This window comes from Xenopus laevis, chromosome 2S, assembly GCF_017654675.1.
Source record: "Xenopus laevis strain J_2021 chromosome 2S, Xenopus_laevis_v10.1, whole genome shotgun sequence".
NCBI classification, from domain to species: domain Eukaryota; kingdom Metazoa; phylum Chordata; class Amphibia; order Anura; family Pipidae; genus Xenopus; species Xenopus laevis.
Genome location: NC_054374.1, coordinates 158,931,964 through 159,220,321, shown reverse-complemented (window position 1 = coordinate 159,220,321; position 288,358 = coordinate 158,931,964). Strand labels below are relative to the sequence as shown.

General features: G+C 40.9%; 2 protein-coding genes across 3 annotated transcripts; one reads left to right on the top strand and one right to left on the bottom strand.

Moving 5' to 3' along the window:
• The first annotated feature begins 19,322 nt into the window (after positions 1-19,322).
• On the top strand, positions 19,323-31,722 carry LOC108710021 (tyrosinase). The gene is made up of 5 exons (XM_018250362.2): positions 19,323-20,315; positions 22,293-22,509; positions 24,985-25,132; positions 25,523-25,704; positions 30,891-31,722. The coding sequence occupies exons 1-5, from the start codon at positions 19,482-19,484 to the stop codon at positions 31,106-31,108; spliced, it is 1,599 nt and encodes a 532-aa protein (XP_018105851.1). The 5' UTR covers positions 19,323-19,481; the 3' UTR covers positions 31,109-31,722.
• Positions 31,723-90,629: 58,907 nt separating this feature from the next.
• Positions 90,630-209,873, bottom strand: LOC108710019 (NADPH oxidase 4). Of its 2 annotated transcripts, XM_018250360.2 has the most exons (18): positions 209,430-209,873; positions 208,131-208,226; positions 194,145-194,255; positions 192,318-192,402; positions 183,748-183,845; positions 178,855-178,882; positions 166,139-166,211; positions 161,864-161,944; positions 160,937-161,168; positions 158,197-158,361; positions 157,361-157,423; positions 152,706-152,766; positions 138,705-138,786; positions 105,711-105,830; positions 104,726-104,834; positions 102,773-102,841; positions 96,887-96,987; positions 90,630-91,544 (listed from the first exon to the last, which is right to left on the bottom strand). In XM_018250360.2, the coding sequence occupies exons 1-18, from the start codon at positions 209,484-209,486 to the stop codon at positions 91,424-91,426; spliced, it is 1,752 nt and encodes a 583-aa protein (XP_018105849.2). In that variant the 5' UTR covers positions 209,487-209,873; the 3' UTR covers positions 90,630-91,423. The 2 variants fall into 2 exon arrangements, with proteins under 2 accessions (XP_018105849.2, XP_018105850.2); XM_018250361.2 differs by lacking the exon at positions 209,430-209,873 and having other exon boundaries at positions 194,145-194,251; positions 208,131-208,217.
• Between the last annotated feature and the right edge of the window lie 78,485 nt (positions 209,874-288,358).

Below are 288,358 nucleotides of genomic sequence, written 5' to 3'. Positions count from 1 at the left end.
ATCAAAATCCGAAATTCTCTCACTATTTTCTGAAAAACACTCTGGACAAATTCACATGGACTTTCTCCCCTATTTATTAACACAAAAATTTCTTGTGCAGGAAAAGACTTAATAAAATCCAAATTCTACATTTTTTTTCGATATGATGCAGAAAACTGGGACTTTTTGGATTTGACGCCTGAAACCACAAGCTCTTCGGATTATTGAACGAAACCTAGCGCACGTCAGGATATGTTCAAAATGTCAATCTGCCATTGACTTCAACATGAACTTGGCAGGTCTGAGTAGAGTATTTTTTTATTCTGACTTTTAACACCATCGGGGTTTAATAAATCTTAATAAAATATTAGGTTTTTTTTTTCTACTTTATTTATCTTCTGGTGTCCATATCCCTTTAAAGGATATGAGTGAATTTGTTAAAGGGGACAAAAAGGTGTAAAGAACAAGTATTTGCCATTGCCTAAGCTTTTGGTGCTACTTTAATATTCCATTCCCTTTTATATTCCATTTCATAGTATCAGATTGGGGCATTATGGTCACACCAGAGGAATATTTACCAGTGTTGTATGGATGCCTTAACCCATATCCCATATTCCTCTTTTTTCAGGGCTGCCCACAACATGCCCCCAGTCTCATATTTGTGCCATATTTCTTGACTTTGGACCATTCTACATCCTGACAGACAGTCCAACTGTCTCCACTATTATAGATTCCTTTGTATCTTTCACCGCACCAAATTCTTGTCTTCTTATCTAAGTTGCGCAGAGAACTTACACTCACAGGAGCACTGTGGCTTGTCCAGTCCCAATGCACAATGAAAGGTAAAGGCATCCTTCTGAGATTGGTGGTGTGTTGCAGGCTACTCTTAGACAATCCCTGGCATAGAGGAATAAAGGCCAACTAGCCCATGGGATGTTTCCCAAAACTCCCTGCTAGTTGCTGTCTCAAGCTTTGCAATACAGTACACCAGCCAATCAGTAGCTAGACAGACCTGATAGGGGACTGCAGTAAATCTTAAATTGTGTGCAGACAGAGCTTTAATTGGATAGCCACTTTCTATGGTGCTGGGAAGAACCCAGTTGCATAACTAGTGTGTGCCGGGCTCCCTGCAAAAAAATCTTCAGAGGGGCTCGGACACTCTGATCCTCATCCTCCCACTCACTTCCCACCCCACCACTGCCCACCCCGTGCCGACTTGCACCCTCCTTCCCCGTCGCAGGTAAGAGAGCAGCGGGGGGGGGGTTCTTGTTAGCGATAGAGGAAGCAGAACTGGACTCTGGTCCCTGTCTATGATACAAATAATGGGTGGGGATGTCCTGGTGGTTCTTCCAGTGGGGTAACTATAGAGCAGTGGTCCCCAACCAGTATCTCGCTGCAACATGTTGCTGCAGGGTCTGTTCCTCTATAGTTACCCCACTGGAAGAACCACTAGGACATCCCCACCCATTATTTGTATCACAGACAGGGACCAGAGGGGATCTACATTGAGTTATACTAAAGGTGTTATTTTCAAATGTAACCGACACTTTCAAATAAGGAACCATACAGTATATAATCCAGAATACTAAATGTCTCCTTTAAGTAAAAAAAAAACACAGATAAAGATGAGAAGCGTCTGATGTCCTGTATTTCATGTGCATCAAGTAAATTGCTGCTTCCCAGTCACCTTATTTATAGAATTGGATGTAACCTTTTTCTGTCTCTAGGATAAATACACCTTCTCCCATGTACCGGAGTGTCCTACATTCCTTTCTTCTCATTACTGCGCCTGACATTTCAGAGATATTTTCCCTGCGACACCTTTTATGGGACCCCCTTCTCTAAACAGACACCCTTTCCCCTTAAATCTGGTTTATTTTCACTTATTTGTCTTGGTGTCCATCACAGCCGAAAGACTAAACCTATTGGTTAAACCAACAAGGCTAAACCTTATTGGTGGGGTGATAACGAGCCATTCTGGGCATTATTTCATGATACCATTCATAGAAAGGGCCATTTGTTTTAACCCTGGGAGCATATGCAAGCCAATCGACATTAAGGGGGTTATTTATTAAAGTCTAAATGTTAAAAACTCAAAAAATTAGATTTTTTTTTGGTGGATAACCAAAACTCAAATTTTTCAAGATTTATTTCTAGGGATGCACCGAATCCACTATTTTGGATTTGGCCGAACCACCAAATCCTTTGCGAAAAATACCAAACCGAATCCAAACCCTAATTTGCATATGCTAATTAGGGGTGGGAAGGGGAAAACATTTTTTACTTCCTTGTTCTGTGACAAAAAGTCACACAATTTCCCTCCCCGCCCCTTATTTGCATATGCAAATTAGGATTTGGATTCGGTTCGGCTGGGCAGAAGTATTCGGCCGAATCCGAACCCTGCTGATTCTGTGGTCTGCTCTGGAATTAGCCCAAAAATCTGACTGTTTCAGGCTTTTCGGGCAAAAATCTGAAAAATTCTGACTTTTTGGGAAAAAATTTCGTGATTCGGGAAGAAAATCCAAAAATAATAGCACAATTCGGATTTTCGCTTGATTTTATCGAATTTTCCCCCGATTCGATTAAATCCTGCTTCTTAAAGGGGTGGTTCACCTTTAAGGTAACTTTTATTATGTTATAGAATGGCCAATTCTAAGCAACAATTGGTTTTAATTATTTTTTATAGTTTATAGTTGTTTGTCTTCTGATTCTTTGCAGCTTTCAAATGGGCGTCCCTGACTCCATTCTCCATTCCAAAACAAATGTTCTGTAAGGCTACAAATGTATTGTTATTGTTACTTTTTATTACCGATCCTTCTATTCAGACTCCCTCCTATTCATATTCCAGTCTCTTATTCAAGTCAATGCATGGTTGCTAGGGTCATTTTGGCCCTAGTTACCAGATTGCTGAAATTGAAAACTGGAGAGCTGCTGCATAAAAAGCTAAATAACTCAAAAACCTTCCATAATAAAAAATGAAAACCAATTGCAAATTGTCTCGGAATATCCCTCTCGACATCATACTAATAGTTATCTCAAAGGTGAACAAAAATAATAAAGGAAGTAATGAATAAAGGTCATATCATGGATTCTAGTTGGGTCGGACTTTATTTTAAAAAATCAGATAAATTCTTATTTTGATAAATAACCTCCAAAATGCACAATTTGAAATTCTTGGTTAAAGTAGAGACTTTTCTGATTGTAATTGAATATCCATAATGTCAATTTCTTCTCGACAGTCATAAATCTGTATGTTAAATCATATATAGAATATAACTAAAATAATCGTTTTATTTCTGCTGCTTTCTAGGGAGTATTTGGGTATAACGGGGATATTAGTGCTGTCAGTACCAGCCGTGGAATTGGCACAAATCAGTCTGATGCCTGTCATTGTTTCAGGGCCTGGAGGTGGAACAGCTGAACCGTCGCAAAATGCAAATGTACATTTTTATGGAACTCTAGTGAGTGTCTCGTTGAGCTGAGCAGCATCAAACTGGGTCTTGGCAATAGTTTTTACATATATGTTTCCAATTGCAAATGTATGAAGGAACCTTATTAAAAATAAACAGGCATTTATATACATTTTAAATAAAAACAACTGTATTACCCAACACCCCTGTTGGTTATATATATAGGTATGGTATCCGTTATCCGGAAACCCGGTTTCCAGAAAGTTCCCAATTACAGATAGGCCTTCTCCCATAGACTCCATTATATAATGAATCCAAATTTCTAAAAATTATTTCTATGTAATAATAAAACAGTAGATTGTACTTGATCCCAACTAAGATATAATTAATCCTTATTGGAGGTAAAACCAGCCTATTGGGTTTATTTAATGTTTACATGATTTTCTAGTAGACTTAAGGTATAAAGATCCAAATTACGGAAAGATCAGTTATCCGGAAAACCCCAAGTCTTGAGTATTCTGGATAACAGGTCCCATATCAGTACTGTTGCTGGCATCATGGGTAGTGATGGGCGAATTTGCGACGTTTCGCTTCGCCGAAAAATTCGCGAATTTCGCGCGAAATTCGCGAAACGGCGAAAAATTCGCGAAACGGCGCTGGCGTCTCGTTTTTGACGCCGGCGCCCGTTTTTGACGCCGGCGCCCGTTTTTCCGACGCCGGCGCCCGTTTTTTACGCCGGCGACTTTTTTCCGAAAAAATTTTTTTTGACGCCGGCGAATTTTTACCGCGAATTTTCGCGGGCGTTTCGCGAATTTATTCGCTCAGCGCGAATCGCGCAAATTCGCCGCGAATTCGCGCATGGCGAATAAATTCGCCCATCACTAATCATGGGGTCTTCATATAGGAGAGGGGGAAATGTATGGATAGAACAGGTTGGTATCCTTATATATTAAGCATGGATGAGATATAAAGGGTAAATGTGCCCTGTGTTTGTGCCCTCAAGTGAATAGAAAGGGAAAGAAAAAAAACAATTCCTTGGGCTCGAGTAATTGGCCAAGCCTTACTGATGATGTAGGTCCCTATGAGAGTGCTTGGGTAGTATGAAGAGGTAGGAGGGCAGTCCCAACTCAAGGAGGAAAGAGGATTTGGGTTGCTCCAGGTTCATATAACTTATCCATTCATTTTTCTCATTGTTAACCATAATCTCCTTTAAAGGGGAACTATCGCAAAATAAAACATTAATGTAAGTTCTATAATAATAAAATACATTTTTTTTTTAAATAATTAAGTTACTTTTCCCTGACCCCCCTTCCTAACAATTGTCTCTTTTTACAAAGTAGACAGGAGTCTGATTTTGATTGACAGTTGAGTCTAATACAGCCTTTGGGGGTGCTCCTTTTTCCTAGATGATTTATTTATTATAGGTCACTCTTTTAAAAGGGTTAGTTTGTCTTTAAGTTTTTTCATATGTTGACTAATGGCTAAGCAACTTTTTAATAAGTCTTGATTTTTTCTCTCTAATTATTTGCAATTTTCGGACTCTTTCCTGCTTTCAAATCAGGGTCACTGACCCCATATTAAAAAAACATGCTCTGTAAGGCTATAAATGTATTGTTATTGCTACTTTGTATTAGTCATCTTTCTATTCAGGCCTCTCCTATTTATATTCCAGTCTCTTGTTCAAATCACTGCATGGTTGCTAGGGTAATTTGGTCCCTAGCAACCAGATGACAAATTGCAAACTGGAGAGCTGCTGAATAAAAAGCTAAATAACTCAAAAACCTCAAGTAATGTAAAAATGAAAACCAATTACAAATTGTCTCAGAATATCACTCTATACATCATACTAAAAGTTCATTTAAAAGTGAGCAACCCCTTTAACATCACAAGAAATCCTGTCTCTCTACATGCAGGATTTGTGCCAAAATCAGCTATTTTGTCAAAACTTTTTTTTGTGCTGGAATCAGTTATTTGAGGGAACTCTAATACATCTGCTAGGAAAGGAGCCCCCCTATAATATATATTGGATCTAACTGTCAATGAATATCTGACACCCAACTGCTGCATGAAGAGAGAATGAGGAGAAACAGATGCTGAGAGAGGAATAGGGAAGACTAAATTGATTATTTCAGAAATGGTGCAGAATTTTTCAGAAATTTTATCTAGAAAGTTTCTTTTTTCAGTATGATGAAGCTTATATTACATTTTCATGATAATTCCCCTTTATGTTATTAATGGACGATAAAGTGCCTTTTATATCATATACAGTTCTCCAGTTGGGTAACAAGTGTTTATCTGACTGTACTCTTCATTAAACCCTAAGGGGCATATTTATCAAGGGTCGATTTCGAATAGAAAAAAAAAAAACTTTGAAATTCGAATTCAAAAAGACCAACCGAAATTAAGTCTAATTTTTTTTTTTTGGTTGAATAGGTCAGTTTTCGATCGAGTAGGTCCGAATTTGAAATGAAGGAATATCGTATTCGATCGAATTCAATTCGAAGTTTTTCCCAAAAGAAGACCTTCGATTTTTTGAAGTCCACCAATTGACTTCAAATAGGTTCTAGGAGGGCCCCCCATCGGCGGAAACAGCAGGTTTTAGAAGGTGAATTGTCAAAGTCGAATTTTTAAAGCGACAGTACATGATCAATTTCGATATTCGAATTTTCGATTATTTTTTTTCAAATTCGAATCGAATTTGGACTATTCCCTAGTCGAAGTACACAAAAAAATAGCTGGAAATTCGAATTTTTTTCATTCGAAAATTCACCTCGACCTTTGATAAATCTGCCCCTATCCACAAATCAAAATCGGTTTCTGTAATGCGATGTGGTGTCTGTATGGCCGGACTCCAGCCAGCGGATGAGATGACATTTAACAGTGTAAGATAAATGAGGCCATTGAAGTATTCAGACACGAAATATTCCTACAATTACTTTACTCTCAATCCACCTGTGTGTGATGTATGGCTGTCCAGGTTTTAATAGGATTCCGTTGAGCTGAGATTCTATATTGAAGAGCCACAAATTGAGGCATGACCAGGCAACCACACCTGACTATCTATCAAGGCACAAGTCTGTCTTCTTGTTGGAAAGGACGGGAGCTGCATGAGGAGCAATCGAATTCAATTTAATGCTCACTATATTTTTCAGCTGGAGAGCACTCTCAATAAATATATATAACCAGAATGCTCAGGACCTGGGGTTTTCCAAATAGCGGATGTTTCCTTAATTTGGATCTTCAGACCATAAATCCGCTAGAAAATCCTGTAACCATGAAATAAACCCAATTTTGCTTCCAATAAGAATTAATTATATCTTAGTTGGGATCAAGTACAAGCGACTGTTTTATTATTACACAGAAAAAGGAAATCACTTTTAAACAGTTCAGTTATTTGGATACAATGGAGTCTGCGGAGTCGGAATTCTGAACTTTCTGGATAACGGGTTTCCGGATAACAGATCCCATACCAATATATATATAAATATGCTGTATATACACACACATATAAGTATCACTGGTGTCAGTAGCATTTTGCTGTTCTGCAAATAATAGAAATATCTTTCACTATGCACAATTTGCATATACAGGTATGGGGTCTGTTATCTGGAAACCCAGTAACCAGAAAACTCAATCTCCCATCGACTTCATTTTATCCAAATAATGATTTCCTTTTTCTGTGTAATAATAAAACAGTAGCTTGTACTTGATCCCAACTAAGATATAATTAATCCTTATTGGAAGCAAAACCAGCTTATTTAATGTTTATATGATTTTCTAGTAGACTTAAGGTATGAAGATCCAATTTATGGAAAGATCCGTTATCCGGAAAACCCCAGGTCCCGAGCATTCTGGATAACAGATCCCATTTCAGTACATAACTTTGCAAATGACTTCTCCCCCACACGGAAACAAAACCATTATCTCTCTCACACGTGGCATCAGGGTCGTCATCAGGGGGACACAGTGGGGACAATGGTCCCGGGCCCTGCAAAATCTGAGGTGAAAGGGGGGTCCGGCTGTGCTACACTCTCCGAAAAAAAAACTTAAGGGGCCCCCCCTTAAAATCGTACGAAGCCACGAATTGTGAATGAAGTGGTGGAAAGACCCGAAGCAGCAGAAAGACCCACTGGACACCAATGTGTTTTTTTTTTAAATTTTCTTTGGGGCCCCTGACCACCAATGTTTTTTTTATTTTTTTTATTTACTATGGGGCCCCTGACCACCGGGGTTTTTTTTTTTTTACTTGTAAAGGTGGCCCTGGCCACCAATGTTTTTTTTATTTATTTACTATGGGGCCCTGACCACCAATGTTTTTATTGTATTTGTAAGACGGGCCACTGACCACCAATGTTTTTTCAATTTTCTATTGGACCCTGAGCCATCCCTCCCAACATCCTGGAAAAAAAAAGGGACAAAAAGTTTTGACCACACCCATTTTTGTGGCCACACCCCCAATTAACATGTTCATTTTACAAAATTTGGCAGGTTATGAAAGTTATGAAACATATTTATGTGGTTTTTTTTCCAGTTATTACAGTTTTGCTAATGAAGGTGAATTGCCCTTTAAGCTGTGAGTCTAACTTCTCCCAAGGGACCTGTTATCTTATATTGTTACAATTACTTATTTGCTTATCTCAAAATTGTTACAAGAGTATCTTATCTGCAGCTGTGGCTGTTCTGGGCTCTCTGCCAAAAGCCAATTAAGTTAGAAACTTTGTTTCTTTTTCTGGCTGTTCAATGCAGAGAAAAACGGGACTTTCCAGTACAAACGAGGGACTGCGGGTTGAGCTGTCAAAAGAGGGACTGCCCCTCTAAAAACGGGACAGTTGGGAGGTATGCCCTGACCACCAATGGTATTTTTAACTTGTTAGGATGTTTATTTAGGGGCCCATTCACTAAGTTCAAGCGAAGGAATGGAGGTAAAATAGTTCGAATTTCGAATGGTCAAATATGGCTACTTCGACCATCGAATGGGCTACTTCGACCTTCAACTACGACCTTCGACTTCGAATCGAACGATTCGAACTAAAAATCGTTCGACTATTCGACTATTCGATAATCTAAGTACTGTCTCTTTAAAAATTTCTTCGACCCCCTAGTTCGCCACTTAAAACCTACCGAGGCCAATGTTAGTCTATGGGGAAGGTCCCCATAGGCTTCCTAACAATTTTTTGATCGAAGGATAATCCTTCGATCGATGGATTAAAATCGATGGATTAAAATCCTTCAAATCGTTCGATTGAACGATTTTTCCTTTGATTGTTCGATCGAATGAATTGCGCAAAATCCTTCAATTTTAATTCGGCAGTCGAATATCGAGGGTTAATTAACCCTTGATATTCGACCCTTAATACATCTGCCCCTTAATGTTTAAGGAGGGCCAAACACATTGAATTCAATGGGCATCAAATCGTGCGTCAATTTTTCTAACCATGCAACATTTTTCTTTTTACTATTCATTATAGTCTATGGGCGTTTTTTTTTCTTGGGGAAACAAGGCAAAATATTTAGCTGCAATGTTACCAGAATAGAGAGAGAATAAATAAATTATAATTTTATAACTAATATAGAAAAGAAAAAGAATTGACCTATTGCTTTGCACCTTCCCATCCCTCTTAGTCCAAAAACACAGTCACATATTAATTTTATAACTAACCAATGTGTCCAGCAGGCAGTTGAAAAGGGATGTTTGCATGGAAACCTAAAGCTACAGTATATAGATAGAGGGAAATTAATTATCTGTAACACAAGTTGGAAGGTCCAACAGTTCTAAGGTCCAGTAATTTCTAGTCATACCAACACAAGGGGGCAGATTTATCAAAGGTCGAGGTGAATTTTCGAATGAAAAAAATTAGAATTTCGAGCCATTTTTTGTGTACTTTGACTAGGGAATAGTCCAAATTCGATTCAAATTTGTAAAAAAATTTCGAAAATTCGAATATCGAAATTTATCATGTACAGTCTCTTAAAAAATTCGACTTCGACCATTCGCCATCTAAAACCTGCCAATTGTGGTTTTAATCTATGGGGGACCCAGGCCCGCATTTACAAACAGCTTTGTGCCGTCCCCTTCGCTTCCCCCTGTCCAGCACTGTTGCCTCCACTTCCGCTTCCCCCTGTCCAGCGATGTCCCTCCCCTTCCAGGTGCCGTCCTCTTAGTTCCCCCTCAGTGTGCGCGCGTGCATGCTCACATCTTAACACTTGGGAACAGCACTGGAGACTGACGTGGGTCTCCAGTGCTAGTTACTGATGCGGCTGGGCCGCCCCTGAAATTGCGCCACCCTAGGCCCGGGCCTATGTGGCCTTGCCACAAATCCGGGCCTGGGGGGACCTCCTAGAACTATTTGGAGTCAATTGGTGGACTTTGAAAAATCGAATTTATTTCGGGAAAAACTTCTAATCGAATTCGATTGAATGCGTTATTACTTTGATTCGAATGAATGGACCTATTCGATCGAAAACGGACCTATTCGACCAAAAAAAAAAACTTTGACTTAATTTCGGTTGGTCTTTTTGAATTCGAATTTAGAAGTTGTCAATTCCAAATTCGACCCTTGATAAATATGCCCCTTAAGGTTTTTGAGTTATTTAGCTTTTTATTCAGCAGCTCTCCAGTTTGTAATTTCAGCATCTGGTTGCTAGGGTCCAAATTCCCCTAGCAACCATGCACTTATTAGAATAAGAGACTAAAATATGAATAGGAGAGGCCTGAATAGAAAGATGAACAATTAGCAAGCAATGCTTACAGAGCATTTGTTTTTTAGAAGGGGTCAGCGAAGCTCATGTGAAAGCTGCAAATAATGATAAAACTCTAAAAAATAAATAATAAAAACCAAGTGAAAAGTTGCTTAGAATTGGCCATTCTATAACATATTAAAAGTTACCTTAAAGAGAAAAATTGGCCTGCCATTAGAGAGCAAAATTATGCTGGTGACTGTCGAATTTTCCTCTACGCCTGTTAGTAAATTGGCAGTGTCTTTGCGGATTGGATTTCTGGGGAATTTTGGCTAGCGACGGCCACTTCGCCCTTTAGTAAATCTGCCCCCATGAGTGACAATTATCAGTTCAGGGCTAGGACCCTACTTGAATTCCTTAAGGACTCTTAAGAACTAAACACATATGGGGCATATTTATCAAGGGTCGAATTTCAAATTGAAAAAAAACTTTAAAATTCGAATTCAAAAAGACCCACCGAAATTACGTCAAAGTTTTTTTTTTGGTTGAATAGGTCAGTTTTTGGCTGAATTTGAATCGTATGAATCCAAGGAATAGCGCAATTCGATTCGAAGTTTTTTCCAAAAAAAACTTTGATTTTTCAAAGTCCATCGATTGACTCCAAATAGGTTCTAGGAGGTCCCCCATAGGCTAAAAGAGCAATTCGCCAGGTTTTAGATGGAGAATGGTCAAAGTCGAATTTTTAAAGAGACAGGACATAATAAATATCGATATTCTAATTTTTTTCAAATTCGAATCGAATTTGGACTATTCCCTAGTCGAAGTACACAAAAAATAGCTCGAAATTCTAATTTTTTTCAATCGAAAATTCACCTCGACCTTTGATAAATCTGCCCCCTACTGTACTTCTCAACCTTTGAATATAAAAATTAAATAAATACATAAAATGATGCATTCACATCTGGACAACCCAGATTCAGCCTCATTTCTGGTGAACTACATACCTTGGTAGGAATCTAATAGCCGTAGGCTCTGAGAAGGACTATTGGGGTCAAAACCCAATGACCCAGTACCTACTGTTTCTCTTGATCCCCAGTTACGAGGTGTTAGGGGGTTACCCAGTGAGTAAAATAAAGAGCCATAGTTGGTTAGAGACCAAAATACAGAAGACACATTACAATTAAATTAAGGTACTGAGCTGTTTCATATTGTTTAGGAAACATCAGACAGAAATGGAACAATGATACCATTGCTAATTGTGTGGGTGGACTGATAGGGACCTTAGATTGTAAGCTCTGCTGTGGCAGGAACTGATGGGAACGCTGTACAATTTCTGTAAAGCACTTCAGAATGGCGTTATACGAATAAACCATAATTAAAACTTTATGCACTGATTTTCCTCTGCCGTCAGTGGGGGTCATTTATCAAGTTTGCGCAGCGCATATTTTTTTGCAAATGGTTGTATGGCCCATGTTTTTTCCTGAAAGCTAATATTTTGCACTGCTCTGCCCGTCTTTCCGTTTTTTTGTGAATTCGCATTGTGAATCAATTTTTGCAAATAGCGCGCAAATGAGACAGGAGCTTTGTAAAATAGCGTCGACCGTTGCTTAAATTCGCACTTTGCGAAACTGTTTTGCGAATATTTTCTCCGCCACCAAAGTTGTGGCGTACTTCAGTCGCAGAGTGTGCGCGTAAATATTCGAAATTTGCGATTTTTGACATATTTAAAAAGCTCTTCTAGACATTCGCATTGTGAAATAAAATTCGCAATTCTGTTCGCACCGCACGTATTCAGCTTTATAAATATAACCATGCGCAGGGAAAATATATTCACTTTGTGAACCAATCTGCTTTGCGCAAAGTTTATTAATGACCCCCAGTGACTTTAACCATCGCAGATTTTTCTTTTCTTCTCCCAAAAGCCCCGAATTCCTCAGATTCTGTGGGTCACATGTCCATGTGCAAAGCACGTACAAAGCATAGTAGTGAGTTTCTGAGAATCTCTTTGATAAAGAGCGTGTCTGCTGACTGCCTCATGCTGGTATCCTGGGGAGCGAACACATTTCCTTTGGTTATTAAAGGCCAACCTCTACGTGCTTTTGCCTAATAAAAGAAAATGTCATTCTAAGCAACATTCATTACACATTTTCAATGGTTTAAAAGTTATTTGTAAAATTGCAGTTTTTAAAGGGGCCGTTCACCTTCAAATTAACTCTTAGTATGATGTAGAGAGTGATATTCTGAGACAATTTGCAATTGGTTTTCATTTTTTATTATTTGTGGTTTTTGAGTTATTTAGCTTTTTATTCAGCAGCTCTCCAGTTTATAATTTCGGCAATCTGGGTGCTAGGGACCAAATGACCCTAGCAACCATGCGTTTATTTGAATAAGAGACTGGAATATGAATAGGAGAGGCCTGAATAGAAAGAGGAGTAATAAAAAGTAGCAACAAGAATACATTTGTAGCCTTACAGGGCATTTATTTTTTAGATGGGTCAGTGACCCCCATTTGAAAGCTGGGAAGAGTTAGAAGAAGAAGGCAAATAATTGAAAAACAATTAAAAAAGAACTAATGAAGACCAATTGAAAAGTTGCTTAGAATTAGCCATTCTAGAACATTAAGTTAACTTTAGAACACTAAGGGGCAGATTTACATAGGGTCGAATATCGAGGGTTAATTAACCCTCGATATTCGACTGTTGAATGTAAATCCTTCGACTTCGAATATCGAAGTCGAAGGATTTACCGCAAATAGTTTGATCGAACGATCGAAACGAAAATTCATGCAATCGAACGATTAAATCCTTCGAATCGTTTGATTAGAAGGATTTTAATCCATTGATCGAACGATTTTTCTTCGACCTAAAAAACATTAGAAAGCCTATGAGGACCTTCCCCACATGGCACTTCGGTAGGTTTTAGGTGGCGAACTAGGGGGTCGAAGTTTTTTTCAAAGAGACGGTACTTCGACTATGTAATGGTCGAATAGTCGAACGATTTTTAGTTTGAATCGTTACATTCGAAGTCTAAGTCGTAGTCGAAGGTCGAAGTAGCCAATTCGATGGTCGAAGTAGCCAAAAAAATCTTTCTAAATTCAAAGTTTTTTTTATTCTATTCCTCCACTCGAGCTAAGTAAATGGGCCCCTAAAAGTTAACTTTAAGGCAAACCACCCCTTTAATATTTATATAGTGTTAACAAATATTGAAAATGAAAAATCACTCCCTTCCCCAGAGAAGCTTACAATCTAAGGTCCCTATTCTACATAAAATATGGTGAGTTTTATTTGTCCAATTTTATCTCTTCAATTTCATCAGGCACTTTTTAACCGTCCTGTATATTTGGAAGGAAACCAGAGGGTAGTTTTTCCATCCCCTTTAATTTAGTTACAGTTCAACTACATCCTCACAAGGTACCTTGGTTCCTGGAAACGAAATTCATCTTAGGGCAGAGACACACGTGGAGATTCGTGGAGATTTAGTCCCCGGCGACAAATCGGCTCTTCTTCGGGCGACTAATCTCCCCAAACTGCCTTCCCGCCGGCTAGAATCTAGAAACCAAGTGAAAAGTTGCTTAGAATTAGCGATTCTATAACATACTAATAGTAAAGATGAACCTCCACTTTAATGCATTTAGACAAAATAGTCGCGCGTATAAAAACTGACTAGTGATGGGTGAATTTATTCGCCAGGCGCAAATTCGCGGCGAATTTGCGTGATTCGCCGCCAGCGAATAAATTCACAAAACGCCCGCGAAAATTCGCGGCTAAATTTTTTTTCCGAAAAAACGGACGCCGGCGTCAAAAACGGGCGCCGGCGTCAAAAATGAGACGCCGGCGCCGTTTAGCGAATTTTTCGCCCATCACTAGAACTGACGCATATCAAAATAATTTTGCCGTTCATTGACTTCAATGCGTTTCGCAAATTCTTCGCAGTTTCACAGATTTTCCCCCCAAGTTTCACGAATTTCTCGTCAAAGCGAAACAAGACAGATTCGCCCACCACTAGTTATGAGACCATTTGCAGCTGCAGTCTGGAATGTAACGGTCACCTACCCTGGCAACGAGGCGGCAGTTTCTGCAGCAGACAGGACGTTAAATAGGACATGGTCTGAGAAGTGAAAAATAAATAAATAAAAAGTAAAATAAATAAATAAATAAAAAATAATATAAATAAGTAAAAATAAATAAAACATGTTTTTTTCCCCCCAGAATTCCAGCATCATTGAGGCAGCGTGCAGAGTTGAAATCCACTGCAGTCTCACGCCATGATTCAATATAAGAGCTGTTGTGGCACTTCTGGTGTTCAGTCCGACCCTGGTTAGGGTTGTCACCTTTTTGAAATAAACTTACCGGCTAGCAGGGTGCGATGACAAAAGGAGCAGTCCTTGGTCTAGGAGGAGTGGGGTGATGACAAAAGAGAAAAAACGTTATGACATCACAGACGGTTTGAGAAGGGTAAGGAAGGAAGAGTAAGTTTGGGGCAGGTTCTGGGCAGATTGAAGGCACAGGTCTGGGATCCACTTCAAAAACTTTCCAGATATGGGATCTATTTTCCGGAAACCTGTTATCCAGAAAGTTCCGAATGACGGAAAGGTCATCTCCCATAGACTCCATTTTATCCAAATAACTGAAATGTTTAAAAATGATTTTCTTTTTCTGTGTAATAATAAAACAGTATCTTGTACTTGATCCCAACTAAGATATAATTAATCTTTATTGGAAGCAAAACCAGCCTATTGGGTTTATTTAATGTTTACATGATAAGGTATGAATAAGGTACACATTACGGGAAGATCTGTTATCTGGAAAACCCCAGTTCCCAAGCACTCTGGATAACAGGTCCCATACATAAGGGATTGGATAAGGGGGTTAAGAGGGCAGGCCAGGGCTGAACTACATTATTCCAACTTTTGCTTACACCTCTTTCTATTCAGTCCTCTCCCTATTCCAGTCTCTTATTCAAATCAATTCATGGTTGCTAGGGTAATTCGGACCCTAGCAACCAGATGGCTGAAACTGCAAACTGGAGAGCTGCTGAATAAAAAGCTAAATAACTCAAAAACCATAAATGTTAAAAAATGAAAACCAATTGCAGATTGCCTCAAAATATCCCTCAACTGCAAATTGTCTCAAACTGTCAACTTGAAGGTAAACTGCCCCTTCAATCTTGGTTCAAGCAGAATTACAGTCCTGGTGCTACATACTGTCATTATACAACGTTATTATGGAATGAGTGCCAGACTGAGAGAGAGTAATAATATATAATAGATAGAGTGCAGGAATTCCCATGCCATTACAGCATACCTCCCAACTGTCCCGTTTTCAGCAGGACAGTCCCGCTTTTGAAAACTCAACCCGAAGTCCCACATTTGTACTAAAAAACCCAGACTTTCTCTGCACTGAACAGTCAAAAAAAGAAACAATGTTTCTAGCTTAATTGGCTTTCGGCAGAGAACCCAGAACAGCCACCAGGTGCAACTAATATACTTTGTAACAATTTTGATAGAAGGAAAGAAGTAATTGTAACAATATAAGATAACAGGTCTCTTGGGAGATGTTAGACTTACAGCTTAAAGGGCAATTCAACTTCATTAGCGAAACAGTAATAACTGGAAAAAAAACACAAAATATGTTCAAACTTTCATAACTTGCCAAATTTTGTAAAATGAACATGGTAATTAGGGGGTGGTCGCAAAAATGGGCGTGGTCAAATAAATTCCGCTGCGCTATGCGTGGAAACTTTTTTTTGTCCCTCTTTTTATTTCCAAAATGGTGTGTTACAGTTTAATGATCACACAACAAGGCACCGTACTATGGTTCTGCCGGATGTGCTACAGTTTCAGTGAATGGAGAGGATTCTTGGCTGAATATTGTCCTGTCGAGTCAATGAGTCAATGAGAATGAAGGAGTGAATCCCAAAGCTGGCGGCACCCAGGATTAGAGAGACCTCGTGATTGTCAGCAGTCATGTGCTCAGCTCCTGATCCAGCCCAGCACGTCTCTCTGCTCCCATGATAAAGGGGGGCTGCTCTCAGGGGCTCAGTATTTTAACCTTTCATTATTCTATCCCCAGGCAGTTACTGTACAAAAGGAGAATAACTCTCTTAAAAAAAGAGTGCCAAAAGAATAAGAGATGTTTTTGCTTAATAAAAAAATATATAGAAATTTGCACATCACTAGTGGCAACCTTACTCCTGATGCAACGTATAAGGGAGGAACTCCACGATGCGTCTGGTGCCAACACGTCGACATGCGATGAAACGCATGTAATGTGTCGGTTGTTGTGAAGATAACAGGATGTGAAGGAGAAATCGCAGGTAAGAACTACATCTATTCGACTTTCGGATGAAAACGCAGCGGGAGTTCCTCCCTAAGGGCTCTTACACACGGGCGTTCCGACCTGCGCTTCCCTGCGTTCCGTTTTTTGGCGTTCAGCCGCAGGGGAGCGCAGGAATAGACGCAAGTCATTATTTGAAATGGGGTTGTACTCACTCAGGCGCGTGTAGGCGCCGAACGCAGGTTCAGACGCAACATGCTGCATTTTTCCTGCGTTCGGCGCCTACACGCGCCTGAGTGAGTACAGCCCCATTTCAAATAATGACTTGCGTCTATTCCTGCGCTCCCCTGCGGCTGAACGCCAAAAAACGGAACGCAGGGGAGCGCAGGTCGGAACGCTCATGTGTAAGAGCCCTTAGGGTTCTTACTGACGAGCAGTTGTAGCTGTGCTCCCCTGCGTTCCGTTTTTCGGCGTTCAGCCGCAGGGGAGCGCAGGAATAGACGCATTTAGCTTTTTTCAATGGGGCTGTACTCAAACAGGTGCGTGTAGGCGCCGAACGCAGGTTGAGACGCAACATGTTGCATTTTTCCTGCGTTCGGCGCCTACACGTGCCTGTGTGAGTACAGCCCCATTGAAAAAAGCTAAATGCGTCTATTCCTGCGCTCCCCTGCAGCTGAACGCAGAAAAACGGAACGCAGGGGAGCGCAGCTTCAACCGCTCGTCAGTAAGAGCCCTAAATGAACTGCTAATTAGCCATGCAGGCTTTGGATTCCATATGTGTTTGGTTTTAAAGCGGTGAGATGGCAGCCCTAGTCTGTAGTCAGCTCTCCTCCAGGCAAGCCAAAAGTACCCACAATGCCTTGCATGTTCTATGATGAACAGATCTGCAAAGAAGGAAATTTACAATTTCTTTAAAGATTAAAAAAAAAAAAAAAAGCATTATTTGGTTTGACGTTGCCTTTAATAAGCCCTGTATTAAGACATATGAAATGCAGTGGGCAGGGCTGTGCTGAAATCTATACAGCTTAACCCTATGAAAGGCAACAAGCTAATATTTTTTTCCAGATAATGGATCTTTCCATAATATAGATCTTCCTGCCTTACGTCTTCTAGAAAATCATGTAAACAGTAAATAAACCCGATAGGCTGGTTTTGCTTCCAATAAGGATTAATTATATCTTAGTTGGGATCAAGTACAAGCTACTGTTTTATTATTATAGAGAAAAAGAAAGTCATGCTTAAAAATGTGGATTATTTGGATAAAATTGAGTCTATGGAAGATGGCCATTCGGTAATCTGGAGCATTCTGGATAATGGGTTTCTGGATAACAGATGTGATATATATATATATATCTCTTCACAAGGGCAGCACCCTGCTTATATGACTTGCCCCGGGTGCACGGTAAATAATTTAAATATTTCAAAAGAAGACCAAAAATAATGGTGTATTCACATTTTGCATGAATATATATATATATATATATATATATATATACATACATACACACACATACAAGTATGTGATCCATTATACGGAAACCCATTATCCAGAATATATACACACACAGTTTTTTTTTGGACAAATAAATATATCCCCTGCAGCAACTCCCAGCATACTTTAGCAGCAAATAAATCTATCAATGCCCAATTTGACCCCCTTTCAAACAGGTAAAAATACAGAAGGCTGTGCTTAATTCTATTCGGCCTTCCATTACATGCTTCCCAGTTTAACCCTTTACATGCCAGGGGTGTCGACACAAAAGCACAGAATGCAAGTGAAGTTAGACTTAACTATCCCTTCTTTTGCTTTTTGACCTATTCCATGCCATGTGCTGTCTGCAGAGAGATCAAACCAACCCAGCACAGAGGGGGTTAAGGAAAGTGGTGCAGGTATGGGGTCCATTATCCGGAAACTCATTTTCCAGAAAGCTCTGAATTACGGGAAGGCCTTCTTCCATAGACTCTATTTTATCCAAATAATAAACATTTTTAAAAATGATTTCCTTTTTCTGTGTAATAATAAAACAGTACCTTGTACTTGATCCCAACTAAGATATAATTAATCCTTATTGGAAGCAAAACCAGCCTATTGGGTTTATTTAATGTTTATATGATTTTCTAGTAGACTTAAAGGGGTTGTTCACCTTTGAGATAACTTGTAGTATGATGTAGAGAGTGATATTCTGAGAGAATTTGCAATTGGTTTTCATTCTTTTATTATGTGTTTTTTTTTACCTATTTAGCTTCTAATTAAGCAACTCTGCAGTTTGCAATTTCAGCCATCTGGTCGCTAGGATCCAAATTCCCCTAGCAACCATGCCCTGATATGAATAAGGTACTGGAATATGAATAATAGAGGCCTGAATAGAAAGACCGGTAAGAAAAAGTAACAATACATTTGTAGCCTTCAGAATATTTGTTTTTTTAGAAGCCACGTCCACTTGAAAGCTGCAAAGAGTCAGAAGAAAAGGGCAAACAATTCAAAAACTATAAAAAATAAATAATGAAAACCAATTGAAAAGTTGCTTAGAGTAGGCCATACTAAAAGTCACCTTAAAGGTAAACCACCCCTTTAAGATCTGAAGATCCATATTAAAGAAAGATCCATTATCCAGAAAACCCCAGCATTCTGGATATACCTGTATATATACATTTTCTCCTCTTCCTGGACTTTCTTCCCTTGGCTGCATGGAAAGTATCTATCATATGCCGCCTCTGCTTTTTTTTTTTTTTTAAACACATTAGTTCCAATCGTTGGCTAATAGTTCTGATCTAATTTATCTGCAATAACATTTGTGTGGCCTTTTAATGAGGAAAAAACAAACAGGCGGTTAAGCACAATCAGTGTTTTTAAGTTGGTGCAATTAGGCAAAGATCCCGCGTGTCATATCGGAAAATAAAGAAGTTAGGGGGAAACTAATGCTTAGTAGTAAAACACAAAAAAAACATTCTGGAAGTGAGGAAGGGAATGGGAGGGGTTCTACATTTTGAGGAATGAGGGGGGAAGAAAGAATGAAAGAAATCATGCCCTTGATGTAAGCCTGCACATGTGATTGTGCTTGGGAATAAGTAGAGGGAAAAAAAAGGATATGATTCCCAGTCCCTTAGAGCAGACATAGGGAAGAAAGAGAGGACCAGCATGGAAAGGAACATAGTCCTGTTGGCAGTTTGGTGCCTGTTGTCCTTCTTCCATGCTTGCAATGGCCAGTTCCCCAGGGCATGTAGCACAGCAGAATCCCTCCTGAGCAAGGAGTGTTGCCCTGTGTGGCCTGGAGACGGGTCCTCTTGTGGTCAGTTATCAGGAAGGGGAGTCTGTCAGGACGTCATCCTCACCAGCTCTGCTACGGGCCCTCAGTTTCCATTTTCTGGGGTCGACGATAGAGAGAACTGGCCCACTGTGTTTTACAACAGGACATGCCAATGCCTTGGCAACTTTATGGGCTATAACTGTGCAGACTGCAAATTTGGCTTCAGAGGGCCAAACTGCACAGAGAGGAGAACAATGATCAGAAAGGAGATATTCCGAATGAGCAGCGCAGAGAAAAGCAAATTCATCGCCTACCTGAATTTGGCCAAGCACACCACCAGCCGTGACTATGTCATAGTCACTGGGACCTACTCCCAGATGAATAATGGCTCCAACCCTATGTTTGCAGATATCAACGTGTATGACCTCTTTGTGTGGATGCATTACTATGCGTCCCGAGATGTCCTCCTAGGAGAGGATGGCCTCTGGAGAGATATTGACTTTGCCCATGAAGCTCCAGCCTTTGTGCCCTGGCACCGGTACTTCTTGCTGCACTGGGAACATGAGATTCAGAAGCTCACGGGAGATGAGAATTTTACCATCCCTTTCTGGGATTGGAGAGATGCACAAGGTTGTGACATTTGCACAGATGAGCTTCTGGGAGGAATCCATCCCACCACCACCACCAACAGTCTAAGCCCAGCGTCCTTCTTCTCATCGTGGCAGGTAAGACACTCTCAGAACCATTCTTTAATATGAGGGGAAAGCCTCAATGCATTACATCACTGCACTAGGTATAGCTCATAAGCTTCCACGCATGATTAGAGTATCATCCTATAGTTGCTTCTATGTCCCACATAATCTGTTGACCACTTTATTGCTATAAAACTACATTAACTGTAAACATTATAAAATCCACTAACTGCAAGTTACTGCCTCAACCTATTCAAACATGAATGCTTATATAAAATCTACATGCTGCATGGGTGGTTGAAGGCCACTGATCACCAGTCAGCCCTGAAGCCTGCGTCTTGTTTAAAGACATGGCATAGCAACCTGATTTTTTAATTATTTGTGGTTTTTGAGTCATTTAGCTTTTTAATCAACAGCTCTCCAGTTTGCAATTTCAGCAATCTGGTCGCTAGGGTCCAAATTATCCTAGTAACCATGCATCGGTTTGAATAGGAGCCTGGAATATGAATAGGAGAGGCAGTGACGTAACTAGAGGGGGGCGGGCCCTGGTGTGGGCCCCCCTCCGTACACCCGGAAACGGCCAGGAATCTCGGCGCATTAGCTGCCGGGGGGCCCTGAGGGGGTGCGGGCCCTGGCCCAATCGCTCCCCCGGTTGTAACGCCACTGAGGAGAGGACCTGAATAGAAAGCTAAGTTAAAAAGTAACAATAAATGTGTACCCTTACAGAGCATTTTGTTTTTTCAGATGTCAGTGACCCCCCCCCCCCAAGTTGAAAAGATTCAGAAGGAAAAGGCAAACAATTCAAAAAGTATAGAATTAAATAATGTAGACCAATTGAAAAGTTGCTAAGAATTAGCCATTCTATAACATACTTAAAGTTATTGTAAAGGGGAATCGCCCCTTTTGTTCACCTGTTGTTCAGTTACAACTCCTAGCACCACCACGCTGGGAGTGGTACAGCAACAGTTGAATTTTTCCACCATGAACAGTCCTACCCAATAAAAATACTGCAGCGGCCCTGCCTGTTTCTGGACTACAACTCCCAGAATCCTCCAATAGAGATCTGATTTAAAGAGATTATGGGGTAATCCAGGGGTCCCCAAACTAGTTTACCCACATTTAAATATATAAAAGTCGGGGAGCTATGCAAGTATGAAAAAGAGTTCCTAGAGGGTGCCCAATAAGGGCTGGTTATTTAGTAGCCTCTATATGGACTGGCAGACTACAGGTGGGTCTGTTTGGCAGTACTAGGATCTAAATGCCTCCAAAACATACATCCAAGTGAGAAATACAAAATTGAACCCCTGCTTTGAGGCTACTGGGAGCAACATGATGCTCGCGAGTGACTGGATGGGGATCACTGGGATGATCCAACCTGCACCTGCTTTAGGCATATCTCCTCTGCAAGGCCGTAATGAATTCTCAGAAATGACCCCTTGCTGTTATTTATGTTCCATAAATTAGGGGACTGAATGAAATATACCGAGCACATCAATATATAGTGTATGACTGTTCAAGGGAATGGTGGAAAGGATGGCTACGGAGATTTCCATGTACATAATGCCTTTGTTAAAGGTGTGCCATCTTCAAAGTGAAGGTTGGGAATAGTGATGGGAGAATTTGACCCGTTTCACATATGAAACAACGAAAATTCACCAAAATGCATTGAAGTTGCATTTTTTTTTTATATGTACTGTAAGGTATGTAGCTTTCCTCCAAGGGTGCATGTCATTGGCACATGGGAAAGGGGCATAGTCATTTTCTTAGATAACATAATAATATTTAAAAATATACGTGCATATAACGGTGGCACAATTTAGGGCAAGCCAAACATACATGATAACATACTGATTTAGCACCGTAACTACCATAAATATATTGTTGCTGCAAATAGTCTACTATTGAACCTTTCATGTCTTTAAAGTGTAAATAATCATGATTCCTGCATGTTGCTGTTCTTTCTAGAATTCCACTAACCCTACTTTTTTTTTGGGGGGGGGCCCACAAAAGATTATCTGCAGCCGTCCCGAGGAATACAATGCTCAGAGGATCTTGTGCAATGGTACCGCTGAAGGCCCACTGCTCAGAAACCCTGGTAGCCACGATCAGAGCAGGACTCCGAGACTCCCTACAACAGCCGAGGTTGAGATGTGTCTGTCATTTACAAATTATGAAACGGAGCCCATGGATCGGTCGGCCAACTTTAGCTTCAGGAACACGTTAGAAGGTAATGGTGCATAGCTATTTTCTCTGTTCCAGAATACTGAAGTCTCTGAGGCATCCCTTGTTAAAGTTAGAGAACTGTAATAGACTAGTAATTCTCAAGCAAACTTGGAAACCCTCTGGATTAATATTGGGAGACACTGGGAAATCTAGTACATACACTGTATGTATATGCTGGGTATCCTCCTAATGGGATACCTAACCTAACAAGGCATACACCTCGAGGCGTGTGTGTTTAAAAAAAAAACATAGTTGTTGCACTTTTTCAAGCCCCCTATTATCACGTCAACCATTGTTCCAAGAATATCTATGACGGCAAATTAGTTTTCACTCTCGAACTGACATTCAGGTTGGGTTTCAGGTGTATCAAGGATAGCAGAAACAAAATCTGTTCAGATCTCATCCCCTATCTGGTGTTTACTACTTCTCCAAGCTCCTGGTGGGTAGTTTGGTAACCCTAAAAAATTCTTAGACTCTTTCCCCTTCTAGACACAGTCTCTTTATAGTATAGTTCTACATTCTTTCTTGCTTATTCAACAGGGTTCTCTTGGGTTGTCTCATTAGAGATCTTCAGTGCTAGCACTCTAAAGTGACCTTGGTGTTGGTTGCAGCTCCAGGTCTCTTTCTGCCCAAGCACATGAGGGGTTCCTTCCAACTTGGCAGTCTTTGCTCCAAGGCCAATTTGACTTACCACTTCTTGATACAAGACCAAATGTCTATGACCGTAAAGTAAATCATTATTTTACACATCAAGGCTTTTTACCCAATAATATATATAGATATAATTTCAAGTCTAAGCAAATGCTTTTTATTGTGGTGGCAGTTAGAGATGTCGCGAACTGTTCGCCGGCGAACTTGTTCGCGCGAACATCGGGTGTTCGCGCTCGCCGGAAGTTCGCGAACGTCGCGCGACGTTCGCCATTTTGGGTTCGCCATTGTTGGCGCTTTTTTTTGCCCTCTCACCCCAGACCAGCAGGTACATGGCAGCCAATCAGGAAGCTCTCCCCTGGACCACTCCCCTTCCCTATAAAAACCGAAGCCCTGCAGCGTTTTTTCACTCTGCCTGTGTGTGCTGAAGAGATAGTGTAGGGAGAGAGCTGCTGCCTGTTAGTGATTTCAGGGACAGTTGAAAGTTTGCTGGCTAGTAATCGTTTTGATACTGCTCTGTTATTGTAGGGACAGAAGTCTGCAGGGGTTTGAGGGACATTTAAGCTTAGGTAGCTTTGCTGGCTAGTAATCTACCTTCTACTGCAGTGCTCTGTATGTAGCTGCAGTGGGCAGCTGTCCTGCTTCAGATCTCATCTGCTGACTGCTGCAATAACAGTAGTCCTTGTAAGGACTGCTTTTATTTATTTTTTTGTTGTTTTACTACTACTACTACTACTACTACTACTACTACTATAAGAGCCCAGTGCTATTAGTCTAGCAGTGTTGGGGAGTGGGACTGGTGTCCCTGAAATCACTAACAGCTCTCCCCCTACACTATCTCTTCCAAGCACACACAGGCAGATTTTTCAGATACATTTTTGCCCTTGATCCCCCTCTGGCATGCCACTGTCCAGGTCGTTGCACCCTTTAAACAACTTTAAAATCATTTTTCTGGCCAGAAATGTCTTTTCTAGATGTTAAAGTTCGCCTTCCCATTGAAGTCTATGGGGTTCGCGAACCGTTCGCGAACCGCTCGCATTTTTGCGCAAGTTCGCGAATATGTTCGCGAACTTTTTTTCCGACGTTCGCTACATCCCTAGTGGCAGTATTCCTTTTAAGGTCGTCCTTGCTATAATCAATGTCAAAAGGTGCAATGACAATCAAGGCATCTGTCAAGTTGATTATGTCTCCTTGGTAGATTTAAGTGTATCCTTAAATCCTACCCTATTAGAGTACAATAGGCATTCCCTAAGGTCTGGTTTGAGAAACACTGCCCTAAACTACCTAATGCTCTACATTTTCAGCATTTAGTTTCTTGTACCCATTCTCATTGTGATATGCCACAAAGCTTCACTTAGACAGGAATTTATTTTCAGAGCTGCAGTGATCTACTCCAAGAGATCACTTTACTCCATAACTCCTATATTTGTGTATATATATTTATTTTGTATATCTAGAGACTCGGTAGCTCTTTTAAAGGGGAGAAGGGGCCCCTGTTCTGGATAATCATCTGAATCTATATGACCTCATCTAGTGTGATATGACATCATCTATACTTGACAATTTTTTTTTACAGTCTAATGCCCAAGATTAGCTCTCTAGTTTGGAGTTAACGATCCATGTGGACTGGATCCAAAATTGTGCACCAGCTTGTAACCCAAATCAACCAATTGGGAAACAGCATTTATTGGTTACCTGCTTGGATCCAATTTCCGATTGGATGGTGTGGAATATTAGACCAGTTGCAACCCCCCAAATAGTACACTTTTACATTGTAGCCTGTGTATATACTGTAGTGCCATACACTTCCACTCTTTTTTTGATTCTGTAGGATTTGCGGATCCACGAACTGGGATAGCTAACCGGTCTCAAAGTACCATGCATAACTCACTGCATGTTTTTCTCAATGGCTCCATGTCTTCCGTCCAAGGGTCGGCCAATGACCCAGTTTTTGTCCTGCACCATGCTTTTGTCGACAGGTAAATCTAATCCTTTCTCATTGGGATGCTTCACAAGGCAACAGCAGGAATGATTGACACTCAGACAAGGTCTCTAAAATATAAAGGTCATCTTTATTAAATGCCCTTGTCATGGATTATTTCCATCCTTCATGTGCTAGCCCTATATAAATTAAAGTTAGATGGCTGGTGAAAGTCTTCAAGGAAAAGACACAGCAAGTCCAGTTGATTTGACTTATTTCTATAGATATACCATGACCTGGATGAATGAGAATTTAAATTTTCCTGCTCTTTGCTTGTGAGTCCTTTTTTGATATTCTAGACTGTGTATTGGCAGTTGAGGGGGAAATGCCTGGAACATTAAATAATACTCAAGTGTAGTTCCTCACTGATTTGTATTTTATTTAATAGCATCTTTGAGCAATGGCTTAGAAGACACGGAGCAACAGTAGACATTTACCCAGAATCCAATGCACCTATTGGTCATAATCGTGGCTCCTACATGGTCCCATTCATTCCTCTTTATACAAATGGAGAATTCTTTGCCGCGTCAAAAGATCTTGGATATGATTATGACTATCTAGCAGAATCAGGTACAAATTTAAATTTTCTTTACACCAAAAATGTACAACAAACACTTGATTTAAGGAAAACATTTGAAAAGGTTCACTAACAGATTACACTACCGCACATTACATTGCACCTTGTACTTTGCTAAATTAATCATTTTAATTTGAATTGATCTGCTTTTCATAATCGATACGTGCCTTCTTTTAGGATTAATTAGATACAATAAAAGGGGGTTGTTTTTGGTCTCTACAAACAGGCCCACAAGCTTATGCAGTCATCATTCACGAACACTCATTCCCTCCATATCCACCTATATTTTTGTCCTACTGTTTGTCTTCTAGTTTCTTTTTGGTTTAATTAAGCATTATTGCCAGTTACACCTTTTGTGCTACCACTCCTCTCCTCTTGTTTATACTTTTCTTTCTACCATAAGTTCTATATCCTTCTTGGGGACTGGAGCTCAAAACTGCACTGCATACTCCAGGCGAGGCCTTACCATGGACCTATAAAGAGGGGGGGAAAAAATGTTTCTATCCCTTGAGTTAATGTCCTTTTTTTTTTTTTCATTCAAGACTGCACTTGTAGCATTTGCTTTAGCAGCCACAGAATGACACTGCCCAGAATTAGTTCATTTGATATCTACAAAAAAATGTATAACTCTCGTTTATATTATTTCTACCAAATGCATAACCTTGTATTTATCAGTATTTGAACCTCACGGCAGCATCCTGCATAGAACCTATAGTTCTGCACAATTAAGTATCCTCTGCAAAAATAGAAACAGAACTTTCAATGGCCACCTCCAGGTCATTAATAAACAAGTGGAAAAGCAAGGGACCTAGTACAGAGCCCTGCGGTACTCCACTAACAACACTGGTCCAATTAGAAAATGTTCCATTTACCACCACTCTTTGTAGTCTATCTTTTAGCCAGTTCTCTATCCAGGTACAAATACTAAGTTCCAGGCCAACATTCCTTAAAGGGATCCTGTCATCGGAAAACATGTTTTTTTCAAAACGCATCAGTTAATAGTGCTACTCCAGCAGAATTCTGCACTGAAATCCATTTCTCAAAAGAGCAAACAGATTTTTTTATATTCAATTTTGAAATCTGACATGGGGCTAGACATTTTGTCAATTTCCCAGCTGCCCCTGGTCATGTGACTTGTGACTGCACTTTAGGAGAGAAATGCTTTCTGGCAGGCTGCTGTTTTTCCTTCTCAATGTAACTGAATGTGTCTCAGTGAGAGATGGGTTTTTACTATTGAGTGTTGTTCTTAGATCTACCAGGCAGCTGTTATCTTGTGTTAGGGAGCTGTTATCTGGTTACCTTCCCATTGTTCTGTTGTTTGGCTGCTGGGGGCAGAAAAGGGAGGGGGGTGATATCATTCCAACTTGCAGTACAGCAGTAAAGAGTGATTGAAGTTTATTAGAGCACAAGTCACATGACTTGGGGCAGCTGGGAAACTGACAATATGTCTAGCCCCATGTCAGATTTCAAAATTGAATATAAAAAAACCTGTTTGCTCTTTTGAGAAATGGATTTCAGTGCAGAATTCTGCTGGAGCAGCACTATTAACTGATTCATTTTGAAAAAATGTTTTTTTCTCATGACAGTGTCCCTTTAATGTAACCAGTATCCTACTGTATGGCTCTGTATCAAATACTGTGGCAAAGTGTATGTAGGTTACATCATGCAGTTATTTTGGGGACTAGTCAGACTCAACAGTAGGGAGAAAGTAGGTATCACAGACATAGATTGATTGAAGTGAGATTGCTCAGCACTATTTTAACCAGCTATAGACCAGGGACAGTTAGAAAGGATCCCTCTCAGTGGTGTAACATGTGATTAGCTCAGCACCCTTACTAGGGAAAGATGTTTTCATTGTAAATTCCAACAAGAACGCCCTTCAACCCTTCTAATTGGGGACATCCTAATCTATCGAAGTCATACCATATTCTCTCTCTGCTCTGTGATTTGTAAATGTCATTGTAAAATGAGCTCTATACTCTCCGTAGCAACATTTTATACACCCATCACACCATTGACAAAGAATCCATAAATCATCGGGAACATAAATGCCTTTTAAACACTTTGCTCACATTAGCAAGCAGTGCGTGACATTGCAGAATTTCTGGTGAAATGAAATCGCCAACCTTTATTCCATTTTATAAAAGATCTAAACCTTCATGACTAACTGTTAAATACGTTTCCCCCGACACATTAATGTAATGGGTTTCACTTCAGTGTCGCACTGTTGCGTTATAATGTGGCACAATCTGCTTTGTGAGATGTTTCTTTTGTTGTGTGTGTTAGTGAGTAACAATTTTGAGAATACCAAAAGATTTTGCAATAGACATTTAAATCCATAGATGTTTGTATAAATTCAACAAAAGAAAACGATTTAATGCCTTTGATGTGACAGCCAGGGACTGGTCTGATTGGGGTTTGGAAGGAAATTATTATCCCCATTTTGAGGCACATTGAAGACCGCTCCTGCTTTTTGAGTCTTCTTCTGGGCCAGTTTAAAGTAAGGTTAAGTTTCACTTGGACAATAGGTTGACTTGTATATGTTCAGCCGGAGCTAACCGTAAGTAACTCAACCAAGGACTTTTGTATGCTTTGAAGGCATATTGGTGGTCCGTTTAGAATGAATTTATCCCTCTATAACAGTGATCCCCAACCAGTGGCTCACAAGTGTAGCACACCCTTGAGTGTACTTTTGCTGTGTATTAAGGTTGTGTGTGACCAGGCTAAAACTGCTTGTAGTGTGCCCCGGACCCCCAGTGTACCCGTGCAACTCCCAGTACCTGGTGTAGATAAATGCAGCAGGATATTCAGCCAGACAGTCTCTTTGCAGTAAAATAAACTAGTTTATTAAACAGAGAACAGTAGCAAGGTAGTAGTTCACAAGCACTTTGATGTTCACAGTAATAATAGAGTAGCTTCAAACAGCAATATTCCCTCCAGGGGGTACAAGGTACAGCAGACGGGCTAATATTCAATATATCTCAAAGTTACAGCAACAATAGACTTGGGGAATAGTTACCACTCTCACTGGGCACTATTCCTCTGGTGAAGCAATAAGAAATGGGTTTCTCAGCCTGGGGTCTTGTATCTTGGCACCGGACTTGGTCCTCACCTCACCCACTGTATTCAGCCTGGAGTCTTGGTACCCTATCTGGTCCTCAACTCACCCACTGTAGTCCCTGCTCTAGTGGTTCAAATACAATGGGGTCCTAACCCCCACTATTTCTCTTCGTTGGAGCCACATCTGCTCACTAGCTACCCTGTGCTGACTCTCACTTATAGAGTGACTATTACTGTATTCACTATCACTAACTCACACTTAACTTCACCGGTAGACCTGGACCTATAGTACCTGAGGCAAAGTCCCAGGACAGACCCAGACCGCATGGTGCTAAACCCCTTTATATTATCACATAGTGCCACCTAGTGGACAAACTCCGTGAACTACTGTGGACCCAGCCAGGGACATAGCTGCCTAAGTTAACTAAAGAACCCTTAGGTGTCCAAATACTACAGGGGAACTGCCTGTGTAATTTAACCCAAATCTCAGGGTCCCTATACAAGTAACATGTAACTCCCCAACCCCTTGGATGTTGCTCCCAGTGGCCTCAAAACAGGGGTTTATTTTTGAATTCCAGGCTTGGAGGCATTAAAAAATCAAATGTACTGTCAAACAGACCCTCTTATAGACTGCAAGTCCATATAGGGGCTACAAAATAGCCAATCACAGCCTTTATTTGGCACCCCAGGAACATTTTCTTTCTTTGTTGCTCCCCACCCCTTTTTCCAATGGAATGTGGCTCATGGGTAAAAAAAAAAAGATTGGGGACCCTGCTCTGTAACTACAGGTAGAGGTCGTTTTTATATTCATCTTCTGTTGTTACAGTAGCTTGATGATTTACTGGGTCTGATTATTATGAAATCTTTGTACATTTTGTATTCACCTTTGTTTGGTAATTTAAGATTATAGAGGGAGCCTAACAAATTGGCATTTATCTTTCCTTTACTGGCATAGCCAGAGGACTAAAACCATTTAATTTTTTTGTCTAAATCCACATATATTTTAACAACTTTAATTTTATTTATACACTATGGGGATAGAAACCAGATATTTATGTCCGTACATTCCATGGAAGTTCATCCAATCAATCTTGCGCTATAAAAAAAGCTCTTTCCCCTTTCATTCTTCTTTTGATTTGCATTGATTTGTATATCTGCGGTATGTGTTCTGATGTCTTGAGTTTTATTTATACCTTTTATAACATTTTACAGTTTTCCTTGTCTAAAGTCCAGCAAAACTGGTAACATAGACATTTTCCCTGAAGAAGCTACAGGAATAAGTCCTTTTACCCATGTGGCAATTCTTCGATTTAGTGAATGTATTTTTTTTTTTATCTTCTCTAAAGTTTTTATTTTTGTTCGACCCTAGGAAATAATTTGCCTCCTCCCCATGATGTGCTTTGTCCATCAAAGATGAAGGTTATCCTGAGAATACAGCTTTTGCTTTGGGCATGTCCCCATTTATTATGCTGCTTTATGGGGCTCAAATGTGTAAGAATGAAGCTTCATCCCAGGAAGTGTCTGAAAGCACCAGAGTAACAGCCTAGTAAAGGGCTGATTTTGGGGTTCTGTGTAGGGAAGCGAGTAGGGTAATCACCTTGTGTAATATAGTTCCCAATTTAAAGCAAGAACAATGTACAAGATCATTTTTTAACTTGGCTAAACTGAGGTGCCTTGGAAAGTTCTCATTCACCTAAAAGTGTAACCATGAACAGTGGAGTAACTATGGAGGAAGAAGACACTACGGTTACAAGGAGGCCAAGACTGTGTGGTCTGCTTCCTCAACAGTAGTTAGAAATTCCTACCTCCCCAGCCATTCTTGCCTACACCAATGTAAGTGGACAGGGAAAGGGGGATTTGGCTGGGCAATCTGGTGGAGAAGAGGGCCTGGTAGGAGTTTCCTTGTGTGCCACTGACCAATTGCCCAATCTCCATGCCAACCTCACTTATGTGTGATGTCATTGGAGTGGGCTGGTCAGATTCAGACTACAAAATGAATGAAAACTTTGAAGGGGGGCAGGTTGTGTTTGGGTTGGCAAGAAGCAAGTAAACGTACAGACTGGAAAATGTCTGACCCAGATAACTGTTACTCATTTTATTTTTGTTTTTATTGATTAAGGTTCCATTCAAGACATTCTTTTGTCCTACCTGGAGCAAGCACGACAAATCTGGCAGTGGCTGGTAGGCGCAGCCGTAGTTGGGGGCCTCATTTCTGCTGTGATTGCCACCATTGTAGGCTTGGCATGCCGACGGAAGAGAAAATTTGCATCGGAGGAAACGCAGCCGCTACTCATGGAAGCCGAAGATTATCAACCCACCTATCAATCTAATCTATAGAACCCAAACACTAGCTAAATGTTACTAGCTAAATGTGAACACATTGATATACTAATTTTTATATCCGGTGGGTACCAAATGTGTACTTCTCGTCTAGCGTGGGAATTATCTAGTTTTAACCCATTTTATTGCCTGAGACAGTGTCCGACTTGGGTGCCAGGGGCCCACTCTCCAATCATTTATTCCTTTCCTCTTGACTTTATTTCACTCTCAATCATGTCTCCTTACATACCATCATCTATCTTCTTCATTCTATTTCTCTTCTTTGTTCTCATATAGAAACGGGGAATGGCCATATTATAGGCATGTAAGGCTAATGGTTGGATGAGCAGGAGGGTTCACTGACACCTGGGTCAACTGAGAGCTTTCCTGGTGGGTCAGACAGACACTGGCCTGAGAGGGAAAATCTTCTTACCCAGTCAAGTGCATAGAGGGTTAATTATGTTGTGTAACACACAAAGTACTTTTATTAAAAAATATATGTATATATATATTGTATGTATACTTCCCAACTGACATGCCCAGCCATCTTCATATACAAAGCATAAAGATCTAGGGTTCGTATTCCATGTTCCACGAGTATTGGCGATAAGTAAATATTAATTGGGAGAAAATTTTGTTGTGGATTTAATTTGGTGCATTTTACTTGATTGTAATAACATGTATCGTATGTATGCTGCTTGATCAAAATCGGCTAAAGGCATATACTGTACAAGCAATATTAAATACTGCATACAGGGGCGCTGCTGATTTTAAAATCAGAATGTTGTCTCTTCTAGTGAAGTAAGCTCAATTGCATCTGAAAGGCCAGAAACCCCCCCCCCCCGCATGCATAGCACGAAAGGGCAACATGCAATTCTTCTAATGTCGCTGGGCTTAACTTCTGTTATGCCCAACTTTTGGTAGAGGCAGCAATATCGTGATGGCTGTAGGTTCTACTAGAGTCCTACAGACATTCATAATTGACATCAGGCCCGGAACTTGGGGTGGGCAGAAGATGCATGTGCCTAGGGTGCAGTGGCTGGGGGTGCCAGGCACATACCTCTTCTGCTGCTTACCCCGTTCTAGCCCTTAACCTTGAAGCAGTGAGGGGATATCCCCTATGTGCCGGGTCACCCATGCATGGTGCAAGGTTGCCATGAGGCAGGGGCAGAGAACTGGCCAGCCGGGTTGCCTAGAGCTCCTGGACGGCTTTGCCCACCTCTGATTGACAATTTGACATCGGGACCTTCCCTTTACAGTGGGGCCTTGGGGGCTAATGCAGAACTGAGGGTTTCAGACCTAAGCAGCTGCCCCTTAAAGGAGAACTAAAGCTTAACTAAAGAAGTAGCTAGAAATGTTGTACATTTACGTTCTATGCTTCTGTATAAGATCTGTGTCTCCAAAGATGCCCCAGTAGCCAGCGCCGTTTCTGTATCCATTGCCGCCTGAGGCGGCTCCAGTAATGCCGCCCCCCCAGCCCGATTCACGCTAGTGCGGAGAGCGCAATTGCGCTCTCTCGTCCTAGTAAAGCCGAATTTCCGGTTCAAAAACCGGAAATTCGGCTCTTAAAGGCACCAGGAGCGGCTTTTTGCCGCCCCTGGAAACCTAGCTGGCGATGCCACCTGAGGCGAGCGCCTCAGCTCGCCTCATTGGCGGATCGCCCCTGCCAGTAGCTCCCCATCTTCTTTTCTGCTGATTCACTGCACATGCTCTGTGCTGCTGTCACTTACTGAGCTTAGGGACCCACTCACAATATACAGTACACATAGAATAGAAATGTCACAATATAAGGCTGATTAGTCATTAATACAGATAATTACTACATGGCAGCACAGAAACCAGTGCAATTAGCATCAGAATTTAATAATCAGCAAACCTGTAGCATCAGCTTATATTACAGCCAGGGAAGCTCATTTTCTGCTGGATAATTAGTGACGAGCCCTAAGCTTAGCTTCTCAACAGCCAATCAGAGCCCACTGAGCATGTGAGTGTCACAGACACTTTCCAAGATGGTGACCCCCTGTGACAAGTTTGAAGTCCTGGATCATTGCTGCTATTGACAAGCTGAAACTTTAGCCTCGTGCAATTAGTTCACTATATAAAATCTAGCATTTTTGGCCATATTCGTTTTTAGGGTTTAGTTCTCCCTTAAAGGGCACCAATCATAAGTAAAATCATTTCCTGAGGAAATACACTATGTGAAAGTTCAAGAAATCCGATTTTTAAAACAGTTAGAATTGTTTGTATAATGTAAATGATCAGCTCACTATTCCTTCTGCAAGATCTCCCCTATCTCCCCTGCAGTTCTAGCTGAGGCAGCCATCTTGGATTTCACTGGCTCCTCCTACCTATATCTTCCCAGCCAACTGTAGCTCTGAAATCTCGCACATGCTCAGTTGAAATTCCTTGTTGCTTATCAACCCTTCTAAGCTATTTTCAAATCAGCCAAACCTGTGTGTTAGCTGCTGTACAGTAGTGCTGCCACCTGCTGGAAGTTAGTGTGTGCCCTTCATTTGCATAATGACTTTACCAGCAGGGGACAAGATAGTGAAATCTCCTGATACTTCTAGTGGAGGAGTTTACTTAAACAAGGCATTCTGGGTAGAATACTCAAAGCAGTGTTACAATCTGAGCATGCTCCTGAAATTTGCATATTAGAGTCTCTGTTATAGTCTCAGTATGGCCTCCCTCAGTGAAAGAACCCATTTGACAAAGTAAGGGATTTTTTAAAACCTGCAGTTTTTTTCAAAAAACTATATAAGTAGTTTGATTAAACGTGTTTATGTTGTACTGGTGAGATTGTTAATATGTGTTTTGATTTTGGCTGTGATAGGTGCCCTTTAAAGCACTATCCGCCTCCTAGAAGTAACCAGATTAGTTATGCCAATTGTATCTTTTACATTGGTTAGTTACACCACTGGTAACTGTTATCAAGAGCTGGTTGATTTAATTACACCTCCATTGCTCATGTCATGCATGCTTGCACTTTATACTATAACTGAGTAATATTTTAAAAAAAGTTATATCAAATTTTGATAGTCCACAGTAAGTGGTTTAATTGCAAGAGCACCATCACAAGCAATAGAAACTGTGCCAACCTCAATACTTTCAAATTCAGGAGTGCGCTGTTCCATGTTTATCACTTTTGAGAGATTTCGTATCTGCATCCATAGACATTGCTGATTTTTTTCAGAAGAGTATTTATTACACTACTCACCCATGTTTTTTGGGACTGGGTTTCCTATCTAGAACACATCTACAACTCAACAAAGGTTTGCTTGTCGCTATCTGAATCATTAGGGGGCAGAAGGGTCGAAGTGAATTCGAAAAAAATTTGAAATTAAAAGTAATTTTTTGGATACTTCGACCAGCGAATAGAATACTATGACTTTGACTTCAAATTCGATTCGAAGTAAAATAGTTTGAATATTCGATAGTCGGAAAAAAAAAACTGATTTAAATATTTTGCCAAATGAAACCTGCCGAAGTGCTATGTTAGCCTATGGGGACCTTCTAGAGCATTTTGCTAAGTTTTTGGAAGTCGAAGTAAAATCATTCGATCGATTGATTTTAATTCGACTACAGGATACCCAAATTGGATGAAAAAACTTTGACTTCGATGGTCGAATTTCGAAGTATTTTTAACTTCAAAATTCGACCCTTGATAAATCTGCCCCTAGGTATCAAGGGTCCAACATCCAGAAGTTTACATTTATATGAGACACCAGCCATTATATTGTCTGCTATAGCGAGTCACATACAAAATCCCCTGAATAGCTTCCTTCAATGTGGAATGCAGAATGCCCTTATCAACTGCCTATGTGGTTGCCTAGCAACTAACATCATGGTAGAATAGGAAGACATGGGTTTCCGGTCATAATTGAATGAAATAGACGAGTGCGGAGGCATGTAATGTTAAAACTTGCGTTTAGTAGTTGGTTATTCTGGTCATGGCAGAACAGTTTAAAGAGCCTTCACTGGAGATTAAAAAAGGCCATTGCTCTATTGGTCCCAAGTTTTTACTAAAGGGATACTGACATGGGAAAAAAAATTCTTTTCAAAATAAATCAGTTAATAGTGCTGCTCCAGCAGAATTCTGCACTGAAATCCATTTCTCAAAAGAGCAAACAGATTTTTTATATTCAATTTTGAAATCTGACATGGGGCTAGACATATTGTCAATTTCCCAGCTGCCCCAAGTCATGTGACTTGTGCTCTGATAAACTTCAATCACTCTTTACTGCTGTACTGCAAGTTGGAGTGATATCACCTCCTCCCTTTTCCCCCCCAGCAGCCAAACAAAGAACAATGGGAAGGTAACCAGATAGCAGCTCCCTAACACAAGATAACAGCTGCCTGGCAGATCTAAGAACATCACTCAATAGTAAAATCCCATGTCCCACATTCAGTTACATTGAGAAGGAAAAACAGCAGCCTGCCAGAAAGCATTTCTCTCCTAAAGTGCAGGCACAAGTCACATGACCAGGGGCAGCTGGGAAATTGACAAAATGTCTAGCCCCATGTCAGATTTCAAAATTGAATATAAAAAAATCTGTTTGCTCTTTTGAGAAATGGATTTCAGTGCAGAATTCTGATGGAGTAGCACTATTAACTGATGTGTTTTGAAAAAGACATGTTTTCCAATGACAGGATCCCTTTAATGTTTCAACAGAGGGCTTCATATTGTTTGATTTTAGGGCCCTTTTTGTGATCCAACCTTTGGTCAGGCCCTACTGCAGTAGACATGATAATCGCAGTTACCCTACAGGTCCATATCCATAGGTGTAGGGCCAAGGGTTTTCAGTATAGAAAAAACAGCATAATCTCATTTTATCTGATGCTAACTGGTCTTTAAAATTATACTAGGATATTGCTATCTTACCAAGGGAATATTTGTCCAAGAGAATTAACGACCAGTGATCATCACTTGTCCACCTATTCTATTGTAGAAGGCCACTTAGTTGACAAACCACCTGCAAGTCACCTTAGATGCCAAATCTGGTCTTGGTTAGGGAAGCTCTGCAGATGTTTCCACCACGTTCCACCTCAAAATACAATAAAACCACCTCTAAAACCATTTTCACTGTTGACAGCTGTGGTTGGTATAGGAAGTGTAATCATAATAGATCTTCCATGTCTCCTTACCCAATCCTATTTCATGGTGATTGGCTATCTATCTAACTCTACAAGGGAGGCAGGTGCACAAGCTATTACATTTGCATTTCATAAGCTCTTTTTAAATACCCAGTGTTAGGATTGGTGTTATCAACGTATATCTACAGAGAGTCGTTATACTTAGGGGCTGATTCACTAAGCTCGAGTGAAGGATTCGAATGAAAAATACTTCGAATTTCGAAGTATTTTTTGGGTACTTCGACCATCGAATTGGTTAAATTCGTTCGAATTCGAACGAAATCGAACGAATCGAACGAAAAATTGTTCGACTATTCGACCATTCGATAGTCGAAGTACTTCCCCTTTAAAAAAAACTTCGACCCCCTACTTCGGCAGCTAAAAGCTACCAAAGTCAATGTTAGCCTATGGGGAAGGTCCCCATAGGCTTGCCTGTGATTTTTTGATCGAAGGATTTTCCTTCGATCGTTGGATTAAAATCGTTCGAATCGTTCGATTCGAAGGATTTAATCGTTCGATCGAACGGAAAATCCTTCGATCGATCGATCGCAGGATTAGCGCTAAATCCTTCGACTTCGATATTCGAAGTCGAAGGATTTCAATCCGAGGGTCGAATTTCGAAGTATTTTTAACTTCGAAATTCGACCCTTAGTGAATCGGCCCCTTAGTGTATTGTGTGAAGGGGTCATGTTGAGGGGTCAGTAGGCATGTGCTCTCAGGTCAAGGAAGCCATAAAAGCTAAATCATTATAGTCTAATTTCTGTGTACAATATAATGACCTTTTTAAAGAAATTTCTATTGGCTTTGATCATATTAAGAAGAAAACCTGTTCTAGGAATAAGGTTACTTGGGGAAATAGAGTGTAATGATGTCTATTATTCATGTTAAACTCCCTGTTAATATAAACCTATTAGAGAGACTGCTGTCTGCACCATAGAGACCAATGCACACACAATAAAGGTATGGGATCCGTTATACAGAAACCCTGTATATAGACAGTTCCAAATTACAGAAAGACCATCTTTCATAGACTCAATTTTATCCAAACAATACAAATTTTTAAAACTGATATGATTTTTCATTCTGTAATAATAAAACAGTAGCTTGTACTTGATCCCAACTAAGATATAATTAATCCTTATTGGAAGCAAGACCAGTCTATTGGGTTAATTTAATGCATTCTGATTTTCTAGCAGACTTAAGGTATGAAGATCCAAATTACAGAAAGATCCATTATCTGATAAGCTCCAGGTTCCGAGCATTCTGGATAAAATGGTTCCACACCTGTACCAACTCAATGGTTGGAAATTTTGGAATAGGAAGATATTCGTTGACAAGGAATCATGTTTAGTGATGGGCGAATAAATTCGGCAGGCGCAAATTCACGGCGAATTTCCGAGTTTCGCCAGCGCCAAATAAATTCACTTAAAATTCACTAAAAATTATTCAGGATGCCCTTTGACCTTACGCCAGCGTCAAAATTGTTTTGTGAATTTTGGGGGAAATTTGCAAATTTTTCAGCGAAACGGGACAAATTTGCCCATCACTAATCATGTGATTGCTGCAATTTAGCTATCAGACCTACCAAGATACAGAATATCACTCTGTACGTCATACTAAAAGTAAACTCAAAGGCGAACAACCCCTTTAACCCCTGTGCAAAGGTATTTTCAGGTGCTTTGTCATCCCCAGGAGAGGAGATTCCTTACTATGGGTGCCCTATATGTAAAAGTTCTTACCAGTAAGATTGTCAGAATTCCAGTCCATAATCATTGGTCGCCTTTATATAATGGGATCACAGACAGGTAGGTTTCTAATTCCCTTGAGCACCTGGAAGGGCAGGAGATATGAAGAGAAGATCATTTCACGAACAATAGAAGATGCATGATGATACATTTAGTTATATGGCACTTTAACTACACATCAGGGGCAGTTCCTTACTCAATAGGGAACCACTGGGAACATTTTAGAAGAATTTTGATCTTCTGCTGGTGCTTCTGCTGCCAATTAGCCAATTCTTCATGAAGTTTTATTTAACCACTGCTCTTGATTACCTCCATTCATAGTGTCCACTAATCTAACTTAGTCTGGGCTTGGACTGCCTGCTCCACCTTCACCCCTAGGTCTCAGCAAGATCCTCATCCAAGAGAAAGATCTATCATCCTCCTTTGTTTTCTATAACCTCGGTCGGGGGTGGTTAGGTGATCCTTACTGTCACATAAGATACTTCCAAACAGGAATAACATCACTTGATGGGACCCCTGTAAGCCAATAGTTTTTTTTAAATAAATAGTAGGGGCACTGGCCAATTGTTTTTTTTAAGAAAAAACTTGTAGGGGCCATGGCCAATTGTTTTTTTAAAATAACCTGTAGGGGCCCTGACCAATAATGTTTTTTTTTTAAAAAAAAAACTTGTAGGGGGTCCTTGGTCACCAATGTTTTTCTTTCTTTATCTTGCAGAGGGCCCTGACCACCAAAACTTGTAGGGAGGCCCTGGGCACCAAAGTTCTAACTAGTAGGGGGCATTTAATGTTTTAACGCTTGTGTCTTGTGTGGCCTTCACACTGATGGGTGAGGGAGGGGTGGCAAGGGGGAAAATTTTGTTGTGCGGGCCCCCATGATTTCTAATGGCAGCCCTGACCCCACCCCTTTATGTGGGTTGGTCCTTATTACCATGTAGGTCCAGTACCAGCTGCGTCTTCTTCAAGAATATCATCCTCCTACACTTCTAGCAACAATGTACAGTACATTCACAAAGATATTCACCTTTGAAATGTTATGGCTGCTTCTGTATGTTCACTGTAATGTGAGCAGATACTGACCGAGGAGCTTGTCAACCCCTTACCCTCATGGATTCTGCTTTCTATGTCATCACAACGTGGGCCGCCGCGGGTCTACGCTTCTATAGGGATGTGCCGGTTGCCTGATATCATGTCTTGCCAGTCACTCTCCAGTTTATATATAAAGTGCTTCATTTTGGTAATTAATTCACTGATAAATAGCGCTATGTGTATATAAAACACATTTTCGAAAGGACCACTTTTAATTGCTAATCTGATTGTTCTAATAATGTTATTACAACTTTCTGGACCCGACAGCACTTGTATTTGAATTAATATTAGCAGTAATCACACACCTCAGACTAATTAAGCTGTTGCTGCATTGTTGCTTATTAGGGCTCTTACTCCCGAGCGGTTGTAGCTGCGCTCCTCTGTGTTCCGTTTTTCTGCGTTCAGCCGCAGGGGAGCGCAGGAATAGACGCATTACATTTTTTCCAATGGGGCTGTACTCACACAGGTGCGTGTAGGTGCCGAACGCAGGTTGAGACGCAACATGCTGCATTTTTCCTGCGTTCGGCGCCTACACGCCCCTGTGTGAGTACAGCCCCATTGGAAAAAATGTAATGCATCTATTCCTGCGGTCCCCTGCGGCTGAACGCTGAAAAACGGAACGCAGGGGAGCGCAACTACAACCGTTCGTGAGTAAGAGCCCTTACTCCGCATATCAACCCATGAAAAACACTGTATTTTATTTATTTTTATTTACCTTGGTGAATGCAGGAATTGAATAAACTGAAGTTGTTGCTTCCTTTCTTTTAAAAGTCTCACCACCCTTACATTTTATTCCTGTAATATAAGGCAAGGTGTTATCCCATGTAATTTAGCCCTTAGCTTTCACTGGGTAAATGAAGGCCCAGACAAGTGCAGAGAGAGAAATAATGCAGGGGAGAATAACGATAATAAAGATTTAGAGAGGCTGTGTCTCAACAAAGACTAGTGAAACTGATATTTATTTTTTATATAATAAGTGGTTCTAGGGTGCAAACGCTTCTATTGCTAGACCCCCTTCTAAAAAAACAACTGACTTGCAGGGGAGGATCTGCTATTACATCGAATGTTGTTAAAGGAATCAGTGTTTTTACCTAAAGAGAACAGTGTAAGGTAGGAGTCCTGTTATCTTCCATTCAGCCCCATTATAAGAGCTTCTTTAAGGATCTATCTAGACTCTAGAATCTAGAGAATCTCATTCCTACTGTATATTGGATGAGGAAGGAGGCCTCACATTTTAGTTAAAAACAATGGAATTAAATTAATAAGAGTTTCTCTCTATAATCAAGCAGAGGTTTTTGGACTTTTTTTTAATTGCAGCCTTCCCATTGAACACCAAAAATTATCCAGGATCCCCCTTAGCTCCTACAAAGGTTACAGATATATGAAATTCATTATAATATCAACCATTCGCTGCAAATTCTGCATTTTTTTCCTGTGGGGGAAATTCCATGCGACAAAAAATCACCAAGACAATATCGTTGCGGAGACAAAAAAAAGTCACCATAAGAAAAAACTCCCATTGACTTTAATGCATTTTGAGGGAAAAAAAAAAATCACACAATGACTTTAAGGCATTTGGACAAAAAGTCGCTGAGACAAATAAGTAGACGAGACAAAAATAGTTGCCACAAAAAAAAACTCCATTGACCAGTGGCGTAACTAGATTGTGCTGCAAAAAAATCTTCAGAGGGGCCTAGCGCACTCCGATCCCCATCCTCCTGCCCACTTCCTGTCCCGCCTCCACCCTGCCCACGTCCCGCCCGACTCTGCCCACTCCCGCTTGCTTCCCCCTTCCTTGTTGGTAAGAGAGAGCAGCAGTGGAGGAGGGTTTTATTTTATTAGCTATAGAGGAAGCAGACCCCACATTCCGGGCCCCCTGTTACCCGCCCCCTCCCCCGCGCGCGTGACTGCCGGGTCTGCTTCCTCTATAATTAGGCCAATTAATGCATTAATGCTTTTGGAATGAGAAACCTATTACATTTTTCACAGATTTGCAAATTTTCTCTGAATTTCAATCAAATTAGCTTTTAGGCTGGGTACTACCAAACATTGTGACTGCAGGAACCTGACGACAACATAAAATCCAGGATTCGGTTCGGGATTCGGTCAGTATTCGGCCTTTTTCAGCAGGATTCGGATTCAGCCGAATCCTTGTGCCTGGCCGAACCGAATCCGAATCCTAATTTACATATGTAAATTAGTTGCTGGTAGGGAAATCACATGGCTTTTCGTCATAAAAGAAGAATTTTTTCCACTTTTTCCTTTCCTACCCCTAATTTACATATGCAAATTAGGGTTTGGATTCGTTTCGGTATTCGGCCGAATCCTTCGTGAAAGATTCGTCCGAATACCGAACCGAATCCAAACCCTAATTTGCATATGTAAATTAGGGGTAGGAAAGGAAAAAGTGGAAAAAATTCTTCTTTTTTGATGAAAGGATTCGACCGAATCCCAAATAGTGGATTCAGTGCATCCCTAAAAATATCTGATACTGTGAAATGATGAGTCTTAAATGTGATAATATGCAATGACTTGTTAAAATTTCAAATAAATAAAGAGTTAAAAAAAAAATATCTGATACTTTTGTAATATTGCACCAATTTCTATCCAAGGAAGACATACCGGTGAGCCTATCCCACTGAACTCCAGTTGTTTTTGTAGGTGATGCTAGATGGGTAACCTTTGCCTCTGTGGCATCACAGTCTGGTTTGTGTCACAAGAAGGGACCCCACATATTTGGGTGCATGTGGGTGCTGGGTGAGTGTCAGATTATGGATCACAATTTTTTTTAACCCACATATCGCTAATGAATAGATGAATAGACACAATGGTGTCTTAGTAGCCCATGTATGCAAAGATTTAGGCTGTCATATAAGGGCAAACTGAATAATGGACTTCCTCTGCAAGTACAGGTATGGGATCCGTTATCCGGAAACCCTTTATCCAGAAAGCTCCGAATTACGGAATAGCTCTCCCATAGACTCCATTTTATCCAAATAATCCAAAATATGAAAAATAGTTTCCTTTTTCTCTATAATAATTAAACAGTACATTGTACTTGATCCCAACTAAGATATAATTAATACTTATTGGAAGCAAAAACACTCTATTGGGTTTATTTAATGTTTACATGATTTTCTAGTAGACTTAAAGAACGAAGATCCATTATCCAGAAAACCCCAGGTCCCAAGCCTTCTGGATAACAGGTCCCATACCTGTAGGTGGTTAATACTTCAATTCCAAAATGGTCATGAATGTTTACAGATTCAAATATACCGCGTGACATCTCAAATCTAATGCTGGGTTAATGATCCAGACCTGTATAAGCCAATTAATATAGGGAATCCCTCAGCTGTTCATACCTCCCTCCATCTCTTTATATTACAGCCACCCATAGTCCCATATACCTACACCATAAAATCTTAAACTACCTTAAATATAATCCAAACGCTGCTTCAAAAGATAAAGTTATTAGAAGCCAGAAGTAAAATCTTAAAACTTCTAGAAGAGGTGCTCTGTTTCATTTTTGGACAGATTATTGGTAATTTTGAATGGCTTTTTTTTTTTAAAGTCAAACACAGCTTTCGACACTTCTAGATCTTTTTGCAATTAAAAATGATAGTTGCTACGGGACACTTTGAAATTAAAAAAAACTGTCAGTGTCTCATGGTGACTATTATTCACTGCTGTGATCTTGTCCTTTAATACCATCAGGAATTACCACTTTAGTGGAGATTTTTAATTACCTTTTAATTTCTAATGAAAAAAACCTCCCCATCTGTCGCCGGGATTTGCCTCGTTAAAAACATTTTAAAGGTAAAATGAGCCTACAGAAGCCGTAAATATGAATATTTATTGTATGACTTGCTTTAATGAAGGAGGTGCTTCCAGGTTGAATAAGTACAAAGAAGAAATAATAGGAGTTCACACTAGGCATGACAGTGGCAAATTTGCGAAATGCCGTTTTTTGGGCACTGGGGACATTTTTTTTGACACTGACAAGTTTTCACCGCGAATTCGCGCCTGGCGAATAAATTCGCCCATCACTACTTCTAGGTCAATAGTGACAGGATTAAGAGGCCAGGAGAGTCACCAGGCGGGTATTTTAAAGGATTAAAGGATAAGTAAACCTTTAAAGTAAGTGAATCTAAAATTGACGGGGGTTATTCTAAGGATTTTTGTCATTTACATTCATTATTTATTTTGCTTTAATTCCAAGATATTAAGGGATACATGTACTGTTAATATGAATGAATTTTGTTACAGCAGCGCCACCTGCTGGTCAGTTTCCCACCAGTCTGACCACCAAGTAGTCAAGGAAGTTGTCAGGAGAAAGAAAGAGGCTGCTCTGATTTTCTTCTGCTTAGGAAACAAATTAGAAACCTTTCTCAAATCTTTCCTGAGCAGAACAACATCAGAGCAGCCTCTTTCTTTCTCCTGACAACTTCCTTGACTACTTGGTGGTCAGACTGGTGGGAAACTGACCAGCAGGTGGCGCTGCTGTAACAAATTCATTCATATTAACAGCACATGTATCCCTTAAAGGGCACCAATCATGACCAAAATCATTTACTAAGTAAATACACTATGTGAAAGTTCAAGAAATCCGATTTTTAAAACAGTTAGAATTGTTTGTATAATGTAAATGATCAGCTCACTATTCCTTCTGCAAGATCTCCCCTATCTCCCCTGCAGTTCTAGCTGAGGCAGCCATCTTGGATTTCACTGGCTCCTCCTACCTATATCTTCCCAGCCAACTGTAGCTCCGAAATCTCGCACATGCTCAGTTGAAATTCCTTGTTGCTTATCAACCCTTCTAAGCTATTTTCAAATCAGCCAAACCTGTGTGTTAGCTGCTGTTCAGTAGTGCTGCCACCTGCTGGAAGTTACTGTGTGTCCTTCATTTGCATAATGACTTTACCAGCAGGGGACAAGATAGGGAAATCTCCTGATACTTCTAGTGGAGGAGTTTACTTAAACAAGGCATTCTGGGTAGAATACTCAAAGCAGTGTTGCAATCTGAGCATGCTCCTGAAATTTGCATATTAGAGTCTCTGTTATAGTCACAGTATGGCCTGCCTCAGTGAAAGAACCCATTTGGCAAAGTAGGGAATTTTTTAAAAAACTGCAGTTTTTTCAAAAAACTATATATGTAGTTTGATTTAACGTGTTTAGCTTGTACTGGTCAGATTGTTAATATGTGTTTGATTTTGGCTGTGATAGGTGCCCTTTAATATCTTGGAATAAAAACAAAAGAAATAATGAATGCAAATAAAAAAAGGTGCTTAGAATAGCCCCTCATCAATTTTACTCTGACTTATTTTAAGGTTTACTTGAAAGCATTAGGAAGCATGTAGGATCCACACCATAGCTCAAGAGAATCATGGTTCATTGGGTCTGTATAGCCCCCTATGTGATCTGATCATTGGTTCAGGGGCTCAAAGGTTGGATCAATGTGAAATGTCCCACCACTTGGGTGGCCGGTTCTTGTAAAGGTCTGCTCTTTGGCATCTACCTGGATATGAGCAACTGAAGTCTGACGTTGTACAACTCTGTTTTACACAAATCACTCTTTATGAATCCATATATCAAATTTTTGTTTGCAATACACATCGAACCTATCAGTAAATCCCCACTCAAGCCTTTTGGTTTGCTTTTTTTTTTTGGTCTTCCCCAGAAGAATAACTGTTATTTACAGCCGTTCGGCACTCAGACAATAATCCAATTATTTGTCTTTTCAGATTTCTAGGAAAGTGCTAAATATGCTGTTACAGAGATCTTACAGTTCTTTCAGCATCGATTGAAAAGAAAGAAATCAGGTGAAGAAAATTGATGAATTTGTGTGCCACTTCAAAAACTCTATGAATCTGCTGTGCTTAATGGAGAACTAAACCCTACAAATTTATATGGTTACAAATATTATATTTGATTTAATGAACTTATTGCACGAGGCTAAAGTTTGAGCTTGTCAATAGCAGCAATGATCCAGAACTTCAAACTTGTCACAGGGGGTCACCATCTTGGAAAGTGTCTGTGACACTCACATGCTCAGTGGGCTCTGATTGGCTGTTACGAAGCTAAGCTTAGGGCTCGTCACTAATTATCCAGCAGAAAATGAGCTTCCCTGGCTGTAATATAAGCTGATGCTACAGGTTTGCTGATTATTCAATTCTGATGCTAATTGCACTGGTTTCTGTGCTGCCATGTAGTAATTATGTGTATTAATTACTAATCAGCCTTATATTGTGACATTTCTATTCTATGTGTACTGTATATTGTGAGTGGGTCCCTAAGCTCAGTAAGTGACAGCAGCACAGAGCATGTGCAGTGAATCAGCAGAAAAGAAGATGGGGAGCTACTGGGGCATCTTTGGAGACACAGATCTTTACTGCTAAAGGGCTGTGGTTGCCTTGGGCTGGTACAGAAGTTCAAAACACAATGTACAATATTTCTAGCCACTTCTTTAGTTAGGCTTTAGTTCTCCTTTAAACACAAACTCCAGAGTTGATTTTTTTGGGATGGGAAAGGGAGATAACTGTTCAACTTCAAAATACGACTTTGATAAAATGTCTGTTCTGTTTAATCATAGATACCATCAGAGTTACAATTACCGAGACATATCATTTAGCACTGAAAATGACGGATCGATTTTTAAGAGCACAGGCAACAGTGATTTATTTTTTGCTTGAACATGAGCTTTAGATTACATCCCACCAAAACACAGAATAACTTATTGAAGCTGACGCATCACTATAATTCATAGGACTGTGTGAGTAAAAGCAAAAGCACCCCCTAAGCTGCCGACCCTACCATGGATATAGTGCAAGTGCTGCACACTCTGACATTCGTATGTAGTTGTAACTTTGTTGTTTATTACTTTTTGTAGGCTGAGGTACATATGTAGAGGGTATTCTAACTTAATGAAGAATCTCGCTGATCCCTGCCGGATCCTGCTTTTTGGACATAGGACTAGAACCTACATAGAAGGGTCAAGGCTTTTAATTATGGCTATGCTGGGGGGACAGCTTAGGGGGAAATTTGAAGACAAAAATAATATTGTATGGTTTTGTACAGGTATGAGATCCGTTATCCGGAAACCCGTTATCCAGAAATGTCTCCCATTCTGTAATAATAAAACAGTAGCTTGTACTTGATCCCAACTAAGATATAATTAATCCTTATTGGAAGCAAACCCAGCCTATTGGGTTTATTTCATGTTTACATGATTTTCTAGTAGACTTAAGCTATGAAGATCCAAATTACAGAAATATCCTTTATCTGGAAAACCCCAGGTCCTGAGCATTCTGGATAACAGGTCCTATACCTCTATTAATACATCAATTCTTTATACAGTCCCCCAAAAGCCTATTGCCGTTGGTTACAATGCAGTAGTGATGGGCGAATCTGTGCTGTTTAACTTCGCCAAAAAATTTGCAAACTTACTGAAAAATTTGCAAAGCGCATTGAAGTCGATGGGGGTCAAAATAATTTTGACGCCCGACAATTTTGACGTGAGAGACAATTTTTATACTTTATTATTTTGTCCAAAAGCATTAAAGTCAATGGGCGTCCAAATAATTTTGACGTGAGACAATTTCATGAGCGTGACTATTCTGACGTGCAACAATTTTTTGGTCGTGGCAGATTTTTCGCCGCTGAATCTTCACCGCAGTTTCACTAATTTATTCGCTGTCGGAGAAATGTGGAAATTCACAGCAAATTCCTGCCTGGCGACTTAATTGGCCCATCACTACAATGCAGCACTGTGCTACTTGCCCCTAAACTGGCCAAATTATAAACAGAGGGAGGATATCCACTTGGTTTAATGGTAGTTGTGTGCCAGTTGTTCTGTTCATTATGTGTTTAATCATAAATGTCACCCGAAATTAATATACCACTCTGATGGGTGGTGAAATGTTATCAGGATTACTATACTAACCAGGTTATGAGTTACAGGAAGGCCGTCTCCCATAGACTCCATTTTAATTAATTAACTAATTAATTAATTAATCCAAACTACTTAAAGATCTCAATGAAAACCCCAGGTCCCGAGCAATCTGGATAATAGATCCCATACCTGTAAAAAGATTATATTATTATTACAGGTATTACATAACAGGTATTACAACCATGGATCCAGGATTGAACTGGGCTGGCAGGACACCGCCCCCCGCAGGTCAAGACCCGCTCCTTCCGATCGGCTGCCCCATACAGTCCATACGTCTGAAACTTTTTGGAAATAAAAAGAGGGACAAAAAAGTTGCTGCGCGCAGCATGGCAATTGTTTGACCACACCCATTTTTGTGGCCACACCCCCTAATTACCATGTTCATTTTACAAAATCTGGCAGGTTATGAAAGTTTGAACATATTTCTGTGTTTTTTTCCAGTTATTACAGTTTTGCTAAGGAAGGTGAATTGCCCTTTAAGCTGTAAGTCTATCTTCTCCCAAGGGACCTGTTATCTTATATTGTTACAATTACTTATTTGCTTATCTCAAAATTGTTACAAAAGTATATTAGTTGCACCTGGTGGCTGTTCTGGGTTCTCTGCCGAAAAAGCCAATTAAGTTAGAAACATTGTTTCTTTTTTTGGCTGTTCAGTGCAGAGAAAGTCGGGATTTTTTAGTACAAATGCGGGACTGCGGGTTGAGCTGTCAAAAGCGGGACTGTCCCGCTGAAATCGGGACAGTTGGGATGTATGCTGTAATGGCATCTGCAGTTGTGGCTGTTCTGGGCTCTCTGCCGAAAGCCAATTAGGTTTGAGACATTGTTTCTTTTTCTGGCTGTTCAGTGCAGAGAAAAACGGGACTTTCCAGTACAAACGAGGTACTGAGGGTTTAGCTGTCAGAAGACGGACTGTCCCTCTAAAAACGGGACAGTTTGGAGGTATGAAAATCTGACAAGAGCACATGCGCACACAGGGGGGTGGGTTTCAGGTCCCCAGTTAGGAAGTCAGGAGGGGGCCCCCGGTTGACTTCTAAGAGGGGCCTTAATGTCATAGCCCCAGTGTGCCCCCAATGCTCCAGTCCGAGCCTGCACGGGCTGCATGAAGCAATGACCAATAGAGATAAATTAGGGCAGTAAATGAAGTGCTTTATATGGTACAAAGTCAAATATATCTACACACCATGAAAGTTGACATTTAATCAAGATATATATATATAGTATCAAAAACAGACCGCACTCCAATGGCTTTTCAAGTGTGAAAAAACTTCTATTTTATTTTCGACGTTTCGGCGCCATAACTCGGGCCGTCCTCAGGAAGGTGAACTCTACACATCTATACACACAATTTAAAGGTGGGTGTGGCTAATTTTGTGCAATCCCACATGTGCCATGTAACATCCTTAAATTACCAAAATTATACATTCGTGATAAATACCTTCAAGTGAAGATGATTTTGTGTGACATGAATATTATTCAGTGCAATGTGATGGTAGTGAACATCAAGTGGCCAAGTGTCATGATAAGCACCCATTGTGACTTTCCCCCAGACATTTTCAGCGGGAAGTGGGTTAAAAACAGAGAGGGGAAGCCGGCAGCCGAGATCCTCGTAGATTGAAGGATGCAAACCAATAGGAGCCGCACGTTGCATCACCACTGAGCTACGAAAGAGGCGTCCCTGCTCTCCTAGGCAACGGGGGCGGGGCCTCGATGCAACACGCACACTCAGTGAAGCAGCACCGTGCGTATTTGGGGATTGCAGCGCACCGATTGGAAAGGGTAACACAGCAACTCTTACTGGTGTTGCCTGATGCACCATTGGGATATAATGGCATTCGGAACCAGATCCTTACGACTCCTGGGGTGAGTGTTTTTAAATGTTTTTAACCCACTTCCCGCTGAAAATGTCGGGGGGAAAGTCACAATGGGTGCTTATCATGACACTTGGCCACTTGATGTTCACTACCATCACATTGCACTGAATAATATTCATGTCACACAAAATCATCTTCACTTGAAGGTATTTATCACGAATGTATAATTTTGGTAACTTAAGGATGTTACATGGCACATGTGGGATTGCACAAAATTAGCCACACCCACCAATGGCGTCATACTAGTCGGTTTTTATCGCCATTTTTTCACCTTTAAATTGTGTGTATAGATGTGTAGAGTTCACCTTCCTGAGGACGGCCCGAGTTATGGCGCCGATACGTCGAAAATAAAATACAAGTTTTTTCACACTTGAAAAGCCCTTGGAGTGCGGTCTGTTTTTGATACTTTGAATGATTATTTTGACCAGCACCTAGGCAATGCATTAGACAGTTGTGAGTGCACCAGGTCGGACTTTTATATATATATATATATATATATATATATATACATATAAAAGGGTTTCATGAAGTGAAGGGGGACACCCCCTCTAAGGAGAAAGCCTATGAGGAAGGTTGGGGTACAGGGTGCTCATATCTAGCACTGGAGAGCATTTTGCAAAAACATTTGCAGATGGCAAAATGCAGAATTTCACTGTAAATCCATGCCTTTGCTCATTACTGGTACAGTTTTAATGAGATCAACATTTACAAAATATAATAAGGCAGGTATGTAACTAAAGGTTCTTCCCCTGGACTCATCACAGCTCTGTGCAACCTGCCGCCGTACTAAGCAGAATGAGATTAGAAGCACTAGAAATTACTTGCTCCTTTAATCATTATTCTTGCGATAAGGGAAACCTGTGACCCATTTAATTGGGACGCGGCCAAGTTTCCCAGTGGCTGCTCTGGAAATATTTAGCTTTTATCCTCGCTCTTGTTTTTGGCTTTTGATTAACATATTAATGATTTTGTCTTCTCATCCTTCCAGACTAGACTAAGTACCCTGTCTGCTCTGTCAATATAAAGGAACCCATGCAGTATGCCAGTTTTACTGTATCAGTGATTGGCACTTACATTTTAATCGCAGTTCAAGGATGGTTAACATGAAACATTTTACCATGATTTTTTCCCCCATGCCAGTGAACAGAATTATTAAAGGTAGGGGTTTTCAATCTGCTGCCTCCAGGATGTTGTTACACAATGGGGCATATTCACTAACCATCGAAAATTCGCCAGCGTCCAATTCGCACCCAGCGCAACACTTTGCCAGGAGCAAATGCACTCAGACACCTCTGATTCACTAATGAATATGCATTCAATATGCGGAGTTTCGTCCTGGGTCCTGGGAGCCTAACACTCTTAGGTGCCGATTCACTAACTTTGAGGTAAGGATTCGAAGGTAAAAAACTTCGAATTTCGAAGTTTTTTTTGGGCTACTTTGACCATCGAATGGGCTACTTCGACTTCGAATAGAAGGATTCGAACTGAAAATCGCTCGACTTTTCGTCCATTCGATAGTCGAAGTACTGTCTCTTTAAAAAAACTCCGACCCCCTAGTTCGCCATCTAAAAGCTACCGAAGTCAATGTTAGCCTATGGGGAAGGTCCCCATAGGCTTGGCTAACTTTTTTTGATCGAAGGATATTCCTTCGATCGTTGGATTAAAATCGTTCGAATCGTTCAATTCGAGGGATTTTATCCTTTGATCGAAGGAATTATCCTTCGATCGTTCGATCGAACTATCTGCGCTAAATCCTTCGACTTCAATATTCGAAGACGAAGGATTTTAATTCCTAGTCGAATATTGAGGGTTAATTAACCCTCGATATTTGACCCTTAGTGAATCGGCCCCTTAGACTTTTCGCTAGTGGTATTTCGGTAATGCGAGCATTTCAAAGCAAAGATGCGCTATCGTTGATTTTTGCCTATCGAAAATTTGCTAGTGATCTTGCACTCAGGTCAATTTGCATAGGGGCAGGTAATTTAACGCTGTATGGACGTCTTTATTATCAATGTTAGTTGAAATACTTAACATTTCCACTGTTAAACCCACATGTCCAGGGAACCATATTAAAGACAATACAGTTATTTTAATGCCCTTCACATGAGCTGTAAAGTTAATGTTCCATATGTTGGAAATGTATGGGAGAGGCCGGTTGCCAAAAAAAAAAAAAAGTGTTTAGGACTTTTGCAGGCTATCACTCTGAAAAAAAGAAAAGTTGCCAGCGTTTTTTGAACTTTGATGCAATTTTGGCTCACAGAATATGATGTAAGGAACAGAAGATTGAGGAAGATTTATGTACTCCATTGCACTTCGCCTGGTCTGAGCTGGCGAAGGCAAGTCTGGCAAAAGCGGTAATGCTGAGTAAAATCCGCATTTAAGTAAATTTGCACAGTTAAGTCCATTCGCCAAAGTGAACATTTGCCTGGCGATAGAGTGCGAATGACCACTTTTGCTATCGAATTGGAGCCTCCATCCATTAGTGAATTGGCGATGTTCCTGCGGGCATAATACTAGCGAATTGTCTCTAGCATCAGCCACTTCGCCATTCAGTAAATATTCCCCTATAACTCTAAGCACTAATGGCTAATGACATCTCTGCCATAACCTAAAACCAGACCTGATCACAATAGTGCCAGTGATATGACCATGGTCGTTAGCTGTGTTGAAGTACCTGTAAAAGTTCCTTTAGGGCTTGAGCCATAGTAGCTAACCCATATCAACCTTTACTATATGATGCTCTTAGTACAAATACATAAAGGATCTAACACTGAAATGGCCAATCAGCATTCAAGGGAATGACCTTGCCCTGACTTCGGACCTTCTTCTTCAGGGAACAATTTTCATTGGGCCTCCCACCAAAAGCTCTGAACTACATCCAGTCTTCTTCACTGAGGAACCCAAGTAAAGGATGGTGACCCATCTTCTGCTTTTTATTTATATTAAGGTATAACTGGACACCAGTAAGAACTACAAACAGGTATGTAGGCTCTTCAAAAAGTTGGCGTGGGGAGTGGGATATAAATACTTAGGGATGGATACCAAACTGTTAGGATGAAGACTAACCCCACCAAAAGATCTTTTAGTGCAGGCTTCATCAGTAGGGAGAAAGTAGGTCACACGCTCACAGAAATAGTAGAGATTGCTGGATACTTTATAAAAGTTATGTTACTCAGAAGTATCTTAACCGGCTCTAGACTAGCTGCAGGTAGAACGGGCTCCACTTGGTGACTCCTTCACCTTCTTAACACCCTAACTAGGGAATGGTGCTTCTTCATTTCAGTCCACAGGGACAACCATTATAATACTTTAACTCCATTCTATTCTATCCAATGACTACCTAAGATTGCTCCCATATTGAGTCCCATATTCTCGCACTCTTCCACTTAGATTTTAGGCTCTTGTAAATTCATCACACGAAGAACATGCTACATTTGTGCAAAAAGTACTAATTACTCCCAATACCAACATGTATCAGTTAATAGTGCTGCTCCAGCAGAATTCTGCACTAAAATCCATTTTTTAATGTTATTTTAAAATTGTGCATGGGGCTAGACATACTGTCAGTTTCCCAGGTGCCCTCAGGTCATGTAACATAGCAACATAGTAAGTAAGGTTGAAAAAAGACACACATTCCTCAAATTCAACCTTTTAGGTTTTTTTTAATCTGCCTAACTGCTAGTTAGTGACTTGATAAAGTTCAGTCAGTCTTTACTGCTACACAGCAAATTGATGAATGATATCACCCCCCTTCCTTCCCTCCCCAGCAGCCAAGGGCGCGCCGCCAACGAGGCGAGTTGAGATACTCGCCTCAGGCGGCATGCCGGAGAGGTTTCCACGGGCGGCAAAAAGCCGCTCCTGGTACCTTTAAGAGCCAAATTTCCGGTTTTTAAACCAGAAAGTCGGCTTTACTAATGGGAGAGAGTGCAATTGCGCTCTCCGCATTAGAGTTCTTGCCTCCCCTCCCGACGGATAAACCGTGAGGGGGGGGGGCGGCATTGCAGGAGCCGCCTCTGAATCGGCGCTGCCAGCAGCCTATCAACAGAACATTGGGTAGCTTACCAGATAAGCAGCTCCCTGACACCTCTGCTGAAGGATGTTTACGTTGCTAAAGATGCTCCACCTAGTGGTAGACATGAGAGTAGCATGACCTAGGTCATGGTTAAATACAAGTGGAGAAACAACAGCTGTCTTAAAGCAGTTCCATCCTGAAGTGCTGGTTCCTTCTCAAAGCTCAGAATTAGTGATGGGTGAATTTGCGGCGTTTCGCTTCGCCAGAAAATTTGCGAATTTCGTGCGAAATTCGAGAAACAGCGAAAAATCGCGAAACGGCCTTTTTTTTACGCCAGCGGGTGTATTTTACGCAGGCGTCCGTTTTTTTTTATCGACGCGACTAAATTTTTTTTTGCTGCCGGCAAGTTTTTTCGGGCGAATTTTCGCGGGCGTTTCGCTAATTTATTCGCTGGCGGCGAATCGAGCAAATTCGCTGCGAATTTACGCCTGGCGAATAAATTCGCCCATCACTGCTCAGAATCAGGCACGCAGCACTGAGGTGGAGCCTCCACACCAATATTACAGCTAAAAAATTAAATTTGTTGGTTCAAGAATAAAATTTTAAATAGTAGATTGAATTATTTGCAATGTAAACAGTGTAATTTAGAAATAAAATGTAAACCATAAAAATCATGACAATCCATTTAACATAGATTCCCTGAATATAACGGCATACTAAACTGTCTATGTATTGGGACAATGGCAACATCACCCTACATAAGCTTCATCACATAAGGATCTATTAGAGGACGAACATCTCCCCACTTCAGGAGGAATCAGTAATAAAACATCGGCAATGAATTAATACTAAATACAGGAATCTATTTTAGGTGTTTGCAATTGGCAGAGGAAAATTTCTAGTGGAATGAAAGCACCAACCTTAATTAATACAGTTATATAAATGTGCTAAACCTTCACGACTAACTGTTAAATACATTTCCCGACACATTAAAGTAACAGGTTTCAGTTGAGTGTCGCTCTGCATTATAAACAGGCAAAATTTGCTTTGCTGGTTTTTGCTGGTTTTTGTTGGTTTTGTTTGTTTATTTGCAAGACAATGGGGAGAGTAACAAATGTTAGATTACCATAAAAGAAAGTCTTGAAAAACATATTGTAAAAACACAAGAATGTTCAAACGCAGGTGGCATCACCAATTAAAAATTCAAATTTATAATAAATTTTTCTTTTAGTCATTCAGCCAAAACAAGTTGTATTGGTGTGCCTCATTGTACAGCTTTGATCTTTCGTTAAAATCCTGCTTGTTTCATTTGAAAACAATAAAAACATTTTGAAAACAAGAATATTCAAACTTTAGAGAACATTGGGAATTAAAGATTTCAGCCCCTGACAATTGCAATGGTTTTATACATCCATAGACTTGAGCTGGGAACTTTTGTTTGATTCCAAGGATCATTGGTCTCTTTTTTGAGATTGAGTTTATTCTCTGTCTGCTTTAAAAAAAAAAAAAACTTCTGTTTCCCTGAACCAATGACATAGTATTTGTGTATCCATGTTCCTCGTGAAATCTTCACTTTCTCCAGGGTATCCCTTTACAGGATCTTGGGCTGGGTACATGGGCACTAGACTCCCACTTTCAAGAATTACTTTGTGCATGTGCCAAGACCCCGCAAGTAATATCTTTGAGCACATGCAAAATGGTGCAATTGATTTTTCTTGGTTTTTTAAAAGAGATTTGTTGACCCAGGGTTGCAATTCTGATAAACTGGAGGGGGAAGCCTAACTAATTGGCAACCCAAAATTTTGGCTACTTTTAAAACTTAAATCCAAATCTACGTATAGTTTCTTCTTGTTACAGCTGTAATCTCCCACTCTACGTTACACTGTGCAGGAACATAAACCAGCCCTCAATGAGAGAATCCTGCCTTAATATTGTAAATATCTATGCCTTCATTTGTCATAAACTACAGTTTGTTTCCTGAAAGGTCATCTCTCTCTCTCTCTCTCTCTCTCTTTCTCTCTCTCTCTCTCTCTCTCTCTCTCTCTCTCTCTCTTGTTTCTCTTGGGTTTCCTACTAGGTGTTCACCTCGGCCTTTTGGCTAAGATGAAGTGTAGTATCTTCAGAGAAACACTTGATCCTCTGGCTAAAGTGGGAGCGTGCCTGATTCACTTTGGGGTTCAAGTACTATACAAATGTATTTCACGCTTTTAATACTTTTTTAGCACATTTCTTTACGCCAGCTGGCCCGTAAGAGACATTTTTTAATCCAGCCGCCAGCGGGAGCCTCACCAGGCACATTTGGAATTGCATTTTGGCCCTTTTCCTGTTTGTGTGTCCCAATGGATGGGTGTTCAGTAGTGATGGGCAAATTTATTCGCCAGGCTCAAATTCACGGCGAATAGGAACATTTCGCCGCCGGCGAAAATTCTCTGTCAAAAAATTTGGACGCAGACGTCAAACTTTTGCAGCGACGGTACAGACGCCGGTGCCCATTTACACACCGGCGACAATAAATGGATGTCCATTTTGACAGGACATCCGTTTTGCAAATTTTTGTGAATTTCCCGTGAAATACGTGGTGAAGCAAAACGGGACAAATTCGCCCATAACTAGTGTTCAGTCAACCCCAGGCTATGTATTGGTGCCCTGGGGGAAGGTGGAACCCAGGGTAAAGACCCTTGCCCATTGCCTGTGCATTGCGTGCCTGGGAGGGTGGATGGGGCTCACCCTAGCTTCGGCTTGAGCCCACTCAAGATGTTCTTTGGCCTGGCCTGGGGCACTTGAGAATTGGAGCCCATGCCTTTGGGTAGGACTCACTGGGGAAAGCACGTACTCCGGCTTTCACTGTGGTATAACCCTAGGGATTAAATCTCTCCCATTCCCTTGTTGCCCTTTGCCCTTTTAGTGCAGTTCTTAGGTTTGGGTAGGTGTCTATTTATAAAACTGCATTATAGGGATTAAATGTATTGTTCTGAAGCCCTACCCAGGACTGTTCCTGAGCAATGTATGCTCTTTTGATGAGCTGGAACAACTTGAACTCTTTCTTGTGTTGAATGTAGCTCACCCTCTACTGCAAGACCAATCAGCTCCATTGATTTGCTGTTTAGCCAAACTGAGGTGCCTTGGAATTTTCTGATGCAACATAATGACCATGGCACACAGGGAGATTTGTCACCCACTATAAATTGGTGATGCCGGGGATACCATATTTCCCGAAAATGCTTTTCCACCAGCAACAATGTAAATCTCCATTGGGAAAACACATGCATTGCTTCTTATTTCCAAAGCTGCCCAGGAGTCAGTATGTGTGTGCTCACAGCCAGAAAAGCAAAATCATTATAGTATTGATTCCATGTACAATAGAACTCTCTCTTGAGGGGCATTTAGAGAAATTTCCATTGGCTTTGATCATATCAATCAGTTGTGGGCCAACTGAAATTGATCATAGCAATAAGGCTATTTGACAAAAGACAGTGGGGTCATTTATCAACACTGGGCAAATTTGCCCATGGGCAGTAACCCATGGCAACCAATCAGATTGCTGAATTCATTGTTCTACTTACAGCTGGCTTCAAAAAGCTAAGCACTGATTGGTTGCTATATGTAACTGCGCAAGTGCAAATATGTCCAGTGTTGATAAATGAGCCCCAGTGTAACAGAGTCCATTACTCATAGTCAACTCCCTGTAAGCATAAACCTTTTAGAGAGATTGCTGTCAGCACCAAGACAGAAGAGACCAACTCTATGCTTGGGACATAGGAAATATTAGCTGGCAGTAAAACAAGGAACTATGGGATTGCTGCAAATTAATTATCAGACCTACTGAGACACAGATGTTTAATTATGTATCATTCGGAAATCTGTGGTGTGTTCCCATGATTCTATTTTTTAAAACCAATTATACGTGTGTTTTAATTGCTACCAGCAATGTGACTAAATAGCAATGGCTGCTTAAAATGAAACAGAACAGAAAAAAACCGGATTGATCTCACTCAAAAAGTGTGAAAGTATTACCAATGAAATGGAAGAATCCCATCCCCAACTATTCTCTTTTATTTATAGGAGCTCCTAATTCCCTTGAGAACCTGGGTGGATTAGAGAGTGGATTGTTGCATATATAATGGAAGACTGTATTTGCAACAATTCTTCTGTATATTGCCCAATAACCAGTTTAATGGTATTCGGCAACTAGCGCTAACTGTCTACTTCTCCAAACATTGGCTACTAGCCCCGCACATGGGCTGATCTTTACTACCCTGACTTGGGACTGCCTGCTCCATGATCTAGTTCACACCACTCCCTTTAGGTCTCAGAAAGATCCAAGAAAAAGATATAGCACAGATTTTGGCAGTGGTTCTTAAAGGAGAATGAAAACTACCGAAGCAGTTTATTGCCAATAGATTAGCCACAATAGTGCAAGCTATAACGCTATATTTATTCTGTAGAATGCTTTACCACACCTGAGTAAACAGCTCTAGAATCTCTCTGTTTGTTTAGGAGAGCAGTTGACATATTAGCTTGGTGTGACATCAATTCCTGCCTGAGTCTTTCCCTGCTCAATTGTAGAACAGTCCAAGAAGCACTCGCACACCCTGGCCTTCACCAAAAAAAGAAACCCCTGGTGCACAGCGAAATGGAGGAAACCGCAACCTCACTATCCAGAATTAACCGGCATGCTGCAATAAATCTTAAGCAAGGTCTAACCTGCTTGCATTACCTGTGTGCCAGTGAATTCTTGTCTTTCTCTGCTCACTCATAGTTTATAGCAGATTACAGCAGGGAGGAGGGAAAAGGGAAGGGATGAGGGAGAGAGGAGCAAACTGAGCATGCTCGAGCCCTAGCCCTGGAGGTTTAAGCTGAAAACAGGAAGTCTGATACAGAAGCCCATGTATATACAATGGAAGGAAAGTGTCACGACCGGCACCCAATACCAGAACAAGTGCCAAGCACCCTGGTCTCGGCTCGGCTTCACCAGTAGTGTGACCACCGTTGGGCTTCGGGAGGAGTCCTCAGCTTACTTGGGTGCCACCTGGACTTAACGAGGGGTATAAGGCGAGATGTTCTGGCTGGCAAAGGGGCACGGCTGTTAGCAAAGTCTTTTGGGCCGAAGGTCACTGTACAAAAGGATTAGGTAGAAGGATGGTCAGACAGGCTGAGTCGAGGCAGGCGGATATCAGAATCGTCAGGCAGGCAAGGGTCAAACCGGGTTGTCAATCAAGGGGTTAAGCTGGAAGAGTTCTTGTAGGCAGGCAAGGGTCAGGATACAGAATGCAGAGTAGTCAAGAACAGGCTGGGTCAAACACGGGTAATCAAACAAACAGGATACAGATCAGATGCACAAGGCTACAGGAACCACAAGAAACCAAGTTCTATCACGGGCATCTGTCTGCAGTCAGAATGGGCCTTTTATAGGGGAAAGAATTAGCGCCGCGCGCACCCTAAGGAAGGCAAGATGGTGCAGGAAGAGGACCACACGGCGGGCGTCCCCGCCAATGGCAGCGCGGCGGGCGTCCCAGCCGCCCCACTAGACCACCAGGGCAGGTAGGTTTTATTACAGAACAAAGGTGTTTCTTTCACAGAGGACTCAGCATTACTCTGAGGATTTACTGGTGTATCTACAGTATATAGACCTTTCTGATAAAGTTTATTTAATTTTAGCCTTTCCTTCTCCTCTAAACTGTTTGACCAACACCTTAGGGCGGAGGTTGGTCTAGCCAAGAGCTAAGGCGGCACCAGAACAAATGTTAGAACTACAATGGAGGCTTAAACTGAAGAGTTCTTCAAACTTTCATTTATTGTCATGGGCAAACACAAATATATTGCTTTTTACTGCGTAGCCACCATTGACAACTTACTATGGATCTTCAGTATAAAATTCTTTTGCTGGCTTTATGGAAATACATTTTCTATTGTGTTCCTGGATTGTATAGAAAGGAAACAACCATGTATTTTAACAACTTGCTCACATTACGCAGACAATAACCTGGAAATAATAGATGAATTCTCACACCCTACAGCTTATTCCTCAACAATAATGTGTCGCTGATGCCTACAGAGCAAATCGTTTTTTTTATTTGCCTCCAGCAAATAGGTGGGTGAGGTACATCGATTTCTAAAAATTCTGATTTAATGCAAGCAAATGGAATAACCCCAGGCATTCCCTTTTTACAAAGGAACTCATTACCATCTAGCAAAGGGGTTTAATGTATAAAACACGTTTTAAGACCTTAATGACACAGAAATATCTCATTATCTAAAATACATAACAGGACCATTTGCATTTAGGTCTGATTTATTAATGTTCTTATTATATTCACAAAGCTTAGTGAAAAAGTGGTTTTGTAATCTCCAACAATAACACTTGTGCTCTATACAATTTCAGGGCAATTTACCATGGAGAACCTTTTGCTTCCTTTAGCCATGAAAACCCTCCCGATTCCTCTGCTGAGAGTTTGGATGTCCCATTAACAAGCACTCAATGGGATTTGAACCATGACCATTTTTGAACCCATCTTTAACCATTCATGCATGCTTTTTGAAGTGTATTTTGGGAGATATTCTTATCTTTGACACAGTTCAATGTTGTCAAGTTAATCTTCTGATTTCATGTTGCCATGCACAGACTCAGGGAACCACGTTCAAAGGGAGGCAAAGCAACCCCAAAACTTCAGCAAACTTCTTCCATATTTGACTGTAGAGATAGTGGACTTCATCTTTTCACTGTTAACAAAGACATGTTGCACTTTACCAAAAAGTTCTATTTTCATTGTATCTTTCGACAGGCCATTCTCTCAGAAGTCACTTATAGTTGGCTTTGTTGTGCTTCTCTATTTGTTGTGTCAGCAGTGGGGTCTTCTACACTACAGCCCTCTTCATTGAGTTGGCAGCACATGGTGTGAGAATCCTTCTCTTAAATTTCTGGTCAACGTTTCTCTTGTGTCCATGTCCAGGGAGATTAGCTACAAAACCACAGGCCTCAAACTGCTTGATAGTATTACAGTTGAGCATGGCAGACAATAACGAAACAATAAGGAATCGAAAATAGAATGCAAAAGGAAACACACATAGAGTAGTATTGTCTTAATTAAAGCGATACTGACACGTTCCTATAAAAATCATAGAAACTTGTCAGTATCAAGTAAATGCTGCACCAGTAATCCCTTGATACTGACATGTTCCTATGATTTTTATAAGAACGTGTCAGTATCGCTTTAATAAAGATTAGTAGTAAAGCCCATAGAGCCACAAAGTGTTTAAAAGGGTGTTTGGAGAACAGAAGATCCACCACTGTGATACTTTTCAAGATATATAGTAAATTAGGTTGAAACAAGACACATCCATCAAGTTCTATCTTTTAAGTCTATATATAACCTGCCTAACTGCCAGTTGATCCAGAGGAAGGCAAAAAAAAAAAACATTTGAAGCCTCTCCAATTTGCCTCAGAGGGGGGAAAACTCCTTCCTGACTCCAAGGCACAATGGGACCAGTCCCTGGATCAACTTGTACTATGAGCTTCTCCCATATCCCTGTATTCCCTTACTTGCTAAACACCATCCACCATCCATTGGATGGTGTTTAGCAAATAAGGGAATACAGGGTTATGGAAGAAGCTCATAGTATAAGTTGATCCAGGGACTGGAAACCTCTCCGGCGTTGCTACCTGAGGCGAGTTTCTCAACTCACCTCATTGGCGGCACGCCCCTACATCCAACCCCTTCTTAAAGCTATCTAATGTATCAGCCTGTACCACTGATTCAGGGAGAGAATTCCACATCTGCACAGCTCTCAACGTAACAAACCCCTTCCCAAACCTCCTTTCTTCTTTTTTTTTTTTTAACAATTCTTTATTTAGGTAAATTTCAAGAAAAGGGGGAACAGAAAGAAAAAAAGGAGGGGGAAAAAGGGGCAACAAGTTCAGGTTTCCATAACATTCGCAGAAATATACAGAGCAAAAAATTCCAATAACAGTGTAGCAGGTAAACAGCAAGTTATTACTGTAATCAAACTTTTCACACATGCAATGTCTTCTACAGTATATGTCTAGACCTCATATAGGTGTAGTGTTATAAGGCCAAGTCACGTTTAAGGTCACATTATTACTGTATTCCCACCGAAGAAGTTAAGATTTTCGAGACTGGACAGAATGAGGGTGAAGACCCTAAACAGCCTTATGAATTTACTATTAGTTGTTTCGACAAAAATAAATCCATGGGTACCAAGTCTCCCAATATGCCTTGCTTTGGTTGTGAGAGAGAAGGGTAATCTCTTCCATTTGTCTCACTTCCTCAACTTTCAGTAACCATTCTCCTATTGACGGAGCTTCGATTGATTTCCATTTTCGGGGTATTAAAGCTTTAGCTGATTGCATGAGGTGCAAGGTAAGTGGGTCTTTTATTAGGTTTTTGTTATCGTGATGTATATTAAATAAAATAGATTCTGGTCTATCTAGCGAGAAGTTAGATTGTGTTACGGCATTAACTGTCTCCAATACCTCTTTCCAAAACGATTGTAAAATAGAACAAGTTATCCACACATGAGTATGATTCCCTTCAGCAAGGTTACACCTCCAACATAATCCCGAACTATTAGGGTACATTTTCCGTAACTTCATAGGCGTATAGTGCCATCGAGTAACCAACTTATAAATTGCTTCTCTCGTTTTGGCAGCCCTATTCGTTTTGTATATTAGTTTAAGAATGTCAGTCCACATTTTATCCGAGAATACAAAGTTTAACTTCCTAGTCCATTCCATTCGTTGATGGTTCAGGCTCGTGCCTTTTGCTTCAATCAGTAATTTATATGTTTTGGAAAGAGGTTTGATAATGTCTATTGATGAGGACGCCAACGTCTCCCAGGAAGTCTCAGGTCTCTTCCAATCTCTAAGTGAAATTGAACGAATAAATACATGTAACTGATTATAGCTCCAGATATCCCTGGGATGGCAACCCCATCTCTTTTGTATCTCTGCCAAAGCAATGATTTTCCCATTTTTAATTAAGTCACATATTTTGGTCACCTTTGAGCCCCAATGTCCCCATCTTTGGAAAGCCCCTTTTTCCATGCTTGGTGGGAATTGGGGATTGAAGGTCAATGGCTGCAATATATAAGGGTACATAGTTAAATTGTAAGTGAGTTTATTTTTGTGCCATTCCCGAAGTGTAGCACCTATTAATGGGTGCTGTAAAATCTCCTTCGGGACAAATTCCAAATCAGTCCATAGGTTGTTGATTAATGGATAACCCACTGTCGCGTGTTCTAAAATCCGCCAGTCTTTATTTCTAATTCCCTCTCTCCAATCCAATATTCTAACCAAGTGGGAAGCAATATAGTAAAGATATGAATCTGGCAGGCCGAGACCACCTTTCTCTTTCGGTGATATGAGGAGAGTATGTTTTAGCCTAGGGTTTTTCCCATTCCAAATAAATCTGGAAATCATAGATTTAACAGATTTAAAGAATGCCTGCGGGACTGTAATTGGAAGAGCTTGAATAAGATATAAAAGTTTGGGCATAAAGGTCATCTTAATGGCTTGGAGTCTACCCGACCAAGATAGTTTAAGTTTCTCCCAAAGCACTAACAATTTCTGCAAAGAGGTCAGCAGTGGCAAGTAGTTATCCTGATATAGTTGTTCCATATCTGCCCTTAAATGTATCCCTAAGTATTTAATGGAGGGCTCCGCCCATTTAAATGGGAAGCTTGATTTTAATTCCCGAGCTCTAGAGAGAGGTAAGTTTACATTTAGAATCTCTGATTTTGTGTAATTGACCTTAAAATTAGAATAAACTCCAAATTCCTTCATGAGAGCTATTACCTTAGGAAGAGAAGTAGTAGGCTTTGTTATGCACAAGAGCAGGTCATCCGCGAATGCAATACATTTGTATTCTACACCAGTCGCTATTATTCCTGAGATATCAGTGTCACGTCTAATGTGAGAAAGTAAAATTTCCATGACCATAATAAAAAGTAGAGGCGATAAGGGACACCCTTGTCTTGTTCCATTGCAAATTGTAACCTTGGGAGACAAAGTACCATTGACTCTTATCCTAGCGGTGGGATTCTGATATAGTGCCATAATTCTATGTATGATTGCTGGGCCAAACCCAAAAGTATACAGTGTTTTTTGAAGGAAGACCCAGGAAACCCTATTGAATGCCTTTTCAGCATCCGTGGTGAGCAGAATAGTTGGCAGACCACTTTTTTGTGCATATTTCATCAGGGATATGATCTTAAAAATATTGTCTTTTCCTTCCCTTTTAGGAGTGAATCCGGCCTGGTCTGTATGAATAAAGTCAGGTAAGTATCTCTTAATTCTGTTACTTAGAATCTTGGCATAAATTTTCATATCAATATTGATCAAAGAAATTGGCCTGTAGCTCGGGCATAATTGTGGGTCTTTATTTGGTTTAGGAATTATAGTTATGTGGGCTTCCTGTGCTTGAGGGTGAAAAGCCGTTTTATCAGAAATACTATTGAAGTAATCGCATAGTTGTGGGGTAATGACTTCTTTAAATGTCTTGTAAAATAGAGCAATATAGCCATCAGGGCCCGGGCTTTTCCCTGTTGGTAAGGAATCTATGCAGTCTTGTATTTCTGCTTTTTCAAAAGGGCGTCCAAGAAGTCTCTATTTTCTTGTGAAAGTTTATGTATGCCTGCCTCCTCCAAAAATTGTTCCATTTTAAATATAGTTTCGGGTTTTGGGGGTGATGTGTTCAGTTTGTATAGTGATTGATAGTAACTCTGAAATGTTGCAGCTATTCTCTTAGTATCATAATGAATGGTACCGTCTTTGTCTTTAATTGACATGATCTGTGTTTGTGGTTGCATCTTTTTAATGGCCCTTGCAAAAAACTTATTACATTTATCCCCAAGTTCGTAGTATTTTTGTTTGGTCCTCATATACAGTAACTCTTCTGTACCCTATGATTTAAGAGAGATCTAAGTTGTAACCGTTTGCTTTCCAAAACCAGAAGTGTTTTATGGGCAATAGTCTCTTTGTGAGATTGTTCCAGAATTGCTATATCTTTTAAAAGGTCTAATATTTCTTTTTCTTTCTCTTTCTTTAGGTTACTTCCCATAGCCACCAATTTACCACGCAGGACACACTTAACGGTTTCCCACAGTGTTACTGGAGAAATGTCTGGTGTATCGTTGGTTTGAATTATGTTTTCTATCCAGGACTGTATCTGTTCCCTTCTCTTTTCAGTATGTAATAAGAATTCATTAAGGCGCCATGTAAATTCAGAACGTAACGTTTTAGGGATAGAGAATTTGACCAATACCGGAGAATGGTCAGAAACCAAGAGAGGACCGATGTCAGCCTTTGTGAACAAGCTTAACCAATGATGAGATATAAAGATGTAATCAATTCTCGAATAAACTAAGTGAACTTTAGAAAAGTGTGTGTAGTCTTTTTTTGGTGGGTTCAGTATTCTCCAAATGTCAATCAATTGCAAATCAGATAAAAGCTTTTTTAGTTCTTTTAATGCTTTATACGATATACTCGTTTTCTGGGAGGATGAGTCTACAAGTGGGTTCAGAGTTACATTAAGATCACCTCCTAGGATGACAAGACCTTCCTTGAAGTTTTCCAAAACTTTTAAGAAATGCTTCAAATATGTTATTTGTCCCGAATTGGGTACATAAACGTTAGCAATCGTACATATTTGATCAACTAATTTCCCTTTGACCATGACATATCGTCCTTCCTTGTCCGTAATTGTCTCCATCTGTTTAAATGGTAGATCCTTATGTATCAAAGTCATTACTCCTAGAGTTTTTTTATCGGGATTATTACTCGTATAAATATGAGGGTAATGGTGTAGTACCATCTTAGGTGCATGGTTTTCTTTAAAATGGGTCTCCTGTAACATTACTATCATAGCATTTTGTTTTCTACATTGGTGAAAGACCTGTGATCTTTTAACTGGTTCGTTAATACCATTCACATTTAATGAAAAGATGATTCCATCCATGTTAGATTCATTAGCCATGATCATTACTCTGGAAATGAAGCCCTTTAGTATATAGAAGCTTACACTCGTTGTAAACCTGCCAAGGGAGAGTAGGAAACCTGGGGGTAAAGTAGGGGAAAAGTAAGTGTCTCACATCGTGAAAGGGATGAAAGGAAGTGTTGGGGATATATATATGCCGCAATAGACTTATCAGGGAAAAGTCCCTGGGCTGTGGTGGAAGGGCTGCGGCTCGGGTGTAAACAACCACCATGTTGGGGGCGAGTGGTTGAGCGGAGCTGAGAGGAGCTGTCAGGGGCCTTGATATCACTTAAGTAACATCCATCAAACTGACCCCAGGACAGCCAGCTATGTATCAGCGATGGGAATGAATAATAACAGCTAAATACACCATAATAGCAATAATATATGCAAACAGCAGAATATCACAGAATGATATAATAGCAGTCGTCAGCTATAAACAATGTAATAACTATTGGGGTTTTTTTTTTTCTTTCATAACTTTCAAAATTTCTTCACACAATAACATTGACAACTTAACTGAATGTGTAAGAAGTGCAGATCTCTCCTTATTTCTGGTTACAAGCGGGATGAATGGCAATACCATGTATCTCAGGTTACAGTTCCATGGATAGAGAATAAAGTCTCGACCTGAAATAGAATGTAAAAACATCTCTGGCTTACCAAGTCACATCACCTAAAGTTCCCGTCGAACATTATCAGCCATGCAACGTCGATAGCAAAGTGGGAGTCAATTCAGCGGAGATCTTGTCCTGTCCCTGGGTGTTCTGGGTTTCATAGGCGTTCTCTTTGAGTTGGGGGTATGCGACCATTCCCCTTGTGGGTCGAAGGAGAGCTCGGGAATTGTATTTCTATCAGGCAACCAACCTGGCAATTCCATTGTTGGTAAGTGTAATTTTGCCAAAAAATGAGGAGTGTCCATAGGTCCTCTGAGTATTGCAGTCGTCCCATCCTTGGTGGCAGTCAGAGAAAAGGGATATCCCCACCTATACTGGATGTTGTGTTCACGTAGTTTATCAGTGATTGGTCTCAGCAATTTCCTCTTAAGGAGTGTAGTTCTCGATAAATCCTGGAAGAGTTTGATAGTATATTCTTCGTATGATAACTGGTTAACTTCTCTAGCCTTGGTCAAAATCTCCTCTTTTAGAGGGAAATCATGTAAACAGCACAATATGTCCCTTGGTGCGTTTAAAGGGGCCGCTTTAGGTTTAAGAACTCTATGAGCTCGGTCGATTTTGATGGCAGTGTCAGGGTCTCTTTTCAGGATAGAGTTGAAAATGTGGAGTAGTGTGTCCTTTATCTCTTCATTTTGGACAGATTCAGGGATTCCTCTCACCCTTATATTACTGCGCCTACTCCTATTTTCCTGATCTTCCAACTGACGTTGGAGGTCCTGAATAACTGCATCTTGCTGTTTCACATGCTTGTATATAGTCTGCTGTCTATCAAGGCTTTTGGAAGCATTAGTTTCCAGGCAGTCAGTGCGTGCAGCAATAGACAACATATCTTTTTTAATATCATGTATTTCTTCCCTGATTGCCATGGTAACCTCCTGCAGCATTTCTTTAATGTCAGACTTTGAGGGTAATTTAGCGATATAAGAGTGAATATCTACCTCCTCTTCCAGATCGCTTTCTGCCTCAGACAGTTCCCTATTGGAATCTGCTTCTTCCTCACACGCAGCTCGTGCGGCCGCCATCTTGGATTCCATGCGGCTTGACTTTTTCTGCAGGAACAGCGGCGCTATGTCTCTGGTAGGCTGCTGTGTCTTTTTCCCCGGAGTCTTCTCTTTGTCCGGTTTAGATTTGTGGAGTTTCCCCATCGTTTGCAGTGTCGGTTAATGCTGTCCTGGGAAAGTTTTCACGGAGCCTCAGAGCTATGCAGCCATCACACTCCGTGTCAGACCACGCCCCCCAACCTCCTTTCTTCTAATCAGAATGTATGACTGGCTGTTTGAACTCGATGGACATGTTTTTTTCAACCTAACTTACTATGTTACTATGTATAATATCTTAGTTGGGATCAAGAACAAATTACTGCTTTGTTATTACAGAGAAAAAGGAGATCATGTTGAAAATTTTGAATTATTTGTTTAAAATTGTCTGTGGGAGATGGCCTTCCCATAATTCAGAGCTTTCTGGATAATGAACCTCCAGACAACAGATCCCATACCTGTATTCTAAGCCCAAAATAAAACTGCTGTTGGCCTTCTTATTATAGTCCTCAAATGACCCATCATCCATACAGCAATCAAATATCCTTCACTCTTTGGTGGCAACTCAGAGGCCAAGCTATAAATACAATTTTTCTAGTTAGAGATCAAATCAGATAGTAGTTATGGGCATTTTTATTACAGACAAGGGGTAGCCATGTCCCCTAATGCCATAAGACCTGAGATTCACATTATTGGTGGTTCCAGGTTTTTTGTTTAATGTTTTAATTGTTTAAGTAGAAGCTTTGGCACCAGTTACAGTTGTCTACATCAATTCCCCACAAGATGCTTTGTCGGTGGTAAATAAAACCCTTTGACAATGACCACTGAATTGTCGTCAGGCTGTTGATGATTGTGTAGAACTTGATTGTGATGTGTGTGTAGAACTGATTTAAGTGTTTCATACAACATTCCTACATTTATATTATTTCCCCCTTTTCTCCTTTATTAATACTTCAATAGCAATAACTCAGCAAATGTCTGCTTAGGCACTGGAAAAACTAATATAGTCTTTCCTCCAAAGACCTCCAGGCATTCTGTGTAGACTCTAATTGCTAATGTCTTCTCCACGGCTTCTTTAGCTGTTACTAATAACTCCGTTTCCATTATAGTCTCCACTGGAAGTTGTCTACAGTATGTTATAAATGGTGATCCTTATATTTCTTCCCACCCAGGGCTTCCTTATATTTGTATCTCTGTTGTTCTGGGAGAGTTTCATGGCTTGGCTGGAGACCAGAAGAAAATTGTTTGTTATTATGTTATATTTGAGATCCCCCGCAGCTACAATAAGGTGCAGATGTATCAAGGGTCGAATTTTGAGTTCATGGGAGTTTGTAAAAACTCCCATAAACTCCCACGAACTCGAAATTCTAATTAAAAATGACCAATCGGAACTTTTCAAACTTGGATGAAAGGGTCAACCTGCAAATTGGAATTGAATTTCTCAAAAAAAAAAATAGATTTTCAGGAAGGCTGCAAACAGCTCCAAATTGATCCCAGGACTTCCCCCATAGGCTAAAATAGCAATTTTAACAGTTTTGTGAATTTCTCTGCAATTTGCTAATCACAACTTGCTGCCAATTTTATGTAACTCCATTTAGTTGATTAAATATTTAGCAGAAATCTCATTAACATCACACCCCATACTAATTCCTTTTTATCAGTGCACCTCAGCTTGTAAATCCCTATATGAAGGTCTAATTAAAAACACTCTCCTTTGCCAACCCATGTTACATAGTTACATAGTTACATACCTGTAGTTAAATTGGGTTGAAAAAAGACAAAGTCCATCAAGTTCAACCCCTCCAAATGAAAACCCAGCATCCATACATACACCCATCCCTACTTTTAATTAAATTCTATATACCCATATCTATACTAACTATAGAGCTTAGTATCACAATAGCCTTTGATATTATGTCTGTCCAAAAAATCATCCAAGTCCCTCTTATAGTCATTAACTGAATCAGCATCACAACATCACCCGGCAGTGCATTCCACAACCTCACTGTCCTGACTGTGAAGAACCCCCTACGTTGCTTCAAATGAAAGTTCTTTTCTTCTAGTCTGAAGGGGAGGCCTCTGGTACGGTGATCCACTTTATGGGTAAAAAGGTCCCCTGCTATTTGTCTATAATGTCCTCTAATGTACTTGTAAAGTGTAATCATGTCCCCTCACAAGCGCCTTTTTTCCAGAGAAAACATCCCCAACCTTGACAGTCTCCCCTCATAATTTAACTCTTCCCTCCCTCTAACCAATTTAGTTGCACTTAGTCTCTGCACTCTCTCCAGCTCATTTATATCCCTCTTAAGGACTGGAGTCCAAAACTGCCCCCATACTCCAGATGAGGCCTCACCAGGGACCTATAAAGAGGCAGAATTATGTTTTCATCCCTTGAGTTAATGCCCTTTTTTATGCAAGACAGAACTTTATTTGCTTTAGTAGCCACAGAATGACACTGCCCAGAATTAGACAACGTGTTATCTACAAAGACCCCTAGTAAAACACTGTGGGGGTTATTTACTAAACTCCGAATGCCAAAAATCGGAAAAATTTGTGTTTTTTAAGTATCTGAATTTTATGTTGGGAAAAAAACACACAATTTTTTTGGGATCTATTATACCCCGAGGATGGAAAAAGTCTGAATCCGAAAATCCGGCATCTCAAACCTGCCGAGGTTGAATATACGTAAGTCAACGGGAGAATTTCCAAAAATATCTTCACCTGCAATGGGTTCTGTGCATTAATCCAAAGAAGAAAACAGGGTTCTGGCTTCAACGTAGCTTGTAAACCGTTCATATAGCTGTAAACATTCCAGGAGTCTGTGCAACCCCCAATGTAATCCGAAGAAATGTAGAGCAAATTGAATAAACAGCTTGAAGGCAGTAATTTGTAACTGCAACGTTTTCTTTTTATTTTAGCAGTGTAAAACACACACTACATGTTTCGGGTAAAGACCCTTTATCAAGTGTGCCAAGTGCAAAGTGTTGTGGATATATAAATCCTCTTCCACATACCAGGAACCTCCCCCAAATTACATCTTAAAGTGACAGTATATACATTGAAGTACACACTATTGTGAACAAGCAATTACATAAACCCCCACTTGTTCAATCAAGTCAAGTCCATCCATTGTGTTGTGTCCAGGTGTTACAAGTCTTTCATGAGTCCATATCAGGGAAATTGCCATTTCTGGGCCTATCCCTGGTAGATCCATAAGTACTGCTAGAGAAACCCTACTTAAGGGTTAAACGCTATCCATGTAGTATATGAGCAAAACATTATTATATCTGTAAATAACCAGCTTTCTAAACTGTAACTCCTGTATCCATAATACTATGCACATTATTTACTTACTTACACGGCAGGAGTTCCGTGGGTTCAAGGAGCTAGCTGGCTCATTAATACCCGAGGAAGGAGAAAAATAGTGTCAGTGTAACATACTTGAAAGTCAAAAATGCATTTTTTACGAACATATACACCGGTAATTTTATAGGAAGCACTTAAAACTATTGTGGTCATTCATACCTTTTGGTTTTATGTATTCAAGTCTCCCTATCCACCGTGCTTCCCTTTGGGGGTATCAGTGTAAGTTTCTGGTTCATAGTTCCTGATATTGGACTTATGTTCCTTGATTCGCGTGCTCACTGACTCTGATGGTTTTTCCCACATATAGCATACCACAGGGACATTTTAGCACATAAACTACGTATGTGCTAGAGCATGTAGCAAATGTTTTAAGAATTATTTCAGTGCCTTTTGAGGGGTGGTGGATATTAGGGCCTTTTATTATAGATGTGCAACAATTGCAATTGTAACAAGGGAAGGTACCCAACTTGCTACTTTGGTGCTGAACCTGCTTCCTTGGTTCTGTAGGGCTCAGTAAATCTTTCAAGGTTGAACCCCTTTTATATGCGAATTGTGGGGGTTCTTTAAAAAGATGGCCATACTCTTTGTCCATCTGTAATAGACTGTATGTTACACTAACACTATTTTTCTCCTTCCTCGGGTATTAATGAGCCAGCTAGCTCCTTGAACCCACGGAACTCCTGCCATGTAAGTAAATAAATAATGTGCATAGTATTATGGATAGAGGAGTTACAGTTTAGAAAGCTGGTTATTTACAGATATAATAATGTTTTGCTCATATACTACATGGATAGCGTTTAACCCTTAAGTAGGCTTTCTCTAGCAGTACTTATGGATCTACCAGGGATAGGCCCAGAAATGGCAATTTCCCTGATATGGACTCATGAAAGACTTGTAACACCTGGACACAACACAATGGATGGACTTGACTTGATTGAACAAGTGGGGGTTTATGTAATTGCTTGTTCACAATAGTGTGTACTTCAATGTATATACTGTCACTTTAAGATGTAATTTGGGGGAGGTTCCTGGTATGTGGAAGAGGATTTATATACCCACAATACTTTGCACTTGGCACACTTGATAAAGGGTCTTTACCCGAAACATTTTGGGGCCGATTTTGGGGGTTAATTAACCCTCGATATTCGACTGGGGAATTAAAATCCTTCGACTTCGAATATCGAAGTCGAAGGATTTAGCGCAGATAGTTCGATCGAACGATCGAAGGATAATTCCTTCGATCGAATGATAAAATCCTTTGAATCTAACGATTCGAAGGATTTTAATCCAACGATCGAAGGAATATCCTTCGATCAAAAAAAGTTAGCCAAGCCTATGGGGACCTTCCCCATAGGCTAACATTGACTTCGGTAGCTTTTAGATGGCGAACTAGGGGGTCGAAGTTTTTTTTAAAGAGACAGTACTTCGACTATCGAATGGTCGAATAGTCAAACGATTTTTAGTTCGAATCCTTCGTTTTGAAGTCGTAGTCATAGTCGAAGGTCGAAGTAGCCCATTTGATGGTCGAAGTAGCCCAAAAAAAAACTTCGAAAGTCGAAGTTTTTTACCTTCGAATCCTTCACTCGAAGTTAGTGAATCGGCCCCTTTGTGTGTGTTTTACACTGCTATAATAAAAAGAAAACTTTGCAGTTACAAATTACTGCCTTCAAGCTGTTTATTCCATTTGCTCTACATTTCTTCCAAAAATCCAAAGATTTTGTGATTTTCAGCCAAAAATCTGAAAAAATCGGAGTTTTTGGATGGATTCGTTTTTTTCACAATTTTTTGAGTTTATTCCCGCAAACAATTTTTTCGGAAAAATATAATAATAAATTTCAGAAAATATTGAAATAAATTCAGACTTTGATAAACAATCCCCTGTATGTTGACTTTTCATTTTGCATTTACACATCCTTCGCACATGCAGGAATTAAATAAGATGTAATTTGTACTTTCTTTCTTTTACTTCCTTCCCTACATAACACCATTTTATTCCTGCGAATAAGAGCGAGACATTATCCCATGCAATTTAGCCCTTTAGCTCTCGCTGGGTAAATGACAGCCCAGACAAGTGCAGAGAGAGGAATAATGCAGGGGAGGAATTGCAATCACATTGAGTGTTATTAAAGGAATCAGTGTCTCTCCCTAAAGAGTGAAGTTCAAGGTAGGAGTCCTGTTATCTTCCATTCAGCTTTTCCTCTCTCCGCTATAAGAGCTTCTGTAAGGATTTTAGCTAAAGAATCTCATTTGAATTGTGAAGGTGGCCTCACATTCTACTTCTTGGTTAAAAAATGCAATTGAAATAACAAGAGAGTTTCTCTAAAGCAAAGGTCTTTTTAACACTTCAGATGCCACTTTGAGCTCCAACATTTGTTCAGGCTCTCCCCTTAGCTCCAAACAATGTTGCAGACATGAAAACATCCTTATATTAGGCCCAAGGATAATTAGGAGAGCAAAGAAGGGTTCATCCTAAATCTCACTCTACTGAAATTTCCAGCTGGAATTCTAGGAGTATCTTGAATTGACATTTTTCTCAATCTCATCCTAAGTCACCCCGACTATTGCCCTCTAGAGTGACAGTCCCACAGTTCGACTGGCCAAATTGGGGATGTTCACGCTGGAGAAGAGGCGCTTAAGGGGAGATATGATAACTATGTATAAATATATAAGGGGATCATATAATAATCTCTCTAATGATTTATTTACCAGTAGGTCTTTCCAGCTGACACGAGGTCACCCATTCCGATTAGAAGAAAAGAGGTTCCGCCTAAATATTGGGAAGGGGTTTGTTACAGTGAGAGCTGTGAAGATGTGGAATTCTCTCGCTGAATCAGTCGTACTGGCTGATTGAATTTGATGGACATGTGCCTTTTTTCAACCTAACTTACTATGTTACTATAAGCCTTTCAACACCCATCTGTCGGTGTTACACTCCACGTGTGGCGCTTACCTAATGGCACGGAACAAACCTGAGCCACTCCGCAGTGGTATGGGGAGAGACTGGGTACCTGGTACTTACTAGCCAGTGCCTCCACCTAGTGGGATCCGGGAATGCACCTACGGGTGGCCCCACTAGGACTACAGTAATAACACACAGTATTGGTTAACGTAAATAACTGTTTATCTAAAATAAATGGCCAACTAGTACATGCAGCACTCCTAACCAGTGACAATAGGGCCTCACTAACCCACTTGCTAGTGCAATCTGTCTAGTTAACTAACAAGGCAAAGTCCTTTAATATAAACAGTCTGTTTATATTCAGCGCTCTTTAGGGTACTGTCCCTTTAAACAGGATACTCGTACAAATCCTCTTTAGAGTCTCTTCAGGCGAGTCCAGCACATTCAGACATACAGTGCGACTACCAGCCCCTTTGGATGCTCAGATAGGAATCTCCTGCTGTTTGTTCCTCCAGTTTGTATTCCTTTCACACTCTCTGTCTCTTCGGGCACAGTATGTGGCTTCCCTGTGCCAGCCCGACCCAAATGAATGCTAGTGGTGCATCCTCTCAGCTCTCTGGGCCCACCAGCAGCTCTCTGGCCTCTTTTTCTGCCCACCATGTGTCTCTCTATGCCAGACTCTCTTGTTTTGCCAGTAGCTGTGACTTCCTTTTCCTGCCTGCCACTTCTTAGCTGCTGTTTCACTTCCTGTTGCACTGAGCTCACTGAACAGCTGGTTGCTAGGTAACAGCTTACAGCACACAGACACAGGCTCTGTGCTTCTGCCCTTACAGGGATAAGAGCAAGGAGTTTGCACAAATTTCCTACATTACTATGTAGTATATCAACTTGTACTATGAGCTATCTTCCATAACCCTGTATTCCCTCACTTGCTAAACACCATCCAACCCCTTCTTAAAGGGCATGTAAAGTCTAAAATAGAATAAGACTAGAAATGCTGTATTTTGTAACTAAATATAAACATGAACTTACTGCACCTCAAGCCTAATCAAACAAATGATTTTTGTTTTCAAAGTTGGCTACAGGGGGTCACCATCTTGTAACTTTGTTAAACATCTTTGCAAGACTAAGACTGTGCACATGCTCAGTGTGGTCTGGGCTGCTTAGGGATCGTCATATACAAAGTAAGTAAGACGGGGGCTCCCCCTGCTGTTCATAAGTATGATTGTTTCCCTGCAGAGCAGTTAGGGACCGTCTGACAATTCATATCCACAGCAGTAAATGAAGGGAGAATTTCACTGCATACAGTCAGGTTTCTTATAAAAACAGTACACATTTTTTAATGAAAGTATACCTCACTAGCTTTGTCCTATACATCTAAAGCCAGCTTCGTGGGATGGCAAATGACCCTGTCTGACCCTAAAATTAGGGATGCACCGAATCCAGGATTCCGTTCGGGATTCGGCCAGGATTCAGCCTTTTTCAGCAGGAATCGGATTCGGCCCAATCCTTGTGTCTGGCCGAACCAAATCCGAATCCTAATTTCCATATGCAAATTAGGGTCGGGGAGGGAAATCGCGTTATTTTTTGTCACAAAACAAGGAAGTAAAACATGTTTTCCCCTTCCAACCCCTAATTTGCAAATGCAAATTATGGTTCCAATTTGGTTCGGTATTCGTCCGAATCTTTCACGAAGGATTCGGGGGTTCGGCCGAATCCAAAATAGTGGATTCGGTGCATCCCTACCTAAAATACCTTTGCATTTGCATTGTATTCACTCTGGCACGGGCTGATTTTCTGATATGTGCAGCTGCAGAACCATTTTTCCCAGGGCCTTTCCTGCCATGAGGCAAGGCGTTAAGCACCTTGCCTCAGGCGGCAGTAAATGGTCAGTTACAAGGGGCGGCAAAAAGCCGCCTCTTGTAACTTTTTAAACCGGAAATTCGGCTCTGCAAGTGCAGAAAGCTTAGTACGCGCTTCTGCGCTAGTTTGACCCATTCTGATGCTAAACTTTTAAGTGTGGAACGGGAGGGGGGGGCAGCATCGGGGTTGCTGCCTCAGACGCAGCAGCCAATGGATCGCCCCTACGTTTTCCCCTTCTCTGTTTTCCTTTCGATCAGAAGCTATCTAATATATCAGCCTGTACCACTGATTCAGGGAGACAATTCCACATCTTCACAGCTCTCATTGTAACAAATCCCTTCCCAATATTTAGCTTGAACCTCCTTTCTTCGAATTGGAATAATGAATCTTTTATGGGAGGCAAACCCATCCTGTTAGTTTTTTTTTTACTGTTTGAATGATTTTAACCCGGAACACCCCAGGTCCCAAGCATTCTGGATAATAGATCCCCACACCTGTAATGTATAAATGTAACATTAGGCAGTGAGATGCAAACACAAAATACTATGCAGGAGATAGCTGCTCCATTTAACAGTGAAATCGTATCTACCTATATCTACTGTATTTAGACATATGTTTATCCAGTTGCAGTTTAGAAACGCAAGGCCAGGAGGAATAAACCTGAGACTGGAGGACAACAGGGCCATGAAAAAGACTAGGAATATGGGGGCAAATTCACTAAGCACCGAAGCGCCTAACGCTAGCGTCAATTCGCTAGCGTTGGTAATTTTCGTTACTTCGCAAATTCACTAACGAACGCTGGCGTAAATTCGCTAGTGTTACTTCGCACCCTTACGCCTGGCGAATTTGCCCAACGGACGTAACTACGCAAATTCACTAACGCGCGCATTGTACTGAACACTACCTTTTACACTAGACTTCCTTCGCCACCTCAGACCAGGCGAAGCGCAATAGAGTAGATAGGGATTGCTTCAAAAAAAGTTCAAATTTTTTCTAAGTCCCAAAAAACGCTGGCGTTTTTTCTATATTATGAGTGATAGGCTGAAAAAGATTGAAACATTTTTTGGGGCTCCCCTCCTTCCCCCCTACATTTCCTAACTCATGGCAACTTAACTATACAGTGGGCACATGTGTAGGGCAACAAAAAAAAATTTATGTGATGTTTTGAAGGTTTCCCAGGCATTTGTAGTGATTGTACGTATTCCTCCATTGAAATTTGAATTTGGCGCCGTATGCAAATTAACCATCGCTGGCGTAACTTCGCTTCGCTTAGCGAATCAACGCTAGCGCAACTTCGCAACCTTACGCTACCCCTGAGCGCAACTTCGGATTTTAGTGAATTTGCGAAGCGCTGGCGAAACTACGCCTGGCGAAGTGTGGCGAAGTGCGGTGAAGTTACGCCTGGCGCAACTACGAATCTTTGTGAATTTGCCCCATGGAGTCAGGTTGGTAGGGAGATGGTAAATGTGTGTTTGGGGTAGTTTTAGTTGGAATCCAGGCAAGGGGAGGAACTAGTTGTTAATTAAAGAGTAAGATAGTATGCATAGTATTACAATTTTACCTAATCAGTTCCCATTGTCCTCTTCAACTGCAGGTACAGGGTGGTTGCTGATTGTATGTTATCAGGTACAGTAGTTGGAGTCCCAGCAAATGAGCAAGAGGTTAAATGTGACTTTTTGTTTCATCCTCGCCTCCTGCGTGTCTCTTACTGGCAAACTCACTTACTTGCCAGTTAATACCATGCACCACTTAAGATGCAATAAACTTTATTTTCACATTTAAAAAGAGGCAATAAACTTTATTTATATGTTGGGTTCATATTCACCTATTTTTTTCTTATTTTTTTATAGAACTATTTATTAAAGTACATTTTTATGTTTATTTATATCAGTGGAAGCAGAGTCATAATTACACTAACCTCCCAAAACACTTCATTTCTGTTACTTGTTATGCAGGTTGGACCGTATTCCCCAGAGTCCTCTTTTCTGGAGCTTCTATGAAGGGACCAGGAATGTGTTTAATCTAATTTACAGAAGACACAGGTCAAGCTAACATCAAGGCAAAGAAGTAATTTGAACATAATGTTCAATGAATGTAGTTAATTCGCTGTAAACCATATTATCTAGCTAGTGATTATATAAATTTCCCCTGCTTTGATTTGTATCCTCATTCTATGATGAGACTAGCAGGGATTCTGTATCTGCTCCATGACTTAGAGCTGACATGGGAAGGTCAGGGATTTCTTTACTCCAAGTAACATCAAAGGGGAACTTAATACAAAGGAGGAAAGAAAATGCTCCTTTGATGAAATCATTTCATATATCTCTATATCCTCCCAATAAAAAAGAGCTAAAACCTACAGAGAGGAATAAAAGTATTTGTTAGATTTTTCTGAATAATTCCCAGCCCATTTGTAGACAGTAAGGTACAGGTATGGGACCTGTTATCCATTCGTGACCTGGGGTTTTCCGGAAAGTGGATCTTTTTGTAATTTGGATCTTCTACTTGAAAATCATGTAAACATTAAAGAAACCCTATAGGCTGGTTTTGCTTCCAATAAGGATTAATTATATCTTAGGGGCAGATTCACTAACGGCAAATTGTCGCCAGCGACCGCTTCGCATACATCGCACCACTTCGCCAGGCGCAAATTCGCTACCACTACGCTAATTCACTAATATGCGAAGTTATGCCCTGGGCGCCGAACGCTGGCGACTTTTCACTAGCGTTACTTCGGCAGTGCGAGCATTTCATAACGAAGATTCGCTAGCATTCATTTGTGCCTTGCGAAAATTCACTAGTGATCTTGCGCTTAAGTCAATTTGCATACGGCGGGTAATTTAAAGTTGTATGGACGTCTTTATTATAAATGTTGCTGCAAATACTTGAAGTTACCACTTTTTTTTACACATGTCCAGGGAACCTTAATAAAGACAAGAGAGTTAATATAATGCCCTACACATGAGCCCACTGTAAAATGAATGTTCCATATGTTTTGAAATGTCCGGTTAACCAAAATTCGCAGCCAAACTCTTTCGCTAGTGAATTGGTGATGTCCCTGTGGATGGCAACGCTGGCAAATTGTCACTAGCATTAGTCACTTTGTCCTTTAGTGAATCTGCCCTTTGGGATCAAGTACAAGCTACTGTTTTAATATTACAGAGAAAGACAAAATCATTTTTAAAAATGTGGATTATTTGAATACAATGGAGTCTATGGGAGACGGCCTTTCTGTAATTTGGAGCTTTCTGGAGAACAGGTTTCCAGATAACTTATCCCTTACCTGTTCATAGAGCCAGGTGTGTAGGATATTTGTAGGGGGGAACAGCGGGGAACATTTTCAACATTTTTGGCTGCTCCTATGATGCTTTACCCCAGACCCATAGTTCTGTTGACTTGTTGAATGGCCTAACTTACCACTAGTAATGAATGGAACTGCCCTCTTTAACTTCTCAAGAAAATTTGCAAAAGCAAAGCAAACAATTTGCCAACATCTCAACATCTTCCATTCTGTCTACAGTTTCATGAATTTTTCAGTGAAGCAAACACAAAAAAATTCTTCATGACCCCAGAATCAGTCTAACCCTTTGTGGTCACATATAGGGCACTTCATAGTTATCTTTATCGGAAGATATAATATGTTATACACTGGTCCATGGATGTAAAAATCAACTGCATTTCTTCAGGTTGAATATATATATATATATATATATATATATATATATATATATAAATATATATATATACAGGTATGGGATCCATTATCCGGAAACCTTATCCAGAAAGATACATATTACGGAAAGGCCGTCTCCCATAGACTCCATTTTATCCAAATAATCCAGATTATTAAAAACGATTTCCCTTTTCTGTGTAAGAATAAAACAGTAGCTTGTACTTGATCCCAACTAAGATATAATTAATCCTTATTGGAAGCAAAACCAGCCTATTGGGTTTATTTAATGTTTACATGATTTTCTAGTAGACCTAAGGTATGAAGATCCAAATTATGGAAAGATCTATTATCCAGAAAGCCCCAGGTCCCGAGCATTCTGGATAACAGGTCCCATACCTGGTAATTATATCTCAAAATTGCTAACCCCCCCAACAGGAAAACTTAGAACAACATTCAGAAAGTTCCCGCAAAGCAAACTGTGCCACATTATAGTAGTAACAACGATTACTTTAATGTAATTAACAGTTAGTCATGAGGGTTTCACGTATTTATACAATTAAGGTTGGCAATTTCATTTCAGTAGAAATTCTGCTCTGCCACTTTGCAAACACCTTAAATAGATTCCTGTATTTAGGATTAATTAATTACTGACTTTTCATCGCTGTTTCCTAATGTGAGAGAATTGCTGAAAGGCGTTCGCGTGAAAACATTTCTCTTTTATGCAAATACAAAAAATAATGTTAACTATTTACTGTTGTACTATAAGGTTTATGGGATCTTTGTCAAGGGAGTGATTTGCTACAATGGCAGTGAATATTTTTTTTTTTTACAGGTTTTATCTGTGATGGCTCCACGTGTACTGTACCCCTCCATGAGCAAAATCTGTGCCTCCAAAGATGCCCCAGTAGCTCCCCATCTTCTTTTCTGCTGATTCACTGCACATGCTCTGTGCTGCTGTCACTTACTGAGCTTAGGGACCCACTCACAATATACAGTACACATAGAATAGAAATGTCACAATATAAGACTGATTAGTAATTAATACACATAATTACTACATGGCAGCACAGAAACCAGTGCAATTAGCATCAGAATTTAATAATCAGCAAACCTGTAGCATCAGCTTATATTACAGCCAGGGAAGCTCATTTTCTGCTGGATAATTAGTGACGAGCCCTAAGCTTAGCTTCTCAACAGCCAATCAGAGCCCACTGAGCATGTGAGTGTCACAGACACTTTCCAAGATGGTGACCCCCTGTGACAAGTTTGAAGTCCTGGATCATTGCTGCTATTGACAAGCTCAAACTTTAGCCTCGTGCAAAAAGTTCACTAAATAAAATATAAAAAATTGTGTTACCATTTTGTAAAACAATACCAATAATCTCCCACATAATTTGGGGTCCCAAAATGTCAATTTCTGACCTCAACCACAGCTCTCATCATCCTTGAACTGCTATTAATATGTAAGTGCCAATCAACAATCACTAATACAGTAAAACTGTCATAATGCATGGGTTCCTTTATACTGATAGAGCTGACATGGTACTTAGTCAAGTCTGGAAGGATGAGGAGTAGTGATAGTCCCTTAATAAAGATGGAAGATGGCCACCTCGGCCAGATATGTGCGGACACTGTGCATAACCATTAGAGCTAAAACTAGGGGTAGGCACAATAGGCTTCTGCAGGTAAGAACAATTGTAACAATTACTGTATTTTTTCTCTGTTCCCCCTCACTGCCTTGGGTACAAATACCTTTTGACCCACCATTGATTTCCATAAAACCATCAATAACTGTGTCACACACTGTGTCTGTCTTTGCTTCTTTTCTGCTATAGAAAACAGCAGTTTTGTCTTCCTTTATGGCAGGTATAGTGTAGTAGTATAACCATTTTATGGGTTTGGGCTACTTGTTCTTGTGCCGTACGGTAGACGGCTCACTATTTTTATCAAGGTAGATCTCCTGATGAGGGACAGGTGTCGAGAGTAGATCCCAGGGTAACAAAGTCTGGGCACCCTGCTTTAATGCATTTGGACAAAATAGTCACATATATTAAAATTGTCGCACGTCAAAATTATTTTGACACCCATTGACTTAAATGCGTTTTGCAAAATTTTCCTGGAGGAAGGCAAAGCTTGGGTAACATAATGAAGAAGTTGAATGAGATAGATCAGGGGTGTCCAAACTTTTTTCCAAAATACACAGCCGGGCCACTCACTCGAGGTGAAGTACGTACGTACGCCGTGCAGGTTCTCTCCTGCTGAGTTCACAGCAGCCATCTTCTCCCGATCGCTCTTTTTACTGGATTCAGCTGCGTTTTCTGGCGCATGTGCAGTAGAGGCAATTGCCGGTATGGAGCTACTGCGCATGCATCTGAAAGTCACGAAGTTTCCGAAAAAAGAAAAAGTAGCTCTGTACCGGCAAATGCCTCTACTGCGCATGCGCCAGAAAACGCTGCTGAATCCAATTGCTGTGGGCCAATTAAAAATGGATTTGGCCCGTGGGCCGTAGTTTGGACACCCCTGCCGTAGACAGTACAATGCAATATGCTGGGCTGCAGGCAATGCAGAAGTATGGCAGTTCCATGGAATACAATCAGCCCAACTTGCTGGCTGCATTTAGTACAACAAGCCTGTACATTGTCTGTGCTCTGTATCCTGTGTGGCTGCTGCACTGCGGGCAAATATAATTCAGACATTATTTGCTAAAAGCACAAATTCAAACCTCTCTCCTGGGATGCCGGGTGACAAAGAAGAACCAGAACACAGTAAATGGCAGCTCCTATTTCAGATACTCAGGCCCGGATTTGTGGAAAGGCCACCTAGGCCCGGGCCTAGGGCAGCAGGATTTTAGGGAGGCGGCATGCTGCCCAATCACAACCACATCTGTTCAAAAACAATACAATAGTTTTTTTAATTTCCCATGCGCCTATCCCCATTACACCAGTCCAGATGATGAAAATTTGCACGAATAAAGGGGAGGGGACAGGGGCGCTGTGGGCAGTGGGCCTAGGGGCGCTCACTATGTAAATCCGGCCCTGCAGATACTCCTGTGTATTTGTTTCTCTCAGTGAGCTCCATGTGCCAAATCCGCGCCTACCTACGAGGAAGCCTGTGATTCCTTCATTAAGGCTCTCCTGTGGGGCTTCTACAGGTAATCCAGACCACAGGATTGTGTTGAGAAGCAGGCCATGACACATCAGCATGGACTGATGACGCAAAGGTCTTCTTCCTGGATTCAGCGGCATTTTCATGCGCATTTGCCAAAACGAAGCTACTGCGCATTCGCCCGAAAGTCACGAAGTTTCAGACAAAAAGAAATCGGAAACTTTGTGACTGCCGCTGAGTCCAATTGCTGCGGGCCAATTAAAAATGGAGTTTGGACACCCCTGAGATAGATGGTGGTCCATAACTGAACTAAAAGGGGAATTAGCAGTGTAAAAAAATTCTATCAGACAGCGAGAGCAATTGGGTGTTCCCGGTGAAAATTGAAGTGGCAAATTTTGGATTTTAAAGTGCAGTTTTAAGGGCATGTTGACTGTCAGACTTTTCTTGAAAATATCTGCCATTTTCATCTGCATTGGCTAAAACCATCGTCTTCCATATTTTAGATCGGTTGAGCTGGATGGGTAGCCATAGGCAGCATTCTTGAAAGTAATACAGGAATGCTCGGGCACTGACACCCACAGATACACTGCTTCCTGCACGTGGGTATAGGGCAGGACTTACACAACACAACTCCTTTAGGGAATGAAGCTCTTTATTGTAGCATGGCAACTTCAACACCACAGGTTTTCCTCAAGTCTAGTTGGTAGCCAGCCGGCATTCAGTTGTTGCCAGGGTTGGGCACTGCTATTGTTGGTTACTGGAGCATGTGGATACAGCTGTCATGGTTTACAGCTGGACAGTCTCTGTTATCCTTTATGTATGTAAAAAGACTAACAATTTGGAATTCTAGGTAGCCAACTTTGTAAGCCAGAAAGGGAACAGCCCCTATCATAAATGCAGAACAGGATTTGATTCCCTCTGCCAAACACAAAGGCAGCTTCCACATGATAGGCCATTATAGGGACCAATCTGGCCATGAGTTGTAATGTTGCCAATAACAACTAATACTGCTGGGCCAATGCGGTGCCATTTGGGGAGCATGCCCAGTTTAGTCTGAATGTAGGATCCAAACAGTACATAGCTCTTGCATAGGGTCTCTGAGCCAATTATGTGTATTGTGTTACAGGGGGTTCTGGTTTGTCTGCACTTACGGTAGGGGGTCACTTACAAAATAACATGGGTCTGGCTATACAACCTCAACTCATAGGGAAAGGAGCAAAGGTTATCATACACATACCATTTGTTGAAGCAGTTATGAGCAACTAAAATTTGTTTTTGTCTTGAAACAACAATGGGTATGTAAAGAGAGTTTTCATCAGAATTATACATTAACTTATCATCAATCAGTATGTTCTTTTATATGGTTTAGACTCCTTTTGAGGCACCAATCATCCCTCTACCAAGTGGCTTAATATGTTTTCCCCATGTGTAATTGGAGTTATCAGAGTGGTAATTCTTTTAGAGCCACTGGGCTGCTGCCCAATTCACACAGATCACTTTGAGAGCCCTGGAGGTGGTGGCAGTAGCCCCAGGTGGCAGTAACTCCAGGTGGCAGTAGCTCCAGGTGGCAGTAGCTCCAGGTGGCAGTAGCTCCAGGTGGCAGTAGCTCCAGGTGGCAGTAGCTCGGGTTCACACATTAAATGCACAACTGTATTCTATTTGGAACAGGAGGCAGGAGTGATAGCAGTCCCTTTTGATGGATGTAACTTTAAGGAATCACACAATCATTGTTTTTTCAAATCGAACCCTAACCTGTCCCTCCAACCCATTAGAAGATACAACCCTTTGCAGGACCGGACTGACAATCTGTGGGTTCTGCTGTAAGTTGCCATAGACAGGCACTATTTATTGGGCTGGTTAGGTGCTGTTTGGGCCTCTGTGTAGCTGAAATGCCAGGGCCTATTTTGAATCTCAGTCCAAACCTGAACCTTTGATTTAGGTTATGTGCTACGTCTCTAGAGGAGGTCGCTCACACCTGGCTGGAAGCAGCACCACCCTTCAGTAGGGTAGAATACTGTTTACATTTTTACTCTATTCTATAGAATCCTGCCCCCCCCCATCTATTGAAAACAAAAGAAGGGCTCTCCATGCTTCCCACTGATGGAGTGCACAGCACTTGTGCTATAAATCTGGTTGGGACGGTGGAAGGATTGGGTACGTCTTTGCTTAAATAACACATGCCTATGAATTACAGGAAAGTGGAAGTATCTTATGCTGTGTTTTGGTGGGATATAATCTGAAGCGCATATTTAAGCAAGACATAAATCAATTCTGCCCATGACCTCTACAATCCACCCATGGCTTTCAGCTCCCAGTGATACGTCTCGGGAATGGTAACTCTGATAGTACCTGAGATTAAACTGCATCAGAACAGACATTTTTATCAAAGTCATATTCTGAAGTTGAGCAGAGTTATCTCCCATCCAAAGAGAAAGCGACTCGGGAATATGTGTTTAGGCAGAGAAGATGAATACGGTTTTTGAAGTGGCACCAAGAGAACAAACACAAATTCAGCAATTTTCTCTGTCTGATTTCTTTCTTTTTTATGTTCTTTTCAAGCAATGCTGAAAGAACCGTACGATCTGTATAACAGCATATTTAGCATTCTGAGAAGCACTTTCCTAGAAATCTGAAATGACAATTAATTGGATTATTGTCTGACTGCAGAACGGCTGTAAATAACAGTTTTTCTTGTGCTGAAGTCAAAAAGAGAACCAAAAAGCTCAAGTGAGGATTCAGTGACAGCTTCTGTATGTATCCCACAGACTAAAGATGGTGTGGCCTCTCGAACATAAAGCAAAAGCCATGTTGTTTCTAAAAATGCAATCACAGACAATAACACATTAATCAGTGTTGGACTGGCCCACTAATATCAGGGAAACTCTCAGTGGTCCCAGGTGTCAGTGGGCCCATTGTTTCTAAACAATTAGCCTATTTCATGGTCATTCCCTATTTATATATTTATTTATGGAGAAATATATGCATAATAATAGAAGAATATAGTATGTAGATATAAAAGACTAGGAGAATAAAGAGGTTGAGTAAGAAGAGGAGGAATAATAATTTGAAAAGTGGGCCCTCAGTCTAAGATTTTCCGGTGGATTCCTTGTATCCCAGTCTGACACTGCACCTCATTATGCTCTGGCCTAGAAATCCCACTTACCCACTAAAATGAGACCAGTGAACGTCAGGTGGATAAGGGAAAAGGTTCAATATATGGACTCAAAGAGAAATTTGTATAAAATGCATTTGTGTACAGTTAAGCTGAATTTTACCAAATTAAGGTAGGTATTACAACAGCACCACCTGCTGGTCAGTTTCCCACCAGTCTGACCACCAAGTAGTCAAGGAAGTTGTCAGGAGAAAGAAAGAGGCTGCTCTGATGTTCTTCTACTTAGGAAAGGTTTGAGAAAGGTTTCTAATTTATTCCTAAGCAGAAGAACAGCAGAGCAGCCTCTTTCTTTCTCCTGACAACTTCCTTGACTACTTGGTGGTCAGACTGGTCAGAAAATGACCAGCAGGTGGCGCTGTTGTGACAAAATTCATTCATATTAAAGGACCAGTAACATAAAAAAAAATGTTAAAAAAATTTGTTTCTTTGTAATGAAAAAAAAAATACCAAGACAGTTTTAACTTTTAAATCGCAAAGCTTTTATTAAGAAATTACTTACCGATCCTCTTCAGAAACGGCAAATTTTAATCCATCGATCGAACGATTTTTCTTCGACCAAAAAAAGCTTGCAAAGCCTATGGGGACCTTCCCCATAGGCTAACATTGAGGTTCGGTAGGTTTTAGATGGCGAAGTAGGGGGTCGAAGTTTTTTTTAAAGAGACAGTACTTCGACTATCAAATGGTCGAATAGTCGAACGATTTTTAGTTCAAATCGTTCGATTCAAAGTCGAAGTTGTAGTCTAAGGTCGAAGTAGCCAATTTGATGGTCGAAGTAACCAAAAAAAACATTCAAAATTCAAATTTTTTTTCATTCTATTCCTTCACTCGAACTGAGTAAATTTGCCCCCATATGTCCTACAAAGATGGACATATTATAGCAGGCCAAGCTGAATGTCTGCTCAAATGACTTGTGATCAAAGAGATATCTAGTAGATGTTCATGACTAAGTATGTAGGGATGCACTGAATGTAGCATTTGGATCCCAACACTTTTTTTACTTTCAAGATTCAGATTAATCTAAATCTTAGGCATTTGGTGCATTTAAAACTAAAGTAAAGACAGCAAATATGCAGCTTCGTGTTAGGATTCCATTCTTGGGTTTTTGTGGCAATGAGCCATGTCCATAATCATAATTAAGCCATATCCAAAAATGATAGACATGGAGCATCGCTCCAAGTTAAAAGAACCAATATAAAGAGTAAATGAACTAAACTTGGAAACCAACAACAAAATAGATAAAGCTTTTATTTGTGATATATTGTACAAAATGGCTTATAACTTCGTTTTGCAGCTATCAGCATTTTTTTTCAATGAGAATTAAAACATACCAGTTACAGTGATTGTCTTGTTTTTATCAAGTCCCTACATGCTTATTTGTCCACTCCAAGGCAACAGCCCTCACAATCAACTCTGGTGAATGAACAATCCAGGTTTCAGGTCTTCAAACTCTTTTATTCATCTTCATCTTGCCTTCACAATTAAGTTCATAACCAAAAAAAAAAAAAACTTTAAATGCAACATTCTCTGTTAGAAATACAAAGCAAAATATTTTGGACCCATCAGATTATTATAAAGCCTTGGCATTTCAGAGCAGACGTTTCAGAGGATTGTATTTGTTGAAGAGCAGTTTTCGTGGTTGTGCATGGAGAGAAGGAGGCCACTTGCCTCTCATCAGTTTTGGATCCAGTCTCTGGTCTCACTGCTCTGTAGAGTTTTGAATGAATGGACTGGTTGCAACAATATAGAGATGGGACCTTAAGGTACAACTAGGCCAAGATGAAAACTAAACATGTGGAAATACAATTCCTCTTCAAGTATAAGCATTAATGCATTTGACATAATGTTGTACATTATACATTATTATTAGTGATGGGCGAATTTTTTCGCCTGGCGCGAATTCGCGGCAAATTCGCGCGATTCGCGAAACGCCTGCGAAAATTCGCGGCAAAAAATCGCAGGCGTCAAAAAAAAATTTCCGAAAAAACGGACGCCGGCGTCAAAAACGGGCACCGGCGTCAAAAAAACGGGCGCCGGCTTCAAAAACGAGAAGCCGGCGCCGTTTCGCAAATTTTTCGCCATTTCGCGCAAAATTCGCTAATTTTTCGGCGAAGCGAAACAGCGCAAATTCGCCCATCACTAATTATTATTATTGCACACATCCATAACATTTATTGTTCAGTGCAATACATATATAATCTTCCTATCATGAACCATACCATAAACTGACATAATACATTAAGAATACAGCCTTATGGTGGTTGAACCTTTGATATGTGCAAAGCAGAACGTATATATGTAAAGCAGTGGAGACAGTGCTCTGCAGGGTAGGTTATCATTGATTCCTTGTAATGTTGCCATGCTGAGTTTCATTCTAAACCTAGAATTTGCTGTATGTCTGTGGCTTCATAGCTGGTATTCCAGTTCCTTCCCGAAACCAAACTGACTTTTATTTAACCCTGATAAAATTGACCCTAGTGTGCATCAGTAGTCTGTCCCTGGGGCAAGGACGGATGAATGATGAGCATTCTCTGTAAACACTGCAGAATATGTTGGTGTTATTATAAGAAATACAGGTACGGGGCGTGTTATCCAGAATGCTTGGGACCTGTGTATAAAAGGTCTTTCCATAATTTGGCACTCCATACCTTAAGTTTACTATAAAAATAATTTAAACATTAGTTAAACCCATTAAGATTGTTTTGCTTCCATTAAGGATCAAGTATATCTTAGTTGGGATCAAGCACAAGGGATTGTTTTGTTATTACAGAGAAAATGAAAATCATTTTTAAAAAATTCAATTATTTGATTAAAAAGATGTTTCTAGGAGATGCCCTTCCAATAATTCAGAGCTTTCTGGATAACAGGTTTCTGGTTAACGGATCCCTTATCTGTAATAGTGCATACACTGTCCCAACAGCTTGTAGTTGCACAGTTGGCACCTTACAGTGTATGTACTACAGGTATGGGATCTGTTATATGGAAACCCATTATGCAGAAAACTCTGAATTACAGAATGTCCATCTCCCATAGACTCCATTTTATCCAAATAATCAAATTTTTTTTTTAAATGATTTCCTTTTTATCTATAATAATAAAACAGTAGTTTGTACTTGATCCCAACTAAGATATAATTAATCCTTATTGGAAGAAAATCCAGCCTATTGGGTTTAGTTAATTTTTACAGTAGATTAAAGGGCATGTAATGGCAAACAAATAAAATCCCATTTTTACTTTCTTTAATGAAAAAGAAATCTATCTCCAATATTCTTTAACTAAAAGATATGTACAGTTTTAATAAGAAACCTGACTGTATGCAGTGAAATTCTCCCTTCATTTACTGCTGTGGATAGGAATTGTCAGACGGTCCCTAACTGATCTGCAGGGAAACAATCATACGTATGAACAGCAGGGGGAGCCCCTGCCTTACTTCCCAGCCATGCAGAACTCAAGCAGCTTTGTTTGTTTTCCTGTTTTGATAATTTATGATCATCCCTAAGCTGCCCAGACCACACTGAGCATGTGCACAGTCTTGGTCTTGCAAAGATGTTTGACAAAGTTACAAGATGGTGACCCCCTGTGGCCAACTTTGAAAGCATAAATCATTTTTTTGATTAGGCTTGTGGTGCAGTAAGTTCATGTTTATGTTTAGTATACAAAATACAGCATTTCTAGCCTTATTCTATTTTAGACTTTACTTCCCCTTTAAGGTATGACAATCCAAATTCCAAAAAGATCCATTGTCTGGAAAGCCCCAGGTCTAAAGCATTCTGGATCACAGGTCCCATACCTATACTCCCATGTGGGTTACCTTCACCCCCAAAATATACATGCAGGTTAAATGACTCATGATGAAATTGATCTGTAATTTTAAAATTACAAAATTATATGTATACCCCTTAATGTCTGTAGGTTGGTTTTTACTCTCTGAGATTAACTCAAAGTTGTGGAAAGTAAGAATATACTCATTTCCATGGTATAGGAGGCAGGGGAGCAGGTTGTAACATCAGTATTCAATTGCATATTGATATTGATGGAGCAGTGATTGATGGGGCAGTATTTTGTTGGTGCTTCTTTTGCATCTTCATACAGTTTAACACAACTGGGACTCCAGTCATTGATCCTGAGATGGCGTGTGTATTAAAGGCTCCTGAACAGTTAAACAGGGCAAAGAGCTGCTTAACAGAAGCCATGGTTATATATGTACAGGGAATATCAATAAATAACGTCAAGCATCACCTCACTTGCATCTCTAGAGATTTTAGATGAAGGGAGAGAATGAGTAAAGGGGGCAAGCAGTGCAATCTATCTGATCCAACAAACTGACAGACAGAGCCTAAGAGTCAAGCCTAAGATGTAAAAGTCACTTGGGTACAAGTAGATTTTAAAGAGTGTAGGTGACTGGTAAGGACTGGTGGGTTGTGTGATCAATACAAAAGCATTTCCTAAAGACCTTGAGCTGAAAATTGCCTGTAAGTAGTGCTCTTATGACCACAACGACATCCCAAGAGATTTCACTGCTACAAGCAATATGTTGCAGGTCATAACATATATATTTGGGTTTTTGACATGTAAGATGTAGGTATGACTTTCATTTCACCCAGACAATAGACTTTATACAATGGCTTAAGAATGGGGAAACAATGAAAGCAACACTGTCTTATGTTTGGTATTAGCTGTGCAATGAGGCTGAATGTGCATCTCATAATCAGCACAATAGAATAAGAAGTTTTGCCTATTGCTCTTATCTGTTGCTGAACTACAGATGGAGGAAATCAAAACAAGCAGTGACCTGTGCATGCACCATTTGCCCTATAGAAAGTTTGGCAATCAGTTTCTGGTATCACAAACCAAAAATCCGAAGGACCATAGCTGTACATTAGTGGTCCCCAACCAGTGCTAGTGAGCTGCATGTTGCAACCAACCCACTTGAACGTTGCTCCCAGTGGCCTCAAAGCAGGTGCTTATTTTTGAATTCCTATCTTGGAGCCAAGTTTTGGTTGCATAAAAAAACATGTGTACTACCAAACAGAGCCTATTGTAGGCTGCCAGTCCTCATATGGGCTACTAGTAGTAAACCACAGCCCATAATTGACACCCACAGGAAATATTTGCATGCTTGTGTCGCTCTCCAACTTTTTTTTTTTTCATTTGAATACGGCTGATGGGGGAAAATGGTTGAAGATTCCTGCTGTACTTGCAGGAGCACCTTATACAAAACAGTTGACCTTAAACCAATCATTATACAATGCATCCATGCAACCAGGACTGGGAGTCAAAATAGGCCCTGCCATTCCAAGTACAAAGAGGCCCAAACAGCCCCCTACCTGCCCACTATATGGTAACTTTCTATGGAACCATACAGCAGCCCCGCATTTGCCAGAACCCACAGATTGCCAGTCCGGGCCTGCATGCAACATAAAAAGGAGAGAAGTCTCATGGCTTTAAAGTTGTGGCTGTTGCCCCCTTTGGAAGACCAGCCTTTGTTCACTTTACCCCTTAGTCCATAACAAGGTACAATAAATCAGTCTCATTGGTGTATCAGCCATAGTTCCAAAAACATCCAAAACAGAAAATAAGTGTTTACCCGAAATGTCACCAATTTGACCTTCAAGCTGGCCATACAGGGGTATTGAGTAGAGTAATGTGTAATCCACAAATTTCACCCTCACTGGCTTTCAAGCTAAGTCCCACTTATACTGTTTCAGCCTCTCCTCTCGCTCCACAGTTTGAGAACAGCTGCTTTAAATTTCTTAGTTAAGAACTATATAATTAATTTGATGACAGACTAGCAAGTGAGGGAATTATGGAAGATACTGTATTGTAGCTCATAGTACAAGTTGATCCAGGGACTAGTGCTATTGTCACCTTGGAGTCAGGAAGGATTTTTTCCCCCTCTGAGGCAAATTGGAGAGGCTTCAGATGGGGTGTTTTGCCTTCCTCTGGATCAACTGGCAGTTAGGCAGGTTATATATAGACTTAAAAGGTTGAACTTGATGGATGTGTCTTTTTTCAACCTAACTTACTATGTTATTAGGTTTCCAGGTTAAAATCATGGAGACTTTAGACGTTAGCCTGAAGATAATTCTATTTTCATCAAATTAAAAGTACCCATAATGCCAAGACTACATATAGGACTTGATAATGTTGAATGTTTTACAGATATACAGTACATACCAATGATGTGATAGAGCATATTGCATTCCCTTAAAAAGTAGCTAGGGTCTTAATGGAAAATATAAGTTCCCAGCTACATCTATAAAGAAAGAATAGACAATCTTGAGTGTTGCATCTATAATGTCTGGGTTGTTGGAAAATTTTCTGATACACCAAAATTTGCTTCTCCTAGACATTAAGCCTTTGTTGTAGACTTGCATTCTGACTAATGTTAACATACTCATACCCCCAGTCTGCCTGAGTAATGCTTAGATCCACCAGCAACCCAACCAGATCCACTGGTGAAACACCCAGGTACATCCACAATCCCACCCACTTTCTGGTGAGTGAGTCTTTTTTTGTGTTGGGACTTTCTAAAAGTTATTTGTCAAAAGGTTACGTGTATACTCAATATCTTTAGGTTTATTAGTTTCCCTTCATGCTAATCCTATTGAGATATCTGAAGAGAATAACATTGTCACGGCTGGGCCAGATTGTACATTGTGATATTTTCAGTTCCCTGTAAGATGTAGAGATGAGATTCTAATATTTGGTGCAATTTAATATTTGGTTACTGTCATATCAACTCATACTCGTTGGCTTCTAAGTGAAGGATTCTTTATTGTATTCAAATGTTGTCCCGTAGTGATTAGGGCTGTTGCACAGTTTATGAAGTTCTTTGGATATTCCTTTCGGCCCGCAACAGAATACGCCAACTTTTTTCCTGAAATGAGAAATAACAAAGTAAATTATTCAGTTCTATGAAAACCAACAGTTTTTCTTTTTAAAAGCTAACACTTGGAAGGATTAATGACACTTTCAGGTTTCAGCCTTAAAAAGTCTGTTCAACTGTAGTCACTTGACAAAAAGTCTTTGTGGTAAATTTATCAAAGAGTGAAATTCCGCAGCTCTCAATTCATTTCTATGGGATTTTGAAAGGCGTATTTATCAATGGGTGAAGTGAAAGTTCACCCTTTGATAAATACGCTTATAAAAATCCCATAGAAATGAATGGAGAGTGGCGGAATTTCACTCTAGTGGCGGAACTTCACTATTAACTTCACTCTTTGATAAATATACCCCTTTAACTCCAATAGCATGATATAAAGAAACCATTTTGAGACCCACTTGTTCTTCAAAGGGTGCCACCCGAGGAAGTGATTGCACACCTCCCTGAAACGTTGGGTATGGTGCGCAATTTGGTGTCATACTGAACTACATAGAATCAACGCACACTCTTTGAAGAACAAGTGGGTCTCCAAAATGTGTTCTTTATTTCACAAGTTACTGATTTCCAACTTGTGCCCCAGTGTTTTTTTTTTACTAAGTATAAAGCCATTCCTGGAGAACAGGGTGGCACAAAGACCAGATGGAGTTCTCAAGCTTATAAGGTCTTTGAACTGAACCCCCAACCTGACATGATGGCTTCACACAATTGTTTCTGCCATTGAAGAAGAAAGGTTGTCCTGTATAGGTATGGAGAAGATGGCCTAGTTAGTTGGGGTATTGGACTGTATGTAATAAAGTCCAATACCCCAACTAACTAGGCCAGTTATAGGTCAGGGCAGAGAGGGCATTTTCCCAGGCCCTAACATTAGTGGGATGCATTAGCCCTGAAGAAACACTTTAGGGCTCATTTAGGAATGCAAGTGCAGTGTACAACGTGGAATGTTACCATGTTTTTTTTTTTACCACAATGTATTGTTTGTTTGCCAAGCCTATAGACATAATCTGCAGATACAACCCTGGAATTACTGTCAGCTTGAAGGTCGATAGGTGCACTTGTGTGTAATTCAGCAGAGGTGATGGGGTGATACACTTGTGTGCGGTGAACAAGGAATGTCTTTGGACACAAGCAATAAATGGCATCAAAACCGCCAACAGTTCCATCCTTTTTTACTAGACAACATTTGACTTGTTGTCTCAACAGAGCCCTTTTAATTCATAGCACCAATAGAACACATGGTTTAGTAATCAACACAGCTGCCTTTTATCATTCGGGGTCCTAGTCTGGTTCCAATCTGGGTGCCATCTGCAAGGAGTCTGTATGTTTTTAACCTGTCTGGGTGGGTGTTGTTCATGGAATCCTGGTTTTCTCCAACACATGAAGTAAGTTAATGAATCCAACGGATGAAACTGACCTCGTGTGTAAATGTGACAGAGACCTTAGATTGTCAGCTCCACTGGAGCAGAGGCTCATGTGAATGATGAACAATCTCTGTAAAGTTGTCGGCACTTAACTGGAGTCACAATAATGGTTCCCTATTGTACAGAACTAGGTCATCAAATGCATATTGTATTTCCCATCTACTCATGTTAATCACAAGTGCTCCCGTTCCTTAGACATAAAAACGAGGAATGTATTGTACGTCTCTGTTTCAAGGATATAATGCAATCTACAATCTGAGCAGCCTAAGTACCGCTCTTTGATCACCAGTTATGCCAACATTAAACTTGGCATCAAAAAGCCTAATTCACATTTGTACTTCAAAACGGAAAACACTCCGAGAATGCAGCCGACTCCACAATTTTTATGCTGCTTTTTATTCAAATTTATAGAGACAATATTTTGTTTGTTTAGCACAAAAGTAGAAAAATATGATCCTAGAGTCAATAAAGCGATTTTATGTAAATACATGAAATAAATTCTGAGCCATTCCTGAAGGGAACTGCATTTATTAAAGTACCAAAGCACATCCTAGTAATTCCTTTTTTATAATGTCCCATGTTTGGACTTGGTTACAGTTACTTAAAGGGGGCGTAAACCAGACTTTAATATTTTGCATAATGAAAGAAGATGTAATTCAAAGCACCTTTCCATTATGCATTCATTAAAAATGTCTAGTTTGTAACTGTAATTGCTACAGAAAGCAGTCGCCGGCCCTTTATGTTCTCAGCCCTGTTGATTCCATTTCTTGAAACAATGTATCAGAAGCCGGAGGTGTCAAGAAGCGTGCAAGGATCACTTTTGTTACATTGTTTTAATACAGAACAGAAAGGGATGAACAGACACTGCTTTCAATTGCAATTATCAAACATTTGTCATTAGTGATGGGCGAATTTATTTGGCAGGCAAGAATTTGCGGCGAATTCCCGCGATTTGCAAAACCGCAGCGAAACGTTGCCGTTTCGCGAATTTTTCGCCGTTTACCGAATTTCGTGGGAAATTCACGAATTTTACAGCGAAACAAAGCGCCCCAAATTCGCCCATCACTATTTGTAATGACTGTATGTTAGAACATTCCTTAGTATTTTACTTTATTGCATTCGGCAGGGTTTCTTTTTTGGGTTTACATCCCCTTTAAATATCTATTTCAACAATGTGAAAGGTCAGCTGCTAAATGAAACAGAATCAAAAAAACACTTTCTCTGTCATTTACAGCCAAAATAAGTCTGAGTGCCTGGAACCTCATGAATTCAGTGAAGCCTTAAAGCTAATATAACGATATGAATAAAATATTACTGCCGAGAAGAGTTACTAGACAAATCTGTTACTGCAGCAGTGAGAGGTGACATTTCTAATATGGTGGCTGTATATATGCTCACATTAATACAATACTTTTATTTTTGCACAAAAGTCCCGGTGTTGCTGGTGTTTTTGGATAATGTATGACATTTTACCTTACACCTGGGCATACATTGGTAGCGGTGTGCCATCCTACAGTTTTTTATATATGTATATACACAGGTATGGGAGCTGTTATCCAGAATGCTCGGGACCTGGGGTTTTCCCAGATAAAGGATATTTCCATAATTTGGATCTTTATAACTTATATCTACTAGAAAATAATTTAAACATTAGATAAACCCAATAGGCTGGTTTTGCTTCCAATAAGGATTAATTATATCTTAGTTTGGATCAAGTACAAGCTACTGTTTTATTATTACAGAGAAAAAGGAAAAAATGGAGTCTAAGGCAGCAGGCATTTCTGGTTAACAGGTTTACAGATAATGGTTATACAGTATATATATATATATAGTCGTATTCCAAGGAATGACGCACTCCAGGACTTCATAATGAGATCAAGCAAAGTGAAGTTTATTTGTCAACGTTTCGGTCCAGTCTTGAGAAAGGTCCAGACTGGACCGAAACGTTGACAAATAAACTTCACTTTGCTTGATCTCATTATGAAGTCCTGGAGTGCGTCATTCCTTGGAATACGACTATCTACACTAAATATGACAGCACCCAGGCAGTAAAACTCTGCTGGATTGGAGTGCACCACAGCCTGAACTGTATACAGTATATATATATATATATATATATATATATATATATATATATATATATATATATATATATATATATATATATATATATATATATATATATATATATATATATATACAGTACACAGTTCTATGGCTACATGCCAGTACACACTATATCTAGCTGGCAACCAATTGAGGGCTTCGGTGTGCACACTAAGGAGTTGGGAAGGTCTTGTCAGGGGCTGCTCTCATGACTATTATCAGTTGTTACAGTAGAGCAGGGGTAACCTCTTTTTTATCCATGAGAAACATTCAAATGTAAAATGGGTTGGGGAGCAACACAAGCATGAAAAAAATCCCTGGTGTGCCAAATAAGGGCTGTGATTGGCTTTTGGTAGCCCCTATGTGGACTGGCAGTCTAGAGGAGGCTCTGTTTGGCAGTACACCTGGTTTTATACAACCAAAACTTGCCTCCAAGCCAAGAATTCAAAAATAAGCATCTGGTTTGAGGCCAATGGGAACAACATCCAAGGGGATTAAGGTGGCCATAGACGCACAGATAATATCGTACGAAACTAATTTTCGTACAATATTCAGTGCGTGTATGGTGGGAAACGAGCCGATCGATATCAGCAGAAGACTCGTATATTGGTTGGCTCATTGATCAGGCTGGACAGAAAATTTTGATCGGGCGACTTTGAAGGAACCCAAACATCGGCCATTGTTAGTGCTGAATCATCAGATACAGGTAGAAATCTATTGTATCTTCCTGTATATCTGACGCTTCAGCTCTACACTAGTGATGGGCGAATTTGCGCTGTTTCGCTTCGCTGAAAAATTCGCGAATTTCACGCGAAATTCGCAAAACGGTGAAAAATTCACAAAACTGCGCCGGCGTCAAAAAGCCCGTTTTTGACCCCGGCGCCCCCCATTTTTGACGCCGGCGTCCGTTTTTTCGAAAAAAAAATTGACACTGGCGAATTTTTGCCGCGAATTCTCGCGGGGGCGTTTCGCTAATTTATTCGCTGGCGGCGAATCGCGCAAATTCGCCCATTACTACTCTACACGTGTGTATTGAAACGAACAATCTTTCTTGGAAACACCTTTTCCAAGAAAGATTGTAATTGTTACGTCTATGGCCACCTTTAGTTGTGTATTATTTAGACTCACACATTAAGAAACAGTAACAAACACAATTTGAATGATGGAAACTTCATCTCTACTCCAGACTGAGACAAACTGCAACAGACTCTCTAAGGTGTTGTTCCTACAGCCTCCAAACACTGTTCTCTAGATATACTGCAGCTGTTTTTATGGTTCAATTAACATTTTGGCAGCACTTCATTTTATTTCCACAAGATACTCCTTGTTATGCACCAGAAGCTTCGCCGGCAGCTTTAATTACAAGAATATACTGTATAAGCCATTTGCCAGAAAACACAGTTCTTGTGCCGGTAGTTACCCTTACTCCCCTGTCTACATTTATTTCGAAGTAATAACTAACTCCAAGCTGTTCAAATGGCGAGACCAAAATAATGCGCTTATATCCAGATTTCTCATTTAACGGCGTATAATGGACACTTGCTTTGCTGCTCTTTTTTAAGATTTTGTGGCTACGTTTAACCTTTTAATCCAGCGGTTGGCTTCTTTTCTGAAATATCCCATTCAGCTGCGCAAATTGAAAAAGAATTTGTGACTCCTTTGTCCTCCTACGAGCCGGAAAAAAAATATCTGTGAGAGAATTAGATGTGACACCAGAGGCTGCGGCATCTGCCTTATTGGATAAAGCCTTGTGAAATGGCAACAAAAAAATTCTGTTTTATCTCTGGGAAATACCTCAGAAATGGAACTCACCGTCTGCTGGACTTGGCTACTTCCTCAAACAAAAGTTTCCACTGGGGGCGTCCAATGGAAAGCCGGGAGTTCAAAGCTTGGTATTTTTCGCCAATTATTTTCTGCAAGAAATAGCACAGTTGGTTAGGTACGGCTTGTGAGCGGGAGGATTAGTAATCATGTAATGCTCTAATAACGGCACGTCTCTTATTATTCATGCATACATGTTCATGCCTTTATACAGGGCAGTCCTGCTGGGAACCTGCCTAGAATGATCTTTGCAGTTGGATGTAAGCAGTACGCGGATGAGAGGGCTTGTTTTTGTTCAACTTATTTTAAAGGATAAGTTTTGGAAAAGCTAATTTTAGTGCCTTGAGGGCTGCCCTGCAGAGCATTGATTGGGGCATTAGGTTTTCAGCTAAAAACACAGAACAGAAATGGTTGTCCTTTAAAATGATATTAAATCATTACTGTTCCCAATTTATTCCCTTAAGGACTAAACGTAGAAGCTCTAAGAATCATCCTGTGTGGCTTAATACAGAAGTAAAGAAGTTAATGGGAAAGAAGAGAAAGGCATTTAAAAACTACAAATCTGTAGGGACAGAAGCTGCATTTAATGAATATAAACACTGTAATAAATGTTGTAAATCAGCAATCCGGAAGGCTAAGAAAAGAAATGAAGAGTTAATTGCGGTGGAGGTGAAAACTAACCCTAAAAAGTTTATAAAATATGTTAATAGTAAAAAGATGCAGGTTGAGAGTGTTGCTCCATTAAATAATGGTACCAGTATGGTTGTAACAGATACAGATAAGGCAAATGTGTTAAATCAGTTCTTTTCTTCAGTGTATACAATAGAGGAGTCTGGGTTCACAGGCTCACTTTATAACTGCACGAATGGTTCAGCTCAATCTAGTCAGTGGCTGACTCAGGATATGATTCAAAAAGCTTTAATAAAAATTAATGTAAACAAGGCTCCAGGGCCTGATGGCATACACCCCCGGGTTCTAAGAGAGCTTAGTTCAGTTTTAGACCAGCCCTTATTTCTGATTTTCTCAGATTCACTGTCATCTGGTATGGTGCCTATGGATTGGAGAAAAGCTGATGTTATTCCAATATTTAAAAAGGGATTACGATCTCAGCCTGGCAATTATAGGCCAGTAAATTTGACATCTTGAAAGGAACAGGAGAAATCCCAGGCTTTCACTGTGCTATCTTTGTGCTATCCCTGTGCGAACCGGTTCGTCTTGGCACGGCAGAAACCATCTGATTACACCCTCCAGATACACTGTGCAGGGGTCTTGCAAAGAACGACACAGTAGGCACGTGTGTTGCAAAGCAAGTTCCGATTTCTTAGGGTTACAGCAGTTGCTTATATAGCCAATATGACGTGTAACAAAGGTATGCCTTAGCCTAAGGGAAAATGAGAAGTGGGTGTCTGCAGAAAGAAACATTGTAGAAGTGTGCTGGTATGCGTGATAAGAAGAGATAAGAAACATATTCGCCCAAGGGCATTGGGGGCTGATCAGGCCAGCTGGGGAGTACGTGCCATATAAGCATGTTTTGCACAAAGAAGTTTGAGCAAGGACAGAAGTTTCAAGGATAGAAGTTAACCCTTTCAGTTCCCCCCTTTCACATCTGTGGTGGGCAAATTATTTGAAGGCTTGTTAAGGGATCACATTCAAAATTTTGTCCTAATGAAGGGCATTATGAGCAACAATCAGCATGGCTTTATGAAGGATAGGTCATGTCTAGTGATGGGCAAATTTGCGCCGTTTTGCTTCGCCCAAAAATTTGCGAAATTCGCGAAATGGCGAAAAATTCACGAAACGGCGCCGGCGTCTCGTTTTCGACGCCGACGCCCGTTTTTTGACGCCGGCGCCTGTTTTTTGCGCCGGCACCCGTTTTTGACGCCGACGTCCGTTTTTTCTAAAAAAAATTTTGACGCCGGCGAATTTATCCGCTGACGACAAATCGCGCAAATTCGCTGCGAATTCGCGCCTGGCGAATAAATTCGCCCGTCACTAGTCATGTCAGACGAATTTGATTGCTATTTATGATGAAGTAAGTAAGATGCTGGACAGTGGGGGGGCAGTAGATGTGATCTATTTGGATTTTGCTAAAGTGTTTGATACTGTGCCCCACAAACGACTGCTTTCTAAACTAAGGTCTGTTGGGCTTAATGAAGTCGTTTGCACATGGATAGGAAACTGGCTACAGGATCGGGTACAGAGGGTGGTTGTTAATGGGACATTCTCTATTTGGAGCAAGGTTCTTAGTGGGGTCCCCCAGGGCTCAGTATTGGGTCCACTTTTATTTAACTTGTTCATTAATGACATAGGGGAGGGTGTTGTAAGTAATGTATCAGTGTTTGCAGATGACACAAAATTATCCAGCCCAATTAATTCCATCCAGGATGTGGCACTTGCAACAGGATCTTGACCAACTGGCAATCTGGGCAGCTAAGTGGCAAATGAGATTCAATGTTGATAAATGTAAAGTCCTGCACCTGGGATGTAAGAATATCCACTTATACCCTTAATGGGACTGCACTAGGCAAATCCATTATGGAAAAGGACCTTGGAGCCCTTGCAGATGATAAACTTGTCTGTAGCAAGCAATGGCAGTCAGCAGCATCAAGGGCAAATAAGGTCTTGAGCTGTATTAAATGGGCATAGAGTCACGGGAGGAGGGGGTCATTCTTCCACTGTATAGAGCACTGGTAAGGTCCCATCTAGAATATGCCGTACAGTTCTGGTCTCCATCACTCAAACAGGACATTATTGTATTAGAGAGGGTACAGAGAAGGGCAACTAAGCTGGTAAAAGTAAAATCTTAGCTATGAGGAAAGACTGGCCAAATTGGGGATGTTCACGCTGGAGAAGAGGCGCTTAAGGGGTGATATGATGACTGTATAAATATATAAGGGGATCATATAATAATCTCTCTAATGCTTTATTTACCAGTAGGTCTTTCCAGCTGACACGAGGTCACCCATTCCGATTAGAAGAAAAGAGGTTCCGCCTAAATATTGGGAAGGGGTTTGTTACAGTGAGAGCTGTGAAGATGTGGAATTGTCTCCCTGAATCAGTGGTACAGGCTGATACATTAGATAGCTTTAAGAAGGGGTTGGATGGTGTTTAGCAAGTGAGGGAATACAGGGATATGGGAGATAGCTCCTAGTACAAGTTGATCCAGGGACTGGTCCGATTGCCATTTTGAGTCAGGAAGGAATTTTTCCCCCTCTGAGGCAAATTGGAGAGGCTTCAGATGGGTTTTTTTTTTGCCTTCCTCTGGATCAACTGGCAGATAGGTAGTTAAAAAAAAAAAGTTTGAACTCGATGGACGTGTCTTTTTTCAACCTTACTTACTATGTTACTATGTTACAAAGGAGCATATTGTAGAAGAAAGAGGGGGTATGTGTTGCCTTGTTAGCCTCATGACAGCATCCCTTTTAGCATTAAGGTGAAGATATTTTGAACAGGGGAAAATCAAAACAAAAATTATGATCACGGTTGTATTTCCATACAAGGCCCATACTAAGCCACCAAGCCCAAGGGTTACTATACTGTCATTATCCACTGTGAAGATACTAATGGAGTTAAGAATAGCTTAGTGCTCCATTTGCTTTATTTACCATAGCTCCTATGAAAGTGTTATCGACTTAGCGTACAATTTTAACATTTACTGAGCAATCACTAGAAGTTAGACAGGTTTCACTTAGACATGAATGATTGAACTTGGATGTACATCTTTTAGTCTACTACTATGTAATACAATCTCTGTCTGTGTGGCAGGTTGGGGACAAATATGATAATAATGTAAATAAATAGGTAACACAAATGTAGCCCTAATGCAACCAGCACTGTGCTATTGGGGGAATGTTGGGAGTATTCCATCAAACACTGATGGGCCAGATGTGGGTCATCCATCAAGTATATATTACAAATACATTTCTTTCTCTGAATGCTGAAGAATTTAATAATCTTCGCGTTAAATATAGACTTCCTTCTAACAGACGGTTATTAGATTGCAGCTCCTTGCAATGAAAGCTCCCAGAGAGATGACATTCTCACGCAGGAAAGTGTTGAGCAATTCAATCTAAAACTTAATTTCAAATATTCATATGGAGAGAGTGGGAATCAGCAATGTCCAGTGCTCCGGTTCCTGCAGAGCTGGGTTTTCTGGTGCATGGGGTGCTGGGAATTTATATCTAGTAACGGGGTGCCTTCAGGGGTAGATCTGCAGTAGATAAACGCTAACTACCCCTTTGGGGGTCTTTGACTGTTTGAACGGTTTTAGTTTGGCATGTAGAATATTTAAAGGGATAGTGTCATCAGAAAACCTGTTTTTTTCAAAACGTATCAGTTAATAGTGCTACTCCAGCAGAATTCTGCACTGAAATCCATTTCTCAAAAGAGCAAACAGATTTTTTTATATTCAATTTTGAAATCTGACATGGGGGCTAGACATATTGTCAATTTCCCAGCTGCCCCAAGTCATGTGACTTGTTCTTTGATAAACTTCAATCACTCTTTACTGCTGTACTGCAAGTTGGAGTGATATCAACCCCTCCCTTTCCCCCCCAGCAGCCAAACAAAAGAACAATGGGAAGGTAACCAGATAACAGCTCCCTAACACAAGATAACAGCTGCCTGGTAGGTCTAAGAACAACACTCAATAGTAAAAACCCATGTCTCACTGAGACACATTCAGTTACATTGAGAAGGAAAAACAGCAGCCTGCCAGAAAGCATTTCCTAAAGTGCAGGCACAAGTCACATGACCGGGGGCAGCTGGGAAATTGACAAAATGTCTAGCCCCATGTCAGATTTCAAAATTGAATATAAAAAAATCAGTTTGCTCTTTTGAGAAATGGATTTCAGTGCAGAAGTCTGCTGGAGTAGCACTATTAACTGATGCGTTTTGAAAAAAACATGTTTTCTGATGACAGGATCCCTTTAAAAAATATGTAATTTTTTGAAAAATGGTTTGCCTTTGTTTTGTGACTGAATCGTGTAGATTAAGTTGACTATAGCAAAACAATTGTAAAACCTAATAGGCATCAGGTCAGAGTCTAAGGCTACCTCTGTAGGAGAAAAGAAAGCAGAGGAGGCAGCATGACCCAATGGATAGTGATGGGCAAATTTGCGCCGTTTCTCTTCGCCGAAAGATTCGCGAATTTCTCGTTTTTGACGCCGGTGCCCATTTTTGACGCCGGCGCCTGTTTTTGATGCCGGTGCCTGAATTTTTTTTTGCGAATAAATTACCAATGGACACTTTATGCTGTCAGTATAGACAAGGCACAGACCAATTTAATTCAGTGATTATTTCTATAGGGAGGATGAAAGCAGAGCAGGACATTGTACTGCCTGATTTGCTGATTATATTGAGAGATTTGACTAAATTGAACTTTTGGGGATTTGGTAATTTTTGTGGATAACAAACTGTTTAACTCTAGAAAGTGTCAGTCAGTGGCTGCTAAAGCAAATAAAGTGCTGTCTTTCATAAAAAGGGCATTAACCTAAGGCATGAATTTTGCCTCACCTTGAATATGCAGTGCAGTTTTGGATTCCAGTAGGATAATAATGCGCTGGAGCAAATATAGAGATGGATACCCTGACTTGGAAAAGGGATGGAAGACTGTGAATGTTGGGTTGTTTCTCTGGAGAAAAGGTATTTGCAAGGGGACGTGATCCTGAAGGGGACGGGTTGAACTTGAGGAACTTTGTCTTCTTCTCAACCTAAATTTAATATGTAATGGTATAACTATCTAATGGCAATGGACCCAAGGAACTAGTATATATTGTCCCAGAATAAAAATTTGCCAGATGTCTGTACAGCAGCTGCCATACCAAAGGTTGGCTACGAGGAACAATCTAATTGAAACAGAGGCTACTGAACACATACCTGAATTCCATCCGTCTGGCTGAGGTACAGCTGGATATTTAAGTAGTCAGGTTGATTTTCCTGCCAAAGCTTGTAAAGTTAAATAAACATAATAAGCAAATTATTATTTCATTTCTAGGTTTCCATATGTCAGAGCTTTTACACAATAGAAATTAATTTCTAATTTAAAGGCCTTAAGTAAGCAATAAAGAACTGTGATTTGCCCATTACTTGTAAAAGGCATAATATTATTTTAAGCAATGATAAAGCTATACAAATATGGCTTCTCCACCACAATTTTTATCTTTGGCTTTAGCATCTCTGAAAGCATTTAAATACAGGGTTGCAAGTCCAGCAAGCGTTCTACAATTAGATCATCATTTCCTAATTTGACGACTTGGTGGTGCTTTTCCATTAGAGTCTGTTAATGGGGTTTCCTAATTTAAGCAACCAGTACAACTTCCACTTATGTAAATAAACTCATCTTAGCAGAACTGATTCCTAAGCTGTACTAGATAGTAGAATATACATTCCTTTTACATATACGTTTTATGAATAAGTACTTGGCAATTTGCTTTGAGTTTTTTTGACTATTTTTTTTGTCTCATGGTTAACCTAAAAAGATACACTGGATGACCAGTCCCTACTCTTCTGAGAAGTTTCCCACTAGATGTTGGAACATTGTTGGTGGAAATTGCTTCCATTGACTCACAAGAGCATTAGTAAAGTTTGGCATTGATGTTGGGGACCAGGCCTGGCTCACAGTTGGGGGTTCCTATTAATCTCACAGGTCTTAGTTTAGGTTGAGGCAGTGTCGGACTGGGATGCCAGGGGCCCACCAGAAAACATTAGACAGTGGGCCCACTTCCCAAACTGTTATTCCTCTTCTCCACACTTAACCTCTTTATTCTCCTAGCCTTTTATATCTACTTACTATATTCTCTTTCTTCCATTATTACGCATTTTCCCCATGAAGAAATAGGGAATGACTATGAAATAGGCTAAATGGTTAGAAGCAAGAGGCCCCACCGGGGGTTTCCCTGGTATCCCGGTGGGCCAGTCCGACACTGGATTTAGGTCAAGGTTTTGTGCAGGACAGCCTAGTGCTTCCAGTCCCAGCTCAGAAAATCTGAGATTATTGTGCTGAAACAGGAAAAGGCCTTCCACCAACTGTTGCTACAGAGTAGGAAGCATGGAACTGCAAGAATTTCAAGAAATGTATGATGTAATGGAACCTGGTGGCTTAAATAGCCAATTCCAATAATTAACAGGGGTGTCCACACGGTGTATCTGCCAAAAATAGACACTATAAATAAAGTACTTATCTTGTTTGCATGTGACATAGGGTAGAACGAAATACAAACTATTGTGGGAATGAAATTTGAGGGTCAGGAATTAGTTCAGTGCAACCAAATAATGTTTCCAGCAATGGCATCATGGTAACAAAATGGTTATTATAAATGACAGCAGGTGCATTTTTTATGATATAATGCATAATGTCAATTATATTTTAAGAGCGATGGTACATGGGGGGTATTCCTGACATTTTGCTGCTCAACAGTGGGCAGCAAAACTTGCAGTCCTTTTAACTTCAATGATTTCCATATGGAGGACAACCAGGCGATTATAGCTCAAAAATGAACACTGCCACATTTCTGAGCTATGATTTGCTCCAAACAAGTACCATTTATGTCAATATAGCGGCAATCCCCAGTATCCCCAGAACTAGAAATCATATGGGCAGCAATGCTTCATGGCTCTAAAAATAATACAGGAGTGAAGAAAATTAACTCATCTTCACTGCCAAGTAATGCAGCAACTAAAACAGAGACAAGTTAAGACAATAATTAATACACATCAAAATACCTTGCGTACTTCATATGTTTTAATTATATTTTTTAGCCTTTCTATTTAGTATAGAAATGTCATTTATTTGTTGACGATTTACCAAACATATAAAATAACCTCTGTTACCTTTCTGTGCAGTAAGCACAAGAGATCTGCGAACCAGAGAAAAGAGTTGATGTCTCTGCAAACCCACACAAAGTGCAGTCTCTGCAGTTTGTAGCGCTCCCAGGAATCTCTGTTGAAATATTAACCATTAGCAGAGGCTCTTTCTCATTAGAACAGGGCATTACTGCCACAATACCATCAATCCACTTGCAAATAATAAAATACTTTATTTTCATTACCAAAATCAATTTGAGGTGATTTACTTAACGACTAAACAGGATTATTTTATACCCGTAACTGCCTAATCCATGGAAGGCTGGGATTATCGCTGTCCATCATTAATTGCATGCTAATTAAGTTTGTCACATAGTAATTACAGATCTCACATTCAATTATTTCACACCTAATAGATCGGGCTGCAAAATAAATAAATATAAGTGCCAAATGCCATTATAAAATGTATATTACTATAGGTTATTAGGTCAGGATTCTCTAAAGCTGGCCATAGACGCAAGGATTTGATCGTACTAATCTCTGTTTTGTACAAATTTTCGGGGCGTGTGTGGAGTGTTCCAACATTTCTCGTGAGATGTCGATCAGTCGTTCAATTGATCAGACAGGTTATAAAATTTCTGTCGGGTACCGATAATATCTCTGGATGTATTGCCGATCTGATGATATCAGTGGGAGACTGTCACTAGTTTTGGTCGGACATAACTTTCGTACGATTGCTGTCGGGGGCAGAGCATCATCTGATCTGTTCTTTTACTACTTTATTTGATCTGAATGGTTAGTGGCAGGTCAAGAGATGGCACCGAATGATCGTTTGTCCGATATGAAGGTAAGTCTGCACGTCTATGGCCAGCTTTAGTCATTTTATGGGCCATATGGCCCCCAATCAATATGTATGAGAAGTTAGGAAAGCACATGGAAAGGCCTTAGGTCTGATAGAGTCTATCAACTGCTGGTCTATATGTTGTAACTGGAACTGTAGCATAATACATACAGCAGCTGGTTGAGAATAGATGCAAATGGAGTAACTCCAATACCCCCAGCAATACACAGGCTGATTTCATAATTAAATGCTTCTTCTGAGGGACTTCCAAATGGTCCATCAACATATATCCTGCAAATAAAAGGAAAAGAAGGGGTCAGTAAAATGGAAAAGTATTAAAGAAAATGTAAACATAAAGTTTGAAAAAGAGAAAGAACTGGATAATTTTAGAGTTGACACACACAAGGTGGGTCCAGGTGCCCATGACCCAGACCTTCAGCTCAGGAACGATCACTTGATCAAGACTTGCAGAGGCAGCCAAGCACTAACTGGACCAGAGTCAATAATTGCTGCTTAATATGTTTTTAAAAGATTCCAACACCCTTTAACATAGTTCAAAAAAGTCTTACGCATTACGTGCTTAAAAAGACTCATGACTAAGCCTAGGATTCCACATAGGTACAAAATTATGGTCCAGTTTGTGCTGGCCTGTTTCTGCAAGTCTTGGTCTTGAAATTAAATGCAAACCACTAAATTAAATGAATGTAAAATTATTGTACTTCTACTTTCCAAGCGGTTTATCTTTTCTAGTTGTTAAGATATTATATGCTAATTTGATGAACCAGAGGCCACAGCAACACCCACTGGTCATTTTTGCCAACCTGATTTACTGAGAATAGGAACGCCCTGTGCTGCTGCTCTGCTTAGAAAATAAAGTTCCCGAGAAATTTCTCTGGCCATTTTTAAGTAAAGCAACACTGTATGACTTTCTTTTTCTCTGGAAAGTCGAGCAAAATGGCCAGCAGGTAGTGCTGTTGTTTCAGACTTAAAACTGCTATGATCTTGAAAACCTGTTAATTCTGGAGTTTGACATCAGCGAGGCAACGGCTTGAATATGACTCTCTAAGTTTAAAAGGAAAGGCCTTATTACACAGACAAGTAACAAAATCAAATTATCAATTAAAAAAAACATCCCCTGAGAGCTTTTAGGCAATTCCTGGAAAACAGATAACATTTTACATTTTAATGTCCAGGGTAGAAAGGAAAATGCTTCAAAACCCACAAAAGACAAAAAAAAGATGGTTATTTGTTTACATCATAATAAGTCCAAGATGAACTTCCCTCTTTAGTCACACTCATTCGTTTGAAACATGTCAATTAGTGAATTAGATGCCAATTAATTAATTAGATGCTGGTTTTACTCACAAAGGGAACGTGGGTTACATCCCTGCCTCTATATACACATACAGAGGAACTTATGAACATTGGTGCAATTCTTCTATCAGTATACTGCTGCTTTTTGCTACTATATTATGGTTCACTGATTTTTAATAAAGTTTTAACATTAATTGTAGAGCCAGGCAGTTGCTGTAATAGAATAAACAGATCTAACACTCACCGTAGAGTATGATGATCACAATTCTCCAACAGAAACCTCTCTTTCTCAGAGTCTAGAATACTACAGTGGAACTTAAGCTAAACCTTAACATGGAGACTCTGGATATCCATACAATGAACCATCCTCCAACTATCTTCAGAGGGATTTACATATTGGAGATGGTAGCACATTCACCTTCTACCCATCTTGGAGCCAAAGCTATTTACAGGACCTGACCCTCAAATTAGCTCAGTCATTGAGCCCTTACACAATTCAATCTTTGCTTTACTTCAGGAAGCCCTCATAAGGATTAAGATGGAGCTGCTCCTATTTTGCAGTTGGGAGGTGGAGCTGATTTCCATTCCAGGTCATGGCATGTCCCTGGCTGTTCAGTTGTTGGCCAGGTTATGTCATGGTTTTCCAGTCTTTAAAAAGTGAAGTCATCAAGTGCTTGGACTTGTTCTATGAAGCCCTACTTGCTTGAAGGGGCAGTTGGTTCTAGAAGAGCCTAAGGTGGAGGTAGTCCCCAGTAGGAAAAGTGTCAGGAACGATTTGTAACAGCTTGCTCTAGACAACAATTGGGGTAGCTAGATGAGCAGTTTGAGGCTCCAACTTGTGACAAAGTACATTCAACTGAAATGCATGATTGGTTAATATGTTCACTGTAGTTTTTCCTACAGATAACAGCCCAGTGAAGTGGGTTCTTCAACTCTTGAGACCTGGAATCATATGAATTTCATCCCAAAAGAGTGCCAGACATTCAGTTATAGCTTACAACAAACATTTCTGATTCCCCAGCCTCTCCCCAGCCTTTCCAATTTCTAAGCTCGGTGTCCGGAAGAGAGGTCGGCACCTCTCCAATATGCATGAGAACAAAAGAATCACCAGACACTCGACAGACATTCAGTTATCCTTTATCCTCTAGATTAAAATTGAAATTGCTCATTATAAATAGAAAAGGCCAGGAAAGTGTGTAAAAAGTGTGCCAAGGACTTCAGCCAGAGAATCCTACCAGGTCAGGGCTTTGAAAAAGGAAATCAAGATTTCAAAACATAAACAAAAAAAAGCTGTCAGGCAAAAAAAGAAGAGGATTGAAGAAAAATGGATTTTTACATGAAACTGGGAGAAAAAGAGCATTCTCCAAGGTAGTGTACTTTATTTTACTAGGTCAGAATCATTAATCCCCAACACCATCGATCCAATTTTGAACGCATTCAGGCTAAGTCTGATGCTTTTCTTAGCCAGCAAATGCTATGGGATATCAGCTGCAGCCTATGCCTACTGCAAAGAGGAAATATGCCTGCAAATAAGGGGTGCTTTCATATTAAAGACACAATAAAATATAAACTAAGTTTCCTAATTACAGAGTATGTTGTGTGCAACACAGAGAAGGAGGTCTATGTGGGGTAGAACTGTTTTGCTTATGCACAGTAGGACCATGAATATGGAGACAATCATAATGAGAGCAGAATTCAAAGTCAAGATAAAACATGAGTAGTGATGCTCAGATTTTTTCACAAGATTCACATTTTGCAAAACTGCGGCAACATTTTGCAGTGACAAAATTTGCTGCAACAGAAAAGTCAAACAATTCGTCAAGACAAACAAGACGCCAAGATGAAAAGTCCCGCTACAAGAAAAAATGCCCATTTACTTTAATGTATTGGGAGTGAGAAAAAAAAGTTACAAATAAAATGTAATAAAAAAAGATTAATTACATTTTTTCGCAGTTTTGGTAATTTTTTTGGTGAAGCGAAATGGGACAGATTTGCTCATCATTAAACGTTAGGTGTAAAAGCTGCTTCAACTAACCATGATCCATTTTCTTCAATGCTGAATGAAATATTCAACCAGGTAACGACAAAGTCCAAAATATATGTCAGGCCAATCTAACACAGGTTTTCACATTCCAGACAAAATCCAACAAATACATTCTGAACAAGTCCAACAAACATTTCCAGACCAAGTCCAAAATACAGACCAAGTCTAACATATATTACCAGCCCAATTCCAACACACAGTTAATTTCCAGACCGAGTTCAATGTATATTTCTAGGCCAAGTCCAATATACATTTCCAGACCAAGTCTGGTTTAATGAAAGTAACAGTAACAGTTTGTTAATTAACCAAAACAGCCAATTCACTGGCAGACTGGCCGCACAGTTCCTACTATTCACAGGAAAGTTTATCCCTCTACTTTGAGTAGTAGGCCTTGGTTTTTCCTTCAGGGTCTTTTCCCACTCCCCTTGTTGCAATGAACCACCTGAAACCTCTCAAACTTCCTAATGCCCCCTGGGCAAAGCTCCCATCCCCCAGCCTCTATTATTCTGTTCATATGCCGGGTCTAATTGATCATTCTGGGTAATTTGTACCTTTCCGCTAATGTTTTCCCAGCCACTGTGCCACAATACATTTCCAGACAAAATCCAACATATATTTTCAATCCAAGTTCATCATACATATAATACCACCTTATTGTTAAGCTTTGCTTTTCTTTAAAGATTTCTGAAATTCCAGACTATGTGGGTAAAGTTAATAAGAATGCAATACAATGTGTAGTTTGTGATTGTATATATTGTACTAGTTTCCCAGGAAACCATTCTATGCTTGGCAGTATCCGACTTTCAACAGCATTCTAATTGGACATAATGTCACAGCAGGATATGCACCATTGTACTGATATTTCTCTTTACTGAAACATTATGATTACAGGTAAGGCCAAGAAGCCATTCAACATTAACCATCCACAAAATAAATCCAACCTAAACAATTTTCTGTTACCTTTGTATTCAGGCAAACATGTGTGGCATTATTTCCTCCAAATATCTTTTGCACTCGAGCAATCAAGTTGAAAAAGAAGCATGTAGATAGCTATTTTTGTATATAAAAGTAAAAATGATTTGTTCAATGAACTAAGGTAATGGTTAAGAGGTCTTCTTAACCTCTTCTAGACTACAAAGATTAGTAGAGGCAAGCATAGTAGGGGATCATTATGGTGTGTCCATTGAAAATGTGGAAAAATTGTAAATTGAAATCAAATTGCTTTTAGTAACCGTTGTAGATCAACAGTATTTAGCGTCTATCTGTTGAGACACTGAGAACTGTAGCTCTGCACTGAGCAATACAAAAGGTCCCCTATGCTTGGACTATGCATTATATAATAGATTTAATCAATGTCAAAGGGCTGTTGAATGTAGGTGACACTAAAGGATCTTCCCTAAACTTGGCTCTATATATCTACCCCAAGACACGGTTTCATCCCTACATTTCAGCCTCCTGTTACTTGGGACACATGCAAAACGATGGGGCAGACACCCACATTTGCATGATGGTCATCCCAAAATAAAAGGGGAATGCAAAACTAAGGTTTTATGGCCATGTCAAAGAACAGACGTTCTAATGAGGCAGTGGCAGACTACTGGCCTGATGCAGGTGCTATATCTACAAGCAATTGTTAGTTTAGGGCATTCCATTTTCTTGTTATTTCCAGACCAAACAAAATTGCACCTTCTCTGTATACAAACGATTGTACGCTAATAATATCTACCTTGGTATGAGTAATAGTGGTAACAAGCTATGAGGGCTGACCAGGTTACAGTCATTAGTTCCATATGGGTGTTTACCATGTCAACTGGGAAGTAAAATCCCTCCAGTATGTTTATCTCTGCCCCTCAAGGGGTCAGGAGTCATTAAAGGGCACCAATCATGACCAAAATCATTTACTAAGTAAATACACTATGTGAAAGTTCAAGAAATCCGATTTTTAAAATAGTTCGAATTGTTTGTATAATGTAAATGACCAGCTCACTATTCCTTCTGCAAGATCTCCCCTATCTCCCCTGCAGTTCTAGCTGAGGCAGCCATCTTGGATTTCACTGGCTCCTCCTACCTATATCTTCCCAGCCAACTGTAGCTCTGAAATCTCGCACATGCTCAGTTGAAATTCCTTGTTGCTTATCAACCCTTCTAAGCTATTTTCAAATCAGCCAAACCTGTGTGTTAGCTGCTGTTCAGTAGTGCTGCCACCTGCTGGAAGTTACTGTGTGTCCTTCATTTGTATAATGACTTTACCAGCAGGGGACAAGATAGGGAAATCTCCTGATACTTCTAGTGGAGGAGTTTACTAAAACAAGGCATTCTGGGTAGAACACTCAAAGCAGTGTTACAATCTGAGCATGCTCCTGAAATTTGCATATTAGAGTCTCTGTTATAGTCACAGTATGGCCTCCCTCAGTGAAAGAACCCATTTGACAAAGTAAGGGATTTTTTTAAAACCTGCAGTTTTTTCAAAAAACTATATATGTAGTTTGATTAAACGTGTTTAGCCTGTACTGGTGAGATTGTTAATATGTGTTTGATTTTCGCTTTGATAGGTGCCCTTTAAATACATTTGCTTGTTGTTCCATTGAAGAGCCAAACACATCAACTTGGGTTGATTTACTGACCCCAGATATCCGCAGGGTTATTTAATATATTTATTTCCCAAACAGTCTTTATCATAGTTCTTACAGCTTCTGAGATATCTAATGTGTTATCCCACCACCTTCAAAATCCTGATGTAAATGAGTTAAATAAGTTACCGAAAAGTAGAGGCTGAGCTAATTCTCTACTAACTCATTTAATATCTCAAAAACTGTTAAAAAAATCAATTGCTCATTATATTCAATGCCCAGCACATTGTATTCAGTGCCTTACAGAGAATGTTCACTCTTCACACTAGTCCCTTGCCCATTGGAGCTTACAGTCTAATGTCCCAATCACTTTCACACCAAAATTAATTTCATCAGGAGCCACAAAACTGTATGTTATTAGAGCGTGGGCAGAAATCAGGTCACATACAAACTCCTTGCAGATACAGCCCAGGACTCTAAAGGTGGCCATACATGGGCCGATAAAAGCTGCAGACAGAAGAGTCAACAGCTTATTGGCCCGTGTATGGGGCCCCCCGATGGGCTTCCACGATTGATTCTGGCCGAAAGTCGCAGACCGCATCTATTGGTTGATGCGGTCTTGCGATCCGACCGCCCATTTACCCATCATTATGATCCGATCGTTGCCCGATCACCACCTCAAGTGGGCATATCGGAAAGAGATCCACTCGTTTGGAGACATCACCAAATGAACGGATCTCTCCATGTATGGCCATCTTAACACTGGCATAAGTGCTAACCACTCAACTACCATGCTGCCCACAATCTAAATAAATAAACCTAAACAGATTTATTAAACACTACTACCTAGGTTTATCTCAATCCTACGAAATTTTCCCAGTGCTTCTCTTAACTTTTTTTAAGTAGGCTCACCTTCTTAATTGGGTCACACCGTAAAGACCAAAAGATTCATCAATACACGTTGAGAGAGAGAAAGGGACTTGGAATAAAAGTTTTGCAGCACAGTATTGCGGATGCTTTGTGGCCTCCTTCATCCAACGTGTATTGATGTACCTGGGTTTATCTATTAGTATTGTTTTTATAATTAACTCTCTTTGTGATTTTGGTTTTAAAACAAAGTCTTGGGTGAAAATGAGCCTATGATGGTTAGAAAAAAATGGTTGAGAAGGCCTAGTGTATTCCTGTCTCTATGTAAAACTCTTCTACTATACAGTACATTAGCAGGATAAAGATTCCCCCTGATGTAGCATAATGCAGCCTAAATTTACTCACAAACTGACAAGCATTCGGCATCATCCCGCCCCAGGGAATGTGAGGGAATGGGCTTATTTTGCAAAGTTCATCAGTTCCTTTGGGAGCAAAATAAACAAAGAGAATCGTTAAGAATTGACTGGAGCCTTTTTTAAGCCACAAATAAACAGCAAATTGTGAGAAAGGTGCAGTAAAGAGCTCGAAAAAAGGCACATTAATGAAGTCCACCAAGTAAGCACATTCCCAGCTTAAAGATAAGAGCAACCATGCACTGAGCTTGCTTTCTCTATACAGGTATGGGATCCATTATCCATAAACCCATTATCCAGAAAGATCTCAATTACGGAAAGGCCGTCTCCCATAGACTTCATTATAATCAAATAATCCACATTTTCAAAAACAATTTCCTTTTTCTGTGTAATAATAAAACAGTAGCTTGTACTTGATCCCAACTAAGATATAATTAATCCTTATTGGAAGCAAAACCAGCCTATTTGGGTTTATTTGATGTTTATATGATTTTCTAGTAGACTTATGGTATGAAGATCCATATTACAGAAAGATCAATTATCCGGAAAACCCCAGGTCCAGAGCATTCTGAAAAAAAGGTCCCATAACTGTATTCTATAATAGAAAGATATGCACAAGGTTCTTGCTGTTATGTAGGATATTTAAAAAAACAATGGAAAACAGAATGTTACACTACTAACTGATGGAGGCTGCCATGTCATTGTGTATATTTCGTGGATGTTTAATATTGGATTGCGGTGCATGTAGTTTATGTTACCGCCCTGTAAAGGGGCCCCAAGCATAAATACAGTGTCTCATATGCACATATACAATTGTTGTAACCAACCATGAACCAAAAAAGTCAATGGGAGAGGTCCCTATCCTATTTGGAATTTTTGGGCAAAAATCCCAAAAATTTGGGCTTTTCGGGAAAAAGCCCGAATAAATTGTGCGATTTGGACAATTTGTACAATTTGGATTTGTGCTCGATTTTTTAGGGTTTGTCCCCAATAAGATTAAATCGAGCTTTTTTTAAATAATAAATAAGCTCCAATCGTGGATAAGAGTTTGGTCTGGCTTTTTTAATTCAAATTAAATTTGGATTTTGATAAATATGACCCTTAGCAGATTTATTAAGGGTCTATTTCGAATTTACGTGAGTTATTTAACACTCCCATAAACTTGAAATTCGACCAATCGAAATTTATTAATAAAATTGGATTTTTCTCAGCTCGGAGGAATTTAATCACCCCAAAAACTCGAATCCAATTCGATTAAAAAAACTTCAATCAAATGAAAAAAACGCGATGTCAGAAAGGCTGCAAACATCGCCAAATTGATCCCTGGACCTCTCCCACTGACTTATACAGCAGTTCGGCAGGTTTTAGGTGGTGAATAGTGGTATTCGAATTCAAATTCTTAAAGGCCAAGAGTATGATAAATCTCAAAATTCAAATTAAAATTGAATCAAGTTTGGATAATTCACAATTCGAATTTAAGAATTTTGACCAAAAAAATTGGAATTCCAATTTGCACTTTGACCCTTAATAAATCTGCCCCCTAGTGTAGTGAATATAAATCCTTGAAAAACCCAACGTTTTGTTTTAGTAGGCTGAAGCTTTGATCTGTTAGTACTTGAATCTTGAATATTGGTGAATTAGGATTTAGATTGGTTAGTCTTTGGCCGATTCCTCAGAGCATTTGGTAATTAGAGGAATTTGATGTAATCTTATGGTGGCCATACACGGGCTGATAAAAGCTGCAGACAGACCGAGTCGGCAGCTTATTGGCCAGTGTATGGGGCACTCAGATGGGCTTCCCTGATCAATATCTGGCCGAAAGTCAGCCAGATATTGATCGCACGGGACTAAAAATCCCGTCGGATCGCGGCCACATCTGTTCGTTGATGCGGTCCAGCAATCTGACCTTCCATTAGCCATGGTTAGGATCTGATCATTGGGCCCAAGGGCCCACGATCGGATCAGCCCGATATTGCCCACCTCAAGGTGGGCATATCGGGGAGAGATCCGCTCGTTTGGTGACATTGCCAAACAAGCGGATCTATCCGTGTAATGCCACCTTTAGTGGTCACAAACTATAAGATTTCCCCAATATGCCAACCAAAAGCAAGGGGGTATCGGGCTTATTCAATTATTCGGCCCTAGGGTCAAACTATCGGATTACAGCAATGGCAATGGGAGCTGACGCGATAAGGTCCGCATCAACTAGCCGATGCTGAACTCGATCACAAAGGAAAATCAAACCTGCCCAATATCAGGCCAGTTTTTTTGGCCACATAACGATCAGAGAGTCACTTCGGAACACCCCATACATGGGCAAATAAGCTGCTGAATCAGTTTAAAGGACCAATACGGCAGCTTAAATCTGCCCATGTATGGCCACCTTTACTTAGGGCAAAGAATCTCAAACAGAATAAAATAGGGGCAATCCACCATTGTTTTGCACTTTGCTACCTGCCCTGCACATTGAGTGCAACAACAAAGAGCCTGTGCCAGCCCTCCATGAATACAACACTGCTTCCATTTGATAGCACTGCATTAATGAGGAATGGGGGAATATATATATATATATATATATATATAAACATATAAACATACCCCCCTCCTGCACATACCCACAAATTTGGCCACAGTTTTTCATGTGCCATTCATTGAAGACACTTGCATCAATTAAATCTCTATACTTGCACCTAAAGAATCGGTTGCAGATGTATTTTTGATGGAGATGACGATATCCCGACAGCATAAGTATTTAGAGCCATGTCAAAGCACAATCTCAATTGCAGGCATTTTAAACTATTCAGCTTTTTGGAGCACACTCACAAACTCCTCTGTGGCAGTGTAGATTAAAATGCTTTATTTCACATGGAGTAGCAAAAACACCTTACGCGTTTCGTGTGTATCCACACGTAATCATAGGGGTTATGTGTGGATACACAAGAAACGCGTAAGGTGTTTTTGTTACTCTATGTGAAATAAAGCATTTTAGTCTACACTCACGCCAAAAAGCTGAATAGCGGTGCAATATTTTCTCCCCAAGTGGTGGGTTTGGGGCAATTGCACCTGAACCACTCCATATATTTGGTAGGCGTCTAAACTGCAGTGATTTAATTGCTATATACTAAAGACTATGGGAGACGCCAAAGGGAACAATTAACAAATTAAGTTTGTAGCACCTGTATTTGTTTGATTTTAATACATTAAGGGCTCTTACTGACGAGCGGTTGTAGCTGCGCTCCCCTGCGTTCCGTTTTTCTGCGTTCAGCCGCAGGGGAGCGCAGGAATTAAGCTTTTTTCAATGGGGCTGTATACACACAGGCGCGTGTAGGCACTGAACGCAGGTTGAGATGCAACATGCTGCATTTTTCCTGCGTTCGGCGCCTACAGGTGCCTCTGTGAGTACAGCCCCATTGAAAAAAGCTTAATTCGTCTATTCCTGTGCTCCCCTGCGGCTGAACGCAGAAAAACGGAACGCAGGGGAGCGCAGCTACAACCGCTCATCAGTAAAAGCCCTTAGACACTATTGCACCAGGCTCATTGTTCCCGCATGGCCTCAATCGCGAGAAAAATGCTTTGCATTATGGGCAAAAAACTTGGTAAGTCATATCTGAAATTGCACTTTATACACTGCACTTGTAAATAAGCCCTAATATAACCATCAAGGCCATTTTGTTTTTCATTTTCACCTTCAGACGAGCAACCAGGACTCATTTATAAACACTGGGCAAATCTGCAACTCTGCAGTCACCCATAGCAACCAATCGCAAGTTTTCTTTCTTTGCTGAAAAAATTTAAGTATTGATTGGTTGCTGTAGGTTACTGCCAGGTCTGGACTGAGAATTAAAATAGACCCTGCTATTTTAGGTACACAGAGGCCCAATCAGCCCACATAGAGGCCCAAACAGCCCCCACCAGCCCACTAAATGCTGACTTTCTATGGGAACTTATAGCAGCCCCTCTGGCATTTGCCAGAACCCACAGATTGCCAGTCCGGGCCTGATTACTGCCCAGGTGCAAATTTGCTCAATATTTGTAAATGAGCTCTAACTTTACCCTAAATGAGCTGGAAACCTTGCTGGGGAATAGTATAAAAGCATTACTGGCAGCAGTGCTGGGCGGCCACTATCAGTCACATCTGACTCATTGAGCCTGCCTCGCTTTAGACTAGATCAAAGAAATACACACATAAGCTAAAGAGAAAATGCTTTATATTGACTATGGTTTTAGTATCAGAAGAGAATAGTCTTTATGTGGTTACTGAACTCAAACTCAGTAAATTCTGGGTGAAAAGAAAATGGAAAAAGGAAACACTAAATGACTTGATTAAAACAGCTGCAGCTGCATTTCATTTAAGAGCAATCTTGCCCATAATGATATGTTTCACCACTGGCTTGTTTGTGTGACATGAGCACAGCTGTTTCCAGCAATGGAGTTTTATTTAAATACATGCAGCTGCACTTGGTTTCAGAATGGCAATATGGATATATATATATATATATATATATATATATATATATATATATATATATGGATTTATGAGTCTGAAGGCTTATCTTCCTACTTTCCTGTCCTAAATTGAAAGAACGTTCTGCTTCGTTACTCAAGGTCAGTAGATGTTCTTCCAAAGAATGAGAGAGGGTTATCAGTTGTCTGAATGTTAACTGTTTTTTCTACCTTTTAGGGGTTATTTATTAAAGTCTGAATGCCAAAAACCCTGGTAAATTAGCCACCATTAATAATATTGGCAGTTCAAACACTGACCAGTAGATTGCATGGTGTGATAGTATAAAGGTCTGGGTAACCATGTGCTCAGAGTCCATTTTGCTTTAGCCCTTACGTGAGCAGGCAGGAAGGGAATGGGTGGAACCTAGATAGATGGGGCCTAGTAAAGGATAAGCTATACCCTGTAATAGATCACTCTAGGAGTGACAGACAGGTTATTTAGTGGAGCAGCCTAAGGCTGCGACGAGGAGAGTCAAAGGGATTAAGATCCCGGGTACAGATTGTCCTGAAGTAGGGACTAAATGCACAGACTTAAGGATGTAGAGATTGCCCTGGGTTCCACTTTGGGAAAAGGCTGAAAGCTGGGTGTACCTTCATTGCTGCTGTGTATGTTCCCTTGCCTGCAGGGACTGAGCTGTTCATTTGGTGCTTGTGAGTATATGCTATCCTCTGTTGCTCTATGTTCCTGTTATTTCTACAAACTTCTATGTGGATGAAGCTGTTGAATAAACGTTTTCTGGTTAAGCATAAAGAACCATTGGCGCCCAATTATTGTGCATGGCACTCTATTACAGTTGCACTACACTCTGCCTCCACACCGTTTGCAAGGGCTTACACCTTGAGAGAAGGGTCTCATCCAGAGCACAAATATATTGATGGTAAGCTCATAGTAAAGATGGTGCCACTCAATTTACTATAGCGCAACAACTATAAAATCCAAATTTTTAGTGGGGAAAAAAACTCAAATTGTTTGAGATTTATTATACCCCGAGGATGGAAAAAGTCTAAATCAGAAAATCTGGCATCTCAGACCTACCGAGATTGTATATAAGTCAGTTCGAGAGGTTCTTATCCTATTTGGAAGTGTCTGTGCTGAAATTAGCCTGAAAATCTGACTATTTCGGGATTTTTGTGCAAAAATACAAAATGTTCTGGCTTTTCAGGAAAAAGCCTGAAAATATTCGAGCGATTAGGGAACAAAGTCAGAAAAAAATCGTATGATTCACATTTTTTTTGTGTTTGTCCCCGATTCAATAAAATTGTGATTTTTTTTAATAATAAATAAGGTCCAATAGTGGATTCTAGTTTGGTCTGACTTTTTTGATTAAAATAGTCAGATAAATTCGGACTTTGATAAATAAGGCCCTTACTGTTCATGCTTGTTATTCTTAGAGAACTATAAAATAAAAAGTTAATACAGGTCTATTAACACATAGGACTCAATCAGCAGGTTGTATTTCAGTTTCAGTTGTTTGAAATCAAGGATCTGTTATTTCTGGGTTACTAGACCTGACCTGACATAACCTTACTTCTAAAAAAATGTCAGCCTTATTTCTGGAAGCCTTGCTCCTCCTTTAGGCATATTTATGTGTCAGGGAGACCCAATATGAGGAAAGGGGTGGAGCAGGGGCCATTTTCTAGGCTGTGGTTAAAAAGGGCATGTGGGTAGAACTAAAACTTTAATTTGTATGGATAGACCTAGAGTAGAGTTGGGTCTTTGGAGGTCTAACTTGGAATCATAGATCACTCACCAGACAGACATGTGCTGGGGGTAGTGATACTTTTTGATTGTTTTTTCAAGCAGCTACAGACCTAAGGACCCTATATTCTAGTGGACATCTGTAACTACAGCTTCAGTGAGACAGAGTTGAGGTTTAAGCACAAAAGAGCATGGCCTGGACTAAGTGTGGCCAATAAACACTCAGGTTCACATAGGGCAGTGGTTCTAAACTGTGAGGATTTAGATCCCAAAGCAAGACCTGGCTGGTCCCAGTGTGAAAGCCAGATTGGGTAGGAATAAGGAGAATGCCTCTTTGCTCTCCAAGATACTAATGGATGCCCAGCTTGAAGATTAATTAAGGTGACATTTGGGGTCTTAGATATTCTTTATATCTGTGCATTAGGACATACCATACAAATACAGTATATACAGTATATGCTTTTACACTGTGTAGTTTGCCTCCAAAGATTGCTGGTGCCTTATCCCTACCTGGCATATTTCTAGTTGACCATCTTGTCCCATCACTGGGCAATTGATGGAGCCTTGTTGGTTTGTCTCGTGCATCTCTCCTTGATTCTGTTTGTGCTCCTGTTGAGTTGTTGATTCATTTGCAGTGCACTAGTCCTTGACTTTGCAACTGGCTTCCATTTCATTTCTCTCTGTTTTTAGAATCTACCCCCATAGCCTCCTAATCACCACTGAAAAGAAATGTCACCACTTCACCGCTGGGAAGAAAATAGATAGTGAGACGGGTGAAGGCAAGACGACGGCTCAGAACAAAATCATTTATTAAGGAAGACAATTCAAAGTGACCAGCCTCACCTTCGGTAGAAAACATGAAGCTGGAGAACATGATGCAAGTGCATTTTATTGGAATAAAGATGATCATATTCATGAGACCAAGCACTGGCTCTGGATTTTCTTGTCTAAAAAAGTCAAAGGCCACTCAGGGCTGGAAGCTGCTTCTGTCTCTTAATCCAATGCTGGATGTTTTGTGTCCAATTTTACATGTGACATTAAGGGGGTTATTTATAAAAGTCTAGGTATGGAATCCGTTATGCGGAAACCCGTTATCCAGAAAATTACAAATTAAGGAGAGGTTGTCTCCCATAGATGCCATTATAATAAAATAATCCACAACTTTAAAAATGATTTCCTTTTTCTTTGTAATAATAAAACAGTAGCTTGTACTTGATCCCAACTAAGATATAATTAATCCTTATTGGAAGCAAAACCAGCCTTTTGGGTTTATTTAATGTTTATATGATTTTTTGTAGACTTAAAGGATAAGTAAATCTTTAATAAGTGAATGTAAAATTGAGGGTGCTGTTCTAAGCACTTTTGTAGCTTTCATTCATTATTTATTTACTTTTTATTCCAAGATATTAAGGGATACATGTACTGTTAATATGAATGAATTTTGTTACAACAGCGCCACCTGCTGGTCAGTTTCCCACCAGTCTGACCACCAAGTAGTCAAGGAAGTTGTCAGGAGAAAGAAAGAGGCTGCTCTGATGTTCTTCTGCTTAGGAAAGATCTGAGAAAGGTTTCTAATTTTATTCCTAAGCAGAAGAATATCAGAGCAGCCTCTTTCTTTCTTAAACTAGGGTAAAATATTGTAAATGATTAATTATAATATTAGGGCTAAGCTAACTTTTTTTTTTCGCATGTGCTCCAGGCGAGACAGATAAATCCCCTAATGCGTTACTTTTCTTTATACTGTAGTTCATCTTGCGGGGCTGCAAATATTACTGTACATCATTTTATCATTCATTTGTCATTCAGCATCAAAATCCCTAATTGACACTTGAGTATTACTAATATTACTCATAGATGCAATTTCCAGGGACAGTAATGTTAAAGATTACCAATTACACAAGGGATGGATTGTACAGTACAGCATTGCTTCTTCTAATCAAATTGTATTGTTTTTTTAGAAATGGGAATGAAATTTAAACAAAGATACAATATTAACATTGTTTTTCAGTTTATCTTTTATTAAGGTGTGGATATTGTCCAGCAGGTCTCTTCTATCAGGCCGCTGAGTCAGTGCTTTATTGTTATATAGGTATGGGATCCGTTATCCGGAAACCCGTTATTCAGAAAGCTCCAAATTATGGAATGTCCGTCTTCCATTCACTCCATTTTATCCAAATATTGCAATTTTTTTTTAAATTATTTCCTTTTTCTGTGTAATAATAAAACAGTAGCTTGTACTTGATCCCAACTAAGATATAATTAATCCTTATTGGAAGCAAAACCAGCCTATTGGGTTTATTTAATGTTTATATGATTTTCTAGTAGACAATGTATGACAATCCAAATTACAGAAATTGTATCTGTTATCCTGACAGCCCCAGGTCCCGAGCATTCTGGATAACAGGTCCCATACCTGTATTACTTATCTAGCCTGTCCAGGTCCTTTCCTATTCACTTTTTAGTCATTCAACCCACTGTCTGGTTATGTGACTTGCCCCAGTGAGCTTACAATCTAAGGTCCCTATTACCCAACAGTTTCTGCATCATTGTATTGAGTGTTAAAGAAAGGTGGCAATGTGAATTATATAAAGCAAGTTCATTCATACAAACATTAACATAACCTGGCAGACTGCAGGTGCGGGGTATGTGTTAGTCGATTAGGCTGATCATCACTTTAGTATTTTGGTAACTAAATACTAAACTTACCATCAGAATTTTCACATACAGCAATGCATATTATACAGTAGGATCTAAGTACTAGTAAGTGTAAAAGAGTTTAAAGGGATTCTGTCATGATTTTTATGATGCAGTTTTTATTTCTAAATGACACTGTTTATACTGCAAATAATTCACTCTACCATATAAAATGTTATCCCTGAACCAACAAGTGTATTTAGTTGTAATATTGGTGTGTAGGTGCATCTCAGGTCATTTTGCCTGGTCATGTGCTTTCAGAAAGACCCAGTACTTTAGGATGGAACTGCTTTCTGGAAGACTGTTGTTTCTCCTACTCAATGTAACTGAATGTGTTGCAGTGGGACCTGGATTTTACTATTGAGTGTTGTTCTTAGATCTACCAGGCAGCTGTTATCTTGTGTTAGGGAGCTGCTATCTGGTTACCTTCCCATTGTTCTGTTGTTAGGCTGCTGGGGGGGAAAGGGAGGGGGGGATATCACTCCAACTTGCAGTATAGCAGAAAAGAGTAAATGAAGTTTATCAGAGCATGAGTCACATGACTGGGGGCACCTGGGAAACTGACAATATGTCTAGCCCCATGTCCGATTTCAAAATTAAATATAAAAAAATCTGTTTGCTATTTTGAGAAATGGATTTCAGTGCAGAATTCTGCTAGAGCAGCACTATTGACTGATGTGTTTTGAAAAAAACATTTTTTCCCATAACAGTATCCCTTTTAACTTCTACTCAAATTCTCTGGTTCCTCAACCAGTGGTAAAGTAACAAAAGAGAAAGATCTATTCAAATTTCTCATTTACTGGAGTGGTCGAGGATGCCTTATCCTGAAAGTCCCATGAATAACGTAGACAACCTATTAACTAGTCTAAGAACCATGAAAGAGTTGCTCATGCCTCTAGGGTTTATGTAATTTTCTAATCATTGCTGGAAATGACAAAAAAAACTGAGAACTGACACTCTATAAATATACAAAGATCAAACCTGTCTATACAGTAGGATCTGAGTACTTGAGGTCCTTCTACTCATGGTCCTGGAATCTTCAATAAATTAACCAGTGGCCATGACCAGAGGGTCTATTACTAAAGGGGAACAATACTGTGTGATCAACCAGTACGAACATATTGGAAGGTACAATTTCACCCGCAATAAAAAAAATTCTGTTATGAATCCAAAAAAGTACACAATTGTGTAAAGTAGCACCTTGGCCTTACCATGGTCTATGAGTAATTGGCTTTATTCTGAGTGTGTTTGCTCTCTCTGTGTTTGTATAGGTTTCCTCTGGAGACTCTATTACCTCCCACACACCAAAACCATACAGGCAGGTGAATAGGCCCCTCATGAAATTACCCCTAGTGTGTGCATTGACTGTGGAAAGCCCTTCAATTAAAAGATCTGCTAGGGCAGGTACTGATGTAAATGATACCTGCAAAAATGGGGTTTCATCAACGCACATCTTTTGGCCCCATGTTTTATTAGCAATTAATTCAAGAAATGTAAATACATTTTAAACTACAGGGAATTTCAGTTACATACGCACTACCATGTCAAGGTAAACCCCATGGGGTAAATTTATCAAAGAGTGAAATTCCGCAGCTTTCAATTCATTTCTATGGGATTTTGAAAGGTGTATTTATCAATGGGTGAAAGTTCACCCTTTGATAAATACGCCTATAAAAATCCCATAGAAATGAATGGAGAGTGGCGGAATTTCACTCTAGTGGCGGAACTTCACTATTATCTTCACTCTTTGATAAATATACCCCCATGTGATGATCCTAATTATTTACCCCTGGTCATATTATTCATGGCATGGCACCTCGTTGCTTAGCTGATTTTTCAGGGAAAAAGAGTCTCCTGAGCAATGCTTTGGTCGCAAAGGCCCATCCTCCTCAACTGTAGCCAGATTCGGAAATAAGGATAGGCAACATAGAACCTTCGAAAGGTTCAACCATATTGGGAAAAATCGGCACACATGAAGAAAATACTTGTTGCAGGTTTTTTTTTTTTGCCAAATTCAAGTGATCTATAAATAATTGTTCATTGTCTCATTCTTCTCATGCCACTATCTTCAACAAACAACGGGTATTGATATAAGTACTACAAGGTATGTGGGCAAAGATTTCCAATCTTGCAAAATTCCAATGATCTCTCAATAACAGCTCCTCCTCTCTCTTCTGCTTTTCACACATTGGTCTTCTCATGCCACTATCTCCACCAAACATCTGCTAGTGGTGTAAGTTCTTCAGGACATGGGGGCACATATAGACACTTTTGCCTTGGGCGCTAAAGCTCTCTGGCTTGTATCTAGCTGTAACTATTTATACTGAAGGGGAAACCCCATTCTTAAAAACATAGAACCACATGGAAGTTTGACTTCCTTCTTGCAGAATAAATTTGCTGTGCTGCATAATATGTTGGTTTTAGATAAATATAAAATAATAAAAAAAACAGCTACATATTGAGGTAGTTGTGCCCATTTTTCTATCCTTTTTGGCCAAAAAAACAAATCAGAGTTTCTGCCTTGCGTTATGGCAGGTGTCTTAGACCTTTAAGATGGATCACATCAAGGTTCTTGCAAGAATTACAGTTTACCTTAAAGGTTTAATTAACTTACTGCTGCCAGGAGTGGATTTCACTGATTATATGAGATTTAAACCTGCGGAGTGACAGACACGAACATGACACTGTGTTGAAGTCTTTCTATAAATATCAGCCTGAGCTTGGACAGAGCCGAATCAAACCCACACAGAATATTTTTATTGTGTCTTTCTCAGCAGAAAGCAACTAAACATAACACACAGCCAACCTGAAATAATTGCAATTACTGAATATATCATCACTAGCTCATTAAGGTTGTATTCCACTTTGGAAAACAGCTTCCTTTCAAGACATGATAGAGAACAAGCCCAGGAATGCAAATACTCTGATAAGAGAGCAGTCCCAATACACGTGTGTACATAGTATCGGAGAAAAGAATTCAAGCAGTACATGCAGCGTGTGACAACATAACTAATGTGCCCTCCACTGAATAACTACCAGCTAATTCATAATGAAAAAGGAAAGCATGGGGCAGTCTGCAAACACTGTTCAGTTCCTAAAGTATAACTCAGCAATCCAAAGACTTCTATTGAAGCAGAAAGTTGGCCCAGTTAGAATCAGAGTTGGCAAAATGTGGTATTTCTAAGTCCTTTCTATCTATCTCCAGTTCTATAGTAAGTATACAGATTATAGATACTTTTATATAATTTTATTTGTCATGGGCATTTCTGCCACAAGTAGGCCTTTTATCATGGGAAGTGAAAAGTCACCTACAGAGAAAGTTACCTGTGACCCCACCTAAGATGGTGCCTATAGTAACAGTGGATAATAGTCTCTGGGAAGGGAGTGTGACTGTGGGATAGCAGGTATAGTAGGGAGAGATGGTGTCTATAGTAACAGTGGATAATAGTCTTTGGGAAGGGAGTGTGACTGTGGGATAGCAGGTATAGTAGGGAGAGATGGTGCCTATAGTAACAGTGGATAATAGTCTCTGGGAAGGGAGTGTGGCTGTGGGATAGCAGGTATAGTAGGGAGAGATGGTGCCTATAGTAACAGTGGGATAATAGTCTCTGGGAAGGGAGTGTGACTGTGGGAAATCAGGTATAGTAGGGAGAGATGGTGTCTATAGTAACAGTGGGATAATAGTCTCTGGGAAGGGAGTGTGACTGTGGGATAGCAGGTATAGTAGGGAGAGATGGTGTCTATAGTAACAGTGGATAATAGTCTCTGGGAAGGGAGTGTGACTGTGGGATAGCAGGTATAGTAGGGAGAGATGGTGTCTATAGTAACAGTGGATAATAGTCTCTGGGAAGGGAGTGTGGCTGTGGGATAGCAGGTAAAGTAGGGAGAGATGGTGCCTATAGTAACAGTGGGATAATAGTCTCTGGGAAGGGAGTGTGACTGTGGGATAGCAGGTATAGTAGGGAGAGATGGTGCCTATAGTAACAGTGGATAATAGTCTCTGGGAAGGGAGTGCGACTGTGGGATAGCAGGTATAGTACGGAGAGATGTTGTCTATAGTAACAGTGGATAATAGTCTCTGGGAAGGGAGTGTGACTGTGGGATAGCAGGTATAGTAGGGAGAAATAGTGTCTATAGTAACAGTGGATAATAGTCTCTGGGAAGGGAGTGTGGCTTTGGGATAGCATGTATAGTAGGGAGAGATGGTGCCTATAGTAACAGTGGATAATAGTCTCTGGAAGGAGTGTGACTGTGGGATAGCAGGTATAGTAGGGAGAGATGGTGTCTATAGTAACAGTGGATAATAGTCTCTGGGAAGGGAGTGTGACTGTGGGATAGCAGGTATAGTAGGGAGAGATGGTGCCTATAGTAACAGTGGATAATAGTCTCTGGGAAGGGAGTGTGACTGTGGGATAGCAGGTATATTAGGGAGAGATGTTGTCTATAGTAACAGTGGATAATAGTCTCTGGGAAGGGAGTGTGGCTTTGGGATAGCATGTATAGTAGGGAGAGATGGTGCCTATAGTAACAGTGGATAATAGTCTCTGGGAAGGGAGTGTGACTGTGGGATAGCAGGTATAGTAGGGAGAGATGGTGTCTATAGTAATAGTGGATAATAGTCTCTGGGAAGGGACTGTGACTGTGGGATAGCAGGTATAGTAGGGAGAGATGGTGTCTATAGTAACAGTGGATAATAGTCTCTGGGAAGGGACTGTGACTGTGGGATAGCAGGTATAGTAGGGAGAGATGGTGCCTATAGTAATAGTGGATAATAGTCTCTGGGAAGGGAGTGTGACTGTGGGATAGCAGGTATAGTAGGGAGAGATGGTGCCTATAGTAACAGTGGGATAATGGTCTCTGGGAAGGGAGTGTGACTGTGGGATAGCAGGTATAGTAGGGAGAGATGGTGTCTATAGTAACAGTGGGATAATAGTCTCTGGGAAGGGAGTGTGACTGTGGGATAGCAGGTATAGTAGGGAGAGATGGTGTCTATAGTAACAGTGGGATAATAGTCTCTGGGAAGGGAGTGTGACTGTGGGATAGCAGATATAGTAGGGAGAGATGGTGTCTATAGTAACAGTGGATAATAGTCTCTGGGAAGGGAGTGTGACTGTGGGATAGCAGGTATAGTAGGGAGAGATGGTGCCTATAGTAACAGTGGATAATAGTCTCTGGGAAGGGAGTGTGACTGTTGGATAGCAGGTATAGTAGGGAGAGATGGTGTCTATAGTAACAGTGGGATAATAGTCTCTGGGAAGGGAGTGTGACTGTGGGATAGCAGGTATAGTAGGGAGAGATGGTGCTATAGTAACAGTGGATAATAGTCTCTGGGAAGGGAGTGTGACTGTGGGATAGCAGGTATAGTAGGGAGAGATGGTGTCTATAGTAACAGTGGATAATAGTCTCTGGGAAGGGAGTGTGACTGTGGGATAGCAGGTATAGTAGGGAGAGATGGTGCCTATAGTAACAGTGGATAATAGTCTCTGGGAAGGGAGTGTGACTGTTGGATAGCAGGTATAGTAGGGAGAGATGGTGTCTATAGTAACAGTGGATAATAGTCTCTGGGAAGGGAGTGTGACTGTGGGATAGCAGGTATAGTAGGGAGAGATGGTGCCTATAGTAACAGTGGATAATAGTCTCTGGGAAGGGAGTGTGACTGTGGGATAGCAGGTATAGTAGGGAGAGATGGTGTCTATAGTAACAGTGGATAATAGTCTCTGGAAGGGAGTGTGACTGTGGGATAGCAGGTATAGTAGGGAGAGATGGTGCCTATAGTAACAGTGGATAATAGTCTCTGGGAAGGGAGTGTGACTGTGGGATAGCAGGTATAGTAGGGAGAGATGGTGCCTATAGTAACAGTGGATAATAGTCTCTGGGAAGGGAGTGTGACTGTGGGATAGCAGGTATAGTAGGGAGAGATGGTGCCTATAGTAACAGTGGATAATAGTCTCTGGGAAGGAGTGTGACTGTGGATAGCAGGTATAGTAGGGAGAGATGGTGCCTATAGTAACAGTGGATAATAGTCTCTGGGAAGGGAGTGTGACTGTGGGATAGCAGGTATAGTAGGGAGAGATGGTGCCTATAGTAACAGTGGATAATAGTCTCTGGGAAGGGAGTGTGACTGTGGGATAGCAGGTATAGTAGGGGGAGATGGTGCCTATAGGAGGTGCCTCTGTGAAGTGATAGCAGGAATAATATGGAAAGTATAGTTATGTTCCAGTCCCTAATACTATTTATGATATATTTAAAAATATTAAAAAAGAAAAAATCTATAGTGTGCAATAAAATGCAGAATGTATTACTAAAATGGCTTTTAGTTATACGTGTTACTAATCTGTAAGTTTTTACTCTTTCCCACAGTTTAATAGATTTTTGTCTTGTACCCTGAAAAACGGACTGAATCACAATGTTCGTATCTAACAGAGTAAAGCGTATTATACAGAGTGCTATAAAGTGCAGAGTGCAGTCAGGGCTGCATCTTTGCTGTTTCACTGGGCACAGTATCACCGGGTACTTTGAGCAGTTCCAATGTTCAAGCAACTGTAATAAACCTTGATGGAGATCTGTGTCTAAAGCTCAAATGTTCCAAAAATGAATACACACTTGACTTGCTTCTTCTGTTTTGCTGATTGGGACAAATGTCTGTACAATGGCTCATTACTTTCTGTGAAATATCATTTATGTGCTTGAAGCAACCGATAAAATGTATTTTTGGAAGTTCACAGTTTCCGTTGTTAGCTGTTGTCACAGTTATCTTATATCTTATATTGGATTCAAATGGGTGGACCCAGCAGAGAATTAGTGGAGCATTAGAGAGGGGAGAATGCATGGGAAACGGAGCAGATGAAGAGACTGCAACATTGTTGAAGATGGGAGCAAGAGAAAAAAAGAAAAGATGAGAACAGTAGAGCAAGAGACAGAAAGACAAGATGAGAACAGTAGAACAAGAGACAAAAATACAAGATGGGAACAATAGAGCAAGAGACAGAAAGACAAGATGGAAACAGTAGATCAAGAGACAGAAAGACAAGATGAGAACAGTAGAACAAGAGACAAAAAGACAAGATGGGAACAGTAGAACAAGAGACAGAAAGACAAGATGGGAACAGTAGAACAAGAGACAAAAAGACAAGATGAGAACAGTAGAACAAGAGACAAAAATACAAGATGGGAACAATAGAGCAAGAGACAGAAAGACAAGATGAGAACAGTAGAACAAGAGACAAAAAGACAAGATGGGAACAGTAGAACAAGAGACAAAAAGACAAGATGGGAACAGTAGAACAAGAGACAAAAAGACAAGATGAGAACAGTAGAACAAGAGACAGAAATACAAGATGGAAACAAGACTGGCATTTTTTAGTAGCAGTATGCACAAAATGTCGCTGTCTTAAATATATTGATAATGGGTTGAGTGCAGAGGACTCTTGTATTTGACTATATGTATTTTGTGGTCACAAAGGAGAAGGAAAGGCTGGAGACACTTGGGGGTGCCAAACATTAGGCACCCCCAAGTGATTGTAGCGACTTACCAAAAACCCAGGGCCGGTGCTCCTATCAGGAGAAATCTGCACCGGCCCCGGGTTATAGGAGTGAGCACCACGGAGATATCTACTTCCATCTTCGCGCAGCTGCGCATTTCCCCGGACTGACGCATGCGCATTTGAACGAAAAAGCCGACTTTAAAGTTAAAGTTCGGCTTTTAGTTCTAATGCGCATGTGCAGCTGCGCGAAGACGGAAGTAGATCTCTCTATGGTGCTCGCTCCTATAACCCGGGGCCAGTGCAGATTTCTCCCGATAGGAGCACCGGCCCTGGGTTTTTGGTAAGTCGCTACAATCACTTGGGGTGTCTAACGTTTGGCACCCCCAAGTGTCTCCAGCCTTTCCTTCTCCTTTAAAAAATAGTGGTGAGCACAACTTTCCCTTGTTTGTTATAGTTTATACAGGAGCAGTGACCAGCTCCATGTTGTAGCTCCCACCCTTCCCAACTATAGTCAGGTGATCCCACTGGTGTCTAATAAAAGGGCAGCCAAGTATGGAGGTTTACTTTGAAAGCAGCAAGTTAAGTTGCAGGTAAAACCAAGTCCCTTTGTAAAATGATAATGAAGCATAGAATTCTTAATGAATCAGATAAAATTGAGCATAGGACTGGCCAGATATGGATGACTTTGACGTAGTTGGCCAGCTTAAATATATTGCAATATATGGACAAACAATCCCTGTTTTGTTTAAAGGGTAAGGCATTTTTTAGTAGCAGTATGCACAAAATGTCGCTGTCTTAAATATATTGATAATGGGTTGAGTGCAGAGGACTCTTGTATTCACCTTTAAACCCAAGCCAAACCCTAATATGTGTATTCAAACTTGCCATGTCCTGTTGTACAGAGCTTTAAAGTCTTATTTTTCAAATCTACACCTAGAATTAAATCCTGGATTTGGTGCATCCCTATTATTTCTCCGTTACTTATTGACTAAAGGTGGCCATACATGGATAGATCTGCTCGTTTGGCGATGTTGCCAAAGGAGCGGATCTCCCTCCGATATGCCCACCTTGAGGTGGGCAATATCGGGCTGATCCGATCGTGGGCCCTAGGGCCCAACGATCGGATCCTAGCGTTCGCAAACGGGCGGTCGGATCGTGGGACCGCATCAACAAACAGATGCGGCCGCGATCCGACGGGATTTTTAATCCCATCCGATCGAGATCTGGCCGACTTTCGGCCAGATCTCGATCGGGGAAGCCCGTCGGGGGCCCCCATACACGGGCCAATAAGCTGCCGACTCGGTCTGTCGGCAGCTTTTATCGGCCCGTGTATGGCCACCTTTAGGGAGGGTGTCCTATTACCAAGTAATATTCCGTAAGAAAGAGACTGTGCCATGGTATCAGAGGGTGGTAAAATAAGGAAGTCTTGCACCTATGAGGTTTTTTTCCCCCCTCTCTTTAGCGTCCTAGTAAGTTCTACCATCAAGTCAGCAGTTGATATATATACCTACAACCCTTTATCAAATGGCAATGAGTCTAGTCACTCTAGTGTCATCCACTCCCCAAACCATTACCATTCATGGCTTATTGTCATTATCTGTGAAGTCTGAGACTGCTAAGAAATCCAAATCTCTTAGAATACCCATCAGTTATGTGTGTGATTATTGTTCAAACCACACTCTGTTCTACCTCATGTCCTCCCATCTTCTTGCAACATTGTCTTTAGAAAACTCTGTCTGGCAGGAAATTGTAGAGACCGACATTCATTTAAGCTGTATGATATGGTGTGAAGTGGAATGCCTAGGACAGATACGGTTAAGATTCCCTCTTAATAAAGTAAATAGGTGGCAGGTTAGAGTGGAGCTGCGTGTAGAGGTAAAAGAGGTGCGCTCCTACACCCATGGGTGCGCTCCTACACAGCCCTGGTTGTTCCTGGTGTTTAAAATGAAGCCTAAAAGAGGACCAAGGAGCCTGAGACACAGAGAGTGTCTGACAAAGAGAGACAAAGTGCCTGAGCCTGAGCCTGAATGAGAGAAAGCAAGTGCCAAGGGACCTGTGATTGTGCCTGGAGAGAGGTTGAGTCTTTTGGTGAAAGTGCAGCAGAGAAGCTGACTTGGAACTATGAGTAACAGGGTGCTGACCTTATGATGGGCCAGAGTCTGGGAGAGGCCCTGAGGTAGTCATGAAGACTACAATCTCATGCAGGGTTGTAACTACAGAGGAAGAAGACCTTGCAGCTGCAGGGGGGCCCAGGAGTTATAGGGGCCCCATGAGGCCCTAATTTATATACCGTTTTAATAAATATTGGTAAAACTAGTCAACCTCTAAACATTTTGTGGGCGTGAAAAAGAATTTGCTGTGGGGCCCAGTTTAGTCCTGCCACCGATCTCATGTGTGACTGTTATATTTGTGTTGCCATATGAAGACTAACACCCTGTTAATAGGTTTGTGTTGTTGAACAATTAAAGACAAACATCTTTTTTTCCTGCATTTTCTTGTGTCTCCGTCTCTAACCACTTGCCTACCATTACAAAAGCTAATCTTCCCATACTCTCCATCCTCTATATATTGATACTTCAATTACTATACTGTGCATGGGGTTGTGTCCAGGGACAAAATGGCACTACAAAAGGGAACCAGAGCCCCTTTCCCTTAGTCCAAATATGCCCAGAATGTGTTCCTCCTAGTTTAACAGAGGTAGAGTCACAGGTTAGATAGTCTTGTCTTAAAACAGCTATTCCTGAACATTGGGGGAGGGTTACCTTAAAGGCTTTCGTTTTTATTACTAAATTACACTGTTTACACTGCAAATAATTCACTCTGCCATATAAAATTTCATTCCTGAACCAGCAAATGTATATGTAGCACACCCTTGAGTGTACTTTTGCTGTGTATTAAGGCTGTGTGTGACCAGGCTAAAACTGCTATTAGTGTGCCCCCGACCCCCAGTGTACCCGGGCAACTCCCGGTACCTGGTGTGGATAAATGCAGCAGTAGATTCAGCCAGACAAGTCCTTTGCAGTAAATTATAACTGGTTTATTAACAGAGCACCGGCAAGATCATAAGTTACAGTACTTTGATGTTCACTGGCAGTTATAGAGTAGCCTCCAACAACAATATTCCCTCCAGGGGGGTAGAAGATGCAACAGACGGAGTAGAAGTCAATATAGATCAGTAACAATAGACTTGGGAAATAGTTACCACTCTCACTGGCACTATCCTTTATGGTTGAACACTAAGGCATGGGTTTCTCAGCCTGGGGTCTTGTATCTTGGCACCGGACTTGATCCTCACCTCACCCACTGTATTCAGCCTGGGATCTTGGGTCTTGGTATCCTATCTGGTCCTCAACTCACACACTGTAGTCCCTGCACTAGTGGTTCAAATACCACGGGGTCCTAACCCCACTATTTCTCCTCGTTGGAGCCACATCTGCTCACTAGCTACCCTGTGCTGACTCTCACTCCTAGAGTGACTATTACTGTAGTGCTATCCCTATCTCACGCTTCACTAACTTTTCCGGCAGACCTGGACCTGTAGTACCTCACACTGAGGCAAAGTCCCAGGACAGACCCAGACCTCATGGTGCTAAACCCTTTATATTATCAAACAGTGCCATCTAGTGGACAATCCCCAGGTACTAGTGTGGACCCCACCAGGGACATAGCTGGCCTAACTTAACTAAAGAACCCTTAGGTGTCCAAATACTAAAGAGGAATGCCTGAGATAAATACACCCAAATCTCAGGGGTCTCTACATTCTCCCCCCACTTAGAAACGTCAACGTCCCCGTTGACAAACTAAACCGTTACTCTCAAGTGCACAATAAATCACATTTTAAATAACATTTACTATTTGTACATCACGCTTCAACAGCCTCTCCAGAGGACTGCCCATGGTACAATGGATCCTGTAAACAAAAATATTGCAAACATGCATTTTTCCTGAGCACTGTATCAATACTTTAATGCAACCTCAGACTGGGTCCACGGCCGTGGCCCTAAATCCTATTACCTCGGGATTAACCCTACTATTACCAACACTGTACTTAAATCAGGTATTCACATTTCTTTTATTTATGCACTTAGGAGGGAAAAAGGGAATTGGGATTTTGGGACAAGTGTCCCTTAACTATTTACAGTCTCTGGGTTGTTTGCCCAAAGTCCTCCTTCCAGGTGGGTGCGATTCACCCCTAGAGTGGCTAAAAATAAAGAACCCACTACAGAGTCCAACATGGTTTCAGTCATGCTGCAGATCAAACCTGAATCTCTTGACTCCAGGGGAAGCGTCCCCAACTCGAAGTGTCTCAACCCAGAGGTTAATAACAAAAATAAGGCTCCATTCCTTGAAGTCCATAAACAGTTAGCTTGAAAAACAAAGTGCAAACAAAAGACCTACTCCGGTCACTGGGAGTGGTTACTTCACCCTTCCCCCACAACAGAAAACATCACCCTCCTAGGTGTGGCATGGCAGCAAGAGAAAAAAACAGACCTTCTTAACACAGTCCTGTTTCTCTTCAAACCATATAGGTGAACCGCACCTTCAGATCCTCATAAGGCACATAATACTTTGGATGCGGCTTCTCCACCATTCCACCCCGGGTGTGGCTACATCGATGCTGAAGAATCTTGGGTTGGGGTTGTTGCGTCCGCAACTATGCACCCGATGGCGTAAAACTGTGCGGCCCCACCACCATTCCTTCTCTATGGAGCGAACAAATCGCCAGGATGCCCTTCTCTTGACTGTGTCAGGGTGGGTCAGGGAGTTGCCAATGCTTTTCTCTTTAGCACAAATGTCCTCAACCACCCAATCATCCACTAGCTGCTCCATCTTGTCATACACCCATAACGGGGCATATGGCATGTAATAACCCCACAGCCGGAACACCCGAAAATTTATCACCCGCTGAATGCGGGAGACCCGGCAGAAGATATCAGGATCCGCTTTTCCTGGCAGAACCCAAAAGTTCCTCTCCTCCTCTTTGGTAATCTTCTCGGGTGCCCAAAAGCTGTGAGGTAAATGGAAAAGTGGCGCCTGGGTGGCTCCATCTGGCTCCGCTTCCAACAAATCTCCCTCCCAGCCGGAAACGGACTCCGCCCTGAGGGACTGCTGAGGTGTGCACACTCCTGGGGAATAGGCCGTCGCCATCTCTTTGATAGCCTGGAGGTACGGAGGGTGTGTAGGCGACTCCTGATCCTCACCTCTCATGGAAGCTGGGTCCGGCTCCTTTTCCTGAGCCTCTGGCACCTCGTGCTCTCCCAGTGTGGCATCCCCTCCTGAGGGTAACGATAGTAGTGGGCTTTTCTTACTCGCCTCACAATCCAGGTTCGCCACCTCTGCAGCGTCATTCCCTTCTAGCGGGTCATGGAGGGCGGCAAGCGTGGCCTTCAAGGTGTCACCAGGTTCCGCAAGCATAGCAGTAATCCCCCTGACAATGACCGCCTCTCTCTCTTCCACCTCCAGGTGGTAGGACAAACTGGAAATAGTAGCGGATCCAGGACGGGAACTTTTATGAATGGCCGCCATTAAAGCCACTTCTACACCTGGTGCATGATACCGAGCCTCATCCTTCAGGGGTCCCAACCAGCAAACTTGCTGGCAACCGGGGCACTGACTTTCCGCCACATTCAATGCTCTGTAGGCCTCCGATCCACATCCACCACACAAGGGTACAATGATCCGGTCTCCATGTTGGGTGATTTTCTCAGCAAATATCCCCATCCACATGTATCGATAACCGGTATCAAAAGCCATTTCGTCCTTGGGTCTAGTCGGCAAGGAGCAGGCACTGCCTCCGGAAATATCCGACATGCTGTTTTAGTCACAAAAAAGTATCTGCGGTTTGCTAGAATGCGTCCACTCACTTTTCCAGCTTTTTTCACTTTTATGCCTTGCAAAATGGCCCCCGTGACATCAGCGGTTTAGCTCCTCCCTCTCGCTTTGGCGCCACTGTCTGGTGTCCTGATTGGCCACCAGCAAATTTCTCGATCAGGGAGGAGGGATCAAACAGGGTGGATGCTGCTGACGTATGCACCTACGTCACCCACCAGAGCTTTCGCACCTTCCTTTGGCGCCAATTTGCCCAGTCCCGATTGGTGCCCTTCACTGACCTAATAGTGTGGGTAGCGGTCTCTGCGGCCGACCTCCTCCTTCAGGCCACAATAAATTTAGTGCTATCGGAACTCAGGCTGCAAACTGCGCAAGAAGCCTTTTTCCTCTCTGGTCCGGCACTGCAGCGCCTGTCACACTTTTCTCTCACAGCAATGAGTTCAATAAAGATATCCCGGACGAGCCCCCAAATGTAGCACACCCTTGAGTGTACTTTTGCTGTGTATTAAGGCTGTGTGTGACCAGGCTAAAACTGCTATTAGTGTGCCCCCGACCCCCAGTGTACCCGGGCAACTCCCGGTACCTGGTGTGGATAAATGCAGCAGTAGATTCAGCCAGACAAGTCCTTTGCAGTAAATTATAACTGGTTTATTAACAGAGCACCGGCAAGATCATAAGTTACAGTACTTTGATGTTCACTGGCAGTTATAGAGTAGCCTCCAACAACAATATTCCCTCCAGGGGGGTAGAAGATGCAACAGACGGAGTAGAAATCAATATAGATCAGTAACAATAGACTTGGGAAATAGTTACCACTCTCACTGGCACTATCCTTTATGGTTGAACACTAAGGCATGGGTTTCTCAGCCTGGGGTCTTGTATCTTGGCACCGGACTTGATCCTCACCTCACCCACTGTATTCAGCCTGGGATCTTGAGTCTTGGTATCCTATCTGGTCCTCAACTCACACACTGTAGTCCCTGCACTAGTGGTTCAAATACCACGGGGTCCTAACCCCACTATTTCTCCTCGTTGGAGCCACATCTGCTCACTAGCTACCCTGTGCTGACTCTCACTCCTAGAGTGACTATTACTGTAGTGCTATCCCTATCTCACGCTTCACTAACTTTTCCGGCAGACCTGGACCTGTAGTACCTCACACTGAGGCAAAGTCCCAGGACAGACCCAGACCTCATGGTGCTAAACCCTTTTATATTATCAAACAGTGCCATCTAGTGGACAATCCCCAGGTACTAGTGTGGACCCCACCAGGGACATAGCTGCCTAACTTAACTAAAGAACCCTTAGGTGTCCAAATACTAAAGAGGAATGCCTGAGATAAATACACCCAAATCTCAGGGTCTCTACATATATTTTTAGATGTAATATTGGTGTGTAGCTGCATCTCAGGTCATTTTGCCTGGTCCTGTGCTTTCAAAAAGAGCCAGCACTTTAGGATGGAACTGTTTTCTGGCAGGCTGTTGTTTTTCCTACTCAATGTAACTGAATGTGTCGCAGTGGGACCTGGATTTTACTATTGAGAGCTGTTCTTAGATTTACCAGGCAGCTGTTATCTTGTGTTAGGCAGCTGTTATCTGGTTACTTTCCCATTGTTCTGTTGTTAGGCTGCTGGGGGGGAAAGGGAGAGGTGATATCACTCCAACTTGCAGTACAGTAGTAAAGAATGACTGAAGTTTGTTAGAGCACAAGTCACATGACTGGGGGCAGCTGGGAAACTGACAATGTGTCTAGCCCTTTGTCAGATTTAAAAATTAGATTTAAAAAAAAATCTGTTTGCTCTTTTGAGAAATGGATTTCAGTGCAGAATTCTGCTGGAGCAGCACTATTAACTGATGTGTTTTGAAAAATAAGTTTTCCCATGACAGTATCCCTTTAAAGATGCCTAGAGCAGTGCCCAGACTAAAGGCCAGTTAGGAAGAGAGCTGGAGAGAAGCTCTATCTGATTAGATATTCTTGAAAAGCTTAGATTAATGGTTTATTCATATACACCTTAGTCAAATGAATGAGCTGAGTTATTTGACCCCAAAAAATGCAAACCATGTTCTTAGGCCTACAATATAGTAACTTGAGTGAGGTTGACAGATGAAAGTTGTCCTTAGAGAACACAAGATTCTTACTCATACAGGTGTATACAAATAACTGGCACTGACTGACAATACCAATGAATAATAATGGATGTGGTGCTAGTGGTTACTCTTCCATTGCTGTGTGTGTGATGCTTCCGGCAAACACTTGTAAACAATATAATTTAGCTACATAGAGAAAGAACATGTCTCCAGTCTCATGCAGTGACCTGAATTAACACCTTTCTTGTCATAAATCAGGTGTAAACCTATTTAGAAAGGTGACAGGAAAAAAAGAATTGTCGCTTTTATATTAAACTGACTTTATATTATGTTTCTGTCTTACTGCCCAACATTCTTTTATTCTCACTGGTAAAATAATTCAGTTTCTTAAGTAAAAATGTTTCCTAAGCCAGAAAGAGCAAGGCACTTGTGGCTTTATCATTTGTCAATGCAATCTGTGCTGAGGTGTAAAGACTCCCATGCAGCTTGTATGCCAAGGCAGAATGATCTAGAGGGTGCTTCCCTGGGTACCCCTGGAACTATAACAGGGTGACTGTTACCCCAATGTTTCTATATATCTGTAAACTTGTTATGAGCTAAGGGGGCCCAGCCTGAAGGTCAGTTGGAGGGAGATTTGGGGTGAGTGCTTATTTGTGCCCTGGGTACCCCTGAAACTATATCAGGGTGACTGTTACCCCAATGTTTCTATATATCTGTAACCTTGTTATGTGCTAAGGGGGCCCAGTCTGAAGGTCAGTTAGAGGGAGATTTGGGGTGAGTGCTTATTTGTGCCCTGGGTACCCCTGGAACTATAGCAGGGTGACACCCCAATGTTTCTATATATCTGTAACCTTGTTATGAGCTAAGGGGGCCCAGTCTGAAGGCCAGTTAGGGTGAGATTTGGGATGAGTGCTTATTTGTGCCCTGGGTACCCCTGGAACTATAGCAGGGTGACTGTTACCCCAATGTTTCTATATATCTGTAACCTTGTTATGAGCTAAGGGGGCCCAGTCTGAAGGTCAGTTAGAGGGAGATTTGGGGTGAGTGCTTATTTGTGCCCTGGGTATCCCTGGAACTATAGCAGGGTGACACCCCAATGTTTCTATATATCTGTAACCTTGTTATGAGCTAAGGGGGCCCAGTCTGAAGGCCAGTTAGGGGGAGATTTGGGGTGAGTGCTTATTTGTGCCCTGGGTATCCCTGGAACTATAGCAGGGTGACACCCCAATGTTTCTATATATCTGTAACCTTGTTATGAGCTAAGGGGGCCCAGTCTGAAGGCCAGTTAGGGGGAGATTTGGGGTGAGTGCTTATTTGTGCCCTGGGTACCCCTGGAACTATAGCAGGGTGACTGTTACCCCAATGTTTCTATATATCTGTAACCTTGTTGTGAGCTAAGGGGGCCCAGTCTGAAGGCCGGTTAGGGGGAGATTTGGGGAGAGTGTTTATTTGTAACCTTATTATAAAATAAAATAAAAGTGTTTTATACTGTCTGAAAACTTCACACTTGTCTGGTTAAGTGGACTGTTATGGCTGACAGTGTGATGATCTCTATGGGTTTAGCACCTGTTTTATGCTGCATTTTACAACCAAAATAACATGAACTAGAACCACAAAACACACCAGACCCAATACTTGACATTTGAAAACCGAGAACTTACTTTGGGTCTTTTCTTTGCTTACATTTTGGGAGTATTTCGGTGTCAGCAGTGTGACGGGGCTCCAGCAATTCATAAAATCTTTCTGTAAGAATAAAATATATTCCTGTTACATCTGGATCTACCCAATAACTACTACATAAAAACAAAGCTAATTAAAGCTAGACTATTTCACTAAAATGTTCCATTCATGGGGCGGCTACAGAAACAGCGCCAGATTCTGATTTATACTGGAAATTACACTTTGACATTTAAGTGGAAGAATTTTAATGAAGCTGGAATAGCTCATGGGAATTAAGCCATTTATTGACCCTTAAAATATATAGATCACTTTTTTTTAAAGATTGTTTTTAATTTAAAATCCCATAGAAATATACCCCATAGAGACTAGAGAGAGAGAAAGAGAGGCAAAGGGGTATACTTATCAAAGAGTGAAGTCTGAAATCGCCACATTCTGCTAGAGTGAAATTCCCCCAATGGGGCAAATTTACTAAGGGCAAAAAGTCGCCAGCGACTGCTTCACACCCATTGCAACACTTTGCCAGGAAAGTGAAAATTCGCCGGGACAACATTAAAAGTTTCGCCCTGGCCGACGGACGCTGGTGAATTTTCGCTATCGTTACTTCAGCAAGCAAATCAAAGTGAAGATGCACTAGCATTCAATTCTGCCTAGCACAAATGCGCTAGAGGTTTAGCTCAGGTTAATTTGCATATGACGGGAAATGTAAAGTTGAATGGACGTCTTTATGTTATATGTTGCAGCAAATACATTACATTTCCACTGTTAATTACACAAGTCCAGGGAACCTTAATAAAGACAATAGAGTTGTTATAATGTCCACTGTATTGTTAATGTTCCATATGTTATAAATTGTACACAAAAATATTTTTTTAGGACTGTTGCAAAAAAAGGAAAAGCCGCTAGTGTTTTTTGAACTTTGAAGTTTTTCCACTCAGAAAATGTGATGTAAGTAACAGACGATTGAAGAAGATCTATGCACTCCATTGCACTTCGCTGAGCTGGTGAAAGGAAAGTCTGGCAAAAGAGATAACGTTCAGTAAAATACGAATTTTAGTGAATTGGAGGAGTAACATCGATTCGCCAGAGTGAAAAGTTGCCTGGCAATGAGTGTGAGTCACTGCTAGCGTCTCACTAGCGAAGTGACGCATGTGCCTGTTAGTAAATTTGCAAAGTAATGCGGGCAAATTGTCGCCAACATTTGCCATTTTGCCCTCAATGGGAATTTTTAAAAGAGTATTTATCAATGGCTCTTACTTTACTCTTTGATAAATATACCCCAAAGAGAGAGAAAGTGATAGAAAATTACAATCACATGACAGCACTTTGCTTGTTTCCCTCACCCTCTTGTCCTGCTATTCCCCCACCCTTCCTACCTATAACTGCTGCAGGGCCTCATCATGTACTTGTCCCAGACAGTTGTCCCCATTAGAGATGCCACCCTGATGTTGGGGTTGGTACTACCTCTGATTCATCCAGTTAAGCTCTTGATACGTCTGAATTCCAGCTCCAACCATAGCAATCTCTTAACTGCCTTGGCCGGCCCTCCAAGTATTCTATCCCCACCACCATGATGTCACCTGCCAGCCACATTTCATCATCACTCACCACCCTCCCTCCACACTGCCCAGTCTCTCCTGTGCTCCTTCACCCCTGTCACTGATGAGGAAGTCTCAAAGCTTCTGGCCTCTTCTCACCTTACCACCTGCCCGCTTGATCCAATTCCCTCAAAACTTCTCCGCAATACCAATCCTTGTCTAATCAAAGCCTTAACTCACCTATTTAATCTTTCGCTCTCAACTGGACTGTTTCCTTCTCAACTAAAACATGCTCTTGTCACCCCCATTCTGAAAAAACCCTCTCTTGATCCCTCCAATCTTGACAACCTCCGACCTATCTCTCTGCTACCTTTCATCTCTAAACTACTTGAGCGCCTAGTCTACAACCGACTTACCTCATTCCTCTCTGACAATAACCTGCTGGACCCCTACAATCTGGTTTTAAAGCCACAACACTCCACGGAAACTGCCCTGACTCGACTAACTAATGACCTTTTAACCGCTAAAGCCAACAATCATTTCTCACTACTAATACTGCTTGACCTCTCAGCCGCATTTGACACTGTAGATCACCCTCTCCTTCTCCAGTCCCTCCAGTCGCTTGGCCTTCGTGACACAGCCCTGTCCTGGTTCTCTTCTTACATCACCAATCGTTCCTTCAGTGTCTCCTACAATGGAGTATTATCTTCTCCCCAACCTCTTTCTGTTGGAGTTCCTCAAGGCTCTGTCCTGGGACCATTACTATTCTCCCTCTATACTTCCTCCCTTGGCAAATTAATCAACTCATATGGTTTCCACTACCACCTCTATGCTGACGATACTCAGATCTATCTCTCATCTCCTGATCTCAACCCAGAACTCCTAACTCGCGTCTCCTCCTGCCTGTCCGCTATCTCTACCTGGATGTCCCAACGCTACCTTAAATTAAACCTCTCTAAAACTGAAATGGTTCTCTTTCCTTCAATTAACACCAGTAGCATCCCCGAAGTATCCATCATAGTTAACAATTCCACTATCACCCCCTCTCCCCAGGCCCGGTGCCTTGGGGTTATCCTAGATTCTGCCCTGTCATTCACTCCTCATATCCAGTCACTTATTAAATCATGTCACTTCCACCTAAGGAACATATCCAAAATACGATCATTTATCACCCAAGACGCTGCCAAAATTCTTATTCACTCTCTCATCATATCGTGTCTAGACTACTGCAACTCTCTTTTAATTGGCCTCCCCCTCCAGAGACTGTCACCTCTCCAGTCCATAATGAACACTGCTGCAAGGCTCATACACCTCAGCAACCGCTCCTCCTCTGCCTCGCCATTCTGTCAATCCCTGCACTGGCTTCCGTTACCTTTCAGAATCAAATTCAAATTAATGACACTGACTTTCAAAGCACTTCACAACTCTGCTCCACCCTACATCTCTGAACTCATCTCTATATACTCACCCACTCGCTTACTACGCTCCTCTACTGACCTGCTACTCAACTCTTCTCTCATTACCTCCTCACATGCTAGCATTCAAGACTTTGCAAGGGCTGCACCCCTCCTCTGGAACTCTCTCCCACGGTCTGTCCGACTTTCTCCCAACCTTTCTGCTTTCAAAAAATCTCTGAAAACGCACTTCTTTCGAGAAGCCTACCCTCACTCTGCTTAACTACCAAACGCAACACCACATACAGTACCACATTTCTCACCCACTTACTTCGATTTTGCCCACTCCCACACCTTGTGTATTACTCCCTTCCCTTTAGACTGTATGCCTATGCATAGGGCCTTCCTCACCTCTTTGTACCTGTATTGATTGTGATGTTTGCTACTCCATATATTCTATATATGTAATTCATGTGATGTAGTTGTATAATCACATTTACTTTACAGTGCTACGCAATATGTTGGCGCTATATAAATACATGTTAATAATAATAACAATAATAATAATCACTCTGTCCCTTTCATGTACAACCGCATTACCATTATCTGCACATTACCTCTAACACTTGATACATCATAGGGGTAGAGAGTTATAAAAGGTCCAGCAATCACAATCAATGTTCAGTATAGCTTAGGGACTTCAAATGTTTGCACATGGGCAGGGTGTTACCAAGTTGTCCTTGCTCTATTAACCTGCTGTATGATATCAGTCTCTAAAAAATGTTGTACAAATGTCATGAAAGACTTGATAATATATATGTGAACCAAACAGTAGATACAGTATTTTACCACCCAAGTAAGGCTTCTACTGTATATATAGATTGTTAGGTTTCTATAAACACAATAAACAACGTGTCTGCATGGGCTCTAGTTACTGTATATTCTAATTTTTGTTTGTTATTCTTTTCTTTTTCTTTTATCTTTCTCAGGAGTTCAGTCAATGCTGAGACTGGCAGTGCCATTTATTAGTCGGTCTGAAGACCAGACAACTACATTTGGGGGACTGGAACTAAGCAATTTACTTATGTCTTCCATATTTTCCCCAGATAAAAATCCGACCTGACACTTGTGCAAGAATCTATTTAAGTGCCAGCCTGGTATCAGTGAACACGGCACAATAAAATCCCAACTGCTTTCATTGGTCTTTTGCAGACTTCATCCTCATGACCTCGCAGAGAAGGGCAGTGCATTCCATTTCTCTGATACATTTTTAAAGTGTCTCCACGCACAGGAAGGGTGTCCTAAATAACAGAATTTGTGAATCAGAGTTTTGCTGAAGTTCTCTGGAAAATTAATACTAATAAAAATTATTCATCATTTCTTCAGTCCTATAGAGCTGAGAGCTATTGCATAATAAACTTGTTGTTGTCTCCTAATGTCTAGTCTAGTGACCTTCACTCTTCCACCATGCGTTTTGTAAAGTGTTAGGTTGTAAGATCTTAAAGTAGTCATACTTTAGCCAACCTGACAGATCTACAGCTGATTACTACTACACAGCCCAAATGGATGTGTTGTTTGGTCAATGGCTGGAGTGGGCAGATCTGATAGCAGGTGAGGTGGAGATGTACACCCATAAGAAGGTGCATTGGCAAATAAATTTCTCAGTTTTGACAAACAGATGGAGATTATACAAGGGGCTAAACTTCATACTCAGATCGTTCATGTGCTCTGCTTGTTATAGCTGCTATGGCTCCACCTGGTGATGCACCATAGTTGACCAAAATGCTACTTCAGCAGATTAAATTCTCCAGTCTGGACAATCATTTTCTATAGTACAAGGATATTACTAAAGTTTAGCAGCATACGCATAACAAAGTCAATGACTTTGACTCTTCCACCCTGAATATTGAAAGTTGTTAGGTTGTAAGAACTTAAAGTGGTCTCCAACCAGGATGACAAATATCTATAGTACAAGGATTAGCGGGACAGCATACACATAACAATGTCTAGTCTAATGACCTTCACTCTTCCACCCTGGGACATATCAGGGGCCACACATCACATTCAGATCGTTCATGTGCTCTGCTCGGTATTGGTTGCTATGGTTCCACCTGGTCATGCACCAAAGCTGGCCAACATACTGTCCAACTATCTAAAGTACAAGGATATTGTTCAGACTTTTTGGGGCATTAAACACTTTTTAATAATCTTTCGAAAACTAATTGGTACATACATCACCAGTTTGACAAGTGGATACTAGTTAGCATTTTGGAATCTCCAACTGCCATCCAGAATAGTGGCTTTGTATATAGCAGAGAAATGTGGTAAATAATAGAACCTTAGAAGTAGATATATTTACTATGAACTCCAGGCTGGGATTCTCTTTTATGAAGCCCACACAATTGCCTTACACCACTATTGACACACAAAGGGATAAATAAGGCCATCAGCATAAACATTTAATACAACTCTTGCTTAAAATGACCTTTTTTTAATGTATGCAAAGTGGATTTATACTCACTGTTCTTCTTTTATGCTTTCCATATGGCAGTGTTCATAAATAGATTTGCATTCATGCTGACCTTTTCATTGCTGATAGAACACTATTTATTGCTTTATTTTACCACCATAGATTTGCTTTAAAAGCCCAGGGAGAGCGAGAGAGGAAAAATATATTGATTTACACTCTGCCTCCAGTTTGCGGGGGAGCAAATTTCAGAAATCCATACATATGGATGTTTCCTCTCTCTTTCATCACAAGAAATAAAAATATTTGCAATTTAAGCACTTTAAAGTTTAGCCCATTGCCCTGATAAAAAGACATCATAATAAACATAAACTGGTCTGACCAAAGGCGACTGACCAGCCTTGTATCAGAATTACCCACTGAATTACCAGGCCGGAGCTGATGTGCTGAGTAAAACATTACAAAAATTGGGTTTAAACAAATGACTTAATAAAAACAACAAAAAACAAGCGCCGAAGTAGAAAGTATAAAGGAAATCTAAGCAGAAATCGAAGTGCCAGTACAGGCAATTGGTCAAGGCAGGCAGCAATCAAAGAAGTCCAAAAACAGGCACAGGGCAGGCAGCAAACAATCAAAGTCCAAATAACAGGATAAGGTCAAAACCAGGAAGCTCAATTATAAGACAATGGCAGGGCAGGAACCAACTTACAGAACAGGAACTCAGATGGTTTGGTCTCATCTCAATGTCTCATTATCATAGATGGTGATCATCACAAAGGTGGATCATAGGTGGTCAGCCAAGGAAGCTGGACAGGTTGGGAGGAGTCATTGATTCTGACCACAGCACCAAAAGCGTGAGCCATTCTTTGGCTAAACAAGGAGGAGATGCAGCCAGTAAACAGCAGATCCCTGGTTGTAGACTTTGGGTCATTAAGAGTTCCCTAAGGAGATTAACTGGATCCTGTCATCGGAAAACATGTTTTTTTTCAAAACACATCAGTTAATAGTGCTACTCCAGCAGAATTCTGCACTGAAATCCATTTCTCAAAAGAGCCAACTGATTTTTTTATATTCAATTTTGAAATCTGACATGGGGCTAGACATTTTGTCAATTTCCCAGCTGCCCCTGGTCATGTGACTTGTGCCAGCACTTTAGGAGAGAACTGCTTTCTGGCAGGCTGCTGTTTTTCCTTCTCAATGTAACTGAATGTGTCTCAGTGGGACATGGGTTTTTACTATTGGGTGTTGTTCTTAGATCTACCAGGCAGCTGTTATCTTGTGTTTGGGAGCTGTTATCTGGTTACCTTCCCATTGTTCTTTTGTTTGATTGCTGGGGGAAAAAGGGAGGGGGTGATATCACTCCAACTTGCAGTACAGCAGTAAAGAGTGATTGAAGTTTATCAGAACACAAGTCACATGTCACATGACTTGGGGCAGCTGGGAAATTGACAATATGTTTAGCCCCATGTCAGATTTCAAAATTGAAGATAAAAACATTTGTTTGCTCTTTTGAAAAATGGATTTCAGTGCAGAATTCTGCTGGAGCAGCACTATTAACTGATGCATTTTGAAAAAAAATTTTTTTCCCATGACAGTATCCCTTTAAGGTTTTCCCTTCTTTAAGTGAAAGCCATTGTGCATCAAAACATAATGGCACTAGTAGCATGTCTCAACCATGTTATCAAATTGTATCTTTATCATGCTTTTTTTTTTAGTTAAAAGTCCCCACTTGCAGGAGGATGCCAATCTCTTTTTGATTTGGATTAGTCTGATCTAGTTTTATGGCAGACACAATGATTTCAACAATTTTTCAAAAGGAGGGGTCTGCCATGTATGGGAATTCAATCAGTGTTACCCTTTATTTAGCAGCTCTCCTTTTATTGTAGCAGTTGTTACCATTTGTATGAACATAAACTCTGTGAAATCATCCATAGCCACAACTTAGGTACTCCAGTATATATTATTCACACACAGCCAGAAGGCAACTCATCCTAATAAATGAGCACAAAGTTGCCTTCAGGCTTGACAGCTGTAACTAAATCATGCCCAAGGCAGGTCATTCAAACTGTACCAGCTTTATTTATATATTGTTTGTCTGGCTAATATCAACTTAAAGTTACATTAAATCCTGTATGCACCCAGCCCAGTATAATTTAGCACGAAGAACACCACTATAATTCCTACAGTATATAGTATTTATATTATGTTTTAATACAGTATATAATATTATACTGTACATATAATGCAGGTATTGGACCTGTTATCCAGAATGCAGCCAGATTGAGGAGCCGACCGATAGCCAAGACTTCTGCCGATATTGGTCAGTGCGTCTCCCACTATACACACCGAATATCGTCCAAAAATTTGTTTCATACAATATTATTGGTGCGTCTATAGTCACTTTTAGGGACACCTTCAAAGCTCTAGACCTATGTTCCCCCTTTTAAATTAAGGGGATCCAATTTAATGAACACATCTCCACTTCAACTTTTTATTACTAAGGGGTTTCTTAGAACACTTCCATAAAGGAAGTACATCACTAGTGTGTCCCCACTATGTCTACCCCATGAGAATGGTATTCCTGCCAAGTAGGCCCCTCATCCCATCACTCTCTGGTTGGTGCTCTACACATTCATTGCTTAGGGCTGCCTATATTTATTTATCAATTATAATTAAAAGAAATTACTAAAATTAGCAATTTAACCTTCAACATGACTTAGGGAGGCCTTGTTGATGTGTTACAAATCCATTGGAGGGATAGAATTTGAGAATAAGGAGGCCCTAGCAATGTAGCAATGCTAAGTCTCCATAAATCAGATTGGGGTTGTCCATCCTGTGGGACTTCCACCTTCCTCCTGATCAATAAGAGCTGCAGGTTGTACAACACTGTGTCTTATTCTTCTCCTGTTGCCTCCATGTTGTCCTTCTTTCCCTGATATTTTCAGCACTCCTAAGAGCCAACAACTGCTGCCCTGTGGTGTACCATATGCATATGGCTCTGGACAATTGCCCTATCGTTATCCCTATATGATCAGTGTAGAACTGGCCTTATTAAGTGACTCCCTAATGGCCACTGCAAGAGAAGTGGGGCAGCCGGAGATGACAGTATTTATAATTTAACAGCAGCTGGTTTCATGGATTTCTTTATTTTACTGGGCACGGCGCCTTCAAAGCTCCGATTTTTTTATGGTGCATTTCACCATTATTTGTGAATGATTTGGGAATGATTATCAGTGGAAAATGAAAATCATGAAAATAATTTGATTCTGGTGGGGTTTTTTTTTTGTTCAAAAACCATTTATGTTTCTTTCCTACAAACCAGGTCCACTGGAAATTCAACGTCTCGTACGGCTGCTCACCCGAATCTGAGGTCTGAGCATCGACGAGGCTCTTTGTCTTCCAGCCGTTCTGATTAAAATTTATTTTATTTTAGGTTTAAAAGGAAAATCCCATTCTATTATGTTAAACATGAATTGAACCACTATGTAACAAGCATGACTATTCTGATGGAACAATACATAAACTATATGACTAAGAAAATTTTCATTCATCATTCCTAACCCAACAAGTGTATTTTTTAGTTTTAATATTGGTGTGTAGACCCCATCTTAGGTAATTTTGCCTGGTCATGTGCTTTCAGAAAGAGCCAGCGCTGCACTATGGAACTGCTTTCTGACAGGCTGTTGTTTCTCCTACTCAATGTAACTGAAGGAGTCGCAGTGGGACCTGGATTTTTAATATATAGGGCAGTTCTTATATCTACCATGGAGCTGTTATCTGGTTACCTTCCCATTGTTCTGTTGCTAGGCTGCTGGGGGAGAGGGAGGGGGTGATATCACTCTAACTTGCAGTGCAGCAGTAAAGAGTGATTGAAATATATCAGAGCACAAGTCACATGACTAAGGGCGCATGGGAAACTGACAATATGTCTAGCCCCATGTCAGATTTCAAAATTAAATATGAAAAAAATCTGTTTGCTCTTGTGAAAAATGTATTTCAGCGCAGAAATCTGCTGGAGCAGCACTATTAACTAATGCATTTTGAAAAAACATGATAGTATCTATTTAAAGTGCTAAAATGGGCATAATTAGCCATTTGCACTAATCACTATGGGGGAGGAGGGGGTGATATCACTACAACTTACAGTACAGCAGTAAAGAGTGACTGAAGTTTATCAGAGCACTAGTCACATGACTGGGGACAGCTGGGAAACTGACAATATGTCTAGCCCCATGTCAGATTTCAAAATTAAATATATAACAAATAAGTTTTCTCATTTGAAAAACATATTTCAGTGCAGAAATCTCTATTATTAACTGATGCTTTTTGAAAAAACTGTGTCATCACAGTATCCCCTTAAAGTGCAAAAATGGGCATAATTAGCCATTTGCACTATGCACGCTGTACTGCACTTCCCCAGTTCTCTGCACATGTAAATCCCTCCATAACATACATGTGCTGCCTAATACCATGTTGTGATGGCTGCCACCGCCGGCATATACAGAGGGTTGCAAAAAAAACCCTGAAATAATGAAGTCGAAATCTAAATGTTGCATCCCAACAAAGAGATTTAGATTTGATAAATACCCTATGAAATCACTTAGTCTAACACCCCTCCTCGTGTTTTTCTGTTCACTCCCCTGGGAGCCTGACAATCTTCAAAGGAATGTAATTAATTTTCAGTTATCTTTGAGTGTAAAGAATACGATGAAATTCCACAGTCAGTTAAGTAAACAAAGACAAATAACCCACAAAGGCTGAAAGGAAATAGAGAAAGAGATAAAAGGTGAGTGCCTGACTGTTTTAGCTGATAACTGGAACTGGGCCTTAACACACTTCAAACTTTTTTTATTTATTAAAATAGGGCTTTAACTTTTTGGTACTCAAGCCTTGACTGATATACAACTCCCAACAACCCCAAGCAGCTTTTCTCTGTCCTTGGAAGTTAACCAAAACTGATACTGTTACTGCCCCCATCATCACCTACTGTTTCCAAAACTTCTCCCTACTATACCTGCTATCCCACAGTCACGCTACCTTCCCAGAGACTATTATCTACTGTTACTATAGGCACCATCTCTCCCTACTATACCTGCTATCCCACAGTCACACTCCCTTCCCAGAGACTATTATCTACTGTTACTATAGGCACCATCTCTCCCTACTATACCTGCTATCCCACAGTCACACTCCCTTCCCAGAGACTATTATCCACTGTTACTATAGACACCATCTCTCCCTACTATACCTGTTATCCCACAGTCACACTCCCTTCCCAGAGACTATTATCCACTGTTACTATAGACACCATCTCTCCCTACTATACCTGCTATCCCACAGTCACACTCCCTTCCCAGAGACTATTATCCACTGTTACTATAGACACCATCTCTCCCTACTATACCTGCTATCCCACAGTCACACTCCCTTCCCAGAGACTATTATCCCACTGTTACTATAGGCACCATCTCTCCCTACTATACCTGCTATCCCACAGTCACATTCCCTTCCCAGAGACTATTATCCACTGTTACCATAGGCACCACCTCTCCCTACTATACCTGCTATCCCACAGTCACACTCCCTTCCCAGAGACTATTATCCACTGTTACTATAGGCACCTTCTCTCCCTACTATACCTGCTATCCCACAGTCACACTCCCTTCCCAGAGACTATTATCCACTGTTACTATAGGCACCTTCTCTCCCTACTATACCTGCTATCCCACAGTCACACTCCCTTCCCAGAGACTATTATCCACTGTTACTATAGGCACCATATCTCCCTACTATACCTGCTATCCCAGAGTCACACTCCCTTCCCAGAGACTATTATCCGCTGTTACTATAGACACCATCTCTCCCTACTATACCTGCTATCCCACAGTCACACTCCCTTCCCAGAGACTATTATCCACTGTTACTATAGACACCATCTCTCCCTACTATACCTGCTATCCCAGAGTCACACTCCCTTCCCAGAGACTATTATCCACTGTTACTATAGGCACCATCTCTATTGAGTTAAACTGTCCCTTCCTAGACCAACTTTTGGGTAAACAAGTTAAAAAGAGAGATGGGATGAGAAGCAGAAATAGAAAGATGATAAAGCGAAAAAGTGTTAAAGGCCAAGCAATAAGCCTAAGTAATACTTTATCTTGTAATTCCTATTCAGCTCTCAGTGCAAAGAGTTGGCTGTTATGACCTTGGTTGCTCATGTGTTAAGAATAAAAACCTTTTCCAAATCTAAGTTTATTCTGTGGAACGGATTTATTAAGATGCCTAATAGTTGTCAGTGATTCTGTAATATATGTTCCTACCGCACACTCGCCTTTCCTCTCACTGCGTTGGTGGTGCTGGTTTCTCCGTTGACCCCGGCCAGGTCCCTTAGCAACAGCAAACAAGAAACGGATCCGCACACACGCTATGATCAGCAGTTGGGGGGACACCCCTCTTTATTATATCACCTCGTGATCAACGTTTCGGGGGGATAAACCTCCCTTCATCAGGAGGATGAAGGGAGGTTTATCCCCCCGAAACGTTGATCACGAGGTGATATAATAAAGAGGGGTGTCCCCCCAACTGCTGATCATAGCGTGTGTGCGGATCCGTTTCTTGTTTGCTGTTAATAGTTGTCAGTGATCCATAAATCAGCTCCATGCAGTAATACAGGGCCAGGAGAAATTCTCTGACTCAATAGCTTATTTTGCTGATATATTTAGGTTTGTGGTGTTTTTTTGGCATGAAACTTCACACTAAAAACAGGTTTGTGATAAACGGCTGTCAGGGGCATCAGATCATGATTAGATAATTAGCAGTCTTGCCATCTTAATTGGCCCGTATGACATCTGCACTCACTACTACGTGTTATAATGCAAACAAAAATAGCAAGAGAGTTTAAAACGGACAGGCACATTTAAGGGCTCCAACTGCTACAGAACTACCATTCTCAGCTGCTGCCAGCTAATGTGCAGTGATTTTCAATATCTAATACAAAATTAGATATACTTTTATGTAGCCTAGGACTGTGAATACAGATCATTGGGGTTATGGCTTGAACCCCAACAAAGTAGTACCTAGCACTTTACTCTTCCATTATAACCGTTCAAGACTTTATTTAAGTAAATGTCGCCTAAAATGGATTATCTACTGGTGTATTTCCATGGAGAAACGCCCCAAAATTTCCTATGGACCCTAGCTGTGGTGCCAATTTGTTAGGCACCCCACAATTACTGTAATCTCGAACCAGTCAGCCTGTCCTAGGGTTCTTTTCTGCAGTGTGCACCACTACCATTATCTTCCCTACTCCAAGGTAACCCCAGTACCCTTCATGGGTACATGTACATTGCAGAACTTCTTAAGAGATTACTGTATAGCAGTGATACCCAACCAGTGGCCCTTGAGCAATATATTGCTCACCAACCGCATACATGTTGCTCCCAGTGGCCTCAAAGCAAGTGATTGTTTTTTTCAGGCTTGGAGGCAAGTTTTAGTTGCATAAAAACAGGTACTGTATATGGCCAAACAGAGCCTCCTGTAGGCTGCCAGGCTACTATATAGCCAATCACATCCCTTATTTGGCAACCCAGGGACTATTTTCATGCTTGTGTTGCTCCCTAACTCTTTTTACATTTGAATGTGGCTCCCAGGTAAAAAGGGTTGGGGACCCTACTATACGATTTGTAGAGATTAGAAACAGACCAGGAATCAGCAGTACTTAGTCTGCAATCACCCTTTATTGTTGTATTCTCACTCACGACATGTTTCGGGAGCTAGTCCTTTTTTCAAGTGAAAAAGGGACTAGCTCCCGAAACATGTCACCACCAATAAAGGGTGATTGCAGACTAAGTACTGCTGATTCCTGGCCTTTAGGGATGCTCGAATTTTTTCACCTTGTTTCACCAATGACGCCCATAGACTTTAATGAGCGTCATCGATTTTTGTAGAAACAAAACGGGTCAAATTCACCCATCCCTAGTGGTCTGTTTCTAATCTCTACAAATCAAATATTCATCACATGAAGGATGGTGTGTGTTGAAACAGCAGGTCTACTGAATTTGATTTTTTTGATTCAAGGAGCCTACTGTACTGCATATGTGCCCAGGTTAAACTAACACAGGGGATACTTTGGATTAGATGAGAAGTTGGAGGTGGCACAGTTTTCAGGAAATGACCATGCCCTGGTTCATCTTTTAGAGAACATCTGGCAACCATCTCTGTCTATCATCTCAGTGTTTCTTTGCATTGCCCTAGACCAGCACATGCAAAATAGAGTAACTTCTCTAAAATCGATATACTGCATTGCATTGGCCCAGGTCTTGTGCAAGGAAACACTGAAAATATAGACAATAATGGCAGCCAGGTGCTCTGCTGACAAGTAACCTAGGTAGGTGCAATGTTTTAGAGCGCTGGTTTCCAAGGTTATTGATTATATTCACTGGGGGGATAACAAATTGGCACCCCCATTGAACTGGTCTTTCATCATCCTTTACTAAATGAATGGAAGTGATGTACTGTATGGGCATCTTCTCAACCCTCCCAGTGGCTGCGTTACATGGCTTGTAGTTATTAATGCAAGGAACTTACCAGTCCAGTCTCCCACCACTTTAATGTGAACTGCAAATGTTGCTCTTGATTCTGTAGGACACTACAAAAATAAATAAACTTGTTAAAGAATGTAACACAAGAAGATTAAGTGTATCAGTATAGGACACAAACAAGCAGTCCCTAGTATTTCATACAAGTTTCATCTTATTCATGCCAATGTCAAAGGGGCAATTTACCCCTGAGTTCAGATTATTGTATTTGTTGCGCTGATCCTCCATGTAGTTAACCTTCCTTGGTTCTTCAAAGGCAGTTGTTCAATTTACAGGTGTAGCTACACCTCCCTCACAATAAAAACCATTGTATCTGCAAGTCTAAGATTCAATATTGGGTGCAAGTTTGCATCTAATACACTGGGCACAAGTCTTGTGCACCTAGTGATGTAACACCATGTATGAACCCTGGAGCTAACTTCAGATCCATGGTGGCAGTAGTTTCAGGATTGCCAAGGGTCAATGGGCACCATTTATCTCAGTAGTGTAAGATGGATACAAGGGTAACCATATGGAAGTGCAGGAGCATGTTTTGATGGAAGTACTTTAATACAATGCTATCTTTATTGCTTCCAGATTGGAGCAGCCAAATCTAGGTATTGCTACAGTTGACATACACCGCCCCAAGCTCACATCATCACTCTTCATCTCTATTAGGCAGAAAAGTCAGGTCTGGACTGGGATTCAAAATAGGCCTTGACATTCCAAGTACAGAGAGGACCAATCAGCTCCCCACCAGCCCACTAAATAGTGACTTTCTATGACATCTTATGGCAGCCCCTCTGGCATTTGCTAGAACCCACAGATTGCCAGTCCAGGCCTGCTCTGAACCCACACCCAACCTGCACCAACCTTAAGCTGCAAAATGTTGTCATCTCACTCTGTACACTACCTCTTTGCCAGCCTCTAGTTCCATGACAGGAAATCTTCAGAAGCAGTGGAGGAGTGTACTTCCCCAGTCTGACCCTCACCCAACTCTAACCCACAATGGTTGGCCACATTTCAACCAAAACCTGCCCAACCAGTGGTCACATTACTATTTTGAAGCTATACTAATGATTTGTTTAGATCTAAATAAATTGAAAATGGCAATACAAGATTGGATTGACTTGTTTGTGGGTGGTTGCTACCAAGCAAGCAGATTTCAACCTGGGCCAATACGATCATTGGTCCAGGGGATAATATAGGTAGACCTATGGAACCTGTTGGAGGAGGACTGCCTCAATGCGCCAGTGTGGTCCTTGGAGCTGCACAGTTTGGTTGATAGCTTCCATCTTTATCTTGTCACATGCTATTAAAAGCTCTGCAACTGTGGTCACCAACCAGGAACATGTTCAGTTAAAGCTAGAACTTGGTTAGTAGGATGCGACATGGCCAACTAACTGTGCACCCTGCATTGAGCCCTCAATTATGGAGTACCATTCCAGTTTAAAGGTGATGTTGCTGAGATCCTGTCAATTTTAGTACTCTTTAGTTCTCCATTAAAATTAGCTTTACATTCCACGTCAGATATTCCTCTACCCTGAAGAGCTGAAATATTCCTTTATTACTTTCAATATCTTCAGCCTACTGCTAATAACCTTTTCCTGTACCTTCAAATAAGCCTTCAAAAAAGGAAAGTCTTAATGTCACGTACTGTATTGCTACTTTCCTTTGGGCGATAAGAAGTCCATTGCATGTAGAGCTCTCTGCCCTTCTGTATTGATATTTGATCTACAAACCCATGTACAGTAAGTCAGAACCCCCCACTGATCAGCACTGAACCCTATGCTGGGGGTTTTAAATATAGAATAAAAGGGAAAAAAACATTTTACTTGTCCATAAACCTCAGGAATGTGCTTTGAATAAATCACACAGCAGGAAATCCTGGCTTTGCTCCATTAAATATATTATATTTTAAGCAAACCCCTGAAGTCTGGGGACACCTCCACTTCTGTGAATCCAGACGGATGAGATAAAAGCCTGAAATTCCTATAATCTCAGCAGACGGTGAGCATTTTCCACCAGAGGCAAATGAAGGCAGAATGGCGGAATGTAAGGGCAGTACCAACACGCTCTCCTGGGGCTAAACTATATTAAGCACAGCGTGGGGAGCTTTAACACCCAAACAAGGGAGCTTTAACACCCAGCCATTCTCTGTATGGAAATGAGATGCCGATGAGACTCTGAGGATCAATAATGGATAAACTTTTCTTTGTGAAATATACAAACAGACATTTAAATGTAAGGCTGGGAATAGGTTTCTAGTTAATTTGCTTTTTGATATTTCATTTTCAGCTGATCGCTCCTACGGCAAAAGTCTTCCGATACAGTATATACAGTATAGTTTTTTTAGAAACCTTTTTAACCCTTTTACAATCTGACTCCGCCTTTACTACTTCGTGGGTCCAGGCTTGTGCCAGCCTCCTTTGAAGTTTTTTAGGTTTTTGTTTGACTTACGGAAAAAATTATGCCAAATGGAGTGAATATGGAGAGAATATTGTATAGTATGGATTGTACCATACCTTACAGGGCCGGAACTAGGGGTAGGCAGAGTAGGCACCTGCCTAGGGCGCAATAATGGAGGAATAATGGACGCCATCAGCTCCTTTGGCCTGGGGCTCTTAGGTATTTTTGGAGCCCATGCCCTTGTGGTAAGATTTACTGGGGCTCATTTATCAACACTGGGCAAATTTGCCCATGGGCAGTTACCTATGGCAACCAATCAGTGATTAGCTTTTTGAAGCCAGCTGCAAGTAGAACACTGATTGCAGCAATTTGATTGGTTGCCATGGGTTACTGCCCATGGACAAATTTGCCCAGTGTTGATAAATGACCCCCACTGGGTGACACCCGCACTTTGCACTTTTGCACCATGCACTTTGGGTGTAACGAAAGCACAATCCCAGGCTTTCAATAGCAAAAAGGGTAGGAATAAAAGCATCACCATATTCCAGAAAACTATGCTATGGAAAGAGCCATTTTTTGACCCTCTTTGATTGCCCGCACCCCCAACCCCAATGTAACACTCCAGGATCCCTGTACCTTTTCTAGTATTAAATAGTACAGTTGTGCATAGTAACCCATGAGCCTATATGACCAGAACATGAAAATAAATATCTGATGGTTATTAATAAGCCCCAAAATTACACCATGTGCACAGCCATAAGACCTCTCTTTCCATACACATATGGGACCTGTTATCCAGAATGCTCTGGACCTGGGTTTCTGGATAAGGGATCTTTCCATAATTTGAATCTTCGTACCTTAAGTCTACTTGAAAATCATGTTAACATTAAGGGGCAGATTTATCGAAAGTCGAGCTGAATTTTCTAATTGAAAAAATGTGAATTTCGAGCAAGTTTTTGTGTACTTCGACTAGAGAATAGTCCAAATTCGATTAGAATTAAAAATTGAACTTCCACCATTCGCCATCTAAAACCTGACAAATTGCTGTTTTAGCCTATGGGGGACCTCCTAGAACCTATTTGTAGTCAATTGGTGGACTTTGAAAAAAAATGATTAAAATTTTCGGCTCGATCCTATTCACACGTTTTTAAAAAAAATAGATTTTTTTTTTCAATTTCGATTTGTCCTTTTTTTGAATTTTGAGTTTATGGGAGTTGATGGTAGTTTTTAAAAACTCATATAACCTCGAAATTCAAGTTTGAAAAAAATGTGAAAATTCAAATTTCGAAATGTATCATGTACTGCCCCTTTAAGAATTCATTTTTGACTATTCGCCATCTAAAACCTGCCGAATTGGTGTTTTAGCCTATGGGGGACCTTCTACAATCAATTTGGAGTCATTTGGTGGATTTTGGAAAAAAAAAGTGGGTGAAAAGCCTCGACTCGAATTTGATCGAATTTGACTTGAATTTGCAGCTCAATCCTATTCACCCATTTTTAAAAATACAATTTTTTTAATACATTTCAATTGGTTCTTTTTTTTCAAATTTAGAGTTTATGGGAGTTTTTAGAAACTCTCATTAACTCGAAATTCGACCCTTGATAAATATGCCCCTAAATAAACTCAATAGGTTGGTTTTGCTTCCAAAAAGGATTAATTATATTTTAGTTGGGATCCTGCAGAAGGTATTTTTTTCTCATTACAGAGAAAAGGAAAATAATTTTCAAATATGTGAATTATTTGATTAAAATGACGGCCTTCCCATAATTCAGATAATGGATTCCATACCTGTATCTCAATATAAAAAATATAAAATCATATGGACACGTTACCTATGACCAAAGAAAATGTTCATGTTAGATGGGCCTTATTTGCTGGGAACCTTAGGTTTGTGTAACAGAATAAACAGTAGATATTAACAGAATAAACTGTACAATAGACAAGTAAACAAACGGTTTTTCAGATTAAAAAAAATTGCCCCTTTCAAAAATTCTAGGGAAAAAAATGATTTATTAAGAATAGGGATGGGCAAATTTTTTCGCCTTGGAATTGACGCCCATAGACTTGCATGGCGTTGTGCGTCAGAAAATTTTTGACGCCCATAGACTTTAATGGCCGTCTGCGACATTTCGCCGGCGGCAAATTTTTGACGAAACGGGTCAAATTCGCCCATCCCTATGAACTATATTTACACTGAAATGACAAACACTCTAGAAATGATGTATGTTGAATGTAAGAAATTGAGGTTTTCTTACCATTGTGAGTGTAAACGGATGGGCTTCTAGAGTGGACACACTTGGGCACAGCAGAGTGATGTACTTAGAAGAAAACAAGAAAAATTGTGTTTCAATGAATCTGCAGGTCCCAGCTGGGTACCAGTACACTCGCTATTAAAGGGGTGGTTCACCTTTAAAGGGACAGTGTCATGGCAAAAAGTTTTTTTCAAAATGCTGATGCCATCCACCCCATCCTCTGCCCTTTTTTTCTGGCCCCAGAAAAGGTGGCAACTCTAGAGGGGGTACCTACATGCCTCCCCCCAAAGTGTTACCAAGGGGCAGATTTATCAAGTGAAATCGAGTGAATTTTTGAAGTAAAAAAGTAAAAGTAATTTTTTGGATCCTTCGACCATCGAATAGGATACTATGACTTCGAATTTACTTAGAATTTGATTCAATGTAAAAATAGTTTGAATATTCGACCATTCGATAATAGAAGTACTGTCTCTTTAAAAAAACTTCGACTTCAATATTAAACCTGACGAATTGCTATTTTAGCCTATGGGGACCTTCTACAAACTTTTTCCAAGTCTTTACACATCGAATTAAAATCCTTTGATCGATCACTGAAATCCTTCGAATCAATCGATTGCCAAATTCGCTGAAAAAAATTTCGAATTCGATATCCGAATTCAAAGTATTTAAATTCGATGGTCGAATTTCGAAGTATTTTCAACTTCGAAATTGATTCGACCCTTGATAAATCTGCCCCTAAGTGTCTTCCTTGGCAATATGTGAATAATTACATTAAATTTGCTATGAACAACTGAAACTGACTGCTGAATGGCCGGAGACTGATTTTATTAAACACTTACCTGGCCGGGCCTTGCGCTAAATTTTTCTTTGACCATATGTATTTCAATCACATCACAAGGGTGCGTGATTACAGCGGCGATGGCGACAGGCTTACTGCTCCTGAAATATCGGTACAATCGCTCTGCGCAGTATAAACACAAGGGACCCGATATCCACAGCCATGTCTGCAAACCAGAAACACTCACAGTTACAGGAGAGTTACCTGTTTCTTATGAATGTGACACTATCGAAAATTGAAGATGGGGATAAGCGGAGAGGCAGTAAGTGAGTATGATTTATTTCTGGTTACATTTCTTAAAGGAAAACTATACCCCCCAAACAATGTAGGTCTCTATAAAAAGATATTGCATAAAACAGCTCATATGTAAAACCCTGCTTCATGTAAATAAACCATTTTCATAATAATATACTTTTCTAGTAGTATGTGCCATTGGGTAATCATAAATAGAAAATTGCCATTTTAAAAAATAAGGGCCGCCCCCTGGGATCATATGATTCACAGTGCACACAAACAAACCGACAAACAATACTTGTTAGGTCACATGAGCCAATTAACAGACAGAGTTGTGTCTTTTGCTTCCACACTACTTCCTGTTACAGTTAGAGCTGCAGTATTTCTGGTCAGGTGATCTCTGAGACAGCACACAGACCATCACAAAATGGTGGTTCAAGGCAAGAGATGTAAAAGGTCAATATTTACATAAATATATATTCCAGTTTGGTAAGATTCTTTAATATGTCACTTAATATGATATAAACTATCTGTTGCTTAAGTGTTCGTTTTGGGGGTATAGTTTTCCTTTAAGATAACATTGTAGCATTCATCTGAACATGGATAAGTACAGGAATAAAGTACAGGAGCAGTATGTTAGGGTCATATTTACTAGTACTAGTATTACTAGAGATTTGACTTTGATAATTTCTTTAAAACTCTTCATGATTTATTAGGTGTAAAAACCACGAAAAACTCCAATACAAAACTGTGTCAAGTAAACGCTGTCATGGTGCTTTAGAACTCAATTAGACAGATAATAATGATAGCTAGAATAATAATAATAATTAGAAACTTTTACAGGTTTTCTGATGTTTTTTCTGCTAGTAAAAACTTTTTTGTAGAGGTAAACGTATAGGATCTGTTTTCCAGAATGATCGGGACCTGGGGTCTTCTGGATAACTGATCTTTCCATTCTTTGGAACTTCATACCTTAAGTCTACTAGAAAATCAAATAAACCCAATAGGCTGGTTTTGCCTCCAATAAGGATTAATTATGTCTTAGTTGGGATCAAGCCTGGTGTCCAGGGACCTACAGTAAATGCAATATCAGTGGTTGAAAGACAAGCCTGTTCTTAGTGCCTGCCTTATGGAAAAGAGCTATATTGCTCCTGCAGCCAACAACGCAACACTGGTAAAAGGGCCTATGCCAACATTCCTCCTTCATTGGTCCTCCCAAATTCAAAAATAACACCCCCCACTCAGCCCTCATGAATACAGCACTGCTAAGTGCAGGTGACACTGTATCCATGAGGCAAACACAGGTCTCTGTGCTCAATTTTTATAGAGCAGAGATCTACAGAATTTCTTCTACTCGCAGGGCAGGCTGCGAATGGCAAAAAACATGGAAAATTATGATCAATTTTTGCCCCGCACAAAGTAAAAGACCCCCTTTATGTTTTCCCCATGTCTATGTGGGTTGTTCTCTGGTACTCCCAAGCCCAGATTTGTGGCAAAGCCAAAAAAGCCAAAAATTAAGGAGTGGCGTGCCACCCCGATGGACTTAAATTCTGCACTTATCCTGAGCACATGGGACTACGCAACCTGTCCCCATGCTCTTACCAAAGATAAAAAGGCACATGCCCGTGATCTAGGGTTGCCGCCTTACCTCCAAAATAATTCTGGGTGGGGAGGCGGGGCAGTGATGTAGCAGGAGGCAAGACCGTGATGTAGCAGGGGCAGGACGAGATGGCGGAGGTGGAGCTATGATGCGGTGATCGGCGATTGGCCGATTGCAGTGTCAATCACAGGGAATCCTGCCCAGTTTTCCTAATTTGGAAAATCCGGCAGGCAGTTTTGACTAGGGTTGCCACCTTTTAATAAAATGCTCACTGGCTGGTGGTGGGGGCAGGAGCAAAAAGGGGGTGGGTCGTGACTTAGTAAGGGGCGTGCAATTGGCCAGAAGACAGCAAAAAAGGTACATTTTGAGTGGGTTGGGGGTGGTCTGAGGGCTTTTATTAGGACTATTACAAATTTACTGGCAGCTACATTGCCGGTAAATTTGTAATACCGGCCTCAGCCTTGGCAGGTGTTTTACCGGCTAGGCCAGTAACATACCGGCCGGGTGACAACCTTAGTTCTGACCCAAACAGCCCTTCAAAAAACCGGGCTGTCTGGGTCAAAACCGGACAGGTGACAACCCTAACGTGATCCAAGGGAAGGAGAGGGGGCGACAGTGAACTCAAGCCATGAGCAGAAATCTACTCCTGGCTACTCCAGTTTCCTCCCAAACACATACTGGCACGTTAAGCGGCTTCTGATCAAACTGCCACTAGTGTTTGTGCGTAGATTGTAAGCTCCACTGGGGCAGAAACTGATATCAGTTATGTAAAATAGCTGTGAAAATTATCTGTAAAATAAAGGATAATAATCATAATTAAAATAATTCACTTCCTTTGTTTATCCATTCAATATCCAGTCCATCCCAAGCTGACCCTGACCATTGCTGTGGTCTATGAATGACATACCTCTGGGAAATGTGGCCAAAATGTGGGTCCCTTGGTGCATATCTTTTCCGAGTTATTTCTAATGAACATATCGCTGTGAGCAAAAAAACCTCCTGTCTCTGTCCTCGAGGATCTGCCTGGAAAAACTTCTCCATCAGCCGCCGGCAGGGGAACGGAATCCTGCGCGCTCCTGTTTAGATAGAGGCAGCCAGGAGGGTGCTCCTCTAAATTACTCTGATATTTTAGAACACCTCTAGAAGAGAAACGAGATGGGATAAGTGTCGCCATCCGTGGGCTGAAGTGCTAATTAACTTGAAGTCGAGAGAACTTGAACTGCTGGTTACATGACTGATTATAAAGCAAGTGCTTGTGTGTAAGAACCTTGGAACTAAGTTCCCTCTCACTTTCACACTTCTATTTTTCATCTACTTGCACTACAGCCCCTATTATCAATAGAGATGCACCAATCCACTATTTGGGATTCGGCTGAATCCCCAAATTCTTTGTGAAAGATTCGGCTGAATACAGAACTGAACCCAAATCCTAATTTGCATAAGCAAATTAGGGGCGGGAAAGGAAAAAGTGCAAAATGTTTTTTTTACTTCCATGTTCTGTCATGAAAACTCACATGATTTCCTTTCCCGCCCCTAATTTACATATGCAAATTAGGATTCAGATTCAGTTCGGCCATGCACAAGGATTCGGCTGAATTTGAATCACGGTGCATCCCTAATTATTATTATTAATATCATTTTTATTAGTATAGATTTTTCACTTCATCCTATTAATTAAGGGCAATACACTGCATTCTGATAAATGATTCCCTGGGACACACAATGACAAAAAGGGACAACGGTGAAGCACCTTGTTGCTATCCACCTGCATGAGAAGTAAATCATATACTGTATGTAAGAATGACAATACTCCCTCTGCACTGAATGTACTTACGCACAAGCATGAACCAGCAGCAACAGGTAGAAGATGAAGAAAAGGTTGTGCGTGTGCAAAAAGATGCCATAATTGGAGGTCCTGGAAAAGAAAAAATCCAAAAGTTAGGCACCCCAAGTGATTGTATATACTTACCTGACACCCCGGGGCGCTGCACCAATTAGGAGAAAACTGCACCAGCCCGGTTTTATTCCAGCGAGCACCATGGAGCGATAGTCTTCTGGCTTCTTCTATCTTCAAATTTCACTGGGCAGACGCATGCGCAGTAGAACGAAATAGCCGACTTCTTTGTAAAAGTATGGCTTTTCACTCTAATGTGCTCCGTGGTGCTCGCTGGAAGCAGTTTTCTCCTGATAGGAGCACCGGCCCGGGGTTTCAGGTAAGTACACTTTTGGCACCCCCAAGTAAAAAGACCTTTGCTTCTCTTTTAAAGGTATCTACACTACAGCACTCCTTGCACTTTCACATAGTTGCGCTAGCCTCCACTGCCTCCCCTTCTGAATCCAGCACTATTGCACCTATTGATACAAGGGAACACTGAAGCTCCTGCCACCTCCAGACCGGGCGCTAGTCAAACCATGGAAAGAATAGGAGGCACTCACAGATCCTAGATACAGGCCTAGTAAAGGAACTGCAAAAATTATTTTAGGCAAATAAACATGCACAAAGCCTTAAGCGTTTGTGCACGTAGGCACTTAAAGGGCAAGTAAAGTGTAAAATAGAATGAGGCTAGAAATGCTGTATTTTGTATACTAAACATAAACATGAACTTACTGCACCAGAAGCCTAATCAAACAAATAATTTATGCTTTCGAAGTCGGCCAAAGGGGGTCACCATCTTGTAACTTTGTTAAACATCTTTGCAAGACTGTGCACATGCTCAGTGTGGTCTGGGCTGCTTAGGGATCGTCATAAATGATCAAAACAGCACAAGTCAAATAATATCTGCCAGAAGCCAATACAGCAAGACTGATTTATAATCAGAATATGCAGACTGCACTGGATCCTGTTTTGTCATGTAATCTAATGTGGATTTTATAGTTTTTGTATTGTTTAATAGAAACTTTCTCCAACTCTGCAGAACCAGTGGCTGCAGCAAAATAATCCTCCAAATAGAATCCCAGTTTATCTGTTTAAATCTGGCTCCATGATCTTTGTCCCTGCAGCTGGAGTTGGAAACAGTAAAGGGGATGTAAAGGCAAAAATATAATCAAATAAAAATCTCTACACAGTCGCCGACTGCTGTACAGGGAAACAAACAAAGCTGCTTGAGTTCTGCATGGCTGGGAAGTAAGGGGGGCTCCCCCTGCTGTTCATAAGTATGATTGTTTCCCTGCAGAGCAGTTAGGGACCATCTGACAATTCCTATCCACAGCAGTAAATGAAGGGAGAATTTCACTGCATACAGTCAGGTTTCTTATAAAAACAGTACACATTTTTTAATTAAAGTATATTGGAGATAGGTTTCTTTTTCATTAAAGAACGTAAAAATGCCTTTACATGCCCTTTAATCATAGGTCTTAGAGCATGAAACGAGATTGGCTTTGCATATAAATGTACTATTTGCCTAAAATAAAGTCTGCAGTTCATTTACCACGACGATTTGTCAGTGTCTGCTGTTTAGTGATGAGCGAATCTACCACACCAAATTTGCAAAACGCCACGAAGTCAATATGCAAAAAAAAACATTTTTCCGCACGTGACAATTTTTTTCTCACTCCAAATGCATTAAAGTCCATGGCCTTTTTTCTGGTTGCAACTTTTTTATCGCCATGCCTGGTGAACAAAAATTCGCTCATCACTACTGTTGTTCTTTCCATGGTTTGAAACCTCCATCTTGAGCTGTAGGTCTGAGACAAGTGCACCCAAACTCCACATGTGAACTGGTGAGATCCTGTACTTACCTGGGCCATGCACTAAGAATTTACATAGAACAATGAAAATGATGGCAGATTTAGAAAACTTTCAGCCTGATTCTCGTTGAAGCGAGAGCGCAATTGCATTCATTTTGACACATCAGCCACAAAAGCGTCAGGGAAACTCTCTCTCTGGCGACTGCAAAAAATAATCTCTAAATTGTGTGTGTGGGGGGAATCCCTGCCAATTGCACTTAAAATTGTACTTTGCTTACAAAAATGACCCCTAATATCGTTTATAGTAGAGAAGATGAAGCTTGGTATTAGCGATGATCTATGGCTGTTATTTCCCCTGGGTGCCATGTCTATACACCACTGGCCAATACTGCAGATGAAGTAGAACCAACATCAGGGGGGTGAGACAGGCAGGAGTCAGACCCAGTGGGGGGCATGGATAGACTCCAGTAGAATTCCATAAGTGAGAATTACTTTTAGTATGAGAAATGTCAGTGTATTCTCTTTTTCACAGTAATTTTTACAGTAATTGTTGGATACCCTGCACTTTGGTTGATGTCACTGTTACAGTATATAATTCACATGAGCCATAACCTGTGAAATACATCCTTCTACTGTGTTATTTATTAAAGTCCAAATGTCAAAAACTCAAGAAATTCAAGTTTTTTTTACTATAAAATCTGAATTTTTAGTGAAAAAAAAAAACCTTGAATTTTTTGAGATATATTATACCCCAAGGCTGAAAAAAGTCAGAATCCCAAAATCCGCCATCTCAGACCTGATGAGGTTGTATATAATTCAATGGTAGAGGTTCCCTATTTGGCAGTTTCTGTGGTCTTTTTATAACAGGCCACTTATATATTTCAGGAAAAACTCTGACGTTTTGGGAAAAAGCCTGAAAAAATCGAATGATTTGGATTTTTACTCGAGTTTTCCCCTGATCCGATGAAATCACGCTTTTTTAAATAATACAGTATATATGGTCACATCATGGATTCTAGTTTAGTTCTAGTTTAAAATAATCAGAAAAAACAGATAATGTTAAATAACTCCCTGAATGTATCAGTAATTAGTTATAATCAGTGCTTAGTGATGTCATCAACTTGTCTGATGTGTCTTTCAAACTTGTGTATTTTAAGATATATCCCTGCACTAAAGGAACATTTGAAGCAGCCCATGGCCTGAGCTCTTGAACCTGAAGGGTCATGGAACAAATCATCGGTGAATTTCAGATGTCACCTCTTTGAAGAGTTACAATGTGCCGTTGTGATTGGATTATTGGAAGAGTTAATATGCCGAGAACTTCCCACACCAGTCAGTTGAACTGAAGAAGCTGCTCAGATGAGTAGTGAAATGTCTTCAATAATTATTCATTAAGTCCAGTTGTTTTTTTTTTAATTACTTATATTAGATATAACATGACCTGGATGAATGAAAATCTTCATAGTCAACTCATCAGTGACTTCTAATGTACTTAAAGGGATACTGTCATGGGAAAACATGTTTTTTTTTTAAAACGCATCCGTTAATAGTGCTGCTCCAGCAGAATTCTGCATTGAAATCCATTTTTCAAAAGAGCAAACAATTTTTTTATATTTAATGGTGAAATCTGACATGGGGCTAGACATATTGTCAGTTTCCCAGCTGCCCCCAGTCATGTGACTTGTGCTATGATAAACTTCAGTCACTCTTTACTGCTGTACTGCAAGTTAGAGTGATATCACCCCTCCCCCCCAGCAGCCTAACAACAGAACAATGGGAATGTAAGCAGCAGCTCCCTAACACAAGATAACAGCAAACTGGTAGATCTAAGAACAGCACTCAATAGTAAAAGCCAAGTCCCACTGAGACTGATTCAGTTACATTGAGTAGGAGAAATAACAGCCAGTCAAAAAGTAGTTCCATCCTAAAGTGCAGGCACATGACTGGGGGCAGCTGGGAAACTGACAATATGTCTAGCCCCATGTCAGATTTCAAAATCAAATGTAAAAAAATCTATTTGCTCTTTTGAGAATTGGATTTCAGTGCAGAATTCTGCACTATTAACTGATGCATTTTGAAAAAAACATGTTTTCCCATGACAGTATCCCTTTAATTTTAAAGGGGGTACATTATTCCCTACATAACAGCTTAACTGCCTGTTTCAGAGTATACCCAGTGTAACTGGTGTTCATAGTTGGCAATAAATGAAATATAATTCAATTTTGGGGGGTATACTAGTAAGAGACTCTTTCTTTAATGAAAAGCACGTCCCTTGGTCACTTGACTTGCATTGTTACTGCAATTTCCGCTCATTTTGATGAGAAAAGTTTGTGTTTGATGAACGTGCAGCTATTGATATTCTGAGACAAATACAATTAGTTCCCCTGGTGTTTCTTTGTGGAACATGGAAGAAATGGATTACCTGATTGAAGAAGTAGAAGCTGTACACATGAGAAATAAAATCAACACCATGAGGACGCCGGTCACTCCCGCAACTAGAAATAAAAATAAATAAACATTAACATCTCTAGAAAAGTTGTTTTGTATTTAAACACTTTTTATATGGATCTCTTATCCTGGGTCATGATTTTGGGACTAAGAACCCAGGGATCCTTCAACCCACTCCCAAATCCAGGACAAGCCTTTTGCCAGACTTACTGTAGGAATTGAAGGGAGGAGAAAGCAGAGTAGGTGGAAACTGTAATACTTTAACCTTCACTGCCAATCAGTCAGCCTTAAAGGGCATGTAAAGGCAAAATAATAAAATCCCATTTTTACTTTCTTTAATGAAAAAGAAACCTATCTCCAATATAATTTAATTGAAAAATGTGTACTGTTTTTATAAGAAACCTGACTTATGCAGTGAAATTCTCCCTTCATTTACAGCTGTGGATAGGAATTGTCAGACGGTCCCTAACTGCTCTGCAGGGAAACAATCATACTTATGAACAGCAGGGGGAGCCCCCGCCTTATTTTCCAGCTGTGCAGAACTCAAGCAGCTTTGTTTGTTTCCCTGTACAGCAGTCGGCGACTGTGTAGAGATTTGTATTGGATTTTATTTTTGCCTTTACATCCCCTTTACTGTTTCCAACTCCAGCTGCAGGGACAAAGATCATGGAGCTAGATTTAAACAGATCAACTGGGATTCTATTTGGAGGATTATTTTACTGCAACCACTGGTTCTGCAGAGTTGGAGAAAGTTGGTCTTGCAAAGATGTATAAGAAAGTTACAAGATGGTGACCCCCTGTAGCCAACTTTGAAAACATAAATCATGTGTTTGATTAGGCTTGTGTTGCAGTAAGTTCATGTTTATGTTTAGTATACAAAATACAGCATTTCTAGCCTTATTCTATTTTAGACTTTACTTGCCCTTTAAGGAGGCTATAGACACGCAGACCCCACATTGTATCCAACCAGTTGTTCTTTAGGCTAAACAGATGGATACTGTGAAAAGAATTTCAATTGTCTCCATCATTTAGGCCAGGGCTCCCCAACCTTTTTTTTTTACACGTGAGCCACTTTAAAATGTAAAAAGAGTTGGGGAGCAGCACAAGCATTAAAAAGTCCATAAAGATGCCAAAATAAGGGCTGTGGTTTGGTAGAGCCTATGTGGATTGGCAGCCTACACGAGTCTCTATTTGGCAGTACACCTGATTTTTATGGAACCAAAACTTGCCTCCAAGCCTGGAATTCAAAAATAAGCACCTGCTTTCTGACCACTGGGAGCAACATCCAAGGGGTTAGTGAGCAACATGTTGTTCACGAGACACTGGTTGGAGATCAAGGATTTAGGCCAACAGCCTGAACAGTAACCAATGCACAGTTGAGAATGAGTTTGGCCAAGTTTGACATTGCCATATGCAGGTACAGAGCAGTTCCCTCAGACCACATTGCAATAACATGTCACTGTCTGGACTTCTGGATGGCCACACTGGCGATTTTGGCTTAAATGCCTAAAATGCTGGCTGTATCTGGGAGATAACAATCATAACTTGTCAAACCTTTGTATATCCTTTTTGAGTCATGGCCCCAATTTGCCCTGCCCCACCCCATAACACACTCACCCCAGAACACACTAGAGCACAAGGCAATATCCAGATGCAAATAACCAATGCTTTTCCCCAATGCATCTTTGTGCAGTATTTTTCCACTATTGCACCTGAAGCATCAAAGCAAATGCAAATCCATTTTTGTCGGATGGGATCAACAAAATGTATCCAACAAGTCTGATGTAGTCGTGTGGGGTCAACATATATTGAAACTGATGGGTAAAATACATGAAACATACAAAAATCTGATGGGTAAAATACATGAAACATACAAAAATCTGATGGGTAAAATACATGAAACATTTTCCATCCATCCATTATCCAACACAAGCCATTGAGACAAAAAAGTTGCCGTAAGAAAATCCACCCATTGACTTTAATGCATTTGGAGTGAGAAAAAATTGCAGTGCACATAAAAAATTGTCGAGTGTAAAAAAATGTTGATTCCTATTGACTTCAATGCATCTTGCAAATTTTTCTGCTTTTCGAGATTTTTTTCGTACATTTGCGCATTCTACAGCAAACGCAAAATGACAGATTCACTCACCACTACTGTCGAATGTAAACGCATGAACAATACACTCCATCCGACTTTAGATTCTAGCTATAGGGGGTTCAAACTACAAACTCTTGTGCTTTTGCATGGCATGATCAGATAAAATCTGACCCACAAAATCAGATCAAAAACACTAGTGGAGTTTTAACTTAAAACGGCATTAGTGTCCGAATTTTATGCCCTATTAATGAAAACTAGAGTCCTGCATCGGGTGGGGTACCCGAGGGATACCTGCAAAGTGATTGGGTTTCAGGCCAAAAGTCCCCGATTCCTTGGCCGGGAGGGCAGTCCGCAGGTAACCCAGTTGGGTACCCAAAAAAGGTACAGGCTTGATCTCTCCCACCCACCCTTGTGGTTCTTCCAGTGTTTTGTGAAGATTTTGCACCAGAGTGATGCCACTTCCACAAATGTGACGTCACTTCCGGTTCTGCATGTCCCCCTGGTCGGAAGGATAGTTGGCTTATTGTAGCAGGAACATGTGGGTGAAATTGCGCTATGGGTTGCGGGTATGGGTCAGGTACGGGTTTCAAAAAATGGACTGTAATGCAAGCTGTTGTGGGAACCTTGGAATATGGTCATGTTGAGGGTGGCGGCAGCTCCAGAAGAGCTAAGAACCGATCAAATCGGGCACACAGAATGGCATGTTTTGGCACAAGTACCTTTAATGAATGGCATTAATAATTGTAACATTTGTGTCCATTTTGGCACAATTGCACTTTTTATATGACCCTTAATATCCACCCAGTTATACCCCCCTCCCAAGTTTTCCCCCTATCCTGTACAGAGAGATACCATAAAGCTATATAAAGCTATGCTAGCACCTGTACCAGTCACAATTCTGCAAAAGAAAATACAATATACAGTGACCCAAGTGCTTCTTCCATTCAGTTGTTGGAATATGGAACCATAGAATGTAAGCAAGGCCTGTCATTGGCAGAGAGAGGGTTAACATCGCATAAATTCAGTATTTCTCCCGAATGATATCGTTTTATTTGTACTACTGAAAATGCTTAATACACAGAACACATTGGCTGATTTATGCAGACATCACTTAGCCCCAGCTAGTGCCTATCTGTAAATTCCCTGCAAGAAGAAAAATTAATAAAAAAAAGTAGAACAATTAGCCTCTGTTCTATTGCATGCGGAAACCCTGGAGCTGTGAGCTCTGTTTCAAGCCTGATATTAACTTGACCTTGAAAAACACCAGGTTTTTACAGTTGCAGAATTAGAAAATCTCAGTTGCTAGGATATGCGCTCCATGGCGATCTGTGGCTACTACGTGCCGTTTCCTATTTCCAGCACAGACTCAGTGCCTCTCCTACTAATTCTGATGCCCTTTATTCTGAATGGGAGATGTGCCGAGAGCAACCCCTATGTTTCTCTGGCTGAGCTGCACCAGGTGCCAGATGCATCATTCAATTCCTATTTAGCGCATTACTTAATGTTGTTTCAATGGAATGAACATTTTATTCATAAATATACTATTTTTAAGGGGATTATTCACTTTTACATTATTAAACTGTTCTGCATTTTCTAAAATTTAGGACTAATGTATTAATGGCAGGGTGCTGCAAAATAACAGCCCTTACAGCTCAATGAACCCTATTGGCATTGCAATCTGCTCTCTGTGCCTTGTGCCAGATTAAAAAAACAGTGCAAGGCCTATGAAGGGGGTATTTGTGGGATATAATGTAATGTGTGTGAATGAGAAATTGAAAAATTGCAAAATGTCCCATGTACCATATCTTGAGCACATGTATTTGATTGTTCTAAGCACAATTCAGCAGGAACAGCCCCCTAAGTTTGCACATAGTCTGTACAGAGAGATCCCATAAAACTATCGCAGTATAGGTATTCCTCTGTACTAAGCACAATTCAGCAGGAACAGTCCCCTAAGTTTGCTCATAGCCTGTACAGAGAGATCCCATAAAACTATGGCAGCATAGGTATTCCTCTGTACTAAGCACAATTCAGCAGGAACAGTCCCTAAGTTTGCTCATAGTCTGTACAGGGAGATCCCATAAAACTATGACAGCATAGGTATTCCTCTGTACTAAGCACAATTCAGCAGGAACAGCCCCTAAGCTTGCTCATAGTCTGTACTGAGAGATCCCATAAAACTATGGCAGCATAGGTATCCCCTGTACTAAGCACAATTCAGCAGGAACAGTCCTCTAAGTTTGCTCATAGCCTGTACAGAGAGAGATCCCATATACCTCAGAAGTGTATTCCCTTGCACATTTCAGCAGGAACATTTTAGACCTTCTAATCTTATTTGTGCCTTTGAAAATAAAGTGTCATTTGAACAGACGAGATAAACTGAGAAGTGAGAGTAATCTGATGTGACAGCTGCAAAACAACCTCACGGGATTCAGATCTGAACCCCGTGAACCAGTTGGCTTATCTCTAAGAGCAATGCAGAATATTAATGGGCCCTAATGCAGTTTGTAATTAATACAATAGCGTATTGCATTAATATGTTCATCGTTATATTCCTGTTGTTCTTAATGACTTTGAACTCGAGAATAATGAATTCTCTTCCCTTGCCAATTTACGGTAATTATAGATGACTGGGAAACAGAAACATTACAAGCCAAGCCGTGATATGAACGAAGGGAGAGAATGCCATAGTGCAGTGTAATGACACCATGAAGAAGTGGAGGTTACATGTTATTAGGTCAATCCATTTGCAGTAACTCCCATTTGACCCTGTTAGAGTCCTGATCCTTGGAGCTGAAATGGGTGGAATGGGTATGGTTTGGTGGCATGACTGAACCTGATCGGGGCTATGGCCTAAAATATCCCACTTTGGGTTGATATTGAAAGCTACTCGATACATAATCACATTTACAGTATTTGAAGGTGCATTTATGGTGAGGTACCTTCCTAGAGGTGCCACCTGCATCTTAAACATGAGACAACCAGGGCCCTATAGAGCAGACGTCCCCAACCTTTTCTTACCCATGAGCAACATTTAAGGAACTTTAACTTGCCTCCAAGCCAATAATTCAAAAATAAGCTCCTGCTTTGAGGCAACAGGGTTGGAGAGCTGAACAGCAACAGGTTGGGGACCACTGTGATAGAAGGAAGAGGGGATGGAGGGTGGAAGGATCATAATCCCACACCATCTGCCCTTCATTCTTTGTATAGGAATAGGACCCCAGCACATCTCAAGTTCAAGGTATAGCTGATGCACTTTAGAACACATTGTACCTTCAATGTGTGGCCAAGCATTTTAATTTTTAAATAAAATTTTTAATTATACCATGTAGGTGCCTGATGGCCACTCCCCACCAAAAATCTGCTGCCTAAGGCATGGGCCCTCAAGTTCCTACCAAGGCAGGCACTCACAGATCCCACACACAGGCGAAGTAAATAAATTGCAGACTTTTTTGGGCAAGTAAAAAATGTACACAACACCTTACGCATTTCGTACACTTGGTGTCGCGTACGTCTCCCTATAATCAGAACAAGTGCTAAGCTCCCTGGTCACGACTTAATCTTCTGCCTGTAACAGCCGCCTTTGGCCATGGGAGGAGCCGCCAAGTCTTACATTGAGAGGAGCAAAGCAAGTGTTCTGAATGAGCAAAGGGGCACGTTCATTTCCAAGGATTAGGACAGAAGGCCACACCAGGTTCTCGCAGATTAAAGTCCCCGCCAGCCAACTAGACCACCAGGGTGAGTTATTACACTTAAGACACTAAATCATAGGTCCTTGAGTCCCACATGGTATATACAGCCCTGAGCAGTTTAGATGTAATGGCTTTTGGCATAACTATGGAAGTGCAAGGAGCATGTTTGGACACAAGTAGTGTCAATACATACAAAAATTACATCTCGTTTGGTAGAGCCACTCTTGCGGTTGTATCTGCAAATCACCCCTAGGTACAAAGCCTAGGGCTTAACTCTTCTCATTTGGCAGGATGCCTCTGTAATAAAGTAAAATTAAGACAAATAAAATCTGAAAAATGAAGACGATCCAATGATGTTGGTCAATAACCAGCACTTTCTTATGTCTTTTTTTTACACCAAGAGAAATGTGCCAGGAAATTTTGGGGAAACAATCTTGGTCTTAGGCACAACCCAACCCAATCAGGAGGGCCCCTTGTAACTTTTACATAAGATATTTTTGCATTGGCCATCAAAGTTCCTTTATTGAACCCCCATTTCTCACTACAGCACTAAGCAAAAGGTTCCTAAGCACTTGCGATATTTCCAAATAACAAGCAAAAAAACAAGTGCAGAGAATTCTAGAAGCAATTTATCTGCTCACTGCTGCTCTTCCCAAGTACTGGCAATTTCTTTCTTTGCACTCGATGGCTGGCGCGTCTCCCCGCTGTGCGTGGATGGAATCCAAGGCCTATCAGAGCTACTAATAACAAGTTAATAAGAGGCAGGGCGACACGTTCCCTGCATTAACCAGTGAGATAATTCCCAGTGTGATCTTATTTTCTCCTATGATTTGCTTCTCAGTCACCGTGTGAAAGGCTTGAAAACATGGCCGGGGCTCAGCAACAACATGAACAAGTGTCTCATTTCCTTCTTGTCAAGAGCAGTAAAAATAACCCGCGCTCATGTGCAACAGACGAAAAGGACTAAAAAACACTCTCCGCATTCCGACGACCCTGCGTGGGGCTTTGGTTGGAATGATTCCGATACTTACTATTAAATGGACAGGAACAAAACGAGAAAGCTGCATGTTTTCTAGATTACATAACGAAAAAGGAAAGCTATGGGGAATATTTACTACCTTGAATTTCTCCCTTTCAATGTGGTAAATGGTAAATGCCACTTATCAGGGCTCATGTTCCAGATTCCTAGTATATTGCTTGTCCCCATACTGGGGTTTTCCATCACATTGCCTTGGCAGTAATGAAACTATAAAACCATTGACAATCCCCAAGTCTGGATTTGTTGGAAGGTCACAAAGACCCTGGTCTAGGATTGCAGAATTCTGGGACCACATCTGCACTCCCCCCTCTCTTATCTTGAATTAATGGCAGTACTGGAGACTGGGAAGGAAAGAGTTTTTGGCAGTTTCCAGTTCTGCTGTTTGTTTGAGCTGAAAGGAGTTGTTGTAGAGGGGTGGATTAGCATGAGAGATGGAGGTCTATGAGCAGGTGCATCAGCCTAGGGTCATCCAAGCTTCAAATCTGGACCTACGCTCCCCCACCCCCACCTTCACCATCAAACTTGTACCCACCATCTTCCTTACCTAAAAGCCAGTTTAGAGAGCACCGCTTTATCCCTAGCGGGCCCAATGGGGCGGGAGGGGGTTTAGTCATAGGGGCAAATTCACTAAGAATCGTAGTTGCGCCAGGCGCAAATTTGCCACACTTCGCCAGGCGTAGTTTCGCCAGCGCTCCGCAAATTCGGTAAAATCCGAAGTTGCGCACAGGGGTAGCGTAAGTTTGCGAAGTTGCGCTAGCGTTAATTCGCCAAGCGAAGCGAAGTTTCGCTAGCGATGGTTAATTTGCATACCGCGCCAAATTCAAATTTCAATGGAGGAATACGTATCAGCACTACAAATGCCTAGAAAACCTTCAAAACATCAAATAAAAATCTTATTTTGCCCTACACATGTGCCCACTGTATAGTTAAGTTGCCATGAGTTAGGAAATGTAGGGGGGAAGGAGGGGAGCCCCAAAAAATTTTTCGATCTTTTTCAGCCTATCACCCATAATATAGAAAACACGCCAGCGTTTTTTGGGACTTTTTTTGAAGCAATCCCTATCTACTCTATTGCGCTTCGCCTGGTCTGAGGTGGCGAAGGAAGTCTAGCGTAAAAGGTAGCGTTCAGTACAATGCACGCGTTAGTGAATTTGCGTAGTTACGTCCGTTGCGCAAATTCGCCAGGCATAAGGGTGCAAAGTTACACTAGCGAAATTACGCCAGCGTCCGTTAGTGAATTTGCGAAGTAACGGAAATGCCCGACGCTAGCGAATTGACGCTAGCTTTCGGCGCGTCGGTGCTTAGTGAATTTGCCCCATAGTGTCTGTGCCCCATTGGTAGCTACACCATTGTGTCTTGTCCATTATAAAATAAATAATTTCTGCCTGAAACTAGTTTTCTGACACTTTTTAAATATGCTGAAGGACTGGCTACAATGCTTCTATAGGTAATACAGGTATTGGATCCGTTATCTGGAAACCCATCATCAGAAAGCTCCGAATTACGGAAAGGCTGTCTCCCACAGACTCCATTATAATCCTATTTTCAAAATGATTTCCTTTTTCTCTGTAATAATAAAACAGTAGCTTGTACTTGATCCCAACTAAGATATAATTAATCCTTATTGGAAGCAAAACCAGCCTATTGTTTTTTTTTAATGTTTATATGATTTTCTAGTAGACTTAAGGGAAGATCAAAATTACGGAAAGATTCTTTATTCGGAAAACACAAGGTCCCAAGGATTCTGGATAACAGGTCGCATACCTGTAATGGGCAACTCAGAGCAGGTGCGAAAAAAAAAAAAACGTTGCCAAAAAACTCCAAAAAGTATTCACACTTTGAAAAAAAAATAGTTTAATCAAAGCGGGAAGTAATATTTCCTATCAAACTTACAATTTCGAATTCAAAAAGGAATATTTTGGCAGGTTTGAATGTTAGAAAATAGTCCCCTGCATTCAACATAGTTCTCCACTCCAAAAAACATAAAAACACAACACAAACAGCCCTCACTATAGGAAGATACCCCTGTTTGCCATCCATAACAATGTGCTATTGTAGAACCTTAATCACTATAAATTCTGTATATATTATATTATATAGAATATTATGAACAGAAGTGTCCCTATATCTATATATATCTATATCTATATCTATATCTATCTATATCTATCTATATATATATATATATATATATACGGTGTCTCTGGGGATGTAATTTGCTGTACAATCCGCACAATGAAATGACTTCCAGCTCTTGTTCATTAAGTTAATAAGCAAAATGATACTTCACAGATAACTTGGCTTTATTACCATTTTTTTGGGGGAAATAGATTTACAATGAAATAAAAAGCAGATGAAAATAAACATTCCGCAGTTATTATAATAAGAGTTGTTATATATATCTTTTGGGAATTCAAGGCTTTATGGCTGAGGAGCCTCTCTATAAAAACAGAAAAACAGAAAAGAAATACAGGGAGATGGGGGTTCCTTGTACAAAATCGGGGGGCTTGATCTGTACTGTTGTTAATTTTATTTCCCACCATGCCAGGCAGTGGTATTGCCAAGGTAGTGGCCTGCACCATTGTTATCATCATCACTAATGTGCCGGGTGGTATGGGGGTGCAGGCTAGAGGTGCTGCTTAGACAGAAATGCCATCTGTCTTGTAAAATGTGAGATTAGGTCTTTATTGCCCCCAGGTTTGTGTATGGTAGAATCGAATTCCCCCATTGGATGGGCAATGGGTACATAATTCTGTGAGGCAGCTCTCACGTGTTCTGTAGCACTCTAATCATGAAAACCACAACCACCTCGGCTTAGGCATAATAACTAACCCATAGGACACATTGGGCACAGCCATCCTTCAGCTTTGCATTGTGTGCCCCCAACATGACTATATTTCTTTTCTGAACCCAATTCACACTACAACTGGCAAATCAAGCCTAAAATGCAAAAGCAACTGCAACTCATAGGGGCAAATTTAGTTTACTAAGCAGCGAAAATTCGCCAGCGATGGCTTTGCAGGCAGAGCAGCACTTCGCCAGGCGAAAATTCTCTCAGGCAACGCTAATTTACTAACATCGAAGTTGCGTCCAGGGCGCCGAACGCTGGCAAAGTTGCGCTAGCGTTAATTCCGCAAGCAGAGCAAAGTTGCTCTAGCGTTGGCTAATTTGCATAAGAAGTTAAAGTTGAATGGACGAATATGTTGCAGCAAATACATTACACTACACAAGCCCAGGGAACCTTAATAAAATAAGAGTTGTTATATTGGCCTACATATGTGCCCAGTGTATAGTCATATGTTAGGAAATGTAGTGGGGAAGCCTGTTACCCCAAAAAATTTGTACGCTCTTTTGCAACCTATCACCCTGAAAAAAGGAAAAGACACCAGCATTTTTTTGGACTTAGAAAAATTTTCATCTAAAGTTTGCGGAAGTCCTATCTACTCTATTGCACTTCGCCTGGTCTGAGGTGGTCGAAGGCAAGTCTGGCGCAATAGGTAACGTTCAGTAAAATCTGCATCTTAATAAATTTGCGCAGTTACGTCAATTCACCAGAGCGTAACTTCGCCTGGTGATTGAGTGCAAATGAGCTCCAGCGTCAGTCAATTTCGATAGCGAAGTGACGCCTGCGCCCGTTAGTAAATCGTCACCGGTACCGAAATTACCTCATGCTGGCAAATTTTCAGTGTTCAGTGCTAGTCACTTTACCCTTTAGTAAATTTGCTCCATAGACTCCAAGACAAGTACATGTGATATAAAATTATAATTGGCCACCATGTGTTCTTTGAAATACAGTATGTAACAGAACCAGAAAGGAATCAGTAGAAACTAGAGACACTATTGCCCATACAAAAAATTCAATGACTATGTGTGATGTGGTACTTGATCTCTGCATCAAGGTTCTCACTCAGAAAAGTCAAGGTTCAGCCATACAGGTGGATTATTCATTTGCAATAATAGCTTTCACTGGAACACCAGGCTCAAGCAAAGGACATACCAGGGGAGGCCACCAGGTAAGATTATAAAGGCCATCATGTATATGGGAAATAAAACAAATGGAGAGAACATCAGCTCACCCAACTCAGAGCAAAATCCTTGAACAACTTTATCCTCAGAAACAGAAGATCATGCAAAGGATATCAGACCACCTTATGTTGCCATGGTTCCCATGATTGAGGTAGAACTTTTTTCCAGATAAAATTATTTTATGTGATAAGCAACAGATTAGGACAAAGCCAGACCCCTTAGAGCCAGGGTTGCAGACCCTTTCTACCATTATGCTGAGATCAGCAATGGAAAGTGAGAATCAATCATGATATAAGGGCATCAGGCCATACCTCCCAACCTTTTGGATATAAAAAGAGGGACAAAAAAGTTGGCACGCGTAGCGCGGCAAATTTTTTTTGAGCACTCCCATTTTTGTGACCACACCCCCTAATTACCATGTTCATTTTACAAAATTTGGCAGGTTATGAAAGTTTGAACATATTTCTGTGGTTTTTTTTCCTAATTGCATTTCTAGATACTCATGGTGGCCCTGATCAAAGGTCTAATTTCACGAGATACTTTTGGAACTATGACTGTATAACTACTACTGAAGTCATTTCATATACCTGTAACCCAGGGGTTCCCAACCTTTTTTTTATCTATGAGCCACATTTAAATGTAAAAAGAGCTGGGAAGCAACACAAACATGAAAAATTCCATGGGGATGCCAAATGCAATTGGCTATTTGGTAACCCCTATGTGGACTGGCAGATTACAGGAGGCTCTGTTTGGCAGTACACCTGTGTTTTATGCAATTAAAACTTGCCTCCAAGACATGAATTCAAAAATAATCACCTGCTTTGAGGCCACTGAGAGCAACATCCAAGGGGTTGGTGAGCAACATGTTGCTTGCGAGCTACTGGTTGGGGACCACTGCTGTAACCTATAATAAGTGGTTCTAGACCAAAAGTTGCACCTTAAATGAGGCTTAGACAAAAAAAAGACTGTGCACTCGTGTGTGCCCTTACAAGTTATGGCTCGTTATTTTTATATACACAGTTGTAATTTAATTCTAATCCACCAAATTATCCATGCAGACAGGTTTTAGAATGTGTAAACAAAGGATGACTGTTGCGCACACGGCCCAAAATAACACCCTCGGGTCTGTGTATTCTGTTGAGGAAGGGTCAGTTTGCTGACCAGAAGTATTGTGTTGTGTGTTCCATCATGGGCATTTCCCAATTTCCTAATAATCTGTTTTTGGTCAGGACATTTGATCTGGGGGTCTCTGTACCAGAAGGGCCCCCAAGAAATAAAAATGTCAATAAAGGTTTAATTGACATACGTTGCGCAGTAAGTATTGAAGATATCCAGCCTGCAACCCTCCATGTCTATCCCCTCAAAAACAACTTGGCATCTTACTACCTGTATAGAGCTCAGAACTTACTGTCTGACTATATCTGGCTGATGATTGTTCAGATATCTATTGAGCAGTTATGATATCTCAGATAAGGACTGCATTGGTTTGTTGATGGCCCCACACATTGATGTTCAGGTAGAACATTCCTGGTTTTCCTATCACTTTGGACCACATATCTATCTTCATCATATGGACCTTTCGCTTCTCTGGCCCACATAACTAAGAAATGGTTCAAACCTGTTGATTGGTTGCTATGGGTAACTAGACCTGAAACCATCTCCCCACTTGTCATTACATCATTACATTAAAATGCCAAGCAGTATATACAGTACAAGGTGGTCTCTATTCAAAACAGAAGGTTTCCATTAAAATGAATAGCCAAATGGGTAAAGTGAAACTTCCATTCAAGGGCAAAAGTCATCTGTAATGTTATTTACAACAGATTCAGACTTACCAGAAGTGAAGATTATTTTTCTGGGATCCTGAAATGAAAACACATAAAATATATTCATATTAAGAAGTCAATCTTGAATTCTTTAAACTGCCTAAACAGGATGACTAAGGCTCAACAACACTCTAGTTTGCGACAAATTACTCATTTCAGCTTATGAATCTTCATTTATCTGACACTCGGGAATTCAATCTTCCATCATTTCAGGGGAAAAGAATGTGCCGAAAATTGTTTTTACCACGAGCCTCCTGAAAAATGAGGAGCGTATGCATTGTGCCTGTTTTCTTTCTGAGACTGTTAATAGGCACTTGAAGCTCATTTGCAGTAATAAGCAAAAAGAACAGCCACCAATTTAGCACTTCTATCTAATATTCCGATTACGTGATGTTTTAAATTGTATCTGTCCTGCCTTTCAGACAGGTGCTTTTTTTAAAAAAAATCGTATATTGCTTTTCTGCAAACACTATATTTTCATTTTTTTTATTTTGCCTTTGGATTCTTCTCATGGAAATATCAGGAGCTATGGCACATGGGTGTGGTTTTTGGGTGGGATGTTTTTCAGCATAGCCTTAACCTTAACCTTCTAACCACCCCAAGGGCCAGAACCTTCACTTTTTAGCACTAGTGGCAGTTTAAATCTATGGGATGCGGTGGCATGATTTTAGATCATAGTAGACCTAAAGTTATACAATATGAGGCAGATTTATTAAGGGTTGAACTGTAAATTCGAATTCAAATTTATTTTTTTTGGTCAAAACTCACAAATTCTAATTGGGTATAAACCAAACACGATTTTATTTAAATATTTGAAAATCGAGATTTATCAAACCTTGTGTTAGGTTTTGGGTAGCCGAGGATGAGTAGAGTATAACAGTGCTTTATTAGCAGATTCTCATGCAGACATTACACAACAGTAAGCTTTCACTTTCACTTTTAAGCTAACAGGAAGTGTGCACAGTATGTCTGAGCACAGTGACATCTACAGGCCACTTGTATAAACACCACATATTCCCCCTATAATAGGAAAGCATTTGGACAACTATAATAAAAAGCAACAATTAAACAGTATGCATTTTAAAAAAAATTATGCATTATTCACAACACATAGTCCTTGGTCCATGCAGGTAGTTTTCTTATTCTTTCAGTATGCCTTATAGGTTCACTTTCTTCAGGCCTATTGCAGTTGGCACAGGAGTATGACAATGTCCTTCATCAAATGGAGCTTCTCCAAAGTCATATCTAACAGGAGCAAGACGACTTGCATTCTATATGTGTCCATCAGACAGTTCATATGTGTATGGTCCTCGCTGGTGTCTCACTTCAAGTGGTGTAGTAAATTTAGATTGTCCTTGTTTCAGTATTCCTGATTTCTTAATTCTGACTAAAGATCCAGGCTGAAAGTGTACTTCTATTGCACCACGTTTTCTGTCAGTATAAGCCTTACATTTGGCTTGTTGACGTTTCACAATGTCAGCAGTAGATGATTTTGTAGGCATAGTATTTAATGGAATTTTGATGTCTGCAACATGTAACTTTGTGCGCATCTGTCTGCCATGTAATCATTTAGCAGGAGATGATTGGGTTGTTGCATGGCACGTTGCTCTGTAGTTATGTAGGAACTCTGTTGTAAATACTTTCCAAGATTTTACCAATAAGATTTGCTGTCTGTAGTGCTTCTTTCAGACTTCTGTTGAATCGCTCGATTTCTCCATTTGCTTGTGGGTAATACACTGAAGATTTCCTATGCACAATATTCCTCTCTCTCAGAAAGAATTCAAACTCATATGCGACAAACTGTGGTCCGTTGTCTGATATTAACTCCTTTGGATTACCTTCTCTGCTGAAGACTGTAGACAGAAATGTTATTACTGTACCTGATGTTATATGAGAAACAAATGCAATTTCAGGCCATTTACTGTAATAGTCTATTAAAGTTATAGCAAATCTACAGTCTATAGGAGCATCTGTAAAAGGGCTGACAATATCAATAGCAAGTTTTTCCCATGCTGAATCAGGAAATGGTACTGGTTTTACATCTGGTCTCAACTTAACTTTGTGTACAAGGTTCTTTGCACAGCCCAGTGAAGTGTTGCTTTGTGCTGAAATTTTAGACACTGGCTGTGTGGCAGGCACTGGTGCTGTAGTAATGAGACCATCAACTAATTGTAGGTTTAATGCAGCAAAGAGATCCCTTCCAAGTATAGCATTTCCCTTATTCACAATGTTTAAGTCACATTTTGCAGTATTTGATTCAAATTGTATAGTCGCTGGCAAGCAACCAAGCACAGGGATTGGATCCTTTAAGTAACTGACCAGTTTCAGGGCAGGTGCAACAAGCTTTTGCAAAGTATTTCAAGTAAATATCCTTTGGTAGTATAGAAACAGCTGAACCTGTATCAAGCACCAGGTTAATGGAGTGTCCCTTGTCAGCAGAAGCAGTACTGACTCTGACAGTGCATATAAACTTGTCTGGAATAAATGTACCAGCTTTATCCACACTTAATACAGTGACCTTTCTAGTAGTGACTTCATTAACAACTTTAGCAGAACTACGGCAGATCTTAGCAAAATGTCCTACTTTTGTGCAATTGCGGCACCGTTTAGCTTTTGCAGGACATGTAACATGATTTGCAGTGTGTTGTGTTGAACAAAAGCAGTATTTTCTATTTGTATTTGCTGTATGGTTTTGCAGTGTGGGTGAATCCCTTTCCTTAGCACTGTATTTTGCCTGTGACTGTGCATTATTAGGCCACAGTGCTGAATTCACATTCTGTACATTCCCAGCAGTTCCCTGACTGAGAGTTTTAGCCTCTGCCACTGCTGTTTCAATTTGGCTAGCAACTGTAATAGCCTTTGCAAGGGTTAAATCCTGCTCTAGGAGCAGTCTCTCTCTAATGAGAGGTGAGTTTGTTTTTTCCACTATTTGGTCTCTTAGCATTTCATCTGTTATATTCCCAAACTCACAGGTAACAACCAGCTCTCTCAAAGCTGCTACAAATTGTTCTGTGGATTTGCGATTACGCTGTCCACGTTGGCGGAATTTATATCTTTCAGCAACCACATTTACTCTTGGCACGAAAAAGTTCTTTATAGCAGTAAGAGCAGTTTCATAAGTATCATCAGGTAATGGTAATGTATAGAATATACGCTGTCCCTCTGCTCCCAGGCAGTGAATAAGTAAAGCACGCTTTCGAACAACAGAAATCTCCCCTTGGTCAGCAGCAAAATGTAATTTTCAAACATACGGATCCAAGCAGTAAAAGGTATGGTAGACTCACCAGGGTTTGGAAGAAAAGGTGCAGGCTGCTGCAGAGGTAGAAGAGCCATACTTGTCGCCATTTGTTATGTTTTGGGTAGTCGAGGATGAGTAGAGTATAACAGTGCTTTATTAGCAGATTCTCATACAGGCATTACAGTATAACTGTAACTTTCACTTTCACTTTTGAGCTGCCAGGAAGTATGCACAGTATGTCTGAACACAGTGACATCTACAGGCCATTTGTATAAACACCACACCTTGACCCTTGGAACAATTCAAGTTCGACTATTTGCCACCTAAAACCTGCCAAGTTCATGTGTGTAAGTCAATGGCAGAGGTCCAGTCACCCATTTGAAGTGACCCATTTGAAGATGTTCCTGACATTTGAGTTTTTATCAGAGAAGAAACTCGATTCGAGTTTGGTCGAATTTAATTCGAGTTTTCAGGTTGGTAAAATTAGTTAGCATTTTAGATACGGTATTCGATTTTTTTATTAAATAACCTCCCAATTGAATTTCGTGTATATTCAGATTTATTAGAGTCACATGAATTCGAAATTCGACCTTTGATAAATGGGCCTCGATAAGTCTTAAAGGTGAATGTGCCATTGTCAATCTGGCAGGATGGTCATGAGCTTCCTGATCATCACTCTTCGGCCTTCTATAGTGATGCAATAGGAACCAATATCATCAAAAAAGTATTAGTTTATTCTTCATGGCAACCAAGCAGGGATTAACTTTGCTCAGCCAGCTGAAATAAAATAAAATCTGAAATCTGATGATGGTTATGGGTCACTGCTCAGGAGCAAATTTGCCAGTGTAAATAAATGGGTCCTCCTGGATTTTCTGGAACAGAAAGTTAATAAACTGAAATGATACTGGCCGGAATGAAACAACTTGTAGATAACACGTTATCTAATTCCAGGCAGTGTCATTCTTTGGGCACCAAAGCATATAAAATTCTGTCTTGCAAAAAAAGGGTATTAGGGCTACGTAACTGTATCTTTGGCCGTAGCCATGAAGCAATAAAGGCTTTTTATTCTTGAAAACAGTGCTGTCTATTGCAGGAATTTTGCCATTACTAGCCTCTGCCTGATATCATTCAACATGAGTGAGTTATGCTCTCTGCCTCTTCTCCAGAAATCTCATGGCCTCATTTAATAGTGATAGTTAATAGTTACATAGTAACATAGTTAAATTGGGTTGAAAAAAGACAAAGTCCATCAAGTTCAACCCCTCCAAATGAAAACCCAGCATCCATACACACACCCCTCCCTACTGTCATATAAATTCTATATACCCATACCTATACTAACTATAGAGCTTAGTATCACAATAGCCTTTGATATGAAGCTTATGGGCTTCAGCCTGTCTACACTCAGCCTACCCCCCCCCCGATAATGAAACACAATATGAACATTGGTCATTTCAGCAATATTCTATTCTTTATGGGGAAATCAAATGGCTGAATAAAACCATTGTATGATACTCAAGTGTTACAGATCCCAAGATATCTCTACTACCCAGTTGTCATGATCAAGACTTGTCTGTTATAGCCCGACATTAGCAATGCCATGGTGTGAGACCCGTATAAATACATTCAAGTCTTCAGGCGCAACACATTAATAATTCACCTACCTCATTCTTGTAACGTGCAACATTTAACGCAGGAAATTCGTGGTTGTAATTTACCGAAAAGTTGACAGCGTTCAGCACGTGCGCTCCAACATGGACAGCTACAAAAACAGGAATACAAGTCACATGCTATTCAAAGAAAGTTTAACAGCACAAGCAAGGGCACCGTAAAAATGGTTGACTTCCAATGGCTTACTCCAAGTTCCATTCTAATGCTAGCTGAGAGTCTCTGAAATAGGAGTAAAGCTGACTATACATGTAAAGATTTTATTATTGTTTGACCTGGTCGACAATTTGAGCAGATCTTTGCCTGATTTGCTCTTCCAGGCGGTGGCCAAATCAAGTCTGTACCTACTGTACCTGAACAAGCTCTAATCACTTGCGTGCTGGATATAAATGTCTACCAGGGACATGAGTTTAGGGTTTTTATATTGTATGGGCACCTTTAGGACTTAGTAGATGGAGAATGGATATATCTACTAAACTCTCTGATGAATGTATGAATTCTTTTTCACAACAGGTCAATAAACCATTTCACAAACCAGAACAATGTGTAGAATTTCAAAAGCAACTGAATCATGTCCATACCATTCCAAACATGTCAATGACTTGATAATGTCTTACTATGCCAATGAATGACTATCCTAGGCATTCCTTTCATGAGCAAGTCAGTTACTGACATAGTTTAATATCTTACTGTCGCTTCCGCTAAGGTTATCTGCCCAGTTCCCATGGAATGAACTAACATGTAGTTAAAGGGATACTGTCATGGGAAATTTTTTTTTTTCCAAAATGAATCAGTTGATAGTGGTGCTCCAGCAGAATTCTGCACTGAAATCCATTTCTCAAAAGAGCAAACAGATTTTTTTATATTCAATTTTGAAATCTCACATGGGGCTAGACATTTTATCAATTTCCCAGCTGCCCCTGGTCATGTGACTTGTGCCTGCACTTTAGGGGAGAGATGCTTTTTGGCAGGCTGCTGTTTTTCCTTCTCAATGTAACTGGATGTGTCTCTGTGGGACATGGGTTTTTACTATTGAGTGTTGTTCTTATATCTACCAGAAGGCTGTTATCTTGTGTTAGGGAGCTGCTATCTGGTTACCTTCCCCATTGTTCTTTTGTTTGGCTGCTGGGGGAAAAGGGGAGGGGGGTGATATCACTCCAACTTGCAGTACAGCAGTAAAGAGTGATTGAAGTTTATCAGAGCACAAGTCACATGACTTGGGGCAGCTGGAAAATTGACAAAATGTCTAGCCCCATGTCAGATTTCAAAATTGAATATAAAAAAATCTGTTTGCTCTTTTGAGAAATGGATTTCAGTGCAGAATTCTGCTGGAGCAGCACTATTAACTGATTCATTTTGAAAAAAAAATTTTTCCCATGACAGTATCCCTTTAAGCATTTGAACCACTTCAGAAATATGGATACTTATGTGAAACTGGCCACCTCTTAAGCTTTTCTTCGTGTAAACCCTAGCAACTCATAAACACAGTTTAACTTTAAAAATGCAAACTCCTCCAAGACATTAGAAAGCCTCATAATATTACTGCGGCTAATGTAGCAGCTTTACACCCAAACCTACCTACCTAGTGAAATGCTATAAGGGTATAATAAAATCTTGGGGTTTTAAATTCACGAAACCCATCCTAAGGATGAGAATTCAAATGAATCATTTTTTGCTGTTCTAGATGTTTTTGAAACTGCGTGAATGAGATATGATATATATCTCTGTCCTGTTTATATGATAAAGGGAGCCTGACCAAATGCTGTATCACAAAGGGAGAATAAAACCAAACAGCCTTAAAACCACATAGCACACTCCCAGAAAATGTTTAACTGTGGGCCTAGATTAATATTAGAATTTATAGGAAAGACCGGACTTGCTTGACAGCATCTTTAGGTAATGGTTAACGGACACCTTGATTTTCCATGGTCCTTTCAGAAAGAACCACTGTTCTCATATTCATCTGAATGGAAAACACATTGACATGTAGATATAGAAGAATCCACTGTAGAGCCATTCCATTTTCTTTTTTTAGATACATAGTACTACCTGTTTCAGACCTCCTGGGTCCTTCCTTGGGTGCAATTTGCTTGACCAAGGAAGACCCATCATTTAATGGTCTGGGATCAGTCAGGAGTGCTTGTCTATGTCTTCTCAAAGTGATTCCCACTTGACTTACTAACAGAGAAGTCTTAGCTATAAAATGTCCCTTATTTCTAAATGGGAAGTTCTGGTCAGAATGTGTAAAAGAAACGGATCCGCACACACACCGATTAGTGCAGTTGGGAATTATCCCCTTTTATTCAGCCACCAAACATCAACGTTTCGGGGGGCAAACACCCACCCTTCATCCTGATGAAGGGTGGGTGGTTCCCCCCCGAAACGTTGATGTTTGGTGGCTGAATAAAAAGGGGATAATTCCCAACTGCACTAATCGGTGTGTGTGCGGATCCGTTTCTTTTACACATTGGTTGCTAAGGGACCCGGCCGGGTCAACGGAAGGAACGCACCACCAGCTTGCAGGATTGGTGAACTACAGGTGTGCGGTAGGATAATTACATTGTAATCAAGTTCTGGTCAGAGGCATTTTGATTTTCATGGTTCTCACTCAGCGGACCATCGTTATTTGAAACATCTGTGTGCCATTTCCACTTAGACTTGGAGATTGTCGGTGCTTTGTCTTCTGTCTCATTGCATGCTCAAAAAAGTGCCAACAAATTGAACCAATTCACAGCAGATCTCTTCAAAATCCCTACGTTTGCCATTGCTTTAGAAACTTTTAGTATTTCACCATTCGTGATCAAATAACCAACTTGTTACTGTCCTGAGTAATGATGGCTGACAAAATAGTCTCGCATTTAAGCTGCGCACAGCAGAAAGTCTAAATAGAATCAGGATTACACTTTCCTCCCTTGAAAGTCTCTCCCTTTCCTGCATGCTAATACCTAGTCAGTTTAATAAATACAGGGAATTAATGCATCAGATAAGATCCAGCAGAGGAATTCAGCCTGGAATAGATTTTAATCGTAGAAGAGACAGGGAAGGACTGTATGAGACAAAATGAGTTTGGGGGAAGCTAATAGGATGGATAGATGATATATTAATATTTCTTGAAAGGTTTGCATTCCTGAAGCCATTATGGTGGGTGATTGATGAATTTTAAGAAAATGAATATTACCCAGGAGTGAAGAAGAGCAGCTAAACGTATCTTTTTATATACTGTAGGCAGAGGTATATAATTAGAAAAATAAGCAGACACATTACATTTTATATGATAAAGGAGCAGGATAGGACATGTGTTTGCAAATCCCTAGTATCCAAAATACGATCATTTATCACCCAAGATGCTGCCAAAATTCTTATTCACTCTCTCATCATATCACGTCTAGACTACTATAACTCTCTTTTAATTGGCCTCCCCCTCCAGAGACTGTCACCTCTCCAGTCCATAATGAACACTGCTGCGAGGCTCATACACCTCAGCAACCGCTCCTCCTCTGCCTCGCCATTCTGTCAATCCCTGCACTGGCTTCCGCTACCTTTCAGAATCAAATTCAAATGAATGACACTGACTTTCAAAGCACTTTATAACTCTGCCCCACCCTACATCTCTGAACTCATCTCTATATACTCACCCAGCCGCTTACTACACTCCTCTACTGACCTGCTACTCAACTCTTCTCTCATTACCTCCTCACATGCTCGCATTCAAGACTTTGCAAGGGCTGCACCCCTCCTCTGGAACTCTCTCCCACGGTCTGTCCGACTTTCTCCCAACCTTTCTGCTTTCAAGAAATCTCTGAAAACCCACTTCTTTCGAGAAGCCTACCCTCACTCTGCTTAACTACCAAACGCAACACCACATACAATACCACATTTCTCACCCACTTAATTCGATCTTGCCCACTCCCACACCTTGTGTATTACTCCCTTCCCTTTAGACTGTATGCTCTTTTGCATAGGGCCTTCCTCAACTTTTGTACCGGTATTGATTGTGATGTTTGTTACTCCATATGTTCTATGTATATAATTTCATGTGATTTAGTTGTATAATCACATTTACTTTACAGTGCTACGCAATATCTTGGCACTATATAAATACATGTTAATAATAATAATAATAAAATCTAGAATCCACTGAAACAAAACAGCTGCTTTTAGAAAAAGTGAACAATCCTTGCAATATCAAGTTCAGCCAGTAAACAGCACCATGTAGCTGTTTTATTAGATAGACTCAATAAGCCAGTTCTTGCTATGAGAGAACGGGTAAAGTATTAAAGAGTGACACACATTCGAAATGAGAAAGGGGCAAGAAATGATCAAGTAAGTCAAAAAAGGAAGAGAGAAGGTGCCTAAGGTGATAAAGTTTTCTTTGATTCAATTTGGAGTCTGTTGACCCAGTGTATGTTTTTTTTCAACCAACAAACATTGAATAATAATATAGTGAATAAAGTACCCCCAGTTGTAAAATATAAGGATATTATAAGTTACCGAGGAGTTTCATGACCATATAAAAACACGAGGCCGAAGGTCATGGAACTCCGAGGTAACTTCTGATATCCTCATATTTTACAACTGGGGGTACTTTATTTATTATAATACACAAATTTCAGTGAGTCATGTGACAGAAATGACATCAGAACTCACCGTTTATAACTGATGACATCAGAACTCACCGTTTATAAGGATATAATTTACAGGATATTCATGGCTTTTGTGTATTATATAATGTTATGGTCACTATTGCCCTAGTGTTAAAGTATTTTCAGTGCCAGACTGGGCTGCCGGAAGACTGGGTAAAAAACTGGTGGGCCCCTACGACCCAGCCCGCTCCCTCATCTAGAACATAACCTCTCCCCGCCCTGGACCTGATATTGGCAAGGGAGAGGGAGGTGAGTGTCTTGTGCAGAAGGAGGGCCTATGTTGGATGCCATGCGCCTGGAAGAGGGCCCTTCAGTCATAGTACATAGTACTATGCATAGTACGACCCTGAGTAAATGTAAATTTATGAGATGTTTTTGAATTGTTAGAAGTCAAAAGATCATATTTCAATTTTATGTGTATTTTATGTGTGATCAAAATCAACAACCACTCTAGTTGGCATTGGTTAATCATGTAATCATTTCATAATCATCTTATTGTTGCCTAATGTACCAAATTAAAATACTTCTTGCTTCATTAACACGTGCATAAAATACAGAAATACATTAATATTAATATTAATACTATTTTACAAATCAGTGATCTGTAAGTGTCGTGTAACTTTCCAAGTAAAATAAAAATTACCTTCAAATCCAAAAAACTATATCTGGTACAACCTATGATTAAGAAATAAAAGTCTTTGGTGCAGTTGTGCATTTGACACTTGCTGTTTCCATGGCAATGATTTTTTTTTTCCTACTTATAATTCTTTCCACCTTCTCTATTCCCTAATGTCAACCTCTCATCTTGTTTGCTGACTAACAGAACGAGCTGAGCGAGAAGTACGATAGAGACAATGAAGATGAGAAGAAAACGGTTTGAGGGACCTTACGGAGATTAACATATATTATTAATGTTACTGTGCTTCTTATAAGCACTCATCCATAAGAAATAGAAAGACACTAACTAGAAAAGTATTAATATACATGGATAAATTACCTTGATATTTTGGGGGGGTGATTGCTGGAGACTGTTTGATTGTGAAGAAGATGCTCAACTTGTTGATGTTTCAAGAAGAAAAGTGGCTAAGTTGCTTCATAACGTTCAATATTTCTAAATGATTACAGTCAATCATGAACAGTGAAGCATCATTCTTATTTGTATGTCCCCTTGGTTAGTCTTGGGCAAATGGATTCATTGGTACATGTTGTTCATTAAACTGAAATTATGACTCCAGTGAATCAAGTGAAAATTCTAAGATGTTTTCAATGGAATATTTCTAATTGGTGGATCTACTTGTAAAGGAGTCACCAGTGGCTTTATTGTCAACTTCATGCAGGAAGGCAGGTTAACAGACTCAAGGTGGCCTACTCAAGGATATAGCTACAATGCACAATACCTCTCATACATGGCCCACGTTTCTCCCATAGGTTCCCCTTAGGTGTAGGTTACCTAACTTAGTTTCTCTACCTGGCACACAATTGCCTCAGAGGCTCTACCCCAATCTAGTCACTCCTTGTCAAGATAACAGACTATCCTTTGTCACTAGCCTAACTATCTTCGCCTCCTTTTACCACTAGCTATCCCTGAAGGAGTTCCCAAAAATAGTCTGAACACATCAGTCTTGGCCATGACTCTAGATGCTCCTAGGCTAAAGGGGAAGTGGCCAGCTCCTGCACTTCCTTATACAGAGGAATTCTCCTACAGGTCAATATTAAGGGGTTGTCGCCATATGCTAGCTGAACTACCACATTGCCAAATTATTTACACATGAAAAATAAAGTATATTTTTCACCTCCTTACACTCCTCCCCATTGAAAATCAGACACGTCCTCGTGTCTGTCCAAATGAATCCTTATTTTAGAGCTTTACATACTGATGACTACTGGAATAAAGCAGTCATGTCTAAATGAGAGATACAATTTCTAAAGCAGATACTACGAAACAATTGTTTTTTCAGAGTTAATTCATCAGTAAACATCCTCTTCCTGCTTACAATCTTGTAGAAAACACTGGAAAGGTTCCTCTGCCCACTGTTTAACCTACCAATGCTAGAGAAATTGATCTCAGTAGGAGAGAAGACTAATTGTTAACAAAGAATAACTGGTAAATAATAAAATGTAACATAAGCTTCATCTTACGGTAATAAGAAACTTTCTAGGTAAAACCAATTAGAAATCATGTACCATTTCTGAAATAATCAAGTTACTCTTCACTAATCCCCTTTTATCAATTTGTCACACTTCATGAGTCGCTTATTTTAAAAGATAGTTTTCTAGGCAAAGGCAACATGCACCAACGTATTTGACCCAACTGTCCATTGAAATTTGACTAAAGAGCAATAACTTGATTATTTTAGAAATGGTACAGAACTTATACTTTATTAAGTCTTTATAAGTCCTGGGTTTAGTTCCAAAGATTTTGTGGTTTTGGGAGTCAAATTCAAAAAAAGTCAGAGGTTTTGGGAGTCAAATTCCGAAAAAGTTGGAGGTTTTGGGTGTCAAATCTGAAAAATTTGTACAATTCGGATTTTTTCACAATTTTATCAACATTTTCGAAGAAATTTATTGATAGATGGGGGGGAAGTCTGTACGGATTTGGTCGGAGTCATTTTCAGGAACTTTTTGGATTTTGATAAATAACCCCCTTACTGCAAGTTTGGAACATTCTACAGTGAAAAAGATGCTAATGATTTAAGAGTAATGGCCCCCATACACAGGGAGATAAAAGCTGCCAACTCGGTCATATTATTGGCCCGTTGTAAGAAGCACTGGGAGAGTTTATCGCTCTCTTACCTCCTCCTCTCGTCCTTGGTTCCTGTGTGCAGGTGCGCATTTCCGCATATTTTGACGCTGAACGTCTTGACACGTGCGGCACGGTGCCAAGCATGGTAACATCATGGATTTGGTGCCGGATTTGAATTTGGCGACAAAACTCCTTTAAAGCTCCAGTCCTCCATTTTGTGAGTGCCCAAACTAGGCTTCAGCTTACTGTGCCTGCTCAAGCGTATTCTTCAATCTGAGTATCCGGTTTTTTGACTTCTGCCTGACTCTCGTTTAATATTCCTGCCATCTGCCTCTGATTCTTCGCCTGTTTGACTACCTCTATTCTAAATCCTTGCCGGTACCTAGTTTTCGGACTATTTGCTAAAGATCTGCACTTCCTTGTTGGTTTTCTGCAGCAGAAAGCCCGGGCCCCAAAAGGGCATTGGTGAACACCGGAGACCGCAGGGTTATCCTGTGAAACCGAGTGTACTTATCAGCACGCAAGGTTCTGATAACGAGATCGTTACACCCGTGTGTGGGGCCATCCGTAAGGCGTCCCTGATCGATATCTGGCCGAAAGGACAACGGCCGCATCTGTTCGATGATGAGGTTCCTCAATCCGACTGCCCGTATCGAGTCCATTCTGATACGATCATGGGCCCCAGGGCCCATGATCGTATCGGCAAGATATCGACCACCTCAATGTGGGCATATTGGGGAGAGATCCATTCATTTGCCGACATTGCCAAACGAGCGGATCTCCCTGTGTATGGCCACGTTAACAACGGCAAAGGAACTGTTGGAGAGGGCTACAGTATTACATGATAATAAAACTCAGATGTGGAGGACCATGAAAAACAGGAAAAACAGATGATTTGGAAGTGATCGGCTGAAAGATCAGTCACGGACATGGACACGTGGTCCCAGTAGGTGCAGTTCTTCAAAAACTTCAAAGAGACTTTGCTTCAGCTCGAGTGGTTTAAGACACTTTGACCTTATACACATCTACACCAGGGACTTATAGCAGCCACAAACCCTATCCACAACAGAAAAATGAAAGCAGATCTTTTACTTTTTCTTTGTGTGCGTAAAACCTAAAGTTATTAGCAGTGAGCTCACTAGATAAAACGAATAAAAATGATGGAAAGAAAAGTCTGTACCAGAAAATAAACATATTGCGCAGCCACAAGCAGCATGGAATGTTTTGTGTTTGTCCAACATCCTTCTGGTTTTCCTGCTCCAGACCTTTACAAAGAGAAAACAGAAAATACAATAATAATAATCACAATTATAATTGAATGTTATTGGATGTGTGTCACCCTGCACCCATACAAATGTCTTCATCCCAGCCCTGTAAACTAACCTCTCTTTGTTTATTATATAAATCATATTAATGATGATGTAGTTGACTTGGCATCAACTACAGTGAAAAATTGCCTGTTTGCAATTTATATTTTGTCTCTAGTTTTCAAGATATTAAAAGTTTTTAAACTGCTAATAATGAATTTGAAGTAACTGCACCCCCTGCTGTTCATGTTGTTCGACTGGTCACAGTCGGCTGAAAATTAATTTCATGAAAAAGGTCTTGTGGGTTTTGCTCTGTTTAGAACTCCCCAGAGAAACATCACATAATTCTCCTCTGCTCACTAACTTCATTTTCTAAGCAACTTTACAAGAAATTAGTGATGGGTCGAATTTGTTTTCGCTTTGCCGAAAAAATTCTCTAATTTCCAGCGAAAATTCATGAAACAGAAAAAATTTTGCAAAACGGTGCCGGCGTCTCATTTTTGACTCTGGCATCCGATTTTTACACCAGCGTCCGTTTTTTGCGAAAATGTGCCAGCGTCCAAAAAAACGGATGCCAGCGTCCATTTTTTCTTTGATGCCGGCAAATTTTCTCGCCCAATGGCGAATCAAGGGAATTCGCCAGGAATTCGCACCTGGCGAATAAACTCACCCATCACTACAAGACATCGCTTTTCTTACTAAACTGATTTTTTAGTCAACTCTACCTAGTCAGACTAAAAGGTACAGCAGGTGAAGCTGTTATTGCAAATTCATTAGAGTACAGGTATGAGATCTATTATCCAAAAACCTGTCATCCAGACAGCTTTGAATTACTGGATGGCCATCTCCCATAGGCTCCATTTTAATCACATAATTGTTTTAAGTAGCTTGTACTAGATCCTAACAAAGATATAATTAATATTCATTGAGGGCAAAACAATCCTATTGGATTAAATTAATGTTTCAATTATTTCTAGTTATTAGTTATGGTTTTCCAATTAAGGAAAGACCCCTTATTCAGAAAAGCCGCCCAGCTCCCAATCACTCTGTATGACAGGTCCCATACCTGTAGCAGTTTTAAAACTGCTAATATGTTGAAAAGTAGAAAAAAATAAGTAATGCAAATTTCAAACATGCGATTCAAGCTATTTTACAATCATGTGTTTTGAGAATTAACATTCCTGACCACTTATATAATTCTTTTCTTAAAAAAAATTGGTTTTGTGAAGGTCCCCCTTTAATATATTAAAAACAGTATATTAATAAATGTCACTTTAAACTCCACTAATGGGCAGATTTATCAAAGGTCGGATTTCAAATTGATGTGAATCTACTCAAAACTTGAGTGGGAGTTTATTTATGAAAAAACTCGAACATCTAATATTCGATTGAATAGTCGCGACCGAAAAATTTGAATCAAATTCGAATTGTAAGAATCAAAAAAAAAAAAACTCGATTGTCAAGAAGGTAATTAACATGTTCAAATGCCATTGACTTCTACATGAACTTGGCAGGTTTTAGGCGAATTTTCAAATTACCATCGTCAAGGTGTGATAAATCCCACATTCTAATTTGCATTCGAGTTGGTGCTTTTAAATCTGAATTTATGAGTTTTGACATAGAAAATAATTAGAATTTACAATTCGACCCTTAGTAAATCTGCCCCTGAAAATGCAGTATATAAACCAATAAATGTTTACCATTTTGGGTCTCCGGAGAAGGCCAATGACAGTGCGGCACATGGGCAAGAGGACCAGACTGCAATTGAGGTTGAGGACGGAGGCGGAGGCTCTGCTCACACACAATCCTAACTGAACAAATGCAGCAAATGTCAAGAGAGAATTTCACATTATATAGTGAATAAATACCCCCTATTGTAAAATATAAGGATATTATAAGTCAACAAGAACTTCCATGACCATATAAAAGGCCAAGTGCTTTTATACAGGTCATGGAACTCCGAGGTTACTTCTAATATCCTCATATTTTCCAACAAGGGTACTTTTTTTATTATAATACAAATGTTTTAGCGAGTCATGTCACAAAAATGACATCACTACTCACCGTTTATAACTGATGACATCACTAGTCACCGTTTATAAGGATTCGTTTACAAGATATTCCTGGCTTTTGTGTATTATAGAGAGATAAATAAATCACTGAAAGCAACATGACTGTTTCCTCAACTAGATGGACCTTTTAGGCAATTTTGCACACTGACTCCCAGTCTGGAGGCCGTACATTTAGATGGATATAAAAATGGATAAGGTTAAATATCAATGCAAAGCACCAGGCAGTAGTAATGGGCGAATAAATTCGCCTTTCACGAATTCACGGCGAATACCCGTGTTTCACCGCCGGCAAATAAATTCACGAATCTCCCAAGAAAATTCGCCGGCGTCAATTTCCGGTTTTTCGTGAAAAGGTTCGAATTGCTCGATTTTTCGTTAAAAGGTTTGAAATGCTCGATTTTATACTGAAAATGTTCGAATTGCTAGATTTTTTCGTGAAAAAGGTTCGAATTGCTCTATTTTTTCGTGAAAACTTTCGAATTTCACTATTTTTTCAGGAACTTTCAGATTTCCCAATTTTTCGCAAATTTTTCGCCATGTTGCGGGAAATTCGAGAATTTTTTGGAGAAACTGGAGAGATTCACCCATCACTACCAGGCAGAGCTAAGAAATGAACCTTGCTGTTGTGTTAAACTGGATTCTTTGTTGTAAACACAATATTAAGAACCTTGGAAGGACAGTGACAAATAGAAAACAAATGACTATTTCAGCTTTTTATTCTCAGTTTCACATCCTGTAGAGGGTTGGGAATAAGGGGCCATTTCCTAAGGAAGTTTGATGCTGCAGAAGTCGAGAAGAATTTCAGACACGATTTTCTAACTTGAAAGGAATCTGCCCTCTGCAGAGTTTACGTCACTTAAGAAATGTGGGTCGTTAGGGTGGCTTAGACATGGAGAATTCAGTCACTTACAGAGCTTTTACTTTGGGTAAAACAATCAGTACAGCTAAATATTAAGCTGTATCTCTTAATGATTAGGTGACGGGGGCACATGAATGCAGTGCACTGTTTTTTGCACATGGCCATGGTTTGTTTTTTTTACACTAGGGCTCTCTGATGCCTGTGTTCAGTAGCACTGAAGGCTAATAAATTTTAATGAAGAGTTTGGGTGGAATCACTTTTGTTTTGGAGCATGGCTATTTTCTAATTAGCAAATACAATTTTCAAAATTATAAATTTATGGAAAAATCTGATCGGCAAGTTGCCAAAAAATGTTGGATTCATTTTCACTTGGGGGTGAATATACGTGGGCTATGGGGACTAAACATTAAAGGTGGATGGGTGGGGCCATGATAGGACTAGGAATGGGTCCCTTAATGGAGTTTATTTACCAGGGGATTGTGGGTAGGATATGGAGACTGATTTCAGCTTATGGGGTGCATATGAGCCATTGTAGCCAGATGGGATTCCTCACTAAGATAGGGAGTAGAGAAGTTCAGTTCTAAGGATAGGGGTGCCCCTAGAAGCAGTGAAAAGTAAAAGTGAGGGTCCAGACCAGGTGATCTTAGCAAATCTGTCCCTGCAAATAAAATCTTAATAACCACACGACTTATTTAAAGGTTTAATCGTCAGAATCAAGTCCAATAAAATAGCAATTTGGTGAACAATGATTTCTATTGTCTGGCGGCACAATTCCTTCTGACCTTCACATTCAAAATAAATCAGATCATAAACGTTTGGCCAGATGCGGAATCATTTCTTGAAAAGCACACAAAATCTTTCCAAAGGTCAATGTGTCCTTTTTTCTGGCAGTCGGAACTAAACTAACCCAAAAGGTTATGTGAGGACGGCCGCCTGTCAGACTAATCTTCCTGTATTTGCATTTTACATTTCACTTTCGCTTTTAATATATTCCATAACGCTGGAAATATCTATCGGTGTGTTCATGGGGAATAAAGCTAAATGCTTTATAGGAACAGCAAGGCGAGAAGCAGCAAATGCTGAGCAAATATGACAGTTGAGTGCAGAGATTATTAAACTCCCCCCTTCCATTTTTAATGATGGACCAGGAAAAAAAATCTGATGTCATTAAAGGGATCCTAAGGACTCGTTCCCATAGGTTTCAAGCCATAGTCAAAGCAAGGGGTGTTTCTAGTTGGATTGCTCACACCATCAACATGTGGCATATGGGGGAGCCTATAACAAGAATGGGTGTTAGAAGGTGCAATCTCTAAATTTGCCAGGTTAAGTTTGCCAGGTGCAGGTACAGGTATGGACCTGTTATCTAGAATGCTTAGGACTTTGGGGTTTTCTGGATAAGGGATCTTTATGCAGTTTGGATCTTCATACCTTAAGGGGCAGATTGATCAAGGGTCGAAGGGAAAATTCATAGTAAGTTAGGTTGAAAAAAGACACATGTCGATAAAGTTCAATCTTTTTACTTTTTTTAGCCTGTCTATCTGCCAGTTGATCCAGAGGAAGGAAAAAAAAACCCATCTGAAGCCTCTCCAATTTGCTTCAGAGGGGGAAAAAATTCCTTCCTGACTCCAAAATGGCAATGGGACCAGTCCCTGGATCAACTTGTACTATGAGCTATCTCCCATATCCCTGTATTCCCTCACTTGCTAAACACCATCCAACCCCTTCTTATACCTATCTAATGTATCAGCCTGTACCACTGATTCAGGGAGACAATTCCACATCTTCACAGCTCTCACTGTAACAAACCCCTTCCCAATATTTAGGTCGGAACCTCTTTTCTTCTAATCTGAATGGGTGACCTTGTGTCAGCTGTAAAGACCTACTGATAAATAAATCATTATAGAGATTATTACATGATCCCCTTATATATTTATACTTAGTTATCATATCTCCCCTTAAGCGCCTCTTCTCCAGCGTGAACATCCCCAATTTGGCCAGTCTTTCCTCATAGCTAAGATTTCCTTTTACCAGCTTAGTTGCCCTTCTCTGTACCCTCTCTAATACAATAATGTCCTGTTTGAGTGATGGAGACCAAAACTGTACGGTATATTCTAGATGGGGCCTTACCAGTGCTATTTTTGAGTACGTCGACTAGGGAATAGTCCAAATTCGATTAGAACTTGAAAAAAATGTACTGTCTCTTTAAAACTTCGACTTCAAATTGTTCGCCATCTAAAACCTGTCGAATTGCTGTTTTAGCCTATGGGGGACCTCCTAGAACCTATATGGAGTCAATTGGTGGACTTCTAAAAATCTAAGTTTTTTTTTTTTAAATACTTTGAATCAAATTCGAGCAAATTTGATCTTACTTCGATTCGCATGATCGAATACAGCCTATTCATCCAGAAAAAATCCTTTTAGTTTATTAATACATTTCGGTTGGTCTATTTTTATTCAAATTTCGAACTTATGTTCAAAATCTGCGGAATTGCTGTTTTAACCTATGGGGGACCTAGAACCTAGAACCTATATGGAGTCAATTTGTCGACTTTGAAAAATCAAAGGTTTTTTTTTGAAAATACTTCGATTGAATTCGATCTTACTTCGATTCGAATGATCAAATACAGCCTATTCACCTGCAAAAAATAACTTTGATTTTATAAATACATTTCGGTTGGTCTTTTTTTATTCAAATTTCAAAGTTATGAGAATTCAAAAAAACTCCCATTTATTCAAAATTCGACCCTTGATAAATCTGCCACTAAGTTTACTAGAAAATCATGTAAATATTAAGGGGCAGATTTATCAAGGGTTGTCTGGCGGCACAGTAATGATAAGGTATGGAGATCCAAATTATGGAACAATCTCTTATCCGGTACACCCAGGGTCCCGAAAATTCTGGATAATAGATCCCTTAGAATGCGGCCGGCAGCATATCACTCTAAAGGTGGCCATACATGGATAGATCCGCTCGTTTGGCGATGTCTTGAGGTGGGCAATATTGGGCAGATCCGATCGTGGGCCCTAGAGCCCAACGATCGGATCCTAGCATTCGGCAAACGGCGGTCGGATTGCGGGACCGCATCAACGAACAGATGTGGCCGCGATCCGACGGGATTTTCTGTCCCATCCGATCGAGATCTGGCCGACTTTCGGCCAGATCTCGATCGGGGAAGCCCGTCGGGGGCCCGTCGGGGGCCCCCATACACGGGCCAATAAGCTGCCGACAGTTTGCCGGCAGCTTTTATCGGCCCGTGTATGGCCACCTTTACTCCAGGTCCTTGTGGCCTCGACACAAATCCGGGCCTGCACAGAATTATGGCATCACAGATATTCCTAAACATCATCTGCACGAAAATCTAAGGGGATAATTGAAACCAAGGTTCTCTCTAGACAAAATGTTGTGCAACTGGGGCCTGCGGATCAGATGTGGCCCTTGACTAGATTCTCATGACCTCTGCTAATTTCCATCATGACATCATCTTATTCTAATCTGCCCATCAAAAACTGTAAGGGACAGTTTTGCAAAGGGAAAACGCTGGACATTGTTACCGTAGGAGGAAGTGCAAAGGAAATATGAAAAAAAAAATTAAATAAATGTGAGGAAACGCCTGTTGGGAAATTCACTAAGATTCGTAGTTGCGCCAGCGTCCGCTTAACAGCACTTCGCCAGGCATATTTTCGCCAGCGCTACGCAAATTCACTAAAATCCGAAGTGAGGGGAATCGTAAGGTTGCGAAGTTGCGCTACCGTTAATTCGCCAAGCAAAGCAAAGTTACACTAGCGATGCTTAATTTGCATACGGCGCCAAATTGAAGTTACAATGGAAGTATATGTAGCATCACTACACAAGCCTGGGAAACCTTCAAAACAGCAAATAAAATTTTTATTTTGCCCTACACATGTGCCCACTGTATAGTTAGGAAATGTAGGGGGGAAGGAGGAGGGGAGCCCAAAAATTTTTTTCGATCTTTTTCAGCCTATCACCCATAAAAAAGAAAAAACGGCAGCATTTTTTTTTTGGGACTTAGAAATTTTTTTTACTTTTTTTGAAGCAATCTCCATCTACTTTATTGCGCTTTGCCTGGTCTGAGGTGGCGAAGGAAGTCTGGCGTAAAAGGTAGCGTTCAGAACAGTTTGCGGGTCAGTGAATTTGCGTAGTTACGTCCGTTGTGCAAATTCGCCAGGCGTAATGGTGCGTAGTAACACTAGCGAATTTACGCCAGCGTCCGTTAGTGAATCGGCGAAATAACGAAAATGTGCTACGCTGGCGTTAGGCGCTTCGTCGTTTAGTGAATTTGCCCCCTGGCTTTTAAATACCAGTCTTGTTAGTGATACGTCTGCATTCCAGCTGCAAAAGTCATTTTGTGTTTTGCTTGTTTGTCTAATTGCTAGAAGAACAGCGGATTAAGTGTGAGTGTGAGTGTGCAACAGCTGCTTGTGAGGTTTGACGTGAGAGTCACCAGGGCATCCAGAGGCTTCTTGGCCCATTCCCACGTTTATATAATGATGTCACTGGAAAGCCAGAATATGGGAAACAAGTACCCCCCTCCCATTAGCAAAGGATAAATCAACATACACGGGGCGTTGTGTGCCAGATGACTAAGCAAGAGGCACCAGAAGAGACACTGTATATACCAGAGAACTCCACAGATTCATTGTAATCCGCTTGAGAAAGGAACTAACATGTTCTGAAAGCTTGCTGGGATTTTATTAGTTAGCCAATAAAGGGATCCCCTTTATACCACTTTTGTTATTTTTTTTTATTTCAAAAGGGTTGCCCTGTAACATTTTTACTGGCTAACACGGTACAGCAACTCTGCAGCAAGGACGTAGGATCCAACTGTAATGTTAATGTTTCCCATACTAAATAAATGAAATATAAGGGTGCTTTTACAACCCCAGAGCTCTAAAAGGCACAAGTTAACTTTTACTATGTTATCGAATGCCATATTCCTAGTAACTTTGCAACTGACTTTCAATATTTATCTTTTATATTTTAATTATTTGCTTTCCTCTGCTGTCTCTTCCCAACTCTTCTGTCTCTTCCCAGCTTCTCTGTCTCTTCCCACCTCTTCTAGCTCTGTTCCCATCTATCTCTTCCCAGCTGTTCTATCTTTTCTCAGCTGTTCTGTCTCTTCCTAATTCTTCTATCTCTTCCTAGTTCTTCTATCTCTTCCCAGCTCTTCTGTCTCTTCCCAGCTCTTCTATCTCGTCTATTTCTTCCCAGCTCTTCTGTCTTTTACCAGTTGTTCTAAGAGCTCACAGATGAGTGGGGGAAATTGGGTCCAGAATGGCTTACAAAGTTTTCTTCTGGTGCAATGGTGGTCAAGTCCAAAAGTATTTGCTTTGGTTTCCTCAACATTTCACTGCATTGTTTTTTTACTTAATAGGACTAAGATATTCTTCACTGCTGTTCTTCTGTGTCTCCTGCATGACGTTCTGCTAAAGCTGCAACTTGTCTAAACTGATCCGACCACTGTTTCGGGTAACAGAACATATTCAGTGTATCAAAAGATACTGGAGTGGAGCTGCTGCAGCAATAGGCTTGTGTCTTGTTTCTTGATGTCCACATGGGACCTGAGATAGACAACCATCTGCAGGAACACAAGAGATAAGGACCCGCCTCTGTGTTGGCAGAGCAAGTCATTGACTTGTTTATGAAACATCTGGAAGCCCTAGAGAGGGGCTATAGACATGACTAACATTCCTTGATATGATCCAGTAGCTGGAAAGAAAAACATAGGAGATACACCCAATTACAGGGAAAGAATCAGACAATGCTGCTTGTTGTGCTGCTGAGAAGAGAGGAAGAGAGAGAGAGGTGATAAAAAGGATCCCCCCAGGGAATATTGATGGAGACCTGAAATCAGAGACATTAGACAGAAGATAAGCTCCTGCTGTCACTGTGATAATAGGAAGCTCCTATGGACAGAGGGCTCCAGGCATGTTATTGACAATAAACCCAGCTGTTAATAATATAGTTATTCTGTCTGGGGATAGGAACGTGCTCCCCCACCATGCACAGAGTCTTACAGCCGATCCACTCACTCCCTAACTGCCTAATTTACTGCCAAATTCTCTGGGTCGAAAGTTACTGCCTATGGTTTTTAAGATTAACTATAGGCCCCCAGGGGGTGCTGCATAATTTAAATAATTGTTAAGTATAAACTTTAAAAGGTACACTTACACTATTATACAAATTGCCCTGTTGACATTATAGATATGCAGCATTGACTGAAACACCCATCACTTTAAAGGGCAATTATTTTTTATTGAGAAATTTCTGTATTTTTTTTTCCAGCACTGATTAGTGTAGAACAGTGAAACTGAAAGTACTTTTATTTTCCAACCCTCTTTGTCCTGCAGAATAATTGTGGGAGAAGGAGTATGCAGTTATTTAGTATTTACAATTGCATGTAACGCTCAAACTCTTGGCAACACTTCCAATCACAAAGCATGGGAGACACTGGGCCAGCTGCTCTGTAGCCTTGGGGGCAGCCATTCAGGCACAGGATACACAGTAGATAACAGATAAGTACTACTATAGTTTATATAAACAAGCTTTTGTGTAGCCATGGGGGCAGCCATTCAAGCACAGGATACACAGTAGATAACAGATAAGTACTACTATAGTTTATATAAACAAGCTGCTGTGTAGCCATGGGGGCAGCCATTCAAGCACAGGATACACAGTAGATAACAGATAAGTACTACTATAGTTTATATAAACAAGCTGCTGTGTAGCCATGGGGGCAGCCATTCAAGCACAGGATACACAGTAGATAACAGATAAGTACTACTATAGTTTATATAAACAAGCTGCTGTGTAGCCATGGGGGCAGCCATTCAGGCACAGGATACACAGTAGATAACAGATAAGTACTACTATAGTTTATATAAACAAGCTGCTGTGTAGCCATGGGGGCAGCCATTCAAGCACAGGATACACAGTAGATAACAGATAAGTACTACTATAGTTTATATAAACAAGCTGCTGTGTAGCCATGGGGGCAGCCATTCAAGCACAGGATACACAGTGGATAACAGATAAGTACTACTATAGTTTATATAAACAAGCTGCTGTGTAGTCATGGGGGCAGCCATTCAAGCACAGGATACACAGTAGATAACAGATAAGTACTACTATAGTTTATATAAACAAGCTGCTGTGTAGCCTTGGGGGCAGCCATTCAAGCACAGGATACACAGTAGATAACAGATAAGTACTACTATAGTTTATATAAACAAGCTGCTGTGTAGTCATGGGGGCAGCCATTCAAGCACAGGATACACAGTAGATAATAGATAAGTACTACTATAGTTTATATAAACAAGCTGCTGTGTAGTCATGGGGGCAGCCATTCAAGCACAGGATACAGAGTAGATAACAGATAAGTACTACTATAGTTTATATAAACAAGCTGCTGTGTAGCCATGGGGGCAGCCATTCAAAGCTGAAAAAGGAGAAAAGGTACAGGTTACTCAGCACCAGCGTCGGACTGGGATGGCAGGGCACCAGAAAAAAACCCTGCGAGCACCGGCTCTCATGGGCCCCGTCTACCCAGACCTGCTCTCTACTTGAAACACTACCATTCTACCTCCCTGACCCCGGTCACTGTCTGACGTCCCTCCCTGGCCCCGGTCGCTCCTGCATGAAGGGATAGGCAAGCACAAGGGGCCAGAAGGGGGTTGCGATTGGGCTGGAGGGGGGTTGTGTCTGAGGGGGTGCCAGAGGGTGCTTTGCATTTGGGGGGACTGGGTGGTGTGGCGGCCCCTAATGCAGCAGGCCCTCCAGTCTGACATTGCAAAACATATCACAGATAAGCTCTGTAGTATATAATGGGATTCTTCAGAACTTATCATAGTTATCTACTGTGTATCCTGTGCTTGAATGGTCATTATTCATTTACAGGTGCTTAATTTGCCGTCAGTGTGTCTGTCCGTGTGTCTGACAAGAGCAAGAAACAGCTTTGGATGAATTGCATCAGAAATTGCACTTGCAGGCATAAATGACCCTAATAGCTGAGATAGAGTGTGTGGTCACCTTCTCCTTTAGTGTCCATCCAATTTGCATCGATTTGACTGGTTTATGGCACATATTTATTCTTCTGTCAAGTTCCAAGAATTCCTGCACTAAACATCAGTTCATTATTCCGCTCCATGTTCCGCATGACAAATGAACCTCACGGGCCCCATAGATTAAGCGCCGCTCCTACTAAATGCCATTTTAATTAGTTCCCAACAAGAAGCAATTGGTCGACTCGCTGCTTTAAGTGGTGACATTTCCTTAGCTTTTAGCAGGGGTCAGTTTGTTTAGCGTGGACCCACGACCCGGAACCCGTTCTGCATGTAGATGCAAGTTTTGCTAATAATAACAAGATAGCAGATGCATATGATTAATAGATGGAATGTTATATATTCAAATTTCAGCTCATCATCAATTTGAAGGCTGAAATAATTGCGTAATGTTGGAGGAAGGGTATTTCAGAACTATAGCTTTCGGGAGCTGATAAATAAACAGGCCAATTGGTTCTAAAGACAAACAATTACTCTTGATTGCAGTAATGTAGAACAGGTCTCTTGGAGGAAAGATATTGATGATACAGTAGAAGAGTTCAGCATTACTCACAGATGGTACCTCCAGAAGTTTTTGACCAAATCAGGGGCCAGTAACCAGTCTGCAGGTGGAAAACGTCCAACCACAAGTATTAAGTGTTCTAATTGGAACTTGTGTGGAAACACATTCAAGTGTAATCTTGGATCCCTGTCCTGAGTACACTGAAGACTAGTGATGGGCGAATTTATTCGCCAGTCGCAAATTCGTTGGCAATTCCCGCGTTTCGCCGCCGGTGAAGGAATCAACGGCGGCGACAATATAGACACCGGCAACAATTAACGGACACCCATTGACTTTAATGGATGCCGGCATCAACTTTGATGCTGGAGCCCATTTTGACGTCAAAATCTGCGTTTCGCAAGTTTTTCCCAATTTGTGGTGAAGCAAAACTGGTCAAATTCGCCCATCACTACTGAGGACTCTAACCCTTTTGCTTTCCTTGTAGGAGGCTCAGGCTGCTCACTTACTACCCTAATCCTAACTCAATCAATCCTAGAGCCAGCTATTATAGAGATATCCTCATTTAATGAAGGTGATGTGCAGTGAGGGGAAGTTCTTCATCTCTCTAGCTCAGTCAACACCCTCACCAATGGTGTAATAGTTGCAATAAGTTGCTTAGAGAGAGAGCCACAACGCAGTACTAGCTACTTAAAGTGCTTTATTACACAACATGTTCCGAGCTCTAGTGGCTCTTTATCACACCAGTGTCGGACTGGCCCACCGGGATACCAGGAAAAGTCCCGGTGGGCCCAAGTGTCAGTAGGCCCTCATGCTGCTAAACTTTTGGTCTATTTTGTGGCCATTCCTTAGTTCTATGAGAACAAAGAGGCAAAATAGATGGAATAATTGATTATAGTTTAAAGAAAACAGACTAGGAGAATAGAGGTTCATTGAGGAGATGAAGAATATTAGTACTGGGAGTGGGCCCCTGGTCTAAGGTTTTATGGTGGGCCCCTTGTCTAAGGTTTTTGGGTGGGCCCCTGGTATCCCAGTCCGACACTGTATCACACTAGTAGAGCTTGAACCATGTTGTGTAATAAAGCACTTTAAGCAGCTAGTACTGTGTTGTGGCTCTCTCTCTCAGAGATTTTACTAAGCAATTTATTAGAGATATTCTCATATTAGCTTCACCTTCTGGGCCGACCTGTGCACAGATTTTAGTCTTCTTCCACCTTCTTGCACAGGTGGAATCCAAAGAGACACATGGGCTTCCCCTATTTAAAGAACAATGACCAAGAAAATACAAATCTAACAAATGATAAGGAACAGCTTCCCGTCCAAATTCTAATTAATGACCCAAACTTAGTTGTCTATAAACTTTAGGGGACTATACACAATCCAAACTTTTTTCTGCCTTTATATATAGAAAAAAGGGTATTTTATCCCATGGGAGGTGCGCAATGTTGGCTCCACTGCAATCACGAGCTTCCGTATTACAGACACAAAAATAGAAACAAAGGCAAACTCCATTCAATGCTCAATTCAACTCCAAGGTTTCTTTTATCTAAGGTGAGATCCCAGCAAACGTTTCTGGGCTAAGACCCTTTATCAAGCACCATCATCAAGTAGCACTTGATGAAGGGGCTTGGAACCGGAACATTTGCTGGGATCTCACCTTAGATAAAAGAAACGTTGGAGTTTTCGCAGAAGCATTGAATGGAGTGTGCCTTTGTTTCTATTTTTGTAACTTTAGGGGACTGCCTGCAAACATAAAGGACACTAAACTTATCACTCCCCTAGGAGTGCATTTTGATTTTAGTTTGTCTTTAAAAAATTACGGTGATCACCCAGGGTCCTGCACAAGATCCGAGACCCACAGAGTAGCAGTTGTAGGTAGGAGGTTTAATTAAGTAGTATGGAGGCATTAAAGCAAGATGGTAACAGTAGACAAGGCACAATAGTGACCATGTGCATCATTGTTGGCCAACCTGCGGTCTTTCCTGGTTGAATTAAAAGGGACAGTTCACCAAACTTATTGTGGCCCTAAAGGGGCTGATAAAAGCTGTTTATATGCCCTGCTATTTATCTGCCTCTCTTCGGGGCCTTCTTGAGGTACTGGTTTCATTGGTTGAGGATTGCATCAATATATTGCTGTTGTCCTCTTCAATCTAATCTCCCTAGACCCCCGTTATGACTCAAGTGCCAAACTATTGGATCATTTCTATTTAGCCCATAGTCTTTGGGGCCAAATTGGTTTATGATCAGCAGACTTTTACATTTATGCCCAATGTTAGGGGCAGATTTGTCAAATATCTAAATGGGGATTCCTACAGTTTGAAATGTTCCCCATGAATGAACACATTATCAAAGCAGATGCCTGTGTTAGTTCATTAGAAAGTGTTCACTTGCACTGAGCAGTCCAACTTCATGCTGTTCAACACCTGAGACAAACTGCACATGGAGAGAAAGAACTGGGTCCGTCAGCTTCATTTCCCCCCCATCATGTTTCCTAGTAAAAGCCCAAGATGCCTGGTTCTCGATTATCTAAACTAATTAAAAAGAAACTTTAAATATAGGCAGTGTTATAATACAGAGGGGGTTCTAACTGTAGAAGACAGTGACATAATTTTTTATATATAAGGAGAAAAATAAGCTACAAATGTGAAAGGCTAATTATGAGACTCACCAGGGCAGTATAAATGAAGGTCTTGATTTGAGTAGTAATTAGTCCAGGATCAATCCAATTACTATTTTGGGGTCAGCAAGGAATCTGTAAAGGATGACCTGGCTGATTATCTGCTGAGGGTTTCCTTTCCCTTCCTTTACGTCAGTCTGTATAGTTTTGACAGGAACTTGCTAGCGTTATATAAATAAATGATGATGATGATTGAACCTGATGGACTCCAGCCTAAATCCTGTCTTCTTTCCAGCCTAATCTATGTCACTTTTAAGTTATAACCCTGAGGGTTTACCAGTCGTTCTGATCGATGGGGAAGGACAGCCCAGTGGTGCTAGGAACACCCATCAAAATCCCAAACTCAAAACTCCCTGATACAAATCGCATCTGGGGAAAATGATTTTGGGCAATACAAATGTAGTGTTAAAAAGTAAATATGACCAATACCTAGAAGGCTAATGCGTGAGTTTCTAACTATTAGGGCAACTTTGATGCGACTGTTCAAACCAGACTTATGTCCAATATCTAAAGGAGCCCGGGATATAGGAGAAGTGTCAACATGTATCAAAAAGTAAATTGGACAAATTGTACTGATAAAATCCCCTGAATCTGGGCCCAATGACCCCAAGCAGTATTCATATACTGAGGATATTGGGCTGTTCATAATTCAGGTAGGTTTAAAAATGTCATCTCCTGACGCACCATGTTGATAAATAGATGGTCCATCAGCAGATGATAAAGTAAAGAGGTGCAACTCCAGTTTATCTCCTACTGATCCTTTGGGTTGATGGCTCAAGTGAACGGAATTGTAAAAAAAGCCTAAAACACCAGCCGAACCAGGTACCATCCAGGATCAGTCCATGAATGAATTATAGTGGTTTCATTCAAAGATCGAATTCATCATTGTGCTCATGAAACTTCCATCACCGTAGCTGCCCATGGTGAAAATAGTTTGGGGGTCTCTGTGCAACATTTTGAGTTTTGCAAAAACACTGCAGAAAAAAAATAAATCAACCCTCCCACCAACTACATGAGCCATTAATCTTCCGAAACGCCAAAGTACGTGGGAGAAGTAGGACTGTTTCCAATCAAGAGTAAACAGAGTCCTGCCAAAGTTTAGACATTACCAAATATTACACAATCCCCTCATACAGGGGGCAATGCATTCTGCAGGCCATTAGTGAGCCCTGTATACAGTACAGAAGAGGTATCAGAGGTATTTAACCTGCAGGGAACACAATGGCATCTTTCCCTGTTCCTCCTTCCACAGCCTGACGGCTGAGATCTATGATGGGACCTCACAGCTGTTGGAAAAGGGAGGGGTGGGTGCCTGCCGTCTGTCAGTTCATTTAAACCAAGCCAGGGGCACCTACTTAAACAAACAGGAGATTTGGTTCCTAGTGTGTCAGCTCTTTCCCTCCCCAAACAAAAGAAGAAAGGATTCAGCCATGGAGAGGAGAGAAAGGGAAGGGGAACTGTTTCCAAAATAACAAAATAATTGCCTTTCTGTTCACTTACCCCCAACATCTGGTGTAAATAAAAATACTGGGGTCCGCTGTAATACACCGTAAAGGTTTTACAGAGCAGCCAAATGTTGAGCGCCAGCCAGGACAGCTACAAAAATATACAAACAAAACCCCATTAATGGCAATTCATAAACAGTGCAGCTCTATTTAACCCTAGGCTCCTTTAACCTCCAGCTGAAGCCATACAGCTGTTCAGCTCCCGGAAGTCCTGGAAGCCTTTAGGGCTCTCAGGGGATGCTGGGAGTTGCAGTTCACAAAATATCTGTAAGTTCATAAATCAATAACTACCCCTCTTTCTTTTATCCTGACTGACTCACACCAGCACCTTTACACTACATTGTAAGCTCTTTGGGCATAGATAGCACCTCTCATTCCAGTTTTAATTCACACACTCCAGTCGCTTTTATTAATTCAGTTTGAATTAAATGATTATGTTTAGAAAGAAACATACACTATCAAAGTGGGGTTTGGTGCATGTTTGAATGCTTATAAAGCATATAAAGAACACAGCTCAAGATTCATGAGTTCCCTTGCCATTGTAAACTATAAGCTTTTGGGAGCAAAACTTATTGCCTTTCTACTGATGGCACCAGTTATGGATAGCTATTGTAGACTGTAAGCTCTTGGGACCAGAACTAATTGCCTTTCTACTGATGGCACCAGTTATGGATAGCTATTGTAGACTGTAAGCTCTTTGGACCAACAATAACTGCCTTTCTACTGATGGCAAAAGTTATGGATAGCTATTGTAGACTGTAAGCTCTTTGGACCAACAATAACTGCCTTTCTACTGATGGCACCAGTCATGGGTATTTATTAGGACTTTTGTCTTTTACACGTTTCACGTGCGGTTGATAAACAGGTTCGATTCCATTATATTCTTCCTAGTTGTGATCATTCAGAGTTGTGTTTTATGCCATTCACAATTCATTGTAGTTTTCAGATGCAACATGTTGCATTTGTTTTTTAAAAAAAAATCAATAGGATAGAGGGTTGCCTGTGAAACTGACAAAAATGCACTTAACTGTATAAAAAGAAGTGCAATATATGTGTTATATGTGCATTGCAAAGCGCCCATGTGTAAGACCCCTATCTGGTGCCATCAGGATTACACTATAATCCATTTTTACTGAATAATGTGTCCACTAGGGGCACTCTTTCATGGCACATATAAACAGAGCATTTCCCCTAAGCTGAATTAGATGAGCTTTGGGTATAGGAATGCCCATTATAAGGAAAGGTGGTTAAACAAATAAGAAAGAACATGAGTTTAAAGGGGAAGTAGCCTTACCAGGAAGAGATGCTTGAGGGCTTCATTGGAGAGCCAGCCGGCACAAGGTAAAGCCATTGTACAGTAACTCTATCCGGCTGCAGTGAATTCCACAAATGCTGAGAGCAGTGTCCTTATCCCATGTATAAGCAGATTCCTGCCCTGTCCTCGCTCATGTCTATATATTCCCACCAGTAGCAGTAGCGGTGCTTAATGACCTGGGACAGGCTGCCTACGGGAGGAAACTCAGCAGAGCCCCCTCGGTGGCTCCGCACAAAGCAACTTTGGGAAACTTTGTGCAGAGCTAAAGCTTTAATTGCAGCCCTGGAAGGGGCAGTACAGGCTGCAGCCAAGGCAGGGAGTCCATGGGCATTTTAGTGAGATCTCCTGCACAGCCCCAAGTCTCTGATTTAGGGGGGGTAAAAAACATAAGGTCATCATTATTATCCCATCACTGGATTCCTGCCTAAACTTTCTAGTGAGATATTGTTTTACATAGAGGAGGGATTCGGATAGGGGGGGCTGAAAGCTACAGGAGCCCAGACAGTACATTTTTAGCAGATACTCCATGTTTGCCCCTTGCCAGACAAAGGAATATTTAATGGGAAAAACAAAATCAGACGAAAAAATCTGGTTGACAAGTCCTTAGGAGACTGGGAAAGTCTCTCTGCCTTTTCAAGTTAAAATGTGTGTTTTCTACAGGGGAAAGACTCTGAATAAATGCAGCCCCCTATTGTATTAGCAGTGCCAGAGTAGAAAGGTGGGATAATACAGTATATACATCTACCTAAATAGTATTAGTAATATTATTTATATTTTATGTGCCTCTGTGGAGCTCACAGTCTCATGTCCCTATCATGTTTAGATTATATCAGGAGCCAATGAACCTGTATGTTCTTGTTGTGTGGGAGATAGGGTTGCCACCTTTTCTGGAAAAAAATACCGGCCTTCCTATATATTTATCTTTTATCCCTATTAATAACATTGGGATCAACCATCATTTTTACCGGCAACCCTAGTGGGAGGAACAGGAGCACCCCGAGGAAACCCACACAAACATAGAGAGAATATACAAACTCCCTGCAGATAGTGCCCTGCCTGTGATCGAGCCTAGGACATCGTGCTTCTTTTTTTTTTTTTTACGCATTGGGTTCTAGGTTCAATTCCAACCAGGACACCCTCTGCAAATATTTTGTATGTTTTCTGTGTGTCTGAGTGGGTTTTCTTTATACAACAGCTGGATATTTGCATTTGTGTGTAGGAGGAGGCATTGCCATGTTGCTTGCCTCACCCACAATATACTTCAGAGGCCACTTGTTTTAGACCACCATATATAGTCTTCTATCACAGTCTCTGGGAAATGCCTGCACCAAAGAATGTAACACATTGCCCATACATAGCAGCCTGTCCCAGCAAAGACTTACCTTTTAGTCGATCATCCATCATTTCTATAGTCCATTCGACCTATTTAATCCACTATCTCCTCCTTGGCCTAGATTTGCTGCACCCCTTCCTTTCCAAAGCCTTTATTCCCACCATTTTTGCCATCCTCTTTATTACCCACTATACCATCCACATAAACTTTTTGCCCCCACCTACCCACAGTCACCTCAACCCCTGGCCATTCAGTAGTATTTTGGGGTGTTGTGGCCCATCACTACTACTGGTTCATGGTTTGAAGGAGAACTAAACCTAAGAAATTAATATGGGTAAAAATTTCATATTTTATATAGTGAACTTATTGCACGAGGCTAAAGTTTCAGCTTGTCAATAGCAGCAATGATCCAGGACTTCAAACTTGTCACAGGGGGTCACCATCTTGGAAAGTGTCTGTGACGCTCACATGCTCAGTGGGCTCTGATTGGCTGTTGAGAAGCTAAGCTTAGGGCTCGTCACTAATTATCCAGCAGAAAATGAGCTTCCCTGGCTGTAATATAAGCTGATGCTACAGGTTTGCTGATTATTAAATTCTGATGCTAATTGCACTGGTTTCTGTGCTGCCATGTAGTAATTATGTGTATTAATTACTAATCAGCCTTATATTGTGACATTTCTATTCTATGTGTACTGTATATTGTGAGTGGGTCCCTAAGCTCAGTAAGTGACAGCAGCACAGAGCATGTGCAGTGAATCAGCAGAAAAGAAGATGGGGAGCTACTGGGGCATCTTTGGAGACACAGATCTTTATTGCTAAAGGGCTGTGGTTGCCTTGGGCTGGTACAGAAGCACAAAACATCATGTATAACATTTCTAGCTACTTCTTTAGTTAGGCTTTAGTTCTCCTTTAACATAGAGAGTTGTTGGCCCTGTGTATCACCCTTGCCATGTACAAAGCATATCTTCCTGTGTGCTGCTTGTATAGACCGGGTGCATTTTTTGAGCAAACCTTTGGTATGTGGCCACACAGTGAACTTTGCAAGTCTATTTGTCAGTTCCCTAAGCAGAGCCCCCCTTAATAAGTGTCCTATAAAATAAATCTGCCCAAAGCCCCAAATCTGGAATCACTTTACAGCTGCATGAACCCCCCTGCTCAGCCACTAATCTTACCCCTAATCTATGGGCTCAATGCCTCTCTGTATAAACACTTGCCATTTTAACTTCTGCATCTTCTGCCCCTTCTGTCATCTGATCCTGATTGTGAATGTAAAATCCAGCTATGTACATAATTGCTTCTTTCTAATGGAATTTGCCTTTTTGCAATGGGTTGGCTCTGCCTCCATCTGAACAGAGATGTCTGGGCACATTCTGAGCCCTGCACTGCTTTAATAGTTATATAGTCATAGTACAATCTATACAGGCACTCATAGTGCTCAACTGTCATTTCAGCATGATAGGCTGCGCCTGCTGAATTGTGCTTAGTACAGAGGAATACATATGCTGTCATAGTTTTATGGGATCTCTCTGTACAGACTATGAGCAAATTTAGGGGCTGTTCCTGCTGAATTGTGCTTCCACTAATCCAATCTTCAGATGTCACCTCTTTGAAGAGTTACAATGTGCCATTGTAAATGGAGTAGTGGAAGAGTTTATATGACGAGAACTTCCCACACCAGTCAGTTGAACTGAAGAAGCTGCTCGGATGAGTAGTGAAACGTCTTCATTGACTACTCAGCAAGTCCAGTTGTTTTTAGATTTACCTATACTAGATATGCTGCCATAGTTTTATGGGATCTCTCTGTACAGGCTATGAACAAACTTAGGGGCTGTTCCTGCTGAATTGTGCTTAGTACAGGGGAATACCTATGCTGCCATAGTTTTATGGGATCTCTCTGTACAGACTATAAGCAAACATAGGGGCTGTTCTTGCTGAATTGTGCTTAGTACAGGGAATACCTATGCTGCCATAGTTTTATGGGATCTCTCTGTACAGACTATGAGCAAACTTAGGGGACTGTTCCTGCTGAATTGTGCTTAGTACAGAGGAATACCTATGCTGCCATAGTTTTATGGGATCTCTCTGTACAGACTATGAGAAACGTAGGGACTGTTCCTGCTGAATTGTGCTTAGTACAGGGAATACCTATGCTGTAATAGTTTTATGGGATCTCTCTGTACCGACTATGAGCAAACTTAGGGGCTGTTCCTGCTGAATTGTGCTTAGTACAGAGGAATACCTATGCTGCCATCGTTTTATGGGATCTCTCTGTACAGACTATGAGCAAACTTAGGGGCCGTTCCTGCTGAATTGTGCTTAATAGAATTATCTGCTATCTCCCTCTGTAGTATACAGGCTATGAGCACAGGTTTACATAGCAGTATTAGCATAGTTGCATGATGTTTCTCTGTACAAAAAAAATCAGGGAGTTGTTCTGGAAAAAAAAAAAAATGCATATGTATATCCACATAACATACTATGAGTTTTAATGCCCCACGTAGAGCGCCCTGATCCCAAATTCCAAAAACAGGAAACAATGGATTCCATTTGCATTTGTCAGTATAGAAAAGAATTCTACTCTCACACTCACACACATATATATATATATATATATATATATATATATATATATATATATATATATATATATTAAAGGAACAGTAACACCAAAAAAAGAAAGTGCTTTTTTTAAGCGTGTTTTTTTCTGTACCAAGCTCACCCTCTAGTCTATTATAGGAGAACTAAAGCTTAACTAAAGAAGTCTGTAGAAATGTTGTACATGATGTTTTGTGCTTCTGTACCAGCCCAAGGCAACCACAGCCCTTTAGCAGTAAAGATCTGTGTCTCCAAAGATGCCCCAGTAGCTCCCCATCTTCTTTTCTGCTGTTTGAAATATTTTATTTGATTTTCACATTAAACAAATAGAATCAATAGACAGCAAATATTATGCAGAAGAAGACTCTTTTCTGCTGATTCACTGCACATGCTCTGTGCTGCTGTCACTTACTGAGCTTAGGGACCCACTCACAATATACAGTACACATAGAATAGAAATGTCACAATATAAGGCTGATTAGCAATTAATACAGATAATTACTACATGGCAGCACAGAAACCAGTGCAATTAGCATCAGAATTTAATAATCAGCAAACCTGTAGCATCAGCTTATATTACAGCCAGGGAAGCTCATTTTCTGCTGGATAATTAGTGACGAGCCCTAAGCTTAGCTTCTCAACAGCCAATCAGAGCCCACTGAGCATGTGAGTGTCACAGACACTTTCCAAGATGGTGACCCCCTGTGACAAGTTTGAAGTCCTGGATCATTGCTGCTATTGACAAGCTCAAACTTTAGCCTCGTGCAATAAGTTCACTATATAAAATATGGCATTTTTGGCCATATTCATTTTTAGGGTTTAGTTCTCCTTTAATAGCTGAATGTGCGTCAAGCGCAAGAAAATTCATCATGCTGCACCTAAACAAATGCACTCAAGTGCAAACAGACTAAAACGCAACTCAAATCACTCATGTTTACAGCCTGGCAGAATATAACGGAATCAATTAATGAATGTGTTTTTTTGTGCTCAAACCTGCATTTTAATGCATAAAAAATGCAGGGAAAAACGCCGGTGTGTAAGAGCCCTTAAGTTCTGCATTCTGGCTCCTAGATGTGCCCTGCTGGGTCCTGTCCATATTAAGGGCTCTTACTCACGAGTGGTTGTAGCTGCGCTCCCCTGCGTTACGTTTTTCTGCGTTCAGCCGCAGGGGAGCGCAATGGCGCGTGTAGGCGCGTGTAGGCGCAGAACGCAGGTTGAGACGCAACATACTGCAATTTTCCTGCGTTCGGCGCCTACACGCGCTTGTGTGAGTACAGCCCCATTGGAAAAAATGTAATGCGTCTATTCCTGCACTCCCCTGCGGCTGAACGCAGAAAAACGGAACGCAGGGGAGCGCAGCTACAACCGCTTTTGAGTAAGAACCCTAACTCAACGAATGAGGCGGTGTTGTGCTGCACTGTGGGACCCCTGGCATTAGTACAGGTATGGGACCTGTTATCCAGAATGCTTGGGTTGTCTGGATAACGGATCTTTCTGTAATTTGGATCTTCATACCTTAAATCAACGAGAAATTAATGTAAATATTAAATAAACCTAATAGCCTGGTTTTGCTTCCAATAAGAATTAATTATATCTTAGTTTGGATCAAGTACAAAGTACTGTTTAATTAGTACAGAGAAAAAGGAAATCAATTTTAAAAATTTGGATTATATGATTATAACGGAGTCTTTGGGAGACAGCCTTTCTGTAATTTGGAGATTTCTGGATAACGGGTTTCTGGATAATCAATCCCATACCTGTATCTATAATAATGTTTAACCCAGATGAGCAAGCCAGATCCATAAGGACGGAGCGGCACACACATATGGAGCAGGTGCTGCTTTTACCAGGTGCTTAGAAATGATCTAAGTTGTGCCGACCAACCGGTGCATGAAGCAACTTGCTCTGTGCTGATGGCATGCGGTCACATCCCCAGAATAGACACATTCCTCAGCAGGCTGGGTGTGCAACGCTCTTTTATTACAGTCTCCCATCAGTCTCCCACTTAGAATAACTGTTACCGCAGAAAAAAACACCAGTATTTTTATTAGTCACTTAATAAGTGTGTTGTTGCTGCAGGATTGGCTCATGCGCAATGATACACAGTAATGGGTAACTCATCCATCTGCAGCTTTAAATCATAGTTATATTAGATTACACAGACCAGACCTCGTTGCTGTGTACAACTAGTACTCACCCTATTCCTCCTGCTCTGGCAGATTCCGGCCCAGTGTTTCCGACATTTATCAATCAGCTCCGCTCTCTAGCAAATGGCAATCCTGTGTTTTGGAAACTTCTGGATTACAGATATTCTGATAACAGATCCTATAGGGTGAACTTGTAAGGAAAATAATAAGGTGTTATCAAAGGCGGAACAAAGAGCCATGTTATTTGCAAATAGTTCACTTTTCTACCCCAAATTTGCCCCTGGCTTCCTTGAACTTTACTTTTTTTACCGTTTTAAATCCAGCGCAAGCTCTTATACACAGGCATTTTTTCCAGAGGTTTTTATGTGGTTAATGCACATTAAGGGCTCTTACAGACGAGCGTTTTTACCTGCGCTCCCCTGCGTTCTAGTTTCATGAGTTCAGGTGCAGGGGAGCGCAGGAGAAGACGCACTGAATTATTTTCAATGGGGCTGTACTCACACAGACGCATGTAAGCGCTGAACACAGGAAAAATGCAACATGCTGCGTCCCAACCTGCGTTTGGCGCTTACATGCGTCTGTGTGAGTACAGCCCCATTGAAAATAATTCAGTGCGTCTACTCCTGCATGAAATCGGAACACAGGGGAGCGCAGGTATTTGCTAACTGATTCCATTATAAAAAACGCTCGTCTGTATTTGCTAACTGATTCCATGATATTCTGCCTGGTTGTGCACATGAGCATTCTGAGTTGCGTTTTACTCCATTTGCATTTTTTTGCGTTTGTTTAAACGCAGCATGCTAAATTTTCTTGCAATGGACACGCGTTTACTGAAACTGTCAATAGAATAGAGTTGGATTTGGAATGGAAAAAAACGCTTATCTATGTAGGGGTGTGTAAAATAGCCATCCCCAGTATTATTTAGCAGGCAGTCACCTAGTGTTTTAGACACCTAACTGGGTCCTATTCCTGCTTTAAGCTATGCCCCTTGTTGTTTCTCACAGTGACCAGTAGATGGCATTGTGCTAGAGTATAAAAGGCTCTGAAGCCATGCTTTCAGTGTCCATCTTGTGCTGGCTCTAGCCTGAGCAGGAGGCAGAGCTCGAGTGGATCGTGGACAGGTCAGGTCTAGTAAGGATAGGCTACTCACCTTTATATATCACTCTAGGACAGATAGTCAGATTATTTAGCTGAGCATTTTGAGGCTCCTACGAGGATTGTGAGTGGGATTAAGATCCCGGGTACTTATTGCCCAGAAGTAGGGACTAAGTGTACAGACCTAGGGTAGAGAGTATTCCCCTCAGGTTCCACTTAGGGAAAAGGCTGAAAGCTGGGTGTACCTCCTCAAAGCTGCATGTATTGTTCCTATCTCTGAGGAGAATCATACTGACCAAAGGTGCTGTGAGTACTGCCTATTCAATGTATTGTATGAACCTGCAATGAAAAGCAATAACTCCAGCAGCACTCCGATATGTGAATCAAAGGTTATTTATTCGTGCCATTAGCAGAGCAACGTTTCGGGCTATTCCAGCCCTTTATCAAGCAATGTTCTCTTTATGTATTCTCCACTGAGGATTGTATGCTCAATAAATCTGTTCTATGGTTAAGTTATAAGAACCACTGGCGCCCAATTATTTGCACCCTGAATACAGTTGCACTACACCCTGCCTCCACATCGCTGCGAAGGTTCACTCCCTAAGATTTTAAGGTCTTATCGAGAGCATATGTACTGGGAGTGAAGCTTATAGTAGAGTACGGTGCACTCAATTTACTATAGCGCTACAGCTACATTAAATAAATGTGTTTAAACACAATATATGCGTTTTTCCAAGCTCGGCACGCATTTGAAAACACAGGAAAAAACATCTGTGTGTAAGAGCCCTTAAGTGCCAACTGTGAAGAGGAGCAAATGCTAAGTGGCGCTTCCCTCTGGTACTGCCCAAACTGCTGCACCCCTCACCTGCCTGCTGTCTGATCTGATTGGACTATTGAGCAATTTGCAGATCAGATTAGGCAGAACTATTGCCCCTCATCTTCGCCACTGGATTTTGCAGCAAGTAGAATTTTTATCTTTCTTTCAGTTTAAGCCCACACTGAGCTCTCTAAGGTCTTCCCCACACGAGCGTTCTGGGCGTCGCTCCCCTGCGATCTCTTTAAATCTGCATTTTCGGAGTTTACCTGTGTTATTGTGAGGATGGCACCATAGCTAAGAACTGAGCGTGTCTGGGCCTGCACTAGGGTTGCCCCCTCACCCTTTTAAGGGCTCTTACACACAGGTGTTTTTTCGTGTGCTCCCCTGCGTTGCGCTTTCCTCCGTTCAGCCGCAGGGGAGCGCAAGAGTAGACGCAGTCTTTTATTATGAAGGGGGCTGTACTCACACAGACGCATGTAACCGCCAAACACAGGTGGGACACAGCATGTTGCATTTTACCTGCATTTGGCGCTTACATGCGTCTGTGTGAGTACAACCCCCTTGAAAATAATTGACTGTGTCTACTCCTGCGCTCCCCTGCGGCTGAATGGAAGAAAGCGCAATGCAGGGGAGTGCAGGTAAAACCTGTAAGAGCCCTAAAGCTGAACACATATGGAATCTACAGCCTGCATGGCTAATTAACGATTCATTTAGATGCATGATGCCAGTAGCGTTCGTTGAGGGGGGGCGGGCCCTGGTGCGTGACGCGCAGCCAGGCCCCGTCCCCCTCTGTACCGCCGCATTAGCCCGCATTTCTCAGTGGCGCACGGACTGCCAGGGGGCCCTGAGGGGGTGTGGGCCCTGGCCTGCTCGCTCCCCCTGCTCCCCCGGTAGTTCCGCCACTGCATGATGCAGTGTACTGATGTTTGTGCAGCCATGCAGCATGCATCTAAATGAATTGCTAATTAGCCATGCAGGCTGTGGATTCCATATGTGTTCGGTTTTAAAGGTGTGACGGGGCAATCCCCTGTGGTCAAACGGCTAAAACGGAATGCAAGGGAGCTCAGCCCAGAACGCAAGTGTAGAAGAGCCTTTGGGCAAGAGAAGACACAGTCATTTATTGTGAAGGGGGCTGTACTCACACAGACTCATGTAAGCACCAAATGCAGGTGGGACGCAGAATGTTGCATCTCACCTGCATTTGGCGCATACATGAGTCTGTGTGAGTACAGTCCCCTTCACAATAAATGACTGTGACTACTCCTGCGCTCCCCTGCGGCTGAACAGAAGAAAGCCCAACTCAGGGAAGCGCAGGAAAAAACGCTCGTGTGTAAGAGCCCTTAAGATGCGTTGGGTTCAGCACTTGCCAAACCAGGAACATATTAGAGCGCTCAGGCGCACACTGCGCATATGCCTTGGCTTATCTGGCTGCCTGATCTTCTCCCAGCAGGTACCAACCGTGTACCTGTCCTGACCCGGGCCCAGCAGCAAAGCTAAAAATAAATATAAAAGAAAAGGCAATATTGGCTCAATCTGCTTATCTGCTGCAGAACATCTTGGCATTAGGCGGTTGCAACATGTCTGTTAAATATCTTTACTAAACGCAGAACAAATACTTTTCTTCAATTCGTTTTATTTTCGCTATTCATATGGTTTATTACTGGTGAGCCAGTCAGACAACCAGGGCCATAAACAATCCTTCAATGTAAATAAAATGCAAAGCTGTGTGAAGCTGTGTCAATGTTGCAACGTGCATATATACGATGTACTGTTCAGGCTTGTGCAAGTAGCATTTTCTTGTTTATAAAAGGCACATGAAAGATGGAAATATATTTTGGAAAAAGATAAATATAATTATTTTGTGAATTAACCCTTATAATACATGAGTGATACTTAGAGTTCCCTGTATAACTCAGCCTGCAGCCTTGTGCCTTTATATGGTCACAGAACAACCCCTCAGTGACTTCTAATATCCTTATCATTTACAGTAGGGGGTACATTATCCCTTATAATACATGAGTGATGCTTAGAGTTCCCTGTATAACTCAGCCTGCAGCCTTGTGCCTTTATATGGTCACAGAACAACCCCTCAGTGACTTCTAATATCCTTATCATTTACAGTAGGGGGTACATTATCCCTTATAATACATGAGTGATGCTCAGAGTTCCCTGTATAACTCAGCCTGCAGCCTTGTGCCTTTATATGGTCACAGAACAACCCCTCAGTGACTTCTAATATCCTTATCATTTACAGTAGGAGGTACATTATCCCTTATAATACATGAGTGATACTCAGAGTTCCCTGTATAACTCAGCCTGCAGCCTTGTGCCTTTATATGGTCACAGAACAACTCCTCAGTGACTTCTAATATCCTTATAATTTACAGTAGGGGGTACATTATCCCTTATAATACATGAGTGATACGCAGAGTTCCCTGTATAACTCAGCCTGCAACCTTGTGCCTTTATATGGTCACAGAACCCCTCAGTGACTTCTAATATCCTTATAGTTTACAGTAGGGGGTACATTATCCCTTATAATACATGAGTGATACTCAGAGTTCCCTGTATAACTCAGCCTGCAGCCTTGTGTCTTTATATGGTCATAGAGCCCCCGCAGTGACTTCTAATATCCTTATCACTTACAGTAGGGGGTACATTATCCCTTATAATACATGAGTGATACTCAGAGTTCCCTGTATAACTCAGCCTGCAGCCTTGTGCCTTTATATGGTCACAGAACAACCCCTCAGTGACTTCTAATATCCTTATCATTTACAGTAGGGGTACATTATCCCTTATAATACATGAGTGATGCTCAGAGTTCCCCTGTATAAACTCAGCCTGCAGCCTTGTGCCTTTATATGGTCACAGAACAACCCCTCAGTGACTTCTAATAGCCTTATCATTTACAGTAGGGGGTACATTATCCCTTATAATACATGAGTGATGCTCAGAGTTCCCTGTATAACTCAGCCTGCAGCCTTGTGCCTTTATATGGTCACAGAACAACCCCTCAGTGACTTCTAATATCCTTATCATTTACAGTAGGAGGTACATTATCCCTTATAATACATGAGTGATACTCAGAGTTCCCTGTATAACTCAGCCTGCAGCCTTGTGCCTTTATATGGTCACAGAACAACTCCTCAGTGACTTCTAATATCCTTATAATTTACAGTAGGGGGTACATTATCCCTTATAATACATGAGTGATACGCAGAGTTCCCTGTATAACTCAGCCTGCAACCTTGTGCCTTTATATGGTCACAGAACCCCTCAGTGACTTCTAATATCCTTATAGTTTACAGTAGGGGGTACATTATCCCTTATAATACATGAGTGATACTCAGAGTTCCCTGTATAACTCAGCCTGCAGCCTTGTGTCTTTATATGGTCATAGAGCCCCCGCAGTGACTTCTAATATCCTTATCACTTACAGTAGGGGGTACATTATCCCTTATAATACATGAGTGATACTCAGAGTTCCCTGTATAACTCAGCCTGCAGCCTTGTGCCTTTATATGGTCACAGAACAACCCCTCAGTGACTTCTAATATCCTTATCATTTACAGTAGGGGGTACATTATCCCTTATAATACATGAGTGATACTCAGAGTTCCCTGTATAACGCAGCCTGCAGCCTTGTGCCTTTATATGGTCACAGAACAACCCCTCAGTGACTTCTAATATCCTTATCATTTACAGTAGGGGGTACATTATCCCTTATAATACATGAGTGATACTCAGAGTTCCCTGTATAACGCAGCCTGCAGCCTTGTGCCTTTATATGGTCTGAAACAAATTCATTCTTTATAATGGATATGTGAGAAACACAGCTATAATAATAAAACAATACTATATTTGTGGATAACAATACATATTGTGTAGATAAACTGGAATATATTCCTGTAAAGGTTTGGGATTCGCTGACATATCTGAGATTGCTCCATAGGCATTCGGCAGCTGTGTATATTTTGTGGCTATTCCCAGAGACGCACAGGTGAATGGGTATAACAGCTCCACCTGCGCTGCTGATTGATCCATCTGCCCGGCTTTGAGGTTATACACAATACATGCACTGTTGTACGGCCAGTTGGGAGACTTGCATTACAACATGCTCGGCTGCCTGTCGGTAGAATGACTCACATTAAGTAAGAAATAGTTTTCCTTAACCAAAATCCACTTTGAACCTTGAATATCTCTGCGTCGTTGCTGTGTCCCTAATACAGGTTGTGAGTTCCTACTCGTGTGATCATGGCTGCACATATCCTTAATTGGCCCCCGTTCCCTGCAAAGCCCTTTTATCTTCATGTAAATTTGTCTGAAAGAGGTTGTGATGTTTAAGGTGGTTACAAGAATTATCCTCCCATTACAGCTCTGCCCCCCTTTCTACTTCATTGGGACTTGTCAATTACAAATACCCTGCAGAGAAATTCAATCCCATAATTAGTCCCTTTATCCGCCTACAAGGCACAGTCATACCATTTATACGGTCATGCTATATTGCATATGCACCTTATGTTCTGTTGTACATTTAAAGTGGCCCAATAATAAATATTAGGTTTTTAATTGTGCCAAAAAAGAAGGTGCAAAAAGTTACTTACTCCTTTGTCTTCTTTCCTTCTCTCTCTCGCAGAGCAGCCGTGCTGTCATTCCAACTCAACAGCATTCAGATCACTGTGGTCCAAGAACCTGGGGATCATGTATTAATGCCAGGGGTGCAAGTGCAAAGTTACATGCCTTGGGGTCCATTTACAAAGCACTCGGTGCCCCTAGTGTTAAGCTGGCCACAGACGCAAAGATCCGATCATACGAATCATCGTACGATCGGACTTCCCCATCTCCCGACCTGCCACTAACCATTCCGGTAAAATAAAGTACAAAAGAACAGATCAGACGATGTTCTGCCCCTGACAGCAATCGTACGAAAGTTATGTCCGACAAAAGCTGGTGACAGTCTCCCACTGAAAATCGTACGATTGGCAGTACATTATATATATAGTGAATAAAGTACCCCCTCTTGTAAAATATAAGGATATTATAAGTTACCGAGGAGTTTCATGACCATATAAAAACACGAGGCCGAAGGCCGAGTGTTTTTATACAGGTCATGGAACTCCGAGGTAACTTCTAATATCCTCATATTTTACAACTGGGGGTACTTTATTAATTATAATACACAAATTTTAGTGAGTCATGTGACAGAAATTACATCACTACTCACCGTTTATAACAGATGACATCACTACTCACCGTTTATAAGGATATAATTTACAAGATATTCACGGCTTTTGTGTATTATATATATATATATTATCAGCAGCCGACAGAAATCTTTTAACCTGTCTGATCGACCAAACGACCGATGTCCGCCGAATGAAAAATGTCGGGACTCTCCACACGGTCCGAAAATCCTCGATTGGTACGATCAGATCTTTGCGTCTATTGTGTGTACAATCTATAATATTTGCTGCAGTCTCCACCATGCTCCATACTGAAGCCCTGTTTTTAAAGTGCAATGGAGGTACAAGCTGAAAGAGCCCACACTCCAGTTTGGGGGAAGCAATAACGTTTTGTGCAATCAATGCTTGTGTCAAGCACTATGCTACCTGTACTGGGGGGAGTTCCTAAGGGGCTTCTATGCTGGATGGAGTCAGGGCTGCTACCTCTATAATGACATCATTGATTGGGCAGGTAGCAAGTTAAAGGCTTCAAGGCACCTTAAGCCCATTGGCACACCCTAGCTTGCCTGAATGACAGAGGACATCCTAGTGGATTCCCATTTGCCACCCTTATTAATTAAGCATTGCCAAATGGGAACAATGTAGGTGTTTAAGCTCTAATTTGAGCCTATAATAGCAGTGGTGGGCCAAGCCTGCTGGGCACCCTAGGCAACCCAGCCAGACACCTGGACCCCCCCACACACAAATGGCACGTACATGAGCATGTATGGCTGCTGAAGATTGGGGTTAACTGAGGAATGGGTGGTGGAACAACAAGAAGAGGTCCATGCTTAGTGCTCCGCTACCAATGCTGCCTAACCCTAGTTCCAGCCCTGTGTAACAATATTAAGGGGATACAGTCATTTTTCAAAACTCATTAATAGTGCTGCTCCAGCAGAATTCTGCACTGAAATTTGTTTCTCATAAGAGCAAGCAGATTTTTTAGCCTCTGTTCTGATCCGATCATTGGGCCCTAGGGCCCACAATCAGATCAGCCCGATATCGGCCACTTCAATGTGGGCATATCAGGGAGAGATCCGCTCGTTTGGCAATATTGGCAAACAAGTGTATCAGAGTATTAGAGTGATATCACCCCCCTCCATTTCCCCCCAGCAGCCTAACAACAGAACAATGGAAAGGTAAACAGATTATTTGACTCTGCACACCATCCCTTGTGTTTGATGGGTGGTGCTCCCCAACAATCTATTTTTGTCAAGGTAATCAGATAGTAGCTCCCTAACACAAGATAACAGCTGCCTGGTAGATCTAAGAACAGCACTAGTAAAATCTAAGTCCCACTGCGACACATTCAGTTACATTGAGTAGGAGAAACAACAGCCTGCCAGAAAGCAGTTCCATCCTAAAGTGCTGGCTCTTTCTGAAAGCACATGACCAGGCAAAATGGCCTGAGATGCACCTACACACCAATATTACAACTAAAAAAATACACTTGCTGGTTCAGGAATGACATTTTATATTGTAGAGTGAATTATTTGCAGTGTAAACAGTGTCATTTAGAAATACAAACTGCATCATAAAAATCATGACAGTATTCCTTTAAAGTAGAAGGAAAGTTGGTTGTTAGTTACCCCTGTGATTCTAGTCACTTAGACTCTCTTCCATTTCCAGTCCGGGACACTGTTTATTGATTGCCACTGCACCGTCTTATCCTATTCTTCCAGGTGTTCCCTTTGGGCTGGGACAATTTGCAGTATCGAATGTATTTCTGTGCCGCTCATGAACCCTACTAGAAAAGGTAACACCTAGTACAGTACAGAACATCTGTCAGCTAAGCAAGAAAAAAGGAAAAAACTCTCATTAAACAAATAGGAAATATCTACCAGCTCAGCACTAATCAGAAGTGATTTCCATTTTGGCTGAGTGTTCCTCTCTGCAAGACTATAAATCCACAGAAATGTGCTTCAAGCTCAAATCTAAAATGTTGTTATGGATCTAATGGGAATAAAATGAACCAGCTCTCCTGCTGTCTGGGGCTTGGCGCTGGTTCCACTTCGCCTCCTGAGCTCTGCCCGCTTGACAGCTCTTCTGCGGCTCCTGACACCACGTTTTCCTAAAGCATTAAAAAATAATTGACAACACCGGCCTCCAATCAGGTGCATCCCCCCCAGAGCCTAGTTAAAGGGAATCTAGCATGCAAAGAAGTAATTCCATTTAGCAGCAGTATAATGTTATGCTAAACAATGCTAATTACGGCCTTGCAACGGTGACAGTTCTACAGCATGTATAATGGTAGCCTGTCAGATACATCATTGCGCCCCCTTTGAATATTGCCTTTAAATCATGAGGATCCTGTGGGTGCAGTAAAGTCCTTTGTGGTGGATCCTGGTGGTAAGTTCATGGCTACATTACACCTTGAGTCCATTGGCACAACTTGTCAAGCAACTATCAAGCCCTGTGCCACCTAAGGGCCTTCTCGGGGTCTATGCTGATGGAGTCAGGGGCTGCTACCTCTATAATAGCATCATTGATTGGGGAGGTAGCAAGTTCAAGGCACCTTGAGCCCATTGGCACACTCTAGCTTGCCTGAATGACAGAGGACATCCTAGTGGATTCCTATTTGCCAACCTTATTAATTAAGCATTGCCAAATGGGAAAGGTGTAGGTGTTTGAGCTCTAATCTGAGCCTATAAGAGCAGTGGTGTGCCAAGTCTGCTGGGCACCCTAAGCAACCCAGCCAGACACCTGGACCCCACACACACAAATGCAGTGTCAGACTGGGGGGCCCACCGGGACTGCTGTCCAGGGCCACCCGCCCCCCTTGCTGCACCGCACCGTGCCGTGCACTCCCTTCCTTGTGTTCCATGCCGGCCCACAATCACAGACGGCGCAGCGTTCCGTTTTTTTTTTTTTATTTAAATACCACGATTGGGGGTCTGACCCGGCGGGGGTCCATGATGGGTCGGGCCCACTGGGTTTTTTCCCAGTTTCCCGCCAGGCCAATCCGACCCTGCACAAATGCCACATACAGTACATGAGCATGCGTGCTGAAGATTGGGGTTAACTGAGGAATGGGTGGTGGAGCAACAAGGACCTGGGGTAAAGAAGAGGTTCATGCTTAGTGCTCCACCACCTCTTCTGCCTACCCCTAGTTCCAGCCCTGTGTAACAATATTAAAGGGATCTGGGCTCTGAGCAGCTGTTGAGAAGCTAAGTTTAGGGGTCGTCACTAATTATCCAGCAGAAAATGAGCTTCCCCTGTAATATAAGCTGATGCTACAGGTTTGCTGATTATTAAATTCTGATGCTAATTGCATTGGTTTCTGTGCTGCCATGTAGTAATTATGTGTATTAATTACTAATCAGCCTTATATTGTGACATTTCTATTCTATGTGTACTGTATATTGTGAGTGGGTCCCTAAGCTCAGTAAGTGACAGCAGCACAGAGCATGTGCAGTGAATCAGCAGAAAAGAAGATGGGGAGCTACTGGGGCATCTTTGGAGACACAGATCTTTACTGCTAAAGGGCTGTGGTTGCCTTGGGCTGGTACAGGAAGCCAAAGCATAATGTACAACATTTCTAGCTACTTCTTTAGTTAAACGTTACTTCTCCTTTAAAGAGATATGGTGAGGACAGTTAAATGTTCTACCGTATATCTATGAATAATCTCCAATACTTTGGAAATGGCAAGAGATTTCTCTGCAAAATAGGGGTATACATAGTGCCGCCCCAGCTTCATTGTATCTTTTGGTGAGGTTTGGAAGATAGTCTACATACTGTAGATAAGCATGATTTTTCTGATGAAAAAGCCACACCCAAAGATTCTACTGAATTCATCTGGTGGACATATTAATATATAGAATTTATAGAGATATTTTGTTTTAGTCAGCAAGAAAAGCCATAGTGTTGATCAAAATCAAATAACTGGTCAGTTTGATGACTCTCAAGCAATACTACCGCTCAATAACAGGGGTGTTTCTGAGATACAGGTCAAATGGAGACCACCATGACTTTATTGAAAGAAGATAACAATGATTCCTGAAAGAATATTAAATACTGTTGTGTTTAAATGTGAAATATATGAACGTCACATTTGGCATGGTTCTTGCAATTGGCTTAACTCGTTCATTTATCACTTTCTAAGGAGGGATCAATAGTTCATGTTAGAAGGTCACAGTTTGGGACTGATATAATCACACGCTGCCTATAAAGGAACTGCTCCTTTCTACTTATTTACCTGTCACATCTCTGTTGGAAGCCATCTGTCAGGGTTTCATCTTGATGTCCTGAGATCAAAATCAAACATAACATATTGGATCAAACATAACATTTTGGAGGAAAGGGCAAGAGAAAAAAAGGACCATATGGAATTCCACATACTGTTACCATGTTCAGATGGAGCCGACTGGTTGTAACCTAAGGAGCTGTCAACAACATAAATGTTTTCCTGTATGGGTAAATTTTCAAACCTGGGCTGTGAATTTAATATTTCCCTTATACAATGGCATTGTAGCTCCAGAGCAAATCATGTAGCCTAGGAGCTTCATGAATTCCTCCAGAAAGCATTGATGCTCTCCTGCTAAGAACATGTATAGCTTGTTGGTGTCACCATGCATTGAACTCTTAATGAATCTTTGACTGTAGAGAACAGATATATTAGGAGAAATGGTGTCCTGGGCACCCAGTAGCCTACTCTGCCAATAGACACTAGAAACATGGGAGGAAAGTGTTAATTGAATCCAAACCTATATTTTATGCACCATCAGGGCTGGCATCAGGATTCATGGGGCACCATACACCTAGCTATCTGATCCAAATCTGCTCTGCTCCCAAAATACAACCTTTAATTTAAAGCCTTTCATGATCATCCTGCTAAACCTATAAGGGCTTATTTAGAAATAGGCGTCAAGCTGCAAAGTAGAAAAAAAACGAGCCAGCAGGTTCCCTTTGCAGAGTACATATGGATAGATGCAAGTTTGTCGTCTATGATGCCTCCAGAAAAAAGATCAGATCCCAGCAGGAGTCCATACAGACCTATTGTTTGAGGACTGAATCAACAGACGCTATGTGACCCTTGCCTAACTTTGAAATCTGAAGAACCTCAACAAGATATAAGCTGGGGATAAACAGGATAATAAGCTGCTAATGGTTGCCTGTGTATGGTTTAGTCTACTTGTTTGGTTTCAAGGTTCTCTTTTAATGTCCCTAACACAGTTATTCCTAACCAGTGGCTTGCGAGTAACACTTTGCTCTTCAACCCATTGGATGTTGCTCCCAGTAGCTTTAAAGCAGGTGCTTGTTTTTTGGATTTCTCACTTGGAAGCAAACTTTGGAGGCACAAAGACAATGTGTACCTGCAAACAGACCCATCTGTAGTCTGCCAGTCCACACAGGGGCGACCACATAACCAATTAAAGCCCTTATTTATTGGGTGTCTTTATTGGGTGCCTTATTAGCTGAGAAGTCGAACCAAGGAGGAAACACTAGGTATAAAGTTCAGTACGTGGTAGCCAAGGGGTCAACAAAGATCAAAGTTTTGAATCAGGCAAAGGTTTCAAAGGCAGACGGCAATGGGTCGTGGTCAGGAACAATGCAAAGGGTCTTAAGTCCAGGAATCAGTTAGAAATGAATTATATAGCACCCAGGAACATCAAGAAGTGAGACCTATTTTTGGGCATTGAGCCCTTGTGTTAGTGTTCCTTTTATTGTGACTTTTCGTGGGGCTTTCAGCATGATGTATGACGAGATGATGTCAGTGCGTGGCCCTGGGCATCGCCATCTTGCAGACAAAGCAAGATGGAACTTTTTTCATGCTTGTGTTGTTTATTTGTATGTGTGGCTCATGGGTAAAAAAGTTTGGGGACTCATGCCTTAACCTGTGTTTAGAAAATACCCATTGAACAAGACAACACACAGGCAGGAGATAGTTGCCTACAATTTGCACCAGAGGCCGGCATTATTGCATTCTGCAAATTTCATACAATAATGCTGCCCTCTAGTGACCTGAAGTACATTTCTTGTTGTGATCGATGATGTGGTCTCCTTGGGCACTAAAAATACTTCAGAACTGGTCATCGTTCAAGGTTTTCATTTAGGGATAGCATAGAAAGTCCACCAGCCCTTGACCCAAAGCATAAAAGAGTTCCCTTAGGGGGAATTTATATGAAATTATAAGGTTCATATTTCTGAGGGAATAACGTTTGGAATATTTAAGTATATTCTCTTTAAATATTTAAATAACCGTGGCACAATTCATAGGCTTTTATACGAATCATGTGACTTGTGACATTGCCAAGCTTCATGACATTAAGATATACAGTATTTTACAGCTTATTATTGGCGATTCTGTATTACAAATTAAATCTTTAGCAGTACAGGTATGGGAACTGTTATTTAGAATGCTCCAGACCAGGGGATCGTTCCGTAATTTGGATCTTCATACCTTAAGTCTACTAGAAAATCATGCAAATATTAAATACACCCAATAGGCTGGTTTTGCTTCCATTAAGGATTAATTATATTTTAGTTTGGAACAAGTACAGGGTACAGTTTTATTATTAGAGGAGAAGGAAATCATTTTTAATCATTTGGATTATTTCATTATAATGGAGTCTATCCTTTTTTCGAGCTTTCTGGATAACGGGTTTCCGTGTAACGTATCCCATACCAGTCTTTATACAAGAGGTGCCAACATTGAAGCCCCCTGTTGTTGCCAAATTGCAATTCTCGGAATTATTAATAAGGTGGTATTCATGGGGCATAAGCAGAATGTATTTGTTAATGTTAGCTAATCTTGTTGGTAGGGTCACTGGATCCTTCCACTAAATAATCCCAATATAGTTACTAGAATTCCATTTTTCTGTTTATATGGATCATTTGGGGTGTAGTCTGGAGCCATATAGGAATTTAATATGGAGTTACGTGCCCTTGACTATATTTTCTTTTGCTTCCACATAAACCCTAATCATATTGCCCAACTGCTTGTCAGAAATGATAAATTCTATTAACTGCGAACAGCGCTCGCATTATTTCCATAACATATTGCCGTTTAAGATTTCAAGGGAACATCTGCGTTGTGTTCCTGTAAACTAGCAAGCTGCAGTAATTGGGTTTATTTTGTATTAGTTACAAATAGGATGTAAAAGATGATAACTCAGTGTTATCTGACTGAGGTTAACCACCAGTGTCCCTCGAAAGTTGTTGAAACGCTAACTCTCAAAAACAGCGGGCTGGCGAAAACTAAACTAAGCTTGAGGGTGGATTCAATCAGTCCCTTGGAGCTTTCTAGAATCTGGGCAAACTAGGTGCTTAAGTGACAGTTTAGAATCAGTTTTAATCAGTGTAGGACTGGCCCACAGGGATACCAGGTAAACTCCCGGTGGGCCCAGGTGTCAGTGGGCCCTTGTGCTGCTATACATTAGGCCTACTTCATGGCCATTCCCTATTTCCATGAGAATAAAGAGGCCAAATATATGGAATAATAGATTATAGTATATAAAGAAAAGAGACTAGGAGAATAGAGGTTGAGTGAGGAGAGGAAGAATAATAGTACTGAGAGTGGGCCCCTGGTCTAAGGTTTTTTGGTGGGCCCCTAATCTAAGGCTTTTGGGTGGGCCCCTGGTGTCCCAGTCCGACACTGGTTTTAATAAACTGAAGGTTGTTCACTTGGGATTTATAAATATTCAGCCAGTTATGCCCTTAATGGGACTGCTTTTGCATAGGCAAATCCTGGACCAGGTGCACTTGTAATAAACATAGTTATAGCAAACAGAGACGGGCCAAGCCGACCGGGCACCCAAGGCAACTAGGCCGGGCACCTTGTATCCCCTGTCTGTGCGTGCGAGAACGTGCTAATGCCTGAGCTCCAACATTGTGTGTGTTCACGGGGAGCAAGCAAGTGAGCACTGAATGGCAGCAAGAGCTACAGAGCCTGGACTAGAGCTAGGCAGACAATTGTTTAAGAGGTACCTGCCCAACACCCCACTTTGTTGGACTTTAGGCAGGTGCCTCTTCTGCCTACCCCTAGTTCTGCCCTAATAGCTAGCAATAACAGCCAGCAGCAGGAAGGGTCCGTAAGAATTCACAGAAGGAGAAAGACAATGAAAGTTCATGAATCATGTCAAACTGTTAGAGGATATGGAATGTCTTAAGGTCCCCATACAGGGGCCAATATAAGATGCCAACAGATTAATTCGGCAGCTTATTGGGCAGTGTATGGGCCCTCTAATGGGCTGCCCAGATCAATATCTGGCAGTCTTAAAATCCCCTCAGATCGATGCGGTTGACCCAACTGCCCATATTCTCCTCATTGTAAGCTGATCGTTGGGCCTCACGGTGGGCATATCAGGGAGAGATCAGCTCATTTGGCGTCCTTGGCAAACAAGCGGATCTCTGAATGTATGGCCATCTTTAGTCAAAGGAAAGACTGTCCAAGTTGGGTTGTGTATGCTGGAGAATAAGTGCTTGCATAAATATGCAACAAACTCTCTGCTTTCTTACTAACTAGAAGACCCTTCAAGAGGACACAAGGCCACTGCTTGAGGAGGTTCCATCTTATAATGTGTAAAGAGTTATCTTTATCTGTGAAGTTGTGAAATTCTTTCAGTGAAGCAGATGTTCTGGCAAATACAACATGCATAGAAGAATTATTGTCCCTCTCTGATAAAAACTGAAGAAGGCTTCACGTGGGATTTTTTTCCCCAAGGTTGAACTTCATAGATGTCTGTCTCTTTTTTTAACTTAATTTACTGTACTATCAGGATATATATCAAAATCCCACAGAGAGTTGTCCTTTGCTTTCGTGTTTAATAATATAATTAGCACAGTTATAAGCGCAAGTGTAACATATGCCTGAGGTTGGACGCTCACCAAGTCTGTAAATAGTTGTTCTGTGTTGGAAAGGTGAACGATTCCTCAGTGTGTGTGTGATATTTGCTTGTAGTTTGAAATGTAAAATTTCCATACAAACTCGAAACTTGAATATTAACTCAACCAAACCTGTGACAGTCCCTTAGGGTAAGTCATCTTCTTGATGTTGTGCCATGAGATGGCAAAACACTGTAGATTAGATCATGCACAACTAACCCCACACCCACACATGCAGTTATCTGGTATCTAGTACAGGTGATGGTTCCTTTTTGCCTTCATTCTGGATTGTTGTATGGTTGCTGAGCCTCTCTGGCTTTTGGTTGGATCTCTACCTGTTTCTTCATCTCTGAACGTTTCACTTTTGACCTCTGCATCTTTACAGCCTCAAGTTTTACTTCCTACGCATATATCAGAAATTTTCTTTAGTGCTAACCTAAACATCTACAATTACACTACTTGGCCAATCTCATACTCAACTTTGGGTACTGTTTGCATTGAGGTTAGGGGTGGAGAGACTGCTCCTCTTCACTTGAACCATGACTAATTATCAATCATATACATTTCTCAGTACATTACTCAGGGTCAGTCTTATCCTAGGCTGAGTTTTTCCTCCCAATTTGATTCTAGCCAATATGACCTTCTCGATAGTGTGCTACAAGTCTGGCCAAGATTAGCTATTTATCTACACAGCCTGTGAACAGAACCAATAGGCTTTTTAGTAGACGTGTTCTCAGAGTCTTCATGGTGCTTCATTGGTGGAAATAAAAAATAGAACCTGCACTACTTCTGGTGGAGCTGGCCATAATACCACTGCACCTACCACAGAAGCTCCGATTCACATCAACACTCTGTACATGTTCCCAGGACTTAATCTGAATATTACTAGCGATCTAATTTGCATGTTCAGACTTCCGTTACAAACCAAGATGCCTTATCATCAAACAAGAATATTTGCATAATAACAGACCACAGGGCAGAACTCATTGAGCATTCATATGGCTCATCATCAGAATATTGTCTGAGAAATGTTTACATGTTGTTCATGTTACATCACTTACCAGATAAGGAATATTTATGGATGGGATTTGCGTTCCTAACGAGTTTGAATCTCTGTTTAGATTATATTGGGCAGCACTGAAGGGTTTTTATTCTCAGCTGGACAACCCAAAGTGATGCATTTTTACCCATAATTCCAGCATCATTGCAGCCACTACAGGTAGTTGAACAGTTGCATCAATGCATGCAAATTGATGCTGGGGAACCTGCAGTGTAAGCCAGTGCCATTGCTTGGACTGTTGCCCCCCTTATCCACTTAAAACTTCAGTGACAGAGCAGTCCAAAGGGGGGCCGCATTGCTAATGCAGAGAGTGCTATTGTGCTCTTAATTTGGCTCTTAAAATTACCATAGGTGGCTTTTTGCTGCCCCTGATACTGTAGCTAGTCACCGTCTGAGGCAAAGTTCTCAGCTCTGAAGTCAGCGGCAAAATGCAAAGCAAAACTGAGACCTAAAGGATTGGGTGCAATTGTTATTTTGACACCAAACATCTTAAATGAAGCCTGTCCCTGATTATTTGGGTAACTTTGTTGCATATTTCATCACTAGTGACGCCTCCCCAGCATCATTTTGCACATTTATGCACATTTTATCTCGAAAAGATTTGCAGAGAACATTGGATACTGGCGTCAAACTGCGCAAGTGCAAGAAGCGGCCGTGTACCTTTAATAAATGACATTGAGTCATGCATGGCTGCAGCGATTTTAGCACAATCACAACTGCACTTCACGCAGTAAATGGGCCCTGTAAACATACAGGCTGGGGGCAGGATAATTGAAAGTCACCTATTTATTTTTAATTATCTATTCCAAAAAAGTGTTATACTTGAAAGCTCCACAAATGTTGTTATGCTAAGAACATTTTGGAAGGGGTTATTTCTGATGGTGGCCAGTACTTGAAAGGGAATGTATAAGCTGGAGGGGGTAAATGCAGATCTCAAGGCCATATCAGCTTTTGTAGTACATTTTATTATTTTGGTGCAGGATTCTCGTCAGAAAATGTGGAGTCAATGCAGTGGGTTCACACAAGACCACCTTTATATTGATGAACAGGGCCAAATTTAAAATGTATTCCCCACCACCACCACCACCATTTCCACTGGGGACTGGACGGGCAGCGAGATTTAAACAGCTGTTAAAATTTCCCAACCGTCCCCAGTAGAAATGCAGTCATTATGCTACTCACCACTATTGATAGACAAATTAATTCGCCAGCCGAGAATTCACAGCGAATTTCCGTGTTTCGCTGGTGGTGTTCCGCCGACAATTTTGCTGCTGGCGACAATTTTGACTACAGCAACAATTTAACGTACGTCAATTGACTTTGATGCAATTGGACAAAATAGGCGGGCGTCAAAGTGTCGCCAGCATTAAAATTGTCACCGCACAGATTTTGATGCCCGCGAATTGAAGCCGGCGTCAAAATTCAAGTTTCGTGAATGTTTTGCGCATTTCGCAGGAAATTAATTAATTTTCCGTTGAAACGGGATAAATTCGCCCATCACTACTCACCACGTTTTGCCTACTACTCAACATACGCCAAGGCCAACGACCAGTGAGCCTGAACTGTGAAACCAGGGTGTTTCTGGGATCTTTATTAACACTTTCCTGACAGTCAAGAAAACGTTTTAACAAACAGACACATTTATCAATACAGATACGTCAGGTTGGCGGGTTGTGTCCAGTTCACCATTGTTACAGCGCTTACACCCCACTGAATCATTAATCCCTGTTGCAAATGGCAATTCGAACAATGTTTTCCACCCTGGAATGAATACTTAAATATCCTCTCTATTCTCCAGTATAATTCTTTGATAGGTCTGACCCAAAGTATTATTTCCTTGGTCTTATTGGGACTTCTTTGCCACAATTCTTGAAAGGAGATGGTGAGTTGGTCACTTTCTGACTGTTCAGTAATTGCAGATGGACTTGTACAATTTGAATGTCCCAAAAATGTAAAATAACACATCTACTTAAGGTCAGAATGTTTTACATTTAATTCAGTTGGATGCATTCATGGAGAAGCATCATCAGAAGTATATGGTGTTTCCATCAACAAGAACAGACAAACGAGTTTTTAAAGGGATTAACATGAGGGACTGCTACACTGAGAATAAGCTTTTCTTATGGTCCAACTCTTTTCATGACTCATGTAAGATGTTGGCTTCTATTATTTCATTTATTTCCAACAGGAACAGTGAATTTGGTTGCAACGGCTTCCATGATGGAATGAATGTGCTGTTTATTTATTCACTTGGAAACATGTGAAACAGTCTCTGTTATCACCAACCTGCAATTAAGCAAAACTGAATCATGCCTGTGAATGTTATTACTGCACAGGAGGAGGCGGTGCAGCTTCTGAGAACGTTTTCTCATCGTTGCCTTACTTAAAGGTGAACTAAACTCTAAAAATAAATATGGTCAAAAATGGCACAAAAAAACATATTCATTAATTGATTCCGTTATATTCTGCCAGGTTGTAAACATGAGTGATTTGAGTTGCGTTTTAGTCTGTTTGCACTTGAGTGCGTTTGTTTAGGTGTTAGCATGATGCATTTTCTTGCGCTTGACGCACATTCAGCTATTAAAGGAGAACTAAACCCTAAAAATGAATATGGCCAAAAATGCCTCCAGGCCCCCCATCCTAGTTGTAAACTCCAGCTCCTCCTACACACCGTCTACCAATTATCTTACTCGCTCTTTATAAACGCAGTCAAGGGAGGTAAAGGGAAGCACATTGGGGGGCCCAATGGGGTTTTTCCCAGCATCTCACCGGTCTAGTCTGACACTGGATCTTATAAAAGTCCATGATAACACAATGACAAGGGTCATAAATTCTGACACATCTGAATTATATAGTAACAAGGACAGCATTTGGCCTGGTTTAGTAACACACAGCAATGTGACGAGATGAGTGTTTGTTTTCACTACTAGTGATGGGCAAATTCGCGGCGAAACGCATGCGAAAATTCGCTGGAGAAAAAAAACGGATGCCGGTGTCAAAAATGGACGCCGGCGTCGAAAAAACGGACGGCGGCATCAAAAACAAGAGTTTTTCCCCGTTTCGCGAATTTCACGGGAAATTCACAAATTTTTCAGCGAAGCAAAACACCGCAAATTCGCCCATCACTATTCACTACTAAAAAAGTAACAGACCAGTAAATGAGCCAAATGCTATAGGTTACTAGACCTGGGAACAACACAGACAGTGTTTCTTTTTAGATGCCAAAAAATTGCCCATGAGTTGCTGATTTTTATTTATATTATTTTCCTTTTTCTTATACATTGCCAACTTATTTCCCAGCACCTTTACAGCGACTCTTCATCATTAACATTGGTCTTCTTAGAGTCTAAGGTTTTCTTTAAGTCAAAGGGGCATATTTATCAAAAAGTCCTCTAGAGTGAAATTCCGCCACTCTCCATTTCTATGGGATTTTGAAAGGCGAATTTATCAAAGGATGATCTTTCACTTTCACCCATTGATAAGTACTCTTTTAAAAAACCCATAGAAATGAATGGAGAGTGGGGGAATTTCACTCTAGAGGACTGTGGCAATCACTTTTAACTTCACTTTTTGCTAGATATACCCCTGGAGATTATGGAGAGGAAGATGAGCAGCCACATGAAATCCACATGAAAATGGTGAGAACATGCAAACGTCTATGTGGTTGTAGCCTCAAACCCATCCATAAGGTTTTTATAACTCAAAAATAGGTATTAGAGATCTTTGCCCTATAAAAAGCCACAGCAGAAGCAAAATTGTCAGACCAAAGCTTTGGTTAGAAGACCATTTTCCATGTTAATGCAACCAGGGTGAGGTACCAGGCTATGAATAATATGACCAGAGGTAAAAAATTAGAAGGGATAATGCAAATATAAAGGCCCCTATACACGGGCCGATAGATACACCACCTCCCAAAGATACATAAATCCATTCAGGCACCAGAGGGTAGACCTATAGTAGCCAGTATTGGATCAGCAAATGAAGGGCTTTCAGATTGGCTCGATTCGAATCTAAAACCTTTAGTCCCACTTTTGGGCTCACACTTAAGAGATACCGGACATCTCATTGAAAAATTATCCACCCTCACTTGGCTAGACACATACCATTGGATTTCCATGGACGTTAAATCTTTATACTCCATGATTCCACATAAGATGGGTATACAAGCGATTTCTGACACTTTGAAAGAATCACATTCCTACACACCTGATTTCATTCATTTTAATTTATTGGTTCTTGAATTTCTATTAACTCACAATTTCTTTCACTTCGATGGGGGTTACTACCTCCAGAGACGCGGCACTGCTATGGGAGCATCCTTTGCCCCCTCATATGCGAACCTCTACATGGGCCGCTGGGAGCAGTGCCACGTCTATGGATGTGCTAACCCCTTTCGTGATCACATAATTTGGTATGGCAGGTACATCGATGACCTGCTATTTATATGGAATGGTCCTTTGAGTACAATTGATGAATTCCATCAATTTCTCAATACAAATCAGTACAACCTCCAATTATCTTTGGAACACCATAATGACACAATCACATTTTTAGATTTAACTTTAATAGGTAACACTTGCACCAAATCTATTGACACGGGAATCTTTAGGAAACCGACTGCAGGTAACACCCTTTTAAAATATAACAGTTGTCACCCTAAACACACACTGAATAGCATCCCATATAGCCAGTTTGTGAGGTTCCGGAGAAATTGTAGCCAGGAAGCCACATTCGATCACCAATCACACCAATTAGGGCAGAGAATGCAAAGTAGAGGATACCCCAGACACCTTATAAGGAGCGCACACGCAAGAGCCAAAGTAGCATCGACACTAGGGAAAGAAAAAAGAAGGCCAACTGAGGACCATTCAGATCATATCAGGCAAGAAAAACAAAGAATGTACTTTGTCACTGAATTTAGCGAGGAATATGGTCAAATTTGCAAGATAATCAAAAAATATCTACCTATATTGGATGGGGATACAAAAATGTCTGAGATCTTAGCTCAAACCGAGATAAAATGTGTCCCCAGGAAGGCTCCCACCTTAGGGAAAATGCTGGCACCCAGTCTAGTCACATCGGTTCCATCTAATTTGACGGACAATTGGCTAAGGGTAAAAGGGACATACAAATGTGGGGCTAACACTTGTAAGACATGTCACGTTATTTCTACTGGACCAGAATTCAAGTCTAATGTGTCAGGGCAAATTTATAAAAACACAGGGTTCTATAACTGCAACACCAGAAATGTGATATATCTCCTAGAATGCAGTCATTGTCAGAAACAGTATGTGGGACGTTCATCACGCACTTTGAAAGAAAGGATAAGGGAACATATCAGAAGCATTACCCACAAAGACGAACGTACCCCTGTTGGTAGACATTTCACAACATGTTCACCCAATGGTCTAAAAGACCTAAAGGTGAAAGTGATTGAAAAGGTACGGGTCCCAATTAGAGGTGGTGACATCATTTATAGATTAAACCTCAGGGAGGCTTTCTGGATCCTTAAATTGGATACCAGAGTCCCTAATGGTCTAAATTATAGACACGATATTAGCTACCTATACTAGAAATGTAAATACTTGGTCCTTATTAAAATAATAAAGTTAATAAAAAATATTCTAGTTAGAATGCATGAGACAGAATATGTCTAGGAACACTTTAGTATCATCAATGTTACAACTTCTGTGCTTACAGTTTGTTTGGTTTTCAATTATGAATATGGTTTTAAAGTATCCATTTTAATTGTTTCACTCTGCCACAGGTTTTAATGTATTTAAATAAAAATGTAATTTTATTGAGTGCCCACTAGATGGCACTAAAACCTTTTTTGTATAAATAACCCAGCTGTTGCCAGTGAACTTTTAACCTATGACTAAGGGATAACTCCCGAAACGCGTAAGGTATTTCCAGCAGGATCTCCAATAAAACCCACCTTTCAGAAGTGCCGTCTGCTTTTTGGATTTTTGGTCTATGTGGTTGTAGCCTCAAACCCATCCATAAGGTTTTTATAACTCAAAAATAGGTGTTAGAGATCTTTGCCCTATAAAAAGCCACAGCAGAAGCAAAATTGTCAGACCAAAGCTTTGGTTAGAAGACCATTTTCCATGTTAATGCAACCAGGGTGAGGTACCAGGCTATGAATAATATGACCAGAGGTAAAAAATTAGAAGGGATAATGCAAATATAAAGGCCCCTATACACGGGCCGATAAAAGCTGTCGATAGACCAAGTTGGCAGCTTATCGGCCTGTATGTGGGGCCATCCGACGGGCTTCCCCGATCGATATCTGGCCAAAAGTTGGCCAGATCTGGAACGGGCAGGTTAAAAAATTCTGTTGAATCACGCCCGCATCTGTGCGTTTATGGGGTCCCACGATCCGACCGCCCATATCATATGCATTATGATCTGATCGTTGGGCTCTAGGGCCCACAATCGGATCAGCCCTGATATTGCCAAACCTCAATATGGGCATATATTGGGGAGAGATTCGCTCGTTTGGCAACATCGCGATGGCCACCTTAAGGCTGGAGTGATGGTGGAGAGATATAAGTATAGGATCAGGCATACAGGACACAACAAAGAAGATCTGCAATGTCTTTGAACAGGTTATTCTGCTCAGAAGTGTGATACCAATAATATCAGAGTTTTGGTAGGTAAAACCATAAGGTACACACTGGGGTGGGCTTGTTTCCAAAAATATTCATCCCTGTGTAACACTTTAAAAATTTGGATTTTTAGCTCCTGCTGTTCTCCTGGGTAGAGTGACTCCCAGCTGGGAACACATCGGGATATTACTCACACTAGAGGTGTCCCCTGCACATTGGGATCTCAGTGTTCCCTGGGTACTAGCTGCAGGACTTTGTAGAGGTTGGCTGGTATCTCCTGGGGTGCTACTGCATAATGCTTCTAGCTACTAGTGATGGGCGAATTTGCGCCGTTTCGCTTCGCCGAAAAATTCGCGAATTTCACGCGAAATTCGCAAAACGGCGAAAAATTCGCAAAACGGCGCCGGCGTCTCGTTTTTGACGCCGGCGCCCGTTTTTTGACGCCGGCGCCCGTTTTTGGCGCCGGCGCCCGTTTTTGCCGCCGGCGTCCATTTTTTCGAAAAAATTTTTTTTGACGCAGGCGAATTTTTGCTGCGAATTTTCGCGGGAGTTTCGCGAATTTATTCGCTGGCGGCGAATCGCGCAAATTCGCCGCGAATTCGCGCCTGCCGAATAAATTCGCCCATCACTACTAGCTACCTTGCTATGTTGCACTCCTGAAGCATGCTATGACTATAGCTATCCTGATGCTTACTAAAGACCTCATCTGTCCTTTCCATGACTTCAGCGATGGTATTCCCTTACCTTAAGCTTCTACTGAGGCCTCTTGCCTTAGGCTCCCCTTAAGCATCCTTCCAAAGTAACAGGACTAGCTGTACATAGAAGTCCTCTTTCTTATTACACTAGAGAACACTGATAATGCTCCTCACTCAATAGGGACACATCCCTCCAACGTCGTACAGGTTACACTATAGGCTGTAGATTTCATACAGAAGGGAAGGAAAGATCACCTACACTTGTTTCCAATAATTGGGTCAGACACCCTAAGCAACATTCCTTAGGAACCCTTAGGGGCAAATTCACTAAGAATCGTAGTTGCGCCAGGCGCAATTTCACCGCACTTCGCCGCACTTCGCCAGGCGTAGTTTCGCCAGCGCTCCGCAAATCCAAAGTTGCGCACAGGGGGTAGTGTAAGGTTGTGAAGTTGCGCTAGAGTTGATTCGTTAATCGAAGCGAAGTTACGCTAGCGATGGTTAATTTGCATACGGCGCCAAATTCAAATTTCAATGGAGGAATATGTAGAATCACTACAAATGCCTGGGAAACCTTCAAAACATCAAATAAATTTTTATTTTGCCCTACACATGTGCCCACTGTATAGTTAAGTCGCCATGAGTTAGGAAATGTAGGCGGGAAGGAGGGGAGCCCCGAAAAAAATTTCGATCTTTTTCAGCCTATCACCCATAATATAGAAAAAACGCCAGCGGTTTTTGGGACTTACAAAAAATGTTAACTTTTTTTGAAGCAATCCCTATCTACTCTATTGCGCTTCGCCTGGTCTGAGGTGGCGAAGGAAGTCTAGCGTAAAAGGTAGCGTTCAGTACACTGCGCGCGTTAGTGAATTTGCGTAGTTACGTCCGTATCGAAAATTCGCCAGGCGTAAGGGTGCGAAGTAACACTAGCGAATTTACGCCAGCGTTCGTTAGTGAATTTGCGAAGTAACGAAAATGCCCAATGCTAGCGTTAGGCGCTTCGGTGCTTAGTGAATTTGTGTCATAGTCTTTTTTAGACTGGAGCATAATGTGTCCTTTTGTTATATAACCCCCATATCTGATTCTAATATCAACTTATTCCTGCTGTTGCTAAAGCATTCTCACTACTGGGCATTTCTATGAACCAGCATCTTTTGAATTACATACATGTTCAATAAAAGACATGCAGAGCATATATATTGAGCACAGTATCTGCTGGTGATCTGGTGGTTGGTACTGGGGGTACATGGTCCATTAAAAACATTGGGTTGGTGGAAAGTTGGATCAAGACCAGTATGGTACCTGCATTAGATGGAAAATAACTTGCAGCTCTGCTCCATTCATTAAAGGCACTGTATATGGCACAACCATGAATGTGAGGAACTTGTTTATTAGTATATGTTGAACATTAGACCATTAAACGTTTATATACAGTCTACTATATAGAATTGTCCCAAATTTTACTCGAAGAGAAGACTCTAGTCTACACATTATTATATATTGAACTAATCTGTCAAATCCTTTTATGGGAAACCTTAAAACAGTGGAATGACAACAAAGGATAAAGTGACCGATAACTATGCCTTGATATTTAAATAATTTAACAGTCCTTAATGATCCCAGAATATTAGATAGCTGAAATAGAGGAGAACTCATTTATTAGCTAAATCTCGACGGGCTATTAAAATTATTAGCATTCCAGGAACCCGCAGTTGTATTAAATATGTAAAATGAAATCCTAAGCGGCTTTGGTGTTAGAGTTAGGGACTTAAGGAATAATTTATAGAGCTTTATAGTTTTCCGGTGTATCAATTTAATTACAGCGGTTGAAGGTCTTCGCGGAGGCGGTGAAGAATCTCATCTATCAGTCATTCCACTCAAGGCCAAATCACATGTGTTTAATGGAATATATAACAAGCTCGGGGACCACATCTCTTTAAACTTATTTAGAAGAGTAAAAAGAGTTATTTTGTACAGCATTTGTTATGTAGGATTTTATATGTATTGTGATCTCATTTCAAATCCATAAACCCTAGCAGAGAAGAGTGCTCAAGGCCTCCTGGATATTGCTATCTGAAAGGACACTATTCATTCTGTTCTGCGCTATTCAACCGGGTGGAACATTGATTTAAGTGTTGGAGTGTAGTTTTGTGTAACATTTTTTATATTGGCACTGGTTATAAGTTATTGTCCTGATGATTATGTGACTTGTTTTGTGTAAATCACAGAGATCTAGCCATGTTTCTCAAGTATGCTGCCTAAACATTGAATGCAATAAACAGGATAGGGATGGAACTGCGATGTATACATCCTACATACTTAAAGGGATACTGTCATGGGAAAAATTTTTTTTTTGAAAATGAATCAGTTAATAGTGCTGCTCCAGCAGAATTCTGCACTGAAATCCATTTCTCAAAAGAGCAAACAGATTTTTTTATATTCAATTTTGAAATCTGACATGGGGCTAGACATATTGTCAATTTCCCAGCTGCATGTGACTTGTGCTCTGATAAACTTCAATCACTATTTACTGCTGTACTGCAAGTTGGGGTGATATCACCCCCTCCCTTCCCCCTCCCAGTAGCCAAACAAAAGAACAATGGGAAGGTAACCAGATAGCAGCTCCCTAACACAAGATAACAGCTGCCTGGTAGATCTAAGAACAACACTCAATAGTAAAAATCCATGTCCCACTGAGACACATTCAGTTACATTGAGAAGGAAAAACAGCAGCCTGCCAGAAAGCATTTCTCTCCTAAAGTGCAGGCACAAGTCACATGACCAGGGGCAGCTGGGAAATTGACAATATGTCTAGCCCCATGTCAGATTTCAAAATTGAATATAAAAAAATTAACTGATTCATTTTGAAAAAAAATGTTTTTCCCATGACAGTATCCCTTTAAGGATAAGGTATTTTCCACATGAAAATGGTGGGAACATGCAAACCTACAGGAATACACGCTAAACTTCTATGTGGTTGTAGCGCCAAACCCATCCATCAGGTCTTATAATTCAAAAAAGGTGTTCTCTCAACCAACGTGAGGTACCAGGCTATGAATAATATGACCAGAGGTAAATAATTAGAGGGGATAATGCAAATATAATGCTGGAGTGATGGTTATCATAAATAGTTCTACTAACTAATATACAGAAGAAGCAAATATAAGAATAGGATACAGACATAAAGGACACAACAAAGAAGCTATGCAAGGTGTCTGAACAGGTTCTGCTCATAATGAGATTCCAGAAATATCAAAGTTTTGGGAGATAAAGCCATATGGCACATGCTGGGGTGGACTTGTTCCCAAAAAAATATTCATCCCTGTGTAACACTTTAAAAATGGGGATGTTTAGCTCCTGCTGCTCTCCTGGGTAGAGCACAGTTATAAGTGACTCTAAGCTGGAAACACATCGGGATATAACTCAGGACTTTGTAGAGGTTGGATGGTATCTCCTGGGGAACTACTGTATTATGCTTTTCTTCTGGAGCAAAAATTCTTCTTTCTAGCTGCCCCGTCTATGTTGCACTCCTGAAGCATGATATGACTGTAGCTAGCCTGACACTTCCCAAAAATATTCATACCTGTGTACACTACAACACTAAAATCAATAATTAGAAATCAGCCCAACAAAATCAGCCCATATATTTCTCAGGCTTTTTCCTGATCTTCCCCCGCCCCAGGAGATCAAACAATTGGTAAGCTCGCCCCCTTACATCAATATATATATAAAAAAAACATTTCTGTTTTGCCCATTTTGCCAACGAAATATAGAACTGCAAAACGAATTACCCCAAATAGAATTATCTAGAAGAACATTTAGGCATTCTCCTCAAATCTCATCCCAGCTGTTGGATCCTCTGCATACCAGAATTTTACCCAAAATTTTTGGAACCACTGCTCTAAAACAATGACCAACAGCTAAAACAACCATATTATAACAATTGTTGTGCAACTTATTGTCCCAGTGTATAATAATTACAGGTATATTTGATATTTATATCACATATATCTCCCACATCATTTTCAGCGGATCTGCAGTCTTCTTTTTCTCTTCTTCTCCCGTCTTCGATATATTCAAATGTTAGGGGCAGATGTATTAAGGGTCGAATATAGAGGGTTAATTAACTCTCGATATTCGACTGGGGAATTAAAATCCTTCGACTTCGAATATCGAAGTCGAAGGATTTTGCGCAAATAGTTCGATCGAACGATCGAAGGAATAATCGAACGATTCGAAGGATTTTAATCCAACGATCGAAGGATTATCCTTTGTCCAAAAAAAGATAGCCAAGCCTATGGGGACCTTCCCCATAGGCTAACATTGACTTCGGTAGATTTTAGGTGGCGAACTAGGGGGTCGAAGCTTTTTCTTAAAGAGACAGTCCTTCGACTATCGAATGGTCGAATAGTCGAATGATTTTTAGTTAGAATCCTTCGGTTCGAAGTCGTAGTCGAAGGTCAAAGTAGCCCATTCGATGATCGAAGTAGCCAAAAAAACACTTCGAATTTCAAAGTATTTTTTCTTCTATTCCTTCAATCGACCTTAATGAATGGGCCCCTATATGTTCTATTCTTCTACTAATATGTCATTTTCTCCTTTCCTCTCCTCCCATATTCCTTCATTTCACTCTATACTTTGCTTTTCTTTTTTTCCAATTTCAGCATTTGGTTGTCTAAAGCTTAAAGCCATATCACATTTTGGGTATTATTCTGCTACGCAAAGGATTCAACAGAATCCAAATTCTGTAAAAAATTTGCTGAGATTCAGCCAAAATCAGAAGAGACTGCTGGATTCAGTGCACCTTTATCAAACATGCAGAGTTTACTGTTATAATTCTACCATCACCATGGCTACTGAAATAAAACTGCATAAAAATGATAGCACAGAAGGGATTTTTTTATGTTAATATAGAAAGCTATATTTATTCTCATTCATAGAAAAACCATTAACATGTCTTCAAATGAGATATTCTAGAATGAGTGATTAAAATGTCTTTCCATCATGAGCAAATAGCTCTGCCTCAAAGATTCTTGGGTGACTCAACTATGTTGAAAGTGTTTCATTGACAGATGCACAAAAAAAAAAGCAATTATCTTGTCATCTATAGTGTATGCTGGACTGATTTCTGCTTCACGGCTAGGGTTGGATGGGACAGAATAAAAAAAACACAGGTATGTGTTTTATCCTTAATTTTCAACATTACAGACATTTAAAATCATTGCTTTAAGAAATTGTTTCCTGAAAGTAATGGACTTGCATCTAAAGAGCAGAAGGCATTGATGTGATTTGTTGTGAAGACCTAGTGGGACATTCACTAAGATTTGTAGTTGCGCCAGGCGTAACTTTGCCGCACTTCGCCAGGCGTAGTTTCGCCAGCCCTCCGCAAATTCACTAAAATCCGAGGTTGCGCTCAGGGGTAGCGTAAGGTTGCAAAGTTGCGCTAGCGTTGATTCGCTAAGCGAAGTTACGCTAGCGATGGTTAATTTGCATACGGCGCCAAATTCAAATTTAAATGGAGGAATATGTAGCATCACTACAGAAGCCTGGGAAACCTTCAAAACATAAAATAAATTTTTTATTTTGCCCTACACATGTGCCCACTGTATAGTTAAGTTGCCATGAGTTAGGAAATGTAGGGGGGAAAGGAAGGGAGCCCCAAAAAAATTTTCGATCTTTTTCAGCCTATCACCCATAATATAGAAAAAACGCCAGCGTTTTTTGGGACTTAGAAAAATTTTTAACTTTTTTTGAAGAAATCCCTATCTACTCTATTGCGCTTCGCCTGGTCTGAGGTGGCGAAGGAAGTCTGGCGTAAAAGGTAGCGTTCAGAACAATGCGCGCGTTAGTGAATTTGCGTAGTTACGTCCGTTGCGAAAATTCGCCAGGCATAAGGGAGCGAAGTTACACTAGCTAAGTTACGCCAGCGTCCGTTTTTGCGAAGTAACGAAAATGCCCAACGCTAGGGAATTGACACTAGCGCTAGGCGCTTCGGTGCATAGTGAATTTGCCCCCTAGTCAAAGACCACTGGAGAAAGGATGTTTTTTTTTAATGGCTATGGCACAAAACGTGATTCCTTGTGTTTTGATACCCATAGCTTCACAGGTGGGTGACAAAACACTTGGGATTGGTGTCCATTTGATTTCAATGGCAGTTGAATCTTCAACCATCAATGATCTGACCCACTGAGTGCAATGTGGCCCATGCAATCAAAAGAAAACAAATCTGGGCAGTTTCAGTGTAGTACAAACCGAAAGTCAACAAAAATAATTCTTATCTTTGCCTACAACTTGCCTACAATGACTTGTTCCAGAGCTCCCAATCGGCATGGATAGCCATAAACCAACCTTAGTACTAAACCAGGCTGAACAATGGGCAGAGTCTTGATAACAAAGGTAGCAACAACAACAACAGGTCAAATTCCAGCACTTTTTCTAGATTTAACAATTATGAATTCAAAGCATCCCTAGTTAGATGTGAGAACTTTACCTGTTGTCAAGTTGCAGACTTGTCCCCCTGCTTCCTGCCGTAAACGGTTTCCAGAGCCATTGTATGGTCATATCTTGCAACATTTGTCACCTGGATATACATGAAAAGGATCTCAGATTTTAAAAAATCTATGTTTTTCTATGATTCACAGAACATGATAAATCCATGAAAAGATCACCCCAAGGTTTAAAAGGATAACAAAATAAATATGAACAACATCATGTGGTGCATTGCCTGTGGGATAAAGAGAAATAGACCTACGATACACAGTTCCTTTCTGGAGAAGCATTGCAGTCAAAATGCCAATCCCAACATCTGGGGGGGCCCAGATCAATCCCCTTTTCCTTGGGTCCTTGCTGTGCGAATCAGAATAAAATATAAATAAAACATATATTGGGTTGTCTATGAAGATTCTCATTTATCCAGGTCATGATCTACAATATCTAGTAGAATTACTGTAAGTCAAAAGCAACTGGACATTTAGGGGCCAGTTCATCAAGGGTCGAATATCGAGGGTTAATTAACCCTCGATATTCGACTAGGAATTGAAATCCTTCGACTTCGAATATCGAAGTCGAAGGATTTAGTGCAGAAAATTCGATCGTACGATCGAAGGATTATTCCTTCGATCGAACGATTAAATCCTTCGAATTGAGCGATTCGAAGGATTTTAATCCAACGATCGAAGGAATATCCTTCGATCACAAAAACTTAGACCTTCCCCATAGGCTAACATTGACTTCGGTAGCTTTTAGCTGCCGAACTAGGGGGTCGAAGTTTTTTTTAAAGAGGCAGTACTTCGATTATCGAATGGTCGAATAGTCGAACGATTTTTAGTTCGAATCCTTCGATTCGAAGTCGTAGTCGTAGTCGAAGGTCGAAGTAGCCCAAAAAATACTTCGAAATTCAAAGTTTTTTTACTTCGAATCCTTCACTCGAGCTTGATGAATCGGCCCCTTAAATTCTTGAAAACGTTTCACCACTCATCCAAGCGGCTTCTTCGGTTCAACTGAAGTGGTAGGGAATTCCCTGGCACTTGAACCCTTGAGGGAAGTCACTGATATCCAATCACAATGGATGGATGGGAATTCCCTACCACTTCAATTGAACTGAAGTGTTGAAACGTTTTCAAGAATTTAAATGTCCAGTTGCCTTTGAATTAATTCTACTAGATACTCTATATTGATATGAATTGTAACGTATGTTATTGACTGTTTTTTCCCAACTGAGCAAGATTAGTTGAGATAAGTGGTGGCTTTTTAAATAACATAGATCCTTCCAAATGAATCCTGGAAATTTGAAAATAAATATATGAGCCATTTTCTCGTTCAGTAGATTCTAGGCATTTCTAAATTGCCAATGAATGAAGACACTGGGACCGAGAGGCAAATCTCCATAAACATTGAGTTTGAACCTCCGTCAACTGGATTTTCTACTTAGCATGATCTATTTTTAGTTGGGAAATATAATCATATAGTGCAAAATTAGTAAAAAGAAAGCTGAACTGGCTATATAAGACTACCTTATTATGATTTGATGTGATATTTTACTCTTCATTTTTTTTAAACAATCGTCAAAAATACCGTCTAAAGAAGAGACTCCATGTGTAATAAAACCTACCTGCCCTGGGGACGCCCGCCGCGTGGTCCTCTTCTTGCCTTCCTTAAGGCGTGTGCAGCGCGCCTGTGTGTTGTTTATAGGCTCAAACACACTGGCCAGCGCGTTTTGACGCGAATGTGCACGTTTTTGGTGTGAATTCTTTCCCCTATAAAAGGCCCATTCTGACTGCAGACAGATGCCCGTGATAGAACTTGATTTCTAGTGGTTTCCTGAGCCTTGTGCATCTGATCCTGAATCTGTTTGTCCTGATTATCCGGTTTTGACTCCTGCCTGTTGCCTGACTATTCTGCATTCTGTATCCTGACCCTTGCCTGCCTACGACAACTCTTCCAGCTTAACCCCTTGATTGACAACCCGATTTTGACCCTTGCCTGCCTGACGATTCTGATATCCGCCTGCCTCGACCCAGCCTGTCTGACCATCCTTCTGCCTAATCCTTTTGTACCGTGACCTTCGGCCAGGGCAGCCATCAGGGGGGGACAGGGGGGAGAGTTGTAGGGGCCCCGAGGGTAAGGGGGGCCTGGCCACGCCACACTTACATGATTAGCCGGGCCCCCATCTTTCTAAGAGCTGCTGACTTCGGGAAGGCATGGACGTTTAAGGGGCCCTGGCCACCAATTTTCTCATAATGTGGGGGGGCCCTGGCCACCAATTTTTCTTTTCTCATGTGGGGTCCTAGCCACCAATATTTTTTAATGGGGGCCCCCGACCACAAATGTTTTTTTTATGGGGGGCCCTGACCACCAATATCTTTTTATTTTCTATTAACATGTGGGAACCCTAGCCACCAATATTTTTTTTGTTTTTTTACTGTGTGGTGGGGGGCAGACCTGTGTGGGTGGGGAGGGAGGACCTGTAGGTGGGGCTTGCGGTGGGTGCAGCCCAGGGGGCCCAGGAAATTTTGTCGTATGGGGCCCTGTGATTTCTGATGGCGGTCCTGCCTTCGGCCCAAAAGACTCTGCCCCTTTGCCAGCCAGAACATCTCGCCTTGTACCCCTCTTTAAGTCCAGGTGGCACCCAAGTAAGATGAGGGCTCCTCCCAAAGCCCAACGGTGGTCACACTACTGGTGAAGTCGAGCCGAGGGTACTTCGCACTTGTTCTGGTATTGGGTGCCGGCCGTGACACCATGGTTACCCAACTCAAGATTCCATACGTGTTGTTGGCTATACAAAACATTAATATTTCATCTAATTCCTCATTGAATCCCATTTTGCGTTAACAAAAGAGCAACTGAGGCTTTTATTCAGTCTCAGAACCACCACTAGAATAAAAACAAGGTCTTTTAAGGCAAGGATACGCTGTGAGCGTGAATGTGGCTGGGGGGGGCTCCTTAATCTCATCTCAGAGAAATGATGGAAAAAAGAAAGAATAGCGCCAAGCCAGTTATAGAATAGATGAGCAAATAAAATGATTAATTTAAGACAATAACATCAAAACCCTCCCAATCAAAGGCATGGAGGCATCAAAGTGAATGGATGTTTTTTTGTGTGCTGGGGATCAATGTGTGATTTTCTGCTTGCATGAAAAATTTGATGATAGTCGTGTTACTGCTTCCTTTCTACACTGACATCAGTATTAATCTTTAAAAAAAAGTGTGTGAGCTGTGGGTCCTCTGTCTAAAAGATACAGGGCTGCCATTGATTACACACCGCTACAGCATGGGTTGGCATTAAAGGGCATCTACTGCATAATGTGTTGTTAACTCATCGTTGTTTTTTTAACTTTAAAGGAGAATTCAACCCCCTAGGTGGAAAAATCCCTCCCCTGCATATTCAAAAAAATACTCTAAAGGGCAGATTTATCAAGGGTCGAATATCGAGGGTTAATAAACCCTCAAAGTAAAATCCATCGAATTCAAAGGATTTTAGCGCAAATACTTCGATCGAACAATAAAATCCTTCGAATCGAACGATTCAAACGATTTTAATCTATCGATCGAAGGATTTTTATTCAATCATAAAAAACTTAGAAAAGTGCTGGGGAAGGTCCCCATAGGCTAACATTGAACCTCAGTAGGTTTAAACTGGCGAAGTAGGTAGTCAAAGTATTTTTTAAAGAGACAGTACTTCCACTATCGAATGGTCGAATAGTCGAACGATTTTTACTTTGAATCGTTTGAATCGAAGACGAAGGTCATAGTAGCCTATTTGATGGTCGAAGTACCCAATAAATGACTTTGAAATTAGATTTTTTTTTTTCATTCGAATCCTTCACTCGAGCTTAGTAAATGTGCCCCTAAATGTCCAGTTGCCTTTGAATTAATTGTACTAGATACTGTATATCGTGACCTGGATACATGAGAATGTTCGTAGACATACATCTGAATGTGGCTCATGGGTAAAAAAAAAGTTTGGGACCCCTGATGTAAGGAGTGGGTTGGAGGGTGAAATGGCCCCCCTTCAATTCACAGCTGCTGAAATACTATGCTTAATATTGGATTCCTCATATTAAGAGCCAGTGATTATTCATCATATCCATAGGAGACAGAAATTGTGAAGGAATAATCTCACCACTCAGTAACATCAGAAAAATGTAAATGGATCCACTACAGTGGAAGTCTCTTAGGGATAAAAGATAGCCTGGGTCCTTATCAGACTGTGGTCCCTACACTTAGGTAAGTGTTGTCTGGGGAAAACTAACTCCATTCTACTTCTCCTTGGTGGAGGGAAATACTGATCTTGCTAAGCTGTCCTGTCTAACTGTACAACTGCCATGAGTGTGCTCTGACACTACCACTACCTTCACTTCATTCACTCCTCCATTACTGCTCCCCAACTATACAAAAATGTTTCATTACCTTAAGAATCAAAATATTGATACATAATCTCCATCCCATCAACTCCTTGTACCAGGTGGAGAGCAAAAGAATGCAAGCCCTTATAAACTAGGGACAAGAACTGATCACACAACCTCAAGGCCAATTGGGAATCCTCCTCCAGATCAGGGGCTTCCTACTCAACAGAGGAACTTATATATGTTCTAATTTGGGGAAACCCAACGTTTTTTTTTAACCGTTGAGCCACATTTATGGATTGGGGAAAAATGAAACAAACATTTTTTCTCGGTGGTGCAACATGAGGGCTGTGATTGGTCATCTGGTTGCTTGTATTTGGATTAAAACCTACAGGAGGCTCTGTTCATCAGTAAACCTGTTTTTTATTCAACCAAAACTTGCCTCCAAGCCAGAATTTCAAAAATAAGCACCTGCTTTGAGACCACTGGGAGCAACATCCGAGGGGTTGGAGAGCAATATTTTTTGACCCACAGGTTGGAGACCACTGCTCTAATTCAATCTCACATAATTCAGCTATGAAGGTTTAGAAAATTGTGATCATCATCGACATCCAGTTTATGAATGCTTTTCATATACTCAATATAAGTATATATAATCACAAGGCCAGACGCCCATCACACATCCACTCCTTGATGCAGACACATAAGATACAAAGCTGCTTGTGAGACAGTCCCTGTGGGCATGTTAGCTGGAGAATATCCGCACACAGAAACATAGAGATTCCGAGCACATTGCCGTGTGATTATGCTGTATCTGCTGTTTACATCTCTTTATCCCTTTAGTTAAATTATTCACAAATCCCAAGCCGGGTGTTTTAACAAACTTGAAGGAAATGAATAATTTAACAGTTTCATCTTCATATGAGAGAGAGAGAGGCCTTGTCATAGATTTACTGGGCTTCATTCATAGATCTATGTGCCGTTGTATTCTGCCTAGAAAAGGGCTGATGATTTTATTATCATTATTATTATTATTATTATTAACAACGATGAGCTTGGAAACAAAGATGTGGGAGGAATTTAGGGGTGTTATGAAATCAATTCAGACATTTTTAATGCTTGAAAAGCCCAAAGAAAAAAGCATTGCTGCCCCTGCCCCTATAATTGACCTCCTACAGAAGTCCAGCTGCCCCGATGATAACCTGGTGTAAACCTACAAGACTGATATTTCTTGGCAAGAATTTTTGAATTCAGCAAAAATCCATACAATGTCAGACTGGGAACATGGAGCCAGATCCAGACTGGGGTTCAAATTAGACCCTTACACAGAGGCCCAAACAGCCTCCACCAGTCCACTAAATAGTGAGTGTCTATGGCTAGTGATGGGCGAATTTATTCGCCAGGCGCGAATTTGCTAATAAATTCGCTAAACGGCCACAAAAATTCACTAGCGAAAGTTCGCCGGCGTCAAAAAAAATTTGTCGCCGGCGTCCAAAAAAACGGACGCCGGCGTTAAAAAAACAGGCATCGGAGGCAAAAAAACGGATGCAGGCGTCAAAAACGAGACGCCTGCGTTGTTTCGCGAATTTTTTGCCGTTTTGCGAATTTCGCAGGAAATTCGTGAATTTTTCGGCAAAGCTAAACGGCGCAAATTCACCCATCACTATCTATGACATCTGAGATAAGGCCCCTGGCATTTGCCAGAACCTACAGATTACCAGCACGGGCTTTCTGAATAATAGATCCCACACCTGTATAACATGGCAAAATACATGATAGTTCAACACACAATTGGTTCCCATGAAATGAAGCTGCACACAAATCTTATATTATACATAAATGTTTTGTAGACATGAAAAAAAAAATAAAGCTGAATTCTATGGCCAGGCTACAAAGAGGGAGTTGGAAGATTTCTGGAATGTTAATAGGACAATTGCTCTTAAAGGAGAAACAAACCCTTAATAAAAAAAAACCCTACCCTACATAGACCTCCCCCTCCTCCCTCCAGCCTAGCTGCCCTCCCGGGCAAATGCCCCTTACTCTTTACTTACCCCTGCGTGCAGATTCTGTCCAGCGGAGTTCACGGCAGCCTATGACCCAGAAGGCACGAAACGCGTAAGGCCTCCCGCTGAGATGTTCCTTTTTGTATAAATAAAACTTTTTTATTTGCATGTATTTTTGGAGTTCTGTGCCAGTCTACCACTGAAATCGACATGTTTTAACAAGAGACCTGTTATCTTATATTGTTGCAATTACTTTTTTCTTCTCTCAAAATTGTTACAAAAGTATCTTATCTGCTGCTATGGCTGTTCTGGGCTCTCTGCCAAAAGCCAATTAATTTATAAAAAGTTTTCTTTTTCTGGCTGTTCAGTGTAGAGAAAAAAGGGACTTTCCAGTACAAACGGGACAGTTGGGAGGGATGAAATGCCCCCTTATGACTGTAGGGGGAATACAAACATGGATATTGCACATAGGATTGCACTTTGCTCACTGCACTTGCAGATAAAAATAAGGCCTTGTTTTTTTAAAGGGATACTGTCATGGGAAAAGTTTTTTTCAAAATGCATCAGTCCATAGAGCTGCTCCAGCAGAATTCTGCACTGGAATCTGTTTTTCAAAAGAGCAAAAAGATTTTTTTTAATTTAATTTTGAAATCTGACATGGGGCTAGACATATTGTCAATTTCCCAGCTGCCCCTGGTCATGTGACTTGTGCTCTGATAAACTTCAGTCACTCTTTACTGCTGTACTGCAAGTTGGAGTGATATCACCTCCCCCCCCAGCAGCCTAACAACAACCTGAGATGGCTGCCTACACACCAATATTATAAATAAATAAAAAATACACTTGCTGGTTCAGGAATGAAATTGTATATTGTTACCTGAATTATTTGCAGTGTAAACAGTGTAAATTTAGAAATAAAAACGAAACCATAAAATATCATTGCAGAATCCCTTTAAGGAAAAGATGGTCTTCTTTTAGTGGACTGCAAACCTACAATGCAGGGTTGCTGAAGGATGCTGGGAGTTGCAGGGAGCTCATGCCTGACATTGGTGCCCCTAGTTTCCTCTATCACCTGTCCCTGCCAATATGAATCAAAGTCATTTAGCAGGAAACAAAAAAAAAACATCACCTGATGCCTAATGATCATTCTGTCTTCCTAAGAGATGCTGCTGCTGGATGTGTTGGCTTCAGATGGGAGTTGCAATACCTTTGCCCATGCATTATTTACTGCCAGATAAACCTCACTGCCAGCGTATTCCCCCTCCCCCACACACACTGAACAAAACACTGTCTGACCACTGCTGTAGGGTCATCTGAGAAGAAACTGTTCAAGCATTGGCAGTGAATCAGCAGAAAAGAAGATGAGGAGCTACTGGGGCATCTTTGGAGACAAAGATCTTTACTGCTAAAGGGCTGTGGTTGCCTTGGGCTGGTACAGAAGCCCAAACCATAACGTACAACATTTCTAGATACTTCTTTAGTTAGGCTTTAGTTCTTATTTAAGTCTATATATAACCTGCCTAACTGCCAGTTGATCCAGAGGAAGGCAAAAAAATCCATCTGAAGCCTCTCCAATTTGCCTCAGAGGGAGAAAAACATTCCTTCCTGACTCTAAAATGGCCCTGGATCAACTTGTACTATGAGCTATCTCCCATAACCCTGTATTCCCTCACTTATAGTGTATAAGTAGAGTCATTTCTCCCGAAATTCAAAAAACTGCAAAAAATTTGCAAAACACAGCGACAATTCTGACGCCCATTAAAGTCAATGGGCGCCTAAAATGCAGTAATTTTGTGAATTTATTCGCTGGTGACGAAACACAGAAATTTGCTGCAAATTCGTGCTTGGCGAATAAATACGCCCATCACTACTCACTTGCTAAACACCATCCAACCCCTTCTTATACCTATCTAATGTATCAGCCTGTACCACTGATTCAGGGAGACAATTCCACATCTTCACAGCTCTCACTGTAACAAACCCCTTCCCAATATTTAGCTGGAACCTCTTTTCTTCTAATCGGAATGGGTGACCTTGTGTCAGCTGGAAAGACCTACTGGTAAATAAATCATTAGAGAGATTATTATATGATCCCCTTATATATTTATACATAGTTATTATATCTCCCCTTAAGCGCCTCTTCTCCAGCGTGAACATCCCCAATTTGGCCAGTCTTTCCTCATAGCTAAGATTTTCCCTTTACCAGCTTAGTTGCCCTTCTCTGTACCCTCTCTAATACAATAATGTCCTGTTTGAGTGATGGAGACCAAAACTGTACGGCATATTCTAGATGGGGCCTTACCAGTGCTCTATACAGTGGAAGAATGACCCCTCCTCCCGTGACTCTCTGCCCCATTTAATACAGCTCAAGACTAGAGATGGCGCGAACTGTTCGCCGGCGAACTTGTTCGCGCGAACATCGGGTGTTCGCGCTCGCCGGAAGTTCGCGAACGTCGCGCGACGTTCGCCATTTTGGGTTCGCCATTGTTGGCGCTTTTTTTTGCCCTCTCACCCCAGACCAGCAGGTACATGGCAGCCAATCAGGAAGCTCTCCCCTGGACCACTCCCCTTCCCTATAAAAACCGAAGCCCTGCAGCGTTTTTTCACTCTGCCTGTGTGTGCTGAAGAGATAGTGTAGGGAGAGAGCTGCTGCCTGTTAGTGATTTCAGGGACAGTTGAAAGTTTGCTGGCTAGTAATCGTTTTGATACTGCTCTGTTATTGGAGGGACAGAAGTCTGCAGGGGTTTGAGGGACATTTAAGCTTAGGTAGCTTTGCTGGCTAGTAATCTACCTTCTACTGCAGTGCTCTGTATGTAGCTGCAGTGGGCAGCTGTCCTGCTTCTGATCTCATCTGCTGACTGCTGCAATAACAGTAGTCCTTGTAAGGACTGCTTTTATTTATTTTTTTGTTGTTTTACTACTACTACTACTACTACTATAAGAGCCCAGTGCTATTAGTCTAGCAGTGTTGGGGAGTGGGACTGGTGTGCTAATCTGCTGCTCCTAGTAGTTCAGCAGCACCAACTTTAATTTTTTTTTTTAATATTCATTTTTTTTTATTTTACTTTTTTTTATTTTACTACCGCTGTAGTAGTGTATAAGTTGACCTTTTAGGCATTATTTGCCCTGTAGGCATTTTTTGCCCAGTGTGTTATTCAACCAACTGCCATCTAGCTGTGTGACCTTGTTCACATTCTGTCTAAATATCCATAATATTACCGTCTCCAGAAAAAACACCGGAGTGACTTTTTTCAAGCAGCCATAATATATTTTACGTAATCCGTATCCATCGCTGTAGTAGTGTATAAGTTGACCTTTTAGGCATTATTTGCCCTGTAGGCATTTTTTGCCCAGTGTGTTATTCAACCAACTGCCATCTAGCTGTGTGACCTTGTTCACATTCTGTCTAAATATCCATAATATTACCGTCTCCAGAAAAAACACCGGAGTGACTTTTTTCAAGCAGCCATAATATATTTTACGTAATCCGTATCCATCGCTGTAGTAGTGTATAAGTTGACCTTTTAGGCATTATTTGCCCTGTAGGCATTTTTTGCCCAGTGTGTTATTCAACCAACTGCCATCTAGCTGTGTGACCTTGTTCACATTCTGTCTAAATATCCATAATATTACCGTCTCCAGAAAAAACACCGGAGTGACTTTTTTCAAGCAGCCATAATATATTTTACGTAATCCGTATCCATCGCTGTAGTAGTGTATAAGTTGACCTTTTAGGCATTATTTGCCCTGTAGGCATTTTTTGCCCAGTGTGTTATTCAACCAACTGCCATCTAGCTGTGTGACCTTGTTCACATTCTGTCTAAATATCCATAATATTACCGTCTCCAGAAAAAACACCGGAGTGACTTTTTTCAAGCAGCCATAATATATTTTACGTAATCCGTATCCATCGCTGTATTAGTGTATAAATTGACCTTGTAGGCATTGTTTGCCCAGTTTTTTTGGCCGCAGCCACTGAAGCACAGAGGCCAGAAAAATATGCCATATAAATGCTGAAAATAGTCATTTTTTGCCATACGTTGACTCAACGTATATGCCAAAAAATTACTATTTTCAGCATTTATATGGCATATTTTTTCTGGCAACTGTGCTTCAGTGGCTGCAACCAAAAAAACTGGGCAAACAATGCCTACAAGGTCAACGTATGGCAAAAAATGACTATTTTCAGCATTTATATGGCATATTTTTTCTGGCAACTGTGCTTCAGTGGCTGCAACCAAAAAAACTGGGCAAACAATGTCTACAAGGTCAACGTATGGCGAAAAATTACTATTTTCAGCATTTATATGGCATATTTTTTCTGGCAACTGTGCTTCAGTGGCTGCGTCCAAAAAAACTGGGCAAACAATGCCTACAAGGTCAACGTATGGCAGTTGTTTAAAGAGAACAGTAGATTACTAGCCAGCAAAGCTACCTAAGCTAAAATGTCCCTCAAATCCCTGCAGACTTCTGTCCCTCCAATACAGAGCAGTATCAAGCAGATTACTAGCCAGCAAACTTACTATCATCTGTCCCTGAAATCACTAACAGCTCTCCCCCTACACTATCTCTTCCAAGCACACACAGGCAGATTTTTCAGATACATTTTTGCCCTTGATCCCCCTCTGGCATGCCACTGTCCAGGTCGTTGCACCCTTTAAACAACTTTAAAATCATTTTTCTGGCCAGAAATGTCTTTTTTAGATGTTAAAGTTCGCCTTCCCATTGAAGTCTATGGGGTTCGCGAACCGTTCGCGAACCGCTCGCATTTTTGCGCAAGTTCGCGAACTTTTTTTCCGACGTTCGCTACATCCCTACTCAAGACCTTATTTGCCCTTGATGCTGCTGACTGGCATTGCTTGCTACAGACAAGTTTATCATCTACAAGGACTCCAAGCTCCGTCTCCATTATGGATTTGCCTAGTGCAGTCCCATTAAGGGTATAAGTGGATATTTTTACATCCCAGGTGCAGGACTTTACATTTATCAACATTGAATCTCATTTGCCACTTAGCTGCCCAGATTGCCAGTTTGTCAAGATCCTGTTGCAAGTGCCACATCCTGGATGGAATTAATTGGGCTGATAGTTTTGTGTCATCTGCAAACACTGATACATTACTTACAATACCTTATGTTTCCTTAATATCATTGTGTTTGAACCAAAGTAAACCAGACCCCACTGCATTACTTTTCTTGTTTTTAATGAAAAAATAAGCGTCTGTACAATTTCAAGCGTTGGCATATATACATCTAAGCACTTGTAAACAAATCTGTAAATCCTTGTAAATTAATCAGCGGCTGGAGCTAAAGTTATACAGATTACTTGCGCCATCTAGTGGTCATGTGATCTTGCGATGTCCCAAAATGTCTAACTGCAGGGAGACAAATAGCGAGGGTACAGTATAGGAATGTAGTTGGGAGTCGTTAGCGTTAGGTGACATAAGATTCTTCCTCTGACTAATTTAAGACTCAAGATGTGAAACAGATTTCATTTTGAAAACAAAAAAAGTTACAGAGCAGATGTAAAGTTGCTCCACATCTAGGGGCCTATTCACTAAATTCGAGTGAAGGACTAGAGGGAAAAATACTCGAATTTCGAGTAGTTTTTTGTGCTCCTCGACTATCGAATTGGCGTAAATTCGCCTGAGTAGAATGATTCGAATAGATCAAGCACCAAAACGCTGCGACTATTCACCCATTCGATAGTCGAAGTACTGTCTCTTTTAAAAATATTTCGACTGCCTACTTCGCCACCTAAAACCTACCGAATTGCTTTAAAAGCCTATGGGAAAGTCCCCTAGGCTTGTTTTCTACGTTTCTAATCGAATAAAAAGGCATTCGATCGATCATTCGATCCAATGAAAATCCTTCGATCGAATATTCGATCGTGTGACTATTCGCCGGGCGAATATTCGCCCATTCGACTATTCGCCAGTGCGTAAATTCTATTCTATTCCTCAGTCGAATATCGAGGGATTTAACCCCTCGAAATTCGACCCTTGATACATCTGCCCCCTAGTATCCCATAGCAACCACATAGCAATCTTAAAGGGGTGGTTCACCTTTAAGTTAACTTTAAGTATGTTATATAATTGCTAATTATAAGCAACTTTTCAATTGGTCTTCATCATCTCTTTATTTAAGATTTGTAATTATTCTTCTGTTACTCTTTCTCCCCATCTACAGGCAAACACACTGTAAGGCTACAAATTTACTGTTATTGCTACTTTTTATTACACGTCTTTGTATTCAGGCCTCTCCTATTCATATTCCAGTCTCATATTCAAATCAGTACATGGTTGCTAGGGTAATATGGACCCTAGCAACCATGTTGCTGAAATTGCAAACTGGAGAACTGCTGAATAAAAAGCTAAATAACTCAAAGTAATATAAAAAATAAAAAGCAATTGCAAATTGTCTCAGAATATCACTCTCTACATCATATTAGAAGTTAATTGAAAGGTGAAAAACAACTTTAAACATCAGCCCAGTAAATGCTGCTCCCTGGCTGGTTGTTATCATTTACTGGAAGTACGGCAATCTTTGTAGGCATGGATATATTATCCCTACTTTTCTTTTCACCCTATAAAAATAAATTCTCTGTAAAGTTCTAACTTTAATATTAATACTACTTTTTATTACTCATCTTTCTATTTGAGTCCTATTCATATTACGGTCTCTCCTTCAAATCAATACATGGTTGTTAGGTTAATTTGGACCCTAGCAACCCGATGGACCCGGAGAGCTGCTGAATAAAAAGCTAAATCAGTCAAAAACCACAAATAAAAAAAAATGAAAACCAATTGCAAATTTTCTCAGTCACCTCCAGACACAGCTTACGTACAGTTTGCCCATATCTGCAATTACACTGGAATGTTGTGTAATAACACTGAATTATGAAACATGGCAGGTTGCACGGTGTGGTGTGTTCATAAACAAGAGTATATACTCTCCTGATCAGTCAGCATGGGGCCTCCTAAGCAATGCAATTTGGCCAACAGGGCTACATGATCAGACGAGCCCAATTGGGCCTACTACATCTTTATCCAAGGCTTGGCTTGGTGGCCTGATTAAATGAGATGTTTAAATGAAAGGATCTTCTTGTTTATGGACAGCTTGGGGGAGCTTCAAAATAAAGCAAACATTCAGGGGCAGATGTATCAAGGGTCGAATTTCGAGGGGTTAAATCCCTCGAAATTCGACTGGGGAATAGAATCGAATAGGCAATTCGGGCGAATTTACGAGCCGGTGAATAGTCAAATGGGCGAATAGTCGCCCGATCGAATATTCGATCGAAGGATTTTCATTAGATCGAATGATCGATCGAATGCCTTTTTATTCGATCAAAAACTTAGAAAACAAGCCTAGGGGACTTTCCCATAGGCTTTTAAAGCAATTCGGTAGGTTTTAGGTGGCGAAGTAGGCAGTCGAAGTATTTTTAAAAGAGACAGTACTTCGACTATTGAATGGGAGAATAGTCGCATCGTTTTTGCGCTCAATCTATTTGAATCATTCTACTCAGGCGAATTTACACCAATTCGAGCACAAATAACTACTCGAAATTCAAGCTTTTTTCCTTCTATTCCTTCACTCGAACTTAGTGAATGGGCCCCTCAGTGTCGGACTGGCCCTGCTAAATATTTGGCCTATTTCATGGCCATTCCCTATTTCTGTGAAAACAAAGAGACTAAATAGATGGAATAATAGATTATAGTATGTAAAGAAAAAAGACCAGAAGAATAGAGGTTGAGTGAGGAGAAGAAGAAGAATAGTAGAGTAGTGATGGGTGAATTTGGGGCCTTTTGCTTTGCCGAAAAGCGGCGAAAAATTTCCGAAACCACGTGGGCGTCTCGTTTTTGACGCCGGCATCCATTTTTGATGCCGGGGTCTGTTTTTTTGAACGTCGGCTAATTTTCACTGCGGTTTCGCAAATTTATTCACCGGCAGCAAATCGCGGGACTTCAAAGCAAGTTCACACCTGGCGAATAAATTCACCCATCACTAGTACTGAGAGTGCACCCCTGGTCTAAGGTTTTTTGGTGGGCCCCTGGTGTCCCAGTCCATCACTGCAAGCAGTACCCACATTATGGCCAAATGCAGGTTATATTAGAATCCCTTCTACTGCACATGCTTTTCCACTTCCCGTCATTAGGGGGCAGTCTTTGCACAGCAGCACTTGGTCCAAGGGCAACAACTCACCCTGTTAGATTCCAACACAAGGCAACACAAGGCAACACAAAACACCAAACATTTTCCTGCAGTTCACGTGTGATCTTTTTCTGCCAATTAGCCTGTTCTCTCACCCGTAACAAGCAGTGTTATTGTTAGAGAGAGGAGGCCATCCCTGCCTCGGGGGATTCAATTACCATTAAGTGTAAAGTAAACCCCCTGCTCTTCCAGGTTAGTAAAAAAATAAATAAAATTGTTTAATCTGCAGCTTTTTATATAACCTATAGGGGAGTCCCTGAAGCAAATACACCAGTTGTACAAGTGCAGGGCAACAGGACATTATATTTTCATGAATTGAAAATGCTTTAAAGTAGCAGTAGCTCCAGGTATTTCATGTGTTGTTACAGTTTTGCCAATGAAGGTGAATTGCCCTTTAAGATGCAAGTCACAGTTTCCCCAAGAGACCTGCTTATCTTACATTGTTACAATTCTTTCTTTCTTATCTTAAATTGTTACAAATGTATTGAAGTACACCTGCCACGTATTCTGGGCTCTCTGCCCAAAGTCAATGAAGTTTTGGAAACATTGGGGCAAATTCACTAAGCGCCAAAGCGCCGAACGCTAGCGTCAATTCGCTAGTGTTGGGCATTTTCGTTACTTCGCAAATTCACTAACGAACGATGGCGTAAATTCGCTAGTGTTACTTTGCACCCTTACGCCAGGCGAAGTTTCGCTACAGACGTAACTACGCAAATTCACTAACACGCGTAGTGTACTGAACGCTACCTTTTACGCTAGACTTCCTTCGCCACCTCAGACCAGGCGAAGCGCAATAGAGTAGATAGGGATTGCTTCAAAAAAAGTTCAATTTTTTTCTAAGTCCCAAAAAACGATGGCGTTTTTTCTATATCCCCTCCTTCCCCCCTACATTTCCTAACTCATGGCAACTTAACTATACAGTGGGCACATGTGTAGGGCAAAATAAAAATGTTATTTGAGGTTTTGAAGGTTTCCCAGGCATTTGTAGTGATTCTACGTATTCCTCCACTGAAATTTGAATTTGGCGCCGTATGCAAATTAACCATCGCTAGCGTAACTTCGCTTCGCTTAGCAAATCAAAGCTAGCGCAACTTCGCAACCTTGCGCTACCCCTGAGCGCAACTTCGGATTTTAGTGAATTTGCGGAGCGCTGGCGAAACTACGCTTGGCGAAGTGTGGCGAAGTGCGGCGAAGTTACGCCTGGCGCAACTACGAATCTTAGTGAATTTGCCCCATTGTATCTTTCTGGCTGTTCAGTGCAGATTAAAGAGAAAGTTAGGACATTTCAGTAACAATCCGGGACTGCGGGCTGAGCTGTCCAAATCGTTACTGTCAGGCGAAAACTTGGACAGTTGGGTGGTATTGTTATATGTCAAACGGAAGGTTTGGACACATGTAGCTAATTAGCAGTCAATTCAAGTGCATGATGCAGGGCTGCAAAAAAATCAGCACAGGCTGCGGCATGCATCTAAATGTTTTGCTTATTATCCCTGCTGAGTTAAGATTCAGTTTGTGTTTAAAGGAAAACATTGGCGACTCTGAGCAGGTCTATCTGTTTATACTTCTTCTGCTTCCGTGCGTGGCCTTAAATGACGCGAGTGCAGAGCCCTGTGTGCTGACACATATACAGAACATGACTTTTTTATAGCACCCCATCCCATTAGTACAGTGGCAGGGAGCCTTCCCGTGTTATATTTATATTTTAATTCCTTTGCTTTATATAGCATTGGCTCCCACGTGCACAGGCATTGGAATAACAAACACTTCTGCTGACAATAAATTAAGAGTCAGCACAGGACTTTGATGTAACAGCCTGGCACAGAGAAAGGCACAGGGAGGAGAGAGCTGACTTAATTAATTGGAATTCTTTGGGAAGGATTTGTACTCTGGTGCTGACTTTATTCCCCTTGTCCCTGCTCGCTGATTCCTGTGCAAACAAGTGAAAATGTTGCAATTGTTGAGCAGCGAGGAGCAAGAAACCCAAACAGCGGGTTAAAGGTCTGAGCTCACGGAATCTGCTCGCTCTCGGGGCGGTGATCTGCCTCCTTTTTGGATTCATTTAGGACTACACGGACATTTTCGTCGTGATCCGACGTGATCGCTTGTGACAAATCTCATGCGATGAAAATAGGTTAAGAAAAATATCGGATGAAGTCGCAGCGCTGATCCGACACGACTGTCAGATGCAGACGCTGCGACTTCATCCAACATTTCTATTTCTTACCTTATCTCTTACCTTATTTCCGTGAGCTCAGACTGTTACAGGTAAAGTAAATATTGATTCAGCCCTAAACAATGCAGAAAAGGGTTCCAATTTGAGCTTAAAATGTAGGGATCGGCAGTCTGTTCAGTCCCCCATACACGGGCTGATAAAAGCTGCCGACAGACCAAATCGGCAGCTAATTGGCCCGTGTGGTGGTGCCAGGGCCGGAACTAGGGGTGGGCAGAGTAGGCACGTGCCTAAAACGCAAAGCTGGGGGGGCACCAGGCACGTAACTGCTCTCTCCAACTAAGTGTAGCATTTCAGCATCTTATTGCACTACTGCGCATGCGTGCACCCACAATCGCTCTTCCGCACATGCGCGCACGCCGTTGTGCACGAGTGCGAACTTTCGCATATGCACAGCTCAGCCGGCGCCGTGACCGGGCAGGTTGCCTAGGACGCCTGCTCGGTCTGGCCCGGCTCTGGGTGGTGCCATCAGACGGGCTTCTCCGATTGATATCTGGTGAAAGTTGGCCAAACGAGCAGATCTCTAAATCTATGGCCACCTTAAAGGGATACTGTCATGGGAAAAAAATTTTTTTTCAAAATTAATCGTTAATAGTTCTGCTCCAGCAGAATTCTGCACTGAAATCCATTTCTCAAAAGAGCAAACAGATTTTGTTATATTCAATTTTGAAATCTGACATGGGGCTAGACATATTCTCAATTTCCCAGCTGCCCCAAGTCATGTGACTTGTTCTCTGATAAACTTCAATCACTCGTTACTGCTGTACTGCAAGTTGGAGTGATATCACCCCCCTCCCTTTCCCCCCCCCCCAGCAGCCTAACAACAGAACAATGGGAAGGTAACCAGATAGCAGCTCCCTAACACAAGATAACAGCTGCCTGGTAGATCTAAGAACAACACTCAATAGTAAAAACCCATGTCCCACTGAGACACATTCAGTTACATTGAGAAGGAAAAACAGCAGCCTGCCAGAAAGAAGTTCTCTCCTAAAGTGCAGGCACAAGTCACATGACCAGGGGCAGCTGGGAAATTGACAAAATGTCTAGCCCCATGTCAGATTTCAAAATTGAATATAAAAAAATCTGTTTGCTCTTTTGAGAAATGGATTTCAGTGCAGAATTCTGCTGAAGCAGCACTATTAACTGATGCGTTTTGAAAAAAACATGTTTTACGATGACAGGATCCCTTTAAGAATACAGCTGCTTGTAAATTAGACTCATAGGATGCTGGGAGCTGTAGAGCTTGCTTTGGCAAGGGAGCTGATGGGAGAGAGCTCATAGAAAGTCTATGGACACACGTGCAGATTCTCAGCTCGGTCTGCGGCGCAGTTTTTAAAAAGAGTCAACCTCTGTGTAAATACGCTAGCAGTTTCAAGCTTAGGCATTAGCTAATTACGCAGTGGGGGGCTTTTTAAAAGCCGTGCCGCGGCCCACAGCGAAAAATGTGTATCCGTAGCCTAAATATTGCAAGTGAATATAATGGAAACAACTTTGCAGATGGTCCTTATTAAGTATTATTCCTGGTGTTTTTTAAATTATTTGCCTTTCTTTTCTGACTCTTTTCAGGGCCTTTCTGGGATCAGCCCCAAAGCCGCCCTCCACCCAGAGCTGGTTATTTGCCCCCCCCCCCCGTTATGTGGGACGTGTGTGTTGTGAGTTACACTGAAAGGGGAAACTAAACTAAACAAAATAGTTTGACTCACTGCATAGAAATATGTAGCAACAGTCCAGTGCACCTTGTGGATCTTCCATGTGTCCAGCTTTCTTTATCTCTTCTATCTAATTTAGTCTGACCCACCACACCCACTCCTATGCCATTGGCATGTCACCAAGCAGAGGCAGTGCCCCCCTACTTGTTTTCAGTGTCAAGCTGGGGTGTATGGGGCCCACTGGGGCCACCACCATAAAGGAATAGAAACACCAAAAAAAGTGTTTCAAAGGAATGATTATATAATGTACTGTTGCCCTGCACTGGTAAAACTGGTGTGTTTGGTTCAGAAAATCTACTATAGTTTATATAAACAAGCTGCTGTGTAGACATGGGGGCAGCCATTCAAGCACAGGATACACAGTAGATAACAGATAAGTACTACTATAGTTTATATAAACAAGCTGCTGTGTAGCCATGGGGGCAGCCATTCAAGCACAGGATACACAGTAGATAACAGATAAGTACTACTATAGTTTATATAAACAAGCTACTATGTAGACATGGGGGCAGCCATTCAAGCACAGGATACACAGTAGATAACAGATAAGTACTACTATAGTTTATATAAACAAGCTGCTGTGTAGCCATGGGGCAGCCATTCAAGCACAGGATACACAGTAGATAACAGATAAGTACTACTATAGTTTATATAAACAAGTTGCTGTGTAGCCATGGGGGCAGCCATTCAAGCACAGGATACACAGTAGATAACAGATAAGTACTACTATAGTTTATATAAACAAGCTACTGTGTAGACATGGGGGCAGCCATTCAAGCACAGGATACACAGTAGATAACAGATAAGTACTACTATAGTTTATAGAAACAAGCTGTTGTGTAGTCGTGGGGGTAGCCATTCAAGCACAGGATACACAGTAGATAACAGATAAGTACTACTATAGTTTATATAAACAAGCTGCTGTGTAGACATGGGGGCAGCCATTCAAGCATAGGATACACAGCAGATAACAGATAAGTACTACTATAGTTTATAGAAACAAGCTGTTGTGTAGCCGTGGGGGCAGCCATTCAAGCACAGGATACACAGTAGATAACAGATAAGTACTACTATAGTTTATATAAACAAGCTGCTGTGTAGCCATGGGGGCAGCCATTCAAGCACAGGATACACAGTAGATAATAGATAAGTACTACTATAGTTTATATAAACAAGCTGCTGTGTAGCCATGGGGACAGCCATTCAAGCACAGGATACACAGTAGATAACAGATAAGTACTACTATAGTTTATATAAACAAGCTGCTGTGTAGCCATGGGGGCAGCCATTCAAGCACAGGATACACAGTAGATAACAGATAAGTACTACTATAGTTTATATAAACAAGCTACTGTGTAGACATGGGGGCAGCCATTCAAGCACAGGATACACAGTAGATAACAGATAAGTACTACTATAGTTTATATAAACAATCTGTTGTGTAGCCGTGGGGGCAGCCATTCAAGCACAGGATACACAGTAGATAACAGATAAGTACTACTATAGTTCATATAAACAAGCTGCTGTGTAACCATGGGGGCAGCCATTCAAGCACAGGATACACAGTAGATAACAGATAAGTACTACTATAGTTTATGTAAACAAGCTGCTGTGTAGCCATGGGGGCAGCCATTCAAGCGCAGGATACACAGTAGATAACAGATAAATACTACTATAGTTTATATAAACAAGCTGCTGTGTAGCCATGGGGCAGCCATTCAAGCACAGGATACACAGTAGATAACAGATAAGTACTACTATAGTTTATATAAACAAGCTGTTGTGTAGCCGTGGGGGCAGCCATTCAAGCAAAGGATACACAGAAACTCTACTATAGTAGAGTTTCTGAAGCAAATACACCAGTTTTACCAGTGAATGGCAACAAAAGATGATTTGTCATTCCTTTAAAACTCTTTAATTTTTTGGTGTTTTGGTGTTTAAGAGCCCACCACAGGCAGCAGTTCCAGCCCACTGGGTTTTCTGTAAGTACCCCATCAGCCCAATCTAACCCTGCCTACTTTAAAAGTAACTTTTTCTAAATGTAGATACAACATAACGATGACTCCAATGACCCCTTAGCTTAGCCCAGAGCACACTGAGCATGTGCAGTGCCACTGGCTGTCAAAGGAGGGACCAACAAGATCAGAAGCATCTGCCTTTTTCCAGTGTAACTAACATGCCCTGTATTCAATCATCAAAACACAGTTATGTGCCCTTCAGTGATAAGATGTCCTTTTCTGTTATGCTTAAAATTTGCCAAAATATGTATGGGTGCTAATTAAAAAGAACAATGCTTTTTAGAAATCTTGTATTGTATAACTGCATTTTGAAAAGATCTGGGGATTAAACATTTAGTAAGATTTAAAGGGTTTTCACCTTTGAGTTAACTTTTAAGTATGATGTAGAGAGTGATATTCTGAGATAATTTACAATGGGGTTTAATTTTTTATTATTTTTGTTTTTGGAGTTATTTAGCTTTTGATTCAGCAAATTCCAAAATTCTCCAAATTCCCCTAGCAACCGTGCATTGATTTGAATAAGAGACTGGAATATGAATAGGAGAGGCCTGAATAGAAAGATGAGTAATAAAAAGTAGCAATAACAATACATTTGTAGCCTTACAGAGCATTTGCTTTTTAGATGGGGTCAGTGACCCCATTTGAAAGCTGGAAAGAGTCAGAAGAACAAGGCAAATAATTCAAAATCTAACAATTGAAAAGTAGGGGCACATTTACCTAGGGTCGAATATCGAGGGTTAATTAACCCTCGATATTCGACCGTCAAGTAAAATCCTTCGACTTCGAATATCGAAGTCGAAGGATTTTGCGATATTCCTACGATCGAAGAAATAATCGTTCGATCAAACGATTAAATCCTTCGAATCAAACGATTCAAAGGATTTTAATCATCGATCAAAGGATATTCCTTCGATCAGGAAATTGTTAGGAAGCCTATGGAGACCTTCCCCGTCGAAGAAATTTTTAAAGAGACAGTACTTCGACTATCGAATGGTCGAATAGTCAAATGATTTTTAGTTTGAATCGTTCGATTCGAAGTCGAAGGTCGAAGTAGCCATATTTGACCATTCGAAATTCGAACTATTTTTCCTCAATTCCTTCACTCGAACTAAGTAAATGGGCCCCCTAGCCATTCTATGACATACTAAAAGTGAACTGAAAGGAGAACTACCCCTTTAAGTGACATGAAACAGACCTTGCCTAATATAAATTAGAGGATAAGTAAATCTTGAAAATATGTGAATGTAAAATTAATGTGCTATTCTAGGAATTTTTGCGATGTACATTCATTATTTATTTTGTTTTAATTGCAAGATATTAAGGGATCAATGTGCTGTTAATATGAATGAATTTTGTTCCAACAGCGCCACCTGCTGGTCAGTTTCCCACCAGTCTGACCACCAAGTAGTCAAGGAAGTTGTCAGGAAAAAGAAAGAGGCTTCTGTGACGTTCTTCTGCTTAGGAAAGAATTGAGAAAGGTTTCTAATTATTTTCATTAGCAGAAGAACATCAGAGCAGCCTCACTAATAGTATAGGTATCTCTAAATGAAGTTGTTTTTGCTGCAAACTGAAAAATTCACAATTACAATCGACTGTTTTGTTTGTTTTTAAATTCCAGCAATTTCTCCCAACTCCCTCATTTGGCAGGAACAGTAGAGAATTCAAGCCCAGTGGAAAGAGTCCAGTCTGGATAAAGTAGAAGTGGCTCATTATGATATTCTATTATCGTACCCCAACGAGAGCAACCCCAATTATATCTCCATTGTGGATGAGCACGGATATGAGGTCCTTTAGAATAATTAACCTTTTTGTCTGGTCTGTTAATGTTCAATAATGAGCAAATCAATGTTTTACTATCATCATTGCTTATTTAGCCTGCAGGGGTGCAAGGGCAGAGACACACGGTCAGATTTGGGGAGATTAGTCGCCCGGCGACATTTCTCTTCCATGTTTTGGTGCCTTCAGCTTGAGAACCTTCTGGGAAGAAGCCAAGACATTTCAATTCAGGGTAGCACACTTGACAGCCACAGGAAAGCAGCTTCTCATTCCAAGTTTTTCATTTGTGCTTAATGCCATTTGCCAGATAAACACAAAGGCAAAGTGTGCCAGCAAAGTATAACGGATATCACTGCTAGATATATTTTCCACAAGCCAAAGCCATTCATTTAATGTTCACTGTGCTAGGAACAGTGGAGGGAGCCAAAAAACGTTAAAGCCAGTTTAACTAGAAAGAATTGGCATTATGCCTGACGGTCTCTGTGCTCTTGGAAAGGTACAACGAGCTACTGCTCTGACCATTTGCCCAAATATATATTCAGGTAGAATTTTCAACTATGGGATCCAAGCCAACAAATCAAGATTGTGGTCTAAGATTGGCTTGCTGTTATGGTTAATGAATATTTGAGGTTAAGGGAGAAGTGTATATTTATGTGTTAGATTTACCGTATATACTCGAGTATAAGCTGAGTTTTTCAGCCCCCAAAATATGCTGAAAAACTCTACCTCGGCTTACACTCGGGTCAAGTGCAAAAACGGTCCAAGAATAGTCACTGGCGTCCAAGAATAGTCTCCAAGAATATTCACCTGCGTCCAAGAATAGTCACCAGCATCCAAAAACGAGACGCCGGCACCTCCAATGGTAGCAGAAACCCTAAATTTTTTGATTGAAACTTACCAGAAGCTGCTGCATTTCTCACCCTAGGCTTATACTCGAGTTAATAAGCTTTCCAAGTTTTTGGAGGTAAAATTAGTTACCTCGGCTTATACTCGGGACGGTTTATACTCGAGTATATACAGTAACTCATTTGATAGTCAGTGGAGATAGACAATGCAGATGATTTCTCTAAAAGTTCACCAGCTCGTATTCTAAATAGGTAATCGAACTCCAGGGAAGGTAGACCTTATACGAGGCCCATGTGGCATCACTTTGGGCAGATTTATCAAAGGTCGGGTTTATGTAAATTCTTTTTTAACTCTAATAAATTTGAATATACTCACAACTCAAATGGGAGGTTATTTAAGAAAAAACTTGAACCTCTAAAACTCGGACGAATATTACCAACCCTAAAACTTGAATCATATTTGACTAAACTGGAATCGAATTTTTTCTCTGAAAAAAACTTGAATGTCAAGAAGGCTATTACCATCTTCAAATACAGTTAGTGTTGCCACCTGGCCGGTATTTTACCGGCCTAGCCGGTAAAACACCAGCCAAGGCCAGGGCTGGTATTAAAAATTTACCGGCAATGTAGCTGCCGGTAAATTTGTAATACACCTAAAAAAAAGCCCGTGGCCTGCCCCCAGCCTGCTCCAAACTCGCCTTTTTTCCTGGGCTTCTTGCTAAATGTGAGCGTTTGGATCCGTCTCCTTTGACGTCACGACCTGGCCAGCCAATAGTGTGTCACGGCCCCGCCCCCTTAAGCATCATGGCCCCACCCTTTAACCCCGCCCCCTCCACCTGCTGGTGAAGATTATTTTAAAAGGTGGCAACCCTAAATACAGTAGGTCACTGGACCGCTGCCATTGACGTCTAAATGAACTCGGCAGGTTTCAGGGGGCAAATAGTAGAATTCAAGTTGTTCCCAGAGTCCAAGTATGATAAATCTCGAATTCGAGTTTGGATTATTCACAACTCGATTTTTGAGTTTTGACCAAAACTCCAACTCCAAAATTCGAATTTACAATTCGACACTTAATAAATCTGTCCCTTAGGGGCACATTTATCAAGGGTCGAATATCGAGGGTTAATTAACCCTCGAATTCGACCCTCGAAGTTAAATCCTTCGAATTCGAATATCGAAATTCGAAGGATTTAGCGCAAATACTTGAATCAATTGATCAAAGTGAAAATGAATGAATGATTCGAATGATTTTAATCGATCGATCGAAGGATTTTTACTTAGATCAAAAAAAGGTTAGAAAAGTGATGGGGAAGGTCCCCATAGGCTAATATTGTACCTGGGTAGGTTTAACCTGCTGAAGTATGTAGTCGAAGTATTTTTTAAAGAGACAGTACTTTGACTATCGAATGGTCGAATAGTCGAACGATTTTTACTTCGAAACCTTCTAATCGAAGTCGAACTCGAAGGTCGTAGTAGCCTATTCGATGGTCGAAGTACCCAAAAAAAAAAATCGAAATTCAAAGTCATTTTTCATTTGAATCCTTCACTCAAGCTTAGTAAATGTGCCCCCTAGTGTCTCTACCACCTTTTCCCCAGTATTTCATATCACAAAATTCTGAGAATTTTTCAAAATTGACTCTCGTGCTTGCCAACCCCAGTCCCTTAAGTCAAAGTGGGTGTTATGCAGCCCTACAGATCCTAGAGTACAATTTGTAAGGTACTAGGACATACAGTATATCCTCAGTCAATAAGTGGAGGGAACATCTAGTCTGCTGTGTGTCACTTTGTTCCCAATAGTAAAATCCTGCCCCATATTCTCATTAAAGAATTATTTTATATTATTAGGGAAGAAATCAGATGTTGACTAAATTACTAAATCTAATCTTGTGAATCCACAGCTTGCTCTAGTAAAAGTAAGCAAGACTCATAACACATTTCTTGATGTTCGGTAGATATGTGCCTTATATGAAGCTGTAGATTTCTTCTCACATATCTTTTGGACCTTTCCTTCAAACATTTAGAAGTTTTATTGACTTTTCCAGGTTAGCAATGCACAAAAAGCTGGCGCCATAAGCATTATCCTCTATTCTGATCCAGTGGATCACTGTGCTCCTGGCGTAGAACCAAATCCAGATGGTTGGAACCTTCCAGGTGGTGGAGTCCAACATGGAAACGTCCTTAATCTGAATGGTGCAGGAGACCCACTGACCCCTGGTTATCCTGCAAAAGGTATGAGAAGTGGGGAAAATCAAAGAAAGAACTCTTTTCTTTTGTTTACTTTTTATCCAGGGTGGAAGGACTGACCAGGAATAATTCAGATGAGCACCAGGAAATGTATTATCCACAGAGGAAATCCCTGACAAACTTTTTTAAGAAATGACCCCACATCCAGTGATGGGCGAATAAATTCGTCAGGCATGGATTTGCAGCGTGGCATGGATCCGCCTGCGAATAAATTCGCAAAACTGCAGTGAAAATTAGCCACAACAAAAAAGAAATTGGCGTGCTGCAAAATTGACACACATAAAAATTGCTGCGCGTCAAAATGATTTGGGCGCCCATTGACTTTAATGCATTTGGACAAAATAGTCTTGCGTATAAAATTTGTGGCTTGACTTCAATGCATTTGGCTAATTTTCCGCCGTTTCGCGTAGCTGGGCATCCAGGGAGCAGGAGCACCACTGACATTTGGATGAAGACTGGAAAGATAGTGGGAGTATGGTAAAAATATATATATTTTTAAAAGCAGACAAGACAAGACAAGAAGGTTTATTGTCATCTCTGCTGCATACATAACATACACAACGAGACAAAATTACAAAGTCACCATATTTTCCCTCCCCACTCCCACCCATGCACACATATCCACTTAAATATTCATACCCACTTACATATTACCCCCCACATACACAAAGATACAATTTTGTGTGAGCATATACTGCCATAAATACATTGTGATAAACCCTATGCAACAATTTGTGCAAAATACTTGTATACTTAGGCAATTCTCATAGTGCATATTCCTGTGCTAATAATTTATATATTACACTACATCCCTAAACCACCATCCAATAAAGTGCATATTGTGCTTAAGACAGCTGAAGAAAGTAAGTCTCCCTCAAATAACTGCTTCCAGTACAAAAAAAATCTAACAAAACAATTGCCTTTTGCATAAATCCTGCATGTAGAGAGACATGGGGGCTGATTCACTATGGGTCGAATATCGAGGGTTAATTAACCCTCGATATTCGACTAGGGATTGAAATCCTTCGACTTCGAATATCGAAGTCGAAGGATTTAGCGCAAATTCTGCGATCGTACGATCAAAGGATTATTCCTTCGATCGAACGATTAAATCCTTCGAATCGAACGATTCGAAGGATTTAAATCCAACGATCGAAGGAATATCCTTCGATCAAAAAAACTTAGGCAAGCCTATGGGGACCTTCCCCATAGGCTAACATTGACTTCGGTAGCTTTTATTTGCCGAACTAGGGGGTTGACGTTTTTTTTAAAGAGACAGTACTTCGACTATCGAATGGTCGAATAGTCTAACGATTTTTACTTCGAATCCTTCGATTCAAAGTCGTAGTCGAAGGTCGAAGTAGCCCATTCGATGGTCGAAGTAGCCCAAAAAATACTTCGAAATTCGAAGTTTTTTTTACTTCGAATCCTTCACTCGAATTTAGTGAATCGGCCCCATGATGTCTGGTAATTTTAATAGAGTGAACTCTAATACATCTTCCAGGCAAAAGGAGCCCCTCTATAAGATATATTGGAGATGGCTTTAAACCTTTAAACCAGGAACAAAACACCATGGCAGGTCTGCAACAAAGTCTGCACACCTTGAGTTTGATTTGTATACCTCACTGGGGCAGGGACCTATTGGAGGAGACCTGTCATTCCACTAGGATTTACCGGAAGTCTTCCCTATTTATATACCGGTTGCAGTGTGTTGAGTATTCTAAGGTAATGGCAAAAACACTACTGAAAATCACCTTTGGGAGGTTGATGTCTCAAGCCATTGAACCTTCTCTGTCCTACAACCAACAGTTTGGCTGGTCAAACATTCCTACTAAATTGCGTCTTATAGAGGGTTAACACATTAGGTTTTGGTTAAGTCAGGAAACCGCAACCTCTTACACATAGGGTAAAGAAGGCTTGACCACAAAAAAAGAGACAAAGGAGGCCGAATGTTATATTAAAAGTTCTGACATACAGAAACCAAGGTAAGATGACCAATTTGGCAGATTTTGGCTGCCACTGCCACTTAGCAGCTCTGAGCTTTGATCTTCCTCTTTAATACCTGATATGGGTTTGGTTAGTTATTGATTAGGAAGCCTTGAAAGACCCATTGGGGGAACAACTGCATCTGGTTGGGGTTCTCACCACTGAGTCTGCACGGGCCCCCAGATGATCAGATTGTAGGCTTGAGTGCCAAGCCTTCAGGTCAGCATGACTGGACGGCCAAATTGGGTAAAGATTTTCCTGCTTGTCTTTAGTCTGTAGTCTCACTGGGCTGTTACTTCATCCAAGGGGACAATGCCAGTTTTTCTCTCTTAAGTATTCCTGAAAGCCCAACCTGAAGGTCAGTTAGGCAAAGATTTGAGGAGAACATTTATTTGCTGTCCTACTCATTATTGGAACTGTATCAGAATTGCTGCAATAACTATGTTTCTTATATCTGCAACTGTGCTTTGAGCTTGTTATGAGAAAGAGGGTCCTCGGACCTTATGTTGGACCTCAATGGGTGTTTTAAATAGAAAAACCCCCTCAAAATAACTGTTTTAAATGGCTACCTTTGCATAGTAGATGTTATTGTCCCTTTAACAACGTTATTTTCTTTCTGTGAGGATAAACAAGTTGGGTTCTGGAAACGATTTTGAAGTATTTTTCCAGCAAATTGGCATTGCGTCTGGCAGAGCTCATTATACTAAAAATAGGGTGAGTCTTTTGTACAGAGGCACCTGGTAAGTAGGAGGGATAGTGTGTATCTCTATCAGTCCGAATGACTCACAGAGCCATTTTACCAAGTGACAAGCTAAATATCTATTATAGTTGCACAACGTCATCCTGAAGCCTTAAATGCTGTAATTGTCTTAGGAGTCAAGCTGGCAAGGGAGTGAGAAAAGAGAATATGAGAACAAATAAATGGACCATCAAGTTGTTTTCCCCCTCTCTTCTGTAATATTATTTATTATTAACTCAGAAGGGTATTGTTGAAATGTTATATGAAACATTGTAACATAAATATATACAAAATGGTGCAGGCTTTATTGATGTAACCGGAAAACGCCATATTCGTTGCCCCATTACAGAGCATAACATGGAAACGTTGCTGTATTTTGGAGCACGGTGTTGGGCTGGCCCACCAGGATACCAGGAAAACAGTGGACCCAGGTACCAGTGGGCCATCCTTTTTCTAAGCATTTGTAACAATTTCTGTATGGAAACAAAATACTGGTTATCATGTAATAAAAAAGTCATAAGAAAATAAAAAGGTTGAGTGAGTAGTGGAAGAAAAAAAGTCTGACACTGTTGGAGCATACAATGCACATTTTGCCCCATTTTGGAGAATCCAATGCACAGGTTTCCCCATTTCAGAGCCTACAATGCATACGTTGCCCTATTTTGGAGCATACAATGCACATTTGTCCCATTTTGGAGAATACAATGCACAAGTTTCCCCAATTCACAGCCTACAATGCACACGTTGCCCTATTTTGGAGCATGCAACGCACATTGGACACATTTTGGAGAATACAATACACAGGTTTCCCTATTTAAGAGCCTACAATGCACACATTGCCCTATTTTGGAGCATACAGTACAACGCACATTGGTCCCATTTCAGAGCCTACAATGCACACATTGCCCTATTTTGGAGCATACAGCGCACATCTGTCCCATTTTGGAGAATGCAATACACAGGTTTCCCTATTTCAGAGCCTACAATGCACATATTGCCCTATTTTGGTGCATACAATGCACATTTCACCCCATTTTGGAGAATACAATGCACAGGTTTCCCCATTTCAGAGACTTCAATGCACACGTTGCCCTATTTTGGAGCATACAATGCACATGTGTCCCATTTTGGAGAATACAATACACAGGTTGCCCCATTTCAGAGTATACAATGCACGTTACTCCATTTCAGAGCACACAAGGTACATGCTGCCCCATTTCAGAGCACACAAGGTACATGCTGCCCCATTTCAGAGCCTACAATGCACAAGTTGCCCTATTTTAGAGCACACACTGCACCTTGCCCTATAGAAGAGCATACAGTGCACATGATGACTCCATTCTAGAGCATACAGTGCACATGGAATCCTTCCCGGGGATATACGACGCCTTGTTCAACATCGAGAACAAACCGGATGAAATGAAGGCTTGGGAGGAAGTCAAGTGACAGGTCCCAATTGTTGCCTTTACTGTGCAAGCAGCCGGAGAGACATTAAAGGAGCCTGTGTAGTTACTTTTTTGCCTGGAAATTGCAAACCTTTTTATTAAAATTATTGTACAGGACTATAAATTATATTTCATTGTGAAAATGCTTTTTATTAGACAGTCACCCAATGATATTGTCATGCAGAGATATTGTCGTTATCGGACAGAAACTTTCTAACCTGTCTGATTGACTAAACAGTCAACAAAAAATGTCGGGATGATTTACAAAAGGTCAGAATTCCGCATGAACCTTAGTTTCATTCGACCTTAAAGGAGAACAAAAACCTTAATTAAAAAAAACCCTACCCTACATAGACCCCCGCCCCTGATCCCCCCAGCCTACCTGTTTCCCCTGGTAAATGCCCCAAACTCTTTACTTACCAGTTGCAGATTCAGGGCATCAGAGTTCAAGGGCATCATCTTCTTCTCTTCGGTCTTCTTGGGAAGTAAGTGCCGTATCGGCATATGCGCAGTTAGAGCAGTCTTCTGGTTCTTGACAACTGTGCGTGTGCCGAAATTGATGGAAATTGCTGAAGCACGGGAAGATTACCGAAGAGAAGAAGATGGCGCCCATAAACTCCGATGCCCTGAATCTGCACCAAGGGGTAAGTAAAGAGTTAGGGACATTTACCAGGGGTAGCAGCTAGGCTTGGGGGAAGCAGGGAGGGGGGTCTATGTAGGGTAGGGGGGTAGGGTTTTTTTAATTAAGGGATTAGTTCTCCTTTAAGGTGGGCATACATGGGCATACAAGATGCCGATATTGGTCCTTTAGACTGATTCGGAAACTTATGTGCCAGTGTATGGGGCTTCCTACTAGTCTCCCCGATCAATATCTGGCTAAGTTAATGATCAAGGAGGTTTTATTTTTCTGGTGATCGAGGACTTCATTGGCTCTTCGTTGTAATCCGATCATTTAGCCATAGGACCTAATGTTTGGATTAACCTGATATTGTCCTGCCATTGCTGGCCATATCACATATGGCTACCGATTATTTGGATAAAATTAATCTATGGGAGATAGATTCCAGTAATTTGGAGCTTTCTGGATAATGGGTTTCTGGATAATGGATCCCATACCTGTGAATTATATAAACTTATTTATTTAGACCGGTGCCATAAGACTACTTAGTTAATCACTAGGCTGAGTGCAAGGTGCTATAATGGGCACAGAACTGCATCTAGTAATATATCAAGGGCAGAATCACTTAGTCCAAAGGATGTGAGGATCTCCAAAAATAAAGAGACAAATATAAAAAGTAGAAAAATGTATTAGGACATGAAGACCTAACGCGTTTCGTGCCTATAGGGGCACTTACTCATAGGCCTATGAGTAAGTGCCCCTATAGGCACGAAACGCGTTAGGTCTTCATGTCCTAATAAATTTTTCTACTTTTTATATTTGTCTCTTTATTTTTGGAGATCCTCACATCCTTTGGATACAGTGTTTTTGGTTTTTGCACCTTGGGACTGAGGTGAACTGTGAGTGTTTTCTCCTTATTATTTTTTCTATTATATATTTTTGTAACTTTACTCATTTAACATTCATTTGCTGAGTGGTACCATAGATATTTTTTTATGTGGCAGTAGCACAAACCAAAGTATTTTCAGAATCACTTGGGTCTTCTTTCTTGCATTCCTTTATACTAACTGTTATGTTTGGGTAGTCGAGGATGAGTAGAGTATAACAATGCTTTATTAGCAGGCTCATGCAGCCATTACACAACAGTAACTTTCACTTTTAAGCTGACAGGAAGTATGCACAGTATAAGTCTGGGCACAGTGACTAGTGATGGGCGAATTTGCGGCGTTTCGCTTCGCCGAAAAATTCGCGAATTTCGCGCAAAATTCGCGAAACGGCGAAAAATTCGCGAAACGGCGCCGGCGTCTCGTTTTTGACGCCGGCGCCCGTTTTTGACGCCGGCGCCCGTTTTTCCGACGCCGGCGCCCGTTTTTGACGCCGGCGCCCGTTTTTTCGGAAAAATTTTTTGACGCCGGCGAATTTTTTCGGCGAATTTTCGCGGCCGTTTTGCGAATTTATTCGCCTGCCGCGAATCGCGCAAATTCGCCGCGAATTCGCGCCTGGCGAATAAATTCGCCCATCACTAACAGTGACATCTACAGGCCATTTGTATAAACACCACATATTCCCCCTATAGTAGGAAAGCATTTGGACAACTATAATAACAGCAACAATTAAACAGTATGCATTTTAAAACAATATTATACATTCTTCACATCACAAAGTCCTTGGTCCATGCAGGTAGTTTTCTGATTCTCTCAGTACGCCTTATAGGTTCAGTTTCTTCAGGCCTATTGCAGTTGACATCAGGAGTAGAAAAATGTCCTTCATCAAATGGAGCTTCTCCAAAGTCAAATCTAACAGGAGCAAGACAACTTACATGTGTATGGTCCTCGCTATGTCTAGTGTAGTAAATTTAGATTGTCCTTGTTTCAGTATTCATGGTTTCTTAATTCTGGCTAAAGATCCAGGCTAAAAGTATACTTCTCTTGCACCACGTTTTCTGTCAGTATAAGCCTTGCATTTGGCTTGTTGACGTTTCATGTCAGCAGTAGATGATTTTGTAGGCACAGTATTTTGTGGAAGTTTGATGTCTGCAACATGTAACTTAGTGCGCATCTGTCTGCCATGTAATAATTCAGTTGGAGATGATTGGGTTGTTGCATTGCACGTTGCTCTGTAGTTATGTAGGAACTCTATTGTAAATACTTTCCAAGATTTCCCAGTAAGATTTGCTGTGTGTGGTTCTTCTTTCAGACTTCTGCTGAATCGTTCAATTTCTCCATTTGCTTGTGGGTAATACACTGAAGATTTCCTATGCACAATATTCCTCTCTCCCAGAAAGAATTCAAACTCATATGAGACAAACTGTGGTCCATTGTCTGATATTAACTCCTTTGGATTACCTTCTCTGCTGAAGACTATAGTCAGAAATGTTATTACTGTTGCTGATGTTATATGAGAAACAAATGCAATTTCAGGCCATTTACTGTAATAGTCATAGGCAGCAGGAGATGGTTTTGGGGCAGGAGGAAGAGGAAAGGCGGCGCCCCACTGCAATTTTTGCCACGCCCCTTTTGGCAACTCCCTTTGGACTCCACCCACTTTCCCATGTGCTTTCACTGAATTTTCAGAAAAATCAAACCATAGCAGTGGTGGCAAAATTTGCTTAAAGTCTGGCACTGCAAGCACGGATATTAACACCACATTTTACAATTTTAACTGAGAGCTGTGAATGCTACAAGCACATTAAGGGGAAAAAAGATTCTGGCACCTAAAGTACATTACATGCAGAGACTGTGAGATACTCAAAAGACATAATAAGGAGCATTATATAGTAAGAAGCAGAGGCACTAGCACACCAAATACATACATAGAGAGCAATGGACAATGGCACCATGAGCAGTAAGATATAGAGAATACTGGCAGGCCAAGCACAATATACAATAAAACAAAGTGGGTATAAGTACAAGAATGCATTATATAGTAAGAATCAGGGAGCACTAGTGATGGGCGAATTTATTCACCAGGCGCGAATTTGCAGCGAATTTGCGCGATTCGCCGCCAGCGAATAAATTCGCGAAACGCCCGTGAAAATTCGCGGCAAAAATTCGCCAGCGTCAAAACAAAAAAATTCCGAAAAAACGGGCGCCGGCGCCCTTTTTTTTGACGCCGGCGCCCGTTTTTTCGCCAGCATCAAAAACGGACGCCGGCGTCAAAAACAAGACGCCGGCGCTGTTTCACGAATTAAAAAACCGTTTCGCAAATTTCGTGCGAAATTTGCAAATTTTTCGGCAAAGCGATACGCCGCAAATTCGCCCATCACTGGTGAGCACAGGCACTCTAAGCCTATAAATTCTAGCACTTCTCCATGCACTGCCTCACTCTATTGCTCTACCAAATGCAACGTATGAGGAGCTGTAGGTCTGGAGCATTGTGTAACCTTTAGTAGGGAAAGCCATGCAGTGACTGCATTAGTAATATTAAAAATTAAAATATCTCTCACTATATGGATCCCTTTTCTGCTAGTTAGACAGCAATGTTATATTATAATGGGACAGTTGTAGAAATTCTCCAATCCCACTGCACAGCATAATAATTATATATAATCATAGTAATTTAGGTTGAAAAAATACACGTCTAGTCTTTTTGCCTAAGTAAAACCTGTCTAACTTCTATCTGATACAAAGGAAGGAAAACAACCCCTTCAAAAGCTTCTCCAATTTGCATCAAAAAAATTCTTCCTGACTCCAAGATGCAATTGGACCATTTTTTTGGATTAACTTTGTACTAAGATCTTTAACCCTGTATTTTCTGTATACCCCCCGCACAGAAAGCAGGATGGCACAATAGAAATTCCATGTATAAATATCCCTTGAACTCTTTGCAGAATGGCAACTTCATTTTATAAATACCCCCAGAATTCATAGCAGAGTGGCAACTTAATTTTATATGGTTTGGGGGGTTTTATTGGCTCTACAGTTAAGGACTTGCATAGACTGTCTGGAATTCTTAATCACATATTAGTATAGTTTAGTGCCATTCTAATTAGTATGAGAAATATTGGGCAGTCCTCTGTAATGCCACATGACAATAATAGTAAGCATGCTTTCAATCTGTATTGATAAAAATTAATGAAGGAAAGCTGAAAGTGATTACCTTATCAAGGCTAAACAGACAACTAGTACTGATCATTTGCAGGCATTTCTGTTGGAGTGAACCTTCACTGCTGTGATTGCTGCAGCTAATGCCTGTTTTGATAAGTCTAATATTATGCATGTTTAGATTTTAATCAATAATAAGCACTTAAACTGTAATACTTACAGCACATTGAAGAAATTTTAGCTTTCCTAGACCAGCAGCACGTATGACACGCCAACGCCATGCTGTTCCGAAGCCAGCATAACTAGCTCATTCAAGATGCAAATGCCGCGCAGTCTGTGTGCACAGGGCCCCCCTGCCCTTCTAGATGCACTGTGTGTGGAGTGATTTCCTCCTGCCGCAGGGGAAACGGGGGGAGGGTGCCCTGGTGCAATTGCACCCCTGCTCCCTCGTGGCTCCTCTTCCGGGCTTGCGCTCTGTGGCACGCGGGTCTTCCTTTCCTTGGCCACTTCAACTTCACCTGCTCAGGGGGGTGGTGATGCAAAACGGTAGTGGGGGAATGAAGCCAGCCCAAACACAGCAGCACAAAGGGAGGGGGGGGAAACGGCACAAAAAAAAACTGTTCCAACCTGGAGGAGGAAATTTCTGGGGGGGCTATAGAACTGTAGCTTTCCCGCTTCCGACGCCTATGGTAATAGTGCATCAAGGTTATAGCAAATCTACAGTCTATAGGAACATCTGTAAAAGGACTGACAATATCAATAGCAAGTTTTTCACATGCTGAATCAGGGAAGGGTACTGGTTTTATATCTGGTCTCAACTTAACTTTGTGTACAAGGTTCTTTGCACAGCCCAGTGAAGTGTTGCTTTGTGCTGAAATGTGGCTGTGTGGCAGGCACTGGTGCTGTAGTAATGAGACCATCAACTAATTGTAGGTTTAAAGGGGACCCGTCACCCAAATAAAATTATTCCAAATCCTATTTTATCACATTAGTCAAGCAAAATGTACTTTAATTACATTATATATTATTTGAATCTTGTTTCCTTCAGTCTGGGAATTTAAAATGACAGCAAGCAGGCAGCAGCCATTTTGTGGACACTGCTTTTAAGGAAAGCCTTGCATCATCTCAGAATCTTGTTTGTGCACCAGAATGGGGGACCTGATGTCCATCCCCATGTCCTGGTTACACAATTAAATGGTTAAGAGAACAGGGGAATGTGGGGAGAGCAGTGACATCTAGGAAGTGCTGAATGGAAAGTGAAAGTAATTGTCTGGCCCGCCTCTATGCCCAGGGCATAGAGGAGGGGCAGACAATATTTGATTGACAGCTGAGATTTTTAAATGAGCTTACAACAGCTATGAATGCTTTAATAAAAAATAGAAATTGGATTTCATGTTTAATTTGAAAAGGACTTTTATTATACAGATTTTTGTGTCTGGGTGACAGGTCCACTTTAATGCAGCATAGAACTACGGCAGATCTTAGCAAAATGTCCAACTTTTGTGCATCTGCTGCACCGTTTAACTTTTGCAGGACATGTAACATGATTTGCAGTGTGTTGTGTTGAACCACAGCGAAAGCAGTATCTTCTATTTGTATTTGCTGTATGGTTTTGCAGTGTAGGTGAATCCCTTTCCTTAGCACTGTATTTTGCCTGTGACTGTGCATTATTAGGCCACAGTGCTGAATTCACAGTCTGTACATTCCCAGCAGTTCCCTGACTGAGCGTTTTAGCCTCTGCCACTGCTGTTTCAATTTGGCTAGACACTGTAATAGCCTTTGCAAGGATTAAATCCTGCTCTAGGAGCAGTCTCTCTCTAATGAGAGGTGAGTTTGTTTTTCCCACTATTTGGTCTCTTATGCATTCGTTAGAATGCATAAAGAAAATGTTTTTGGTTTATTTTCCTTCCTTTTCCAAAAAGGAGCCAGGAATCTCCCCTGCATCATGGAAGACTCACACTTAACCCAGGATTTCCTGTCACCTCACAACTAGGTGTTAATGAGATTAAACTCTACAGAGAAGCCTAACTGAGGGACGATGATCAGTATCTCTATGGGAAGGATTTCACACATACCTGTCAGACTGATAACATGTTTAGTGCTAGTATGTACCCACAATGCTATTTCTGGAGATTAGTCGCCAAGCGACAAATCACTTCTTCTGCGGGTGACTAATCTCCCTGAAAAGCCTTCCTGCAGCCTAGAATCGAAATCGCCGGCGGGATGGCTCGGAACGCTTTGGCTTTCTGTAGTCTCCTGAAGTTTCCTCATGAGGCAACTTCGGGCGACTGCAGAAATTGAAGTGTTCCGAGTGCCATCCCTCCGCCAATTTTCATTCTAGCCGGCGGGAAGGCTTTTTGGGGAGAAAAATCTATTTCAAATAGAATGGATAAAGTACTTGCAGGAATTGCTGATAATTAGGGATTAATTATGGCTTTCGACACACCTCTAAACAGACAATATTTTTATTGGTCACAGAGAAATAACCTGTGTATGTATATAGATATAGGGTAACGAGTAATAAAAGATTATTCATTGGCCTATTCATGCTGCCTAGTGATGGGCGAATAAATTCGCCAGGCAGGAATTGGCGGCGAATTTCCACATTTTGCTGCCGGCGAATACATTTGTGAAACTGCGGCAAAAATTTGCCAGTGTCAAAAAGATTTGGACGTGCGGCGGAACAGTCGTTTGCGTCAAAACTGTCGCGCGTCAACATTATTTGGATGCCCATTGACGTTAATGTGGGCGTCAAAATTTATGTGAATTGACTAAATTTTTTTGGGACAATGGGACAAATCCGCCCATCACTGATGCAGCCGCTTGGTCTGTCGTGCCACAGACAGGGCCGTATTTATATATAGGCCCACGGGTGCATAATTTTTTCGTTTTTTTTTTTTTTTTAAACCCTCCCGTCCTCTGAGGGGGCAAGGGGTAGAAGGTCAGCGGAACACTGCAGAAGTGACGTCAGCGCGCACAACATCGGACGTAAATACAGCCTTGGCTGCTTATCATATGTGGAATGTTTTACAATTTTGTGATGCACACGTGACTCTCTGCCAATTCCTGCATTTTCCTCCCCCCCCCAATTATACAAATGCAGACATGGGGGAGCACTAAAACTGATGGAAATATGGTTGCCACCTCACCCCTTTAAAACCAAACACATATGGAATCCACAGCCTGCATGGCTATTAACAATACATTTAGATGCATGATGCATGGCTGCACATAAATCAGTTCAGTCTGCATCATGCATCTACATGAATTGTTAATAGCCATGCAGGCTGTGGATTCCATTTGTGTTTGGTTTTAAAGGGGAGAGATGATAACCCTACCGCAAACTCTGTGTCCTTTGGGAGCCATTTGTGAATATTTGTGCACAATGTGAACTCACAAAAAAATTAAAGACAAGCACAGCAGTGCAATACTCAGTGCAATACTCATTGCAATACTCATTGCAATACTCAGTGCAATATTCAGTGCATAACTCATTGCAATACTCAGTGCAATATTCAGTGCAATACTCATTGTAATACTCATTGCAATATTCAGTGCACAAACTTTATAGATGACCCCCCTGCTTCAAAGGGAGCATCGAAGAGCCACAGCCCCTACACATGTACCCTATTTTCTCTTCACATGACCACGATCAGGTTCAGCTAGAGATGCAGTACCCTGGGTTTCAGGCAGGGAGCAGGTCTGGGTCTGCGGGGCCCACTAGGGATGGGGGCCCACTTGGTTTTTCCATTGTGTCCCACCGGCCCAGTCCAGTCCTAGTTAAGAATGTCTACTGCACAAAGCCAGTGTAATATTAATCAGGACCAGAAGTTTTTAGTTTTAGGGTTCCTCCAGCTGGGCCCCAAAGTGGAGAGTGAATTAAAGACTAGATCTCCTGCAATGAACAGCCAGAAAAAGACACAAAGTTTCTAAAACTTAATTGGCTTTTGGCAGAGAGCCCAGTACACAGAGCAGCTGCACTTAGATACATTTGTAACAATTTAAGATGAGCAGGTCTCTTGGGGAAAATGTGATTTACAGCTTAAAGGGCAATTCACCTTCATTAGCATAAAAGTAATTACACATAACCACAGAAATGTGTTCAGACTTTCATAACCTGGTGGTTATTAGGGGGTGTGGTCACAGAAATGGGTGTGGTCAAAAAAGGTTGCCGCCCAGCAAATCTTTTTGTCCCTCTTTCTATCTCCAAAATGTTAGAAGGCACGGGTATTTGTGGTGGTGGGTAGTGATTGGCGATTTTTGGGGTGTTTCGCCGAAAAATTCGTGAATTTCCTGCGAAACTCGCGAAATGGCTAAAAATTTGCAAAACAGCATCTCGTTTTTTGGACGCCAGCACACATTCTCGCATTTTTGCCAGCGTCCAAAGAAACGGATGCTGCCGTCCATTTTTTTTTTTGACACTGGCGAATTTTCACTGCGGTTTTGCGGCGAATCACGGGAATTCACCACCCATCACTAGTGGTGGGGCCTGGATCACAGTTTGCAGGATCTCATTATTTATATAAAGAAGGAGCATCCAAATGATAGCTTATTTAGCTGCTGTTAAACTACAACTCTGTTTAGGAGTAAGTAGATGATGAGCAATCACTGCCCCCATGTTGGTATTTTCTTCTCCACTTGTACAAGTGAAATTTCCCACTCCCGCTCCAGCATCAAAAGGGGTGGTTCTCACTTAAGCTAACTTTTACTAAGTTATACAATGGTTAATTCTAAGCAACTTTTCAATTGGCCTTCATTATTTATTTTTTATTGCTTTTGCATGATATGCTTGATTTTTTTTTACTCTTTCCAGCTTTCAAATGAGGGTCACCGACCCCATCTAAAAAGTCAATACTCTGTAAGGCTACAAATCTACTGTTATTGCTACTTTTTTATTACTCCTCTTTCTATTCAGGTCTCTCCTATTCGTATTCCAGTCTCTTATACAAATCAGTGCATGGTTGCTAGGGGAATTTGGACCCTAGCAACCATATTGCTGAAATTGCAAACAGAAGAGCTGCTGAATAAAAAGCTAAATAACTCAAAAACCACAAATAATAATAAATGAAAACCAATTATTTGTTTATTAAGACATAATGGATAAAGGCCTGACGCGTTTCGTTTACAATTAAAAATTCGTTTTCATCTGTTATTATTTGTTTATAAGACATAATGGATAAAGGCCTGACGCATTTCGTTTACAATTAAAAATTAGTCTTAATCTGTTATATTTGTTTATTAGGACATAATGGATAAAGGCCTGATGTGTTTCGTGCCTATTAGGGCAATTACTCATATGAGTTAGTGCCCTAATAGGCATGGAACGCGTCAGTCCTTTATCCATTATGTCCTAATAAACATTTTGGTACTTTTTATTACTTTTTTATTCACTTTTATTGGAGAGGTTTTTCTCGAAGGGAACAACCCCTTTAAAGAAAGAAAATCACATTCTAAGGAAGTTTCCAACATTATACGTTTTAATGAATTTGAAGTTATGTGTCCGTGTCATTTCTGTTTAAAGTAGTATCTGTGTGTCTCTGCACTTCTGGTTCTGACTCCTGAAACAATCCGTTTCAAGAGTCGGGACCAGAAAACAGAAAAGGATAAACAATTACAGTTTTATTTATTTACATATAGCTTTGAAGCTTTTGAATTAAAGGTGCAGTGGGACAGAATGAGATTGCCCTGCATTATGCAAACAAGAGTTTTTGGGTGGAGTTCCCCTTTTTTACTTTATTTACCAAGTCCTAACAACAAATAGTGGATGGATGCAACTCAGCAAACCTGTCGGTACTATAACATCTCAGCACTAAGAGATTTGATTGATCCCGGCAAACAAAGGGAACGTTACTGATATGGATTCACTTTTGTATCAGACACACGTCCTCTGCGATGACAAAAGAATAATTAAATCGCAATTAAATGGGCCAATGGGTCCCATTCTTGTGTTGGAAGCTGAATGTCTGGGCAGTTAATGTCCATTGTTTCATTGTGTTACACTGAACACTGAATGGGACTTACAGTTGCTCCTAAGATAATACTGTCTCCCCCAGAACTGACACCTTTATGTATGCGTCAGGAAAAGAAAATCAGTAACTACTCCAAAGGTGCCTTCTATTGATAATTATAGAGAGAAAAGGAAAGCAACAGTCCTGGTGTTTTTATGTGATTCTAATTTCCAGTGATGGGGGAACCACCTGGGACCATATAAAGGCACAAGGCTACAGGCTGAATATCACTCATGTATTATAAGGGATAATGTACCCCCTACTGTAAATAATAAGGATATTAGAAGTCACTGAGGGGTTCTGTGACCATATAAAGGCACAAGGCTGCAGGCTGAGTTATACAGGGAACTCTGAGTATCACTCATGTATTATAAGGGATAATGTACCCCCTACTGTAAATAATAAGGATATTAGAAGTCACTGAGGGGTTGTTCTGTGACCATATAAAGGCACAAGGCTGCAGGCTGCGTTATACAGGGAACTCTGAGTATCACTCATGTATTTTAAGGGATAATGTACCCCCTACTGTAAATGATAAGGATATTAGAAGTCACTGAGGGGTTGTTCTGTGACCATATAAAGGCACAAGGCTACAGGCTGAGTTATACAGGGAACTCTGAGTATCACTCATGTATTATAAGGGATAATGTACCCCCTACTGTAAATGATAAGGATATTAGAAGTCACTGAGGAGTTGTTCTGTGACCATATAAAGGCACAAGGCTGCAGGCTGAGTTATACAGGGAACTCTGAGTATCACTCATGTATTATAAGGGATAATGTACCCCCTACTGTAAATAATAAGGATATTAGAAGTCACTGAGGGGTTCTGTGACCATATAAAGGCACAAGGCTGCAGGCTGAGTTATACAGGGAACTCTGAGTATCACTCATGTATTATAAGGGATAATGTACCCCCTACTGTAAATAATAAGGATATTAGAAGTCACTGAGGGGTTGTTCTGTGACCATATAAAGGCACAAGGCTGCAGGCTGCGTTATACAGGGAACTCTGAGTATCCCTCATGTATTTTAAGGGATAATGTACCCCCTACTGTAAATGATAAGGATATTAGAAGTCACTGAGGGGTTGTTCTGTGACCATATAAAGGCACAAGGCTACAGGCTGAGTTATACAGGGAACTCTGAGTATCACTCATGTATTATAAGGGATAATGTACCCCCTACTGTAAATGATAAGGATATTAGAAGTCACTGAGGAGTTGTTCTGTGACCATATAAAGGCACAAGGCTGCAGGCTGAGTTATACAGGGAACTCTGAGTATCACTCATGTATTATAAGGGATAATGTACCCCCTACTGTAAATAATAAGGATATTAGAAGTCACTGAGGGGTTCTGTGACCATATAAAGGCACAAGGCTGCAGGCTGAGTTATACAGGGAACTCTGAGTATCACTCATGTATTATAAGGGATAATGTACCCCCTACTGTAAATAATAAGGATATTAGAAGTCACTGAGGGGTTGTTCTGTGACCATATAAAGGCACAAGGCTGCAGGCTGCGTTATACAGGGAACTCTGAGTATCACTCATGTATTTTAAGGGATAATGTACCCCCTACTGTAAATGATAAGGATATTAGAAGTCACTGAGGGGTTGTTCTGTGACCATATAAAGGCACAAGGCTACAGGCTGAGTTATACAGGGAACTCTGAGTATCACTCATGTATTATAAGGGATAATGTACCCCCTACTGTAAATGATAAGGATATTAGAAGTCACTGAGGAGTTGTTCTGTGACCATATAAAGACACAAGGCTGCAGGCTGA

What these genes read in the sequence shown, in the direction of transcription:
- LOC108710021 (XM_018250362.2), top strand. Translation starts at nt 19,482, where the DNA reads ATGGAAAGGAACATAGTCCTGTTGGCAGTTTGGTGCCTGTTGTCCTTC. An exon ending in CTTCAGGAACACGTTAGAAG is followed by an intron (nt 22,510 to 24,984) that starts GTAATGGTGCAT and finishes TTGATTCTGTAG; the next exon opens with GATTTGCGGATCCACGAACT. An exon ending in CACCATGCTTTTGTCGACAG is followed by an intron (nt 25,133 to 25,522) that starts GTAAATCTAATC and finishes TTTATTTAATAG; the next exon opens with CATCTTTGAGCAATGGCTTA.
- LOC108710019 (XM_018250360.2), bottom strand. Translation starts at nt 209,486, where the DNA reads ATGGCTTTACCTTGTGCCGGCTGGCTCTCCAATGAAGCCCTCAAGCAT. An exon ending in CCCTCAAGCATCTCTTCCTG is followed by an intron (nt 208,227 to 209,429) that starts GTAAGGCTACTT and finishes ATATTTTTGTAG; the next exon opens with CTGTCCTGGCTGGCGCTCAA. An exon ending in GTAGCCAAGTCCAGCAGACG is followed by an intron (nt 91,545 to 96,886) that starts GTGAGTTCCATT and finishes TTCTCATTTCAG; the next exon opens with GAAAAAAGTTGGCGTATTCT.